Below are 269676 nucleotides of genomic sequence, written 5' to 3'. Positions count from 1 at the left end.
TTGGCCGAGGAGGTTTTCCCTCAGCACTTTCAAATTGCTAAGATGCTACTCTTTCTCACGGTGGTTTTCTCTCTCTTCTTCACGTCGGGTGATTTCCATCATTCAGTCTGTATTCTACTTCACTGTGTCTCTCCTCCGTCATCTCCAATCTGCTAATTAAGCCCCACAGGAAAATTTTTTCATTCATGATACTTTATTTTTCAGTGCTAGAGTTTCCATGTGGATGCTTTTGACGTTTTCTGCTTGATTTTCTGTCTCTCCATTGACGGTGGGGCTGTCTTCCCTTCCTTCGTGGAGCATAGTAGCGTTGGGTTTATCTCAGGTTCTTCTCCCTTACAAGGGTGTCACTCTCCTCACGACTCGGTTGTGCAACACTTCTGGAAACTACTGCTTTCTTACGGGACTCTGGATTCTGTGACATCACTCCAGCTTACCTGGATGGACGCGGGCAGCACAGTCTGCCACACCTGTCAATGGCAGGGGTGCAAATCTCGGCTCCGTCAGCTTCCCCTCTGCCCGGTGCACATGGCTTCGGGGGCCCACCCAGGGCGCCAGCGTTCATGGAAGCTTTGGGGGAGAAGATTGGTTTGTTAGGTAATCTACACCGGAAATGGAACCCTGGAAGCCACTTTTTACTTGTCGACGTGTTTACCAGCCAGAGGGGCAGGGAGGAGAGTTCATCGTGTGCTTAGATGTAGCTCGTCCCGGGCCTTTATGTGGAACGGGCCCACCTTCGCCTCTTCCCCTCTCCTCTGGCATTTTGTCACTGGCCCGCATGAGTGACCAGGTAGCACTTGGATTATTCTGCCTGGAGACTCCTGGAGGTCGTTGAGCGTATTTCTGATTTTCCACCAAACCACGGGCACTGCACTGGTAGCAGACTTCTGCCCGGGCGTCACAAAGACCGCGTGGCATCCACTGACCTCCCACGCCCTGGCTGCCGGCACTCTATGGCCCACGAGGTTCTCGCGAGCTTCCCGCCCCTGCCGCCCCCTCTTGCCACCTGATACCAAAGCCGACCTCCTATGTGTCAGGTCTGAGTTTTGGCGCCCCGTCCGTGAGCCACACTCTGCCCCACACTTACCGTGCGTGACGTCACCCCAACCCGGGGCTTGCACAGCATCGTTGTTTACCCTGCGCACACAGCTGCCATTTTAGCAGGGCTCCGGAGGGACAGCTTGTGTCTGCCCCAGAGAGCGTCGGCTGGGGTGGCCTGAAGGCCGGGGAAGACGCGAGCCCCGGGGCCGGACTCACCGGAGCCCTCGTCCCTCGCACGCGGGCCACTGATGCTGGCTGTCTGCCGGAGCCCCCGCGCGTGGCCTCCCCGTGTGGCTGCTTCCTCCCAGTATGGCGGCAAGTGCCAGGGGAGGCCACCCCAGAGAAGAAGGTGGGAGGAAGGGCATGGCATCTTCGTGGCCTGGCCTCGCGTCCTCTGCACCTTCTCGGTTGAGGTGGCGCGACGCGTGCCGGGTATGAGGAGAGGGGACACCGGCCTGGCCACGAGACGATTGCACGGCCGCCGTCTCAGTCTGGAAAGAGCACAGGAGATGGGATGTAGGAAGTGATCTCATCCGGCAGATCATCTGCCACAGAGATTCTCTGACGAGTGAGGGAATGTTAATAATTATTGATGAATAAGGAGCTCTTCCATCTGCCGCTTTAAAGAGCTCGGGGTGGACTGTGCAAAAACACTCGTTTGTCTGAACGAATCTTCTATTTGCCGGGTCCGCCAGGCGCCCCTCAAGGTTCCTGGTCTCCAACGGTTAGTAGCAACCCGTTCTTACATGACACAGGGCTTGCATCGCGATCCTCGTGGGCCAGGCCCCTCGAGAGGGTTTCACGGGTGTTCCCTCATCTAGTCCTGTGCCTTCTGAGGACCACACGCTCGTTCCGTGGGTGACGTCTGCACATCGTGCGGCAGGCGATGGGCGACCACACGTCACTAGGGATCCTTCTTCCCGGCCCCGGCGTCTGGGTCACCACGCTCCTTTTCCCTCGTGGTCCTGAGGGTCTGCACCCCTGGCGAGCTGATGACCCAAAGTGTGCAGGACCCACTACACCAGGCCCAGATCACGGCCGGAGCCGGGGACGGTCCGAGGGAAGGCCTGTCTTAAATCTGCCGTGGGAGGCGAGGGCTCGGGGCGGGCGGAACAGGGTCTGTGGGAAGGCAGAGCAGGGGAGTCGGGTGGGAGGGGCATTTAGCTGAATGTGTCTGGACGATTCTTTCTGGATCTATATCCCGCTCTGGACCAGAACCAGAGAGACCTGGGTCTTCTCATGTCCGCTGCGACGGGAGGGCAGCTTGTTTCCACACGCGCAGTGCCGGGCCAGTGCCTGGGGTCCGGAGCAGGTGCCGAACCGCCAAGCATGCGTCGGGGGACGTCTGTGATGGTCTCACAGGCTCCTCCCACGCGGCAGGGGCCGGGTCAGCGCCGACCCGGAGCACCGTCTCTCTCATCCTGCCCGTCCAGAGACCAAGACCCGGGTGGAGTCCTCGACCACCGGGCACGGTCACTGGAGCCCCTGCGGCGCCCTGCACCCCTCTCTGTCCCCTGCCCCGGTGTGTGGCCGCCTGGAAGGGGTCTTCCTTCCACACCGGTTTGCACAGCTTGCTCGTTACTTCAGAACCCCGTCCCGCGCTCCGTGCGCCCGAGGTCAGGGTCACCCTCCACACCCGGACCTGATTGCGGCCGGTGTCCCGGAGTGAATGAGAGACACCCCCTTCCTCCGCGGGAAAGGGATTGGCTCCGTGGTCAGGGCTCTGTCAACAAATGTGCCTGCGGAAGGATGTCCCACGGGGTCTGGCGGCCACCCCTCCACGCATCACGCCCGCATCGCCCGCCGCACCGTGACTGCTGATCCGGGACGGAGGGCTTCCCACTTTCTGGTCTCGGGGCCCCCGCTCAGCTTTTGGCTTTGCGCCTGAGCCGGGAAGTAGGGGGGTGGGGACTGCAGATGGCGGGGCCACACGGTGCCGGGCAGTGAGGCCGCAAGGACCGCGGTGGACGGACTGTGGCGCCCCTTGAGTATTGCGTCGTGCTGACGATCTGTTACGGACGTGATGTGGAGGCGGGGTTTGGGGCGGGGACTGACTTATTCCTGGAAAAGGGGACAGAATTAGCCGGACCCCCCCCCACCGTGATTCCACCCAGGCCTGAGGGCAGCCGAGGTGGGGCCGTCCAGGCTCCCTTCTGCAAGCAGCCGCCTTACTGTTTCCAGGACCCCCCACCCCCACTGTTCCCGGGCCTACGTCCACGGCAGACGGCTGGCTTCTGCAACAGACTGTGTCCAGTCACGGAGGAGCCGTATCGATTGAACAGCTGAATCGTCCCAGCAGGTGCGGCTCAATCTAGCCCCATTTTCTACAACACGGAGGATTCATTTCCTTGGCGGACGGCGCTGTCTAAACGGCCGCCGCGTTTGTAGGTCGGAGGCCTCTCCTCCCTGTCCTGCCCCTCGGAGCCCCCTGCCCTGCAAACGGCGGAGAAAATTGATGTGTGAACTGCCCACCCGGGCACATTGGGGGGTGTGGAGAGAGGAAGGGAGACAGACGTTCGTCACTCAGCCAAGTTCCTCTTGAAATCGAGCCTTCGGAGAGGAGCGCGGAGCCGGGAGCCATCATGCGGGGTCAGGGATGCGAGGGCCTCGGCCAAGCTGGCGTCCCGGGCCAAGGGCCCTTCTCAGGGAGGACCCGTGTTGGGGCATCTTCCCCGGGCCAGCAGGGGTACTCCCGGGGCATCTGCTTTGGGGACCCACATGAGTTAATCCCTTTGCTGCGGACGTGCCACACGGCCCATCCGGGGCTGGGACAGCACTCACAGGGCCGGGTCCTCTCCACGGGGCTGACTGTCCCCCCTCCAAACTCCAGTGGGGCCTCCACCCAGCCTTCAGAGGTGCTCACCCTGTTCCCCCAGCTTTGATGGAGATAGAAAGGCACCCGGAAGCAGGGAAGGGAGGGACGTGGTACCTCCAATGTCGGCGTGGGACCCAACCCGTCACGCCCCCCCCAAGGTCGTGCCTCCTTATTCTGAGGGCCGCTGTCCAGCCACCCAATGCCGTCCGGGCCACACCCACTGCAAAGTTCCATGGGCGAGGCTCCGGCCAGCACATGGTGCGGCTGATGTACATTTCTGATATAATCCGTGATCATTTTCTTGCATTGAAACGCCATTTGTGCGTCCTTTTGTGTTGAGTCTTTATTCGTACACTTTTCCAATTTCTTCTGTGGGCTTCTCGGTCCTTCCCCAATGGATTTGTAAGAGGCCTTGAATGCTCGGGTAGTAACCCTTTGCCGTGTGTTGAAGACACATTATTCTCAGTTTACCAGGTGCCGTGGGACCTTTCCTGATGTGTGAAAAGACCACATTCTGGGGACAGCATGTTTATGCGTCTTTTCTTCTCAGGCTCCTGTTTTCAGGGCATCTGCCCTTCAAGGTCATGACACAGATGTGGCTGTGCCCTGGAGGTGACTGTGCGATCCCCAGCCCGTGTGTCCACCCGGCGTGAGGGGACGCGCCTCTGTCCCCTGCCTGGGCTGTCCAGCATCAGTCTGCAAAGAGGAGGCAGTTGTCTGTGGCTCAAGTGTCCCCTGCCTTGGAGGACTTCCCAATGCCGTGCCCCGCCCTCGGCGCCCTCGCTCTGTGCAGCCCGCGCGCGGGCACCAGCCCCGGGCAACCAGGTGCCTCCGCAGCCCCTCGGTGGGCGCCGAGGAGCTCCAGCACGCGAGGTCCCCTGGGCTCTCCGGCCCAGCACGGGGTCCCCCGCTCCACTCAGGTGTGACCCTTGATCCATCTGAACGCCTGCCCGTCCCACATTCCAGGCCCTCGGGTGACCTGAAAATCTCCGTTCAAAAGAGAGTGTGGACTCCTCAGAGATGACCTGTAGGCAGCAGAGGAGGGTCTGGCTTGGACAGGAGCGCCTCTGGGCATGCGTGGGGACCGTGTGCTCCTGCCCGTCACCGCTCGTCAGGCAGTGATGGCTGGGGACTGCGTGGCCGCGGGTGCACCAGCTCGTCTCCAGCACGTCCGGCCGGCCAGCCCAGCGCCCGGGTGGGGACTCCTGAGAGACAGCAGGGACGGTCCCTCAGCCCGCGCCCTTCCGCCGGGGTCCTGCCCAAGAGGGTGTGTTGTCACCAGCACTCTGGCGGTGAGGGTCCCGCCCGCAGTGGCTCTGTGAGAGCCGGGGAGCAGAATCACACAGGTGACCCCATGCGTACACATCACAGGACAATCGGCTCATTACGGTGGCCCTTGATGGCAGCCGCCCGATGCTGCACGTACCTGGGTCCTCACGGCAGCGCAGGGCAGGCGGCTGCAGGCAAATGTCCCCTCCCGGCCGCCCCTACTCCGTCCACAGCCCCGGAAGGATGCTGAGTGTCCCGGGTCACAAAGCCAGCCGGGAGAATCCCAAACGGAACCGCCCACGGCTGTCCCTCCAGACTATTCCTCTGCCCCTTTTCTATCCCAAACCGAGTCCAAAGGCTTGCTCTGCTCCCTTCTCTCTTCTCACGGGTCCCCTCCGAGACCCTGCACCCACTGACTCTTTGCTTTGGTCAGTCTCCTGCCGGTGTCACTGAGGCGGCCCCTCGGGACATACCTCCCTGGCTTGTCCCCAACAAGGGGCGCCCCCGGCCTGCCCCTCCCTGTCCTTCCCCTCCCCCTGAGCCCCCACCCCGTCCGATCCAGGCCTCCAGCACCGCCGGCACAGTGACCCCTCCCAGCGGGACGTCCAAATCAGCCGCACCCCCCACGCCCTGCAGAGAGCACTGGCTCCACCCCTCCAGGTGTTTGAGTGCAAACCTTGGAGTTGTTCTAGAAGCTTCTCTTCCCACATCCAATCCATGAGCAGACCCCAGTGATGCTCCCGTCACAATACGTGTGTCCATCTGGCTTCTTCCACCGCTGCCCACCCCCCAGGCCGGCCTCACGAGCGTGCAAACTGGGCGGGCCCCCGGGCCCTGCACTTGGCTTCAGGCTCTGTGGCCGGAGTTCTGAAATTTTTTATGATTTTTTCCTATAATTTCTTTTTTTTTTTTTTTTTTTACTGCTTATTTATTTTTATTTTTTATTTTTTATTTTTTTCAACGTTTATTTATTTTTGGGACAGAGAGAGACAGAGCATGAACGGGGGAGGGGCAGAGAGAGAGGGAGACACAGAATCGGAAACAGGCTCCAGGTTCTGAGCCATCAGCCCAGAGCCTGACGCGGGGCTCGAACTCACGGACCGCGAGATCGTGACCTGGCTGAAGTCGGACGCTTAACCGACTGCGCCACCCAGGCACCCCTACTGCTTATTTATTTTTGAGACAGAGAGAGAGAGAGGGCACATACATCAGGGAGGGGCAGAGATAGAGAGAGAGGGAGACACCGAATCCGGAAGCAGGCTCCAAGCTCTGAGCTGTCAGCACAGAGCCCGACGCGGGGCTCGAGCCCACAGACCGGGAGATGGTGACCTGAGCTGAAGTCGGACGCTCAACCCACTGAGCCACCCAGGCGCCCCGTAGAGAAGAGGACATTTTAAAACTGCAAGTGTCCTTTCTTGATGAAGGCTCTGTGGGGAGCATGTGGACCCACCATCCTGTCGGGGAGCCACAGGCGCATGCGACCCTGAGGGAGCACGGACTTGTGCCTTTAGGGGAAGGGGCTGGGAGAGAAGGGGCTGCCCAGATAGACAAGGGAGGAGTCCATGGAGTCCATGCAATTTCCCGGCGTGCTGCCAGGGACCAGCTCGGCGTTGGCGCCCCTCCATCCGGGGGGCCGGGAGCGACGTGGTGAAGGGGAGGGGACAGGACGGAGCCCCAGCGAAGGGGGAGCCCAGGCCCCCAGCGTGTTCCCTCTCCCTTCACTGCACGCGAGGATACCGACCAGGAACCCACTCCCCACCTTGCGCTGCACAGGCCGGGAGAACGCGACCCTGACGTTTCTGTGACTCTGTGTCATACAGGCAGACGTTTTGGGGGACAGGAAGTTCCTCTGAATGATTAATGCTGAGGTCTTCAGTTTTATGTAATGAAAATACTTTCTGGTCTCTCCTCTTTTTATAATCTTGGTATGTGCTACAGAACTTAAAATATAGGCATCTTCGTAGTTCCCTTTTTGATATATTGTTCACCACGCTTAAAATAAAATGCTGTGCTGTAAATGAAAGGAAATAACTCGGTGCTTTTCATCTACGAGGGAAGAAAGCTAACTGGTGTGTGTATGTCCCTCCTGCTGGCTTCAGGACCCAGACTTCTGCACGGAGCAGGTGCTGAGTGGAATTTTGGGTGATGGGTGAATGGGTGCCCCCGAAAACCACCGGCCAGCAAGCCTGTCACTGCTATTTTGATCGGATTTTTGCTAGAAATGCAATCAAGGGAGGCGGGGGGTGGGGAGCGGGTGGAAGACGGGATCTCAGCTTTCTAAATAAGAGGTTGGCGTGGGTTCCAGATCCCTGCGGAACTGGCTGCCTGAGTGGGGGGGCGGGGGGCCCTCAAGGCAAAGGCGTGCAGGGCTGGGCCTGGAAGGTGAGACCCTCCCCCCACCAAACCCAGGGACTGTCGAGGACCCCTCAGCTTGGCCCAGAGGCTGGTGGTCCGGGTCAAAGTGACAACGCCTGGGGGCGTGCGGGGGGCTCAGTCGGTTAAGCGTTCGGGACTCTAGATTTCGGCTCAGGTCATGATCTCAGTTTGAGAGGTCAAGCCCCACGTCGGGTTCTGTGCTCACCGCGCGGAGCCCGCTCGAGAGTCTCTCTCCCGCTCTCTGCCCGCCCCCTGCTTGCGTGCTCACGCTCTCTCCCAAAACTAAACAAAAGCAAACATTTAAAAAGAAAAGTGATCACGCCCGGGCTGAGCGTGTGTCCCCGGTCACGTGGCGTTCAGTCATGGCTGGCGGCTTCCATATGCTGCCCGCTGACCTGTGGCCCATTGGGGGGCATGTCCGGTACGCAGCTGGGCTCTGAGACGTGCACCTGTGCACTGGCTGTCCCAAGTTCCCTGCCCTTGGCCTCCGGCTGCCACCTGGGGAAGCAGAAGCGGGACGGGCTGCGGGGTGTATGGGGAAACTCCATGTCTTCAACCGCTTTTCTAGAATCTTCCAACCTTGGCTCTGGGTTGTGAGTCTGAGGGGGAGTGAAGTCAGTGTCAGCTCCCAGCCGTTCCTGTTCTCCGTGGGAACCGGAAGCCTCAGGGGGGACGCTGCCGGGCCGTGGCCTTGGGGTGGCAGTGGTGTGGCCACCCCACCTGTGCACATTCTTGTGTTCACGCTGGAGGTCTGCATCGTCCCCTCCTCTGCCCGGGGGTCCCAGAGGAAGGTGGGGCTGTGGAGCCTCCGAAGACCTGTCCCAAGAGAGCTACAGTCCCTACAGGTTGACCCCAATCCCCTCAGGGGGACAAAGGACAGCAAGGGGACGGACACCCGGGACTCTCCTGATATGAGCAGGTGTTTACAAGGCCGAGAAGATGTCCCATTTCTTGTTCTGTTAACGAAACCCCAGGAGAGGTTGTGTCATAGCCTTCTTGTGAGACCCGGCTTAACCATAACCGCTGGGCCTTGCATATCGCCCAGAGGCCACGTCCTGGGGACCGTAGAGCCGCTCCTGGGACAGCCTGGCTCAGATCATCTCAGCTCAGCCCTTGAGAAGGTGGTGAAGGCCGGGTCCCCGGCAAACGGGGGAAGCACCGAGGAGCCGGAGACGTTCAGGGGGACGCGGCGTCCATGGATCAGGTTGGAGATGCGGACGAGGCAGAGGGGCCTCGGGAATCAAGAGCCGTGTGTCCCCCTCGACGCTGGCTTTGTGCAAACTGGAAAGTCATTTGTAAGAGAGTGGTACGGGCTTTTTTTAAACAAAGAAAACCTTTTTTGAAAAGGACACAGCCTGTAGGTACACCCACTACGTGGATGATGAGACATTTGGGCCCCAAAATTACAGCTGTAGTAAGACCGAGACACAGCAAGTACGTGGGCATCTATGAGCTCAGAACTCAGCTCAGGAAGGCCATCCCGGTCCTTCTGGACACGCGGGAGCACCGGGGAGAGCCACGCGTCCCTCTGGCCTTTCCTGTGGAGACGGAGCCTCCTGGGGACAGCGCCGGAGGATGACAGCCGTGGCAAAGGGCTCTCGTCAAGACTCGGGTCAGAGGACGTGACAGGGAGGACGGGGACAGAGGTGCCCAAGATGTGGTTGGCACACTCTGGACTGTGGGGGACCCCAGGGGACAAGAGATCCCATTCCTCTGACCCAAGAGAAAGGCGAGAATGCCACCGGGCGTGGGGCGGGGACACCCGCTGGCCAGGGGCGGCCTGAACGGCAGTGTCGGTGCATCCTCCGGGCCCGTGTCCGCACCTGGAGGACAATGAGCGAGAGAGCGAGAGAGCGAGAGAGCGAGAGAGCAAGCTCTCTGGCGTCTCTTCTCATGAGGGCACGGATCCCGTCATGGGGGCCCCGCCCTCAGGACCTCATCAAACCCTAATCACCTCCCAGGGTCCCACCTCCTAACGCCATCACGTCGGGGGCCGGGGCTTCAACATACGAATCGGGTGGGGGGGCACGAACGGTCCGCCTGGAACTCCTGTGGGCTGAAGGAGCCCCCGGAAACCTGCCGACAAGTGGCAGCTGTGTGGGCTTTGGAGCCTAATTCAAGCGCACGCATTGCAGAGAAGGTTCAGGAACCACGGGCAACGCGAGCACCGTCAGTCAGATGGCCGTGGGGGTTGGACGCCCGGCCGTGCGCGGAGCCCCTGCGAGCTGGCCCGTCCTGGGTCCCCCCTCCAATGCGGCAGACAGCAGAGGCCCCTTCCCTTTCCAGCAGCTCTGACTCCAAATCCCGACCACTGACCGTTCCGTGGCCTCGAGGGGCGACACCACCTGAGTGTCGAGAGCTCCTCTCCAGCTTCTTGGTGACTTAAGGCTAACAAAGCACCTGGGGCCGTTGCTGGCACAGAGGCGGGCTCGCCGAGGACTACCCTCTGCGACCGTAGCAGAGACCAGGTGCCTGGGCCACACGTGCGCAGCCCTGACTGCCTCCCGCCCGTCCCCTCCCCGGCCTGGGCCCCCCGGGACCCCAAGCAGGTGCCATCTGCGCAGTGTGGCCTGGGGCGGGGAGGAAGCTGGTCAGCAGACCCCTTCTCCCCGCGGCTAGAACCCTGTCCGCAGCGTCCTGCCTCCCGCCCCGTGGGCTTCCCCCGAAGGGGACGCAGCACTTCCCGGGCCCAGGGGTCCATGCACGGACACGGCAAGACGTGACGGGAAGCCTTGCGGGGTCTTGTTTTTCGGGGGAGGCGGCAGTCATGTGTCTGGGCCGCCGAAGACTGGCCGGCCTCAGAGGGCGTAGGACCGTCATCCCTGAGGGTTTGAAGGCAGGTGCCATTGGGGCCCAGGGAGGGGATTCAAGATGGCTGTGTGTGTCTGTGTGCAAGGACACGCCTGGATATGTAAGTGCGCGTCTCCCCAGGGACAGGAGGGTGTGGGACGCCACTCCGGCCCGAAGCCTTGCTGGCAGAGCAGCCAGGGAGGGGTTGGCTCAGGCGCTGGGATCAGCTTGAGATCCTCTGGCCCCTCTCACCCTATCCTTTCCCGAGGTCGGTGGGACAGACCCCCAGGTGATGCCTGACACACGGGACGGGTGAACCAAGCTCTTAGCCACAGAGGTTCCCTCCCACCGTCCTTCCCCTGGAAACCGGCCCCCCTCCTGGCAAGTCCCTGGCCAGCTGAGGCTCCTGTGATGAATATTTCGGCCAATGCATGTGCCCTAAATGCTCCTTCCTGGGCTGGCCTCCCCCAGACACAGGGGTGCACGCCCACGGCTTGGGGGCACACCCCGCTCCAGGGACGGGAGACGTCCCACGGTCCCCCCAGCAACACCTCACCCTGACCCGGGCCGCGAGCAGGCCGGGCGCTGGCCGCGCTGACGAGTTCCGGACACAGCCGCCAGCTCGCGAAGGTAGGCCAGGCGCGTGCAGGCTGAGTGGCTTGCAATCGAGGTCGCTAACTCGTTCATTGACCGGAGAAATGCCTTTCCCTCTTCCTTCTCCTCTAAGATCCTTCCCTTTCTTGGCCCTAAAATGTCCGCCAGGGTCTCTGGGGAAATGGGTTTCCACGCCGCCCGCTGGCCCTTGCCGACCTGGGGCTCGACCCCTGGCCTCTGCCCGGGTTCCTCACCCGCCTTGCTCGGGCCTCGATCTGATGGCCCGCAGCCCGGACGCGCGTTCTCACCCTTCCTCCCCTCTGTCTGCACCCCGCCTTCCCGGGGCTCCACGCCTGAGGGTCACCCCCGAGCCCCCGCCGCTGGCTGTCCCATCTTATCAGCCTGACCTCCCCCAGGCAGACCACAGGCCACCCTCAGTGGTGGCCACTGGCTGGTCCCACACACACCGTGGTGCTCACTCATCCACGATTCATTCATCTGTTCACGTCCGTGCTCATCGGACAAGACAAGATTGAGGGTGTTCTTGGGGGGGAAATTGAAGGGTCCCCGTTGGGCCGGAGGCTGGGGCCTGGCTTGGGGCCCACCGGGAGCTCATTGGCCACGTGACATGGGACGCTCCTAGCCCCTCTGACCCAAGTGTTCTCGCCCGCAGACGGGACACCTGCCAAACAAAGGGACAATGTCCAGGAGGCCACCCGGGACGGTGGGAGAGCTGTTGTCACACGCACACACAGAGGCAGGAAAAGGAGGTGGCAAGGACCCGGGGCACCTGGCCCGTGCACTGTGGCCACTCTGGAGATCAGCACCGGGCTCCCTCAGAGCAGCAGAACTGCCATCACACGGGCATGTCATTCTGCGTCCAGGAGTGTCCCCAACTGGGAGTGTCCCCAGCAGAGTCGTGGCAGTGTCACAAGCAGACCCCCAGACGTTCTCAGCCACAGGGTTCGCAACAGCGAGAAGGTGGACGCCATCCGGTGTCCTGTGGCGGGTGACCCATCAGTCCCATGTTGTCCGTCCACGCCACGGCATGTCACTGTGCCACGGAACCACGTGGATGAGCCTTGGGAGGAGGTTCAACACGGCGCTGAGCGAAATAAGTCGGCCTCCATTCCAAACATGTGAAGGACGCAGAGGAGGCGAACCCACAGACACGGGGAACAGGGGGTGGGGGCCGGGGGTCAGCGTCTCACGGGCCACCTTGGGATGTTCCTCGTCTGCAAGATGAGACAACAGGGGCTCCCCCCCGGCGTGTGTGAGGTTCGGGGAGCCCGCACACGGATGAACCGGACCCCCCTCACCAGCGCTCACCCCGAGGTGGCTCCGCGGAGGCTGCGGGCAGAAGCAGGGCAAGCGTGCGGGACCAGAGTGAGCACTGGGTCTACCGAAACAGCTGGGAGCGGTACGGTCCTTCTCAAGGTCGCCTTTCCCTTGCACGCTTTGTGTGGGCCCAATAGAGGGGCTAACGGGTCATAGCCCAGCTCCCAGGAGGCCCGTCCCCCTTTACAAGGACCTTGCTCCCCGGCAGCTTGGGCGTCACCCCAAGAAGTGACATGAGCGGCCCTCGTCGTCCTCGTCCACTCGCTCGCGGGCTCTGCATCCCGTGCCCACTGCGGGCCTGGCCGTCCTGGGTCACTCCGCGTGGGACGGAAGTCATTGGAGGACGGGGTCCCCCAGGTATCCCTGAGCCTGTGCACAGGGTTGCTCGGCGTCACCATCACTTGCCCTCAGGGCTCCCTGGTCCCCCAGACTCCTCTTCGTTCCGGCAGATGGTTTGTGTCTCGGTGGGCGCCCTGGGTCCCTGCTCAGCCCGCTGCCAGAGGGCTTCAAGCCCACAATTCCGAAGCGCTGTCACCTCCGGGAGGGGAGCCCAGCGCCTTGATCCGTAAGCCTGTGAGGGGACAATAGCAAACTCCTGAGGCTGATGGGGGCGAGGCAAGAAGCTAAAGACACCCCCTGAACGGCACCGGCACTGGCTGTCCCACTCATGCTGAGATGCGGGTGACGCGAAGCCTGGTCAAGACCTGACCCCCATCTGGCAGTAGGGGGACAGCCCCACTGGGGCAGGAAGCGTCCCTTTGACGGGGAGCACAGGCTGGGGGTCCTCTGCTGTGGAGGGATGGCGGCAGAGGGGCGGGACCCAGGCCTGGGTGCAGGCAGGACACCTGCCTGTCTCTTGCACCCTGCGCCCTCCCCGGGGGACGAGCCCACCAATTCCCCGGACAGAATCCGATCGGTCTCCCAGTGATGGACGAATGGGCTGCCTCCAAGTGATGTCCATTCCCGGCCCATTTGGTTTCTGCAGGACGACGTTGGAGAAGAGAATCAGGGACATAGCACTGTGTCTTCTAGAAGCTTCTGGCAGAACAGTTGAACTGCTTTGAGTTGCACAAGGAGGCAGATTGGCTCTAGTGTCTGACAGGCACAGGTCCTTGGAGCAAAACCTCCCTGAATTGGGGGACATGCAGGGGACAAGGGGCTCAGGGAGCCCCGGAGCTGGTGCGCCCGTGCCCCGCGGATCTGGGCGCTTGCCTAGAGAGGGTCGCACGTGGCGGGGGCAGCGTCCACACATGCACCAGGCCCTGGCGAGGATAAGGGCGAGGGTCTGCCCCGCGCAGGGCAGGGGCGGCAGAGCCCGGTCTGGGGACTGAGCAGTCTCGTGGTTCCCGCCCTGACGCCTCCATGCATCCCCTCCCAGGGCCGGGCTGCGCAGCGGGAGCTCAGGCCAGGGTGGGGGGTGGGGGAAGGGTTTCCGGGGCTGCCCCAGCTCCGTCCGGACCCCCAGCTGGGCAGCGCTCTGGAACCTCTGAGGCACCAGCATGGACCGAAGTGCCCATGGCCCCTTGTCACTGGGGAGTTAGGCTGTTTCTGCCGCAAGGTGGATGCCTCAGGAAAAGCTTTTTGCCTGGATGTGTGAGCACGTCCACTGTCACGGCTACGGCCGGCCTGGAAACAGGTCTCCTGCGGGGGGGGGGGGTCTTGTAGGACTTTCCTGCCAAATGCACAGTCTGGATCTGCACCCCGTCCCCAGCGCCCGCTTCTGGGGGAGAACGGAGGTGCCAGACGAAGGCAGCCTCCCTTCCCCGCTTCGATCAGGTCCCTAAGGGCAGTGGCCTCAGCAGGAGAGTCGGGCGGGTCTGCAGCACACGGCGCACCCTGGGATGCAGACCCCGCTCCCCTCTCTCGGCGGTGGGCACCCCCTGCTCCGGGGATTGCTGGGGAGGGGGGTCGAGGCAGCCGCTGCTGCATATCCATGACGGACAGAAGCTCAGAGACTCCTTGCTCCTCTGGTTGCTGTATTTCACGCTTACGCGGAGCCGAGTTGGGCTGCAATGAGCCCCACACTCTGGAAAACCCCCCTGGGGAAGTGTGACAAGTGGCGCCCCGCCTAGGCGTTCAGGGGCGACTTCCAAGCACATGGGGAATTTCTGGGTACCAGGCGGGAGGTTGCACAGCACAGCTTGGCCCGTGGGCCACCCCCACGGCCGCCCTCTGGCTCCTTCCTTCGGCCAGAGGGGCTTGGTCCCAGGTTCCCAGGGCCCCGCCAAGCAGTAGCCAGTAGCCAAGGTGCCCCAATTCCAGCCTTTCTCTTCTCTTAATCCTCATCGAAGCTCCCCCAGCCTCCCTCTTTCCCCACCTGTCACATGGGGGCTCAGCCGAGAACAGAGGTGACCAGCTCCTGGGAGAGGGGGCTGGCCGGCAGGAGGAGGGATGGGGGGCACATGTGTCATATGCCCTCCCCCTAGGGAAGCTGGCGGGGTTCTTCAGGGAGGGGGAGCAGGGTCGCTGAGGGCTTCTTGGAGGAGGAGGCCAAGTGGAGACCCCGGGCAGAGATGGCCGTGTGACTGGCCAGCGGGGGCAGCGGTGGTGGATTGCAGAACATCCTATCTCCTGTGCTGACATCTGAGACTTTCCCTCGGAACCTTCTGGAGACGATGCTTGTGCCCTGCCAAGCCCCCGGGCCACCTTTTCCCCAGAGATGGCCCGGATGGGAAACACGTTCTTCCGGCGGCCCCGGGGTTGCTGCGGCAGGGCGGGTACAGGACCGGGCGGCTCCAGCCAATATCCGTGTTCAAACACAGCCTTGTCCGCTCAGACCCTGTCGGGGCGAGTCCCGGCCTGGCAGAAACCCACGGCCCTGCCCTCCGCGTGGAGGACTCAGCGTGTGCGTGAGGGACACGCGGACCCGACGGCTGGGACGTGGCGGGAGCCGGCCCTGGACGAAGCTGCTTGTGGCGGAAGGTTGGCCAAAGCCCCTCGTCGCGCGTCTCCGGTGGCCGAGAGCAGCCCGGGAGGAAGCCAACCTGGGCCTGCGCTCGGGGACTTCTGGGCCGTGGGGCAGCAGCGGCCTCCATGTCACGGAGCCCTGCCCACGTGGCAGGGGCAGGCCGTTCTCTGCGGAAGGAAGTCTCAATGTACCGCCTGCACTCGCGGGCTCGAGGGCCCAGCAGCCACAGACGTTATTCGGGATTCTTCTGTCAATGTGTCTCTTCTTCCCCATTCGTTGATCGACTCCATCATTTCTTGGGTCAGTGTGGCCTCATGCAGCCGGCCTCGCCCCGGCAGGGCAAGCCAGGGCAAGACTTGCAGTCGGGGGACGGGTCTCCAGACGGACGCCCCCACCAGCCCCCACAGCTGCAGGTAGCCTGGGCTCCAGCCCCTCTGCGGTCCCCTCTGGCTTCCGCCACCAAGGGGGCGCTTTCCTGCCGGGCCTGTCCCAGGAACGCGCTCTGCCTGGCTCACCCTCAAAGTCGCACCCCTCCCTGCCCCGGCCGCAGAGGCCCCTGCACACAGCTCTCTGGGACCCTCCAGTCTGCAGCTGCTGGGTAACATGCGTGTTGCCTACGTGAGCCCCAAGAGGAGACGGAGAGGCGCCGATTTGTCAGAAATTCTGGGAGCAGATGCCCTTCGCAGCTCTTTAAAAATGCAAAGCCAGGGTCAGGGAAGGCGGAGCCAGCAGGCGCCACATCTGTGCTTGCTCTGGAGCACCTAGGTCAATGTTTCCATTTCAGAAAGGCGGCCGCCTGTTTCTGCTGCTATTAAGTGGCGCGTGGAGAGCAGGTCCCAGGCCCTGACCACGGCCGGCAAGGGTACAGGTGCTCTCTTTGGAAGCGCGGTAACAAACCCCAGGCCCCAGTTAGCAAGAGCACCCGGGAGGCTCTCTGCAAACGGGAGGGAGGAGGGCAGGTCAGGCTCTGGCCTAGAAAGGGCCCCCGGCTCTGCTTCCTGCGGTGGGACCCCCGGAGGGACCGCACGGGGCGCAGATCCTGGGCTCCACGCGGGCACCGTGCCGGGTGGGGACGGCAGCAAGGCTTCAAGTCGCTTATGGTCCTTCCTGACCTGAAAGGAATACGTAATCCTGACGGAGAATTTAGAAAACACACGCGTCGTGACGACCAAAATGAGAGCCCGCCATCTCGCCAAGCGGGGATCACGATCGTGGCTGCCGTGGGCTAAGGGTGGGTGAGCCGTGCCGGGTGCCCATCCCCCGACGCCCCCAAACCGCACGAGCTTTTCTTACCCTCCCTGGTCTTGTTGTACCGGTGGGGAGGCTCCAAGCTAGGTGAGGTCCCGTGTCCACGATCGGGCACCGGGGAGCACGTCTGGGGGCCTCCACCACCTCGGCCCGGGACGCCTCCCAGGGCGGCTGTGCTCAGGCTCAGAGCTCAGCACCCCGTGTCCAGTCCTTTCCCTGCCGCGTGTGCGTGCGTGTTACAAAGCCGAGGCTGCCCGGCACATACACCAGCTGTATCTTCTACTCCCCCCGTGATACCCCCACGTCCGCGCGTCCTCGCTGGTGTGGCCGTGCCGGTTGCTCCCGCCTCCTGCCCGGCGCCCGCACTCACTGCGATTCCACGGACCCCGAGGCCTCCTGGCCGTCTTCCTGCCCAGGCGCAGGCGCTCGTGGTGAGTCTGCAGTGGAAAGATGGGGCTCGCCGTTCCTGGGGAACCCCTCGGTGCTCGGGAGCGGCTCCAGGCTCTGAGACCCGCGGGCGCTGCGGGAGCGGGTTAGGCTGCTCAGAGGGTCCAGGCCATCCTCCCAGCCTGCAGACAGGGGCGTCTCTGCGGGTCTCCAGAAAGGACATGGGACCACCCTCAGAATAGAGCTGAGTTGATCAGCGTGGAGCTCAGCCAGCTCCAGTGCTAGGAAGACGGTGCTGCCCGCCAGCCCCGGGTAGCCAGGCAGAGAGGGCACGAGAACCCAGCCATGCCCGGCGGGGGCCCAGGTGAGGACCCAGCCGCACCCTGCGAAGGTCTAGACCAGGGCCGGCTTTGTCCTGGGCGGGGGGTGGTGGGGGGGGAAGGAACAGGGAACCCTCACCAGCCTCTCTCATGGCCTCGGGGAGGCCCCACCCCCAGTGGAGGAGGGGCCACCCAGCTGCGTGATGGGGGCGGGGCTTTCGGAGCGCAGGTGAACTCTCGTGGGTGGGGGACCCGCTGGGCCTGAGCAGGAGGAGTCAGAGACGTCGGTGGAGGACGAGAATGACCCAAGAGGGGTGCCGGGTGTTGGGGTCCCAGGAGGGGCGGGGGGTTGAGGGCGTGGACAGGGATCGGGCAGGGTCCCTGGTACGGTGCAGGCGTCCGAAGGCCAGGGCCACAGCCTGGATGCACCTGAGGCCCTCTCTCTGCCCCTGTGGGTTTCCAGCCGCATCTCTCCGGTGAAAGCTCTCGTGCCTCCCCGTCTGTCTCCAGGGCCTTTTGTGGGAACGAAACGCCACGAGGGATGTGTAAGTGCTTTTGGAAGCCGTCAGGCACTGCACCAACCCAAGCTAATATTATTATTATTGCCATAATTATTGTTGTTCCAAGTGCACACAGATGACGGACGGCCCGCCGGGAGGGTCCAGTCTGCCAAGACATCCTCGTATTTTAGCACCGAAATGCTCCGAAATCCACGGAGGAAAGAGGCTTCTAACCAAAGGCATTTGGTTATCGTTGTGCGTGAGTTAACGCGCGTGAGACCCAACTTCACACGGAGGAAAGTCATCCACAAAAAATGAAGTCGGGTTTTCCCCCAGCCCTCGCTGCCGCCAGACTCCGGGCTCAAGAGGTAAGAGCGCGGAACCCATCAGGAAGAGGCTTCCTGCAGCTGGCAAACCGCCTTTTCCCCCTAACAGGCTCGGGCTCGGGAGAAGGGGAGAGTGAGTTATCACTAGCACCCTCCCAAGCCCAGATCCCAGCCAAGGCCGGCCCGATGGCCAGACTGCCCTGGGCTGGTGACCGCAGGTGCCCAGAGCCCAGCTCAGCGGGGTCAAAGCCGGGATCAAAGCCCCGGCTTTGCCAATCACCCAACTTGGAATCTGAACTGGATGCTGTCTCCCTGCCGTGTGTGCAACCCAGCCACGCGGTGAATCCTCCCATGGGCATCTGGGGCCGTAAGACACCCCTTTAGCCCAGGACAGGTTTTCAGGAGCGTTGCCCGCCTCCCAGGAGTTGCACCGAAGGGGTTCCGGGGATCAGGCGGCCACCGTGGAGACAGCATCACGCTCCGTTACAATACTGCTCTCAATGTCCCCCATGATCCCAAAGCCCTCAGCCCCAAGGGCCCAGGAGCGGGGCTCTGTCCTGGCCCCTGTGCCCAACCGCACACTCGGTCACTGGGCTCCCCGAAGCGGGCAGGTCACCGAAGGGTTAGACCAGAGGCAGCACTGTGGCTGCCCAGTGCGGGACACAGAGGCCGAGGGGCATGTGCCCCCCGCCCCGCCCCAGACACCCACCAGGAGGCCCGGCGAACTCCTAGTCCCCACTGCTATCGCTGCCCTCGGGCCAGATGGCGACGTGGGGCTCCCGGCCCGCGGGGAGGGGCGGCTGTGCGGAGCTCTGCCCAGACCACAGCTGACAGTGGCCTCAGCCCGGGACCCGGGGTGCAGCGGCTGGCTCGCACCGGGCTTCCAGCCTGCCAAGGCTTTTCTGGGTCTTTTTTAAAAAAATTTTAATGTTTATTTATTTTTGAGAAACGGAGAGAGACAGAGCATGATGGGGGAGGGGCAGACAGAGAGGGAGACACAGAATCCGAAACAGGCTCCAGGCTCCAAGCCGTCAGCAAAGAGCCCGACGCGGGGCTCGAACTCAGGAACCGTGAGATCACGCCCTAGGCCGAAGTCGGAGGCTTAACCGACTAAGGCCCCCAGGCCTCCGCAGCTTTCTGGGTCTTATTTGAGGAGCCAGCCTCCTCGCTCAGGTGTGTGTCACATTATCCTCTCGATGCCCGGGAAAGGGGCTCCGCTGAGGCCTCAAGTGCACAGGACCAGCAGGACCCGGTGGAGAAAACACGAAGTGACACGGATCCCACACCACCCAGGCCAGGGGAGGGGAGGCCGCGGGCAGGCTCGGGGGCGCTGGGCCTGGGCACAGGATGCCGTCTCCGTCAGCTGTCCGGGCCTGTGGTTGGGAAACCCCAGGCCACTGGGATGGGACAGATGTCCACTCGGGGCCCAGAGGCTCCTTCCCCCAGAGCAGTGTGTGCAAAGCCCCTGCAGCTGGGGCTTGAAGGGCCGGGGCTTACTCTCTCCCAACTGTGCAGGCGCGAGTCTGAAATCACAGTGTCGCGGGGCCCAGCTCCCTCCGGAGGCTCAGGGGAGGGTCCCTCCTGCCTCTCCCGGCTCCTGGTGGGCCCAGTGCCCCCGGGCGATGGCCCTACCTTCCAGCCTCTGCCCCGTCTTCACGTGGCTTCTCCGCTTCCGGGTCCAATGTCCCTCCATCTGTCCCTTTTAAGGCCCCTTGTGACAACAGTGGGGCCCCCTGGATAATCCAGGTCACCCTCCCCATCTCAGGCCCCTCAGTCACATCTCAAAGGGCCAGTTTCCATGCGATGTGACACAGGCTCCAGGAGCTGGGACCTGCTGTCTTCGGGCGTCACGGGCAGGCTGAGCCGACCCAGGCCGGTCCCACAGAAGTACATTCCTGACTTGACAGAGCCCCGGTGAGTATTTCTCTGCAACCATTTTTCAGTTTAATTGGTTTGAAATGGATTTGGCTGGAAGGGACGTCCAGGTAATAAATTGATTTAATAACCCCTCACTGTTAGTATATTGCATACCAGCTTCCCGAGGCGCCACACATCTGCTACCTCCGAGGCTCTCCGCAAACCCAGGGTGGGGGCTGGGCGTGGAGCGTCCCACCTGCAGGGCCGGCCCCCTGTGCCAGTGGGTGAGGACTCATCCCGGGGCCTGAGAACGGCAGTCTCTGTGGGGACCCAGCAGCCTGCCCTTCCCCCACCCCCCCCCCCCCGGCCCCGGCCAGCGTCGTCCACGGGGACCGAGCAGGCTCTCCCGAGCGTGCGGATTTGATCTCCTTCCAGCGACGCCCCACTGGAGCCCTAACAGAGGGGCCCACAGCGCCCACGACAGGGCCGCCCCTCCGGCCCACAGGCTGATCCACAAATGTCCACCTGCAGCCCACACCACCGAGGCTCGGGACCCGGAGATGCAGCTCCCTCTGGACATGTCCTCTTGAGGGTCCTTCTTAAGGGAGTAAGGCTGACCCACAGCACCTGGCGCCCCAGCCCTCAGGCCAGCCAGGGGCCGCTGCCTTCCCCGGGACAGGCGGGCTTCCGCAGTGCACAGCCCTTGCTCTCTCGCGCCCCTGCACTTTGATGGGCCCCCTGGATCCACTTTCGGGGGACTCGTTCTTCCTGCCGTGGAGGAGGCCATGGATCTGAGCTGGAGGTGGCGCTGGTGGGGACGTGCCTCTGAGAGGCTGCTAAGAGGCGGGAAGTGCTCCCCAGGAAAAGGTCACTGGAAAGGGGAGGTTAGGGTCACCGACAGCCGTTCTGTTCCCAGGAGGGTCGCCTGGCCCTGGTGGGGGGGCCTGGGCACACAGACCACAGGCAGCCCCCAGTCCTTGCCCACCTCACTCCCTTCGAGGGGGACGGTGACCCAGGGCTCTGTGGGTGACACAGGTTTCTGCAGCTCAGGGAGGGGCTGCAGGTGGGTCTGGGTGACGTGCGCCAGAATCAGAGGCGGCGGGGCCCTTTGACCCGTCTCTCCCGTGACCTCAAGCGCTCACCGGATGGCGAGTCAAGGGCCTGACGGGTCACCCAGACCGGGAGGTGGCCCTCGCTCTGGCGGGATCTAAAATCTGGGACACAGTGGGGTCTTATTGAAGGAGGAAGGCAGCACAGCGCCGACAGTAGGCGGAGTCTCGTCTGGGAAGGACGGCTGCTGAGAGAAGCAGGGACAGCCGAGCCGGTTTAGGGGAGCTGCGGACCAGATAATGCAGTGTAATGAGCACGCGACCCGCAGAGTGACAGACGTGGCCCGCACTCCTGGGGCTGGTACGTGGGCTCGGGCAGCAAGGCCCTCCCCCTCCCTGGAGGGGCACAGAGGGGCGCAGTGGGGCACAGAGGGGCCCAGAATCAACCCTTCCCGCCCTGGCACAGGCACGACGTGGCCGTGATGGGTTGTGCGCCGACCCAGCCATGCCAGGGGGGGACGTGGGCAGCGCAGGGGGCGGCTCAGGGGGAGGTGGATGGAGTCAGGGCGCGCCTGGGGCAGACGGGGCTTCTCCCTCCTGATGGCCGCTTTTTAGAGAATCACTTGTGTTTTCCTTTCCCTTCACAGACGTCAGGGGGCTGTCGGCCTCCCTCTGACCACAGGCCGTGTGTGCTGCTGAGCCTGGGAGCCGGGGGGCGGACACGGAGGCACGCGGCAGGTGCAGGCACGCGCCCCTCCCCGAAGCCTGAGGCCACCCTGTGATCTGCCGCCGCGTCTTAAGGTTCATGTTGGTGACACTCCAGCTGGCTGCCCCTGGAGCTCCACCAGCCTTCCAGAATCGGGAACCCAAGCAACCCCGGCCTGCGGGAAGGCCCAGGGGGGAGGCTGCTGACGTCTGCCGGGCGGCAGGTGCGTCCTCGTGAGACCTACTGACACAGCAGCTGGCATCTCTGGGTCCTTGGCCCTACAAGGTCCGGGAGGAGACGAACTGAGTCATTCATGCTTGTGCTCCGCTCCCCCGCCTCCGACCTCAACCAGCCCTCCCGGGCCTGGGCCATCAGCCGGCACGTGAGCCTGTCCGAATTATGCTTCGAGGCTCTAGGCTGTGGTGGCCTGGTGAGCCCTCCACCCACGACTACCGAGCTCAGTCCCACGTCAGTAAGCGGCAGCTCCTCTGAGCTCTGTTCTGCTCCTCGAAGCTCATGGGCAAAGGCACTCGCGTCCCCCTCCCTGTGCTCACGCGCTCGAAACCCCCAGCCGCCTGGCTCTGTTCGGAGCAGAGCTCAGCACCCCGATGACACCTCTCTCCCCTCCTGCAGCGGCTCCAATAAAATCTGCCTTGCTGTTTTTAACACGTGCTTGGTACAAATTCTTTTTCCACCACAGATGCCTGGGGTGTTTCCACCTTCAGCCTGTGCGGATCCCTGCTGCTCCGAGAGCGTTCCTGTACAGATTTTGTGCGGACACTTTGTTTCCATCTATCCCGGGTGGGGGCACAGAGACCACAGGAGTGGCGTGGCTGGGTCACATGACTCCACTTCGGCTGTGACAGGAAGTCCTGGATCTCGTCTGGCTGCTCCGGCCCCTGCTCCTGCGTGTCTCCCGGGCGGGTGGGGGGCGACACCCTCTGCTGTTGCCCCGGTGGGCTCCTCCCCTGGGTCTAGAACCCAATCCACCTCGGAAAGAAGCCCTGCCCCACTGCGGGGTCCCGTGTGATGAGGGAAACAAAGGCAAGGGAAATGTGGCTTAATTTAAAATAATGTGGCTTTAATTTAAATCTCCTTACTTACAGCCTGTGGCCCACTGACACCTGAAACATGCACCGTGGCTGCCCTGGATGCTTTTGCTTTATTAAAGACGAAAAGCCACCTTGTCTTAACAGTAGCTAGCCCCTCAAGGTCCCGAAAGCCTTGCTTCCAGATCCCTTCGAGACTCAGGCTATCCCTGCCCCATTGCCTTGAAAGTACACAAGCACTCTGTTGTGCAAGGCCAGTGCGGCTCTTCCTGCCCACGGGTCCTGTCCCCATGCTTTAGCACAATCACCTGTGTTCGCACCAAAGACGTCTCAAGAATTCTTTCTTAGCCGATTGCTCAAGAGCCCCACGCCGCGGACCCCAGGCGAGCCTCGCCCACGGGAGAGGAGGGGGGCACTTTGAATCGTCTGCCCTGGGCCCTCACGCAGAGGCAGCCCGAGCAGGGCACAGGCGTTCCCAGACCCACGGACCGTCTGAGGCTCCCGGGTGGCTCGGACAGCAGACTGACTCCCCTCCTCCCCCTCTCCCCGGTCCAGAGGCCAGGAGGCCCGGTCAAGCTGGGTGCAGGCCTGGCTCCAACTTCCTGCGGTCACGTCATGTGGCCTTTCTCTGTGTATGCGTTTCTGCCTTTTGTGTCCCAGGTTCCTGTTCCCGTCAGAACACCTTTCAGAGTGGATTCGGTCAGCTCTGCGGACCTCATTTGGACTCAGTTACCTCTTTAAAGGCTTTACCTCCACATACGGTGTCGTGCTGAGGTCCTGGCAGTCAGGACTTCAAGATGTGGATTTGGGGGCAAAAAGGCAGCCCGTACGTAAACCAAACCCCAAAGTGGCACCACAGAGACAGCAGACCTGGTTTTGGATGCCCTGGAGGGGCTCCTGTGCCAGCCTTTCTAAACCCAGGATGCAAGGGAACAGCGAGGGAACAGCGAGGGAACAGCGCTCGCTGCACGGCCCCGCCTTCTTCTCCAGTTAAGGGCCCGGAGGAGACAGAGCGTTGCCTTCCGTATTTCAGCCCAGGCCCTCCTTTGTCACTGTAATTAAAGCTAGGGCTAGCCACGGCTTAGATGGTTGCCGTTATTCGCATTAAATCCAGCACCCGCTTTAAGATACAGGCCCCTTGAAAGTGAACAACGGCAAGACTGGGAAATAAATACATGGAAAGGGCAGGGAAGCCATGATATCGCACAGGCTCCATCAGCGTGGCTCTGGGCTTCATGTGTGCCCACCCCTGGCCTCTGATGCACCTCACCTTGGCAGAGATGGAGCTTTAGACACAGGCCTGGGAGACAGAGGCCAAGGTGCAGAGGGTGCAGGGGGCAGAGGGTGCAGGGGTGCAGGGGGCAGAGGGTGCAAGGGTGCAGGGGTGCAGGAGGCAGAGCATGCAGGGGGCAGAGGGTGCAGGGGGCAGGTAGTAGAGGGTGCAGGGGGCAGAGGGTGCAGGGGGCAGAGGGTGCAGGGGGCAGAGGGTGCAGGGGGCAGGGGGCAGAGGGGGCAGGGTGCAGGGGTAGGGGCAGAGGGTGCAAGGGGCAGAAGGTGCAGGGGTAGGGGCAGAGGGTGCAGGGGGCAGAGGGTGCAGGGGTAGGGGTAGAGGGTGCAGGGGGCAGAGGGTGCAGGGTGCAGGGGGCAGAGGGTGCAGGGTGCAGAGGTGCAGGGGGCAGAGGGTGCAGGGTGCAGAGGTGCAGGGGGCAGAGGGTGCAGGGTGCAGGGGGCAGAGGGTGCAGGGGTGCAGGGGGCAGAGCATGCAGAGGGCAGAGGGTGCAGGGTGCAGGGGTGCAGGGGTGCAGGGGGCAGAGGGTGCAGGTGTGCAGGGGTGCAGGGGGCAGAGCTTGCAGGGGGCAGAGGGGGCAGGGTGCAGGGGGCAGAGGGGGCAGGGTGCAGGGGGCAGAGGGGGCAGGGTGCAGGGGGCAGATGGTGCAGGGGCAAGGGCAGAGGTTCCCCCCCCACACACACACACAAACATGCTTTTCCCGCTGGAGGACCATCGCTGCCTACACGGAGCCAGGACCCTCGGGGATGACGGGTTTGACCGACTGTCCCTCGCAGCGTTGTCCTGCTGAGACCCCAGGGCCACCCGTCTCAGAGACGCAGGCCAGTGGCCCCCATCTCCCCGTTTCCGGGTCTGCCAGATGCCGGGCGCACCAGCTACACGCGGGGCATCGAGGGGACGCGGGGAGCCGACCATGACGACCTCCCAGAAAGAAGGCCTCCCTCAGACTCCTCCCTGCCCCCGAGCTCCTCCAGGCCCCGCGTGCTCCCCCCACAGCACAGAAAGCCCAGCGGGGAGGGCGCAGCCTGCGGCCGAGGGCCCTGGGTCCCGAGGAGTCCCGGTCTACTGGGTGCGAGGACAGCGCCTTGTCCAAAGCTCCCAGCCACGCCGAGCCGACGCAGAGCTGAAGGGCCTCCGTCCGTGTCTCCTGTTGTCCCTTCTGTTCTCGCTGCCGGGGCCGCTCGTCATGGACCTGGGGAGGGCCATGGTGGGGGCTGTGGGACCTGCCGCCTAGAGCCCGGCTGCCCCGGGCCAGGGATGGGGCTGGTGTCCACGTCCCCGGCTGCCGTGACAAGTCAGAGCAACAGCAGAGTCGCACTCAGTCCGGAGGCCGCAAGCCCCGGGTCCGGGTTCCCTCGAGGTGGGCGCCTCCCAGAGGCCTTAGTGGAGGGTCTGCTCCTTGCCTCTTCCGGCTCATAGACCCCACCACCCCTCCTGGGCTCTGTCTGTCCTCCCCTGGCCTCTTCACTCTGTGAGTCTGCTGTGCCCACACGTCAGCGTCCTGTGTGCGTCCCTGTTCTGTACGGGATCCGGGCTGTCCTCCTCCAGTGTGACCTCATTCTAACTAGTGGCCCTGTTTCCAAATAAGGTTGCATCCCGAGGTCCCAGGGGGCCAGGACTTGAGCACACAGGGCGGGGGCAGGAGACAACGCCTCACAACACCGGGGCCACGTTCGAGCCTCACGCTGCGGACATATGTCCCAGCCCTTTGTCAAGGACGACTTTCTCTTTGCTTTTTCTCCCCTCTGGGCAACATAGCCAGGGTTGCGTGGACTTGACTTTCTTAATGTGCCTTCGTGTCCTTGGTGGCTCTTTGGCTCCTGAGTTCCCGCGGGCGGGGCAGCAGCGGCCCTGACCCCTCACGGCCCCCCCCCCCCGCCAGCCCACACCCCATTCCACCCCACGCAAGCCTGTCCCTGTCACCTAAGCCTTCCTGACGTGACAAGGCCAGTCAAGGCTGGGAGGCCGAGTCTCTGCTCCGTGGAGGATATTTCCAGCCAAGCAAAAAATACCTTCATGAGAAGGAATTGTTGAGATCCCGAGGAAGGTAATTGCACACCGCATCCGTTATTAAGTCTATTTTTGGAGAACTTTTCTGGCGCTCTTAATCCCACCTTATCTAGGGGTTGTAAAAAGCGATGCCTGTTTGCTCCTGTAAAGCCAGAACCCTCGCACATTCTGGTTCCATTTATCTTTTCGGGGCCCCAGCGTCAGTTTTGTGTGCCGTTACCTACAGCTCAGCAGAGGAGGACCGTTGAGTCCCAGAATCGGGGTCGGGAGAGCGACGTTCGGCCCGCACCGAGGGTGACGGCCGCCTTCAGTCCCGGTGTGAAGGCAGCCAGCGGGTAGCGGGTAGCAGCTGTGGGGCCAGGAGGGGAGGCGTCGCGGGCTGGGATGCAGATCCTCCCTGCTTGGGGCTGCACCCCCCCAACCCCCGGGGCTGGTGCACACCTCAGCCAAGGGGAGGCCGGGTGCGCCTCGGTGGTCCCTCTCGGTCGGCGTCCCGCCCCCGGCTTCATGATGCTTGGGTCCCATCCCGCTCCGAAGGCGTGGGCCAGCACTGAGCTTTCTCAGAACCCCCCGGAGGATGCTACCCTGTCACTAGCTCGAAAGCCTGGAGAGGGGGGCAGGGGTGGCACCCTCCGCTCTCCGGATGGGTCCCTCTGGATGCTCCACGGGCATCTCAGACCCACCATACTGTTCCTCCCGGGGACTGTAATCCAGGGAATGGCTCCCCCAAGACAGAAACCAGGGTGCCGCCTCTCACTCCTGTGCCTCCACTCGCCACACCCTCGGCCACCTGCAGGTCTAGAGCTAGCCTCCCCACCTGTGAGCCCCACCTCCCTCGGGACCCCGTATACGGGTCCCCTGCCGGCCCCGACCGCACCCCGCTCCCTTGGCCCCTGCCCGGGTCTGAGGACTCAGCTCAGAAGCCACCTCCTGGGGAGAACCCCCTGACCTTCTCAGGCTGAGCCATGCTCCGACCCACCCTCAAGGGCCCCTCTGGCTCCCCAGGGGTCAAGGCCAGGAGCGGGTGTTCAAGGCACCTGGCATGGAGTGGGGCCTCTGCAGGTATTTCCTGAACAGACAGGAAATGGGTGACATCTGGCAAAGCTGTGATCCCAGAAATCCAGGGGTGCCCTGTGCTCAGGTGGGGTGAGTCGTAGGGAAGACTCAGGGGTTCTTCTGTCCTCTGTCCCCCACTGACAGAGTTGCGCCCTGAGCCCTCCTGTTTCTGCTCCGTGTCCTCGGCCACCATCTCTGCTCACTTGGGCTGCTTCCCACACTGCCAGCCTTCCAGCTAGAGGAACCCTCTGGGGCCCAGAGATTTCAACAAACCTTTAAATGCTGGTTTCCCGGCGCACCTAAAAATCCCCACACAAACAGGAATCGGCCACGGGTTTCCTGCTATTTGCTTTGCGCTTAATTACTCACCATCTTAAAGCAGAGCTGAGCCGGCGCAGACGGGGCGGGGGCTGGAATTGTCCTCAAAAGCTCAAACAAAGGTCCCTCCTCTGCCCACAGAAGCCTTGGAACCATCAGCGGGAGGGCTGGAGACCCGGCCAACGGTGAAGGGAGGCTTCGGGATGGGACCGCGCGGGACGGGGTGGGGGCAGAGTGCCGCCCTCCCTGCCCCCGCCGCGCACACGCGTGTCGCACACGCGGCGACAGCGGCTCCTCCCGCCAGCTTCGCGAGACCTGGGGGCTGCCACAAGGGACCCAAAGATGTTTTCTGCTGGCAGTTTTCAACTCACACAGCACACGAAGGAGAAAACCGTGGACACTCGCCTTCCTCCCCTCCTCCCTCGCAGATAGGCTCCGCGGATTTAGCAAGCAAAAATACGCGATGCCTAGTTACATTTTCAGACGACCAATATTTTTTGTGTGAGTGTGTCCCATATAATACTTAATATATGCTTACACTAAAAAGCAAGGTCATTTTTCTGACCCAAAACTCAGATCTAATTAGGAGTCCTATGGGGGCCACCTCCACAGGGCACTTACGAGGCTCACTGCACTGCTTGGAAACAAGCCCGTGCACTCTCTTTTCAAGAGGGGAAGCTAACCTAGAGAGTCTCACTGACCTTCCAAGAGTCAAATAACCAGTTGGCGGCAGACAGACAACAGAGGCACATCTCTTGAATTAACTACTACCCATCTGTCCATTCATCTAACCACCAATATATCCACCCACCATCCACCCACCCATCTATTCATCCACCCATCCATCCACCCATCCATCCACCCACCATCGATCTTTCACCCATCCATTCATCCAGCCAGCCAGCCAGCCAGCAAGCAAACATTTTTTTTTAGAGCCAACTAAGCTCTGGGCCTTGTACAGCTACTGGGGAAACAGAAATCAACAAGATGGAGTTTATGTCTCACGTGGTCTTCATGAGCCACTGGGGGAGCCGACTCTAGCCTACCAGCAGCGTAAGTAGCAAGTGTTCTGGTGCTGTAACCCCAGTGGGTGTGGAGTGCCCTGGGAACTGTGGAGAGTTTTAAGCTCTGGGGAAGGGAAGGGTTGTCCCTGAAGGTGGTCCTGGGGCTGTGTCTTAAAGGAGATGAGGCGCCTGCTAAGAAGGAAGGGAAGAGGGGAAGGCTGTCCAGGCAGCAGGAGCAGCAGGGGCAGGCATCCATGGAGGTTTTCACACCAGCACCGGGGTCCAGTCCCCGGAGGTGGCCGGGCTGTGTCCCATCGCGTCGGGGCCCCGATTCTCCACCCCAGCATGGCTGACAGTTTTAGACAAGATCGCTCTTTTTTTTAGTTGCGTCTCGGCCTCTACCCGCTCGCTTCCAGAGGAGTTGTGACAACCAAAAGTAAGTCCAGACATGGCCGAATGTCCCCTGGGGACAACGTCGCCCCCTAGGTGTGACTCTTTGTGTTTGAGGCTAGAGAGGAAAATATTTACAGTCCTGTAAACCAGGAGCAAACACCTTGGAAACGGACAACTTCACAAAGGGTTAACAGCATGAATTGTGTCGCGACTCTCAAACAGGCATCAATAATATATACGTGTGCGTGTGCAAACAGGCAACAGAAACATGCTGAATTTTTTCACCCTGTTTATCCAGCATAATCTGCAGTCGGTCTGTATTTGATTAAATACCATCATCTTTTATGTACGAGTTACATAAGTAAATAGAAAAATCATTTAGAGTCTGCCGCCCCATGAAAAATTAATCTCAGTTCTGTCCTGCACACGCATCCCGAGTTGTTGGGGACGGCTGGCTAATTGAACACGGGGAGGGGACCGGGTGTCGCCTGAGCCTCCGTGAACCTCATTTCTCTGTTTTAATAAGATCGAGGCTTCAAGAATTTTCTGCAGATGTGTGGATTAAAAGCCATAGTCGAGGGTTTTTTAATCAAACAAATCTTGCAGGAGTTTCAAAATAACAAATTATTTAGCGCACTGCTAGACAGGGAGCTCCTCTTGGGAAATTATTTCCTTAGTTACAAGATCACCGATGTTTGAAAGCAAGTCTCGGGTGTCGGCTGTGGGCCCAGCCCACGGGCTCCCGTCCACGCCCAGCGAGCGCCGATCAGCCTCAGTGCCGGAGAGAGAGGAGGTGCCGGGCTGCCCCGGGCCGGGCTCTTGGGCCAGGAGCACCTCTCAGGGTCGTGCTCCCTCCGGAGGCTCTGGGGAGGGTCCTTCCCGCCTCCCCCAGGTCCCGGGTGCCCCAGGTGCTCCTTGGCTCTGGACAGCGTCCCTCCCGTCTCTGCTCTGTCCTCACACAGCTTCTCTTCTTCCTGTGACACTTGCCACCGGATTGCGACCTAGGACCATCTCATCCTGAGACCTCCAGTTACATCTACAAAAACTGCTTCTTTTTTTTTTTTTTTGTCTGAATAAAGTTTCATTCCAGGTCCCGGGTGGACGTGCCTCTGGGACCCAGCACCTTCTGCTCCGACACTGCCATGGCCAGAGCCTTCCTCCTCCGAGTTTTCCGGGCCCTCCCAGCCCGCAGCGCCCACCCCTGCTCCAAATTCTTGTGGCCGTGCAGACCGTCTGTCCCTCTTTGGTCCTCAGGGTCCCTCAAGCCACCTCCGGGTCCTCTGCACCGGCTCGCTGCTCACGCGCCCCCCAGAGTCCTCTCGGAACATGTGGCAGATGTAGCCGGAGGGTGTCGAAGCTGCTTCTGCTCCCTGGCTCACTGCCCGCCGACCCCCAGGCTCGGTGCCCTCGGGCGTGGCCGCGAGATCGGGGGTCGTGGTGGTGATGAGCCTCTTCCACGGGACCAGTTAGGTCCTCTGTGTCCGTGTGTCTTTCCAGCATGGTGACTTTGGAGGCCCTGGGTGGTGATGACAGCAACCAGAGAGGGAGAGCGAAGGACAGCGAGGGCCCCCGAGTGCCCAGCCCGAAAAGACTGCCCGCAGCCGTGTTCTTGACCTCACTCAGTGAAACACAAGCGCAGATGGGGCTCCAGGCCACCATGCCTCCGCGGATGCTCTCGCCGCGGGCCAGACGCGAGCTCCCCTGCCCAGGAGCCGCTCGGGCTGCCGGCACTGGGCCTGCAGAGCTCTTTCCACGACGTGGTTTGCATCACACTGCTGCTTCTCTTTAACGTTCTGATAGCGATCGGGGTGTCCGAGGGGCTCAGTCCGTTAAGCGTCCAACTTCGGCTCAGAGCATGACCTCACGGTTTGGGGGTTCGAGCCCCGCGTCGGGCTCTGTGCTGACAACTCAGAGCCTGGAGCCCGCTTCGGATTCTGTGTCTCCCTCTCTGCCCCTCCCCTGCTTGTGCTCTGTTCTCTGTCTCTCAGAAATAAATAAACATTAAAAAAGAAGAAAAAATCTGATACTGACGAGCGGCCAGGACAAAGCGAAGTTTGTTGATAATGTGGGAGAAATACTGGGGAAAGTTTAGTGAAACCTGCAGAGCATCTGAGGCCCGGCGCTCACTTCGCACACAAGAACTCGGCAAGGACCAAACACCGGGCTGCAGGGGAAAGGTGGCCAGGGAAAGGCTCCTGGGGCCAGGAGTCTGAGATCAAGGCGTCCTCACCCCTAGAGGCTCCAGGGAGAAGCGGCTTCCTTTCTTTCTCCAGCTTCCAGACTCACCTGCGTCCCGTGGCACGTGGCCGCCCCCTCCCGCCTCTGCTTCATTCCTGGGCTCTCAGACCCCACCTCCCGCTCCCAACATGCTCCTCTCTCCAGAGCCCTCCCTCTGCCTCATGCTCCTGCCCGTTCTTGACCCAGAAATGACACAGACCGGAGATCCTCTCCCACCGCCTCCTCCAGGAAGCCCTCTGTCTCCTCCTGCTCGCTGGCAGGCTCCTCCCTCCGCACTCTGGGTACCCGGCTCCCTGTGGCTCTCCGGGAATGACCCCGGCCCAGATCTGTACACGCAGCACAGCCGGGAGGGGATGGGGGTCCAGGAGCTCCGGCCACGGGGTTTCCTCCTATCTTAAGCCTCAGTCAGATTCACCAATGGCAGCGGGAGCCAGGTTTCCTCCTCCTTCTCTTCCCACAGCAGCCCCCAGTTGGGTACCTGGACACCCCCTGGCACTCGGGAAAGCCCAAGTCCTCATACAGTCCCCGGGCAGCACCCCTCCTGCCCAGGGTGGAGCTCTCCACTCCTGCCCCCTCCTCAGGGACATCTAAAGTCACCTGCACCCAGCTGGTCATTTTCAGATCAACCTCCGCTTGTCTCCTGGCCCTTAACACCTTGGGGAAGTTGTCTTCTTCACCCCACGGTGCTCGCTCTTGTCCCTTCCCCTCCCACGCGGCTCCCCCTGCCCCCTGCTCCCCTGTCCCTGTGCTCCCTGCTCCCCATTCCCTACCCCCCTGTTCCCCAAAGCAAGGGCTAAGGAGAAAAAGAAAAGACTTTAATTTGCTAAAAGCAGCCGGTTTGGCTCAGCTCGTGGAGGCCTGAGCAATTTTGGTTATAGCAGCATCCAACAGCATTCGGTGGGCTTAGAAGCTCCTGTTTTTCCTCTTGGAGTCATAGCGACAAAGTCACAAGACGAGGCCCAAGGAGAGGCCCAGGGCGACCCTGCGGATGGTCCTTCCTGTGTCCCCCACGCGGCCTTGGGCAGCTAGGCCGACTCTGCAGGCCAAGGGAGGAGGGGCGGGCGCTGAAGGACTGGTGGCTGGTGGAGGTTCAGGACCCAGGGCTCAGCAGGTGCAGGTTCACGGCCGGCCAGGCCCTGCTCATTCGGAGCTTTTCATTGGATGCTCGTGGCGGCTGCGGCTACCAGCCCGCTTGCGAGTTGGGAAGGTGGGGGCGAGGGGTCAAGTGCACATCACTGGTGAGTGGCCAGGCCAGGCGCCCGCCCCAGCCCCCGGGGCTTGGTCCAGAGAAGCAGGGCTGGGCCAACGGAGTCCTTGTATTCTGTCCGGCACTGACTTTCTGCTCAGCCTAATTTCTGCCCAGTGTGGACTCTGCCACCCGAACGGGGCTTTGGCCAGGCTTGTACTTCTTGATGTCTGTGTCCTGAGTGCTGCCCTCGTGCACAGCTCGGGGAGCATCTATAAAATAGACGAGTGAGCAGATTAATTCACGGAGCGATGCTAGGGATTGGGAGTAGGGTTCCCCACATTGTGTTCCCTTGATGTTGTGCCTGACAGGTCCTCAGAAAGTATTTGTGGTGGGGGGAGAAGGAGGGAGGAGGGAGGGGGAGAGGGATGGAGGCAGAGGGAAGGAAGGGGGAGGCAGAGGGAGAGGAAGGGAGGGAAGGGGGGAAGAGGGAGAATGGGGAGGGAGCGGAGAGGAGAGAGGAGAGAGGGGGAGAGGGATGGAGGGAGAGGGAAGGAAGGGGGTGGAGGAAGAGGAGGGAGGAGGGAGGGAAGCAGGAAGCAGGGCGGCTTCCCAGGTCCTCCCCATTGCTGCATCACGCGGCTACACTTAGCCTCACCCAAGGACACCTGAGCTGTGAAGCTTGGGGCTGCACCTGCTCCCGAGAACAAGCTAAGACACCTTGAGATGCCAGCGTGCCTTTTCTCCCGAGCCCTAATCCAAGCCCCCGACGGGTCTGGTCGTACTGTGAGCAAAGCTCTGGGCTCGGCCCTGCCTGGCCTCCGGCCCAGCCTCAGCTGTCCCCTGGGCAGATGGCCTGGGTAAGTCCTATACCTCCCAGAGCCACTTTCCTCTGGCATCGGAATGGTGAGGGGAGGAGATCGGCCCTTCTGCTGTACCTCAGGCCCTCCAGCTCACGGGGACCTGGGGACAGTCATGGAAATGACAGGAGACGTTGTGTCCCCATCTGTCAGTCCCCTTGAACCTTTGGGGGCACAGTGTAGGGCCAGCAGCGTCCCCTTTGTGCAAGCAGGTGCCTGGAGATCTGAGTGTGAGTCTCCCTGCTGTCACAGTGCAGCTTTGAGGCCGGTGCCGGGGACATGCTCACGGGGCCACCAGACCACACCCTGGCTGAGCTCTATCCCAGCCCCCTGGAGTCCCTCCCGGGTGGCAACAGCCAGTGCCCGGCCGCGCGGGTCCGGATCACGGAGAAGGCCTGCGCGGGGCGGGGGGGGGGGGGTGCGTTTGAACAAGGAGCTGAACAAACACGCTTTGGGGAAAGGCCATGATTTATTAAGATCTCTCCCGACACACGTGGAAGATGTAGATTTTTCTGGAACAAGGCTAGGAAGACAGTAAGGGAAATAGGAACCTCACTCAGGGTAGAACCTGCCCTCTGCGGGGTGCCGCCAGCACGGAGGGCTCCCTGACGTGGAGAAAACAGACGAGTTCCCCTCCCCCCCCGACACCCCCGGATGGGGCCCTGGACAGCTCGACTTCCCACGTGGCCCTCTGTGGGCTCCGGGTCTGGTCCTCGGGGGCAGGGGCTCCACTGTCGGGTGTCAGAGCTTCAGATCAATCGGCAGAACAACAGTGAGAACAAACCCTCACAGGCACTTCTCGCTGCAGAGGAGATTCAGTCCGAACCTTCTAGATGCACGTCTCCCGGCGTTAACGCTCAGGCGACGCCCAGCCGCACGCGGATGGGCCCCGATGACCGGGGACGTTCTGAGCTCTTTGACAGACTCTTGAGCAAAACTTGGAATGCACCTCCTGGGGCCCGCCTGGTGACGCTCTTGCGTCCAGTGCAAAGTGACAAAGCGTTCGTATCGGCGAGGCCCCCTGGCCAGCTGTGATGCCTCCCTGCCCTTCCCGAGGCCCAGCAAGCCTGGAAGTTTCTGCCTCCCGCCGGCTGCACACCCTGTCCCCGCCTTGGCATCCCCAGGGGCAGGGGGTCCGAGGGGAGAATGGACCCCCGGCCGGGGACTCTGGCCCCCGTTCATTTGCACCTGCCGTGTCTGTTGCTCCCGGGCTCCGGGAGGCGGAGGCCGGCTCTCCTCTGTTCTGGTCTCCTCGGCAGCTGGTTACCTGAGCCCTTGAAGGGCAGTGCTGTGGGCAGGTGTTTGGGACTTTGTCGGGCGCCTGTGCTAAGAAAAGCACAGCGTCCTGAGCAACTCGCCAGGCCGCTGCCAGGCCTGGAAAGAAACCCTCGGCTGCCGGGCGGGGAGACTGCAGGTGACGGTGGGGGGGGGGGGGGGGGGGGGGGAGGCGGACACCCTTCCTGACACTTCAGGTTGTTTTTCTGGCGAACATGGACACACAACGGGAACCGCTGAGAGAGTCTGTTTCATGAAGGATTAAGTCTTAAAGTTAAATTATGAGAAAATCCGTAAAGCCCTTTTGTACAAATTGAAATGAGGTCGTGGCTGAGCCATGGGGATGGTGGGGTTCACCGCGGGGCTCCCGGGCATCTCTAGGTGGTCGACAGGTGCCACCCCCAGAATGGGGTGTGAACTCAGAAGAGCCCCCTTTCCAGGACCCCGGGGGCCGGACGCTGGCCGTGCCCTGGCTCCGCCATGACCCCAAACCTCTCACGGCAGGTCCCCTGAGCCTCCCGGGGCACGGAGAGAACGGAGGCGCACGGAGGGGCAGCGGCACCACGCTGCTGAGCCCCCCACCCTCTCAGGGCCCGGGGAGACCCCCGCCCTGCCGTCCCGTCCACGCTGGGCTGCCACACGGCAGGAAGACGGCTCTGGCCTCCACGGCCGGATCTGGTTTCCAGAGCAAGGCGCTGCTTGAACGGAGGAGGGAGGAGTGTTTGTTCTGCCTAATCCTGCAAAGCCTCTAAGCTCCCATCCCAGTTCTGAAAACGCCAGTCCTGCTGGTGGCCTGGAAGCAGCAGCGGTGGGTGCTGCGGGGCAGGCAGGCACCGACGGCACGGCCAGGGAGGGCAGGGGAGGGGAGCCCGAGCTCAGGGGGGCCCCGTTACCCGCCTCCCTGCGAAGCGGTGGAAGAAGGCCCCGCTTGATGTCCGGTGGCCACGGCTCGGGCTGGGGTCCCGCTGGGGAGGTGGTGCCCCCGGTCTCAGGGGAAGCGGGGTCTGGATGCCGTCCCCGGCGGCGGGAAAGGGGCTGGGCCCCGTCTCGGACAGCTCGCGCCCCCACGGAGCTGACACCAAGGTTAGAACCAAACTGCAGGGCACCCAACTTTCCACCGTGAAAACTTGTGGATTTATTCCGTGTCCAGACTCAGACCCGCGGCCACCACGGCGCTCCACGGCCCGTCCGCACGGGCATGCCACCGTGCACCTGCTGTCCTGCTCCTCCTCCCGCACCGCTGCGCCCCTGCGGCCTCCACCTGCCATCTCTACATGGCGACGGGCCCACACTGACCCCTGACCTTGTGCCAGCACGGCCTGACTCCTGACCCCAGACGGGGAAAGCTGGGACCCCCCGGAGGCACCCCACCACCGTCTCGTTCTGTATCTGGAATCTGCCCTGCCAGCAAGGGCTGCGTTCACTGGAGCTCCTCAGGCATGATTTGATTGAGAAGTTGAAACGCCCTCTTAAAAACAAAGTCCTGGGGTAATCCATATTGGCAGCTGGCTGTGAATAACCCCTCACTCCCGAAAAGCTAGATGCAAAGCACGAGGTCACCGCCTACATCCCACCACACGGTCCCATTCCTTCCACACTGACCTCCCGTGCAAAGGCACTGTGGTTAGCTACCTTCAAGCCCTGAAGATGCTGGCTGACCTATCCCAAAAGTCCAGCCCTTCACTGCTTGTGTCCCCACTCTGTGTAAATTCCTAATCCTGGATCATTCACAATCTGGCTGTGGAGATGAAACGCATACCCGTGAAGAGACAGCACAAATAACACAGCTGAGAAGCGATCGGCTAGTAGCCAGTGTGGTTCTTAGTGGGAAGGAGAGGGGCTTGGAGGAAGGGGCCCCGGTGTGTGTACGGAGAGTATCCTGGGAGAGGAGACCTTCACTTCAGGGTTCGTACAGCCACCCTTTTATTTGCTCGCTAGTCTGCGGGTCGGCAGCTTGGGCCGGGCTCGGCTGGGCTGTTCTCTGCCGGCCACCAGTGGGACCCCGCACACGGCTGCAAACTGGTGGCAGCTGATGGAGTTGACAGTCCCAGTGGCCTCACTCACCGGCCGGGCGGTTGGGACGTTAGCGGGGCCTCTCTCTCCCGTGCCCTGGGGCTTCCTCGCGTGGTGTCTGGGGACAGCAACGTGGAGAGAGACACCTGAGGCCCCTTCTCCACCACCTGTAGTGGCCAAAGCGGGTCTGGACGTCAGCCAGGACGCGAGAGGCAGGGAAGAGCCTGCACCTGTCGATGAAGGGTCTGCAGTCACGTGACACAGGGGCCCGAGCTCAGGGAGGAAGGCGTCCGCAGCCCAAGCAAGCTGGCATGCTCGGGGAAGCCTCAGCATTGCAAGCCATTGGGGTCAGATGGGACCTTCCCGAGACTCCGACCTGACCACACTGTCCGGGAAAGGAGCGAACCTGGACAGAAGGCACACGGCACCTGCACCAGGGGGTGAGAAGCCACCGGCCGGCGGGGCCGGGAAAGCAAAGTTCCAGGGTCGCCAGCTGGCAGCCCAGGAGACACCTTGGCTTCGGTGTGAGTGGGAAGGAGGAGGCGGTGGGAATCGAGAAAACGGTGGGTGATCAGTTGGTGCCAAAGGGCTGTCCAGGGTCTGACTCAGAGTCGGAGAGACTCCGCTCCTCCCATCCCTGCAAGCACGATGTTTGTGGAGTCAGAGAGCGAAAAGAAGCAATGAAGTGAGGTCTGGTCCGAACTCACACAGGTCCATTCACACGCATTGAGCACTTCACGTACATAAGCTAAATCACGACAATACCCTCCCATGCAATTACTATTATCATCTTCCACGCACCCAGCTAAGGGCTCCTTCCACACCTGTGATGTCCCCACAGGTAACTCCTTGTTGCCCACTCCAGGGAGGGCAACTCACCCCCGGGAGGAGGCCGCCTCCAGGCTCTGGGGCTTGAACAGGTCTGTGTAGGGCTTTGGCACACGTTTCAAAAAAAAACCCAGCACGTTGAAAGCTTGAAGTAAATGTCCAAATGGAGCAAGGAAGCCCGGCCTTCTTCCCCTACCTGACCCATCTTGTCCTTGGTCCCGGGGCAAGTGAGCAGAGGCCCTCTGGTTCCCGGCCAGGTTGGACGCAACGGCCGCCAGGGCCCGGGGGTGGACCCCGAGATGCACTGCCCAGCCCCCCTTCAGGATGGCTTGGCTGCCCAGCTTTGGGCAGTGGCCAGCACACAGCCTCCAGCCATCAGCACCCTTGTATTTCCATTCGTTTCTGCTTTGTATGTTTCTGAAGCTCCGTTTTGAGGTGCGTAAATGCTGAGGATTATTGTGCCTCCTTTTTAATCGACTCCTTTATCATTATGAAAAGGCCTTCTGTTGGTGATATCTTTGCTATGAAATCTTCTTTGCCTTACGTTAATGTAGTCGAAATAGCTCTCTTTGGAGGAGCAGCAGCATGAGCTATCTTTGCTTTTGGCCTGTGTCTGTGTTTGAATTAATACGGGTTTCTCGTAAGCTAGATTTAGCTGGATCTCCCTGGTTTACCTACTCTGTCAATCTCTGCCTTGTAATTGGGGTGTTCAGACCACTTACACTTAATGTGATTATTTACTGGACTGGTTTTCAGTCAACCATTTTTCTATCTCTTTCTATTTATCCCATATAGTCTTTGTTCTTTTTGTCCTCTTTTCAAAGCGGGTTTTTTTTTTTCCCCTAAAAAACCGACTGTGATTTTAAGGAAAATTTTAACTCCTTTGCTGGCTAATGAACTACATCCCCTCATTGTACTATTTTGTTGGTGGCTGTGGGATTTCTCATGTACACATTGGGCTTATGTCCAAGTAATAGGTCATTTCACCTACTGGATAAGAGGCTTCCATCTGGGTCTTTCCCTTTCTCCCCTCCTATGTTATAAACGTCATAACCCTTTTTTGTTTTTGCTTTAAATGGATTTTCATATGGTCTTCTTTACCTTCCGCTTGAAAGACCGCCTTTAGCACTCCTTGTAGTGCAGGCCTGTTAGTGATGAATTGTTTCAGGTGTGGCATGGCTGAAAACAATGACTTATTTCACCTTCATTTTCTAAACACTTGTCACAAAAATCGGGAGCATTTTTTTGTATCTGAACAGTGATAATTTTTTTAAACATTTTTTATTTTAATTTTATTTTTGAGACAGAGAGAGACAGAGCATGAACGGGAGAGGGTCAGAGAGAGGGAAACACAGAATCCGAAGCAGGGTCCAGGCTCTGAGCTGTCAGCCCAGAGCCCGACGCGGGGCTCGAACTCATGGACCGCGAGATCGTGACCTGAGCCGAAGTCGGACGCTCAACCGACTGAGCCACCCAGGCACCCCAACTTTTTTTTTTTGAAGTTTATTCTATTTATTTTGAGAGAGAGAGAAAGATCAGGGGAGGGGCAGAGAGAGAGGGAGAGAGAGGATCCCAAGCAGGCTCTGAGCTGTCAGCGCAGAGCCTGAAGCGGGGTTCGAACCCACAAACTGCGGGACCACGAACTGAGCTGAAATGAAGAGTCAGACACTTAACCAGCTGATCCACCCAGGCTCCCCTGAAGAGTGACATTTTTGAAGCATAAATAAATAACTCAATCCTATTTGCGTCGGCATTAAAGACAATAAAATACTTAGGAATAAACCTAAGCAAGGAGGTGAAATGTCTCTTACTTTGAAAACTACAAGACATTGATCAAAAAGATCAAAGTCACAAATAAATAGGAAGATAGCTGTTCTCAGTCCCTCATGGACTGGAATGGCTGATATTGCCAACGTGTCACTACCCCTGGAAACTATGCAAAGATTCGATGCAATCTCCATCAAAATGCCAATGGCAGGGCGCCTGGGTGGCTCAGTCGGTTGGGTGTCTGACTTCGGCTCAGGTCACGATCTCGCGGTCCGTGAGTTCGAGCCCCGCGTCGGGCTCTGTGCCGACCGCTCGGAGCCTGGAGCCTGTTTCGGATTCTGTGTCTCCCTCTCTCTCTGGCCGTCCCCCGTTCACGCTCTGTCTCTCCCTGTCTCAAAAATAAATAAGCGTTAAAAAAAAATAAAAAAAAAAATGCCAATGGCATTTTTTTTCACAGAAATAGGAAAAACACCTTAAAAGTTATATGGAACCACAAAAGACCCCAAATAGCCAAAGCAATCCTGAGAAAGAAGAAAAGACAGGAAGCATGACACTTCCTGATTTCAAGCTTTGCTGTGAAGCTGTAGTAATTAAGACAGTGTTGCATTAGCATAAAAATAGGCAAAAAAGTCAAAGGAACAGAACTGAGAGCGCCCCCCCCCCCCCAGCCCCAAGTACATAGGACCGGCTAATATTTGACAAGGGAGCCAAGAATAGCCAGTGGAGAAAAGGGGGTCTCTTCAGTAAGTGGTGCTGGGAAATCTGGATATTTACGTGTAAAAGAATGAAACTGAACCCCGATCTTACATCGCTCACAAAAGTGAGTTTGGAATGAATGGATTACAGACTTCAGTGTAAGACCCGAGACCACAAAACTCCCGGAAGAAAACACAAAAAAAAGCACCTTGGCACGGACCTTGGTAGAGGCCCTTTGGGAAATCGCACAAAGAGACAAAATAAGAAAGTAGCGAGTGGGACCACATCAAGCCGAAAAGCTCCCGCACAGCTTGACGGCCTCGTTCCCTTTCAGGCTCCCACGGTGCGGATCTCGGGGGAGACCCGACCCATCCTTCTTCTCTGTACCCTGGGTCCTTTTCGCTCTGGCGACCTGTGAAAGTTTTGCTTTACCCCTGGTTCCAAGCAACTCATTCTTTTTTGCTGTTTGTTTACTTCTGAAAGAGACAGAGTCTGAGCAGGGGAGGGGCAGGGAGGGAGGGAGACAGAGGACCCGACATGGGTTCTGCGCTGACAGCAGAGAGCCCGACGCGGGGCTCCAACTCACGGGCCGCGACATCATGACCTGAGCCGAGGCGGGACGGACGCTCAACCGACTGAGCCCCCCCCCAGGCGCCCGCAGTTGATTATTTTGTATGTCAGTGAAGGTGCACTTGGGGTTTCTTGTGCTTGGGACTCACTGGGATTCTTGGATCTGTGGGTTGATAGTTTTCTCCAAATTAAAAAAAAGGTTTGCATTTTATGTGTTCGAATCCCTCTGTGGCCCCTGTAGGCTTCCCTGCTGTCGCTCACGCTGTGCTCGTTCTTGGCCCCTCGCTCTGTGTTTTACCTCGTGACGTCCCCACGGCTTGCCTGTCGTTTCACCCGGTGCCTACTCTTTGGTGTCAGCTCTGGCACTGGTCCCACCCGGGGTGCACTTCACCTTAGACCCTGCGGTTTCTGCGTCGAGAGCCTCGACTCAGCTCCCTCACACCTCCCGTGGGTCTGCTTAGTGCCTCCGTTCTTTCCCGTGGCTCCCGGAACCCGTGGGGCACAGCGACACTCACTGCTTACTGCTGTCCTCTGTGTCACTGCCAGGTCACACTGCATCGACGACCTTGCCCTCTCCGTGTGGACTGCGTTTCCTTGCTTTCGGCATGCCTGGTGCACTTTGGTTCGCTGCTAGGTATCACGAATTGTACCTTCTGGGATGCTCAAGGTTGCACATAATCCATAAATATTCATGAGCTTATTCTAGGACACAGTTAAGTTATGCGGGAACATTTTACCCTTTCGGGGAGCCTTTCCAGACGAGAGCAGGGCAGTCCAGAGCATGTTTTCCTCACCGTGGAGGCCACACTCTGGGTGTGCCATCCGAGGCCCTGTGACTCACGACGTCTGACACGCCAGCCGCTGGGGGAAGTGACTGACCCTTTTGGGGGTCAGTCACTCCTGGTGACCTCCAACAGGCCTCACTCCTGGTCTTGTGTTCCCAGGACTGCTCCCCAGGATCCTACCCCCTGGCCTCACGTGCTGAGCCACTGAAAACCCGTGATTTCCCATGCTGACCTCCCCCTTCTTCGGTGTACTTCCTGATGGATGGTGGTCCCCTGGGTCCCCCCAAACTCCCAGCTTCATTTCCTCCACTTTGCAGGAGTTCAGGGCTCCTCCCAGCTCCCCCTTCTTGCCTGCAGCCTGAAAACTCTCTCTGGGTAGGCAGGTGCAAATGTCCTGGGGCCTCCTTTCTTTGTCTCACATCTTCCAGGGTGTATTTCTTTTGTTGTTTAATGTCCAAACTCCTTAGAACCGTTGTTTGATGTATTTTTCCCAGTATTCTGTTGTTTTGTTTTCTTCTCTTTTCTTTTTTCTTTTAGTCATGACAGGAGGGAGAGGGTAATCTGGTTCCTGTTACTCCTTCTTGGCTGGAAGCTGTTAATTTTTAAATTTTCCCAGCGGAGGAAAGGTTTTGCTAGAAACATTCACTTCACAAATATTTATTCACTGAATGTGAACATGGCGGGCAGCGGACGGGGCTCGGGGAGACGGAGCGGGAGCAAAGACAGAGGGGACCGCGGCCCTCAGAGGCGAGAGAGGCATCCCCTGAACTGCATAACCGGCTCTTTAGTCACAGTCGTGATACCCGAAGGTTGTAAAAGCTCACAGCATCCAAGCAGATGGGATCAAGTCAATGCGATTACTCATGAAATGTACGTTTTGGGGAGATGACATGATGAGTTCATTCGCAGAACCAGGCAGAAGAACAGAAAGGGGTCCAAATGGCCACGGGCTTTACCAGGTGGGAAGGAGGCGAGGGGCTGGCTCCCTGGCTGAGGGAGGGGACGGCGAGCGGAGGGCGGGGCCTCTGGAACACCTGCCCCCCTGCCCCCCTGCAGAATCCCCGGTGAGAGGCGGTTTCCCCGCGGCCACATCCCGCCGCAACCAGCAGCCAGCCAGACGTCCACGCACACACAGGTCCGGCTGGCCGCTAAAAGCTGTGGACAGAGGAGAGCACCTAGCAAACAAAACGCGCAGAGAACAGAGGAGACCACAGAGCTCTTTGGGGGGCGAGGACCAGCACAATGAGGGCTAATGAGGGGCTGGAGTCTGGGGAGGGGCCGGGGACAGGACAGGCTGCCACTCGCAGGGGGCAGCGGTCACAGGGAAGGAGAGGACAGAGGGTGGAGGGGGGCGCCAGCGGGGGCTCCGGGGCAGGGGGCAGGAGGGGGGGTGCCATGCGGGAGGAAGGGGGGGGAGCCAGCGCCCGGGAAGGGCTGGGGGCTGGGCCCCGGGTCTGCCTTCACTTGGGCACCTCCGGCTTCCAGTGCCGAGCACCCACGGGCAGCAGGAGCCACCAGGGTGTGGGCGGAATGGGACGCTGGCTTGGGGCAAGGGGCCGGTCAAAGGCACATGGGATTAGACCGGGTTAACACCCTCATCTTTCTAGATCATCTCAAAATTGGAGCTCAGCTAGAGAAGCATTTCAGCGGGTTGTGTAGCGACCTTCTGGGCAGGAGCACGCTCCGGGCACTGGAAGCCATCGTGTCCCAGAAAGCCCACAGCCGGGTGACAGCTGAGAGGGGCACCTCCTCTGAGCGCTGGGGGCAGCGGCCGACAGGACACGGGGAACCAGGGCCAGGGCAGGAGGGGCGGCTTCTCCCCGCTGCGAACAGGGGCAGGACGCGCCTGGGGGTGGGCGTCTGCCTGCGGTCAAGGTGCTGCAGCCAGAGGTGTTTCCGTGTGCCCGCATGTCCCACGGGCCTCAGCAGGAAGGACAGAGCGCACCGTGATGCTCAGGGGCTTAAACACAACTCCCGCCGCGCCCCGGAGGCTCCAGGAGGCGGAAAATGGGCCAGGACGGCATGTCCCCCCTCCCCGGACAACAGAGGCCCGTCTCCAGGACCCTCCAGGGCCATCCTGTGCTCCCAAGCTAAGCTTGTTCCTCGGGAGGGTCCGGGACCTCTGCGTGGAGAAAACCAACTCTCCCACAGCGAACTCAGCCGGGTCGCCGGGGCCAGGGACGTGCCCACGAGCGAAGACGCCCTCGTCCTTCCCCCTCCTTCGCAGCCCAGACGCTCCAGCGATCAGAGCAAGAGCAGCCCCCACCCCCACCCTCCAGGTGGGAAAACAAGGCTCAGAGATGTTTGCACAGGGAATTCAATGCCCAAATCCCCGATGGCTGATCCCTAATGCCTCTCCACCTTGCCCAGCTGGCCAGAACAGTCCTGAGGCAGGGCACCTGTCCGGAGGGCACCTGTCTGGCGGGCGAATTAGCCCTCAGTGGGGACACGAGGCCAGGTGGGCGGGACTGGGTCCTGGCGCGCACTCAATAACCCCCTTGCATGGCCGGCCCCTTCCAGTCCCCATAGCTTCTGTGTTCTTGCTTCAAACCGCCTTGAAATTATCAACCCATCAACACTTGGCCTTTGCTGGCAGAACCCACGGCCATTTATTATTCATACCAAGAAGGTTTTAGGAGAGGCTGGGCTCTCATTGACTGGGAAGTACAATTATTATTTCATTAAAGATTGATTACACGTGTGGCTGGTCATTTAAATAATGGCTCTGCTGACACCGTTAATTGAATGACACACGATTCCACCCTTGCTGCTCTGAGCTGGCCCCAGAGCCTGCGGAGATGGCGCCGGCCCTTTTCTCCCACCCAGAGGGCAGGGAAGAGTCAGGGAAGGGCGGGCGAGCTCTGTGTGCAAATCAGGTGCGTGTGGGGTTCAAAGGCGCGAGGCCCGACGTTGGGGCCTGAGCCCAGTGTTCGCGGACTCTCTCACGGCCACCAAGCTCTCGGTCCACAGTAATGTCTCCAGGAGGAACTTCATTTCAAGGTGGCAAGACAGATGCCGTGTGTGGTTTAATGCCACTTCATCATTAAAAAAAGCAGATTGATGGGGGTTGAAGACGGCAGACGGCCCTCCCAGGTCCTGCGACGTCAATGCCGTCTGACTAGAGACAACTGCATGGAATCCAGCCCGTGGCAGCCTGAAGGAGGCATCCAGGGAGGCGCGCACGCACGCACATGTGATCGAGGGATGAATGAACGTGCCAACAGAAAACAGGTGCAGCCTGGAGCCACGGCTTGCCTTCCTCGGTCCATGGGAGGAAGAGCCCCCTCGGGGAGACCCCCAGCCCGGCGCCCGCCCATAAGCCCCCAGAGGACCAGACCCTGCCCTGGGACACTGGGTGGAGGCGGGAAAGCATTTCCGGAGGAAGGCAGTGCAACGCCACCCCCGTCCCCCCACCACCTCCAGGGAGGGCAGGCCTCCAGGCAGAGCCCCCAGGAAACTGGACCCCACTGGGCCTCTCCGGCCATGCAACCCTGGGCTGCCACCTGAGCCCCCTGCCCGGCCCCTCCCCTCCGCCCCGGGCCCCTTCCCTGGGCTGTCGCCAGTCTGTGTGCACAGTGGGGAGGCCGGACGGCAGGGGGGATGGACGGCTGCTCTTCCCTTCCTGGCCTGAGGTCGGTGCGGGCAGCAGGGGCCACATCCGCACCCAGGACAGCCACCCTGGAGCTTCGCCTCCGCCCGGAATCGTGAGGATTTAGTCTTTGTCAGCGGCCCGGCTCACGACACCCAGCTCCCCTCTTACAGAGGCAGAAACAGGGCTCCAGGCAGGTGAAGGTCACGCTGCTTTGATGGAGGGAAGTCGGGTTTTGGAAGGGATGGGCTGGGTCTTGTAGAGGAAGGCTTGGGTGCCCCCAGGGGACTTTCCCTTTGCGTTGGGTCCTGGGCGTGGTGACACTGGGGCACCCGAGGTGTCGTGCAGAGGGCCGGGGTCTGGCAGCGGGGCGGCTTCCCCGGGGGGAAGCCGCCCCGCTGCTCATCTGCTGTGTCACCCTGAGCAGCTCACTCTGCCTCTCTGGGCCCACGCTGGGGCCCACATGTTGAATGTCCGGCTTCCGGCCTGGCACAGAGGGTCTCCCGAAGGGCCCGTGTGTGTCCCACCGCCTTCCCCGACAGGGTCACCCTGGCCAGACACCCTCCGGGCCCAGGAGGTTCGGGGCCCAGGGTCCCCCAGCGTCCCTCCTGCAGCTCACGTCTGCCTGGTCCTCATGTTCTTTCTCTACAGAAGCCGGGCAGCCAGAGAGGGCCAGCTCGCTGTCCCAGCTGAGGAACCTGGGAGTCGGGGCGCCGGTGGCCAGCGTCCCCGGAGGAGGTCATCGGGACCCACCCGGCGAGCGGCTTTCCCCCCAAAGTCACTGTTTTCCCCCAAGACTGAGCTTTCCATCCTGGGCGACCCCTTCCTCGGCTGGGAAGCACTCAGGACGTAGTTACTGCTTTCAATTGGTATGTCCGGCCCCAAAGCCGTCCCCTGGGCCCGTCCCCTCACAGGACACCTGCACCCACAGAGTTCGCTCACAGTCTTGGGTCACAAAGGAGAAAACAGACCCAGACTTGAAAGCGAGGCCCAGGGTCACCGGGGGCGGGGCGGGGGGTGTCCAGCCCAGACCTCGTGACGCGGCCTACCGAGCCCCACGGGACCCAGGGCTGCTGCCGGTAAACGCAGGGCGGAGATGACCAGGCCCCAGGCCACCGGGATCCTGTTCTGTGCTGACCATCCCACAGAGCGAGGCTGTGGGCCCCGGAGGCAAATGAAATGAGTTCTCCGTGTCATGAGGACACAGGGGGCTTGGAAAAGCGGTTCTTGTACACCCCGTGGCCTCGGGCCGTTAAGTGCCTGTGCGGCCCATCTCAGAGCATCAGGGCCACCCCCGGAGCGGCCTTCCCGGGAAGTCCAGTGACGGAGGAGGACGCTCCCTGTCTGGATCCATTAACCTCACTTTCTTGGTTCCCAGTCCGCTTGGACGAGCTCTTTTTATGGAAGAGGGTGCCCACATCCGCCCCCCATGACTCCAAACAGGCTCTGGACCCCGGGGGGGGGGCTGGGGAGCAGCAGAGACAGAGCCCAAGATGTAGGGAGACGCTGTCCCCTAGCTTGGGGACATCCTCCAGAAGCTGGTGTGCCTGTGGCCCCATCACGTGCCCCCTTCCTGCGCCTGGTGGCTCATTGCAAACACACCAGGGACTTCGGGACCAGCCCGGTTGCCCTCAGGTACCTTCTCCCAGTTTCGAAGGCCACACGTGTTACTCACAGATGGCTCAGGTGATGCAGCGACCCTTCTAACCCTTGACTCGTTGCCCGGGACGTGGCTCCCGCTGCGTCTGGGGCACAGAGGGGCACAGAGTGGGTACAGGGGTGGGGAGGGGGGTGGAAGGCAGGGTCGGAGTCCTGATCCCCTGCCTCGTGAAGACGGAGTATTATTGTCCACTGCTGCATAAGGAATTGCCCCAAAGCATGGACGCTTCACAGACAGCCATGTCTTGTCTCAGGGCTGCGGCGGGTCGGACATTTGGGGACACCTGCCTAAGGTGCCTCGGGAGGTGGCAGTCGGGGTTGGCAGGGGCTGGAAGGTCCACACGGGCGGGAAGGAGGCTTCAGCTCCTCTCGCTACACGGGCCTCGCGCTAGGCCGGTGAGGTGTCCCCATGTGTGGCAGCTGGCATCCCCAGGAGCTAAAGGTCCGAGGGAGGGAGGAAGGGGCAGGCCACAATTCGGTGATGGCCCCAGAGCCACGTGCTATCTCGCTTCCACGTTCCCCGCGTTAGAAGTCCAGGCTATGCCTCTTACCGAAGAAACGAACATATTTCTGCCTTTCTGCGAGAATCTTTCCATGTTTCTCCGTGCTTACCTGTACCTGTGATATAAATAGTTGAATTGCCAGAATTTGGACTATATTGCATAATCGATCATCGACCCCTCACCCGATCACTCACCGCGTTGCGGGGTGAGCAGATATGTACAGTTACTTTCCCACGACCGCACAGGATTTCGGGCCCCACGGTGTCCCAGGAAGCGTTGCCAGAGTCAGCAGGTCCTGGACGAAAGCCCGGTGCCTCCATTAAACGGCTTTCACTCCCGTCCCGGAGGGCGTTCAACTTGGAGTCAGTGTTTCAGGATCTCAAACAGACCATAGGTGAATATCGTGTCCCAGCTGCCCTCTTCCTCCAGGGCCAGGGTTCCCCGGTGGGCTCGGGTCCAGTGGGACCTGGCCAAGTGAACGGAGGGGAAGGCCCGCGTTCCACTCCTGGGTGGGCCAGGACATCACCCTTCCCCTCTGCCTCCCGAGCCCGGGAAGGTGGGCCGCGAACGGGGCACCTGGGTCCTGGCAGGTGGTGGGGGTTTGTGTGTCGGGTGAAGCCTCTGAAGTTTCCCCACCATACCCCCGTGCCCTTGTCCGGTGATTCCCCCGAGATGGCCTCCAAGGTGCAGAGAGCGGGGTCAAAGGCCACGCACATTTTAAGGTTGACACACGGTGTCAGACAGCCCCGCACAGCCGTCAGGGGAACTCAGCCCCTGGCCCCCAGCCTCTGCAGGGGCTCCGCGGACAGGGCGGGGAGCTGGGCCGCTCAGATGCACTCACCAGGGCTTGTCCCCTTCCGGTGCTCAGGTCTCGGTGCTGTCCCCTCCCTCCTGCGCTGTGAACTGCCCCAGCGGACTCAGCTTTCAATAAAAGGACGTTCGGAGAGCCCGTTCTGCTCCGGGCCTGGAGGGATGGACGCCCTGGCTGGCGCTGCCCTCGGGCCAGGGTTAGCTCTGCCCCTGCTGGGCACAGCCACGCCCCCTCCGCATGTCCACCACTCGCTGGGCGTCCCGAGGGCCGCTCCGCTCCAGCCTGGCACACAGAAGGCGCAGGTGAAGCTTGTCATGCGAACGAAGGAAAACAATGATGAGCAAATGTATCGCCGAGGCGCGCGTTGGGACTGACCTGTGTCCCCTGCCAGCCCCCCAAATCCCAGCCTCCCCCAGAGTCCCGGAACTCTGGGGGGTGACTGTGTTTGGAGGCGGGATCTTCGCAGAGGGGATCGAGCTAAAATGAGGCCATTAGAATGGGCCTCACCTCGCGGAACTGGAGTCCTTATAAAAAAGGGGAATTAGGACACAGGCGCACAGAGCGGGAGATCCGGGGAGAGGACGGTGTCTGTGAGTCACGGAGGCGGGCTCTGAAGGAAACCCCCCACTGGCACCTTGACCCTGGACGTCCAGCTTCCAGGGCTGTGAGGCAGGGAGCTTCCGTTCGAGCCGCTCGTCCGTGGCACTTGGTGACGGCTCTGAGCCCACTGATGCCGAGAGCTGGGTGGACTACGCCGGCTCGTGGCCTGGCCGTGGCAGGTGGAAAGCTGCGGCCACGTGGCTGTGAGGACCCGAGGGGACCCCGGCGGCCCCGATCTGCCTGTGTGGGATGCTCTGGCCGCGGCTTGCGCCCACGATCCTTATTTTGTGTCTAAAACCCTGCAGATTCGCCCTCGTCAGCCGCCCGGGATCTCACTTTCAGTGGTTTCATTTCTGCGTCTGTGACCTGTCAGCCTGTGTCATCTCAGTGCTGGCACCAGGCGCCGGACGGCCAATTATTCCCCAACTGGGGCAAGTCCTCGGCACGCAGAACCTCGCACACAAACTTCTTTTTTTATGCCATGCACCTCGGAGAGAAGTCTCGCCCCGTGCTGCGTTCGTCATAGGGAAACGGTGCACAGCGACGCGGGCACGAGTGGGTGCATCCGAGCACCGTGGGACCCGTGCCATCCAGCGCGGAACTCATGCCGCGAGCACCCTCCGGTTCGTGCTAACAAGTACCTTCACGCTCTGGGGTTGAAGACGTGTGGCAGAATCTGTGCTCAGCCACTTTCTGCGCAATCGGGGGTGACTTGCTCCCCCTGGGCCTCAGTTTCCCCATCCGCGTGAGCAGTGGCGATCACACCGCAGGCGTAGAAAGAGATGGCTCCGTGCCCAGCCGACGGCCGGCCAGCGTGGCGGTCCTGCTCACCCCCAGCTGCTTGCTTCTTCCCGACAAGCTCCCAGAGACGGTGGAAGAAGGTGTCCAGCCCGTGTGCCCATGACATGGAGGAGAAAAGTGAGGTCAGAAATGTCAACGGGTGTGCTGAGCCGGGAATCAAACACAGGCTTCTGATTTCAAGGGACAGGCAGCAGGGGCCCCAGTCTCAGACAGTTGACAGCTACCGCCTGGCTGGATGCAGCGAGAGTAGCAAACCTCACCCCGAGGGAGGTGTTTCCTTCCGCATTTTAAATGAGCACATCCTAACCATCACCTTCATTTCTGAGCAAGTTGCAGGAGGGGCTTTTTAAGGGCATTTGTCTGCCTCTGCGTCCTTTAAAAAGCTCCGCTGTGGGGCGCCTGGGTGGCTCAGCCCGTTGGGCTTCCGACTCTTGATCTCGGCTCAGGTCATGGTTTCATGATTCGTGAGATCGAGCCCCGCGTCAGTGTCCACGTTGACAGCACCTGCTTGGGATTCTTTCTCTCTCTAGCTCCCCCTACCGGCTCTTGACCTCTCTCTCTCTCTCTCTCTCTCTCTCAAAAATAAATAAACTTAAACATAATATAAAGCTCAACCTAAGTTTATGGCCCTGGAGGAGAGGACCAGCTTCCCGTTTATGGTAAAGTCACCAAGGGAAGTGGTCCTGGGAGCGTGCTCCCCAAAATCCTCGTCTTGCCTGGGAGCCTCCCAGGAAGGGCGCTGGGCCCCAGAGCAGGTGAGGCAAACACATCTGCTGCTTCTGAGCACCAGCCTGCGGCGTCGCTAAGACTCCTGCGTGTGGGGTCCCGCTGGCCTGGCGTCTGCGTGCTCCCGGGGGAGCTGGCGTGGGCGTCTTGGGGCCGAGGGGGTCGCGAGTGGACGGGTAGCAGTGCGTCTACAGTGGCCAGTGCCTGAGTGGTCGTGCACACCCTGAGTGGCCCTGGTGTCACTGTGACGTGACCGGAAGCAGTGCCCCCCCCCCGCCTCTGAGGGCGTCTGCAAACCCTGCTGGGGGTGTCACAGGCTCCCATCCCTGTGTAACATTTTACCTCCACTGGGGGCTAATTGATACCTAGAAATTGCACACATTTGGGGTGCCTCGGTGGCTCGGTCCGTTAAGCGTCCCACCTCGGCTCAGGTCATGATCTCGCGGTTCGTGGGTTCGAGCCCCGCGTCGGGCCCTGGGCTGACGGATCGGAGCCCGGAGCCTGCTTCGGATTCTGTGTCTCCCTCTCTCTCTCTGCCCCTCCCCTGCTCTTTTAGTCTCTGTCTCAAAAATAAATGAACATTAAAAAAAAAAAAGAAATTGCATACATTTAAGGTAAGCATCTCGATGAATTTGGGCAGGTGCATATACCCGTGGCATCATCACAACCAAGGTAGGAAACAGGCACAGCACCTCCCAAAACTTCCGTGGGGGGGGGGGGTGTGGTTTTCGGTAGAACACTTAACATATTCACGTGCACAACACACACTGTGAACTGTAGGCTCTGTGTTACCCACGCACAGCTGTGCACCTGACCTCTAGGACTCAGCCATCTGGCAGGCTCAGCTCTCCCCCTCGGAACACACAGAGGAGGCCCCCTGTGCCCCCAGGTAGATCCTCTCGACAAATTAACACCCTGAGGGCTAGGCTTGTGCCCAGAGCACACGTGTGTGCGTGCACGAACACACAGGCACACACGTACGGACCCACATGGATACACACACACACACACACACACAGGCTTACTGAAGCCCCATTTAAAAGTCTTAACCCAATCCCAGGAAAAATGGCTCCTCGAGGGAAACTTGGCGGATTCTCGTCATTCTCGTGGGTCCTTAGAAATTTTAGGAGGGGAAGAGTTCTCGGAAAGTGTTGCTGCAGCCGCCCTGGAGGACGGCGGAGGCGGGATCTGGGACGGGGAGGGCGTCCTGGGGCTCGGGGTCGGCGGTGGCGTGGCGGGCGTGCGGGAGTGTGGTCTCCTCCAGGCGACGCGGGGTCTGCCTGTGGACAGAGCACACGGCCGGGGCGCCGGGGACCCCCAGGGGGAGGAGAGCCATTCCGCAGGGGACAGAACGGGCTCCGCCTCTCCCTGCGTCCAGCCCCCGCTCATCCGTAACTCAGCAGCGTGCGTGCCTCCGTCACTTTGCTCCCTCTGGGGCTCGGCGGTGCAAACGTGGAAGTGTATTTGAAGGCCAGGCTGACGGGGGAAAGCGTATGCTTGTGCTTAATGAACCGTGTTCGATGCCCACCCCCTCTGACGCTATCACGCCCCGTGGCCCGAGCGGGAGCGCGGAAGCGGCCCTCAGGGCTCCGGAGTCCAGCCTCCGCTCCCGTGCACACCCCCCTCCAGCCCCCGGCCCAGCGTCACATCAGGGCACGGACGAGACGGCGCGGACCCAGCCGCCTCTCCCCCACCCACCGTCCCTGTGCAGGTGCTCCGTGGCACGGACACGCGGCCGGGGCGCCGGTGGCCCGAGTCCCCTGGCTCCCCTCCCCCAGGTGGGGCTCAGGCCCCGGTGCTCACGGGGCCCTCCTCGCCAAAGGGCAGGCCTTCTGTGTGTCTCCTCCGTTCTCGCCTCCCCAGCGCCTGGAGCATAAGACGAGCTCGGTCGTTATTCCTGCACTCTGAACTCGGTGTGGATTCTAACAGAAACTCCGCCAGAGTCGGTGCTGCTGCTCGACTTCCGTTTCTCCCTCCTGACGCTCGATGGTCGTGAAATCAGCAAGCACCTTCTATCTTAGTGCGGCCACCCGCCCAACAGTGCGCTCCTGAGCGATCTGTGACAGCTCCCAGCACCGGGGGTGGCGGCGGCCGGGCGCCCGTAGCCGAGAAATCCACAGAGACGTGCACGAGAAACCCGCAACTGATGAAGGGCTCAGCGATGAAGCAAGATACGGGAGCGATGCACAAAAACCAATTACATTTCTACACGCTCGTAGTGAACAATCAACACGGAAGATTTCACAATTCCACCGACGGTAGCTTTTAGAGGAACACACGATGGATGAGGAAACTTAGCAAAAGAGAGCAAGATTTGTACGCTGAGTGCAGGACAACATGGACAGAAATCGAACGCCACATAAACAAACGGGGGACATCCGTGATCTCAACAGAAAAGACTCGCTATTAAGATCGCAATACTCCCCAAATTCATCGACAGATTCAAGGTGATCCCTATCGAAATCTTGGCTGGCTTTTGTTTGTGGAAACAGGCAAGCGGATCCTAAAATTCCCGAGGAAATGCGAGGAATCCAGCATAGCCAAGACAACCACGGACAGGAAGCAGGTGGGGGGACCACCACCACCCCCCCCCCAGTTGCAGAGACCATGTGGCTCAGGCACACAGGTGCACTAGTGGAACAGAATCGAGAGTCCAGAAACAAGACCCCATGCTTGTGCTCAGTCGATTTCCAATAAGGGCTCCAGGCGCATCCGGGAGGGAAAGAAACACAAGGCTGGACATCCACGCGCTCGTACAGAACCATCCACACATGAGGACGCGGCTCAAAATCTACCAAGACCTGTAACTGTCAGAGCCGAAGCGTGAACCTCTCAGAAGACGTCGGCGTGCGTCTCCGTGACCTTGGATCGGGCGATGCTTCCTTTGCAGTGACATCGAACGCACAAGGAACAAAAGAAAAAAATAGACAGTCGGACTTGGTTGAAATGTAACACTTTTGCACATCGAAGGACACAAGGTGTGAAACGGTGATTCTGACCGAATGGGAGGAAACGTGTGCGAATGCCTGGCACGGGACTTGTAGCCGAAATACCGAAGGAGCTCTTTCGACGCGATAGTCATTTAAAAGGGCGGCGAACCCCGTGTGTCACAGGGCAAAGGATTCGAATCGACATTTCTTTAAGTCACATATACAAATAGGCCACCAGCCCGTGGGAAGATGTTCAAGGTCGTCAGCCGTCAGGACGATGTGAGCGGAAAGCACCGTGGTTCTCTGCGCCCCGCGCCGCGGGGAGGGCATGCCGGGATCTAAGACCCACAGCGGCAGGTGCTGGGAGGCACCAGACCCCCGCTGCGGGAGGGCCCTGAGCCGGGGGCACACACACCACAGCCTGGAGCCACCGTGGCGAGCAGACAGTGGAGCCGCGGGAGTCAGGGCAGCCGATTCGAGCGACGGACCTTGAATCTAACTGCCAGACCACCGGCCAGAGTCTGAAGCGGGAGCTGCCTCGTTTCACCCCCCACGACGCAGTGCCCAGGTCGGGGTCTGCAGGTGCGAGGGAGCTCCACACCAGGGTCCCAACGGTCTCAGGGACTCTGGGGTCCGGCGGGCAGTGCAGGGGAGCCGGGGACCGAGTCAGCGGCAGAAGGTGGCTTCAACTGTCCCTCCCCCCACGAGGAGGCCTGGGCACAGGGGTCTGAGGAAGAACGCTGCCCAAGCTCTGTGAGGGAGGCGCGGGGCCGAGGCAGGAACGTGTGGGCACAGGCCTGGCCGGCCGAGTCCCGACCCACAGCCCCTCAGAGGCTGGCACCAGACGAGGTGGCCTTTGGGGACAGCCTCTGTGACGCCTGTGGCCGGGCCCAGAGGATCACACGGACGGTGTTAACCGGGAGCTGAGCTCAGCACATGAAGGTTCATGGTGACACTGTTCCCAGTTGCCAAAACGTGCCAGCAGCCCGAATTCCACCCACAGACGGACAGACGGGCGGAATGTGGATGAGTCCCTGCAGGAAAGGAGCAAAGCCCCGAGCCCCCTGCAGCGCGGGGGAGCCTCGGACACGCCACGCTAGGTCAGCGGTCACAGAACTCACTGTCCACATGAGGCCCGGGAGAGGCAAACCCACAGACACCAAGCGCAGGCCCCGGGAGGGACCGCTGATGGCACACGGTGGCTCTGTGGGGTGACGAGGGCTCTAGAATCAGCCCATGCTGACGGTGGCCCCGCTCTGCGAAGCTACGAAAAGCCGCCAACTCATACGCTTTAAGTGAGTGAGTTTTATGGTATGTGAAGGCTGTCTTAATAAAGTGACAGAGAGTCTGCACTCACCCGCGGCCGGAGTCCCAGGCGACCAGTGGAACGCGGGTGCGTATGTGTGGTCCAGGCAAACTCGGTCTGCGGTCGAGGGGGAAAGTGGCCTGGGAGCGGCCCGGGAGGATTTCATGTCAACATGTGCTGTTTTCCTCTCCTTTCTTCATCTGAGAAAAAAATGAGCAAACAATAAATTTTGACAATTGTAGGTGCTCCTGTGACGGCCACCCTAGATCCCAAATTAGGGCCTATTTGTGTCCCTGCAGCCAGTTCCCTGGGGCCCTCGGCAGTCCCCGCCCCTCTCCTGCCACCGGGCACCCACACCCCAGCAGCATGGGTCCCTTCACTGACAGCCGTCACCCGGATCGGCGCGCCTGTTCTCGGAGATCGCGTGAATGGTGAGACACAGCATTTCGTGGCTGACTCGCTTTGTTCCACGTGAAGTCGGGAGGCTCATGGCTGCTGTCCCATGTTCCTCTTTATTGCCGGGGCAACCGCCGCGTGGCCGGTTGACCCGACACAGGTTTTCCAGTTTAGGGAGATTACGGACCACGTTGCCGTGAATATTCCCGTCTTCTCACGGACGTGGCTTTCCGTGTCTCCTGGGAAGGATGTGCAGAGGCGTCGCTGAGCCTGTTGGTGCTTCCCCCGCAGTGAGCCCCTCATGGCGGGTGCTCTCGTGGCCGGGCCTCTGTGGCAGGTGCCTCGTTCCAACCTGACTCCAAGAGGAGCCTGTGCGTCCGTTTACTCGCTCGAGGAAGCTCGCGCATCATTCACCATGTACCAAGAGCTGGACGGACAACTGTCTGTGCTCACAAACTCATTCTTTTGTGGACAAGGCAGTAATAAACCACACGTCCATACTCGTGAGTCTAGAAGAAAATGCACAGGGCAGCAGGGTGAGGGTGGCCGGAGGTGGAGGCCGTCCCACGGGAAGCCCTAGGTGGCCATCCCCAGACCCGGTCCAGAACCCCAGGGTCGGCATCACTACGTCCCTGCTTCGGTGACCTGTCCCCTGTGCTGATTGAGGCCTCGGGGCATGGCGTTCGTGGCTGTGCCTTGGCCCCAGGGGGGCAGCCCGTGTGTCTGTGGGGTGCATCTCTGTGACCCCAGCACCCGACCAGAGTTTGCGGAGGTTGTGGAGAGTGACAGAGAGAAAGGCAGCCACACGTCCAGCCTCCAGGATGGCTAGGCAGAGCTCGGACTCCGATGCATTAGAGAAGAGAACACATCCGCCCTCCCCGAGAGCTAGTCCTTCGGGTGGAGGACATCCAGCAGCTCCTGAACACTTGTCCCTCGGCTGCTTCCGGGCCCTGAGTCCCACAAGGGGAGCGAGGAGGGCGCCCACAAATTCTGGGCTCACAGGAGCACAGTCTCGGAAAGCCGTGCGTCTGCTTGTCTGACGGCCAGGCGACTCCTCCGTGAGCGGGGACCCTGGGTGCCTGGCCGCCCCCGCCCCAGGCCAGCCTCGCCAGCTCACGCTCCCCGGGGCTGCAGGCTCCCCAGGGACGGGTCTCCAGGGAGGGTGGCGCTTCCTCCTCTGCCGGGCCCTGGTTCCTGCCTTCCGGGGCCTCTTCCGGGCCCCCCCGGAGAAAGAGGATTTTTATTGTTGCTTCTGCTGCTGTTTTCCCACACCCAGAGCCTCCCAAAGGCAGGCCGTCCACACCGTTCCCTGGGGTCCCAGGCAGACCTGCCAACAGGACATGGAACCGGCCACCTGGCAGTGACGGGCGGCAGGCAGGGGTGACCAGGAGGTACCATCTGCCCTCGTGATCCCCTTGGCTTCCTGTTCTTGGCCAGCAGAGGACGCCCCGAAAGCACTGCTGTGACTCGGGGAGAGGCCCCCGCAGCTTTGTGCGGCTCGACTGCAGGTGCACAGTGCTGGGGTGCCCCGGGAGCCGCAGACAAAGCCGGAAGTAGCCTCAGTCCCCCCCCCCCCCCGGCCACCGGGCAGCCGCTCCTGGGCACGGTGGGGGACGGGGAGACGTTTCCCTGGTGCACGCCGCCTCGGGGTCATGCGACCTTTCCCAGGAGCGGGAGGCCGTGGGGTTTGAAGGCAGCCCGGTCCGTCCCACTGCCCAGGGTGGTCAGGGGCGAGCTGAGGTTTCTGCCCACGTCGGGCAGACAGTGGTGGGAGACCCGCGGCAGGTGCGGTGCAGGTGGTCGGCAGGCGCGTGGCCCCGAGCTTCGTAGGAGTCTGGCGGGTGCTCGCCACCTGGAGCCCGGGGGCCGTAGCCGCCACGGGCCGTGCTGGGTCCAGCTGAGGAGGAAAGGCAAGGGCAGAGCAGGGGGTTGGCCCTGGGTTAGGGTGAGGGTTCGGGGGAGAGGGAGGGGGAGGGCTGGGGGTGGGGTTGCGTTAGGGTCAAGGGAAGGCGTATGTGTAGGGCCGGGGTTAGAGGTTAGGGCAGGGGTAGGGTCGGGGGTGGGTGTAGGGTAACTTAGGTTAGTCAGGGCGTGAGGGTAGTTATCAGTGTTCTTCTCTGATTTCTGCATTTTCCCAAAATCCCTGTAATGAGAGTGCATCGCTCATAAGAGCAGAGCCCTCTTTGCAAATGGGGACCAAGGGCACACACTTCAGCCCTGACCCTGACCGTGGGCGGCTGCCCTTGCTCGGCCCCGGGGGGGCTTTGCACACGGCGTAGCCCTGTTCTCACCACGCAGTACCATGGAGAGTGGCCGGGCCTCCGGTCCAGAGCAAGAACGCTGCCCGGGTCGTTGCCATGAAAACGTATTTCTTAGTGACACCTCAACCTTCAAGGTAACCTTGGTTAACAGCTCCGGCTGGTATTTGCGAGACGCCGCGGCCGGGCGGGTGGCACCCGTCAGCCGAGTGACCTCAGCCTGTGTACGCGAACCTGGCCTCTGGATGTTTCCTCGGAGGCACCCTGTGGGGGCTCCAGGATTCCTCTCCCAGTACTGCCCTGCCGCAGCCGGGACTGGGGTCACCCAGGGCAGGTGACAAAGCCCCCCGGAAGGGCCTCAGAATGGGATGTGACTCCCACGGCTGATGTCTTGGGGGCAGGGCTCCAGGGCAGGAGTGGCAGGGCGGGTGGCCAACTGGCCTGAGCCCGAGTGTGACCCCCATGGCTTGCTGTCCATGCCCTCCGTGGATGCCTCTGTCCTCCGTGAAGCCACCTTGCCTGCCCTGCTGGCCAAGTGACCCACGGAAGGCATCGTGTTGTTCTACACGATGTTCCAGGCCGTGAGGACAAAGGTGGGATCCATGAGGAAGGCCCCAGTGCTGCACCTGCCAGGTGCTGAGTCTGTGCTGAGTCTTACAGGGCAGGGTCCCTCCCGCCAGCCCACCTGGCCTCAATGCCACAACCACCTGGCCGGGCTCCTGAGCCGCCTGAGAACCCAGGGTCGGCTACAGGTGATGGTGGGGGCCGCACCAACAGTCTGGGCCTACGGGTGCCCCTGGGTGCCACGAGGCAAGAAGAGCCTTCTAGCACATTCCAGGGGAGCCAAAGCCTTCTGCCCTCCTGGCCCTGCCCCACAGACGCCGGGGCCAGTGGCTTTCTGGTGGGGCTCTGGCATCTGAATGTAGGAAATCTACCCAGGGATTCAGATGCACACAGGCAGCTGACCAGTGCTCCCTTCTTCCTTCCTGCGGCCACGGCTCCTCGGCTGTCAGGTCAGTCCAGGACCCCAGGCTGCCTCCTCCCCATGGTGCTGTCGAGGTGGACGGGGCCGAGGGGCACGGCACAGCGTGCGACAGCCTCACACGGGGGTGGTTCTCAACACGGGCAGCCCCACCTGTCCGCCCCCAGTGCCTGGAAGCGGGCAGGGGAGGATCTATCCGCACCCCTGGCTGGAGGTGAGGCCGAGTGTCCTTCCTGGGCAGGTGGCATTGCCCTGTATGAAGGAGCCGTGGGCTGGCTAAAGGGGAAGCTAAAGGGGAGGCTCCTGCAAGCGTGATGGGGCCCCGGACGGCAGGGTGCACAGGGATGCACGCGGGAGAGTGTGTGCGTCCGTCCACGAGTGTGAGTGTGTAAGTGTGCGAGCCTGTGTGCACGAGGTAAGCAAGCGTGCGTGTGCCTGTGCACCCGTGTGTGTGTGTGTGTGTGTGTGTGTGCATCATTTCCCCCGAGCAGGATGGAAGTTCTGGCACCTTCTGCTCCCACCGTCGGGCTGGGTGTGGCCAGGTCACTGTCACCAGGACGAGCTCTCTGCGGGGACTGTTGCTCGAGGTTGGGGACCAAGTTTGTTTCTGTTTCTGATGCCCGACAGCACCCAGCACCTTCCACTCTTGTGGAACGGACTTGAACTGGGGCCGAAAGGGGCCTAATTGCCCTTTCGTTCAGCAAGTCCGCTTTAATGCCCAAGAGGAGGCTGGGGTCTCGGAGCAAAGAGCTGTGTTCAGCGGAGTCCGGCCCCGTGCTCTGTTCACGGAGACAGCCCCGTGCTGCTGCAGACCGGAAGGGGCCCCCAGGAGACTCTGGGCGTGTGACACTACAGTGCCCCCGCCTGCCCTGCTGCCGGCGGGGCTTCTCAGCGTGGCTGGAGTCAGACACCCCCTCCTGCCCGCCCAGCCACAACCACAGAACCATGGCTCGTGGCCCCAAGATGCGGCCTGGCCACCTTTCCATGGCCCCCAGGGGTGGCATTTGGGACAACAGAACAGCACTCCCGGCCAGAGTCGGGCGGAGGGTCTGCACGCGGGCGGGAGGCCGCCACTGCAAAGGCCCGTTGGGGAAGCGGGGGCTCTGAGCTGGGGGGAGGCGGGGGGGGCGTGCCTGCACACGTGTTGGACCCGGCCGCGTGCCCGGCCCCCCGAGTCCCGCCCTCCGGCCACGAGGCCATTCACCTACCGGGGTGCCCTTGACTCCCCGGGGACCCCAGGCTCCAGCCCCTGTGCCTGGTCAGTGCAGGAGCCTCCTCAGCGCGTCTTGCAAATGAGGGAGTGCCAGGGCTCTGGACAGCACCTCAAGGCGGATGTGCGGGCAGAGGTGGGAGGAGGGGCTTCCCCACCCTGGGCCCCGGGCCCCGCGGCCTCCACCCTCCCGTAGCTTTCCCGCCCAGGCCACGGATCCAGGGGCTCCCGGCAGAAATTAGGAGGAGTTCAGGACCTCGGCCCACCTGCGTCCAGCCAGCTGGCCTGGGTGGACCCATTTCTCACCCCGTGCCTCAGTTTCCCCATTTTTGCAAGAGGGTCTCCATGTTCTTTGCAGTCCAGGGTCAGATCTTACCAGTGGAAGGGCAGGGTGAGGCCACCTCGTGACAAAAGGGGGGACAGGTGAAGCTTCACTGCTTCCCCCCGGCCACTCACCGTCAGCCCTGCTGCAAGGGAGGGTGACGCCCTTGCTCCCGGCCAGGGGGGCTCTGCACCCCTCGAGAGCACTGGCCAGGAACGAGTTCCAGGCAGGGGGAGTGTCCAAAAGATGGACTGTGCGGAGGTGGGGGGCGAGCTCAGCCTTGGGGCCAGGCGGGGCCTCCGCCCATCCAATTTCTCTGGGCCTCAGTTTCCTCATCTTTGAAAGGGGCCACGGCCCGCAGAGTCACAGCTTGAGTGAGGCAGCACATACATGTGCGTCTGTCTGGTGTCCCCTCTGGTGCACTAGGTCCGGGGGCCGGTCTGTCATTCCTCCGGGAGGGGCAGAGGGTGCCGCAAGCCTTCGGGGTAAATGCCCGCGTCAGTCCCGCGGAGAGGCTCAGCCCCAAAACCCAGGAGCACGTTTCTGAAATCACACACCTCGGGCTTAAGCCGGCTGTCGTCCGAGGCCAGGTGGGGCGGGAGGCTACCCACGGCTCTTCTCCCTCCTCCCCTGGGTGGCCCGAGAGCCAGCGAGCAGGGGAGTGAAGCACACAAGGGGGCTGGTCACACAGAGACGGGAGGCAGGGCGGCTGGGAGAGGCCACTGCAGGCCCGCGCCGGGAGCCCAGGCTCGCAGGCGAGGGTACGCTTCCGGAGGGAAAACGGTGTCGCCTGCTCAATGTATTTCTTTCACTAGACAAGGTCCCCTCTCCTGCCTCCTGCCCAGGCCTCAGGGAAGCCGGAATCCTTCACCAGCCCCGACTCAGTGTCCCCATTCGGAAGGATCATCTGAGCACCCAGCCCACTCAGGATCCAAGCAGGGGGGCTCATTGCCTCTGGGCAATCCGCAGGGAGTGGAGGGCAGGAGGGCCCTCCCCAGCCCCCACCCCCGGAAAGGCCAGGCCAGCTGGGGCCCTGGGGGTGGGGACAGAGGTGAAGGTGGAGGCAGAACAGACCTGGGTGTGAAGGCCCCCTCTGCCCCCCCACTGCACCCTCCGGTCCCCCTTCCCCCCGCCAGCCCTGCCCACCAGGGGGCCTGGAGCAGGCCACTCCTGGTCAGTTTCCAGATGGCCCCATGGGAATGTTCTGGGACCGTTAGGGAGAAGCACCCACAGGCTTTATGTGGGGCTGGGACCTCCAGGTCCTTCCAGGTCCTTCCAGGTCCTTCCAGGTCTTAGCTGCTTTCAGCAGACAACTGTCAGCCTGTCAGGGACGCGGGCTTGCGGCCGTGGGAGAAGGAGGTGGCCGTCGGCCAGAGCTGTTTGTCCACTCGGTGCTGCGTGTGCAGGGCACCTCACTGAGCCCTCGGGGGCCCGCGGAGGGCCGGCTCTCATCCCCACTTGCAGGCCGGGAAACCGAGTCTCCCAGAAATCGTTTGAGATCATACGGCCAGCGAGGCGTGAGTCACCGGATCCACCCTGGCGGGCACCCCCAGTATCTGGATGAGGCCTCCTGTGGGACCCCAGGCAGATCGTGCTGCAGAACAGTGTCTAAGGAGAAGAGAGGCTCTTTCCAAAAAGCTCCTCTCTGCCTCAGTTTCCCCCCGTGTAAAATGACCAGTGTAGGTAACACAGCCTCTGGGCTTTGAGGGTCCCCTATCACGGGAAGATTGCCCAGAGGAGGCCTCAAAGAGAAGCCGGGTTTGGAGAGGCGCTCCCCCACCCCTGCGCACGCCCGGCCCTGCCCGCAGGACGCACGCGGGACGCGGGGCCACCTTTAACCCCTGGCGGCAGGCGCGAAGCGGGCTGCGGGTGGGGGAGCGAAAGAAATGTTTAATTTATCACCCGTTCTAAGAACGGTGGGAGAATAATAATAATTCTGTCGGAGCACCGGGAGAATATTATTTACAGCCTCGAGCTTTCACAACAATTTGAATGCAAAACAGGATGTGCTGTATTTATAGCAGTTTGTCCCAATTGGAGAGGGAAGGGCCAGCTCGGGAGAGCAAAAAACCACTTTTCTTTCAGTCGCTCGCGCTCGCCCGCCCGCCGAGGAAATGATGAGCCGTCAGCACTCCAAGGGGCCCCGCGAGCTGAAAAGGCAGGTCCCGGGGACCAAAAGCAAACGCCAGAAGCACTGGGTGGCTCTCTTTTTATTCACAATCACATTTTTATCGATTCCTGCACTCGTGCCTGGCAAGGCTGCAGAGGCGAGCAGGTGCTGTGTGGACAAGACGCCCCCCAGAGCGTGCCCGGCTGGGGCCGTCTCCACTCGGCAGCGAGGGGCCGGGGGTGGGGGCGGCCGCGCCTCAGTTTCCCTGCTCTTGGGAAAGGAACCGGCATTTCTGTCCCCGGGGGCTGAGATGATTAATGAGCAACCCAGGAGAGCTTTGAGAATGGAAAATATCCTCACCGTCCCAGGGATTAATCATCACATAATGCATGTTCCGTATCGGTGAGGGGACTTAAGTGCCTGGAGTCGGCAGAATGACTCTCCCCTTGCTCCCCTCAGGAGCCTGTGGGGCAGAAGCTTCGCGGAGAATCAAAGCTCTCCTTTGCAGCAGCAGAAATGCTCTGGAAGGGTTTTCACGCCGTGAGAGGGAGAACAAAAGGCGCCTCGGATGGAGGGAGGCCTCCCAGGTTCTGAAGGCGGACAGGGGACAGACAGAAATGGCTCTTCTTCTGTGGTTCTAAAACAGGACTGACCGTGTTCACCCCCAAGCTGGCTGAACGTGTCCTTGGCCCCGCAGGGAGCCTTTCCAAAGGGGTCAGGGGCGACCGTGCAAGCTCTCAGATCTGTTCCCTGCCTGGCGTTCGAGCTGACGCCCTCCAGCTAGATTCTGGGGACAGGACTCGGATCATGGAGGATTTTGGGGGGCAGAGACTTGCCCTGTTCACCCTTCCTGACGTGGTAGCCCCGGGGCACCCGCCTTTTCCTTGCTGAGGGTTTGTGGCAGGTAGATGTGGGTCAAAGTCCTTAAATTGTAAACGCCACTCACACGTGAGCAAGCGCCCTCCACGTGCTCTGTAGGTAAGAAGGGTCCCTGTGCCTCAGGTTGCCCGGGACAGTGGACACGCTTTACCACCTGTGAACACGTGCAGAGACCCCTGCCCTCTCCAAATTATCCTGTCATCTCATTTACATGAAAGGGGACATTTGAATTAGCCTCAAAGTCAGATAGGACCGGATGGGACGGGTGCCCAGAGAAGCCAGGTCAGCTTGGAGAACCTGGTTCCAAATGCGGGCCCAGGAGCCAGGGTGACCCCATTTCTAGCAGTGATGACAGACAGCCTCCCCCAACAGAGCCTCAGTTTTGTCCCCCGGAAAGTGGGGATAACAATAGGATCTTCTCAAAAGGTGAGCCATGACCCTCAACTTCAAGCGTCCAGGGCTGATGGGTGTAGGACAACGCCCCTCCCTCCTCCTCGACTACCTTGTGACAAAGCTGAGCCATCACTCCTGCGCGTCCACGAGCAAGACCCCTGCCCTTTCTGCCCCGGAGCCGTGAGAGGCATCGGCGGAGCTCCCTGGGCCTGCACAGACGTTTGACAGGCCGAGAAGCCTGAGGCTTGGATTTGCAGGCACCGAGCAGGGCAGCGAGATGCTGAGTTGACCGGGCCGGGAACCCCGGCTTGTCGCTGTCCGGTTCCTGCTCCGCCGGCGGCATCCGTCGCTGACAGCAACTGCGGGGGGGGGGGGGGGGCAGCCCACCCGGAGAAAGCGGGGAGGGAGCCCGGGGGGGAGCCCCCGGCGGAGGCAGTCAGGGCCACAGCCACCCGCGGCACCAGAAGGAAACCAGCCCACCTCCGAGGGTGGGGCCTGGCAACATCCCAGAATCCTGGATGCACCCTGCAGAGTGCCCTCGGCAGCCCGTGGGACTAGAGGACGCAGAAGGGCAGGGACACAATGATCCAGTCAGCCGCCTCCCCGATTCAGAGGTCCGGTCAGCAGCGGATGCGTGTTCCAAAGGAAGGGGGACCCCTCCCTGGAAGGGGAAGGGCGTCAGCCCGCACGAGAGAGCGCAAATTATCTCAATCAAGTAATCGCTTTCATGCTTTCAGCTGAGCTAAACCAGAGAGCTTTGGTCGGAGGAGGCAAAACTCATTTGAAGTCTAAGCCTCACAGCACCGCAGGGGCCTTCCGGATGCCGGGGGGCGGGGGGACTTCAGGGGACAGCGCCTGCCCCCTGGAAAAGGCGGGAACCTGCCTCCCGGCAAAGCCCGTGTCCCGTGCTTCGCTACCTGCAGCCGGCTCTGTGATGCGTACCCGGCTCCCGCGGGCTCCTGGACCGTAAACCGTAGATGGGAGATTCCCGCCCCGCCCCCCCGCCCCCCCGGGGTGGGGTTGGTGAAGAAAGAGGCTAGGGTATTGGAGCCATCCGGTCACTCCGTGACGGTCACCTGCTCTCGTCCTGTCATCCTGGGTATGCTTCACACCAGGACGGCTGAAACGTGCACGTGGGCAGTGCCACCAGCTGTGTGCCATGCCCTCCACAGCCCGCCGGCCCCCCGGATCGTGCCTGGGCGACCCGAGGCTTCGGGGCCACCCCTGCCATCCGCACACCCACAGAGACCAGGGCTGCTTGGGTCTTGATGCTGAACAGAAGGGAACTTAAAATATCTCGACGGGTAGACTTTCCTGGAACCCAGGATGGACCCTGTCAGGAACGGGGGCTGTTACGGCCACTTCACTGATTTTTCCTGGAAGGGCTGGTGGGAGTGGAGAGACCACTGTGTGACCCCAAAGCTTACCTGGGTGCTTGGAGAGGAACCTGCCGCCCTGGGGCTGGGTTGCGGCAGGGTTCCCGGCTGGTGGTTTCGGGGGAACACAAGTGACTCAGGGATTTGCATTCTTGCCCAAGAAAATCCCACAGGCCACACCCTGACCTTGTCTCAGTTCTTGTTTCCTGTCCCTTTGGAAATGTCTCCTCTTAAAATACTTGGTGGGGAAATTGCCCAAACGAAATGCTTGAGAAACAGATTACCACTTGCTCACCCAAATCACTAATGGGGTTTGGAAATTTCTAGAAAGATTCTTGTGCTTCGAGTGACCAGCCATCTGGGCTTTGCCCAGGACAGAAGGGTCCTGGAAACTTCACTGCTGATACGGGGACGGTCCCAGGCAGGAGGGACCAGTGGGTCAGCCTGCTTGAGCCCAGGTCAATGTCCATGGTGGTCACCCAGCAGCTCCGCCCCCATTTCCCTCCCTCATGATGATTGGCTGGTGGCCGGCCAATCAGAGGCTTCCCTGGGAGCTTTCGGTTGGTTGCTAGGTCATACTCTCCCTTGCCTCTTCAGTCACAGGGTGGGGTGTGGTGACACATCTGTGACCACAGCAAGGGTCTCGCGCCTTCTAGGAAGCTGTCCTCTGCTGTCCTAGGTGAGAAGGAGCCCAGGCAGGGCAGCCACGGGTGTGTCTGCATGTGTCTGTAAACCCAGCCGCCTGCCCCGGCCACCCCTCGTCAGTGGGAAGAACAGAATTTGGGATACTGAGAGGGTGGAGGCCGAACGGCCCCGGCAGAAACCTCGCGCCCTGAGTTCCGCTCCACCGGGTGACTTCCAGGAGGCCACAGAGAAGGTATTTACGTGCAACAAACAACTCCCCAGCACTTCACCCACAGCAACACGCATCCCGGATTCTTCTAGTATATTCCACCCGCATCGCAAGACCCTTCAGCAAGGTTAACCCCATCCTAATGCAAGTTTAGAAATGAAATCCGCCGCAGCGAGCAAATGTCGGAGGCAGCCTCATCCCATTCTTTCCCGCAGAGCAAATATGTTTGCACAGCGGCTTCGGGAACAGAGCTCCAGAGCGGATAATACGCGTGTTCAACATGGCCTCAGTCCCTCTGCCGCTCATTTCGTGCATTAAATATGACAGTCCCCGGCCGGCCCCGCCACCGTGCTGGCGAGTCGGCAGCCGCTTTGTCAGCACGTTAAATCAAGAGCAAATCGGATTGTGCACCGGTCCCTGGGAACAAAAAGCAGTGGCAGATTTGGGGTTTTACGAAGCGGTTTCGCTCAGGTGGGAACGCGCTCCTGGATTTCTTGTCTCGTCTGTTCATAAGCTTTCAGATTACACGCAAAAGCAGACAAACACCGCAGAAGACAGAACGACACAGGACAGATCCTACTTCCTGCTCTGCCTTCCTCTAATTTCCAGAAGGTGAAAATGGCCTCTATCCTGCGCCAGTTGGGGCGGGCGGGGGGAGGGGAGCCCGCTGTGCGATTTGCTTTCTCCACGGCGCTCTGAGGGCTTGCAGACCCAATTAAGATATTAAAATGGGGCGCGGGCATCAGGGCTCCTCCGCGGAGGGCTGTCTTTGTTTGCGGCTTCAGCGAGCAGCGCTGTGCAAACTGCTCCGGCCCCAGGGATGCCAGAGAGTTCTAACGGGGATTATCTGCCTCCTGAGATATAAATTCCAATTTACTCTGACACAAACTATTACCCTGCAAACACCGGTCATCTGTCTTCAGGTGCCTGGCAGGCACTCCTCGCCAGCGTCATTATCTCGGGGAAATTAAACCCTCACAGGCTGAGGGCCGCGTCCTGCCGGGCAGGTGCCTGCTGACCTGACCTCCGCCCGGTTCCCCCCTCTCCCCTGCCCCGCGTTCGCTCCCACCACCTGCCCCCACAAAGGCCACCGGGCAGCTCAGATCGGTTGCAGCTGGAAGGGGCCATAGGAAGCCTGGCCGCGGCCGGCCTGGGGGTCCAGTCCAAGCCAAGACAGGTTGACGGGGCCAGAAATGGGGAGACAAGAAACGGGAGGCCTAGTTGGCTGTGCTGTGCAGAAAGCTGGGGCTCTGGGGGCCCCCGGGTGGCTCAGTCGGTTAAGCATCTGACTTCAACTCAGGTCGTGATCTCGCAGTTCGTGGGTTCGAGCCCCGTGTCAGGCTCTGTGCCAACAGCTCGGAGCCTGAAGCCTGCTTCGGATTCTGTGTCTCCCTCTCTCTCTGTACCACCCGCACTCTCTCTCTCTCTCTCTCTCAAAAATAAACACATTAAAAAAAATTTTATAAAAAAAAAAAGAAAGCTGGGGCTCTGTCCCCACTCTGGTGGCAGATGAAGCCTCCCTTCCAGGTCTCAGTCCCCACATCTAAGGCCCTGGGTGCCAGGGTCCCTGTCCTCTTCCTGCAGGTGCCACACAGCCTTACTGAGGCTTTCCTGGAGCGGCAGAGGCCAGGCTGGCCAATCTGAAAGGCAGGAAGAGACCTCGTCGCCGCACCCTGACGGTGGGTCAGGGGGTTACTGAGATCTAACACACGCTCCCCACGTCCACCCACGCACGGTGCCATGCTCACCGGCATCTTCGCAGGGTTGTGAGATCGTCACCACGCTCTGTTCCAGAACACTGTCATCACCTCAGAAGAAACCCCATACTCTTGGCTGTCTCCTGTCTGTCCCCCTCCCCCCGGCCCATGACAACCACGAATCTGCTTTCTGTCTCCGTGGCCTCGTGTGTTCTGGGCACCTGACATCAGTGGGACCGCACCTCCTTCTCACGCTCGAAGACTAGTCCCTTGTGTGGCTAGGCCACGCTTTGCTTACGCATTCGTGAGCGTGCACACGTGGGCTGTTTCCGCGTTGGCTGCTTGGAGAGTGCCACCGTGAGCACGGGCGTGCGAGCTCCGCGTGGACATGGAGGCCTCGGGGCGGAACCCCTGGGCCACGCGGTGGCTCTCCGTTCTGGGAGCCATGGCCGGATCCCCGGGTGGCCGCCCATCTCACGACCCCGAGCCATCTTGCTGCTCTGTTTTGCCTCAGGCGTGGAGAGAAAGCGCCCGTGGGCAGGGACATCTTTACTGACCCCAGTTCCTACGGAACGGGGACCCTTTCCCCCCAGCAGCGTCCTGACACGCAGAGGGGACACTCGCCTGCCCCTCGAGGCTCAAGTCGCAGACACAGAGCCGGGAGCCAGCGGGGGCGGGCGGGGTGGCCCTCCGGCCTCAGCAGACAGGGTCTGAAAGGACAGCTGGTGCAGACGCCTCGCTGTAGATGGGGACACAAAGGCTCTGAGGGCCGGGGTGTCCCTGAGGCTGCAGACCTGCCTGAAGCTGGGCAGGAGCACAGACTTCTTTCTCTCTTGGCCTTGCCCTGGCCCCGGGTGGCCTCGGGGGCCCACAGCCAGGAGGAGAGAGCTTACCTGGCAGAGGGACGTCCCCAGAGATGCCCACTGTCAGGGTCCGGCGACGAGGTCTCTTCCGGCCTTTCAGACTGGCCAGCCCGGCCTCTGCCGCTCCAGGAAGAATCCAGAAGATTGGACGTGAGGCCCCGGGGCTGGAAGGGAGAAATGCCAGGCACGGCCTGCTCCTTTACCGCCGCGGTGCTTTGTCACCTGCCGTGTTTCCCCAGCCGGACCCGAGCTCCTGGAGGGCCGGAGCCCACACCTGTGTCCCGGTGTGTGCGGCTGATGGTGTGCCGAGATGGCGAGCGGGACCCGCGGGACCCGGCAGGAGAGGAGAGTTTGGTTGTTTGTGCACATGCGTGTGCTTGTGTGCATGGGTGTGTGCACGTGTGCGTTTACACAGAGGTGTGCGTGTGTGTGCATGGGTGCGTGTGCGTGTGTGTAGGCATGGGGGGTATGTGTGCATGGGCGTGTGTTTGTGCGCGAGCACACACGGGTCTGCCTGTGTGTGCGTGGTTGCCTGTGGGTGTACAAATGTGTGTGTACGTGTGGGTGTGCATAGGTGTGCGTGTGCACGGGCGTGTCTTAGGCAAGGTCTCAGAATCTCCGCATTTGGAATCAGAGGCACCAGTGTTTTGGGGGTGAGCACGGCTCTGGCCTCGGGCGTCTGGAAGGCGGAGTGAGCCCGAGGCGGCTGGGACTCGGGTGGGCCCGCCTCCCACTTCTGCCTGGTGGCCTTTCCCTGAAACGGGAACGCGGGCCCGTGGAGACCCCTGCCCCGTCTGTGGGCCCATCACGGTCAGGTCGCCCGCAGGCACACACGCCCCGAGAAGGAGGCCTTCACCCCATGTTCCCCCGTTTCTAACAGGACGTTCATGGCTGGCCCTGAGGGAAACTGCAAAATTGCAGACGCTTTTTCTCCCCCTGCAGCCCCAGGGCCTCTAAGGGATCCGCTCACGTGCCCCAGATTCTTGCCGAAGAGTCTACAGGTGCAGTTTCTCAACCTGGTGTGTTAGTGGCTTAGCAACCGCGTGCGGGAGAATGTACGCGTTTGAAATAGAACAATGTTTCCTTCCGCCACACGGACGCCAATCTTGGCACTCGAGGCATGGTTTACGGACTAGCGCGGGAGATCCCTAGCAGAGGGTCTCACATCCGTGGGGGCATTTTCATACATTCCCCCTGAAGTCTGTCTGGGTGCCAAGTTCCCACATCCCGTAAGAAGGTTCCTAATCACGGCCCCTCCCGTGCCTGGAGGCAGAGGGACTGTCAAGGCTGGGATGCTTTTCCCAGCAGGAACCAGCGAGCTCCGGCAGACATCGTGGACTTCAAAGGCAACCACCCATCTGCCAAGTGCAGCTCGTTCAAGCTGGCGGGAGAGGCCCAGAAGCACAAGCTGGTCCTGGGGGACTCGGCTGGGGACAGTGCAGTCGAGTGTCAGCCCTGGGCCGAGCGGCCTGGGCCTCGGAGCAGAGAGAGCCGGCTTCGGGTCCCAGCTCTGTGTCCCCGGCCCAGCTTCCCCACTTCTCCGTCTGTGATTTCTGCGTCTCTGTGAGCGAGGGTCAGTCCCTGCTCCCGAGGCTGTGACTCTGCAGGACAGTGAGCTGACTGTGCGTGGGGCCGGAACTCCCTGACCCTCGTCCCTGTGGGCACGTGGAAGAGGGCCATCAACTCTCGCCGGTCCTTAGAGCCCGGTTTCCAAACCGTGTTCCGTGAAACGCGAGCCCAGGGCATTTTGCGCACTGGAGGCGCTGGGAGTCGTAGCTGGGGGAGGCCCTTTAACTGCTGGGCCCAGAGCTGCAGAGAGGAATGCCCTCGGGGCGGAGGGAGGTTGGGACGAACAGGCTCCGAGCCTGTGTGCCCTTGACTCGCAGGGTCTCACTGAGACCTCCGAAGAGGGCACGGCGCGGGGCCCATGGCCCCCACTTTGTACATGGTGAAGGGAGGCTGCCGGACCCGCAGGTGAACTTCCCGACAGGGCTGAGGACAGAGCAGGGGGCCCCGGACGACGGCCATGCTGCCCAGGGCAGCTCAGGGAGGGGACAAAGCCCAGAGCAGAGACGCAGTCCAGGGGGGAGGACTGTGCTGGCCGTCCTGAGGGTCCTGGGGGAGCCCAGGATGGCTGGAGTGGCGCGGCGGGGGGCAATGCACAGGGGGGGGCTGGGTCCTGTGCGTCCTGCTCCCTCCTCCGCGATGCCTCAGCGGGCTGTGACATGCCTGCAGCCCCGCTGTTGCACCTCCAAAGTGAGGGTGGCACTAACTGCACTCAGGGCGCAGGCCCCCGGACGGCACAGGTCTTTCTGGCGCCCACACAGCACCCCCTTTCCTCAGGAGCAGGTGATTCCCTGATGTCCCCAGGGCCCCACCCCCACCCTCGCGGGGACACCGTCTGCCCCCACCCTCGCGGGGACACCGTCCCCAGGGCCCTGGAGGAAGAGAGTGCGTCATCGCTCCCTGCTGCCCCTTTGCGTCCCAGCCCCGGGACCCCCCGCTCGTCAAAGCCCCTTCTGGCCCCTCCGGGCGCCCCGCGCACATGCCCACAGCCTCACTGGGCTGAAGAGGGAGTTTTTAAAAGCGTTTGCTCCCCGACAAACCCGGGTTTGCTTCCAGCGTGCGTTTGCCTCTCTCGATGCCGGCCGTTCAGAGCCTTGGGCGCAGCTCTTGGGCTCAGCGTCTGAGCTCGCTGGGCCTGGGCCAGGGTCCCTGAGCGGGTCTGAGGAGGGGGGGCCCCCAGCCTCCGGCCCCCCGGTAACTGACACGGGGCGGCCCCTCCCTCACCCCGGGTCTCACTCTGCAGCGGCTTCACACAGCCTAAAAAACGCTCCTTAAGAAGGGAGAAAAAGCTACATGGGAACCTTTCTGCTTCTTTCAAGCGTGCAGAGTGGACCTCAGGCCAGCTGTCCCCCGACAACAGCTGAGGAAGGTCGCGCCACACCTGCTCCGGGGAGCGGGGCCGCCGGCCCCACGGAACTGGGCCACACCCCACCCGGCACGTGCCTCGGGACACTTGCAGACCTGACTGGGCCGCGCTGAGCAAGCCCCACGGGGGGGCGGGGGGTGACGGGGGACGGTTTTCCACGCTGAGGCCGGGGAAAGATTCTTCACTGGGACTTCAGAAGCACCAGACTCGAAGGAGCAGGTCGATCTGTTCGACCGCCTTGAAATCCGGAGAAGAGAAGGCAAGTCACAGAGGGACAGAGCCGCCAGCTGCCGAAAACCGTAGCGGCTTAAAGTGGCAGGAAGGTGTCCTGGACATTCGAAGTCCCACCGGGTCCCTTCTGCGGACGCTGGGGAGAATCTGTGTCCCTGCCTTCTCCAGCCTCTACAGGACGCGCCATTCCTTGGCTCGAGGCCCCTTCCCCCAGCCTCCCAGCCGCTACGTCACCTCTCTGATCTGCTTCCCAGACCCCTCCCCCCCTTCCCTGCTTCGAAGGACACAGGAGAGTAGGTTGGGCCCCGGCACCATCCAGGACCATCTCCCAGCTCGAGGTCCTAAACTTAATGCCATCTACCGAGTCCCTCTGGACATGGAAGGTGACACAGTTCCCAGCTCCGGGGACGAGGGCAGAGAATCTTTGGCAGGGGTATATAATTCTGCCTATCGCAAACTATTAAAAGAAAAAGCACATTCTCCTATCCGGGATATCTAAGGAACGCCTACAGATCAATCAAAAAAGAATCACAGGGGCTCAGTCGGTGAAGCGTCCGACTTCGGCTCAGGTCGTGATCTCACGGGCCGTGGGTTCAAGCCCCGCGTTGGGCTCTGTGCTGACAGCTGGGAGCCTGGAGCCTGCTTCCGATTCTGCCTCTCTCTCTCTCTCTAAATAAATAATCGTTAAAAAAATATTTTTTTTTAAAGTATCACAGCTCAGTAAAAGGTGGGTAAGAGATTTGAACAGATAACTTCACAAAACATGATATCCACAGGAGTGGCTATATTTTTTTAAACGTTGTCTACTGTTTTAGTCCTCTGGGGAATGCAAATCCTAACCCAAAACAGGGACAGGTCCACACGCTTCGGACGGCTGGAATTAGGAAGGCACGGATGCTATCGTATGGCGATCTGGTGCTGGAAGCACCGTGAACTTGGGGAAGAGTTCGGCATTAACTCTGGGAACTGGAGACACACATCCCCACGACCCGGCAGGCCGCTCTGCTCCCCGACGTGGAGAGAGCTGTTGCTTGCGCCAGGGAGCACGGCCGAGGAGGGGACCAACTACAGGAGCACGAGGGCACCGCTGTGAAGAAGCAGATCCAGGAGAGCGTGTGCTGGGGACCCCAGGCAGCATAAAGATGTTCCCCAAAGTAAAGACGGCCCGTCGTATTAGGGGACGCTCGTTTAGGCGGTCAGCAGACACCAGGAGAACCAGAAAATGTTCCTTTTGGGGGCGGGACGGGGTGGTGCCTGGGAAAGCGGGCAGACGGCCCTACCTGCTAATTTTCTGGTGGTGATTTTGTGTGGGCTGCCCGGGGACAAAACACGTGGGCAACGCTTTTCGTGGCTTACACTTTTGTGTCTGTGCTATGTTCACAGTGCAAAGCAACCTTCACAGAATGCACTCTCTGAGTCCAGGAATGTGGGCGACCTCCACATCTTTCCTTCACATCGGGGGTCAATGTGTCGGCGAGGTCCCCCGCCACCCTCCCGGCTGACGAGATCCCGCCAGGTCCTGGCCGCAATCTCCAGCGAAAGCCAAGTCTATACACTGGGACGGTACCTTATTCCTGAGTAGGTATAAGCATCCTAGAAACCCAGGGAGACTTACATTAAGTGCACAAATCGTCAATACAAGTCACAGAATTATGACTTTTGTGTTAAGGAATCTGGACAGGGTTGGCGTTTCGGTCTTACGTTTGAACCACGCGGCCTATTATAAAGAACGTCTCATAAACCCCGACTCAGACATGTGATTAACTGATCGATTTAGTCATAACGTTACATGGAAATCTCAGTGCACGTCTACGCAGTGCTGAAATAAAGGAGAGACCTTGGGCTCGTTGCGTTTCTAAGTGACATTATTAGATTCCTAAAAATTAATGAGCACCAGGACGATCTTGTTCATTAGACAATTGCACTACCCAAGAAAGAATTTGGATCTATTACACTTACTGTTACAATCTGAAGTGTGGAAAGTATTTAATGAATTAAATCTGTAGCATTCAAAGGCCCTTAAAAGCCAACTGTTAAGATCTGGAGGTCTTTTGGGAATAGAAAAATAACATCTATCAGCCAAATGTAAGAGATCAGGGGAAAGCTACCTTTTTTTTTTTTTTTTTGGTTTGTTTTTTTAGTTTTCAGAAACCACCCATAATTTTAAAAAGCAAAGTTGACGGGCGCCTGGGTGGCTCAGTCGGTTAAGCGTCCAACTTCAGCTCAGGTCATGATCTCACGGTCCGTGAGTTCAAGCCCCACGTCGGGCTCTGGGCTGACAGCTCGGAGCCTGGAGCCCGCTTCAGATTCCATGTCTCCCTCTCTCTGCCCCTCCCCCTCTCGCGCTCTGTCTCTCACTCTCTCTCTGTCAAAAATAAATAAAACATTAAACAAAATTTTTTTTTCATCGGTACATTTCAGTGGCCGTGAGAACTGTTCTGTGTGGGCATTTGGGGAAATGAAATAAAATACAAGGACTCTCTGGAGACACCCGTGATGAGCGCACGGCCCCGTCCGAAGGTGCCGGAGGCAGGCGATCACGCGGCCTTGTCTCCGTTGGCCTTTTCTCTGCCGTCGGGCCTTCTGCACTCGCTGGGCACCTCTGTTATCCCCCTAACCTCTCCATCGGCTTCTCATCCGTACATCCTCTTCCTACCCCTTCGCTTCTGCAGCTGAGACTGCGCATCCTCCCCGGACCTTTTACAGCCAAGGTAGATGGTCCCTGTATCCCGTCACCAGCAAAGACCTTGAAAGCCCGCAACCGCGTCCCCTCCTGCCTTTCGCCATTGCTCCCCGCCCCTGCTTGGTCACCTGCCAGAGCCCCACGGGACAGCGACACAGGTGCCACGGGGCCTCTGCCTCCGCCCCTGCCTGCCCGCGTCCTCACCCCGTGTGACTTGTCTTGTCCCTATTCCTGCTTCTTTTCCCGTGTTTGTTTTTTCTTGTTTTGAATCTGGGTCTGCGGGTGGTAAATTAGGTCCCTGCCCAGAGGTCTTCTGGAAGCACCTTCGTCTTGCCTCCCTTTCAACGTTTATTTATTTTTGGGACAGAGAGAGACAGAGCATGAACGGGGGAGGGGCAGAGAGAGAGGGAGACACAGAATCGGAAGCAGGCTCCAGGCTCCGAGCCATCAGCCCAGAGCCCGACGCGGGGCTCGAACTCATGATCCGCGAGATCGTGACCTGGCTGAAGTCGGACGCTTAACCGACTGCGCCACCCAGGCGCCCCTTGCCTCCCTTTCAAAGAGCATCTTCCCTGGGTGTGAAATCCTAGCTTGGCAGTTTTTTTTGAGAGCTGGAAAATACGTGTCTGGCGTTTCTAGATGCCATTATGTCTTTTTTTCTTTCTTTCTTTATTTTGAGAGACAGAGTATGAGCGAGCAGGGGAGGGGCAGAGAGAGAGGGAGAGAGAGAATCCCAAGCGGGCTCCGTGCCGTCAGCGCCGAGCCCGGTGCGGGGCTCGAACTCACGCACCGTGAGATCACGACCTGAGCCGAAACCAAGAGCGGGGCACTTAACCAGCTGAGCCCCCCCCCCCCCCCAGGCGTAGATGCCCTTATTTCTGCCCAAAGTCTCATGGCGGCTCCTCTGAAGCACATGTCTCTCTTCCTCTGGCGGTTGGCAAGCTTTTCTCTTCGCCCTTGCAGCCCGAGGCGAGGCCCGCCTGAGGCTTGCTTGGACCTGTCCGCTCTGCTGTTCCACGCGTGCCAGTTCTGAGCGCAGGCGGTTTTGTCCCACCGCGTCCCCACGTCTCTCGCCCGCCCTCAGCCCGGACGCCCTCTGTGGAGCGCTGTTCGAGGCACTGATGAGACCCCCACCTGCTCGGCGCAGAGCCCTGCACAGCCTCCGGCCTTCTCTGTGCCCGTCGGGCGGCCCCGGGCAAGGCCGCCGCTGTCCCCGCGACACCGGGTTCCCGCGGCTCCTCACTGCCCCCGTCGCCTCCGCCGCCTCGCAAGAGAATGTCTGAACTTGGTCCTGCTCTTCCCGTGTTTTCACAAGGAAGTCCGGTCCCCGTTACCGATTCGTGCGTTCCGGGCAGCGCAAGGCTGGGCCTGTGGCTGTGTCTTCTGACTGTGGCGGTCTCCCCGGGAGGGAATCCCCCCATGACCTGCTCTAAACGGCCGCTTTGCATTCATCCGAGGACAGGGCCACCCTCCTTTCGGTGGGTCCTTAACACATCTGTGATGTAGTGGCTGTTGCTCATCTGTGAAATTTTCTCTAGAAATCGATTCCCTCATGAGCTCACTGACTGCAAGGACACAAGTTTTCTTTATAAAAGTGACCCTATAGGGGCGCCTGGGGGGCTCCGTCGGTTGAGCAGCCGACTTCGGCTCAGGTCACGATCTCGCGGTTCGTGAGTTCGAGCCCCGAGTCAGGCTCTGTGCTGACGGCTCAGGGCCTGGAGCCTGCTTCGGATTCTAGGTCTCCCTCTCTCTCTCTGCCCCTCCCCTGCTCTCTCTCTCTCTCTCTCTGTCAAATTAAACAAATTAAAATAAAATACAATAAAATAAAGAGGACAGCGGAGCCGGGAGGAAAAAGAGACCTGAGCAAGTGTGTGGGGATGTGTCCCACACCTCATGCTGACACGGCCCGAGGACAGGAGCCGTGGCTGCAGCCAGACAGAGCTGGGCGGCACGTAGGCCCCTTGGAGCTTCTCAGACTTGGAAACCATGGAGGTGTGCGGGCCGCTGCACCTAAGGCCACGCGAGCCTGTCGTGTCCCTCCGCGTCGGGCTGTTTTGTTTTCTTCGGGTGCGCGCTCCGCCCTGGACTCTGGCGGCCCGGCCAGCGGCCCGGTGCCGCCCCTTCTGAGCACCCTGGATGAACACCTTGGAGCTTCCCGCCGCGCCCTCCCCTTGGCCCCTCCGTGGATGAGCTCCGCGGGGAAGCAGGGCCAGATTCCACGGGAAGGAGCGCTCTGACGTCAGGGACCACGGCCCCAAGCCTCGCGGTCCCAGATGGCAGCCGGCCTCTTACGCCTGCAGATCTTCAAGGAAAGACAAGCGGCCTCTGTCCGGGGCTGCGGGGCCGCCGACTCTTGCTCTGTGTGAAAGCGGGAACCAGGACGGGCCTTAGTTTTCCAGATCTGACCATTGACGGTTCAACCGCAGTTAAAATGCAGAACCCCCCTCTGTAGTCATAGAAGGAGTGGGGGCGGGGAGGGGTGCCTCTGGGAGGGCCGTATTCGCTGCTTCAGGACAGATGGACATTTCCAGATGGCTGGTGGCTCTCCTGGCTTCCTGACTGGGACTCCTGCCATCGAGCGGGGTGGGCGGGAGGGGCTTTCAGCCTTCTGTAAGGCTCTGGGAATCAGATAATTGGCCGCCCCCTCCCCATATGGCCGATTAGTCACTGGGACAATGACAGCCAGGGTGGGTTTTGGGACCAGGGCGCACAGGCAGCCTTCCACGCCCGTCCTCACCGAGGCCGCCTCTTTGGGAAGGTGAGTGCCCACTAGAGATTTTACCGAGCAGCCTCCGTTCGTCAGGGCTGTAAACCAGCAGGCCTGTTTCTCCCTCAGGCGAGGGTTCGACGCCCGGGGACCCGGCCCCTCCTGCCGTCTGCGTCACAGGGAGGCCTGCTCAGGGCTCCCGAGCTCGGGCAGAAAGAACGTGACACACAGGCTGAGTCGCTCCGTTCCCAACCACATTCCGCTGGTCTTCTACTCAAGGGCTTTAAAACAAAAATCCCATCTGTCACTGTTTGGGGTCTGGAAATGTTTGGTATTTTCCAGTTCTGCAAGACCTCGAATTCCTGGGCTTTTTCTTGCATTTTATGCCGCTTGCAAGCGGCTAAGATCGTCCCTACGTGGTTCTTTCTCTCGTGAGGTCCATTCGGCCCACAGGTAACAGCCACGCGCTACTGAGGGTCCTGGGTCCCAAGCTCCTCCCTTGGAGCGACATGGGATGTTTGTTCTCTGGGCCGCCCTCCAAGTCAGCGGAGGCAGGACGTTGACCGAACAAAATGGGGCGCCCTCCCGCTGACCTTGGACGTGTGGGGCCACGCTGTGTAGGACGGCGGGGTGCACGCACGGGCCGGCGAGGGCTTTGGGGTCGCGCAGCGGGACACAGCACAGGCGAGCGGGCCGGGTCCTACCTACAAGGGCTGTGCTGAGATGTCCCCCAGGCCGCTGGGCAGTGAGGCGCAAGTGGGGGAACCCTGGCCCCTGCGAGGACTTTGCTCAGTTCTGGTGGAAAATGGTCTCATCCCTCCGTCTGGGCCGGGGGCGCCCTGGGGGTGGTTGACCCACCCGCACCCCGGAGAGGGCTTTGCACCTGCAGACGCAGCCATTCTGGGGGGGCTAGCGGGGCGTGGCCTGGCTTTGTCCTGCGCCATTGACTCAGCAAAGCAGAGGGAAGGGAGCACCAGCCCACGGGATTCCCTGAGCCTGTGGGGAATCCGGTTTCTTTCGTCCGTGCCAATGATTGGGGCAGTTTTAATAGGCCGCTGACCTCCTGGCAGGGTGACCACCATCCTGGTTTGTCCCGGACTCAGTTTCCCAGCAGGTAGGGTGCTCAGGGCTGAGGCCGGGAGTCCCAGAGAACCGGGACCAGCTCGAGTCTCACCCTTTGTGATGGGAGGTCACTGGGAGAGGACAGAGGCCTGAGGGCTGGGAGGGGCCTCTGGGGCCCAGGAGCCCCCAGTGCAGCCAGTCCTCCCAGTGTGGGGCCACGAGTGTCGCCCACTGCTCTTCTCCCCAGCTGTCCAGAACTTCCCACGGTGTTGCTGCCAGGTCTGTGCCCCCGTTTCCAGGCAGTGCCCCCTCCCTGGGTCCTCTGAAGTGGGACAATCAGGACCTAAGGCACAGGTGCGGTCTGACCTGTGCAGACAGGAGTGTGGCTGTCTCCTCCTCAGTTCTAGATTCCATGCCTCCATTAATGCAGCCCTAAACATCACCCCGCTTCTGGAGAGCGACACTGTGCTCCACCCAGACCTGACTGAGCCTGAAGTCGACCAGGCGGCCCCTTCCAAGCCCTTTTCTTGCAAATGGCTCTCAAGGCTCCAGATCCTTGGAAGGACATGTGAACCCAGGCGAAGGGGAGGGAGGGACTGGAGCAAGTGGGCTTGGTGGACCGGGGCGACAGCACCGTGCTGGTTTCAGGGTTTGGGGCCCCTCGCAGCCCCCAGAGGTCAGCTTTATTTGGGGAGGGGGCGACGTGCCTCAGGCCGGGAGGCTCCATGGTGGGTTTTGACACCAAAGGTGTCTCCTCCTCCAGGAAGCCTGGTCTCTGCTCCGCCCCTCAGAGCACGCCCCGGGGCAAGTGTGGGCAGCCGGCGATGCCGGGCAGAAGTAATAGCACCCAGCACAACAGCCACGACCCTGCCCAGCTGCCAGAGGGGCGGGGGGCACGAGGGAAGCTGTGGGGGCTGGGCCAGGGTTGCCTCAGTTTACAACAGTGACCTAGAATCCAAGGGGCTCCTCCTCTCAGCTTGTGAAACAGCGGACCAGAAACTGAGGCCGGACTCGGGCACGGCGGCCAGGCCAGGGAGGGCGGCCGGGAGGGGCAGGTGCGGGGCTGGGGGTGGGGGTGGGGCGACACCAATGCCCCTGTTCACTGACCCCTTGGTCTATCGCTGACCCAAACCGTGGGCACCGTCCTTACTCCGGAGTCCTCAAATCCACCCCGTTATCCTCAGTCACGTTAGAGAGAACTCAGAGAGGTCAAGCGACTGGCCCAAGGTCACGCAGCCTGGACCTGACCGGGCCCAGGGAGACCCAGGTCTGTGTGGACACAGAGCCCTGTCACCTCACCAGTGACACAGAGACTTGCTTGTTCACGAGGGAGGCAGCTCCATTCTGGGACCCTGACCTTGGGAGTCCCAGACCCCAGCGCTCACAGATAGCACTGGGCGGCCACAAGCCGTGTGTTGACAGCCGACCCGGGCAGGGAGCCCCACAGAGCCCCAGGCCAGGCCCCCAGCATGTGCTGGATTTGACGACAGGGCGGGTCGGGGGGGGGGGGGAGGCTGGAGCCCAAGGGTCCCAGAGCCACTGGGTGCGATGATGGAAGGTCCATGTCACTCGGCTGGAAGGGAGAAGGGCCTTCCTCCCCGAGGGACAGCACAGGGCAGACGAAACCAGAAATCGCATTGGAGCTGGAAGGGGTTCAGCAGCACGGAGAGCAGGCCGGGGAGGGGACACGTCATGGGGTGGAAACCCAGGGGACAGGGGCACCTGCCACCAAACTTACAGCTTCAGGCCCGTTCTCGCGGGCGTCCCCCGCCCGGCCTGGATCCGACGACCGCCCTCCCTCCTGCAGCCGGGACTTCCGGGTGCGCTGTCCTGACCTCGCAGGGTGGGGTCATTGCTCCCCGAGTCTTCAGGGGTCACTCCCATCAAAGCTGGGCTTCCCAGGCGGGACCCCGTGCCCTGCCATGAGCACAGAGGTCACAGCCACAGTTGAGAATCCAAGGGATGTGTGCATAGACCCCACAGGCCACTGCCCCCTTTCCCGGGGGACAGTCCAGCCCAGGGGACACGCCCGGCCCTGGCCCAGGCTCCAATCTGGCCCCAGCCCCCTGCTCGGTGGCCGGGGCCGCCCTTCAGCGGCCCCCCAGCCGGTTACACCTTCCCGAAGCCCCTGCGGGTTCACGCACTCACATGCGTATATAATGCAAATAAATCCCTGTCATGGCATCGGGTTAATTGCAGGAGCCCCTTCCTCTCCCAAATATCTTTGACTGCATTCGTAGAAGTATTTTTTAAAAACCCTATCGTGAGGGTTAAATTGTAGCGTAGGGCTAACGGGTAGCTTGAAAAACAACAGCTTTGTTCTGACACTGAAGGTCAAGAGATAACAGCCTTGCTTTACTCTTGTAAATTACGCTTCCTACTCTTGTAAATCAGGCTTCACCAATGAAGGAAACAAAAGCGCAAAGAAAAGAGCATCAGAGGCAAGGTCAAGAAGATCCACTGGTTGCAACTTAGCGGCAGAAAGTCTAAAATGATCACTTCATCTGGCAACTGTTTCTAACTCATCTGGGAACTGTTTCTCTGTTCTGTTCCCAGGTGATGATAAAACTCTGTCCCCGCGGCTGTTCGCGGCTGCACCCTGATCAAGAGTGTCGGTCCCGATCGGTCGGCCTTGCCTCTCATTGCAATAAACTTTGTTGTGACTGTCACTGGTGCCCGTAGCATTCTGTTGTGGATGCAACACTATCAAGTGTTGAAAGCATGAGAGCATTTATAAGTGATGCACGGCAAGGCTCAAATATTTATAAAAATTACTTTTTTTTTTTTTAGCTCTTAGCCCATCTCTCAAACAGATTAAAAAAAAATTTTTTTTTAAAGTTTATTTTTGAGACAGAGAGAGACAGAGCACAAGCGGGGGAGGAGCAGAGAGAGAGGGAGACGCAGAATCCATAGCAGGCTCCAGGCTCCGAGCCGTCAGCCCAGAGCCCGACGTGGGGCTCGAACGCACGGACCGCGAGATCGTGACCCGAGTCGAAGTCGGATGCTCCACAGACTGAGCCACCCAGGCGCCCCAATTAAACAGATTTTTTTTTAAAAAACAACACTTAAGAAGAATTTCTGGCTTGCCAGGCTAAAAATGTTTCTGTATTTAACAGTCTTAACGGGCCTTCTACCATAGTGACAGGGCCCTCAAGAGGTCACGGTTTTTCTCTCAAGATTTTGTTGTGTCTTTGAAACTACGACTTCCTGAAGGAAGATCAGTCCCAGGAGGACCCCATCTCTAGGGTGGGAGGTCGAGGCACGGCGAGGTCCTCAGCTCCGGGTTTACGGCTGCACGCGGGGGCACCGTCCTCGCTGCGGAGGGCTCGGTCCAGGAGAGGCCCGTCCTCCTCTGCTCTACCCGCACCCCCCACCCCTCCACCCCGTTCAGGGCTGGGGCCGCAGTCCTGCACTGGCTCACCCCTGAGCAGGCCCCCTCCGCGCTAAGCGGCGGTGAGGCAGGTGAACAGGGGCGGGCGTGACCAGCGGTCAGGGCAACGCAGGCCACGGCGACACCCGTGTGTGCTGAGCGAGGAAGCAAGTGTGCATATTGAGAAGACGCGTGGTCGGCGAGAGCTGGCGGAGAGACAAGGCGTCGGTGTCCCGGAGGGGCACGAAGCACAGAGGGCCCCCCGGGGGAGTAGGGCGGGGACCCTGAGCCCGCGCTCCCTTGCCTGCGGGCCCCCCGACCAGCCGTCCCCCCTGCCGCCGTGTGGGGGGGGCCACGCCAGGCCAGCCGCTCCTTCGCTCCGACACCCTGTAGGCCTCGCGTCTGTGGTGCCCCCGAGGTGGTGGCCGTCGAGGTTTGACAGGTGACACTTGTGACACCACCAGGCCCCTGGTACACCTGAGCGCAGTTTTCGGGACTTGAACCGCTGTCCCGGTCTCTGGTGGAGAAGGCGTGCTTGCTGGGGCGTAACCGAATCGCCTGCTCGAGAGGAGGGTGGGCCCTGGGACTTGGATCCTGGGCCTAGGCATGGGATCCTGCTCCCTGTCCCCCTGTCCCCCTGTCCGCTGTCTCCCTGTTCCCTGTGTCCTGTGTCCTGTCTCCCATCTCCCTGTCCCCTTGTTCCCTTATCTCCCTGTCCCCTGTTTCCCTGTGTCCTGTCCTATAACCTCCCTGTCTCCCTGTCCCCTGTCCCCATCTCCCCATCCCCTGTCCCCCTGTCCCCTGTCTCCCTGTTACCCTGTGTGCTGTCCCCTGTCTCCCTGTCTCCCCATCCCCTGTCTCCTGTCTCCTGTCTCCCTGTCTCCCTATGCCCTGTCTCCCCATCCCCTGTCCCCTGTCTCTCCATCCCCTGTCCCTCTGTCCCCTATCTCCCTATCTCCTGTTCCCTGTCTCCCTATCCCCTGTCTCCCTGTCTCCCCATCCCCTGTCCCCCTGTCCTTCTGTCTCCCTGTCCCCCTATCTTCCTGTCTGTGTACCTCTCTCATTTCTCTATGGACAGACACCCAGGTCCGCCCAGGGGCCTTCACTCTTCATCACGTTGTTACCTTTGGGCCCGGGTGGTCCTGCCTTCCCAGGGGCTCCAGGGGAACCGGGAGTTCCTGCAAATTCCAAACACACATGTGTCATGGACAAAGGACGGCCACAAAATTCCACTTGAGATCTTTGCCCCAAGTAGGAAGGTCCACCCGACCCCCGTTGTCCTCAGAACCACTGCCTGGTGTCACGGAGCAGCCACAGGATGGGACCAGACCGTCCCCTGGGGCCCGGGCCCGGGGCTGCTGCTGATTCCTGCCTCCCCTGACCTCTGCGTGGTGCACCCAGGCCCGGGCCATGCTCCAGAGCCCTGCTGTCTAGCGAGGGGCCCGGAACATGGACACCTCCTCCGAGACTCTGACACACCCGGTCCCCCGGGACACCGCCGGCCTCTCTTGCAGCGTGTCCCCGCAGGGCGAGGAGGTTCAGCTGAGCCCCAGCCCCCGGATGCCGTCGAGGGCGGGGTCATCAAGAGCCCCTCCACGTAGGATCTGATTCCATGTCCAGAGCAGGGTCCCCAAGTGCCCCTCAGCGTGCACCTAATCACCCCGGGCTTGGGGCGCCCCCCCCCCCCCGATAGCCCCCTCGACGGGCTGTTGGCACACATCTGCCTTCTATGCAGGCTTGGGCCCCATGCCAGGAGGGCCCCTGCTCTGGGGAGAGGCGCCCGCACACGGCAGGTCCGCCCACACCACGGCTTGTCCCCAATCCCCCCGGGCGACCGAGGCCCCGCTCTCCCCCTTCCTGGTGTGGTACTCAGGGAGGATGCTGGCCCCCGCGTGCCTCCGTTTCCTCATCTGAGGGAAACATAGAAGAACGTGGTGGCCTCAATTTTCGGGTGAGATCAGGGAGCTACATGAGGGCCGGACCTCTGTCTTCCCATGGCCTCGAAAGCCGGCCTTGGGTCGAGGACCAGGAAGCAGATATTCCGTAAAAAGACACTTGGTCTTTGGACAGTCAGGTGGGTGGGCGCCGACCCCTCAGGTGCAGGAGAAAGCTCGTGTGGAAGCCTTGACCCCCCTCCCCAAATGCCGCTGCTGGAGGTCCAGTGTAGACCGGAGGAGCCTTAATGGTCCCGTGAACGGTGGACCGACTCATCGTTGCCCCTTCTGGGCACACTCACCGTGCTCTCACCGCACAGGCAGCCGCAGAGGAGAAACGGCAGCACGAGAACCGTGAGGAAGAGAAAATGCTTTCACAGCACCGGACTGCATCCAGCGAAAGTCCACGTATTAGCAGGCGTGCGCAGTCCAAGGCGTGCGCTCCGGGGTCAACCGAACCCCAAATGTGAGTTCCTAAAACATTCCGGAGACCAGATCCCTCGTAGGGGAATCGCAGGGCCCGACGGGCCTTCGGGTCGGCGTCTGACGCTGCTTCTGAGCAGGGCCCCGGCCCCCGGGCTCCGGCTAGAGACGAGCAGGGGACGTGCCCACCCCAGGGTCTGACAGGAGGAGGGGGGGGCTCGGTGACCCCGCCCGATCCGGGGGCACATACCTCTCTCTCCATCGACCCCTGCCTCTCCCTCGGGCCCTGCGTCCCCGGGCAGCCCCGGGCAGCCTCGGAGGACGGTCAGCCTGTCGGAGCCCTCCAGACCCGCCACTTCACCCCTGCAGAGAAACGCAAAGTGCCCGGCTGGGCTCCGCACCTGATCCCACTGTGAGGCCACCCGATGCCAGGCTTCTGCCCGTGAGGTGACCTCGGGCCTGGGCAGGCCGCCGGGGACCACTGGAGGGTCAGCCTGGAACTGGGGCTTCCTGCCTCTCTGCCCCCCCCCCCACCCCCCCGGCCATGGGTGCTGGTCAGGTGCGAGGAGATGGCCTGGGAGCCCTCCAGACCAGGGGGAGCCCAGCTCCTCAGTGCTGTGTGTCCTCGGGCATGACATCAACCCCTCTGGGCTTCTGTCCTCGGGGGAGGATACATTAGACGACGCAAACGTTTAAAACCTGAGTAGCACCCACGGTGTTGAGAATGAGCTTCATAAACGCTGGGGACTTTCAATAAATAATGACAATAGATATTTATAAGAAATTGGGGGCAAATTAAGCGTCCCGTGATATTCTAGTCAAGAGCCACATGTGCCTCCGGCCTCACTTGTTCCAGACCTTTCTCCAGGGTCACGCAGGGGAAACTGTCCCCGTCCTTCTCTCCCGGGCTCGGCTAGTGAAGGCAGCAGCTTCTGGAAGTTCCCGCCCGGTGAGAGAGTGCCTCGTCCAGAACCTCCCACGGGTCGGGACCGGGGCGGTGCAACCACTGGGGACAGCCGCTGGCCGGGGAGAGGTGATCGGGAGCCTGTGATGGCCCCTCCCTTTCCCTGCCACCTCAGCGACCCAGTGGGGCTCAGCTGTCCCCAGAGCCTCCGAGTCCCCCAGGGCCAGTGCCAGCGGCAAGAATCCGACCTGGGCGGCCCTCCCCGCTCTGCCTTCACACGCAGCGCCCGTGTGGGACCCGACGGTCGCCCCCACACGGGGACCCCGAGGCCCGGAGGGGAAGCCTCCCGGGGCTTGGGCCCAGCCGGTCGGGCTCCAGAGAAGCTCCCGTTCCCTCCGGTCCAGCTGCATCCATTTCTGTGCCCGGCAGCCTCCTCATCTGGAAAATGAGGCTGAAAACGTGCTTAGCGAGGGCTGGGACGCAGCCCGTGGCCGGCGAGCGGAGGCCGACGTCGGGCCCGCGCAGCTGGAGTCTGACTCACCCGGACGGGTGTCGGCCGTCCAGGCCACAGCGCACAGGAGGGCGACGATGGCCAGGACGGCAGGTCCCGCGGCCACGGAGGCTCTGCCCCGCTCCGTGGCTCCCGTCTGTGCCGCTCAAGGCGCTACCTGGCTCTCTGGGGCCGCGGCTGCCCACCTTAACCTCCGGGTCTGATTCTCACGTCAGCGACCGCTTCCTCCCGAGGCCTGTGGTGCCAGCCTCACAGGCCCTGGGCCTCACAGCCTAGTTAATGAGCATCCTGCGTAAGGGCCCTCATTTCCCCTTGGCTGGGACACTCTTCCCAGCGAAGACCCCACGGCCCTGGGGGAAGGGCAGCCTGCCCGTTTGTGTTGTGAGGGAAAGCCCTGGCCGCCCTCTCTCATTCCCCAGCTCGGTGGGACAATGATCCGAGGCCGCCCCAGGTCGGCGAGGTTTGCACAACCAATCATTTGCACACAGTGGGAAGGGGGGTGGGCGGCCCGGCCAGGGATGTCACCAAGAGCCAGTCTAGCTGGCCCTGCACGGAGGACAGGCTCTGGACCACCAAGCAGTGTCTTCGGGCTTGGGGAAGCGGGGGAGGGGGAGGGGAGAGGAGGATCCCACCCAGTTGCCCCCGGCCACTTGTCACGTACCCCGGGGAGGGGCATCTCTGAGACAGAGCCAGAAGTCCCAACCCCACCCGCCCGATAGCCCCTGTCCCAGTGTGTCACTGGAGTCGCGACCCCCATCGTAAGACAGTCATGATGCTTTAAACTTCCTAAGTCAGCAAATGTAACAAGAATTATTCATAGGCCCCTTAACGAGAGTTATTAAAACGTGCCTGTTACCTACGGAATAAGGTTTATAAATCAAGCTTAAAAGCCTAAGGAATCACTGGGCTTTGGAAGTCACCATTGTAACAGACTCACCAGACTCATTTGAATTTATTTTAAAGACAGGAACACACTGAGAAGTCCTTTCTGTGCAAGAAACCAGACGAAACCTAGCCGAGAGGCACCACAGAGAGAAGAGGAAATGAGGAAATGAGTCCATATCACAAGGCTCAGGCCCAGGTATGCTACTACGACTTTGAGGGCATCTCTTGTTGTGGATGGGGAAACTGAGGCGCACAGAGAAGGAAAGGGGCTGCCTGGGGGGGGGGGGCACACAGGTTGTCACTGGTGGGCCAGGATTAGAACCCGGCTCCCCGTTGTCCCTGGAATGCTCTCGTCGCCGCCCTCTGCCTCCCTCTGTCCTCCTCCCTCGGTCCCGAGCCTCCCGCCCCTGCCCTCTGGCTCTGGCTGTGAGACGCTTAGAAACCTGGGCTCGGGCTCCAGGCTCAGGGCTCCACTCGTTCCTGCCCAACCCTCACCTGTGACAGCACCTGGGCAGGAATCCGACATCCCCACCTGCCCTCGGGAGGCTCCCAGCCAGAGTGGAAAGACCACTCAATGGCAGGCCAAAGACCCATTGAGGCACGAGGATCAAAGACGGAAGTCCTGTCATGGCTTCCTTGCCTTGGGCTCCCCCTGCTCCAGAACTTTCCAGAAGCCTGTCACTGTTGGTCCCCGCCGAGCATTTCCTGGGCCGGTGCACCGGGACTTGGCTCCCCCTTGTGTTGGCCTCACAAGCAAGACAGAAGAGGGATGTTTAGTGAGCACCTACTAAGTGCCAGGGCTGCTCTGTGCCCTGTGACACCGTGGTGACAAAGCAGACAGGTCAGTACACTTTTGGGAAGGCAGCAAAGAAGCAGACAGACAAATACACAGTGTGGCCCCAAGAGGCCTCCAGCCAACAGCCAGCGAGGACCGGAGGCCCTCAGCCCAACGGTACTCAAGAGATCTTGCCAACGATGTGTTTGAGCTCAGCGGATCACTCCGCGGTCAGGTCTCTGGATGAGACCTTGGCCGAGGCCGGCACCGCGCCTGCCATTTTGGGGAGGCCCCGAAGTGACGGCCCGCGTGAGCTGTGTCCAGACGCCTGACCGCAAGAATGTGAGCTGACGCACACGTGCTGTGTCGAGTCTCTTAGTTCGGGGTGGTTTCTTCCGTAGTGAGAAATAATACGAATGTACAAAGTGGCTGCTTAGGTTTAAAATGAATCTGAGAAGATCCCTGCACCGGGGAACACGTCGGTTCCCAACACACGCCCGGGAAGCGGACTTCTCCCAAACCCACGTGATAAAATGTGTCGGTTTGGGGGGGTCAGGGGTGGGAAGCGGGATGCTTTGTGCGCGTGGCACTTGTTGAAGGGTTTACCCCTGGGAGATTACCGGAAAGTGGTATTTTCCTGCTCAGGCACAGAAACAGACCCCAGCGACGGGATAGGCTGGTGGGTATAGGACGCCGACTCGCGTGTGCTCCCAGTGCGTGGCCGGTGAGGGGAGGGCCCCTGTCAGCTACAGTCCTTGTCACCCTTTGGGGGGAAATCCCTTGGACTGTTGTTCTCCTCTCTTCTGTTGAAACCGACCGCGTGATAAAGTTCGTTTGTGAGATTTTTAGATCAGACCGGGTGACTACTTTGGAAGGCTCCAGACAGATGGTGCTGGGTTAGAGGTATCTAAATCTTGCGCGATATCCACGTGCGCTGTTTTGTCCGCGTATCTGAGCTGCACGTCACTTTACGCATACGCACCTCTGACCTCATGCAGAGTGAGTTCCTGGATCCCGCTGGTCAGTTTTCAGCGCAGGAGTTCGTCGCGGGTGTTGGCTCAGCCCGCTTTGCGCGGTGAGGGGGGCCCCGGGGGTGGAGGCGGGGAGGGCTGGGTGGGGGTCAGGACGGGAGGGGGCCCCACTTGCAGGAGTCTGTGTTGGGGGGGACGGACACGGCTGTATCTGCAGGGGTCCCGAGCCCCTGCCAATCACAAGGCTGCGGGGCTCTAGCTGCTCCCCTCCCCCGCCCCCGGTGGCCTTGGGGTTGGAAGTCTAGGCGTGTGCTCCCTTCGGCAGCGCATATCCTAGAAGGTCTAGATCTTGGATCTCTAGGAAGTTGTGCAGGTGGTTTCAACGGACAGGCGGCTTAGGGAGCCGCCGGTGAGCAGACGTCAGTGGGCGTCACCGGAAGGACCCACGTTGTCCCCGCACACGGCGATGGCTGCCTTACGAGCGTGCTCCCCGCTCAGGGGCTTAGCAGGCGCCCCTTCTCCGTGGAGGAGGAACCAGAGACCCTCCCTGGCTTTCCTGCTCCGGGACGGGGCCATTTCCTTTCATGACCGCGCGCGGTCCCCTCCCCCAGGGCCCAAAGCGATTTGTGAAGTCGACCTCCTGTCCCCTCGGCCCCTTCTCCATGCAAAGACACAGGCAGCCCGTCTCAGGCTCTGAGGGACCTCCGGTCACAGAGCGGCGGTGACCCTCACGCGTCTCGTGTCTTACGGAGGGGCGGACAGGGGCTCTGAGTGCTGGGTGTTGGCAGAATCTGGGCCTGGGTCCCGGAGCCAGCTGTCCTCACTGCGTTCTTCTGGCCAGGCCACAGCTGTGTCCCTGGGTGCACAGGTGTGCCCACACCTGCACGTGCACGTGGTCCTGGGGGTCTCGTCCCAGAGCCGGCGTCCCCCTGGGGTCCCGGCCTGCTCGCTTCCTGCCCTTCTCGGCAAGCCCTGCGGACTCCACGCTGGAAATATCCAGACTGCGATCCTCGGCGCGTCCCCTGCACGGCCACCTCTCACCTGGGTGACGACCGACGCTGGCTCTGTCCTAACACGGGGCCCGGAGCCGGCCAAACACGGGTCCTGCCGCGTCCCACATCCGGCACACAACACACACACGGGCACACGTTTTCTCTCTCACTTTGTGCCTCTTTCTTTATGCTTCTAAAAAAGTACACTTTTATCCCTTATGCGTGTTACTTCTCCTGAGCACTTATCCCTCTCGACAGGCTTCGTGCCTGTGTCTGCTCACGTCCGTCGCCACTGGGACGAGAGCTCTGTGCAGACGGGACTCTTCCGCGGTCCCCAGAGGCTGGCACACGGCACGCAGCCAACGAACTCCCTGAACGAATGAACGAATGAACGAACAAGTGGATGAACCAGCTTCCCGCCTGTTGGATTTCAGCCGGCGACCTGTGCCCTCGGCGTGCGCACGCCCGGCCTGTCCCCTCTGCCTCCCGAGTCACTGTGGCGGCCCTCAGACCCGTCCGGCTCTGAGGGGGCCCCACCCCGCGTGGTCATCGCCTGAGCCGTGCATCTGGAGCCTTCGCCATCCACATCTAGGTTCTGAGCAAAGCGCGGCTGCTCACGTGGGGGATGGCTGAGCTGCGCCCGGTGTGTCCCTCAGTGTTTCTCGGTGTTAGTGCTGATCCTCAGCCCCTGGGGGTCCTGGTCCCCACCGGCCCTCTCCAGACCTCATCTGTTCCCCGTGACGCCCTCCAGCGTGGTCACCGGCGACCAGCCTGGCCACCGCCCTTCCACCTGTGACTTCTTTCCTCGGGAATAACCTGCCTGCGAAGGCCACAGGGAGCAGACGATGACCTGGACAAATGCTCCGCCCTGGAGACAGGAGCCTCCTGTCCTGGGAGGACAGTCCGGGCTGCACGCCTGCCGTCAGCGACACCGAGGTTTTGCGAGAGGAGTGCCCCGCTCTCAGGGGCCGAGTCCGTCCAGCTCAGGATGGCCTAGGCCAGGGGGCGTTGAGCCGGGGGGCACAGCAGGGCCCCTGAGGCCTGGAGTCCGATTCAGCAGGTCGGCAGCGGGGCCCGAGAATCTGCTTCTGTGCCAAAGGACCACACTTTGAGAAACACCAGTCCAGGCTTTGGTGCAGCAGCTAACCACCCCGGACGTCACTGGCTTAAAGCAACCAATATGTGTCTCCGGCTCTGTTGCAAATTCATCTCAGGTGGGCTGGGGACCCCCTCCAGGTCCGCCGGGGACGCGGCACTCCCGAGAAGGAGGCCGGAGACAAGAGGGAGCCCCTGCTGCAGACTGGGAGAGCCAGGGTCGAAGCTGGAGCTCGTGGTCAGTGGCCGGGCGAGCCCCACGCCCCGAGCAGCTCCAAGGGGCCGAGAAGTGGGGTCCGGAGGTGCAGCTGGGCAGCAGGGTGGGGAGGGAGCCCCGGGGACGTGCGTCAGGGCCCAGGATGAGCCCGGACACCCAGGCGTGGCCACAGCGTCCCCCGGGGTTGGTGCCTGGCCACATCCTGACGGCCCCCAGGGAACGGCTCCGTCCTTGACGGGCCCACGGCTGTGTCTTCTGGGGGAAGCGCCCCCTTGGCTGCCAACGGCCTCCTTCCGCTCTCCGCGGCCACCGGGAGGGGCTCGGTGCAGGGGACGGCCCTGTCGCCCTTAAGAAGACAGCCAATCACGTCTGTTTATGGTGGAAACAGCAAACTTGATTTATTGAAAAATTCTTACAGGGACTCATTCATCGCACAGGTTTAAAATATTGTTATGATGGGGCGCCTGGGTGGCTCAGTCGGTTAAGTGTCCGACTTCGGCTCAGGTCATGATCTTGTGGTCCATGAGTTCGAGCCCCGCGTCGGGCTCTGTGCTGATGGCTCAGAGCCTGGAGCCTGCTTCAGATTCTGTGTCTCCCTCTCTCTCTGACCCTCCCCCATTCATGCTGTCTCAAAAATAAACGTTAAAAAATTTTTTTTAAATAAAAATAAAATATCGTAGGACACCCTTCCTTGGACGTCACATTTAAACTTAGGATCATGTCTGTGGGGCTTTAAGGCGTCATCTGACATTGTATTGTAAAGGGCCCAACGTCCCAGAACCTTTTCTGTGGGTTTTCCGATGATCGTGTTTTCCCTTTCCATCAACAAGTGACCAGTTATATCGACAAGGAGAAATAATCACACCAGGAGAATTTCTGCAAATATAAGAAGTAATTTTTATTGCAATATACCGTAGCAAAGTGGTCGGGGGAGAAGGGGACACATTTGGCTTCAGTACAAATGACGACAGCTTTGAAGGGACCACGAAGATGGGGAGGACAAAGAGCAGACTCGGGAGGGGCGAGGAATCAAAACGGAATCACATGACCTAGACAACCCCCGCAGGGCACCGCTCGGCAGTCCTCGCGTATGGCTTTGCTTTGGAAGAGACAAACGTGAGAGTCATTGGCGCAGGCCGGCATCCCAGGCGCGAACGGACCTCGAAGCCAGGCTTTTCTTTGGCAACAGCGAGACTCCGTTTCCGCGGGAGTTCGGGAAATCCCAGTGGGTGATTTCGTTTCGCCCGGGGTCGGAGGGCTCTCTGCTGTGGTCTCCCTGGCGGGGCGGGGTGGGCAGGGACAGCACCGGACCGGTCACCTCTCCCCCCGAGGGGGCTGAGCAGGGCCCGGGGGCCCCACCCGCTTCCCCCAGTACAGAGGGAAAGGGCATGGCACGAGGGCAGCTTTTCACAGTAAAGGGACAGCCAATCCTCGCCGGTCCATCGGGTCCCCCGCCCACAGTAGGCAGCCCCCGGCCCTCGCTCATGGGAAGAAGGCACGGTGCCCGGACAGAGCCCCGCCAGCCCCGAGCTCCAGTGCGGCCGAGACCTGCGCCCAGGATGCTTGCAGATGGGAATCCAAATCGCTCGTGTGGGAAGGAGGCCCTGAGGCAGCCCTGCAGAGACCCGCAGAACTCACGGCCCTCCTCCCTGTCCGCTGAGGGCCCCTCGGGCCACCCCGCCGGGCCACGCCCGTAGCTTCAATTCAGTTCTTAGCACAGACACAGAAATTAGCACCAAACGTTCGGCAACCAGATACAACCTGCTATCGTCACGACACAGACAGTGCGGGAAGCAGCTTTTATTTGTGTGTGTGTGTGTGTTTTCAAATCACAGAACCACAGCCTAATACCGGAAACGGGCCTCGCCGCGACCTGGGGGCGCAGAAGCGCGTGGGCCCAGCGGGCAGGAGGGTGGCGTGCGTCTACCTTAACGTCCTTGGCGGAGACCCACGCCGTGGAGGCGAAGACGGGGACCACGCAAGGCGGGAGGGTGAGGCACGGCCAGGTACCCCCGCGTCGCCTTTCAAGGAGACCTTGGAACAGATAGCACCACAAAGGACAAGTTAAAAGTGAGCACCAATTATCACGTAAGGACCATCTACAGAAAGTGTGGGTTCCCTGCCCCGGACGCTCTCCCGTCAGGCTCTGCGGGAAGAAGAATGGAGAAAGGAAGCAATTAAAATTAATTTATGCCTGCGTTTTAACCTAAGTGCATGAAGGAAAGGCAAAGCGTGGAGTTCTCTCTCTTTTTTCTTTTTTTCCTCTCCGTTAAAAAAGAAAAAAACCTCCAGAGCTCATCAAAAAATTGTCTGAAGAGGGGCACGGACGCCTGCTGGTCGAACGGCAGCACGACCTCCCGCCCTGGGCAATATTCCACTTTATTGCACGTTCCTGGCCAGGGTGGGGACGGGGGCTCCTCAGGTCTCGCCGGGATTGGACCGCCCACCCCTTGTCCCCACTCTCCAGCGGGGCTGAAGCTGGGTTTCCGTGCGTGATCGAAAGTCAGGGACACTGCACGTTTATGACAATACAATACAAATATTTACTTAAAACTCACAAAAACGGAAGCACCTTGAATCCATCGGAAAGGCACATGCGGAACGACATTTCGCCCGCGAATGGATCGTGTAGTTGAGAACAGACACTCTGGCAAGGTGGGGATGACCCTTACAAGGCTCACCTCAGAACACGTTTTGAAGGGGAAATACACATCTTCAAGTTGAATTTAAAAAAAACAACAACAAAAAAAGGGATCTCCGAATAGTGCAGCCCCCAACCCCGCTCCGTGGCAAGAAGTGTGGCCCCCTTCCCGTCCCCGTGGCGTGGTGGCGACGGAAGGGCGCTGAGACAGCGGGGTGCCGGTGGCGGTGGGCCGTCTAGGTCATGTGATTCGGCTCCGGGGTGGGGACTCAGCTCTCTTCCTTTGCTCTGTGGGTCTGGGGTCCGGCTCGGCGTGGAGCCGGGCGCAGACGAGGTCGGGGGAGGGACGAGGGACCTTCACTGTCCAGGACGCCCGCAGACGGCGCGCTGAGGTCACGAGGTTGCTCTCGGGGGTCGGGCTCGCGGCTCCTAGCCCAGGAAGCAAGCTGGCCCCACTTCAAATCCGAATTTCTGTGACGCTTCACCGAAGTCATTGAACATGATGTCCACGATGGGCACCTGCTCCACCTTGGGGGTGTCGATCTCCAGCACGGTCTTCTGATACCCTTTCTTCGTCTGGGAGGCACGAGAGAGGCGCGTGTCAGTAAGAGGGGGCCGGGGGCACCGCTCACGCTTGAGCCCCACCCGCCACACCCGCCCCGGCTCCCGGGCTCCCACGCACGCGCACGAGCGGCCGCGGACACGGCCCAGTTTCTGCCACGTCTTCAGGCAGGCGGAGGGAAGGAAGGTTCCGGACCAGGGCAGGCAGCGCCCCGCCTCCCCGCCACCCCCCCGCCCCACGACCGGCCATTTAATCCTGGCCACGGTCACGGACCCACGCCCCCCCCCCCCCCCCACCAGCTGGGACACCCCAAGGCAGCCCCTCCAGGACCAGCTACAGAAAACACAGCTCTACTGGGATACGCCGATCTGGGCTCCACGCTCAAAACGCAGAATTCTAAGACAGAACAGCGGATCGCGGGCCCTGCCCTTGGCAATGACCCCCAGAAGTGAGAGGAGGCCACACCCACAAGTGCGAGAAGAAGCGGGGAGCTCTATGCCGTCACCTCCCCCCGCCAGGCCAGCACCCACGGCCGTCCACCCAGGCTCTGTGTCTCTGGGTCTCCGCCCTCACCGTCGGCCCCCCTGAGCACCAGGGAGTCAGATTCAACAGCTTCCTGGCCCTCGCTGGGCCGCTGGGAGGTGGGGCTGCCACGGGGCCCGTGCCACCTCGGCTACGGGCGGCCCGTGCCTTTCCACGCCGGCGGGGCAGTGCCACGGGAGGGCCGGCGAACGGCCTCTCCTCCCCACCCAAGGGACGGCAGCGTTTGCCGAGCTGACAGGGTGATCTCTCCTGGATTTACGGGGCCCCACGGCTGCAATGATCGGAGCACTTACGGAGGGCATGTTTAAGCAGGCCGCGAGCCTGCAGCCGCCCCGCCACCCCGTTATTCCTGAGGCATAAATAACCGTTACGGGCTGGCGATGGCCCCCGAGGGTGCACGGAGCTTCACAAGCAACGGGATTTATGCGGCACGGTTCCTCGGGCCCCCTGCCAGGTGATCCCTGTGTGTGCACAGGACTGGGCCCACTCAGTGGCCCCTCAGTCCGGCCACACGGCCACAGAGCGTCTGCGGGAACCCCAGTCTTTGGTCCCTCGATGCCCCGTGAATCCAGCTGGCCTCTGGGGGCCGAGGGCCGAGGCTGGCCTCTCTTCCACCAGGAGGTGCGTGGGGGGCAGCGGGGCCCCCTGAACAGTTACGTGGGAAGGGCATGACCTGGCAAATCGTGCTGAACTTTTTGGGGGTCTGGGGTTTGCTGAGCACAGCTCACCAGGAGCCCCCCGTGCCCCACCTCCACGTTCCACCGGCCCTGCCCTCCGCCCACACTCCAGCTCTGGCCTGCCTGCGTGGCCCACTCTCTCCATCCGCAGAGTTCTCTCCTTGGAGACGTCGTCTCTCCACAGAGATAGGATCTTTTCTTTCCAGAGTAAACCCGTCTGAGGGGGGAGCTGCCACTCTTCCTGGCCCAGCGTCCGGTCTGGATATCCCGCCCTCTCAGGTCCTGCCACGGCAGCCAGAGATGCCCGAGGACCGTTGCAGAGCTCAGAAACGGCCACCGTGAGGACGGGGCACGATCTCCTCTCTCCGGCAGATCGGGGCAGCCGATAGACGTGCGCACTGTTTTCTAAGGGGCAGGACCGTGGCTGGGATGGCAACGGGGCTGGGTCTTGGGCCCGGGCTCCGGGGCAGCGGTGCTGGCTTCCACGGACCCCATGGTGGAGGAGAAGCCGGGTCCTTCCAGCTCTGGGCAAGGTGGAGCCATGGGGGCTCCCCTCAAATCTTCGCCCTTTCCGTACGGCGGCAGCCCTCGCGGGGAGAAGAGGCAAGTGGCAATGTCGGGAGCCACTTTCGGTTGTGACAAGTAGGTGGGGGCCTGGCAGCTGGTGGGCTGAGGCCAGAGGCGCCGCTCAACATCCGACAATGCACAGGGCGCCCCCACCCCAACCCCACACACCCAAAGACTCATCTGGCCCCAGGTCTCCTCCGTATGACGTAAGGGGCAGAAGCAGGAAGGAGCGGTGGAAACTACGGGCAAGGAGATTTTAGCTCGATTCCTACAAGAGCTTCCTAATGCTGAGACCTTGCCACCACGGCCTGAGAGCTGCCTCGTGTGGTAGTGAGCTCCCTGTCAACGGAGGCATTCAAGGTGCAGCTGTGCCAGACGCGGACTACGGTGGGAAGGGGGTGGGAATTAGGAGACTCCATTCTGTCACATCCTACGGGCCTTGGGCAGGTCACTGGGCCCCTGCCGGCCTCAGAATTTGCTTCTGCAAAATAAAGGGAAGACCCCAATCGGGGGTTCTTACCCAGAAGCGGGAGCCATCCTAGTGGCGTTTGGGGCGTGGAGGCTAGTGGTGACCGGCTGCCCACATGCCGCCGGCACACCCACGCCACCAGAGGACACGGCCAGACAAGGAAGGCCTTTGGCTCTGGGGTTAAGGAGCCGGGAGCTCAACCTTGTGCCAAGACGCAGGCAGACCCAGACAGGCGGGCTCCCGGTTACACAGCATCGCGGGGAACTCCTGGCGGCTCCCGGCTTTGCTGTCGCAACGAGTCGGGGAAGGAGCGTCTACAGAAAGAGACGCGGGGGCACCTGGATCTTTCCGGAAAGCTCTCTGGAGCCTGTCTGAGCTGCAGCGGGGAGCCAGGCAGCCCGCACTGTAGCCGCTGAGGGTCCTGGGCCGACGAGGTGCATTTTCCAGCATCCCCCCCCCCACCCCCCGCCCGCTGCCCCTGCAGGGACGGCCCCTCCGCTTCTGGAGGACCAGTCTGCTCTCCTCACCAGATGGCCTGTGCTGGCCCCAGCGGACTGTTTCCCTCTCTGCCATGGAAGCCAGGATGCTCCAGAATGCTCCGAGCCACATTCAAGCCCCTTCCCCAAGGACTTTCTGCTCTAGGAGACACTTCTTTGCCCTTCACGTCTCTGCCTTTACTGCCTTCAACTAGCGGGCCTCTGTTGTCAAAAACAGTCACAGGAACTGAGGGTTCTTCTGGGGCTCACGGCGGGCTGACCACAATCCCGAGCGCTTTTTAGGTGAGATTAGAAGTGCCCCTGGAGCCACCCTCTGAAGCAGATGCTATTACTGTCTCTACTCGCGGGAGGCGGGGAGGCAGGGATAATTTTACCTGCCGCCTCACGACCTCACAGCAGCTCCCGTGTGTCAGGAGCGTGAACAGATGCCAGGAGGTTAAGGCCCCCTCCCGCCCCCCCACCGATGCGTCTGGACCCCTCCCCAGGGGACTGGACTCCTCTGCTCTTAAGCAGGGACGAGTCCCGCACATTCCCCGGTCAGACCGCAGGACTGACCCGCACAAATCCCAGGGCACGGGGCCGCAGGGGGCAGGGGCAGAGTGCCTGGGGGAGCCCGCCCCTCTGGGCGTCCTGGCCTCACACTCGGCCCCGGTTCCCTCCCCTGTAATCCCCACGGTGGCCCCGGGGGGTGGGTGAGAAAAGGACCAGAGGGCCCCCTGGGGGCCGGAGGGGGCAGTCCCGGCCAGGGCACCAGCCAGGGGCGGAGGCAAGCTCCGAGCCTGGGTCCCGCTCTCGGTGAACACCGGGCACCTCTGCCCGCTCACCTTCCCTCTGGGCCCAGGTGGCACCGCAGAGCCATCCGCGACACTCTGGCCTGGCCCAGAGGGCACCAGCCACCCTCCGCGGACCGGTCCCAGGCACGCCGGGACAGGATGGGGCGGGAGCGTGCAGCTGCGGGGACGGACACAGAGGCGAGAGCACGGGCTTGTCACACGCACCTGGTGGCAGCTCAGTGCGGGGAGATGCCCTCCCCGGCCCGGGTCACACTGTGACCAGCTCTCACAAATGCCCTCCCTGCTCCGTTCAAAGAGCAGGTCGGGCGGGGGGTGGCAACTGGCGGAACCACCGGAAGAATTGGAAATCACAGATGGTTTGCTCCACCCAGAAATCTTCCGGAAGGGCCCTGTCTGGGGCTGGCGCTGGGGATGGCCACCAGGTGACCGGCACGGCGCCTTCCGGAGAAGGACATCATGCCTGGAGGGAGGCCCCGCGGAGGGCCGGCCCTGGTCGTGGAGCAGGGGTGCAGCCCATACTACCTGCCCCCACGGGAGCCGGCCTAGGCACCTCGGGCAGGTCCCTGAAGAACAGGGGCCGGGAGGGGACAGCAAGACTCAGAGGCAACGCTTCCTGGAGGCCCCCGCCTCCAGCCTCTCAAAGGCCCCAGGAGGGGCACGCCCGAGGATCTCAGCAGGACCGGGCCCCCAGTGCGCGGCTGCACCTTAAACGTCTCCCGGGACACGAGGACACGGCTCAGACCTGTGGGCTGCCCAGGGCTGCCCCTCCCCCGGGCACCCAGGCCTCGCTCTGGGGGGGGGGGGGGCACAGGCGGGCGTGCAGAGAAAGGCAACTGTCCCTGGGCCCGGGGCCCAAAGAGCGAGGCCCAACTCCAGCCCTGACTGGCCGTGCGGCCTGAGCAAGCCTCCCGTCAAGCCTGCAGGCAGAGCGGCCCTTTCTGGCGGGCGGCGCGGGGCCGGGGCCTGACCCTGCACCCACAGAGCACAGCCCCGCACTTGGGAGCAGACCCAGTCTGGGTCCCGGCCGTTCCCAGGAAAGCCCTGTCCAAGAAGAGAGCCTCTGATTCCCAGCCGCGCTGACAGGGGCTCCTTGTCACACGTGGATGGGGCCACGGACCCGGCTCCCCCGCCCTCCCGTGTCAGGGCTCAGCTCTCCCGGGTCGGGCGCCCTCGCCGCCCCCTGCACGCAGCGCAGGGCCGGCCCCGGAGGCGCCCGGTGACCGACCCGGCGCGGACTGAAGGACGAACACCGGAGGCCTGGAGGGTGACACCCCGCCCCCCGGGCCAGCCGCGTGTGACACTCACAGCACAGCCATCCACCAGGGCGCGGATGTAGGGGCTGTTGTCGTAGGACATCTCCTCGTCGTTGGAGCCCAGGAAGCGCATGGCCTTGTCGTAGCTGCCCGTGGCCGCGTCCTGCCAGGCGACCGACTGGTAGCAGTTGTAGGTGATGTTCTGGTTGGCGGAGGCACTCAGGAGGCGCAGGAAGGTCATCTGGACCACACCCACGGGGTTGCCCTCGGCGTCCACGTAGGAGAGCTGGGGGGTGGGGAGACAGGGAGGGCGCTCAGCAGCGGGGGGACACGGCCTCCTGCACGGCCCGCCTCTGTCCACGTGCCGTCTCCTCCAGAGTGAGAGCCACGCCGAGGGCAGCGCCCCGGAAACGTGCCACACTCCTGGCCCCCCGCCCCCCGAGGCCAGGGCGCACCGGCTCCCGGGGGGCTCCCTGGAACAGAGCTCGACACACCTCATTTCTTCCAGACACCCACACAGCCCTCCCACTCCTCCTGGCCTCGCGGGTTCCTACTCCTCCAGGGCTCAGTTCATGTTCCTCCTCCTCCAGGAAGCCTGCCCAGGTCAGGTGCCCTTCCCCACCTTAGCCTAGCTCGCTGTCTCTTTTCCCTACTGGGCTGGAAGGCCCTCCATGCCAGCGCTGGACCCCGTGTCACAGGCTCCTGGTGCGTGGCCGCAGCCCGCCCCGGACTGAGAGCACCCTGAGGGCAGAGACATGGCCCATAGTCCTGTCACTGTGCCTGGGGACCGGCCAAAGGAAGGCACTCACGAGATCATGGTAATAAATGAAAACCTTTTGCTGGGCACCTATCACGTACTAGACCCTGGCCACGGAGCCATGAGAACTGCAGACAGAGAGAGCAGGGGGCCTCAGGGGCAACTTGGGCCAGTGGGGAGTGAGGCACGGGGTGCTCGAGGGCTAGGGCGACCGGGCGTCCTCCTGGAGGCACAGGGGAGCCACGGGATGGCACTCGGGAAAGGCCATTTCCACCTCTCCCGGGGCTCAGAATCCAGGGGAAAGTAGAACACGCCTTCCTGCGGCCTGGGGCGGGGCTCAGTGCTGCCCACACTTCGAGGGGGCAGTCGGGACACCCTGGGGACGTGAGCCTCCCAAGAAGACCCTCTCTCTGACAGCAAGCCCCGGGCACGGCATCAGGGAAAGACAACGTGTCAGCTCTCAGGGACTCTCTCCAGCGTCACCAGCTGGTTACCCCAAGCAGGGCTACCGGGCTCGGCGGGGCAGGCACGGGGCGTCCCGAGAGGCGAGCCTCGGTTTCCGCATCCCGAGCAGATTCCAGCTTTCTGAACAGCAGGACGCGGCCAGGGGACGTGGGCGTCGCCCTGACACCCCCACCCCGCCCCAGACGAGCCTCGTCCCGCTCCAGCCAGGCATCGGGGTCTGAGGCTGGGCCCAGAAGAGCCGGCTGAGCACGCGAAGGGGAATGAGGCCCACTCGCTTCTATCCACACACATATAACCAGCGAGCACGGAGGCGGGGGGCCTGGCCGGCGATGCGGCCCCTTCCCGCCAGCTCCGGCTTTGCACACGGCGACCGGACACCTCACGGTCGGACCCTGAGGAGGAAGACCGAATACCAACCGGCAGTCCGGGCCATCAGGTGCTCCTTCTGGGAGGAAGCTTGACTGACTGGAGGAAGCAGACATGCACAGGGACAGGCCAGCGAGCAGCGCGGGACACAGAAGGACCCGAAGCCCCCAGGGCTGAGCGGGGCCGCGGGACGGCCGAATCCCGCCGCGAGTCCCCACCTCCCAGTGGGAAAGGGGCTCCTCGGGGTTATCTCCACGGGCTGGGTCCCGGGCAGCCCGTCCAGAGAGAGAGGCTATTCCTTTAGGAAGGGCCCCGCCTCTACGTCCGCCAGGACGGTCACGGGCAGCTGGCAGTGCCTCAGCGGGAAAGCCCAAATAAGCAGGTGCTTCCGCTGGGTCCCACCTCGGTCTAAAGTGTGTGAAACGGGCCTGAGGCAGGAGGCCGGCTACCGGGGTGGGTGGCGGGAGATGGTGTTCTGAGAGAGGGGAGAGGGCGCGGGGCCACGAGGCGGGTCCTTCTGTGAGCTGGCTGCTCCTTCTGAGGCGAGCACAACAGGGGTGGAGGGAGGAGAAGGGGCAGGTGGAGAAGCAGGTGGGGGGCCCGCCGTCCACGCAGGGAGATTAAAGAGGTCTCCACAGACGTGGCGAGGCGAGCGCGAGCCTTCAGAGTGTCTGCAAAGAGTGGCTTGGAAATCCAGGACGTGGGCAGCATGCAATACTGTTAGCTATGGAGTGCCGCAGGGTGTAAGGACGAGGGGCCCCGAGGGCAGAGACGGGGCAAAGGCCAGCGGGAAGCCACCGCTCCGTGAGTCCTTGGGGGGCGTGGCTTCTGCGCCCGCGGGCAGGGCCGTGGTGCCGGCACGGATGGCGGACGGCCAGGTGGGGAGCCACGGAGCTCCCACGACATGGCTCCCGGGAGGGGAAGGACCCTCTCCGGGGGCGCGTGGAGAGGGGACAACCAGGTCTGAGGACGTGAAGGCTGGGAGCGAGGTTGGACACCTGCTACGCACCCACGTCCTGGGCCCTCGGCCCCTTCGCCTGCTAGAAGGAGGGCACTGGACTCTGTGCACTGTATTCCAGAAAGGGGTCCGATCAAAGCCCTGGGACGGTCAGAGAAACATGCTGGCCGCTGGCCGCACGTAAAGGAGCCCAGACTGGCCCTCGGTCTCCGTGCCGGTGACAGAACATCACTGGCTTCCTTCAGGGTATTCCATGCCCTTCCATCTCTGGGAAAGGTCACTGGGACTGGCTTCCCGGGAGTTAAAGCAGGGACTAGCCTAGTCGTGCGGGATGCGCAAAGACGCCCGTGGCCGGGTGGGCCATCAGGACGGCCCCTGGCCCAGCAGCCGCAGGGGCCCGTGTCCTGAAGAGAACTCAGTTGGTCATCGGCCCAGGACTCGCCTAGTCTGACCTGCCCGCTAGGACGCAGCGCTCTATAAACCCCTCCGGCTCCTGGGGTCTCTGGTCCCAACTCCTAGCGGCGCCCGGCTGTGGCCCTGGGCAGCCCGTGCACCAACCTCCTGTCCTAGACCGACTGGAAACCCGCCCGCCTGCCCCCAGGCCGAACGACCCCTCGTCGGGGATGGCAGGCGCCCAGGCTGGGTCTGGCTGTCGCGTGCCGCGGAGCAGCTTGGCTGGAGGGGCTCGAGCAGGGGTGGCGCACGGCGGCCGTCAGTGCCATGCAGAGCCGCGAGCCAGGCTGTGCCGCGAGCAGGCAGCGCCCCGGCGGCCACTTACCAGGGACCCTCGCTTGTACTGACTATACCAGGTAGAAGGCTGCTCTTTGGGCCAGCGGGCCATTTTACTCTGTAAGATACGAAACGGACGCGTTTGAAGGACAACCGCGCGCGAGTCGGAGGCTGCCTTACCAGTTTACCGCGCTTGAATTCACTGAACCAGGAACCCGGGTTTTCTTTGGGCCAAGAAGTGATCCTGGCCTAAACATCGAGCGGGGAGGTGGGGAGGGAGAGAAACAGAATGACAGGGTTACTAGGAGCGTGCCCCACCTGCAAACACACCTCCTCCCGCCCGCGGCGCGCCCCTGCGCCTCGCCCCACGTGGCCGAGGGGGTTCCGCTCGCCCGGGGGACAGCCCGGGGGCCACGGCGGGGACAAGGGGAGAGCGGGGGCCTCGGTATCCTCTCCGTTTGTGCACATCCAGCCGCCAGCGCGGGGCCTGGCACTTGCCAAGTGCCGGGTGGGGCCGCGGGGCCAGGGTCCAGACGACCGAACGGATTCCCGGGGACCGAGATGAAGGCAGTCATGACAGTAAGGGTCAGCATCTGCTGACGGGCCAAGGGGAGCACACTCGGCCACCCGCCATGTGATCCGCGGCTCTGCCTGGGGACGGGGTGGGCAGGGGCGCTGCCAGGGCTGGGCCGGCTGGGGGTGAGTCGTGCAGGTGGTTGATGCATGTGGTGGGCGTGCGAGCGTGCGTGCGTGCGGTGGGCGGTGCCTCCCTGAAGACGCAGCGTGGAGCCGACCCGGTGGCAGAGGAGGGCCCCCAGCTGGCGTGTGCTCAGCGCAAGGCCGAGGTGCTGTTCCCAAGGTGGGGCCCAGCACAGAGCGGGCTCGTACCCAGTGCACACTCAGTGCACGAATGCATGCGTGTGACCCCTTCTCGGGGAGGACGCCTGCCCCTGGCTCCGGGAGCAGGAACGGGGAGCCACTGGCTGCAGGCACAGAGCCGGGGAGCCCAGCGGGCGGTGCCCACAGGACCCAGGCCCCACAGTCTGCTGTGCGCAGCAGGGGAAGAGGAAGCCTGACTCCCTGTCCTGTCCCCCCCCGGGCTTCCCCTCTGGGCTGGCCTCGTACCGGGGAGGGGAAGGGGCCTCGGGGAGGAAGAGGCACCCCAGTGCCCCCTCCTGTGCATTTCCGAACGGGCACCCGGCCTCCTCTGGGAAGCAGATGGCAGGTGCGGGTGGGCACTCCGTCTGCCTTAAACCCCCGCCCTCCCGCTGCCTGACGGGGAGGGGCCGGGCGGCCGAGGGTCCCGATTTGCATGAGGCTCAGTCCGAGGAAGAGGGCAGAGCAGTGGGGGTCACTCAGCCCCCCCGGCCCGCTGTCCGCCCAGCTACAACGCCAGCTCGGGCTCCCGGGGGTATCTGCTGGTTCTCCAGAAGCGAGGCCGCTTGGCGGGGAAAGAGCCACAAAAAGGATGAGAACCAGTGTCTTTTCCACCCGAATTGCCTCCTGGGCCTCTGCCAAACGGGAGGGTCCTGCGGCTTGCGTTGTCTTTTTGAACCTCAGGGCGTTTGTCGCCGGGCATAAAGGGATTTCAAATTTCAGGTTGGGGAGAGTGTGTATAAGATAGGGGCGGCTCAGGTCATGATCTCACGGTTTGTGAGTTCGAGCCCCGTGTCGGGCTCTGTGCTGATGGCTCGGAGCCTGGAGCCTGCTTCTGATTCTGTGTCTCCCTCTCTCTGACCTTCCCCCACTCACGCTCACATCTCTCTCTCTCAAAAATAAACACTAAAAAAATTTAAAAAACAAAACAGGGGTCCCCAAATCGTGCCTGTCAGGGTGGAGCTCCTGTCCCTGTGAGCCGGGCCTTCTGTCCAGGGGTGCTGGGGCCCCCCCAGTTTCAGCAAGATTTAGAGATAAGGGGGCCCTGACGCTGCTCTCTCCCAGGGGATCTGCTTCTCAGCACTGTGGCCAGTAAGGAGCTGCAGGCCTCAGGCTGCCCGGCTCTCCTGCATCGGAGCCTCGACTGTCTGCACAGCTGGCCGCCTGAGGGGCGCCGTGGAGGTCTGCGCAGGCCCCACGCAGGCCCCACGCAGAGGGCTCTGTGCTATCTTTCAGCTAGAGACCTTGCTCACCTTACCTGTCCCGCACCAAGGTGGAAAGGAGCCCATGTCCACCCCACACACGCGCGTGCACACACACAAACCCCCGGCACGGAGGCGATGGCTGATGTTGATGGTCCACGCGGTCTCTGTGAACCAGAACCCTGCCCGCCGACACCCTGCACCCAACAGACTTCAGAGAGACGTGCTGTACTCGGGACAGACAGGAGCAGGTGCCCAGGAGGAGGCTCCTACTAAGAACTGAGGCAGACGCCAGCCTCTAAGAGACGTGTCCGGGTGACTTCGTACTTGCCCCCAAAGTGCCCCCCCAAGGGCCTCAGGTCGGCCTGGGGTCAGAACCACGGGGTCATCTGAGGAAGGCTTGGAGCGACCAGTGGTTGAAATCCCAGCCCGGGGGAGGGGGGCGAAATGCCCGGGGGCTACCCTCTTCAGCCCTGCCATGGCACGAGGCTGTGCCCACCGTGTCCCGTGGCTCTGGTCTACTTTCCGGGGGAGAAACCTTCACCTGGAAACCGCCGGAGCCGTCAGCCCGGCCGTGCGGTGACAGGAAGGCAGTCGGGGAGGCAGGCACTTACCCCCTCGGACTTCTTGTCGGGGAAGACGCACGTCGCCCCTCCGGCCGTGAAATTGCAGTAAACTTTGAAGGAGTCTCTGGAGCAGCCTTGGTTAGGATCTACCCAGTATTCACCTGGACGGCAGACGGGGAGGTGGGTTCGTGAGCTGCTCCCTGCGTGATTCCAGAAGCATCCGCACCCTGTCGGCTCAACCGTTCAAAACCCACGGCCCGGCCCACAGGCCGCCAGGGCGGGCCTTCCCCGGGTCTGTGCGCTTGTGCTCTGCCTTTCGTGCTGCACCCACATGGAGGCACGACGGACCCGCCACCAAGAGCCGGGCGGGAGGGTGAAGCCCAGGGCCCGTCAGCGCTGGCGAACGGCCCCCGCCACAGGCGGACGGGAGTACAGAGATGCTCCAGGTGGGCTTGGAGGTTCACGTGCTTGGGGTCAGAGAGGCCAGGGACCGGGGACCTCGGGGGAGAAGCACTCACGCCTCCCAGAGGGGCAGCAGCCGGCCGGCTAACGGGGCCGTGGGCTGCGTGTGGCCTAGGGCCGTGAGCCCGGGAGGGGTGCTGTGTTTCCGGAACAGTCCGGACAGTCCGGGTCTCGCAGGCTGCTTCCCCACGCAGCGCCCGGATCCTGACACGAGGACGTGTCCAACGGCACGGGGAGGGGACGTGACCCCCGCGGCAGCCCTGACATCAGGCATGCTGAGCACACGGCACACCGTCTCTGCCTCTGGTAGGGCACGCGCTTCTGTCCCCACTTCACGGACGGGGCAGCCAGGCTCAGGGTGACAGGTGACGCACGAGACGGTGGCTGAGACGGGACTGGAAGTGGGCCCCGGGCCACCTCGGAGACCGGCCCTGCTTCCCGGGCCCCCCTTTCCCGGGGCGCGTCCCGCGCTGCCTCCGTCAGGCCCGCAGCTGACGCACGGATGGGGACCCCGAGGCCGTGTCCTTCCCACCACGCGGGCTGCCCCGTCCCGGCCCCCGTGCGCCCCTACCGTCCGGGAAGTCGGGATGGCAGAGCTGCAGGTCCTTGCAGGTGCGTGCGGGGTTCTGCTGCGTGCCCAGGGGCCGCTTCATCTGCTCGATCTCTAGCTTCAAGGAGTTGAGGGAGCCGAAGATCTCCTCCATGCCATCCGCGTAGTCCGCGTAGCTCTCGCCGGCCCCGTCGTCCAGCAGCTGGCTGGCGTCGATGTTCCGCCGGGTCCTGGATGCCTGGATCGGCAGGGGCTGGATGACCTCGCCGGGGGGACCCTGTGTGCAGAGAAGACCAAGGGGCTCTGGCGGGAGCAGGGCCGGGGGGCCGGGGGGGCCGGGCTCCGCGTCCCGGCCGCAGACCCCGGGCCACCTCGGGGGGCTTCTGCTCCCTCTTTCCTACTCCGGAGCGTGGCACACCCCTCCCGGCCGCCAGGCCTCCCCTGCGCACCCGCCTGCCTCCGCCCAGCCTCGGCTGGACCCCCAGCGACCGGCTCTGCCCTCGCCTCTGCAGCCCAGCCTGGGGCTGCACACGGTGGGACGGCACTAACACCTGCGGGAGGAGCCCTCCCGGGGGCCGTGTGGGGGCCCCAGCCGAGGACAGACACAGGAATCGAGAGGCTGTGTTGCCAACACGGGGTGACCCGGGGGGCGCGCCCCACAATCTGGCTCGTCAGGGCCTCTACCCACCACCCCGGGGGCCTCGTGTGGTGCCGCCCGCTGTCACACGCACACGGATGCGCACGCACGCACGCGCACACGCATGTGTGCACTCTCTCCCCCTCTGCCCAACCAGGCCTCCCAAAGAGAGGCAACTGGACCCCGTCCACCAAGTCCTGGACGGCGAACAGCACCCACAGACGCTCCCACGACCGCCTCCGCGTCAGGAGAGCCCCGACCCCACTTTCAAGTGTTCGAAGGGGACTCACCGGCGGGCCGGGGGGTCCCGGGTGGCCTGCCTCACCCTTCGGGCCAGTGGGACCCTGGGAAAAAGGAAGAGAACCAGGATGTGACTTAACCCCCCCTCGTGCTCTGGATGATCTCCAGAAACCTGCACGGAGACGGCAAGGGACAAAGTCTAGCGTGCCGGGGGGAGGACGGCAGAGACCCTCCTGTCCACAGTCCCAGCTGTAAGAGCCTGACACCCCGAGACGGGAGCTTAGGCGCACCGTCCTGCTGAGGTGGGGAGCGACAGCCCGAATGCCTCTGTCTGCAGCGACCCAGGCTGCGGACATGCTCAGGACCTTGAGCTCTGGGAGAGAAGCATGAAGACCAAGCCATCAGGGGTCGAGGGGCGAAGGCGGCCCAAAGCGGTCATCCAGGGGGATGCACGCCCCTCCTCCCCTGGGCAGAGGGGGCCCATTCAGGGTGCAAGCCACTTACCGAGGAGCCCTTAGCACCTTTTGGCCCAGGAGGACCCTGCAGAGAGCGGGGGACAGAGCGTCAGGGAGTGGGCACCCCTTCACCTCCAGGCACCCACCTCGACCCACAGCCCCGCTCAGGCCGGGCTGGGCCTTCTCCCCCTCCCCTGCGCCCCAGTCCCTCTCCTAGGAGCCTGAGCTTGTACTGGCTTGTTTGGGGGGCAGGCTGGCGCTCACCCACTGGGAGGCCGAGGGGCCTGTCTGATGTGGTCACACTGCCCCCACCCCAGCCGAGACACCACACATTCAGGCAGCCAGAGTTAGAGGGAGAGCAGGGCCAGGGTCAGATCCACGGGGCCACCTTGGGCCACACGGACCCAAGGGGCAAGCGGAGGCTGGAGGCCGTGGGGGAGGACCCTGGTGTGCAGGGTGCCCTGGGAATCGGGGGTGCCCTATGGATAGCCCCTCACCCCTCATCCGGGCCGAGCAGTCCAGCTCATGCTGATGGGGACACTGTCCTCACCACCCCCCCCCCCCCCCCCCCCCCCCCCACGGATGTGTGCGGTGGAACAACCACGTTCCCTCAAATGCCTGCCTCCCCTACCTGGACCCGGGGCCCAGAGACCCCACCTCGCTGTGTGGCTCACAGCCCTGATGTGGAGATATGAACAAATCCACCCTGGGCCCAATGTCCACTGGGCAGTGGGACCCAACCCCGGGTCTCCTGACTGTCCTGTGACCCTCCTGCCACATACTGAGGCCCAGGCCCAGGCTCACCGGCCTCCCTGCTCCCCCCAGAATGACCAGGGACCACCCGCCCCTCCCAGATACACACCGGCAAGCCGGGAGGGCCCGGAGGGCCGATCGGGCCGGAAGGACCAGTGATGCCCTGAAAAGGAGCAGAAAACACAGGCCATCACGCGAGGGAGGTCACAGACACACTCACCTGCTGGAAGCCGAGTTCCTCAGCTCTCACGGTCTCTCCTCCAGCGGACAGGGCCCGCAAGGGGCCCGAACACGTGCCAGGAGGTTGCCCGTCCCCCCCGCCCGGCTGCCCGGGGCCTGGCCAGACTCTGGCATCTTCGGGCCATGGGGAGGTGACTTCGTATCGTCACCCCTTCTAACGTTCCGACTTGAAATACACAAGCCCCACACCCAGTGGTCCCCCCGTTGCTGATTTCCACTCGTGGTGTGAGCACAGGCCCTGGGGGGCGGGGGACGTCAGTGTCCTGGGGTCCCTTTGTGCCTCCCCTTTGTTCCTCCGCACTTAGAGCTTGCAGCCAGACCCCCGTCCACACAGGCCAGCCCGGCTGGTTTTAGCCTCCGGCACCCCCGCAGCCGCAGGGCGCCCAAGGCTCACCTGGAGCCCGGACTCCATATGAGCTTCCCCCTGGGGCGTAAGCGCCCACCAGGGCAGAGGGAGGCTGAGAGAGTCCGCCCTTCCCCCTCCCCCTCTGCCACACAGGGACCGGGGCAGCTCACTGCTGTCAGAATCCCAGAAATTCTCAAGCCGGCTCCCCCCGGCTGGGACGCTGCAGAGACCGGTTTGCTGTGACGGCTGACTCTGGTGGTGGAGACCCTGGACACCCTCCTAATTCTCGAGGTCACTGGTCACCACGCCCTGGACAGCTCCCATTTGGGGAAGACGGTGGCAGATGGAACAGGGGCTGTGGAGGACACCACCCTACAGCCACAGGCGGCCGTCAGCGGTCCCACTTCATTCCCTGCCCCCGCGGCTCTGCCTCACGAGTGCTGCCCCCTTGCGGGTCAGGCGGGGGCCAAGGTGGGCGCAGCCAAGGGCGTGAGCACCTTGGGAAGCAGTTATACCCGGAACAAAGCCCTCGCTCACACGGGGAAGCGCACAGCCACGGCAGGCCCGCCTCGTCCCCTATCCTGCTGCCACGCACACATCGCCCTTCCCCGGCCACGGGGTCCGCCTGTGCCCTGCCCTCCCGGGGCTCAGTGGTGCGGGGCTGGGAGGATCTCTCTGGCTAAGGTTTGCTGGGGGTGCAAACGACAATCACTACTGTGGTTCCCAGCGAAGTCTAGGGCCAGACGTGCATATCCGGGGTCGGGCGGAGCCCGGCCCGCGGGTCTCGCAAACGTGGTGGAGACTTGCCAATGACCTGGGGGCAGTTAGCCGGGTCACAGGCCCTCGAGTGGGGTGAAGCAACGCCCCCTCTGGGGCCACCAGGGCAGCGTCCCCTCCGCTGTTCCCCTCCAGACGCGACGGACGTGAGGACATCCTCGCAGCTTTAACCGGCCTTGGGTCCGCTGGGCACGGAGCGCCAGGTCATAAGCCGCTTCTCACCATCCACGAGGACGCTCACTGGGGGGCCCCACCTCACGCACCTGTTCGCCCTTAGGGCCGGAGGAGCCCTGGGGGCCGGGGAGACCACGGTCGCCCTTTTCACCCTGTTCGCCTGGAGGTCCGATGAGTCCGATCAAGCCTGGATGACCCTGTTTGGAAACAAAGGCATGAGGCGGCGCTCGCTGTGGCCGCGCCTCCCTGCCAACCACGTGAGCCGGCGGGACGCGGCACGTCCCGGCCACGGGAAGCCACGGAGTCACCGGCCAACACCTCCCGGTGTGGAAACCGGCCTAAAGACAGCTCAAGGGACAGACGAGCAGGTCTGACACAGTCGGCCTTCGGTCAAATCATGGTCTAAAGAGAGAGGGAAACACAGATCCCAGACCAAGGTGATAACACGGTTTCCTGAGTGACGCTGTTTTGTGCGTCTGCTGTGCGTTGCCCAGTTTTTCTTCGGCCACCGTGTATGCCTTTTGTTATGGGCAAAGAGACATTTATGGACTTAAGGGAAAAAGCTACAGGGTGTTATAGATACGACAATTTTTCATGTTTCTCTACAAGGGACGCTTTCTACACAGGCTTACGTGTGTTTGTTTCGTAGGAGCCTGTGGAAAGTTCTAGAAGGACTCTTCCAGTTTTCCTTACTTTAGGGATTGAGTGGTGATAGGCACGGAGTAGAAAAGAAACTGACTCCCCAGTCCTTTTTAGAAGGAACTATCTGGGGGGCGCCTGGGGGGGCTCAGTCAGTTGAGCATCTGACTTCGGCTCAGGTCACGATCTCACGGTTCGCGGGTTCGAGCCCCGCGTGGGGCTGTGCCGACGGCTCGGATCCTGGAGGCTGCTTCGGATTCTGCGTCTCCCTCTCTCTCTGCCCCTCCCCCGCTTGTGCTCTGTCCATCTCTCTCTCAAATAAATAAACATTAACAAAAATTTTTTTAAAAAGAAAGAACTATTTGGTTTGTGTGCTTTCTACCTGTCCATAAATCAGCGTGAGCAGAAAAAAATCACCCCCCAGCTGGAGAAAAGGAGCGGGCTTTGCTGTGCTGCAGAATCCACAGCGGGCACACTGCTCGGGCCCTGCACACCCTTCGGCCACGGTCTCCCACCGAGGACAGGGACCGAGTCCCCCATACAGCACAGACTGGTTACGTTCCCAGCCTTCCAGGACCTGTCTCCGGCCAGCAGCGGGCACTGGACGGACAGGTGGCGGATAGTTTGAAACCCTGGACGTGAGGGGCCCCGAGTCACAGCCTCAGAGGCACCGGAGTCCTGTCTTACCTTTTCCCCCTTAGGGCCAGAATCTCCTTTGAGGCCGGGGAGTCCTGGGGGACCCTGCAGGGAAGAGGTGGAGGGATCAGAGCTCTCCTCCCCAACCCCACCCTCCACCCCTGCCGGGGAGCCCCTCAGGATCATCACTCACCATGGGGCCTGGGGGGCCGTCGGGGCCTGGGGCGCCTGGGAGACCTTGCTCACCCTGAAACGCAATGGGCCCTCAGCATGAGCCCCACAGGGCCCGTCCTGTGCCCACGCCCCCACCCGGCAGCCGCTGCCCCTCCCCGGCCCCCGTTCGCTCACCACAGGGCCAGGGATCCCTCGCAGGCCATCGGGGCCGGGCTTCCCAGGGGCCCCCTGGGGGCCGATGGGGCCAGTCTTCCCAGGAGGGCCTTCTAAGCCGGCTTCCCCCTGCAGGGACACAGATGCTTGAGGCTGTGGCCACCTTGGCCCACGATCACCGCCCAGAGGACCCCAGATGCCCTCAGATATCTGAGGCTGTCCCAAGTTCTTTACGGAAGCCACCCTGACCAACTCTCCACCCCCCTAATTTCCTCGGTTGTCTGGGCTTCCCAGTCTCCAACGATCTTGGCCACCATGGCCGTTCCAGCCGGCCCTGCCTTCATGGCGGGCTCAGCCACCACTGCCTGGGCAGGCCTGGGCCTGGAGGGCTCCTGTCCCTGCATCGGTTACCGACAGGGCAGCTCCAGGAGGCCCACAGGGCCATCAGAGTCACAGGGAGCGGCCCCTCGAGGGCCCTGGGTGCCCCGCCTTCTGCCGGGCCCCGCGGTGGGCACTGGGTCAAGTACCAGGCCGGGTACCCCAGCACCCCAGCTGCCCTCTCCTTAGGCTGGAGGGGCGGACGGCCTGCGGGCCTGTGGGCACCACAAGCTGTCTCCCTCCCGCTTTGCAGCGAGAGCCAGGCCTCCCTCTGAGCCGGCCCCAGCTCCCTGCTGCCTCTGTGGCTTTCCTGTGTCCCCACATCTCCACTTCACGCCCGACTCGGCCGCCATGCAGGCGGTGGCTCTTCTGGGAAGCTCGACAGTCACGGCTGAGCAGAGAAGCGCATTACCTTGGCTCCCTTCTCTCCCTGTCTGCCTTCGGGGCCTGCGGGGCCGGGGGGGCCCTGGAACAGAGCAAGGGAACAGCGTGTGAGGAGCTGCCTGAAGAAGCCGGAGCCATGAGGTCTGTGTCTGCAGGGAGACGGGCCGGGGGGCGGGGGGCTCCCGGGCCGCTGGCCAGCATGGATGAGGCCCCCGGAATGAGTCCCAGTGGTCTCAGTTCTGGAAAAGGCCTCCGGGTCAGTCTGGGGAGGCCTCTGGCAGCCCGCAGTGCTGGGGCCCCTTTCCCGCTCACACACCAGGCAGGCCAGTCTACCACAGCATGCCCCAGACGCTAAGTATTCAACGTGCAGAGAAAGGCCCGTTTCGCCCACTCTGACTTTTGAGAGAGGTCTGACTCAGGGGGCGAGGCCCTCTCCGGCTTCGTGGGTGTCTTTCCCCCCACGACGGGCACCACCGATGGCATCAGCACTTGGCCTCCCCCAAAAGCACGGGGCGACCGACCTAGCAGGTCTGAGGTTTGATGACACGATGGGGCTGGAGAGCACGCCTCAACCGGAAGCAGGTGCCCGGCGAGGGCCGCCTAGCGGACGCGGGGCCAGGCGGAAGGGCGGAGGGGAGGGGCGGGCCTCACGCAGAAATCTCGCAGGCAGGGGCGACGTACAGGATTATTTATTTACCCTTTTTCCTGGAGGCCCAGACGGTCCCGGTTCACCAGTAGGGCCCGGGGATCCCTGGGGTCAGAGAAAGAACACAGAATTTGGGAATCAGGGTCGGTCAGACGGACGCCTGGCATGAAGTTCTCGGCGTGTGCGCCCCGTCCTCGGCCGGCCCCGAGGCTGCCTCCCTCTTCCTCTGGAGCTGCCACAAGTCCCAGGTGAAGTCATCCCGCACCGGGGCTCCAGCAGCAGCGGGACCGGGAACGCTGGCTCGCGGCCACATTTCTGCCGCATTTTCAACCAGCACTTTCCCACCGCGTAGCAATGACTCTGGATGCCCAGCAACCGTCCACACCACCCCCTGCCCACATCCCCGGCGACAGGAGTGGACCCCGAGTCCCAGCCCTGGGAGCAGGGGAACTCGGGCATCTCCGGGGCTTTGTTTGCTGCTCGTCTCACACGGGCGACGCCAGCCCGTGCCCGAGGGTCGAAGTGCCCAGCAGCAACCTGCCTCGTTGGTGCAGGGTGGGGGTGAGGGAAATCGGTGAGGACTCTGGGGCCGTCCCTGAGGAAGGGGAGGCCCATTGGGGTCGGTTCCAAACCGGGCACACGTGGCTGGAAGCGATGTTTCAGAAACTCAGTGTCGGGGATAAGAGGCAAGTCTAGGGTGATCCCAGCCCAGGGGGCTGACCCGGGCAGAGCCCTTTGGGGGAGAGGCACCAATTAGGCAGAAATAAGGCCATCCTGACATTCACGGGTGGGCTTGGGGTGGGCAGGGGCTCCCCGGTGACAAGTGACAAATCAGCAGTACAGCTGTCCCCAGCTTCCACCAGAGCCCTGCAGGGAGCTCGCGGGGAAGAATGGCTCCTACGAGGGAACTGGGCTCGGCTTTTTCTCAGAAAGGAACAGAGCAAGTCGCAAATCCCAAGAGCGCCCGACACCCTCCACCAGGTAGCCGGGGTCCCTGGAGGTCACGAGTGGACTCACCGTTTGCCCAGCCTCACCGTCGTCCCCTTTGTCACCAGGGGGCCCATCTTGACCCTGAGGGAATAAAAGCAAGTTCCTCTTGTCTCCCGAGTCACACGCCAATGCCCACCGTGTCCCCAGTCCCTTCCCGAGAACCCAACCCTCTCTGGGCGGCCAAGCGGGAACTCCTAAGCACCACAGCCCGGAGGCCACATGGGAGAGCACCGTGTCCCAAGGAGGATTCACAGAAGACAACCAGGAAGGCAAAACCCGGATGGCAAAGGCAGGGCGAAGGCTGGCGGGGGTGGGGGCTCCGTGGCCTTGAACACCTACCGCGGGGCCAGGCTCTCCGGGGGGACCAGGATCTCCAGGAAAGCCGACAGGGCCCTGAAACAGACAGAGAGGCACGTCGGTGCCCCGAGCAACCGGGGGGCTGCCGCCGCATCCCCAGGACCCCCGCCTCACCCAGCCCCTGCAATGCCCTCTGTGTGACACCAGGAGTGCGCCCACGGCCCGGAAGCTCCCCGGAGACCACCTCATCCCAGCCACACCCCACGCGGGCAAGGAAGGCTCAGCGCTCTGCTTTCGGGGCACACGGAGGAGGGCAGGCGCCGTGCCCATGACTCCGCTCCTGGGGCTCCAGGCTGAGACCAGGCCCAGACCTTCAGGCTTCTAGAACATGCTAGTAGAAGTCCCTTCTGAGATGAAGTGGGACAGGCCACGGGAAGGTGGCATCCGCGTAGACCGCTGCTCCTGCAGCCCATTTAGCAAGCTTCCCGGGCTGGGCACATGAGGCCCGGAAGCCCCCCCGCCCCACCCCTCCTCTTCCTCACCTCCACATCTCCGGCCCAGCAGCTGGTGTGAAAGCCTCTACGCTTTACAAACGTTACCCCAAGACCCATAGTGGTCGGGAGCTTTAGTGTGCCAGCAGAGAATGAGAAAAGCCGGGGCCCGGAGGTCGCCAGCTTCGGGGCGCCCTGGCATCTCGGAGTTACTCACGGGGCTGCCTTTGGGACCGTCGTCCCCAGGAGGGCCTTTGGGTCCAGGGGGTCCAGCTGCACCAGAAGGGCCCGACTCGCCCTTCTCGCCCCTTTCTCCTTTGGGTCCCTGGAGGGAAAGGCCAGCATCAGTGCCCTCGGAGCCGGCCCCAGTTTCGCAGAGTGCCGTGCTGGCCTCAGGCGGACCCCTTGTTTGCATGGGAAATCGAGTGCCCTCGGGGTGGGGGGGGGGTGACACGCTGGGCCCAGTGGGTCCCCAAAGCTGCTCGTACTCCCCAGCCCTTGGTGGCCCCCGGCGATGGCCTGGCCCCGCTGGCATTCCAAGGTGGGCCTGACGGGCCCACCGGCTTTCTGGGGCCCCTGGAGGGGACCTCTGGCTTCCAGGTGTGAGGGGCTGTGGGCGCCCAGGACACCCGCCCACTCCCCGGTGTGCAGGTGGAGGCGGAAGCGAGAGGCCAGGAGACCCCCGTCCACCAGACGCCTCCTGTGCCCAAAGAGCCCCCCACAGGCCGTCCTGGAAAGAACGCCCGTCTGACCTGCGAAGGTCAGAACATTCCAGTCTGGGCTGATGAGGGGACAACTGCCCCCATGTTTGTGGCAGCCCACGAGCAGGTCTGGATCACCGCAGACGGCGAACGGACTACGGCCTTCGCTCGCGGGTGTTCACCGCCAACGTGTTCACACACACGCACACGCACGCACACACAGGCAGGCTCGCACACACGTACGCCCTCTTGGTACGGTAACCCCACGGAGGTAAGCGTGAGGGGAAACACAGCTCCCGTCACATGGACGGGACAACTGGGGCAGACTGTGAGCTTCCCACCCAGCAGGGGCCCGTGGTTGGGGCCCCCCCAGCCCACTCACCGGAGGACCCCCCTCTCCAGGCAGGCCAGGCTCTCCGGCTTCGCCAGGCTCACCCTAAGGAGGAACGCGACACGGTTACGGTGGCACTGAGAACAGGGGCCCCGGCTCCAAGCACTTAGCAGACCCTCACTGCCGTCGGGCAGGTGGGGGCCCGGGGTGAGCGAGTGGCCAGCGCCCTCTGACAGCGTGTGGGGTTGGAGGGCAGACGCGTCCCTGCCAGGGCGTGTGTTGACCTTGGTACTCGCAGGCCGTGATGCTCACACAGGGGAGGGGACCAGAGCAGGCTGGGCGTCACAGACGGCACTCAGGTGAGCTCTGGGGGACGACGAAGGGAAGGCAGTGGGAGGGACAGGGGACAGCGCAGGGGGGAAGGGCCAGGCCCAGGCAGCGAATACGCAGCACCACAGGCTCAGAGGGTGCAGCCACCCTGGGCGGAGGTGGGCGCGCTGGGAGGGAGACGCCTCCGAGCGGAGGCAGCGCATCATTAGTTCGCGGGCTTTAGCAGGAGATGCTTCTCTGTTAAGGTTCGTATCGCAAAAAATGGGCAGTGACGGAGAACTTGTTTCAATTTAACGGGCTGATGTAGGAAAGTTCTGGAAATGGTGTCCAGGGACTGCAAATGGGCAGGAGCACGTTGGCCTCGTCCCTTTTATCCCGAGGAAGTAGGGCAAGGGCTTTAGCAGTGGAGCAAGGTCACGGGCACCGTGTGGAGTCCTGCCCGCGCACACGAGTGCACACACAGAGCCTGCCCTGCTCACGGAGGCATCCCCAGGGCCCACGCCCTGCAACTCATCCGATCGGATGAGGGGGACCCCAGGCTGTGAAGCAGGAACGGTAAACGTGGACACGCCCGCACTGCCAGGAACGGACAAGACCCATCAGAGCCGGATCTGGGTGGGGGCTGGGCCTCCCTGCTGGTTGTAGCGCTTGGAAATTCTGCAAACGGCCGCCGGGAACAGGGGTCAGAGGCCCCAGCTCCACGGCACAGGTCTGCCAAGCGTCAAGGTGCGTCTGACGGGAACGACCCAGCAACGCCCCGCACGCCTGTGTCCGCAGCCGGACACACACACACACGCACACGCGCACATCGGCCGCCAGAACAGCGAGGGGCGTGAGTCACCTTCTCTCCCACCGCACCGGGATTGCCTATGCCACCCGGAGGCCCTTGTGGCCCGTCAGCGCCTGGAGCTCCAGAGGGTCCTCGGGGGCCGGGGGGGCCCGGGGGTCCCTAGGGGAAGGAGAACCAGTGAGCAGAGACAAAATGCAAACTGTGGCCGAAACAGAAACGAGCCGCCACGCCCGGCCGGGCCGGTGCATCCTGGTCACGCTTACCATCTGACCCACGTCCCCAGTCTCGCCCTTCTCTCCGGGAGGTCCCGGCAGACCCTGGGGACAGGAACACGGCAGAAACTTAGCAGGTCGGTGTCACGCTACCCCGATACCCACGAGGCCTTCACGGTCTCCCCACCACCGTGCCAAGCAAGCATCCAAGAGCCTCGGAATGTGCTTCTGAGCGTATATAGCCAAATGCGAGGCCACCCCCGTGATGCCAGGTCTCGGAATTAGCCGGAGGAAATCGTGAGAGAGTACTTGGAGATTTATGGACCAAGGCGCTTGCCACACTGTCCCATTAAACAGTAAAACCTAATGAGCCAACAGCAGGGAAATGTCGGAATAAATTATGTTGCCACCATATGCCGGCAGTGACTAAAAATCACGTTTCCAAAATAAATAAAAAGGGACACGTCTAAAGAATACTTAGTAACCCGAACACAACGCGTAAAGCGAAACGCAAGGAGCTGCACTCAAACTTTCCGTACGCTCCGCGTGATTCCGGTTTTGCAAAAGCTGAAGGAGACCACACACGCACGTGCGTGCGTGCGAATCCACGGAGGTAAGACGCGCCCGGGCGTTTAAAGCCATCAGTCCTGAGTCGTACGTTTGCCAGGCACTCTTTTCATCTACAATTCTTACAGTGGGTCAGTCATTTCCACCATCTCTGCAACGAGTGCGGGAACCCACACCGCTGGTCAGGAGGAGCAAATACGGACACGTCTGCGGTCACGGGGATTTGCGTTGCTTCCGATTAATGAGGAAGCCCCGGGAGGCCCACAGAGCCTGGTCTTAGATTTCCCATTCTTAAAATGTCAGGAGAGGGGTGGGGGAGGCGAGAGGAGAGGGGAAGGAGGGCAGAGGAGATGAGAGGGGAGAGGGAATCAGGACGGGGAGAAGGGACAGGAAGGAAAGGGAAGGGGTAGGGGAGGGAGGGGAGGAGGAGTGGGGGAGGGGAGGGTGGGGGATGAGGAAGGGAGAGGGGAGGGGGGAGGGGGAGGGGAGGGACTAGGGGAGGGGAGACAGGGTAGGGAAGGAAGGGGAGATGGGAGGGGAAGGGGAGGGGAGGGCAGAGGGGGAGGGGAGGAAGGGGAGAGGGGAGACGAGAGGAGGGGGACGGGAGGGGCCGCCACCGCAAAGATGAGGTCCCTTCAGAAGGAGACCACCGCCCTTGCACAAACCCTGTGGTTAGTTACCTGCAGCCCCACTGGCCCGGGGGGCCCAGGAAATCCTCTTGGACCTTCGTCACCCTTCTGCCCAAAAAGGCCCTGCTGGCCGCGAGGGCCTGGCTCGCCGTCGGCTCCCTGCGGGGGGGGGGGGGGGGGGATGATGGAGCCGGGGGTGAGGAGCCGCTGCCGGTACCCCGCCGGCTCGAGGGGCTCGGGATTAAGCACGGATACTCACGGAGGGGCCTGGCTGTCCGATGGGGCCCTGAGGACCGGTGGGCCCAGGCGGACCCTGGAGGGAAAGGACAGAGACACGGCTGCTTTCCCGGGGCCAGAGCGGAGGCCGACGGGGAGGGCCGGTCGGGGCAGAGACCCCGGTCCGAGGCCGTCAGCTCGGCCCCCACGCGTGGCCGTCGGTGGAAGGATGCCGGCCCGGTGGCAGGGGCGTGTCGTCGCGGGCGGTGCTGGCGGCCGCTGTGCATCATCTGAGCTCCCACCACACGCCCAGACGCGGGCCCCGGAGGCCCTGCGTTAAACACACGATGGGCGCCACGCCGCCCCCCACACGGGGCCAGGACCCGGCTCCAGACCGCGAGGCTGGCGGTGCGCCCCCAGGCACAGCCCACTGTCGGCCCAGGGAGCGAGGGAGGGAGGAAGGCAAGGGAAGCAGCACCGGGCGGTGGCCCCCACGGGCACACGGTCACTGACCGCCTGGGGACACCAACCCCCCTGAAGAGGCCCAGCCGCTCAGCAGAGTGGACAGGTGTCACCCGTACCAGGAAGGAGCTGGCCCCGAGTGACACTGTTTTTCAAGAAGACACTAGGGCCCCTGAGCAGACTGAGCAAAGGAAAAAGGGGCAAAACAAAGAGGCAGCGGTCAGGGTGCCCGTGGCCCTGAGCACCGAAGGGCGGCCATGACCCAGGCCTGCAGAGCCGAAAGCCTCGAGGACCAAACGCCCCACTGGCCTTACTTCCCAAAACCCGTGAACGCCTCCCGCTTGTCTGTTCACAAGGGACTCACTCAGGGACATACGTACGTGCACGCACAGACACACACACACGCCCGTGTGCACACGTGTGCATGCACGCCACCCACACGCGGGTTCCAGCAGCCGTGTCCTGCTCTGGGCTGCTGATGCTGCCAGGTTGAGGACGGCGTAAACGCCAGCAGGGAGCGCGGGGTCCCCGTACCTGCTCGCCCTTGTCCCCCTTGCTCCCCTTCTGTCCAGGCTCCCCGATCTCTCCCTGCGGAAAGACCAGGAAGATCTGTTAGCCCCGAACCCTCTGCATGTTATCCGCTCCCCATAATTATTTTTTCCTAGAGATGAAGAATCATCTCCTCTCTGGGGGGGGGGGGGGGGGGCGTGGATAACTTTCCAAGGAAGAGACATTTCCGCAGATTAACTGATTTCCCTTCTAATACAATACTCAATGGGACGCGGCCTCCATCTCACACGGTACAGGATTTTAGCGGATTTTAAAATGTGGTGAGAATCGCGGTGGAAATATTTACTTTGTTTGTCAAATCGGGAGGCATAGCGACGCAGGAACAGAGACGTCGGTTACCGGGCTCCAGAGGGATTATGAAAGTGCCCAGCATCCCTGTCGTACAGAGCTGTCCCCCGCGCTGAGAGGCGGAGTCATCTGCGCACAGGTGACGAAGTCGGAAATGTCACCCGAGTTATCACAAATGGAAAGTCAGGCCAAAGAGCGAGATTCCACCGTCTTCATTAAACGAGGGGTGAAATATAAGCTCCGGAAGTAACAGCGGTAGAATCATCAAGCACACTCTTAATGAACGGGGGCCTTGATGATTCAAGCGACTACACTTAAAAATAGACACCGAGTAAAATCTCGTCGTGTCGGGCTCTGCACATTCAGCACCGACGTGATGCACCGGGGAGCGGGGAGGATCTCTCCTCGCTCAGGAGGCTGGCAGCAAACGTCCCCGAAACGGCAGAACCGCACGGGAGGAAAGCAGTTTCAAAGCCCCCCGAGCCCTCCAGAGATCTCATTCGTCACCGCGCTATTTGGGAGCTTTTCCGAAATCCTGCACCGACGCCGAGCGAGCAGGGGCGGGGGGCCGCTGTGCCACCCACACCGGCAGTCTGGGCTGCGGGTCGTCCGCGGGCAGGGGCACTTGCCCCAACTCTTCTTACCTTGTCTCCGTCTTCTCCGGGGGGGCCCACTGGGCCAGCTGGACCGGGGAGCCCCACGGGACCCTGGAGGCCATCTCGGCCAGCTGGGCCTTGGGGACCCTTCTCACCCTGAGGAGGAAAGGAGACCCCCGGTCAAACACGGCTCCGTCGTGGGACCATCCAGCCACCAGCTCATCAGCCCAGAGAGGAGAGGCCCCCGGGCGGGGAGCGGGCAGTTCTGGGCCTCGCCAGTCCTGACGGGTTTCAGCCAGCTTCACCGAGGATCACTCTGAGCCCGGTCTCCCGCCACTCACATCCCGCACACCGCTGCCTTTCCGAAGAAGGGCTCCTCTTTTACAAATGGGGAAACCGAGGCACAGTTTGCGAGCGGTGCCGCCCAAACTCAAAGCCAACCAGCCAGATTCCTGAGGCTGTGTGCGGGATCACGGATTCTAGGGGCCAGGAGGGCCTGAGCCCCGGCCACCACCAATGTTCGTACCATTTTAATTCTCGGCCAACGCCTCCCCCACCAAACAGGCGCGTACGCACACAGGCATCTCTCTTCTCTCGTGATTCTGATTCACTTCCTCGTAACTGCCCCTAGAAATCTCAAGTGTCCTTACTAAGTCCTTGCTTTGCTTGCGTCACCGTACTACTCTGTGGGCGCAGACCGAGGGGGTGTGTGCTGGGGAGGGGGACACGGGAGAGAAAAATGTGCGCTCGGTGTCCACATCCACGTGCAGCCAGCACCTACTCGGACCCCACTGCCCCATCTCGACCTCTCCGGCTTGCACAGCTCCCTCCCTGCCCCTCAGTTTAGTTCCTGCCAATGTAGACTTCAACCCTAGGTGAGCCAGAAGCGGCCCAGGCCGACCGTGGCTTGCCTGGAGCCTTCCCGTGGGACATCACTGGTCAGGCGGGCAGTGCTGGGGGACACCTGGCCTCCTCCTCTCCCTGGGGCTCTCTGGGGAGAACGACAAGCTCTGCACTCCTGGGAGGTTTCTGCTTAAGTATTTACTCTCTTCAGGCAACGAACTCAACCGTCTCTCAACCGTCTCCAACCACAACTGTGCTCTACATGCATTCAATGCACCACAGAAGGCGGGTTTCTGGCTCCGAGTTCGGCTGGGTCAGTGTCCGATGGCCTCAGTGGAAACGATGAGATGCCATCAGAGCCGACACCACACTGAACGGATGTTTGCCGGGGCGGGTGCCCCCTGTGTGGTATCGCGCTCGGCCGGGAAGGGAACCGGGCCCTCGCCACCCATGAACTGCCAAGCGCGGAACGCACGAGGAAGGTCTTTCTAACAGACATCCGTCAGTGCGGGCGTCCCAACTCTGTCGGGGATGGTCCATGAGCACGTCTGCCCTTCCCTGCCAGAGCCCTGCTCATTCTGACACCTAAATTCCAAAGGGAAGTTTGAGCTGAAATTTGTCTCCGGGACCGACTGAATGCGGGGCAGGTGGGGGGTTTGCAAAATCACGGTGGACACCAAATACGGTCGGGGTGGGGGCACATCAGGGCAGCAAGGGGCATTTTGTGGTTACTCCGGGAAAGGTGCTTGGCGGAGGGCGGCCATTGGCTTCCTGGAAGGTCTACACATGAAGGGACCCGTTAATCTCCTTCCTGGAAACCAAGGCTGGGGCAGGAGGCCTCACGAAGCCTCCACGCTGGGCTGGGCCACACTCGGGGTCACTGACAGCCGGCTGTCGGGGGTCCAGGGAGAAGTTTCTCTTCTTGGCACTCGCCTCCCGGCCCCAGGCCAGGGGAGGGGGCTCCCATCCCGAACGCCCATCCTTCTCCCACAAAGACCAGCCTGGCTCGGGTGACTGGGACCCGGCCACACATGGAGCCCAGAGCCCGGCCGAGACCAAGGCTGAGGCCACGCTGGGACACACACGGTCCCCAGCCCCTCCCTCTGTGTGCACGGGCTGGGGCACAGCCGCGCAGGTGAGCTCCCCAGCACCCTCTGGCTCAGGTGACTCTGAAAGAAGCCAGCCGGCACTGGGAACCCAATCTCGGACCTCAGTCAGGACGCTGGGGACACACCCACTCTCCTGGGGGACAAGCACACCCTCCCCCCACCTCCCCACCTCCCGGCTCCTGCAAGCCCCTGGGGCACGCCCGTGGCAGGGATGGGGCTTGGCGGGCAGGGCCCCTGCGCCCCCGAGGCGGTACTTACAGGAGCTCCTTTCTCCCCAGCCGGCCCTGGAGGTCCTTGGGGCCCGGGTCTCCCTGGGATTCCGATGGGCCCAGCAGCACCGGCCGGGCCTCTCTCTCCGGGGGATCCCTGGAGCGGGCAAGAAAATGGTTCATTTCCAAGGCTCCCAAGTGCATGGACACAATCTTCCAAAGTGCCACCAAGCCTTATCACTCCAGAGCCCTCAGTGGCTCCCAGGGCCCTTCACAGTGCACACTACTTAGGCCAGCGTTCGAGGCTCTGGGTTTCTGGGCCCCTCCTGGCTCCTCTCTTCCCATAATTCCAAGCAGATGCCTGCCTCCTCCCCAGGGTCTAAGAACACATCCTCCTTAAGTGCTTGCCTGGGGTGCCCTCCTGGCCCTGGGCCCCCATCCTCTCCCCCCCGCCCGGGGTCCGCCTGCCCACATGGGGCTCCCTTTCCATCCCGCTTCCCGATGTTGCATGTTCTATGCTCTATGGAGGATGTTCTGCCCCGCTGACCCCCCCCTCCCCCCAGAGCACCGCTGACAGGTGGGAACCGGCCTAATCCTAGGGTCAGCACAGGCAGGCCACCATTGCCCAGGCATCGCTCCGCACTGGCCTTTATCGGAAAGAAAGGTACTATTTTCATTTCCGCCTGGCTTCCCTGAAACGGTCCGTAACTCGGGTGGGGAGAGCTGGGGTTACCGTGTGGTCTATGCTCAGACCCAGAAGGGGGGGGGGTCCTACAAACCCACATCTGTGCAGCAGAGCTGGGGCCCCGTCCAAAGGGCAGGGGGAGATGCGGCCCCCGTTACAGCTCCACGGAGTGCCAGCTGAGAACAGGGGTCTGTGGGCACGCCTCCTGAGGGTGGGCGTGGCCCCACACGGCCCCCGATTCCCCCAGACCACAGAGGCGGCTCTGGGAACGCTGCGTCCTCAGACCTCTCCTAGCTGGACTCCCAACGTTGGAGGCACCATTCCGGCAACAGACGGCACCTGTGCTGGCTGACCTGTGCGTGGGCAGCCCTGGGGCCGGCAGGCAGCCTGACTCTCCAATCCACACTCAGAGACGGGAGATCTGGGCCCCTTCCCTTCCCTCCCCGCAGCCCCGGGCCCAGACCTACACTCGGCTCGTCAGCACGTGCCTTGCTCCTCCAAACGCAGGATGGAGACACGCGGCCCCCCCTCCACACCGCCGAGCTCTCTGCCTGTCCTCACACTGCGTGCCCCCCGCTCGTGGTCACCCCGGCTGCCAGCTCGGGGCCCGCTGCCCGCCTCCTCCACGTGGCCTGCCCAGGACCCACAGCGGGCCAAGGCCGGTGGGCACGCTCTCCTGGCCCTCGGGGCCGCCCTGTCTGCCTGCCCCCCAGGCTTGGAGGAAGAGGTCGGATAAAGTGTCTGTGCCGGCCGGCCGCACTCACCGCGGGGCCTGGCGGGCCAGGGGGGCCTTCGCTGCCTTTCAGTCCGAGTGCGCCCTGCAAAGCAACAAGAACACGTTCAGGACACCGTGGGGAGAGGGCCCCGGGCTGGGCGGCGTCCAGCTCCATCACCCCGCCCGGCCCCTCACTCACCACTGGACCGGGAAGCCCCCGATCCCCAGGGAAACCACGCAGTCCGGGAGGGCCGTCTTTCCCAGGGAGGCCGGCGGGACCTGGGTCACCCTGAAATCAGAGCCACAGATGAGCTTCTGAGCAATGCCCGGGACCAGGGTGGCCGGGGAGCTGGGGCGAGGCTTCCTCTCCCAGATCCACCAGACTCAAGCCGGAGTGGGGCAGCCCCAGGCACTGGCTCCAGAAGGAGCCTCTGAGTGGCGGCTTGACGTGCTCCGGGGCAGCTCGGTGCACAGGAGCATGACCGGTGCTCGTGCCTGGTAGGCACTTTCCGTGGGCTGGCTCTGCGTGTGGTTTGGGGACAGACTCCACCCCTCTGGGCTCAGGGTGGGTTGAGCGGGAGCCGAGGGCCCCCACGTCTACCCTTTCCGTACCTTGGGGCTCCTCGTAAAACTGCTCAGGTAAAGGAGCCTGTGGCCAGACCACTGGCCACATCACCCAAAACAGACCCATCACCCGAGACACTTGTTCCCAGCCTGAAACCACATTTCCTGAAAAGATAAACCAGCTGAGCGTTTTCCCTGAAGCACATGAAAGCTTTGATAAATCTTCCAGAACTTTATCCAGGGCCCGGCATGGGAGCAGAGGGCATCTCCGACCAGCACGCCCTTGACCTTTCCAAACTCGGACAGCTCTCTAGGTGAGGGGATATGTGCCCACCCACATCTACGCGTGTCTACATACGTCACACAGTCACACACACGTGTACGCATCCTTAAGTGCACACAGGTGGATCCCAGCACAGACACGTGTAATTCTTCCAACAACGCTTTACTGGCTCCCCTTCCTTATTCGCGGGTTTACTCTTGCGCCTGTGCGCGCGTGCACGGCTGGGTTTGCTGCGTCCCTCCCTGAAAAGCTGCGAGGGGAGAAGCTTGCCACTTTCAAGCCGATACCCAGGAATTACGACCACTAACCAGGGGCGCGCCCCGGCTGCGCAGCGAGGCTTCCTGGGGAACAAAGACGGGACGCAGGACCCACGCTAAGAGGCAGGCTAGAAACACGTCCACTTTCTGTTTTCGTTATTTATCCTTTAGCCTCTTGTGGTGGGAAACTTTTTAACGGGTCACTTTCTGCTGAATCAGTTTCAGACACGAAACGTCAGGGTGGGTTATGTGCGTCTGGGAGTCGGAGTGGCAGCCGGGGGAGGGGAGGTCAGCCGGGCACGGCCCCGGGGCCGAAGGCCAAGGACGGTTTGACCCCCGGCTCCCGCTGCCACCCCCCTCTGCGGCAACACAGCCCAGATCCTCCTTCAGACCAGGCAAAACTGGTCGTCTGGGGAGCCAGCTGGCACGAACAGCACTGGTCTGAGACCCCCGACTCGTTCATCAGAAAACAGCCGGACAGAACAGAGATCCCTCCGCGAAGTCCGGGCCGGCAAGGGAGGCCCGACGAACTCACCTTCGTCCCTTCTTTCCCGGCAAGGCCGGGGAGCCCCTGCTCACCGGGGGGGCCTGGGGGCCCGGGGTGGCCACGCTCGCCCATTGGGCCCGTTTCTCCCGTGGGACCCTGCGGGGAGAGTCCACGTCAGCCCCGAGAGTTTTCGAGACATGCCAGGGAGCAACCTTGCCTTCCCAAGCTAAGGACAGCCCTGGGCACGGAGGCAGAGGGCCCGCTGTGTGCCCTCCAAACCCCACAGTGGTTTGCGAGTGTCCTCCCTCTGGTAAAAGTCCAGGAGGAAACGGACGGGGCGGACGGGGTGGTTGCGTGCCGTGAGGGTGGCCCGGTGGCCACGCGAGAGGTGGGTGGCGTGCCCACGTCCCCTGCGGTCCGCGGCCGCAGCGGGTCAGTGTCTTATTTCCCGCTGCATCAGGTGGGAACTCGCTGCTCAGTTTTGCTGCTCCAAGCCATCGGTCCTGGCTGCAGGCCACCGTGCAGCGACCCACGGGCCGCGGCGCTGGCCGGAGCCAGGAGGCCCAGGCTGCCGGGGGGTCGGGGGCAGGGAAGAGCGGGCCCGAGCTGGGCCCGGCCCCGGCTGCCCGCGAGCCAGCTCCGTTCCGCCAGCTTGCCTCGCGCTGATTGCTCAACAGACCGTCCCCCGTTCTCCCCATCTGGCTCCCTGTGCGGAGCTCATCTCTGAACGCTAACAAGCCGCGGGACTCGGGATCCTCCGTCAGCAGCACCTATGCCTTCCGAACCCTGGGGCACCTCCCTCCCGTGTGGGCGCCGCACAGATGGCCAACGAAAGCGGGGGACGCGGCTGCTTACCTGAGGGCCCACGACGCCCGGGGGCCCTGGCGGGCCGGTCTTGCCTTGGAAACCCTGCAGAGAGAGAGTCACCACGCCGAGATGGCCGAGCGGTTCTCATCAGAAGGCTCGCGCCCCGACCCCCGACACCGACCCCCGACAGTGAATGTTCCCCACCACACTTGCGAGGGCCCGTCTCCCCTCTTTCGTCTGTGCGTATATTTCGCGAACACAGTGAGGCCGCAGAGGTTAGCTTCGCTCGCTGCTTTTCGGCCACCGGGTTTTTGTGCCGGGAAACAGATCTTAAGGCCACCGATCCTGACAGCGTCACTAAGCGTTCACTTTCCCGGTGGACTCGGCGCCATTGTTCAGCCTCCGGAAGCTCGACTCGGGAGCTACCTCTGGGCTGTTTCTCATCAGCGACTTTGGGAGATGGTCCCACGTGTGTCGCTAACGCCTCTGCCGAGTGACAGGTGACCTCACCCGCTCCTTGGCATTTGTGGGAACCGGGACGGTGGTGGGGGGGGGTCTTCGCCGCTTTCGTAACCCGGCAACTCGAACGTGCGGTTAGCCGGGTTCAGGGGGTTCCTCGCCTCTGCCCGCACACGGCTCGTGTGCCACAGCCCCGCCTTCAGTTTGGATGGTGGCTCTGCTACGCGTCCTCCCTTCGAGGAGGCGGCTGCGGCTGCGAAGCAGGGACGCTTCGTTTCCAGGCGCATCTACAGAGCCCTGCACATGCCAACAAGATGCCCTCTGCAGGTGCCCTGAGACACTGGCAGGAACGTGCAGATGTGACTCCCGGGAAGCTGTTAGTGGGAGCTCTAGAATCTGGAGGGGGGCGTCTTAAGCCACAGGGAGACCTGGGGGGCAAGCGGGCTGGCCTGTGTGGCTGATGGGCAAGGGCGGTTCCCTGCCTCGCTGCCGGGACGGCCGCCGGGCCAGCACCGGAGACTTCACGCTTAGCCGCTGGACCGTGCAGGGCCCACGGCGGATTCAGCGTCTCTGCAAATTCTCAGGGGGCTCTTCTCTTGAGGCCCAAGGGAAGCTGCATGCAGTGCACGGGAATGGCCGTATTTAAGTTTATTTATCTTGCGAGAGAGACGGCGTGTGCGTGTGCACGTGCGTGCGTGCGAGCGGAGAAAGGGCAGAAAGAAAGGGCGAGACAGAGAGAATCCCAAGCAGACTCCGCGATGTCAGCAGAGCCCCACATGGGGCTCAGACTCGGGAACGGTGAGATCATGACCTGAGCCGAGATCAAGAATCAGAGGTTTAACCGACTGAAGCCCCCAGGCGTCCTGGAAATGGCCATTTTTCAAGCAGAACCTTTGTAGGCAGCGTTTACAGGGTCAGAAACAAGGGGTGGTGGACAGGTCAAGGGCACCCTCACTTGGGGGGCTGTGGCACAAGTGCCAAGTGCAGGCAGGAAAGTATAAGGCAGTATAAGTATAAGGCAGGAAAGGCCCCTCTGTTTGCCCCGGGGTCAGGACCATCCCTGGCTGGTCTCGAGCCCCTGGCTGGGCCATGAGCTTTGGGCTCACGTTTAGAAGTGATGCCCTTCGCTGCCTCCGTTTTCTAAAGAACAAAGTCAACACCCGAGGGAAGACCTTTCTGGAAGGTTTGTCTGGACGCCCCGTGTCGGAGACATCTGTCCTGCCTGGGTCTGGAGACCGGGTGCCCCGCGTCCACGAGGGCAGCCAGGCATGGCACGGGTAGCTGGAAAGGCCCTACGTTACTTTCCCAGCAAAGACGAGCAGCTTAATTACTCCACCAGCCTCTGTGTGGGGTGAGGCAGAGGCAGAAAGGCACACGCTTGGCAAAACCTTCTATCTTGTCTCCTCAGAACAGCATTAGAGAAAAACAGGCAAAGCTCAAACGAAATGTTTTAATTTTTCTCTATAAACAAAAGAACGAGGTGATGTGCATTCATCAGCCAGCATGCGCCCCGCAGCAGAACGCCGGGGAGGTACAATTAAAAGCAGCTTTGTCACGATGAACCAGGGAGACAAAGGGATGCTTTTAGCGCAGGCACGGAGAAGATGTTAACGGCGGCATTCAAAGCTTCGTGGGACGCGGGGTTTGCTGTGAGACCCTTTCAGAGGCCTGTGACTACAAAGAAAACTGGCCGCAGAGACAGAGGGGCCCTCTCGGCAGCCTGTGCCGTCTTTCTGGTGACCAGGAGGTCCCCACCCGTCCGAGCCTGGAGCCTCAAGGTCACAGGTGCGCCCACGGCCTCCCACGGACACGCCCGCCGTGGGCGCGGTGGGCTGGCCTGCAGGGCCAGGAAGGGACTTTATTTCTGAAAGACGCTTTTTCTTCCCACTGAAAACGCCGGGTGCTTTAACCTCCGGCCAACAGCGATGCAGCCTGCACAGGGCTTCTCCAAAGGGAGGGGCGAGGTGGGCGGGGCACCCGGGACGGCAGAATCGCTCACCGATCACGAGCCTGGCTGAAAGCCCAAGTTATACCCGGCGGGCCACCTGCCAAGTTGAAGGGGCCCCGCGTAGCCCCTGCCATCAGCCCCGGGGCTGGGAGGGCCCGCACAGACAAGGCGCATGGCCGTGTCCCTTCTCTTACTACATCCCAGCGCGAAACAGCAGAAGGGCACGGGGTCTTTCTGGCTCGCTTTCTGGCCCGAATGCGCACACTTCGAGCGTGGCCGCACTCACGATTCCTCACTGAGGAACAGGAGGCTGGTCGCACACGGTTCAGCGTGCGGATGGCATTTTGTCTGCCATGATGGTTCTAAACGTGACCCTGGACCGAAGTTGCCGGGAAACCTTGGGCACCGGCACCGGCCTTCTGCGCACACAGAGCCGCCCCAGGCGCCGCTGGCCTGCACGGGGCCGTCCGCAGGCAGGCTGGCTCACCCCGAGTCAGCGGAAGACGGCCGACACCTCAGGGGCCTTCCCGAGGCTGGCCACTTTCTCCCGAGCCCACGGGGGCCGAGGAGGCGTGCCCACGGGCGGGGCTGTGGGAGAGGCCGGGCCAGCCTGCGTCCCCGTGTCCCCGTGTCCCCCACGCTGCCAATACTCACGGTCTCTCCTCTCTGTCCAGGGTGTCCCGGGAGCCCGTCCTTGCCTGGAGGGCCCTGAAGGAAGAGGCAAAGGGAAGAAGTTCCATTCAGTTCTGAGAGGCGCGCACCTTTGGGACTTCAGACCAAACCAGGGGGCGAACACAGCCACCTCGCTTCAGAGAAAGCTCCTGCAAGGGTCACGGTGACCAAGTGCCACATGGGGACCCAGCACCTGTGCGTCACCGCCCGAACCCGCACAGCCTTCCCGAGCGCCACACTTCCCCTCCCAGGGGAGAAACTGAGGCAGGGAGAGGTGCAGCCGTGGGACGCACAGGCAGCAGCACAGGGACCAGGTCCACCTTGTCCTGGCCGCTGACCCCCAGCATGTCCGTCTGGCGACAGTGCCCACGGTCAGGCATCTTTCCTTCTGGGGTGTAACAGAGTGTGCTCTGCCTGTGCTGACTTGGACTGTGCCCCCAAAATACGGGGGGGACGTGCTAGCCGCCCCGCACCTGCGAAGGTGACCTCGTTTGGAAACGGGGGCTTTGCAGACGTCACCGACGCAAGGTCACACTGCACTGGGGAGTTCCCAAAGTCAGTGGCTGGTGTCCTCACAGCAAGACGGGGGCGTGACGACCCAGGGACACCCCCAGAGGAGGCGCCACGTTAGGATGCAGGCAGAGACCGAGCGAAGGGCGTACAAACCGCAGACGGCCAGCAACCACGGGAAGCCGGGAGCGGGGCGGGGGGGGGGGGGGGGTGGAGGGCGGTCTCTCCCAGAGCCCCCTGGGAGGAACCGGCCCCGCCAACCCCCCGATCTTGGCCTCTTGGCCTCCAGACTGCGAGACAGCACATTTCTGCTGTCTCAAGTGGCCGAGTCGATGGTAATTTGCAACGGTGGCCCGGGACACTCATACTGGACCCAACTAGAAGATCGTGTCTGCCCAAATGAGAGAGAGAGGTCCGCGCTTCCAAAAAGCGGCTCTCTCCAGTTTCCCCGCCGACGCCCCTCCCACCGGCCCAGCAAGAAAAACATGTTACTTACAGGAGGGCCCTTGGGTCCAGGGAAACCGGTGGGTCCTTGGGGTCCGTTGGGTCCCTGTGGATAGGGAACGGCCAGCTGAGCACAGATGTCCTTTCCCCAGTGCGTGGGGGCCCAGGAGACCCCACCATGGTCCTCCTGAGTCCTTGGTTCTCTGAGCAAAGTCTCTTTGTGCTCCCCCGGATCCTTTCTCCATTTATTCCAGCCCCCCGCCCCCCACCAACGCAACAAAGGAGGTCAGTCTGGGGAGCTGAGGGGGCCAGCTTGGGGCCGAGGGCCGAGGGAGGGGGCCGCCCGCTTCGACAGGCAAGAGACCTCACTCCCAGCGAAGGCTACCACTGATCCGCTTTGGGATCCTAGGAAAACCCTCTCCTTCAGTAGGACTGGAGACACGCCTCCCTCTCCCCAGCCCACCCCGGGAAGAAACGGGGAGGGACATTTAAGGCAGGCTGCCTCCCCAGAGATGTTGGCAGAGGCCCGCACGTTCACGGTGCTCACCCGTTCACCCGGAGGGCCAGCGGGGCCATCGCCTCCAGAGTTGCCCTAGGAAGGAAGGGACACAGAAAAAACAGCTTCACTACGATCATCTTTATTATCACTGCCTGTGACAGCACACTGGCCCGTGACGTCACGGGACGTCAGTCACACACGGCACACAGGCACAGGCGCAGGTCACCAGGACTTCCAGGAAAGGGCAGAGGGCGCCAGCCGCCTATCCACGCTCCCAAAGGCCACCTGTCTTGTCATCAGACCCTGAGCTGCTATCCACGGGGCTGTGACATTTCCCCGAGAAGGCCCCCTGCAGGGGGACAAAGGCCACGCTCCCACCAGGAAGTGTGTTGAAAAGTCACATGGCGATAGGACCCAGGCATCTGCCCCGGGGCCCCCACAAGCGGTGACAACAGCTGTGCCGTGGTATCACTCGCTCGTGCAGAGGAGCGTTAATCCCTGTACGGGAACGTGGGACGAACCGGCACTCAGCGCGGGAGAATGTTCTGTACCCTGCCGGTGGGCACATCCCACTAGCCGGGGGGCCAGCTCTGCACCCCAGCCAGCAGAAGGCCCATGTCCCTTGGTGGGAGCGCACTTTGGAATGGCGTCCCGGCCGAACAGGGAGGGCCTGCTTGGCTGTCACACGTTTCCACGCTGAGAAAACAGGAGGAGGGGACGTGAGGGACAGGCTCGGGCTCTCCCTCTGAGGCAGGAGGAAGAAACGGGCCCTCCCCACCAGAACCGGATGGTGGGGTACCCGGATGGCTCAGCACTTGTGCAAAGCCCGGGGGCCCGGTCCCCTAAGGCCGCGGAGGTCCCAGTGTGGGGTGGCCCTTCCCGCCACGGCTCCGTTGGGGCCGAGGCACGTGATGCAACTCAACCTGACCTGTCCGAGGGCTGCTGGCCTGGCTCCTTCTTAAATACCCTCAAGCAAACTTCCTTTTTTTCTCCCAACAAAAAGGCCACGGATCACCCACAGGTGCTCCACGTGTGGGTGGCGTGGCTGATGCCCCAGAAGTCACTGAAAACCTACCTTGGGGCCAGGCTTCCCAGTGATGCCCCGGGGGCCCCGTTCGCCCCTCGGACCCTGCACGGGTGGGAGAGAGGAAAGGTGAGCTCGAATCCTCCCAGCCCTGGACACCTCCCTCCCCCTCCCACCGAGCACGCCCCCTGCAATGTGCTCCCGCTTCTGGAAGCCCAGAGGGTGGTTACCGTCGGGCCTCGCTGCCCCCGTGGTCCTGGCTTCCCAGGTGTGCCCTAGAACCAGAGAAAGAAGCGGCTGGTCAGTCACTTGCCAGAGACCCCTGCCACGGCCTGGGTGGTGGCCCTCTCCTGGGTTAGGGGGAGAGAGCTCGGAAACAGAAGCCGGGAAGGTCTGCTCTCCTTATCTGTGCTTCTCCAGGAGATTTTTCAGGCCAAGGGGACTTCACTGCACATTCGATACACAGAGCTTTGTGTTTCCGCACAGGCCTGTAGAAATCCAATTTTCTCCCTGCAGTCTGATGGATGTTTACCGCCCTATCTGGTTTCCTTTCCGCAAGCATCAACACCCCCCCCCCTTCCCCTCCCGCCCGCCCTCTCCCTCCCTTTCTCCATCTCTCTCAGCGGCGGGGGCGAGGGGGATCATTACCGCAACCCCTTTCATACATAATTTACTTTTGCTACAGTTCCGAATATTAGCCATTAAATTTTCAACAGGCTCCACAGACAAGCAAACGTGCAGCTCCACATATAAATCATACACCCAAAGTCATCGGCTTCTCTTCTCGTAGAACTTAACTCCTTTTTCTTGGCGGTGTTGTTTTGCATTTTCCAAACCACAGAAAACAGATGCGCCACATTTGTTTTTCTCGGAAGCAGAGCTTGGATAACGGGTAACCGCGGTTCACCCGCAGCGTGCGGAAGCAACGGGCGGACCGCCACCCCGGTGTCCCCACCGCCTCTCGATTCATCTTCCAGAACTTTATTCCGATTTCGAGCGACGAAGCCCAAGACGGAGCTGAGCCGCGAAGGCCACCTGCCGCACCGTCTCTCCCCAGCTTTGACTTGTTCGCTGCTGGAATCAAAACTGCTCTGTGCCGTCTGCCGTCTTGGAGTGAATTTAATACAATGGTTTACGGTGATGAGGTGATTATGTCTCCTTCCAACAATGCACTCTGGTTTCCCTGCTTTAATTACCTGGCGATAGCCTTTGGCTCCAAATAAATATTTGCATACGAACATTAATGCAACGTCTGCTTTCTTCACGCTGTTGGCTTTTACCAGCGTGGACGCCGGGCCAGCCCCGGCTACTTGTTGGTGTCCGTGGGTGCGTCCAGCCGCGAGTCTTCTCCACCAAGTCCCACACCCGTGAGCCCGGGCACAGAGGGCAGGACCAAGGCTCAGCCCCGGCCTCCCGGGTGAGCCTGCTGCCCAAGGGTTTCCCTGTAAACTGAACCAGAGAGGGACGGACGCTGCTCAACAGGAACCGCCCCGTCCACGGTCCGCTTGGTGACTCGCCTGTGAGCGCCTGTCCTCATGTCCTCACGGGGGACGCGCAGACAGTCCCAGAAACGGCCCTGCTCCGGCCGAGAAGCCAAGCACAGGTGCATCTCTGGACTCCGGCCTCCCGGGCCCCTCAGCCACCAGCCCCGCAGAGCCGCCCTCCCAGTCCGCAGATGGCTCAGGAACGGCGGGAGCAGGCACCACGGAACCCCTGCCTGTGTCCCTCTCCTCCATAATTTCCAACTGGGACTCTCAGGGATGACATTTTCAATGTGGCTGGTGCCTTCAGTCACGTGGCAAGACGGACCATGCCCCATGGGGGTGGCTTTGAGGCCCTGGGGACACCAGCCTTTCGCCCCCACCACCTGTTCACCGTCCCCTTGCCTCTTCCCCCCCCCCCCCACTCTGCCCCCTGCTCAGGCCTCAGTCCTTTGTCCCGGGCATCTGTGAGGCCCAGCCCACCTCCGCCCCTCCAGGCTGTCCCTGAGCCCTTCCCTACCTCTGCAGTCAACCGCCCCCCCTTCCCCCCGCACATCTGGTTTGTCCCTGAGCACGCACCGCCATCCACCACACCATCTGCATTACGGACTTGCTCCCTGTCCCCACCCTTGGAAGGCAAGTCCCACGAGGGCAGGGATCTGGGCTTCTGTGGCTCTGTCCCCAGGGCTCCAAGAGCACCTGACATGTGGGGACAGGGGAGGTGCTCAACTAATGCCATTTGGATGGAGGGAGGGATGGATGGGTGGATGGAGGGATGGAGGGATAGAGAGGGAGGGAGGGACACAGTGACAGGATGGCAAGAATGACCCCATAACTTGGTCTGGAAGGGTCAGCGCGCCAGCCGGATTGCCAGGATCGGCAATCAAGGAAGAGTTGCAAACCGCCAGGGCACGGGGAAGGTCACGGTCACTGGGAAAAAATTTCTTCTTCCTTTCCTGGGGAAGGTTCCAGAATAAAGACATCTCTCTCAGGAGATATGTGGGGGGGACAGACGTGCATAATTCCGGGGTTCCTCTCCCGTGCAGGGATGTGGGTCCCCGGTCGCCCCCGGGGAGGGCGTGGGGAGCCCACGAGCTGAGCCGTGAACGGTCCCGGTCTCCTGCCAGGACACGCTCGCGGAACTGCAGCCATCTGGGGTTCACTTGTGTGCAGGGTCATCTCGGACGCTTCCCAGGGACGGACTTGGCCTTTTCCTCTAGGTCCCATGTCCTCCGCTTGCCTCTGTGCTCCCAACACCCGGGAGGGGCACAGGGAACATTTCTGTGCTTGCCGATGTGCGCGAACGTGCTTGCCGGTCCTACTTGGCCCTTGCCCAAGCCGTTGCCTTTTGTAAAACTCGACATCGTCATCCTCCAGGCCTGCCTCCACCAAGGGGGCCTCCGAATACAGCAACCACCACAGGCAGCTTGGAAAAGCCCCGTAAATTCCCAGCATAGTTTCCTTGCGTCTGTGCTTCAGGTCCTGGGAACCAGGAGCCAAACCTCACAAGAAAAAGCTTCTGGACCCATGCTCCCCCGTTCTGCAACCACATCTGTTTTCGGTGGCGTCCCTGGTGACCCCCAGCACCGACGCATGGGGATAACTGCCCGTGGGGCTTGCGGGGGGGTACCCGGGCATCTCTCTGCCCTTCTGAGCTCAGGGGTGGGAAGTTGAGTAGCTCTACAGGGGCAGGGAGAGAGGAGCGGGGCTTGGGCCAGAGTGCTGGCCCTAGGGCACTGGCCAGGCCTCCACGGCCCCACGCGACCCATCCCAACGGGGCCTTGATCCCTGGCCCCAGCGGGCTCCTCCACGGACAGGGGCTGTGGCCAAATCACATGACCAAATGCCGAACATTGCGACCCCTCTAGGAGAGTCTCACCGCGAGCTGGTGTCAAAGGTCACGAGGCCGCCACCAGCACAGAAGCCACTCCCTTATCACCCCCACGCTTCCCGGACCCTGGCCCAACCTTCACAGCGGCCTCTGTGAGTATTCCAGAGGGCAGCTTTCCCCAAAGGCGTCCGTCAGACTCTCTCTGGAGGTCAGATAGACAGGTAGGGAGGCGGATGGATACACGGACAGCGACAGACAAGGAAGAGCCAGACAGACACGCTCGCAGAGGTATAGACACAGACAGGATGTACGTGCAGGTAAACAGGTAGATATGCATGGAGGTCAGGTCCAGCTCCAGATGACGACAGTGTCCCTGTGTTCACGCCGTCTCCTCGCACTGAGGGCAGTTCCCCGTTTTCTATCTGTCTCAGGCATCGGGCACGTACACGTCTGTTTACACGGGTTCGGTTGGCTTGAGGTCTCTCTCCGTTTTTCAGGAGAGCTCACCGTCTCTGCTCAGACGCGGTGAGGACAGATCGGGGCAGGTGTCTCTCTGGGAAGACGCAGCCCTCCTGTGCCAGGAGCAACAGCGTGGGCGCAGGGGAATGGGCCGGGCCTGTTCCAGTCCCCGCAAAAGCGGCAGTCCTTCCTCTGAGGTCTGGGGTCCCCCCCCCACCCCGTCCCAAGGTATGCCCTGCACACGTCTCACAACCCGGCCCCTCTGCCCCCACATGCCTGTGGACAACCAGCTCAGAACTGAACGACCAAGAGGACCCCCTCGATCCTGCGTCCCGGGCAGCAATGCTCAGAGAGCGTCCTGTAATTTCCCCGACAGAAGGCCTGGACCAGGGGGCAGTCAGGGCGGCGTGGGGGGCGTGGCTTCCTCAGCCCAGCCCTTCAGAACGCCACTGTCCATGGTGACAACGGAGAGAACCACAGCATCCGGCACCGGGCAGGTGCCCTGGGGCAACGGCAGCTTGGGAATGACGAGGGGGAAGAGCTTCCTGAATTTGGACCGGCAGGGTAGGCAACACGCTCCTTTTTTCTCCTTCCCTTCCTTTAAAAATTCGCCCGGAGGAAAGGCCCTCAGGTTGAAAGACTCGGGTTTCGCTCACGGCCTGAGGAGCTGTCGGGGTCGTGGTGTTGGTCAGAAAGCATGCCCTCCCCTCCCGCCGCTGCCCTGCAGCCCACCACCACCCAGCCCCGTGTGCGGGGAGTCTCCAGCGCTTGGTGCTGAAGGCCACGGGCCTTCTGGTCAGCCATCTGGAAAGGCGGTCTGGGCAGCAAAGTGGGTGAGAGCAAACAGGACGTGCCAGCAAATGCACCCGTTGAACACCAAGGCAGTGGAGCGAGCCACCCGACCGGAGGCCAGGCTGTCCTTACCCTGCCGCCCTTCTCTCCGTTGGCACCAGGAAAGCCAGGAAATCCGATAGAACCCTGAAAGAGAGGTGATTCATAAGGAAGCACGAGAGCTGGGCCAGAGAATCAGCTATGCTGCGTGTGCCAGCAGCAGCTTACGGTTCACGGCCTCAGACACGAGCTCCGCCGACCCACCCCCGACCCACCCCCTCACCCCCCACCCATCCATCCATCCACCTTCTACCCTTCCATCCATCCATCCATCCATCCATCCAACCACCTGTCCATTCAACCATCCATCCACCCATCATCCATCCACTCACCCATCCATCCCATCCAACTATCCACCTATACAAACGTCAACCACCCACCCACCAACCCACCATTCACCATCCATCCGTCACCCACTCACTCAAGAAATATTTCCTAGGCATCTCATAGAGTCCACATCTAAAAACCAAAGCTGAGTCTTAAGCACACTTCCCCCTTCTCCCCCTTTGAACACTCATGTCTTCGAATGCTGGTATCTGCGAAGAACAGGGCACACAGGTTCCTGAGAATGAACTGGAAGGGATGTGTGGATCTCACATTCGTGACATTTTGTTTGCTGCGTCTTGTTGTCATGTTTTGTAATCTTCCCAGAACACCTCTAAATAAAGCATGGCAGCTTGTAGAGTGAGAAATTAATGCAAATCTATGCACTGACTCTAACAACTAACAGCTTTTTAATTCTAGAAACCTACAAGGGGCACGTAGAGAAAAGAGACACTTGGGGACTTTGATGTGGGTAATACCCAGACAACTACGACGTGAACTTCCCTGAGACACTCGGGCACTTCCCGTGCCCGTGGGAGGTGGCTACTTACTGTCTTCGGCGGGCCTCGACTCTCCTGTGGCTAAAAATCCTGACCTGAATGTGCGCTCAGACCATGAAAAGTTCGCGAATTTCCAAACCTTGCACCCCTACGTCCACCTGCCAATCCAGGCAGGAGACTGCCCTGGACACCCGGGTGCAGGTCCCACAGAGCTCAGTGTTGGTGCTGGGACACAGTGGCATGTCCAGACACTCCTGAGGACCTTGAAAACTGCCAGGCGGGGCGCCTGAGTGGCTCAGTCCCTTAAGCGTCTGACTTGGTTTGTGCTCAGGTCACAATCTCACAGTTTCACGGGGTCAAGCCCTGCGTCAGGCTCTGCACTGGCAGCATGGGGCCTGCTTGGGATTCTCTCTCTCCCTCTCTCTGTCCTTTCCCTGCTGGCACTGTCTCGGTCTCTCTCTAAATTAATTAATTAATTAAAAAAAAAACTGCCAGGCAGCTCAAAGTTTTATTCCCTTGCCTTCCGAGGACACTGCCTGAACCTGGCCCACACACCCCCAGACTTCCCTCCTCTCCTCCCCTCAGAGGACATATACTTCGGGACAAAAGGCCTGTCCGTCAGCCCCTCTTGCTCCAAGACGCGGGGGGCACGGCCACATCACAGCCGCACTCAGCACACTCCTGGGGGACCCTGAACACATTCCTGTTTCACTGCAAACTGCCTCCCCGCACACGGGGCGTGGGCCTACCCGCCCCAAGTGGATATTAGCATTCCACGGGAAGGACTGCTGATTCCTCAGCCAGAATGGAAATATCCAGGGGGACAGGCAGCCCACGGGGCCCTTCCCGGGAACGAGCCTGAGCCTGGGAGCCTGGAAAGGCGCTGAAGCCGGGGAGGCAGAACGACGCAAGCAAAGCCGGGAGAGACAGGAACTCTCCTCCACCGCTAATTATGTCTCCGGTGCAGACAGCCGGTTATTTTTTAAGGAAGAACCGTGAATAATAAAAGGTGAGATGTGGGGGAAAAAATAACGTGGTAAATGATTTCCAAGGCCTGGAGGAGATGTTTCACTTAAAGCAGAACATGACTTCATGGGAGGAAGGTTTCATCTCCCTTTATGCTGTTATGAGCAAATAACCTTCAAATCTCCAGTGCGGAGCAGAGGTGAGAGAGGCTTCACGAGTCCTCGGTGCAGAGAAGGCAGCGGGCAGAGGTGCAGGGGACGCCTCGCCTCTCACGGCGCTTGGCTCAGGCTGGCTCTGCCCCCTTCTCTGAAAGGCCCGACTGCCAGCCCCTCCTTCCAACCCAACCAGGCTAACGCGCAGGCTGTGGCCAGGGCAGAGCCTGGGGGAGACAGCTGGGGCGACGCTGGGTTTTGCCACAGCAGCCTCCCCCGGGACGTGGCTGTCCGAACACCCGATACGCTCGTAAGTTACCTTGGGCCCTTGTCTTCCCGGGTAACCTGGTAACCCTGGCACTCCGAGTTTTCCCTGGGGAGAAAGAAGGGGCTGTGTTATCTGGCCAGCACCTCACCTCTCCATCCATTTTCTCCCAGCCAAGAAAGGACACGGAGAGGCCGCTGCCTGCCCCCTGGGAAGCCGTCTCCCCTGAAAATCCCTGCCCGGACGGGAGGCAGGAGGAGACACGGCCGTGGCTGAGGCAAATCTCCAACGGAGGAACTCTTTATCTGTGAGATTCTGTCGAGCCCTTTTGTAAAAGAGTCCTCGGGGCAAGGCAGGGCGGATGTCTGGTGCACTCTGAGCGCCCGTTCCTGGGCCAGCGCCACAGCAGGGGGGCAGGGGGGCGGGGGGCACAGGTGTAAGGACAGGGGCCAGTGGAGAGTCCCTGCATGAAAGATGATGCCCTGGGTACCGGGGCTCGGTCCCCAAGCTCTGGGGCACCCGGAGGAAGGAGCCCTCTCAGGGCACTGGCCTGGCAAAGTGCTCAGAGAGACCTAGCTCGGGACAAGGAAAGGACTGACCTAGCAATAGACGAATTCGCCAGGAAGGGTGGCCAGGGTGCCGGGGGAGCACATGGGACAGGACCCGACTCAGATTACACCTAGCCCCATCTGGGGGCTTCAGCCCGGCAGAGTCACCAGCCTGGCCACCCAAGGCCGTCAGAAGGGTCTGTCCCCGGGAAGCAGTGAGCATCCTTCCCATCACATACCTTCTCCCCAGGGGGTCCCAGAGGACCCGGGTCGCCGTTTGGACCTCCACGACCCTTCGGGCCTTCGGGGCCATCTTCTCCTCTGGGACCAGGGGGTCCGATCTCCCCCTGCAGGTCAGAAAAGAGAAGGTGAGGAAGAACCCCCTGTCTCCACCTCCCACCACATGACTCCCATGGCCGTTCTGGGCCCGAGAGTCCGGGTCCCGGGTCAGATCTTGGGGTAGGAGCCACTTAGCCAGCTTGGCACACCAGGCAGCCTCAAGAGCACGGCGCCCGCTCCTGTCTGATGAGACGGGAGCACCACGGAACAAGCTACGGGGCTCTGCTGAACGGCCACACCGTCCCTCTGCACAGCGGTGGGAAGCTCCTTCTCCAGGCTGCACGCTCCTGCTTCTCCAAATGAGTCCCTCTCGGTTCAGGCGACTTTGGTTAACCCCGGAGCTCTCAACCGCTCCTTGCCCAAATAGATCAGGACAACCTGTGTGCAGGACGCTGCCTTTTTCCTTGAGGCAGGGATGGGCCGCAGCCCCTGCCGCCCAGGGGTCTGGGCATGGCAGGCACACAGGAGACCACGTGACGTGTCCCAGAGACGGAAGGGTCCTCAACGCTGCCCCAACCAACTTCGCCGCTGTCCAGCCTGGGCCCGGACACGACCAAGGGCCTGGGGGCTTGCCGAGGTCCACGGCAGCGCCGGCTCGGCCTCTGAGTGCCTGCCCCGGCCCTCTGCTCGCTGCCAGGTCTCACTCTGATCACTGGCTTCCAGCGGCAGCTGGGAGACAGCCGTACCCCCCACAGCAACGATGGGTGTCCCACGGGAAACGAAGGACCAATAACTTCCTTATTCGTAATGTCCAGTGTGTCCGCGGGCCCAGGACTCTCGGTCCCTAAGAAATGTTCTTCCAACAAAAGGACCCTTCACATATTAACTGAGCACCTAGGAAAGGTCACGCTCGGGGCAGAAGTTTCTCCGCTCCCTGGCTGAGGAAGTGTCCCTGCTGCCAGTCCCACCCTCACCCAATTCCAAAGGCAGGCCTGCCCGCGGAGCCTGGAGCGTGAGCGCCGGACATCCTTTGTGCAATCTCTTTCAGAGATGGACCCTCGTGATGTGGACCCCGAGCGTGTGCACGGCATTGTCAGAGACAGAATAAAAAGGATGTTCGCCAGCCAGAGAGAGAGAGGCCCCTCAGATGTGGGGCAGAGTCCCGTCACCATGGAGAAAGTTCTAGAAGGGCTGTCTTTAGCAGGAACATAACTGGGACACGACTGTGAAATGAATCTCTCTTTCGTTCCTCCGCCTTTGATAGAGGCCAAGATTGCCTCTGCCTTTTTAGTCTGTGACACAGCGCCAGGCGCGTGGGGCTCTCCGGGGCTGGCACGTTCTGAAAAGGCACCTGCAGGCCAGCTTTGTCGGGGAACAGTTACGGCAGCGGCACGGCAGCCGACAGCCGTCTGTCCAGGTGCGCATCCAGCTGCCGCCACGGCTGTGCCCACGCGGGTGGCTCGGGCACCTCCCGCCCTCCTGCCCGGGGCCTGCGCTCACTCTCAAGGGGGTCGGGGCCCTTCAAAGTGCCCGCACCCTGGCGGTGGCCGCCGGCCGATGACCCGGAACCTTCCTCCCGCTTCATCTGCTCTGCCCTCTCCCCACTTAGAGGAAGACACAGCCAGCAGCTTTCTGCCGGGCGCGTGCCGTGGGAGCCAAGCCCATCCCCCTGCAGCACGAGCAGCTTCCTCCAGCAGGGAGGTAAAATATTCATTAAAAAGCAACTGCTCTGTCGCAGCTTCTGATGCCCGAGCGTGAGATTACAGAACATAGGAGCTGCTCGGGGTCCGAAAATCACGGGAGGATGCTCGGGGGACCAAGATGCCGTCGGGGTGGGCAGGGACCCCGGCCCTCCCGGGTCGGACGGCATTTCTGCAGCCCCCTCCCTCCGTCTCTTCCGAACCAAGTGAAGCACTCTGCCATCCCGAGTGTCGGCCGCAAAAAGACAAGTCCCCACGGACCCCCTGGGCAGGGGGGTCAGGGCACAGGGCAGAGGGGCCAGGTGACCCCAGGTGACCCCAGTGACTGGGTGTTCACACCCAGAGCTGCCGTGGCTCCGAGCCGGAAGCTGAGGGCCAGTGGGGGGACAAGCACAGAGCCAGGCCCCTGGGCTCCCAGCTGTTCCTGCCTGCGGGCCGAGAGCCCCCCCCGCCCCCCGCAGAGGCGTCACCTTCGTTAGGAGAAGCTGTCCTGCGGCCCCGAACGCCGCAGCCCTCCCCTGGCCTCCCACCCCCAGCCCCGACCCCCGCCAGCACCCCAAAACACTCACCCGATCACCCTTGATTCCCATGTCGCCTTTAAACCCAGGAAAGCCGTCTTCACCCTGACAAAGGACAAGGCAGTGCCTGGGTCAGCACGAAAGAGCCCACCTCCGGGGCGGCTGGCCCCCCTCCCCCCACGACTCTGCACACAGCCTCCAGCCCAGAGCCGCTGTGTCGCCACACAAGCGCTGGGCGTGCCGGGCGGGGGGTGGGTTCCGAGCGTGAGTCCTGTCCCTCGTGAAGGATGCCCCTCTAACCCTCTGTAGTCGTGGGGTCGAGCTCGTGGTCCGCCGCCCCCACCCCCACACCCCCGCACCCCGCTGGGGCCCAGTAGCCGCTGATGGGCGAGCACGGGGGCGGGGCTGGAGGGAGGATGCCCCAGAGAAGCCGGCCGCCACGGTGGGCCCCACAGACCGGCCCAGCAAGAGCTGGAGGGGACGGAAGGGCCCAGGGCTCGGGCAGTCTGGCTGCGGGGCAGCCCTCAGTGACACAGTCCTGCACCCTCCAGGCCAGGGGGACACATTCCTGCTATTCGCATATTTGGGGATCCACAAGGGTCAGGGACTGCCGTGCGCTCGAGTCCCCACGCAGACAACCACAGACACCCTCAGGCACTTGCACGGGGCGGCCTGGCTCGCCCTCCCTCTCCATCCAGGCCCGGCATCCTGACCTCGTTTGCCCATTGGGGGGCCTGGTCCTGTGCCCCAGGCTGGCCGGCAGCTGGTATGCAGAGGGAGGCAGTTTCCTGGGACTTAGGGCGAACTCGTTTCTCCCCAGCCCGCAGTGCGCGTCTGCTGTCCGGTGATATGCCGGGGACTCACCCACAGCGGCCTCGGGCACTGAGGTCCCAGGAGGCTCTCCTCACCCCCACCCCGCAGGCTGCCCCCCGGGGGCCCTCAGAGGGGCGGTGACCCTCCTGGAGAAGGGGCCTTCCCTGTCAGAACTCGCTCAGGTAGCCCTGTCTCTGGCTAAAGGACAAAAGTGATGGCACAAATGTGGCAAACCTGGGGCTCTAGGGAGCCCCCGCCAACGGGATGAGGGGAGTTCAGGGAGCCGGGAGCTGCCGGTGGGGACCTCGTCTGTCCCGCGGGGAGTGTGCCCGGCCCTGACCCCGAGGGCCCTCAGTCCCCACGCTTCCAGGGGCCACAGGATGACGGCTCAGGGGTCTGCCTTCCTCCGCTGGCTCTCCAGGGGGAACCGAGGCAGTGTGCATGCGCCTGCTCCCCCAGGCTGAGCACGGAGACGGGGCCGAGGCTGAGCCATCGCCACAGCACAGAGGGCCCAGCGTCCGCGCCGTCCCTGTCCGGTGTGGCCATGTGAGGAGCCAGCTCAGGGACGGGAACAGGCAGACGCCGCGGGGAAGGAGCCGTGCCGGGCGCGGCCGGGGGGCACAGCGACACCTCTTTCCCTCCGTGCCTGGCTCTGCTCCAGCCTGAGGGGCCGCCCAGGGAAGAACACCCAGCACCCCAATGGCCCCGTTGTCCAGCTGCCTTGCGAGGCATCCGCCTGGGGTGTCCGCTGGCCAATGCAGGTGAGCGGCGAGCCTTGGCCTTGGGTGGGGGGGTGCCAAGCCCCCGACCCTCAGCCCCGCCAGGAGGTGAGCCCACAGCCTGCCCTTTTGCAAACAGTCTGTCCCGCGGCGGGGAGCACGTCCCTCCACACTCAGAGGCCACATGAGCCTCAGCAGCTGTTAGGGCTGCCACGGAAGAAGCCACCCAGCGGGCCTCCAGCTCTGCGGCAGGAAGAGGCAGGGGGCACTCACCTTCTCGCCCTTGGTGCCTTTCAGACCGCGGATGCCATCAGCTCCCTGAGCAAACACGAAGGGAAGAGAGTGAGTCGGGTGGGTCAGAGCCTCTCCTGAGCTCTTGAAAGGGAAGGGTCTAAGCCCCAAATACCAGGAGGGCTGAGTGCTCAGCCCCCCAACCCACCCAAGCTCCCTCACGCTCCCAGTCTCCGAGGGAGGACCCTGCAGGCTCTCCTCACGCCTACGTGAGCCCTGCCTCCCTGCCTCCCGCCACCAAGGATTCCCAGATGTCCCCCGCTGACATCTGCCCCCTTCCAGAAACATCCGTCTCTCTGAGGTCTGGGGAGCCGGTGGGATGTGAGGCCTCAGCATGGCTCTGGAATCGGGCAGACTGCTCATGGCCTCTGACATCGTCCCAGGTGCCTAGTGCCTCGGTTTCCTCATTTGGAAAGTGGGGGTGACGACAACCACTGCCCTGTTACTGCTGGTGGGAGGGGGATGCAGACGAGCCCTCAGGACAGTGCCCGGCACATAGTTGGTGCTCAAAACACAACAGCTGTGTGCTGTCTGGCCACTGTCATTCTGTATTATTATTACTAACACGCGACAATAGGCATCAGCTCATCAAACTGATTGATAAGAGTGGCACCAGTGCCATTGAACGTCAGCTCAGGACAGATCTCTGCGCCAGACAAGAACTGTAAGGGTGGGACACACCCTCTTTCCTCTGAGGCCCCCCCCGCCCCCCGCCACGCTAGCACCTTGCCCAGACCAGGTAAGCCCACCCGTGGAGTGGAGGGAACTGGCCACAGCCTCGGCCCTCCGAGCAGGGAGCAGACACTGACCGCGGCCAGCTGCCCACGGGACCCCAGAGAGAGGCCAGGCCTCCCATCTGGTTCCGGCCGAGGCGGCGGGCAGGGCGGCCAGGCCACCTCCCGGGGACCCTCGGGCTGCCAGATGCCCTCTGGGGGCAAGAACTGTGCACAGAGTGTTAAGCCTTTTTCCAGGAACTGAGGAGAAGCCCTAAGAAAAGCTGGAGCCAGGCGCTGAGAGCTGGGCCGGGCCTGGGCTGCACGGCCTCCCCTGGGCGGGGCGGGGGGGGGGGGGGCAACCGCCCCCTAGATGCACCCCGGGCTCCGGTGGCCCCAGGCGGCCAGATGCCTCGGGACAGAGGGGAGGTGCGGTTACCCCCACACCTCGATGCCCTGGGGGCTCTGGCACCAGCTTCCTCCCTGTTGCCGTGCTGGCGGGGTGGGCTTCCTGTGCCCACGCCCTCCCAGACCCAAAGTCCTACCATTTCCCGACCCAGGTCAGAGGCCAGGGGAACGCGGCCCAGGAGACCAACAGACCAGATCTCTCGGCCACGGCATGGCTGACATCTGGGGCTGGGTGACAGGGGCTGCCCTGCGCACAGCATCCCTGACCCCCACCCGTTACGTGACGGTAGTCTCTCCCCCCAAGTTGTGACAGTCAGAAACGTCTCCAGATGTCCCCTGGGGGGCACGAATCGGCCCTGGGCCTGCCGTCCCTCAGGCTGCGGACTCCACTGGCATTTTCAAGAGCACAGGGAATGAGAATGCATCTCTCCAGCGCAAAGAGCGTTCAGCCCCACTTTTCTCCCCACTCCCTGCTTCCAAGTCTAACTGGATCGCTCACGGCCTGAATGAATTTTAATCAGATAGACAAGATAAGAGCATTCCCCATAAACATTTTAAAGCAAACACCTTTTAGCTCACAGACACAGCATTATGCAATTAGCCTCGTACAGAGCCAGCAGACGCTTTTGCGACAAGAATTTATAAAATAAACACGCACAGAGCTCACATAATCGGCATTTCTGCCACACAGGCAATCCTGACAAAACTCACAAGGCGTGCTGGTAAGAGCCCGCTTCAGGGAGAAACCTGCCCTGACTCGGGCCCTTGCCCCTGGGAAGTCCGTCTGCCCTCGGGCCCTCGGAACATCATGATTCCGGGGAAATGCCGTCGGGCCACTCGGGGTCCAGCACGGGGCGCTTGGTTCGGAATAAGCAAGTGCTGGGTCTGAGTCCCGACCGAGGCATCGATTTTAGGGTAACTTGGGGCAAGGTGCTGAAAACTGAGGTCTTGGATTCTCCATCCCCCACACCGCAGGCCAGCCGCGTACACGTCCGAGGGGCAGAAACGCCCAGGAGAATGAAGCGTGGTCAACAGTGCGGACGAGCACAGGAGCTGAGGGGTGTGTCCACGCAAATGCCTCAGGCTGGGCTACTTGCGTTTGCGCACATATTTATACGTTTCCCTTCGCGCCAAGCTGAAGTCATTTGGGAACAAAGTGAGCCGTTAGCTTTTCTGAGGCCTCGGCATCGCCTAGAGCTTTCGGACGCTACGGAGGAAAGAACGCCCCCCCCACCACCCCCCGCCCCCGAACTCGTTCCTCAGGGCACATCCCTCTCGGTATACATGTGCCCCAGGTGCCCAGACAGCGACATGACTGGAAATTAAATCACACAACTCTAAGCAAACCCGGTTAGCTGTGACGGAGCAGGCGGGCCTGTGTTTTGGGTATCGCTCTGGAGCTCCGTGCCCCCGTTTAACAAGGTTCCAGAGCCCCTTGGCACCAATAACACGACTGCGGGTAAGTGGACACCTCCCACGAGCATCTCGCCAGCGCTCGGTCCCCCGGGTGTCATCCATGGGGACGGGCTCTCTCGCTCCGGATGTGCAAATGGCCCGGAAGGGACGTTTCTGAGTTTCCCCGGGAAAAGAGGGACAGGCTGTTCCCCTTGCCTGAGGTGCGTACCCGTGCGGGGCCTGGGAGGGGGCGGGCACTGGGTGAGAGCTAAAGCAGCGTCCCGACAGACGGACAGGTGGCCACCGCCCTGACGCCTACGTCGTCACAGACGCACCGGAGCTGTCCCCTGCTCCGGGATCAGCCCCTCCTGGCCCCGGCTGGCCACTCCCTCGCCTGTCCCAGCCCCCTGTCCCGGGATCCCACCTTTCCCTCAGGAGCGCCGGGGAACGGGACGGCTGCGCCCGCCATCCCAGCCTTGGCCTCCAGGAGGGCGCGAAGCTGCCAGAACCTCACCTTGACTCCTCGGGGACCCGGATAGCCGATGGGGCCCTGGGGGCCGGGTGGACCCTGAAACGAAAGGGGAAAGACCGTCAGCTCCATCCGGGGTGCGGTCGTGTCCGGTCCGCTCTGGGTCCTCCCACAACAGCTGGAAAGCTTCCGTTCCAGCAGCCAATTCCTCATGCTCCGTGCGGAGCGCACATCGACTGGGCGGGGGACGCCTGCTGTGTCTCCTGCTGAGGCTTTTGCCGGGACCGAGGTGCGGCCGCCGCCCAGAGGTTCGGGAGTGCGAGGGGGGCCGTGAGATGGGGAGGGGCCCTGCTGCTTCGGGCTGCCCTTAAAGAAGTGCGCTCCCAGCAGAGGCACCTTGGGTGATGGGGGAGAGCTTCCGGCTGGGAGAAGGGGACGAGGGCTGACCGTCTGGGGAAGGGAGCCCTTGACGGCGTGAGGGCCTTGCTGACCACTCACTGCCCCAGCTCCCCGAGCAGGTGCGGGCCTGGGGAGGGCCGGGAGCATGAAGGGACGGAGAGGCCGACTTCTGCCACAGACAGGGCAGCGGGCAAGTCCCTGGGGGCCAGGCCACCTCGAAACTCCATCCCAGCCTCAAAGCCCCACGTCCTGGCCCCCAAACAAACGAGGGCCATAGGTCAGCAGGAGCCCCCGGCCGAGAACCTGCACAGTCACCCAGCTTGCGTGTGGCCAAGGTTACAGCGGTGCCTGCACCCCGATGTGCGGTAACCGAGGTGGGGAGGGGTCACGGGGGACTTAGGCGGAGCTCCATGCCGCCCCAGGCCAGGACCCCGGGGCACAGACAGCAGACCAAGGGCACAGTCGTCTCTGCTCACTCTCTTCTGAACCCACCTGGCCTCCTTTCTCTCCTGGAGGGCCTTCCTTGCCAGGGTGCCCCTGTCAGGAGAGAGAAGGCGTTAGGCAGCGGCCGCCCCCCACCCCTGTCTTCAAATGTGGGGGGGAAGGCGGTGGGAGGGGCCCGGCTCTCCCAGAGAGGCAGGAAGTCAAAGGCATCAGGCAGCTGGGCACGGAGGGCACTCACAGCCATGGGGCCCCGAGCCAGTCCTTCAGTCCTGACCCTCGGCTGCCCCATCTGTCACCTGGGAATGGTGGCAGGCCTGGCCACGACCCGGGGTGGCATGGAGGAGAACGTGCTGGGAAGCCCACGGGTGGGATCCAGGCACCATCACGTCACCTGACTGTACCCAGCCCGCCCCCAAGTGCAGGTGAGCTGGGACAGTGACCACGGGGCATTTGCTCGTCTCCTGGCATGAAGGCTTCTGTGCCAAACAAGGACGGATGAAGCGGGACCGGGGGTCTGGACATCTGGCTTCCCGGAAGGGCAGGCGCCATGCTGTCTGCAGGACACAGACTCTTTCACGTCGGGGATGGCAGGCTGGTGCTGGGGTGGAGGCCATGCCCTGTCATTCGACTGGGGTCCCAGCACGTCCCCAGGTCTGTGTGCAGGTGCCTCCCAGCCTCCCGGGTGGCACGTGCCAAAGCAGAGGACCTACTCCCACAACACAGGTTTGGAACCAACCCTGGTAGAAATGGTTATGGCCCCGGGTCACTGCCCCGTCTACCCGAGCCCCAAGCAATTCAGTTCTCAGGAACGCGAGCTCTCTGACTTTCCAACCCAGGTCAGTCACTAGGTTTAGGCCTTTGAGTTCCTGAGGCAAACACAGACAATGACAGCAGAAAGGGACACACTTCGCCGAGGACACTGGCAGGGCGCTGACTCTCGACCTGGTTACGTCCGACCCACAGTGTGGTCTTGGGGAAGTCACTTGCCCTCTCTGGGCCTCCACCTCCTCATGGGTCAAAGGAGAGGGTGGGCCAGGTGCTCTCTCAGCTTGCGTGTTCTAGAACGCAGCAGCATCATGGGCACCCACATCTGGTCCCTTTGAATAAATGATTTGTGCGTCTACTTTCTGATCTTTACTAGTCATGCGCTTGGATTTGACACCGTTGCAAATAGCCCGCCCCGAAGTGCAAAGCAAGGACCCCCCCGCGAGGTCCTTCTGCAGGGTGGGGGGCGCCCTTAGGGAGCTGCGCCCCCGCCTTCGAGGGAAATCGGGCACCAGATGGACCGCACCTGCTGCTCTGGCCCGCGGGGGCCACACCACCCGCCACACCGCCTTTCAGAAACAAGGCTCACGGCTCCAACGCCTCACGTGGCAGAGCTGGACCCCAACAGTGCCAAGGAGAAGGTGACCTGCTTTAGGGTGACCAGGAACGGGTGGGTCCTGTCCCCTCTCTGCCACATGGGCTCTCTGGAGCTTCCAGCAACCACAGACGTGTTTCTGTTAAGGAACCGTGTGAACAGGGAGGGCAGGTGTGGATGCGTGAGCCCCGGGCTCCGAGTGCCACACACGCTGGGACAGAGCCACACTGGTCCCTCGGAGAACGAGCAAGGCCCTTCCACACGGTACTGTCCTCACTCACGGGGCGGCAGGGACAGAGTCCCTGCAGGGACTGCCAAGAGCCGGTCTGAAAAGTGCTCTGGACTGCGCCCGGCAGCGAGCGCGTGGGCCACTCACGTCGGCGGTTATCGGAATGATTAGCATTATTTGAATTGAGGCCAAATTTCTTTACGTCCGTTGTAAGTTGCATCTACAGAATGAGAGTAACTGTGGGGAGAGCTCAAAGCTCACTTAAAAACGAGGGAACAGGGGCGCCTGACGGCTCGGTCGGTTGAGCATCCGACTCCGGATCGGGTCATGATCTCACAGCTCGGGAGTTGGAGCCCCGCGTCGGGCTCTGTGCTGACGGCTCAGAACCTGCTCGGGATTCTCTGTCTCTCTCTCTCTCTCTCTGCCCCTCCCCTGCTCACATTCACTTTCAAAATAAATAAATAAGCATTAAAAAAAAAGTTCCAAACAATGTGCCAACAAACAATGAAAGGAAATACACCAGACTAAGAGATTGATTTTTCCGCAGTGAAAAGCCGGCCATTTTCCGTTCCCTTCTACGCGTTTGCGTTTTTCCAATGCTCTATAACGAGCACTGCTTGTATGATGGAAAAATAATAAGGCTTAAATTATTTGTATTTGATGTTTCTCTGGTTAAAAAAGTAATATATGTTCCTTGGAGACAATCAGGCAAGTGGGAAAGGAGACGAAGTCCCTCGTAACCTCACCGCCCACAGCAACCCCGGCTAATTGCGTGACGTGGCTCCTCTGATCCGTCTTACGCACACACGCGCCAAACGCACCACGTGGTATATTTTTAATGTGATTTTACGTGTCGGGCCTGTCCTCATGTCACAGAACACTCGCCCAGATTTGGTTCTTACTGGCTCCGTAATACTCCTTCGAACCATAACTCACGTCCCCATCGCCCCGTTGTGAGCTCTCCGGGATGATTTAACAACACGCTTCAGTGTGCGTCTGCTCCGAAACGCTCCCTCCTTCCGAAGGGCTTTAAATCAACCTTCCTTTCTGCAGCCGAGGCCAGAGCCAACCAACTCGAGGGAAGAAGGGAAGAAAACCCTCTCCTGTTCAGAGCGTGTGCTTTAATCTCTCTGTTCCTGCAAATTCACGTACGACAACAGGCACCTGTTCCCCTTCGTGTCTTTAGCGTTAAGCACCTTCAGTGAGCAGCTCGCACAGCCTTGGTCAGACGGGCCGCCGTGCGCTCATATTTCAAGTTTAAGTGTTTGCTGGGGGGGGGGGGGGGGGTGGGAAGTGCCAAGTCTAGGACAGGCAGCCCACGGCTCCACGGGCACGGGGCGGGGGTGGGGGGTAGTCTTCGAGGTCTAAGTAGGAAGGAGCCTGGACCCCTCAGGGTCTCTGGAGCATCAGGGGTGTCATTGTGGGGACGGGGGGTCTCCGGGGCAGAAGCAGTCAGGTCAGGGAGGTGGGGGCCTGCAGCCCGCCCCACTCCCCAGCACTGTCTGCCCCATAGGGCTGCGGGCCTGGCCCGTGACGGACGCCCTGCACGCAGGAAAATGCATGCAAGGAGATGCACCCACCTGCCATCGGTGGGGTAAGCCCTGGGGGTGGGATCAGAGTGGCTTCCATTTTGTCGTCTTTTCATCTATTTTGCTAATTTTCCGTAACAAGTTATTTTACAGTCAGGAGAGGAAATTCAGCGTGAAGGTCAATTAAGAGAGGTAAGCGACCACTGCATCCCTACCGCCAAACGCGTGGAACACGGGAGGCCGCGGGAGGCCCGGGGCGGCTTGCGTGGGGCGGGTGGTGACCGGCCGCTGGCTCAGCCTGGGACGGGGCGACTGCTGGTGTGTGATGCCCTGGACCCCGCCATTCTCAGCACCGAAAAGGGAAGCCGTACCTTAAACAGTCCCCAGTTAATTGTCAACGTACTGAGCTCTTGCTTAGGTTTGAGCAGCATTATTAGAACGATAAGATACGCCGTGTCTGAAATAAATGGTTCAGATAGTCCTATTTTCGGAAATGTGCTGTGTATGCAGCATCACCTGAATCCTCTAAAAAAAACGCGAAACCAGAAATCCCACCAGCAGCTTGCAAAGAGGGCGGTGGGTACAGATGGCTCCACACACACACACACACACACCACACACCTCGAACGTGTGTCACCTCCCCACCCCTCCCTCTGCCAGCTCAGCCACAGGCTGACTTGTCACTGGCTCCCTATTTCGAGGCGGTCCCTAATCTGGCTCCACAGCTGCGCTCACACATGGCAAACGCACTGGTTAATACCCTCCTTCGCAGCGTGTGATGGCTAAAAATACACTCAGCGCGCGCTGTCCTTCCCTTCAAACACCAGCGACACGGGGAACGGCTCAGAGCCCAGCCCAGCCCTCCTCGGGGTTGGAAATGCAGGCTGGGTTCTGGTCCTTAAACAGCGCTCCCAACAAATAACTCCTTCTCCTGGTCGTGTAGTTTCTACCCCTTGATCGGAACGCGTCACGGAAAAGTGCGTCCAGAGCCCCATAATCGCTGGGCCACCAGTCACACAATCAGCCGGGTCTTTCTTTATCAGCGGAGGTGGGAGAGAGGAGACAGGAAGGGGTGCCTCACCGCAACCGGGGGCGAGGGACGAGGGGAGAGGGGGGCGGCCGCTGGCCTGGGCTCTCCATCCCTGGGGGCACACGGGGCAGGCAGTGCCGAAGGGGTGAGGTGGGCAGGGTACTCACCGGGGGTCCGTCAGCACCGGGCATTCCTGGCAGGCCTGGTTTCCCCAGGGGACCCTAGAACAAACCAGAGACCCCCTGAGCCCTGGGGCCACCTCTTCCCTAGGCCGACCCCAAGGGCACTTCCCGACATTTCCGCTCGAAGAACATTTGTTGAAAGGGATGCTCAGAGGGACTGAACGCCCCCTGGCACGGGAGCTTCCGGCAACCGAACCCCCCCAAAGGAGAGGACCCTCCCCCTCTGCTGCTTCCTGGGCCCGCGGTTTTGCCAGTGGAACAAAGTCATCCCACGTGGAGGCAGGAGGGCTTCTCAGCTGGTGCCCAGGTGTGAGAACCACACCTCGGAGGTGGCCCCGCCGTCAGCCGAGGGCCTGCGCTCGCGGAAAGATCTGGGGTTGAGCACGAGCTCGGCAGGTGCTCCGGTGGCCCCGCTCTCCCCCAGCACCTAGGACTCAGCGGGGGCCCGGATGCAGATGGGGGGGGGGGTTGCCAGATTTAGCAAGAACAACACGGAAAGCAAACAACAACAAAACAAGTCTTCAGGCTGACAACAAACAGTCAAATTTGACCGAGCGCCCTTTCTGCCTGAATCCGGCAACCCTCCGCACAGCTAGACAACGGATGGATGAGTGAATGAATGAACTTATGACCAGTGACGGACAAAGGTCCCCGATCTCCCCCTGGTCTCCTTTCCCGCGTGCGCAGGACCCTGAGCTTCCCTGGCTCTGGGAAAAGAACAGAATCACACACAAGCTGGGGATGGACCGCCACTTCCGCGGCCTGGGCTGCGGTGGAGGGAGCTCCCCAGGGGCCAGAACGCACCCCGTGGGCAGGTGGGGGCGTCCCTATACCTGCACAGCCACTCACCTTTTCCCCTGGAGGACCGATTGCACCCTGGGGGCCTGGGAGACCCTAGGAGAGGAAGGCAAGGTCAGGGAACTGGCCGGCTCCAGGCTCCTCCCTGCCACCCGTCCACCTTCCCTGCACCCTCTCCCTCATCTGGGATGACTCTGTTCTAGGTCACACGTAGGCTGCCGGTCCCTTGGGGCCCAGGAGACGCCACCGAGACCCGCACCCTCCCCCCCCCCGGCCGCTGCTCACTCACCTGGGCACCTGGATTGCCCTGCTGTCCCGGGGGGCCGGGCTCCCCCTGGGGGCCCTAGAGGAAACACAAGCAAGGCACTGATGGGGACTCTGGAGGGCAGGCAGGTGCCCAACACCAGCGTCAGAAGAGGATGCCCAGACGGGAAGAAGCAGGCGGCCCCGTGGCAGAGACGAAGCGGGTCTGGGCACCTGCAAGGATCCCCACGCTGACCCGGACGTGAGGGGCACCCAGTCGTCTCTGCCGGGACACCCAGACAGCCGCCAGGAAGGAGCAACCGTGAAAGGAAGCGACCAGAAAGTACTCTACTTGGTGGAAAACTTCCAAGACGTCGTGCTAAAGTCTCCCAGTAGAGCCAGGGGACCTATCTTTCGCTGGGCCTGGCTTACAGTAAGTGCTCGTCACCGGAGCACAGGGCAGGGAGACAGACAGCTCCCTCCGCACCTGCACAGACACGGTCTGGCTCCGGTTGGAATAAGCACGGCCGCCAGCCCTCCCGCTCAGACTCCACCTGGACCCAGGGCTCAGGGCCTGTGCCCTCCACCTCAGATCCCCTTCCAGTTTGACGGTAACAGTGGGCATCAGACCCCTAAGACTTACCACATTTCCTTTCGGACCTGGTTGGCCATCCATACCCGTCACACCCTGGATGGCGTTGGAAAGAAAATAACAGAGTGCTGAAGAATCAACCACAGTCACAGGGAAAATCCCACCCAACTCTGCTCGGCGTCCTGCCCTCACCGTGTCGGGGGACGGCAAACCTACTGGGGAGGGGCAGGGGTTGATATTAAAGAATCCTGCAGGCTCGATCGGCCAGGGGTCGATGGAGCTGTCGGGCCCGAGCATCGGGTGGGCCAGGCCCGGAGAAGCCACCCATCGGGACAGGGCCCCAACAGAACCATGGGCTACTCGCTTCCAGAACTTTCCAGAAGTTGCTTAGAGTGCCTTCAAAGGAGAAAATGAGGCATCCTGGGGACCGTTTAAAACAGCACATGTCGCGTGAGAAGGAGAAGCTGTACGGCCCGCTGGCCTCTGTGCCTCCTCCCGCAAACCCACGCCTGTGGAGGGCTCTGTCTGCCTAGGAGCCTCAGAGCCCCGGCGACACCTCAACCAGCCCCGGGCAAGTGTCCGAGCGGGACAGACGTGCAGAGGTGACAGGCCTTACCGGAGGTCCAGGAGGGCCCGGGGGCCCCTTTGGCCCCAACAGACCACGCGGCCCCTGCAAGACGAAAGGGCAGAGGACTGTTCACACTTGGCCAAGAACCCGGCGCCAGCCCTGCCCCAGGCAAACCCCGCAGCCCCACCCCCACCCCCAGAGTGTTTGCAGCAACGCAGGTGTCCACGCATCCCGGGAAGCATGGGCAGCACCCGTCCTCGCCCGCGACACCTCCTCAGCCGCCCCACCTCTCCACCAGCTCTGGGAAGCAGGGGCGGGTGCATGGAATGAACCGGCAGCTTAGACAAGGGATCAAGGGGCACCTTCAGAGCAAAGGGAACCTTTCAGCTCAATGGCGCCCTTTCACACTCGCTCAGGACAGGTGCACACAAAAGCTCTCCCAGCGGAGGCCACAGAGATACTCCACTGCATGGAACGCTTTTGTCCACGTCTCGTTACTGGCTCCCTCTGTGCAGTGACATGTGACTGCATTTCTGCCACCGGAGGGTGGAGGGAGGAGAAACTAGTTCTCTGATGGGGACGTCGTGACCAAAGGCAGAGCTGAAGCACGGGGCTCGGGGTTTATTTCTGGGGCACCACTAAGGCCCAGAGCTCAACCCCTCCCCCCTCTGCAGCAAAGGGCACGTGTGGGGACGGCCCGTGTGCACATGGAGGGACACAGCCCCAAGGCAGCGCCATTCCCAGCACGGTTCACGAGATTCAGAAGGTAACACAGCAGAGGCATCGCCCGTCACCCAAAGGAGCCCCATCCTGAACCTCACGCTTGCCCCACTCCTGGGGGGATTTTCCAGCCTTTAACCAAGGCACGAGTGCCCTGAATTCTGACGGAAACTCCTGAGACTCAGCGGGAGAGGGCTCCTTCCCACACTCAGTGCCACTTAACTATCCCTGTCGTTATTTAAAAACCTAGCCCTGTAAATGCTTTCTAGAAGTTACTAACCCGCAAGGTGACGCTTCAGCGTGTGTTAAGGAGGGGACTGCGTAATGGATTCTCCTTAGAGGCGAATCAGGCATCCAGGGCATAACTTAGTCCCCGGTGAATGTGTGAGCCCAAGCCCAGGCTCTCTCCGCGTACCGCTTGCAAGGTTTCTCCTCAATTAACGTCGCCAGATGCATACCGCCGTGGCGACGCGGGCAACAAAAATGAGCCATTGCAGAAGTAACCACAGGTGAGATGTAAACGGTGTCCTTTGTCACTGAGGAAGTTTGCTTGGGCCCTAAGAGAAGTCGGCTTCGGGAAAAGAGCCGTTTGCTGCCATGGCAGGGCCACCCTGATGCAAGGCTCCACTTTGGGGAAGTGTAGACATCAGAAGGGATGGTAAACCGTCTGATTAGTCACCACAACTGCTGCTGGGCACTTGCCTGGTGCACTCTGGGTGTCCACTATGCCTGCAGCCTAGATACCCACCATGATGGCCCTGCACATCCACCATGATGGCCTTGGACACCCACCATGATGGCCCTAGGACACCCGCCATGATGGCCCTGGATATCCACCATGCCTGCAGCCTGGATACCCACCATGATGGCCTTTGACACCCGCCATGATGGCCCTAGGACACCCGCCATGATAGCCCTGCACATCCACCATCATGGCCTTGGACACCCGCCACGATGGCCCCAGGACACCCACCACGATGGCCCTGCACATCCACCATCATGGCCTTGGACACCCACCACGATGGCCCTAGGACACCCGCCATGATGGCCCTAGGACACCCGCCATGATGGCCCTGCACATCTACCATCATGGCCTTGGACACCCACCATGATGGCCCTGGATATTCCACCATGCCTGCAGCCTGGATACCCACCATGATGGCCCTGCACATCCACCATCATGGCCTTGGACACTCGCCATGATGGCCCTAGGACACCCGCCATGATGGCCCTGCACATCTACCATCATGGCCTTGGACACCCGCCATGATGGCCCTAGGACACCCGCCATGATAGCCCTGCACATCCACCATCATGGCCTTGGACACCCACCTGCCCACGCATGGCCCCCATGCGACACCCACCATGATGTCCCTGCACATCCACCATCATGGCCTTGGACACCCACCACGATGGCCCTGCACATCTACCATCATGGCCTTGGACACCCGCCATGATGGTCCTGGACATCCACCATGCCTTCAGCCTGGATATGCACCATGATGGCCCTGCATATCTGTCATAATGGCCCTGTACATCCACCACAATGACCCTGGACACACGCCATGATGGCCCTGGACACCCACCATGATGGCTCTGGACATCCTCCATGATGGCACTGGACATCTGCCATGATGGCTCTGAACACCGCCATGATGGCCCTACACACCCGCCATGATAGCCCTGGACACCTGGCAGGATGGCCCTATACATCCACCATGATGGTCCTGGACATCTGCCATGATGGCCCTGCACACCCTCCGTGATGACCCTGGACACCCACCATGAGGACACTGGACATCCCCCACACCTGCAGCCTGGAGCTCCAACCACAGCCCTCCAGGTCTCGTCTTCTTCCCCCGGGGAAGGCCATATTTGCCTTACCAGCCTTCTTTTCCTTGCTCAAGAAACCCCCAGATGTCTCTGTTTCAAGGCTGACCTCCCCTCTAATTTATGCTCTGGGCAGGTCCCTGGTTCCACCCAGAGCGGTCTCCTCGAGCAGCCCGTCACCACGCAGAGGAGAGAGAAGCCCACCCGAACGGGACTTACGGGTTCCCCGGGCAGCCCTCTGGGCCCGACTTCTCCATCATCACCCTGTGGGGGAGAAAAGAGGCAGGATTTTAGGGACACATTCTGAAGCCTGGACAGAGAGACAACATGCCTTCCCGCTGTGTGGAAGGGCTCTCTGGCCCGGGGCTGCTTCAGCCTCTGCCGGATCTACTAGTCCAGTACTAGCCGGGAAGGCCCGAGTGTCCCCACCCCGGGGAAGCTTCAGGGAACTGGGGGGATCCGAGGCCCTGGCATGCTCTGCTCAGGAGCTCACACACCACAGCCCCAGTGAGGAGAAGGCTGCACAGAAACATCAGGGCAGCCAAGAATCTGGTGACCTCGGTGGGTCGTGATAGGAATAAATGATAGAATGATACAAGGTAGACTGAGTCGGAAAACAGGTGGCTGGGTGGGGAGGGAGGGAGGGAGCGAGAGAGGGAAATGATAGGAGCGGGAACGACGGAGGCTGCGTTGGAAGGGGTCACGGACAATCGCCAGACCCCTTGGGCCAACTCCCAGTAGCCTAACCTCTCTGCCCGGGCCCTACACACGGCCTCTTCCTTCCAGCTGTAGAAGGAAATGCTGTCCTGGCTCCAAAGGTTCCAGATCAGGAGCTGCCATCAGCAACTCCGCTTCTCCCGGTCAGGGCGCTGCCCCCTCCTCTTCCCCTCACGCGCAGCTGGCCCTGCACACACGCACACACACACACGCACACCTCCCCTACTAAGAAGCACACACATCCGGGAAGACCTGTCTCTCCTTTCCCACAGTACAGTCAAGTGCGCTGGGGCCCAGACAGGAGAGGGGACCCTGGCAATGGCAGCTGAGAGCTGCTGAGGACAGAGGCACGGCCAGACCCTAACTCACTTCCCAGAGTTTCCCAACCTTCTTCCTAAAACACCCCCGAGACCCCAAGACGCTATGTAAGTGACCGGGGTGAATGGAGGGAGAGGCTCATAAGCCCACTTAGTTTCTCTGCACATCGTAACTGTGCATCACTCTCCCAGGAAGACGCACCTGACAAACCCCGGGGCCTCCGCAGAGCCCCCCTGAGAGAGGCCCACCCCCAGCCCGGGCTCCAACCTCGGGCAGAGCTGTGCTCCCCCCACCCCTGCACGCTCCCAGCCCTCCGCCTCCCTCCACCTCCAGGGCCAAGGACAGGCTTTTCCCAGACTCCCCACCCCCACCCCTAAACCCCAGGCCCCACCACCCCACAGCCTCCACCCGGACCACGTGACAAGAGGAGACACAGAGCTCATGACCTCTCCCGACACCCCTCCTCCACGGCGACCCGGCAGCCACCTCCCGGAACTAGGGCACTCTCTCCGAGAGCAGCGGCAGGTGAAAGCCGCTCCCAGACGCAGGCCCAGCGGTCAAGCTAAACGCTTCCACCTGCTTGGTCTCAGAGGTGGCGCGCGGCCTGTCCCCACATCCCGTGGCTTCGCCCACCCACAGCCCCGCCTTCCCCAGCTGCACCCTTGCCAACCAATGACGGCACCGCCTGCGTTTCCCGGTGGTTCCAGCCCAGACCCCCCCGAGGGGACAGGCAGGCGGCTACTCACCCGATCTCCATCATCTCCCGGAGGTCCTGGCGGGCCAGAAGGACCAGGGTCACCCTAGGACGTCAAGCAGGGTCAGCGTTAGGCACTCTGAACAGTCACCCCCAGCCGTCTCAAATGCCCGTCCGTCTTTCTGCGACGCTGAGACCAGAAGCCCCGAGCCCGCTGAAGACTCCACAGTGACAGGAGGTGGTTTTGGGGACTGGTGTCGGGAGGCAGGTTCGCTCGACCGGCTCCCACGGGCAGGCGGTGCCCCCGGACTCTGTGGGCCGGGGGGGGGGGGGGGGCGGGGGTCTGAGCGACCCCCTGCCAGCTTCTCTGTGGGAAGCGGGACACCAGCCCCGGCCCCACAGGGTCCCCGAGGAAGGGCTGCCGCCCCCGACCGTGAGCGTCCTGAGGGTCGGCGATGGTCCACCTCCCGCCTCTCGCAGCTCTGGGCCTCGCGTGCAGTCGGTGCCTAATATGTGCTCATCCGTCAAACGGACGGGCCCGGCGGCTGCCCTCGTCCCAGTCTCCACATCGTGACTGGAGAACGCGGACGACGCGCCTTGATAACCACTACGTCATTCCTCAACGGGCCGCGGGGCGCGTCAGATAAACCCTCCCGACACCGTCCCCAAGCGCGTGTGCCGGTGTGTGTGCACACACACGTGCCTGCGTGTGCCCTCGCTGTGCCGGAGTCCGAAAGAGACACGCTCTGCTTCAAAGAGAACAGGTGAGGCAGAAAACATCGGAGGGGCGGCAAAGAGCCGTCCCACGGAGGCGGCCCGCGCAGGAGGGAAGCAGGGGGCTCCGGGCCACAGCACGCGCCCTGGCCCCGCCCCAGGAGCTGCCAGCAGCTCCCGGAATCTCCGCCTGAGTGGTGCAGAGGGTCCCCGGCAGCGAAACGGTGGCCAACCGGGCTTTCTGGAACCGCGGCGGGCCCCAGTGAGGGCGGGTTTCTCTACGGAAGGGCCCTCCCCTCCCCTTCCACACGCCTCGGGTACGGGGGCCTGACGGGCTCGCTCAGTGTAAGCGGCCCATGAGAAACCCACTCTCTCTGGGCTGACTTTCCGCAAGGACATCGCGTTGGCACTGGTTTCTGGGAGTTTCTTTCGTGACCACCCCGGAAAGGTGGGGTCCCAGCCCCACACGAGGGATGCCGGGCCTTCCGGAAGGGTCTCCCAAGAAACACCTCCACACTCTGCACAGAAGCCATCGGGACCTCTGTGCCGGTGACGCGCACGCGGGGAACACTTACCCGGTGGCCCTTCTCCCCTGGCAGTCCAGCCAGGCCGTCGAAGCCGCGGTCGCCCTGCGAGGGACAGAGGGACCTGCTCAGGGGCGCCACTGCACACAGCTTGGCCGCCCTTCCTCGGGCCGCGGTTCGGGCAGCATCCGCGCACCCCGGGTCCCAGAACCTCCGCGCGTGGCGGCCACCGGCCTCCGTGCGCCGCAAATTCCGCTGTCGGCTCTGTGTTCCGGGGCCCTTTCCCCCCAAACACCAACAAAGGCAGAGCTGACTTTTGTCCTAGGGCCACAGGCTCTGAGCCTGGATGTCAACGAGTGCCTGTCTCGCTCACCGCTACACCCTCAGCGCCCGGCACGGCCGGGCACACTCGTCACCAACGGGGCCCCCTGGCGCCCCGGGCCACCCCGGGCTGCCTCCTGGAGTCGGGGCGCACAGCCCTGCCTCGCGGACGTTGCAAAGCACGTGGGGGAGGCCGAGAGCACGCTAGTTCAGGCTTAAGATGCCTCTGTTGTTGGAAGAAGTCCGCTTTCTGCAGGGAGAGATTCAAGAAGGCCCTTCTTCTCTTCCTTCCTGCCGCTCGGGTGACTCGAGACCAAAGCCTCCTCCCCTGAGCTCGGGTCGCGCGGGGAGCACCCGAGCTCATCCACACCAGCTACTAGGTGAACAGGCGTCTCGGCCGCCGGCGGGTGCGGTGACCCATTCTCCACCCCCTCCAGGTAACGCGGGAGAAAGGCGCCGTGCACGGCCCCGGATGGCGCTCCAGAGCTGGGAAAGGAAGGGCCGGCCGAGAACAGGGGTGGGGGCTCCACACCAACGCGGGGGGCGGAGGGGTGGCCACGCTGCCGATTCCGTTCACGCGCACACGTGACCGACCCCGCGTCCGCTCACACACAACGTCTACTGGCTCCCTGCGACGCGGGGGAGCAGACGCCCCAGAACTGGTCGAGAAAGGTCCCCATCTCGTGCACCTGGCATTCCTCGCGTCAGCCCCCACGTGCATGCTCTTGCCGTCTGTCCGTTCACGGACGGCTGGCAGAGCTGAGATTCCACGCGCCCCCCTCCCCCAATGCTCGCCACCTGCTCAGAGGGACCCATCTGCCCCCTCAGCAAACTAGCTGCAGTTGCCATGCTGGCTTGTGACATTCACCCCGGCAGCCCTGGTCCTCGACCGCCTGGAACCCAGCTGAGACACAGACCCAAGCAGAACCTTCCCCACCCCCAAGGTCCCCCCGAGGTGAGCACGAACGTCACGACTCGTTACTTGTCACCACAGTGACCTTCGTCGCACCGCCGCCATGTTGGCCGTGCCATCAACACGATGACGGCGACCGCGGCCGCGTGCGGGACGCCAGGAGGCGGCGAGCGTCGCCTACCTTCGGGCCCGTCTGCCCCGGCATCCCTCTTGCTCCGTCACTGCCAGCTCGGCCCTGGAACACAGGAGGGAAACTGTCACCGGGGTCTGGGAGTCGTGGCCTCCTGCGATGCGAAGCAGTCACACGGCCCCACGTGGCCAGGCTGGTCCGGAGGACCCCGACCGGGCTCCGGGGGCTGCTGTATGCCTCTCACGTGACTCCAGTCTTTCTGAGCCTCGCCGTCTGGAACACCAGATGGGGAAAATGCCAGTCGCCTGTGTCCGGGATGAGACCAGGCTGCGAGACCAGCAGCGGCCAGGCAGCTCTGTGAGTCTGTGGGACTGTGGGTCTCGGGCTCCAGAGAGAGTGTGGCCGGGCAGCAATCCACAGCCCGCTTCCCTTGCACCGTTCGGAAGCCAGATTATGGACAGGAGGGTCACAGAAAGGAGGCCCCTAGGGCCAGTCCAATTGGCTACGAAAGGAACCGAGCCCCACAGTGGTGGCTTGTCTCACTAAAGCCACACGGCTGCCCACCATCAGCAAGACACTCATCCGTGGGGGCCACTCCTGGGGCCATTCCTTCCAGCTACTTCCAGGAAAGTGACAAGGACAAGCCCACGGTCCCCACCCGACTGGCCACGGGGCTGAAGGGTCGGGCCCACTACAAAGGCCCCGCGGTCACCCTGGGAGAGCGGACAGGGACAGGGCCAGATGCCGCCCTGCTAACGAGGAAATGCCAGCCCGCTGGGAACAAAGACCTGGCCCAAAAGAGCGCCTTCCCTCCTCCCCTCGTCCCGCGTGCACCTGATCAAACGAGGCCCTCACCGCCGAGCACAGAGAACAATTGGAAAGCGACAGCTTTCGGCCTCAAAGTACAGGGGAGACAGGGCAGCAGCAGAGAAGAGAGAAGCCGGGGACCCGGGTGGACCCCACGGAGCTGGTCTGTCCCGCCCGGGGTTAAAGTTTACACGGAGCTGTGGGGATGAAAATCCCCGTCAGGAAAGGCGCCCGAGCAACGCGGCTCCGGGGCAAAACGCCGAAGCCAGGCCAGGCGAACGGAGACACGGGTGGGGCCCCTGCCCTCCACAGTTGTCCAAACCCCCCCGGAGTCAAGGGAGATTGGTCAGAACGGTTCGCGTGACCTGCCGGCAGGATGTGCAGCGGCTCCCGACGACCAGCACCCCGGCTCCGGCCGGCAGCCCCCCGCCCCCGAGAGGCGGCCAGGCCAGCACAGCCCACGGGGGTCCCCGCTCGCGGCTAGCGCTGGCTCCAGGGAGGCGTCCTGCCTGCCCCACGCACTCCCCAAGCGGCCCGGGCGGCCCAGGGCTCAGCACGCCTCGGAGAGGCTCACACCCGCACCGGGTCAACCGCAAACAAGCCCAAAGCTTCTCTTCGCCCGCGTAAGGCGTCTCTGGCTGAGTAGATCCACTCATCAGAGCATAGCGTGGGTTCGCCGTGCTCTCCCTGGCTCGTCCGCACGGTGAGGCTTGACTGATAGGAACCTGTGCCGTACGCCCCGTTCAGCAGCCACGGCCCCAGGGAAACAAACGGGTCTCCCACACTAGAACGCCCTCCCAGAGTCCCAGGGGGCCGGGAGAGCACACGAGCGACAGGACACTTCCTCCAAAACCGAGGCCGTCTCGGGAGACGCGAGGCCGCCTCGAGGACATAAGGCCCAGTGAGCCTTTTGTGTTCTCCATGCTCGCGCCCAAAAGGCCGCGGAAGTTGCCTTAATTAAAAATGCTTGTTAGGGGCGCCTGGGGGGCTCAGTCGGTTAAGCGTCGGACTTCGGCTCGGGTCACGATCTCACGGTTCAAGGGCTCGAGCCCCGTGTTGGGCTCTGTGCTAACAGCTCAGAGCCTGGAGACTGCTTCAGATTCTGTGTCTCCCTCTCTCTCTCTCTGCCCCCCGCCCCCCCCCCCTCATGCTCTGTCTCTCTCTCTTTCTCTCTGTCAAAAATAAACATTGAAAAAAAATAAAAAATAAAAATAAAAAAACCACAACATCAACAAGCTCAGGACGGAGGCCAGAGACCAGGCTGGCAGAGGCCCGCAAGGCACACCTGCCCCAGGACACACAGCACCCTCCGGCTCAGCTCGCGACCCCGGGGAAGGGGATCCTGCCGTGAAAAGTTGCTCTTCGACAGAGGGGAACCACCAACTGGGCTTCCGGCCCCAAGCCTGGCAGTGGGGGCAGGGCAGACCCACCGCAGACTCCCACCCCCATGGGGACCAGCTGCAGCCCACTGAGCCACAACGCTTACCCTTCTTCCAGGCTTTCCGGCCGGGCCAGGAGGGCCCTGCACTCCTCGGGGACCCTGTCCGCAATCAGAGAGGGCAGAGTGTCAGGGGCATCCATGTTTTTCAGAGGCAAAAGCAAAGCCCTGAACCCCTGCTCCTCAACCCGGCCGGGGGCTCGCCGTCTCTCGAGTGGGCACCGCCGGACAGGGCACAGGGTCTGCTGCCCCCCGAGTGAGGGCCGCCCAGGGCACAGCCAGCGAGTTCCCCTGAAGACAGCAGCTGTTTCTGTCCCTCAAAGCTGCACACAGAACCACAGATCCCTGCCGCTTCCTTAAAGAAATGCAGCTCTGCCCCCCGACATGCCTGTGGGCACCACCTCCCATACGCAGGACGCACCCCTTCAAGCAGCAAGGGCGAGGTGCCCACGTACCTGAGGCCCCATGTCTCCTGGTTCGCCCTTCAGACCTCCGCTCCCCGGAGGGCCCTAGGGAGACACGGTCTGGGTTAGAAATGCTCATCAGACGCCAGGGAAGGGGGCGCCCCGTGGGGCTGGGCTCCCGCTGCAAACCAGCAAAGCTCACGGTCCACGGTGCCCAGCGTGCCTGCCCTGGACAGAGCCTGGGGGCTGAGCAGGACCTTTCCAGTTGTTTGGATCTGCTCTGAGTTTTGAACCAAATTCTGGACAGTGGGGCTTATGACACGAGAGCCGGAAAGCCCAGCACAGAGTCCGCTTCTCTCTCCAGGATGAAGGTGACAGTGGTCTGGCACGTTCCGCGGCTCAGGCCAGCGTGCAGGCACCCTCACGACGAGGCAGGAGCCCCAGACGGAGGGGAGCAGCCCTGAGCCAGCATGGCCGAGGAAGGTGCTGAATGCAGACCAGGGGGCAGAGAGCCAAGGTGCCCCCTAGGGAACGGGGGTGAGGGGTTAAATCCTCCGTCTCCTTGCAAACTGCAAAGGCCGCAGGCACTCCCAGGGGCTCCTGTTTGCGGGCCCTGAGCGTGCCCGGGCACACACCACACACAGCTTGTGCGGCTAGGGAGGGGAGGGCTGGGGATCCCGGGTCTGTCCGTCCCCCCACCTCACCGAAGGGCTCTTGACTTTGGAAACAGAACCATCAAGAGTTGACGACAGCCCAGAAAGAAAGAGGCTCAGAGCTCCCTGGGCCATGAGGCAGAATCACAGCAGAGCTGGTGCGGTAGGCTGCCCAGCCCCCAGGCCGCCACAGCCTCCCAAGCCCCTGCCCAAGGCCCCCAGTCCCGCTGGGGTACCACTGACAACATGAGTGGTTGACGAGAGCTTAAAGTGTGCTCTCTCTGGGTGAGCTGGGAGCCCAAAGGGACCGACTGAGGATGTCCCCCACCCACCACGCTCCCCCTCCGTCCCCCAAGTAGGACTCACCATGGGGCCGGGCCTCCCCGTCAGACCCATCGGGCCAGCTGGCCCCCTCAACGCCAGCTGCAAGGGAAAATGGGGCACACTGAGAAACGGCTAGGGTGCTGGTCCTAACAGGTGGGGCTCAGCTGGGCAGGAAAGGCCCGACGGGGCGCACCAAAGACGGGGGCCTCTGCAGGAGGGGTTTCTGACGGAGCTCCAGGAACCTGGCACCTCAGCTCCTCTGGGAACGGAACGGAGGCCGTGCAGGTGGAACCCGGGGGTGGCCTGCCCCACGGTGGGGATGGGCGTCCCACCCCCTTGGGTGCTGACCTCCTCCTTGTCCCCAGCCGGCCCTCGGCTCTGGCGGTCCCCCAGCCCCGCCCAGAGTGTGACCCCCCACCCCCACCCCCGCCACAGCCCAGCTCGGCCTCCTTTCCCCAAAGGACCTCTTCTGCTTCTATCCTGTGACTCAGCTCCCCCTCCCCCGCACAATGCCATTTTCATTTTGGAAAAGATTCGTTTCAGTTACAAAACCTTGTAAGCCCACGACCCACTCGGCTTCCGTGAAAACGCACAGCCAGGCAAGGCCCCGTCAGTAACTCCAGCCGCAGGCGGTGGGGTTTTTCGTGCACCTCGTGGCATCACGTGGACAATTTGTCCCACGGCAACAGCTCAACGCTCAAGCTGTCCTCTAATTATCCTCGCGTTGTGATCACTAACATCACCTCCACGGTGCCAGAGCCACATAAATACCGCCCAAACGAGGGCTTACTTAGTTTCCTGAGATGCCCCATTACAGGTGATGTTCCACCGAGCGATCACCCACCCGCCCGCCTCACGGAACCGGGGTTCACTCTTGTCACCGGCCATCAGCAATCTGGAGCGTCATCAATCAAAACCTTGGCTCCCTAACCAGCCGATTAGCAGAGAGCAGAGCCGTCAGGAAGCAAACGCTCCTCGGGACCCCCAGGCCAGGCGAGGGGCTTTGGGGCCTGCGGGTGCCATCCCAGAGCCTCTATCTCTGTCCCGCCCCATCACTGGGAGCCCTTCCAGGGGTGCACGGGGTCTGTCTCTCCATCCCCCGCGCCCAGCGGAGGGCAGCAGACGGCCCTGCACGTCCGTATCTGGGGACCTGGACCCTCAGCATACACAGAGAAGCCCTGAGACACCTCCCCGACCTTTCCAGTGCTCGCCTGGGCCCCCAGACACTGGCGAGTGCACACTCACACAGTGTCCTGATCCCCCAGGAGGCGCGCCCCTCTCCCAGCCGTGTCCTGTCCCCTCCAGGTACCACGCATCACTTACCCGGGCCTGCTGCAGGATGGCCTGAGCCTGGGACTCCTGAGCCGACACCATGGGACCCTTGGAGCCAGCGTCACCGCCCCCTCCAAAGCGGAACTGCAGATGTAAGACAGGGGGTCACCGAGGGTGCACCGGTGTGGGTGCCCACGCTGGACCCCGGGGCCTCCCGGGTGACAGCGGAGCCTGGCGGGGGTGGGGAGTCCTCTGGTTGGACAGTGTCTGGCCCGAGCCCCCTCCCTGGACACGCTGCCCCAGCCCTGCTTGCCAGCTTCAGCCCTAGGGCCACCAGAAGACCCGCCCCGAGTCTGGAAAGACCTTTCTGACTTCCACGGCATCTCACTCTGAGACCCCACAGCCCCTATTTATTGCAAGAAAAAGCCAAAGGCCCAGTGCAAATGCCTGTGCTAAGGAGCCCTAGCTCCTGGCTGCACACAGGGTACCCTCAGCTGCACCTGGCCTCCTGGGTAGCACCGGGTCGCCAGCCAGAAGACTGACCTCTGGGCCAGCGGGCCCGGGCCTGGGCTCCCACAAGATCAAGGAGGGACCAGCTGGCAGCATGCCCGCTCAGGGGTCCCCGCGGGGACGGTGGGAGTCTGACAAGAGGAGTAGGCTTTCAGAGCCAGTGTCCCTGCACCTGAGGTGGGCCACTCGGGACCCTGGAAACACCCCAGGAGAGCCTATTTCTATGAGACAGTTGTCCCACATTGGAGTGGCCTGTGGCCAGGGGATGGTCCCCCTCAAACACAGAGCCTGGGGCCCCCTCTCCACCGAATTCTGAGCCCCAAACCCACCCACGCTGCCACCCACACACCCTGCCATGCACCCCACCACCCACCCCCACAAATGATACTCACAGGCAACATGAGCATGGTTCCAGGAGGGCCGGGCAGCCCATCAGCCCCTGGAAGGCCTGGGCGTCCAGGGGGACCCTGTGGACAGAGGGCCCAAGACAGCTGGGTCAGGATGCAACAGGGACGGGGCAGGGCTGTGTCCAGAGAAGGAGGGCGGAGCCGCAGCCCACGAGGAAACCCACAAGGCAAGCACAGGACCAGCAAGACCCCCATGGCGCAGAATGTTCCAGAATCCAAGCACAGAGGAAAGAAGGGCCTGAGAGATGTGGGCTGAGGACGAGGAAAGGCTTCAGGGGGAGAGAAAGAGGAGGGAAGAGGTTCTGAGCCGGATCCACAGAGATGTGCAGGGAGAGGTGGGAGACCCAAGTGCAGGTGGCAGAGGGGCCACCCCGGGAGGCGGGCAGTCGGCCGAGCCAGGGCCCCCAGCAGCCAGGAGCGCCCCCTCCGGGCCTGCACACCGACTGGCGGGCAGCTCAGGAGACCAAGGCCCGTTTCCCCCATTTCCTCCGCCTGCCAGTGACCCGGCCCCCACGACGCTGCGTGCGGTCGCTCAGACAGAAGGCGGTCGGGGTGACTGCTTCCCCTTGCTTGGACAGACACAAGGGACCCCAGTGAACGGGGGGACATCCGTGGGACACAGACCCCTCTTGAGAAATCTCAAGAGCCCGTGTGTCCAGATGACACGGTGGCCCCCACACGTCCTATTAATCTGGTCCCCAAAGCAGGCTGCAGACAGACACCCCCCTACAGATTCTCTAGACTGACCCTGGTCGCTCCAGAACGCTACCAATGTGAAACGGACGAGACAGTTTATTAAAAAAAAAACGTATTATCAGCCAGCCTCTTCACAAATCCTGGCAGATCCCCACCCAGCCTGAGGCAGAGGAGGTTTGCTTTGCAGACAGATGGAGGCGTGACTCCCTCCTCCCAGTGGAAAGGGACTCCCACCGGCCACACCCGGCATAATCGATGGGCGTCGGGTCCCGCGTTGGGCACCAAGGACAGCCTCGCTCCGGCAAGGTCATCACCACCACCGGAGCGCGATGCTCCAGGCAGGGAATGGAGATCAGTTCCCCCGGTCCCGGCCCAGAAGCCGGGGGACATTGGCTCTCTGGGAACCGTCCGCGCCCGAACTAACCGGCTCCTCTCTTCTTCCGTGGTTGCTTTGACCACAGAAGTGGTCCCCGTCCTCGGGAGATGTCGTGGACCACGGAGTTGCACGAGATGGAAAGTGAAAGCCCCTGTCCCCCCCGCAGAAGTCTCCAGGGCTAAACTGCCTGTGCGGGGCAGCGGGCCGCACGCACGGTGGCTGGCGATGGGACACGTGACTACGGGTCTACGCTCGGGAGACGCTTCTCTGTCCTGAGACACCGTCCTGCTGTGTGCTTTCTCTCCACGGCACACGGCGGCCCGTTGACGAGCTTGGCCTCGCTCTGTGTAACGGCCGTGGAGTTTCCCACGCACGATGAGCCCATCGTGGATCCACCCGCCCTCTACTGGTGCGCGTTTGGCCATTTCCAACCTCCGCCGTGACACGTGCTGTGGCCGTGGACCCACGGGCGGCTTTTTAGGGAAGTCCCGCAAGCAAACCGCGGGGCCAAAGGGCTACGCTTTCTTCTACTGCTGATGGACACAGCCACGCTGCCCTTGCCTGCATCTCGGGGAAAAAAAAACCCTTGCTTAAAAAAAAAAAAAAAAGCATGTTTAAAAGAGGAAAATCTGGAACGGGTTTGGCCACCTGGGGTTTCTGCTTGGAAACTCAGTGCCGACATCGTTCGCTGCTGAGCCCTCCACCTCAGAGTCGGTCCCAAATCAAACCCCAATTTAAGACGTAGGGTCCGTGCCTCCCCGGCACGAGACGCCAGCCACGTGGTGTCTCCGTGGTGTGCGTGGGCCTGTGTAGCACCAGAGGCTGGGGGCCCACTGGGGGCGGCCCCTCGTCCACTCTCCGCCTCCAGAGACCCTCCTGCCATGCCCCCCACCCCTGCTCTTCCTGAGCCACGGTGCTGGGACTGCAGCCTTGGTGGGAAAGCCCTCACCCTCTCGACCGCAACCAGGACGATGCCAAGGAACGGGCAGAGAACGACCCGGGAACTGGGGGAAAGAGGGGCTTTGGAGGGAAAAGTGATGCCCCGCCCTCACGAATCCACCCAAAGCTTTAAAACGTGAGTCTCGCAGAGCAACTAACCCACGACTGCTTGAAAAACTGTCCTCGAACCTTTGCCCGGTGCCCAGGTCTGCAACCTCGTCCCCTGAGCTGGAAGGCGGGGCTACATCAGAGGCATCTTCCCATTTCTCAGGACACTTACCCCGGGCCCCCAGTGTGGCTCACTCGGTTCCACAGCCCGCGTGGGACATCGAGGGACGCTCCGGCAAGCAGGCGGGGAGGTCGCGGGGACCCTGCGCGGCTCCAGCCGCCGGATTAGAAGTGAAATAAGCAAGTCACCTTTCCTGTGTCACTTGATCAGCTGGCCCCCAAATCAGTGCCCTAACTGGCTCGGAGGAGAGGGTTGCCAAGCGGTGACATGGCAGGGCTCCAGTCACACCTACACGTAGACACGAGGTGGCCACCTCCGTGTTAAGAAGTCGCTGCTGTTTCACGGGGTTTCCGGAGGCCGTTGCTGGCCCTGCGTTTGCTCAGAGATAAAGGCCAAGGGCACTCAGATCCTTGGCAAAGCCACCGTCAGCCGCGGCCGCAGACCCAGACCCGAAGCTGGGCCCGTGAGCCCTCTGCTCAGGGCCAGATGAGCCGCCCAGGGCCCGCCTCCAGGCTGCGGTGTGGGTGCAAACAGCACGAGGCAGCCCGAGCCCTTTTTCCTGAAAAGGGCAGCAGGGTGTCGGGGAGAGGGGGCCCCGAGGGCCAGAGAAGTCTTTACGCTGAGATATTTTTTGCTTGGCTCTTAGACCTAGAAAAGGAGAGGACCGTGGCGTGAATTCTCTAGATTCTCAGTAAGTGTGCCCTTCCTTCCTCCTTTTTAGGCCAGCGCCTGGGCAACTGGAGCTCGGGAGTAGCGGTAAAGCTCCGGCGGCCCCTTCCCGCGGCACATCTGAAAACTGGGGTCGGGAGCTGTGCCCGCAGCTGGGGCCACAGCCTCGAGTGAAGCTGGCACATTTCTCCCTCACCCCGCTGACCCCACCTGCCCCAGCCAAGCCCGCCGCCCGGAGCGGGAGTGGGCACGGGGAGGAATGCCCGAGCTCTGCCCGTGGAGGCTTTCTGAGCCCCGGGAGGCTGGCAGAGGCTGGACAGAGGCACTGAGATGTGCCCAGGACTGTTTCTAATTCCAGCCTGCCCCCTCTCAGAAGGAGCGTCCCAGCATGCTCCCTGATGTGAAAGTGGGTCCTTCTGGCCTCCGGGGGGCTCAAGGGATTAGCCACGTCTCGCAGAGGGGGAATGTTCAAGCCACAGCAGGACAACGGCCCGCCACGCCCAGGGCTCGCGGCCCTGCAGCTTATGGGACACCTTCACGTCCAGAACGGAGGCCCTTTCCCACGGGAGCACCTCCCTCCCTGCAGAATCGGATGCACTCAGTGCCCTCCGGGGAGGGAGCGGCAAGGGAGGCCCACGCCCGTCTGTGACCGCGTCCTGTGTCCACGCGCCGAGACACCGGCCGTGGGGAATTTGTGAATAACCAGGTGTGGTGGGTTGAGTGGTGGCCCCATGGAAGACGCTTAGGAGCACTGGGAGAGAACAAATCTGCATGGCCGCCCAGGAGGCGGGAGAGAACAGACCTGCCCTGCCAGCCTCACTCAGTCACACAGCCTCACACAACCCGCAACGGAACCTGCCTGGCAGGTGCCAGGCCCCAGCCTGGGTCCATTCCCCCGGCGCTGGGCATAAATCCTGCCCACCCGGGGGGAAAGCGGTGGCACAGTGGGGTGCAGTCCCCAGGGTGGTACTGGGGACCCCACACGGCACCCGTGATGCACACTCTCTCGTGGGGGAGGCGGTACCGACCGCTGTTCCTTAGGGCAGGGCTTACGAACCTTGTAAGGCACAGAAAACACATCCAAGCAAAACCCCACGGGAAAGCCCGACCCTTGAAAGATAAGGAAGGGCGGGGGTGGCGGGGGGTGACCCTGCCGGGGGCACGGAGTGCATCAGATTCTGCAGGGAGGGAGGTGCCTCCGTGGGAAAGGGCCTCCGTTCTGGACAGGAAGGGTCCTGAGAGGAAACCTGCACGTGGGATCCGGGCTCCCTGGGAGTGCTCAGCCCCGTGTGGGATCCACAGGGCCCTCGGGACACCCGGCTCTCTTGTCCCTCGTTTTCCTCTGAGCCTGAGGATGAAGTAGGGACCGGGACAGCTGGCCCGGATCAAGCCCACCCCTGCCTTGCCTCCGCCTCGTGGCTTTCACAAGCTTTCCCTCGGCCCACCTGGGCCCGGCCGTCTGTCACTAAGGGGCGCTGGACGGGGTGATGGCTCAGGCCCCTTCTCACCTCTGACACCGCCCAGGCCCAACAGCAGCTCGGAGGAGCTGACAGCCACCCAGTTAGGAAGACAGGCTCAACTAGTCCAGGCCAGATAGGAAGTAATCAATAATTAGTAACAGGAAAGGCTACAGAATCCCAGGACGGTGGAACTGGAGTGGGAGGGAGGGGCGGATCCTTCCAGATCACCCAGTGACAACCTGTCACGTCCAGACAAGCAAATGGGGCCAAACAGATAGGGGATCAGAACGTGCCACCCCAAAAGCGCCACTTTGCTCTGAGGACGACATCGAGCGGACGGTAACCGAGAATCAGCAACAGTTCTGTGCCCTCCCCTCACCTGCCTTAAAGGAGCGCGTAAGTTTCCCTCTGGACAGATGGCACGAATTACCCACCACCCCCATCTGTACCAGGATGAGGACGCTCCTGATCACGGGAGACCGGGAGACTGAGCGCAGGCACTGAGAAAAGGCTGCACAAGCAGATCTTACTAAAACGACCCTTACCTTCCATTCGTTTCCCTGTATGTTTCCTAGTCACTTTCCCACAATTTATCGCCCTTGGTTGAAATGGTACAGAAGCCTGCAGGTCCCTGTACATGTAAAACTTAAAACAGTAATAGAAGCGGGTGCCTGTTCTCGTATCGATGCCGTCTTTTCGTCCGCTTAATTTATAGGCCCCCATCACCAAACATAAGAGGATGGAGGGAAATTTTTTCATTCTACACAGGGATTCTGAGGTCTCCCTGCTGGCAGGTGGCAGGGTAGGATCCCGACTCTGCATCCAGCGTTCTTTGCCAGCTGATCAGCTGCGTATCCGGGAGACGTGGGCACAGAGAGGATGCTGAGCTTTGAGCAGGGACAACTCCTTAGACAATGACGGCTTACGCAGGGCCCAGAGGGTGGGCAGCGCTTGGCTCCTGGAATCGGCTTCCCCTCCCCACTTGGAAAGGAACTGGGGAGGCCGAGTGGGCTGCAGATTTCCCTCTGACTCCAAGGACAGCATGCTTCAGAGGAGCGGGTCCCTCGGCCGACCCCATCCCCAGGCCCCGTGCTCCTGGATCCTGGCTTGAATTTAGAGACACCAGTTGCTTAAACCAACGACATCCCACTGGCAGCGGCCTTGGCTCCTCTAACAGAGCCGCTGGGTCAGGTACGGAGCACCAGTCACCAACGAGACCACCCACCCCTGGCACCGAGCCGGTTCAGCCCAAAGGCAGGGGCCAAGTGGGGAGGAGTCCTCAGTGCCAGACAGCGCGTGGAACTGGGTGATAGGCAGGTGGCGGGTGGAGGGACGGACACTCGCAGCAACACCGAGGCTGACCAAGGTCCATCAGTACCCATGCACCCAGTGGATAGCGTCCCGTCCTGCATCTAACGGAGACGACAGCACCTGCCACGCCGTGTGGTCCCCCCTCGCTGACGTCTGGGCTCAGGCACGCTTGTGGGTCCGTCTCATGACGGCCCCCGTGGGGGCACTTGGTCATACAGATCTTTGGGGAAAGGGCCCCCAGAGCGAGCTGGGGGAGGGACAGCAGAACCCTATGGTCTGGTCCCGCGGCCAGGGCAGAGCAGTGGCCCCGTGTCTGGAGTCGTGCCGTGTGGCAGAGAGGAGGGGCCGCACGCAGCGAGGCTGGGAGGCGTGGGAAGGCCACCAGCCGCCAGCGTGGCAGGCCATCTTGCTGCCCATGCGATCTGTCCCCAGAGGCCCCCCCGCCGCACAGAACGCGGCTAACCCCAACCCCCTCGGTCAGGGCTCACCCGCTCTGTCGGCGGGCACCCCCCCCCCCCCACGTGCCCGGCACCGCTCCAGAGCCTGACCGCCAGACCCCCACGGACTTCCTGCCGCGTGGCCTCGGAAGCAGACCCTAGCCGTCCCTCCACACGACCAGACGCGGCCACCGGGCCCCGTCCACGCGCCCTCCCTGCGCGTCAGGTCCACACTCTCTGGGCGGTGTGCTGGGCCCTGGGGACAGCCATCCATCAGGACACACACACGCTCCTGGTTTCTCCCGTCCACAACCTGGCCACCCGATAACTATCTGTGCCCACATCGATATTCACGGGACCAGAAAGAAGAAAGGAGACAAGCGGGGCAAGAACCCCATGGCTGCAGTACCCCAAAACTCCACTAGGTGTCAGAAAGAAATTGTGGCTCAGCCTTCACCTCAAGAGCAGCGACCTGGGGACACATCCCTTTGCTCTGGGGACCTCAGGATGCATCCCTTTGACGGAGGGGGGGGGGAGAGCAGGGGGGAGGGACATGTCCCTTGGACCGGGGCGGGGGAGGGGGGACTCCTGGACGGGTCCCTGTGACTGGGGAGGATCCTGGGACATGTTCCTTTGACCGAGGGAGACCCCGGAACGAGTCCCTTTGACCCAGGGCAAGCCCTCCTATTCAGTAGCTTGATTTCCAACAAGGAAGACAGAGTGCGGGGAAATCAAGGCCCAAGAAGCTCACATACTAAGGAAGGACGGATGCAGGTCCCAATCCCAAGTGACGTGGACAACACGTGGACAGCCTGACATTGCAGGCCACAGGGCCCTCTGTGAGCTGGTCACAGCAGCCTCAGCGGGACTCAGGCCTGGCACACTCTTGCCCTTGCAGGTGCCATCTGCCCCAGGCTCAGGGCTGGGCAGCACTTGAGCTCCCTAAATTTCCGAAGACGGACGCAATGAGGGGGTGGCGGGAGGGGTGAGGGGGCCAGGGGCAGTTTGGAGAAGAAAGCCGATATACCCGTGCACATGTGAGGACAAGGCCAGCCACGGAGCGGAAAGGCACATGGACAAGCCCACAGAGCGTGTGGTCCCAAGGAGCGGAGTCACCCCTTACCCTTTCTCCAGGGTCACCCACTTGGCCAGTGGGTCCCATCGTTCCCGGAGGTCCTGGGAGACCCTGGAATTAAAATCAGGACAGAACTCAGATACAGTAGCAGCGCAACACCCCATTCCCGCCTTGCTTCGGGGGAGGGTGGGGGTGGGCCAGGGCAGCGCTGGGCCCCGGGGGGTCTGCAGAGATGGGTGCCCCCTCTTTTCCATCCAGGACCTTCAAGGGGTGTCACTGACCCCGCACCCCCAAGCACCTCCCACAGGCCCGGGAAATTAAACACGACACTCACTGCGGGGCCTTCGGGGCCCGGTGGCCCCTCCATAAGCATGCCCTGGAAAAGACAGGAGACAGCGTCTGAGACCCCAGGACCCCGTCTCTCCTGAGATCGCAGCACGGGTCCGGACCCCCGGCAGGGTGACCCTGTGAGGGTCACAGACCTGGGCCTTGGAGTGCATGCCCACCAGGGGCCCAGAGCAAGGAAGGGACGTGGCCAAGACCGTGGGACCCGCGGCCTCCTTCTTCCCAAGCCCCTCACCCTGCCACTAGGCCCCCTGCCTGATGGCCTTTATGGCCAAGTGGGGACAAGGCCTCCTGCCCCCCGCCCCCGTCAGCCTGGGCCCCAGAGAGGCCTGATACGTAGCAGAAGGGGTCAGAAGACAGAGCTCCCTGGCCCGGGTCGTGCCCCCCACTCCTGGGCATCCGCTTCCAGCCCCTTCCCAGGGCAGGACCTTCCTCCCGCAGGATGAGGGAGAGCTGTCAATGCCCGGGCCGGGCAGCCCCAACTCCCTCTGCGTCTCTTCCCACTCCAGGGGGCTCCGAGGCAGTGCACAGCCTTGTAGGAGGGAAGGGGTCTCCTGCCCCCTGCGGGGCCTCACTCGCTGAGAACACAGCAGGCATAGTATCTGGGGGTCCCGGGACCAGCAGGCTTCAGCCACACTCGGGGCCGGCGACACAGCCACACACCCCCCCCCCCCCCCCCCGGTGATTCTTGAGACTGCCGGGACAAGGGTCAGGGAGCCGGATGTCCCTGGCCCCCCGGGGCAGACCTTGCACCCCTGCTCCCCCAGACCAAAGAGAGCATGGACTGATTCCCCACCCCCGGGGGGTGGCGTGTGCCTCTGTGCCCAGACTCTGCTTCCACAGTGACCAGCGGCCTTGAGAGACCTGGGGGGGAGGGGGGGGGCGGGTCTCCCAGGGGGAGGATGGGGCACGCCCCCTGAGGCTCGCAGACCCGCGCAGGCGAGGTCCTCCGACCCCCCAGCCTCCCCGCCAGGGCTCCCCAGTCACTGCCAACACGTGTTTACACAGATGTGCGCTCAGAGGACTATTTGTGCTTGAGATACACACAGGCAGTTCATCCAAATAGCTTTCGAATTTCCTCCTCTGACAAAGGCAGCTGAGAAGGCTCAGAAACCGGGCTGGGGTCAAGTGAGAGACCTCTGGCCGCGGCGGGGCCCGGGGCCCGCAGCCGTCTTCCCAGACACGCCGGCCGTTGTTCTCGGGGAGCTGGGGTGCTGCTGGCCACAGATCTCACGGGAGCCTGGGCGGGGAAGGAGGCCGGAGGCCGGGGCGAAGGGGCCCAGCACAGGGAGCCCAGACTGCCCACCAGGGAACCAGGAAGGCTTCGTGGACGGGGGAGAGCAGTGGCCTTCCCGCGGGGCCCTAGCCGGGTCCGCGCCCCACCAGGGTGCAGGCGCCAGTCTCAGAATTTGGCGGGGAGAGTCCCCGCGAGTGACGGGCTCAGCATCTGCCCAGCTCAGGACAACTCTGAGTGTGGGGGCGTCCCCCCCTTACACAGCACAGAACAGAGCCTCCGAGGGATGTCCACCGGGTAACACAGGACACGGAGTCTGGGGACTGGTCCCTGGAGGCCCAGGACAGCCAGGAGCAGATAAACCTGAGTCCCCTGAGCTGACAGGATTTCTGCCTTTCAAGGGGCCCCTGACCCCACCGGAACGTGTGGATCCGAGGGGAAACGGCGGCCGTGTCCCTGGCTTGGAGGGAGCCAGGGAGCTAGTACCAAGAGCCCCTGTGACATGAGTCCACCTCCCCAGAGGCAGGGCGCTGGGGCAGGGCGGGGAGAGCGGAAACAGGGGCCACCCTGTCCTCTGTGGTCAGCGGTCAGCTGTGAGACCCACGTCGGCCGGCTCCCAGGACTCGGCCATCTGTTTACAGAGCTAAGACTTTGAGAGCATCTCTGGGTTGAGAAACTGCGACTGTTTACACAGTGTCCCTGGGGGACCGGCGAGGGCCCTGTGGACACGTGGAACAGACTGGGAACTGGGAAGGACACAGCGCTGGGGCCAGAGGAGGGAGCCCTTCCCTAACTGTGCCCAGATGCCTCGGTTTCCCTCACTTTGTGTAGACACGCTGTCTGTGTGGGACCATCTCTCCTCTGTCAGCCCCTCCTCTGCACCCCCCGCCCCCCAGCAGCTCACCTCCAGGCGACCCATCTGGCAGCTGCGAGCAGACAGGAAGCTCACCCAGAAGGTACCAGCCTGGCCTCTCCCCAGGCCTCCCCGGAGGCCAGGCACCTACCTGCCCTGGGGCCCCACGTTCTTCCCAGGCAGGACAGCCTGCCTGCCTCCGAGGCCATGCGGACCCCACAAAAGGCACCCCAAGTCAAGAGCGGATGCACTCGGGGACCAGAATGTCTGGGCACATGTGCAGTCAGTGAGATCAGCTCATGACGCTGCTGGCTCACCTCTGGCCGGGGCGGCCCATAGTGACCGCGGCAAACCCACTGTCCTCTTGGGGAGCCCCCACCCAGGCCACCCACGGCACTGCGTTCCCCCCCAGCCCACCTTTCCCCTGGGCCTGGTGTCGGGATCTTTTGTGTTGCTGAGCAGGAGGCCGCCTGGCACTGGCACCCCCTCAGCACCTCCGCACCTTCCCCTGCACCGCCACCCCCACCCCCAGATAAGCCCTCCTTGGACCCGCAGGGGGTAGCAGAAGAGGGTGTTCTCAGCCTGAGAAAAGCATGTGCGTCCAGTGGCCACGGCCCAGTGGGACGGACAGGCCCCATCCCCGGGGCAGGCCCGGAGGGAAAACACACAGCCCCGGGGGATGGCCTTTGCCATCATCCAGCTGCTTCCGCAGGCCAGGCAGGGCGCCAATCCGGAGGGCTCTGCCCAAATCGCCCGCTGGGGGCTCCACCCCAGAGACGGCCACGTCCCGCCTGCCCTAGCCACGGGGCTTCGGGTCCCTCTGGGGGAGACCAGTGGTTGAGGTTCTAAAAGCACCAGAGGAGAGAGGCCACAAAACTCCCTGTCCCAGGAATCCGAGGTCGTGAGGCCCTGGGAGCCCCGACGTCCCGTCCCAGGCCCAGCCACCGGGAACCACGTTCTGGCAGCAGAAGCCTTAGCCCAGCTCCCCCTTGTGACCAGCCTTGGTGCAGGACATCGGCCTTCCCCTCCGGCACACGGACGACGTGGCAGGGTGGACCTCGGCCAGCCCCTCCCCGTTGTCGTGTCCACGGCCGCTGCCCGGCCCACACCGCCGTGGCCACCACACGCGGCCGCAGGGCCCGCCCCAGCAGGCTGACCACGTGGCGGCCCGTCCGCCCAGGGGTCAGGGCCTGAGCTCGGCAGCTCTCAGACCACCGGGGGGCCCCTGGTGCCCCCGGCAGAGGACCCGGCAGCAGGGAGCGGCCGCTGCGCCCCCGGGACCCCCCCCCAGCCCCTCATTCCATCACAGCCCTGTACTTGCCCGTGACCCCAGCCTGGTAGAGCAAAGTTCATCAAAGTCCCTGCACGCGGCTTCACCAGTTCCCGCAAGCTGACCCCAGGTGGTGGCAGTGCCGGCCTTGGAGCGGCAGAGTCCGCGGCGGAACCCCTGCACTGCCCGGCCCGGCCTGAGGGGCCCCGCCAATCCCCTGACCCCTCCAGCGGCTTCCCTCCTCCCCACGGGTTCTGAGTCCCTTTCCTCAAGGTGCTGGAGGCCAGCATGGAGTGAGGCGCTCAGACCGCACGTGCTCAGCGCAGAGGTCTCGCCAGCTGGAATCCCAGGCTCCTCGGTCAAGGTCTAGAACATTCCCCCGCCTGAGGCCCTTTCCTCCAGCCTCTGCCCCAAGTACATGAGGCGTCCACGAGGGGCCCCGTGGGTCGGGCCGTGTCCTGCATGATCCACACGACCCACCACCCCCACCGACTTCAGAGAGGGGACAAGAAAGCATCCTTACTGGTTCGATGATGGCAGGCTCTCCCTTCTGGCCCTTCTCTCCTCGGGGTCCTTCGATCTGGGTTCACAGAACACAGGGGGGCAGAGAATGAGGCAGAGAAGGGAAAGGAAGGCCTGACCTCATGGGATCCCAATGGCTCACGGCCGGCCGGCCCCAGCCCCGAAGCTGTGGGCGGGAAGGAGCCCCTCAGCCCCGCAGCCCTCACCCCTTCGTAGATGGTGTCCTGGTTGGCGGGCATGCCCGGCCCTATCTCCGACGGGGACACCGTGGGGTCGTAGTAGGGGTCGTAGTAGGTCTCGTCCAGGTTCCTGATGGTTTCTTCCGTAAACTCGCCTTCCAAGTCATCTTCCGGAGGCGGAGCAGGCTGGGAGGGAGGAAAAGTGGGGGTCACCGGAGGACGGCAGGGACGGGGGCCTCCCAGGAGCCCGGTCAAACGTGCTGGGGCAGGCAAGTCACACATCCTCCCCTCCCACCACAGGGAAACGTCACCCCAAGCCCCACAGCACCCCATGGCAAGCTAAGGCCGCACCGGGATCGGCACGCCGTGGGGAGGCGGGTGGTGTCGGGGGCTCCGCCCCAGGGCCTTGTGGTCTGGGGGTAACATGCCTCCCACCGCATCCCACGGACAGGGGGGTTTGAACCCCTCAGAACCCAGACAGGGACACTGCAAACACGCACATCCCCATCCGTCCCCACGGGAACCCCAAGATACCAGGCAGATGGGGCTCATTCTGCCTATCTGCAGATAAAAAATAGACGACAGTGTCACAGGCTCAGCAAGTCAGGGGCCCCTAACCCGGGGGCCGGGGGCCGGGGAGCAGGGAGCCAGTCCGGGACCCCCGAGGTCAGAAGCGGAGGAAAGAGGGAGCCCCGGGCCCTCATCCAGCCCCCCCTCCCTCCCCCCTGCACCAGGCCCGCTTGCAAGGGAAGCAATTACATTGGAGGCGTTGGCCGTGCTGGTCGTGCTGGTGGGAACCTCGGCCCCTGCGCCGTGATCGGGGGGCAGGTCGGGATTCTCGAAGCCCTCGTAGTTCAGGTCCTCATACGGGGCGGGCGTGTAGTAGTCCTCGCTGGGCATGTAGTCGTAGACCCCGAGGCCGGGGTCATCCTCCTTCCCGGCCCCCTCGCTGGTGTCGGGCACTGAGGGGGCTGCCGTGGGGACTGCAGTCTGCTCCTGAGAGCAGGGAACGGAGCGGGAGTCAGGGAGGCGGGGGCCCAGGGGAGCGCCATCCATGGCCTAAAACCCCTGATGCTGCACTTGAGAAGGGTGAACTGTATCTCCAGGTTTAAACGGGTTTTTTTTTAAGTTTATTTGAGAGAGAGAGAGACAGACAGCAGGGGAGGGGCAGAGAGAGAGAGGGAGAGAGAGAATCCCAAGCAGGCTCCATGCTGCCAGCACGGAGCCCAATGTGGGGCTTGAACCCACGAAGCCCCAAGATCGTAACCTGAACCGAAACCAAGAGTCAGATGCCCACCCCACTGGCCACCCAGGTGCCCCTGTATCTCCGGCTTTAAAAGGAAGACGCCAGACTCAAAGCAACGTGCCCCTTCACACCTCTGTCTGCTGTCCACACGCCGTGGTGGAAAGCCCTCTGCCCAGCCTCCCCAGCAGCACAATGCACAGAAGGTCACTCAGTCACCCGGTCACTGGTCCCCTGCCGAGCGTCCACCCGCCACCTCCCGGCGGCCACGGTGCCCTCCCGCCCCCCAGGGCCCCGTGGCCTGCAGCGCCCAGACCTCGGCAATCTCTGTGGTCTCTCTAGCAGCTTCCACGGGCTTGTTGGTGGGGGCGGGCTCCTTGCCCGGGTCCTCTGTGTCCTCGTAGTAGGGGTACTCGTAGTAGTACGCGTCACCTTCCCCTTCTCCTTCTGGGTACTGAGAGCAAATTGGGGCCGTGTGAGGAAGGCGGCACCCCACGAGGAGCCATGCTGCTCTCCTCGCCATCCAGGTTCAGCCAGGAACAGCGGGCACCGGAGAGTCGTGCCCCACTTCAGGTGCGAACCCGCCTGCGGCCCCGAACCAGCTTCTGCACCCTCCAGCTCCTTGGACAGCAGAGTCAGCCCCGCGAGAAGCACAAGGGAGGACACGGGGGCCCCAGGTCCCCTTGAAAGAAAGTCGAGTCCTAAAAGGTACAGACGTGCTGACGCTTTAGGACCAAGGGCCTGGACAGCCGGCCAGACGGTGGCATCTTGTGACAACACTGCTGTCACTCAGGATCCCTTGCCCTCTGCTGAGGCCCCAAACCATAGCAACAGGGAAGGTGTCACCCTCAAAACTGGGGCAGGAGTCCGGCCAGAAGGCCTCAAATACCTGCCTGGGCAATGGGACCTCGGCCTCACGAGGGACACCCTTCCTCTTCTGACTGGTTGCCACAGAAGGAGGCCAGAGGACTAATGAGAGCAGGTTGAACATGACAGAAGACGTGAGTCACCCGTGACCAGGAGGTGGAAGGATCTCCACTCGGAAAAGGTGGGGAGAACGCCAAGTGGGCTTAAGCAAGGTGCTGCCGACGCGGGGCGGGTGGGTGAGCAGAATTCCACAGACCACGAGCCTCTGACTCTCGCCCAGTGGGTTTATTTTGAATACTGGTCCCCCGGCTTTTGTGTCCCTCCACCCCTGCCGGCCTGCCTGCCCTGCCCCCCGCCAAGGGGCCTGCCTACAGCCCTGCCATGAACCAATGGGGCCAACTCACATATTCATCCGGGTTGGGATCCTGTGACTGGGGGGTGTCGGGGACCGCGGTGTCACAGTCTGGGCTGTAGTGCTCACAGTGATCGTAAGCCGCCCTATGGTCCGAGACAAAGAGCAGCTGCTGGATGTCACCCTGGAAAAGGACAAAAGCCCTTGAATAAGTGGAGCACCAGGAACTCACATGGGGATACGGGGGGCCAGCCTGATGCCCTGAGGTGGTGAGCAGCCCAGACAAATCTTGGGAGGAGCTTGTCCTCAGGACCAGCCTTCCTTTCAGGGAGGTGCCGCCTCGAATCACCACCCAAGCTAGGATGGCCAGCCCATCCAACCACAGATCTAATCCATCCACCCACCCATCCATCCACCCATCTATCCATCCATCCATCCATCTACCCATCCACTCACTCATTCTTCCATCCATCCATCCATCCATCCACCCACCCATCCACCCACCCATCCATCCATCCACCCACCCATCCACCCACCCATCCATCCATCCATCCACCCACCCACCCATCCATCCATCTACCCATCCATCCATCCATCCATCTACCCATCCATCCATCCACCCATCTTCCCTCTACCCATCTACCCACTCACCCATCCATCCATCCACCCACTCACCTATCCATCCACCTATCTATCCATCCATCCATCCACCCACCCATCCACCCACCCATCCATCCATCCACCCACCCACCCATCCATCCATCTACCCATCCATCCATCCATCCATCTACCCATCCATCTATCCACCCATCTTCCCTCTACCCATCTACCCACTCATCCATCCATCCATCCATCCATCCACCCACCCACCTATCCATCCACCCATCTATCCATCCATCCATCCATCTACCCATCCACCCACTCATCCATCCATCCACCCACCCACCCACCCATCCATCCATCCATCCACCCATCTATCCAGCCAGCCAGACAGCCAGCCACCCTTCCATCCACCCACCCACCCATCTATCCAGCCAGCCAGACAGCCAGCCACCCTTCCATCCACCCACCCACCCATCTATCCATCCATCCATCCATCCATCCATCCATCCATCCATCCACCCATCCACCCACCCATCCATCCATCTACCCATCTACCCATCCACCCATCCACCCACCCATCTATCCATCCATCCATCCATCCATCCACCCACCCATCCATCCATCCATCTACCCATCCACCCATCTTCCCTCTACACATCTACCCACTCATCTAACCATCCATCCATCCATCCATCCATCCATCCACCCACCCACCCACCCATCCATCCATCCATCTACCCATCCACCCATCTACCCACTCATCCAACCATCCACCCATCTGTCCATCCACCCATCTACACATCTACCCATCCACCCACCCACCCACCCACCCATCTATCCATCCATCCATCTATCCATCCACCCATCTACCCACTCATCCACCCATCCACCCACCCACCCATCCATCCATCTACCCATCCACCCATCCACCCACCCATCTATCCATCTACCCATCTACCCACTCATCCAACCATCCACCCATCTGTCCATCCACCCATCTACACATCTACCCATCCACCCACTCATCCATCCACCCACCCACCCATCTATCCGTCCATCCATGTATCCATCCACCCATCCACCCACTCACCCACCCATCCACCCATCCATCCACCCACCCATCCATCCATCTACCCTTCCGCCCACCCATCCATCCATCTACCCATCCACCCACTCATTCCATCCATCCATCCACCCACCCATCCATCCATCTACCCACTCATCCTTGCACCCTTATACCCACCCACCCATTCACCCATCTAACCCATGCGTCCAGCCACCCACCCACTTCCATTTATCAGACACCCGTTGGGCACCTGCCAGGTACCAGCCATCTTCTCAGAGCTTTTGTGAACTGTGGGTGATAAATGCAAGCTGTAACTTCCACTCTAAATAGTGAGGGCTTGAGGATACACTGCCTCCTTCCCTGTTACCCTTATGGTGGGGGAGTATTTTTAAAGAGGAAAATAACCTATGACCCAGAGATTCCAATCCTAGGAACTAAGGCAAGGCATGTAAACAATTCACCCATAAAGTATCGCAATAGGTATTCAAATAGGTCCACAGACACCCATGCTCACAGCAGCATTATTCACAATATCCAAGAGGTGGAACCACCCAAAGGTCCATCAGCGCATGAATGGATAAACAAATTGTGGCCTGTCCATACACTGGGATATTATTCAGCTATGGAAGGGAATGAAGAACAGACCCATGCTACCACCTGGATAAGCCCACGCTGCCAACCACCGTTTGGCATTCTGGCTCATTGCCATGGCAGCCAAGAGTCCCACCATGTGAGCTAGGAAAAGCATGCAGTTCTATTTTATGCTGATCTCATCAAGATGTGTCAACAGCAGACAAACAAAAGGGAACAAGAACCACAGGTCTCATGAATGTTATCAAACATTTGATGTCCTCATGGCAGAAGATCCTTGGGTCCCAACCAGATGGATATAAACTGATGTCATGATGATTTTATTAATGGCTAACGTACAGGTAATGTTTACTATAGGTCAGACACAAGGCAAAGAAACTGCATGCTCTCACTCCTTTTGTGCCCACAAGAACCCTATGAATGATGTTCCATTAATTCCCATCTGAAGCTGAGAAACCCAAAGCCCTGAGGTCACCTGTCTGGCATCCACAGTCACACAGCAGGTGAGGTGGGGCCAGCTCAATGTAGCCTGTGCAATGTCAATCACTTATATGACCTGCCTGGGCTCAAAAGGAGGAAAAGGAGTATGGACAAGCATGCCAAACGTTGGAACTATGTCATTAGAGATAGTGCCCAAGAAAGAATCATTAGGGGCTGTGCCAGGTGTTGAGCTCCTTGGCCCAGAGCCCATCCTGCCACATGCACATCTATCTATCTATACACTATCCCAATCCATCAATCATTCATCAACTGTATATCCATCCATCACCCACCCACCACCCACCATCCATCTGCCCTCCATCCATCATCTATCATCCATCCATCCATCATCCATTAATAGCAACTATTGAGAACCTACTAAGTGCCAGCCCCTCCCTGCATCACACACAGGGATGAAGCCGTGGCCCAGAACCACTGCCTGGCAGTGTCCACACTCTACCTAACACTTTGCACTTGCCTTATGCCCATGGGTAAGATCACATGCACACCCAGACCGCGTATTCATCTGGTCATCATTGATGCCTCTTACGTCCCACTGTCCCTTTCTAAAGACCTGAGACTAGCCCTGTTCCTGTACCCGCCCCCCCCCCCACTCTCCCATGGTCCAACTAAAGGCATGTTCTGCTCCTGAAGACAGAGCCATGAGCGAAGCAACAGAACACGTACCCATGAGCTTGACCCAAAGGAGGTGGTGCTCATTTGGCACATGTCAAAACAGTGGGCCCAAGCAAGGAAGCCACGCCCTCCTTGACCTTCAGTGGATAAAGGTGTGTGAACCCCTCCTCTGTGCTGGATCCTGGACTATGCTGGACAATGGGAGGCTGGCAGGGTGTGCCGCTCAAAGTCACTAAACGTCCTCCCTGGCTCCCAGAAGGCTCTGTGGGAAAACTGGCCCAGATACGGGGCACAGGGGGAATGACTCAGTGGCAGAACTGGGTGACAGTCCTAGAGTCCGGAAGAGGCCCATCCTACCTGATGCCTGAGACATGGGTCCAAATATGTGATCCCCACCCCCCACCCCCCCGCTTCAGTTTGAAAAACCTAAGGACCAGCAAGGAGCTCAGAACTCCCCCAAGCTGACCTGTCTCCGTGCAGAGGGCTCCCCTCCCCAAGTTCAGTTGTCCCCCCTTTCACAGAGCTGCCCGCCTGCTCCTTCTCCCTCCCTCTCCCTCCTCTTCATCCCTCTCTGCCTCTCCCTCTCCTTTTGGATGTCAGAGGCTCCTGGCCCACACTGTAAACTCTCCAACAGACGAGAACCACGTGACAGGAACAGTGAATCAAAACCACACACTTTTGTTAAGCAACAGGACTTTGAGTTCGACTTTCATCCAATTCAAATAAAACATTTTCTTCCTTCAACTGGCAGCTTGACATCTGAATGTATGTTCTCCAAATGCAATCTCTGTAAGGAAGAGGGGGCTCGGGGGGCTCTGGGGGTGGCTGGGGCAGCTGGCATCGGTGCACCCCTTGCGTGCACAGTGGCACACGGGTATAACAGCTGTCTGGTAAAGGGCCTGCCCCCCCAGGAAGCCCAAGTCCTCGGGCCATGGCCACATCCGGCACATCCGTGTCCCTGCACCCCAGGGTGCCCAGCCCAGAACCAGGCTTCACAGGCCCCGCACGGGGGTCCATGCAGCCCCCCGACACGAGGCAGGGAGCAAGGCTAAAGGCTAGGGCACGAATACCCACGCACAGACGCAGGGGCCAGGTGCTTCCTAGGGACTCACCCGGGGCTCTGGAATCCGAGCACACGGTTGGTGCCGACCTGGCCCTCGGCCAGCCCCGGTTCCCTGCCTGCCTCGCCCACTCCCCACATTGTAGCAGAGGGCCCCGCCGTAGGGTCCCTGCAAGCATGAAGGCCCCTTCGTTCCCAGGGCCCGCCCTCCTCCGCAGACACCTACACTTGGTTAAAACCAGTTTGCCCACAACCCCCCGAGTGGGTTTCCACACCAAAAAAGGTGCCCCTCTGTGCTGTGGGTGCACGTCTCAAAGGGCAGGAATCCACCAATCCCCTGCGCCACTGTGAGAAGGGGACACTGAGGCACGGGTGTCAAGGTTCACACCCTGAGCCTCACAGGAGCTGGGTCAGGTCTGGGTCCGGGTCCTCATCCAGAGCTCCTTCCAACCCGCTGTGACCTCTTCCCTGCACACGTGACGGTTTGTTTCTCAGGTGGGGAGGGCGCCAATACCCGTGTGCCCTTTGCGGAGATCCCGGCCCCCAGTGAACTTACTCCTGCTGAGACCAGACACAACCTCAGAATCTTTCTCCACCCGGAGCTCCCAGCAGCCACCACCCAACGACTGGGCGCCGGCCTGCCCCTTGACTGGCCCGACTCCGGTCCGTAGTGTCTTTCAGATGTAACGCAAACCATCACGACTTTGTGATGGTTGTGAGAGCATTTTCACGACGCCTGCTGTGATGGGAAACCCGGAGATTCACTCCGTGTGCCCTCCCTTCCTGGCAAAGCCTTTCTTGGCAGCTGCTGGTGGGAGATGCTGGGGGGCCTGGATCAGAGGCCCCAGCTGCCCACAGCCTCAGCCCCTCGGGGGCCAGGCTGGGCCTTTTGGAAGCTGACCGCCAGCTCCGTGAGGCTGGCCACAGGTCAGAGCTGCCGGTGGGTTCCCTGACCCTCCGGAAGCATGGAGGGCACCCCAGGATCTTTCCCATCCAGCTGCCCTCTCAGGTGGGGGAACCCTGACCAGGAACCTTCAACCAGCTTGGCCTTGACCTTGGAAGTCTGCCGCCCCCTTCCCCGGAGTCAGCCTAGCAACCCCCAAACTCAAAGATTCATGGCTCACTTGTAAGATCTGGAGTTGTGTGAGGGGGTGTGTGCATGCATGTGTGTGTGCATGTGTGTGCATGGACACACGTGTGTACGTGAAGTGCAGAAGGTGACCTCTGTGTGACCTTCTGGTCGGGGTGACAGAAACAGAGAGCTTCTGTCCTTAGGGACTCTTGGGAGAAAGTGAGGGGACATTACTGCCTGTGGCCACCGGGCACCTTGAACATGTCGGGAGCTCTGGGGCGGCAGAGGCAGGGGGGTGGACGCCGGGCCTGGAGAGGGAGCCTCCCAAAGTGCTGACGGTCGGGGCTCACGCCCCGGCCCGGACCCGCCACCCGGGGGCGCTCTCCTGCTGGCCCCAGGAGGGTCGAGTGGGGAAAGGACACCTGCCAGGCTGCAGGGCTCCCTCTGAGGCCTAGAGACTCACATTCCAATGACTCCGTGTTCCCCGTCAATAACCGATACTGTTGCTCAACTAAAACCGACGGCCGTGGCCTGTCTCTAAGGCACTGACTACGTGTGCCGCGGTGCCTGCTCTTTGCCGGGCGCTCCTGGGAGCCCTGTGCATCCTGCACCCGTGGCCTCCCTGCCCCTCACCACCCCCTCAGGACGGGGACCTGGGAGCTCAGCCCAGCTGGGGCTTCTCCAAAGGGGTTCCGTGGAGAAGCCTGACACGCCAGGCTGCCCCCCCAGATGTTTGTTAAGAAAGGGTTTACGGGGTTGTTTCAAAAAGGTCCAAACTCCCAGTGTAGTAAAACTGTCTCATTTTACAAACGAGGAGCGCGAGGTCAGCGGGGTGGGTCCCCTGGACCTCAGCGGGGGAAAGGCTCCGGGGTCCAAGGCCAGGAGTCCTTCCACTCTGGGGACCACAGTGCCAGGTCTGTGAGTGCCTGGCTGCTGCTGGGGGCCCCCTGGCCGTGTCTCTCCTGAGCCTTCCCACAACCCCCACTCACAGATGGGGCAACTGAGGCAGGGCGACCCGAGAATTTTCCAGAGCCAAGAAGGACCCAGTGTGTACTTACTCTTCGCCCCATGGCATTCCACCAAGGTCTCACAGTTGAGCCACGGCCACCTCCCCAACAGCAGTGGCCGGAATCCACGGAGCGTTCCCATGCTGCACTGCGTTCTCCCCCTGCAGTCCCTGGCTTCCTGTCCCCCAGAGTGACCCTGCGTGACGCCTTTTCACACCGTGCCCCTCCCCCCAGCCCCCCAGTCCCACCCCAGTGTGGACTGCCCCCTCTGTCCTGCCCAGCATGGCCCCGGCTCTCCCTCGGACCGGGAGAAGCCCTCTCCCTCCACGGAGCCTTGCCTGACTTTGCCCCCGGGGAACCCACAAAGTCCTGCACAGTGGGTAAACCCCCGGCCCCGATTCCGCCCGACGGCTCGGTCCGCGGGGCCCAGCGAGGGGGCAGCCCCTCCAGCCGCCCCCAGCCCCCCTCTGGGAGCACGAGGCACAGGCCCCTGGACTCACGGCCTGACAGTGGGTGACATGCCCCCCACCCTCACTGGGTCCCTACGGGGTCACATGTGGCCCAGCCCCAGCCAGGCAGCTGACCTACCAAGGGGCCCAAGCCCCGGTCCCCTCCCTCAGCAACAGCCACCCGGTCCCTAGGCTCTGGTGACCCTGACCCCCTCCCCATGACAGCTTCCTCACCGTGGCTCCTCTGTGCTCACGTGGGTGCGCTCGCCCTGTGTCTCCTGTCTCCCCCCCGTTTTGCAGACGCACACACTGAGGCTCAGAGAGGCGGGGTCCCTCTTGCACGGGCAGAGCGAGGGCTCCGGAGTCGCTGTCCTGTAGCTGCCACCCGAGAGCAGCCCGGCCCCCGCGGAGTTCACGTGGAACGTCCCGCTCGTATGACAACCGTGGCTCTGCCCTGGCCTCAGGACCACCTGCTGCCCCCGAGTCCCCATCTGGGCCCCCGGCCCACAAGTGCCCACCCTGCCCTGCACTCCTGCTCAGGTGCGGACCAGTCTTCCGCTCTCACACGCCTCGCTTCTGCCCCCCACCCCCCACCCCGCCAGGTCAGCAAAGCCGTGCCGAGCCCCGAGAAGCTCCGGCCACGGTGCCCGACGGTCGCTACGGCCGCTGGGCTCCGCTGCGCATCCTCGACCCTGAGGCGACAATCAGCGGCCCCGCTTCCTGGCGAGGTCGGGCCGGCGGCAGCCACTGGGACGCAGCGGGGTGCCCGTTGCCCTTGGCCGCGGCCGAGCCAGGAGCGTTTTGCTGAGGGAGCCAGTTCTGCTTTTGCGATAATGAGGTCTTATCCGGGCTGCGTTTCTGCTTAGGAGCTGAGGAAACTGCAGAGTTTTCGTTGGAGAGCTTTGCGGCCTTGGGGGCCGCGGAGCCGGAAGCCGGAGTCTGCCCAAACGGGGGTACGTCCCCGCCTGGCGCATCCGTGCAGCTAAATCGGCTAAATGTTTCCCTCCGGTCCTGCGCCGGCTTCTTTCCCCTCCTGTCAACAAAACCGCCTGAGCCACGGCCCTCCTCGTCCAACCCAAACAGGCCCCGCGGGGGCCCCCGCCACGCGCTCGGCTCTACCCCGCGGGTCGCGTAGTCGAATTTCAGCCAGAGCCCTTCATGTTCGGAAGCGGAGACACACAGATAATTTGAGAAGACGGACGCTTCTCGCCCGAGACTGCCGGCGAAACGCTCGGCGAGCGGGCTGTCCCTGGAGCCAAATCGGGAGGGAAGCTTCGACCTCCCGGCTGCCGGCCGCGGGCTCTGGCCACAGACCGGCACCGCCCCACACGGGCCACGGGGTGCGGCCACCTGCCGTGTGGACGGCCACGGGGGTCCCAGCGCGGCTCTCCAGGCACGGGGGAGGGAGGCCGGCACCCCGGGGTTTCCATCCTGACCCACGAGGCGCCGAGCCACGGTCTGCTCGCCTCAGGGGAAGCGGTGCTGGGCCTGGGGGGCCCCGGGAGAGCAGGGGCCACCCCGGCTCTGTGAACAGGAGGGGGGTAGCACGTACTGGGACCAGGCACACACACACAGCGAGCACCAGGCATGCGTGCAGGCGTCAGCCATGATCATCTACCCTGGCCCGGTGCTCCTCCCCCGGGGACCCTGGCCAACTCCGACCGCCCCGACCCGTGCACAGGGGCCGGGGGAACCTGGGGGGCCCTCCTCACGAGCCGCTTCCACGGTGCCCCGGGAGGCACCACACGTGAAAGGCCACCGTATGTCCCTGTTCGAGCCCTTGTGGCCCCAACAAGTCACATTCAAAACCCTGTGCGACACTGCTGACCCGTGACTCACACGATGGAAAAGGCAGGCCCCAAGCCAAAGGAGGTCGAGATCATTTTTTCCACGATTCTCGGAGGACCCATGGAGCCTGAGAGCGAGTTTAACGCTATGTGGGCAGGTGTTAAAGAAATATTTCCCTGTGCTGCCCCCCAGGTGCCGCCTGGCCCGTGGCCCATCCGTGACCATCCCCGCTACGTGGGCACCTCCGGTCCCGATCCAATGGTCACCTCTGCCACCAGCAGGTACTGCTCCAGGGTGTCTAGGGTCCCGTCTGCACACACACACGTCTCCGTGACAGGCCAGGGCACGGTGGCCCGGGGTGGGGGGGTCAGGTCTCAGCCTCGTCAGACGCCGAAACTGGCCGAAGTGACCACGGGGTCAGATTGGTGACCTCAGAGAGGGCACACCTCGTCCCCAGACTGACAGGCCGGCAGAACCAGAGGCAGGGGCCAGGATGACAGGCCATGTCCTCCGTATCCCACCACTCCCCGTAGGGCGTGGCTCTCACACCCTCGCCCACCAGCCGTGTGGCCCAGGACACCTCGCTCTGGGCATCTGGCCCCCAGCACAGCCATTCGCCACCTGGGCGGCCCACAAGGGAGGCTGTCCCGTCCTCCCCCCTCCGGACCCTCGGGAGCAGCGAGCCCGCCGCCACTGGGCCGACCACGAGGCGTGGGGGACCTCCGAGCCCGGTGGACGGCACCCTGCGACAACCTGCACAGAAGGAGCGTGGACCCTGGGCACCGCGGCAGGGAGGCGCAGGGCGCTGGCCGCAGTGGCCGGGGCGCTGGGTCCTTCCCTCCCCGGCCGCGGGGCCTGAAGCACAATCGCTTCATCCCTCTGGGCCTCCGCGTGTTCATCTGTGAGTCCCAGCAGGCAGGAGCGTGCTCAGGACGAAGCGTGATGGCCTGTGTGGGACACTCGGCGGGCCTGGAACCCAGTGAGGCCGGGACAGGTGAACGAGGGCCACCGCCGTCACCACCACTCATTGCAATCACTCGTTCAACCGGCACCCCCGTCCTGAGGTTTACGGACCCAAAGATGAGGGGGTGGGCGTCTCCAGCCTCCACCCTCAGGCTTTAATGCTGCCTCGGGGGGCAGCCCAGGTGACATCGTCATGAGCTACCACCGGGGGCTCAAGGAACGCACCCCGGAAGGAGCGGCCTCAGAGCTGGGCCCAGGCAGACGAGGTCCAGAGCCTATTCGGGTCCTCGCTCGCCCACCAGCTCATCCCCACGCCCCGGAGGAGACTCCCCACCCTCGGGCACCAGCTCTCTCTCTCCCCTGCCTTGCAAACCCTAGGCTCAGACCCCAGGTCGTTACCCCAGCCTCCACCAGGCACAGCCCGCACCCACGACCACCCCGCCCTCTGTCCCGAATGTACTAAGGTGGCACATCACACCGTGGCCCCTAATGGACACGCACACGCACGTACCCCTCTGCGCCCTCCGTAGGAAATGCCTCGCCACCATGCCTCTCCACCCCGTGCTGGTGCAGCTGGTTGTTTTGAACCCAAATACAGAAACACTCATCCCCGATGAACTTCATTTCCTCGGTTCCAGAGCATGCTCCCAGCCCCAAAGACCTTTCTGAGTCATATGCTGTCAACCGAGAGAGTCACCTGGGGTCATGTGTGGCAGTCAGACCTAACCGGGGTCCCTCGGCATGTCCACAGCCGTCAGAAGGTTCTCACTTGCACCCAGAGCACGCACATCCCTGCTGCGAAGGTTCGGGGGGGCGGGAGGGGGGTTCAGGGGCTGGGCGCTCCCGCACTTGAGAAAACTCTGCACCTGATGCACCCTCACCCCCGGCTGCCGGCTGGTCACCCACAGACCTTGCTCAAGGGCGTGCTTAAGGGCATGGACTGTGGGGTTGGCCGTCGCTGCACAGATGCCGCCTGGAGAGGCCGGGAAGATCCGGGGCCTGAGATGGCCGGGGCAGGAAGGAGGAGGGTCACTCTGAGTAGGGCACTCAGGGCCTTGGGGCCATGAAGGCCGGCTGGAGGGTCCCCGCCAGAGGGAAGTTAGCAGGCAGCGGTGCCGCCTAAAGGGACCTAAGGGACAGGGACGGAAGCCTGACGTCAGAGGCCCAACGTCATCTGAGAATCAGGATGCCCTTCGGATCCAGGAAAAGGGTCCGGACTTGGGCCCAAAGTCTGGCCCCGCACTTCCCGGCTGTGCGACCTGGGGCAGGTGGCTTTACTTCTCTGGACTCTAGGTACCCCGCGAGCGCTGAGGAGCCAACGCCACGTGTGTCCTGGGCTGCTACGAAGGATCGTCAGGGCAATTATCAGGATAAGACCACCAGCAGCTAGGGCAGGAGGCACCTTCCTGAACGCCGGGAGGGACGTCACTATTATCTGCTTTTCCAAGCGGAACAGAGGAAGCACGTTCGGAGGCACAGCCCCTGCCCCATCTCGGGGCCTCAGGTTTTCTGAACAAGCCTCCTCGCTCGGCCTGGTGCCTGGGCTCCTCCGATGCAGAGGCCCCCAGTGCCTGTCCCTCCCGGAGCCGAGAGCTTCCAGATGAGTCCGGGGTGACTCGGGCAGGGAATGCGTCTGCAACGGGCTTTCCACGTTCTTGGGAGACGCAGACTCGGAGGCCAACCACCGCCGCCAACAAATGCTCCTCAAGGCTCTCAGAGCCCAGAGGTCCCCCCCAAGGCTGGGACACGCGCTCAGGAAGGGGGCAACCCACAAGCACACGCGTGGACCCTCTGGCACTGGAGGCTCTTTCTCCGAAGGCACGGTCCGGAGACAAGCAGCTCACCCCCCCGCCGCCGAGGTCGGGGGAGTCTGACAAGTCATGGCCACACGTGCGCCCGCATCCGGGGCCCTCAGACAACACCCTGGAGGTGGACTGATGCCCGGCGCTGGGGGCTTCGTCAGGCATTACCTTCGCCACTCACAAGCCTGGCGGCCCCATCTTCCGCCCTGGAGTCCCAGGCCCACCCGAGTCCGTGCACGGGGTCCGTGGGGACCAGGGCGAGGCTGAAGCTTCCCCACGCCCCCGACAGCTGGTGGCGGCCAAGAAAAAGACCCCCCGCACACAGCGGGACCCCCCCTTGCCCTCCAGCTGCCCACACGGGCGGCTCCCCAGCTTGGGCAAGGGGGCCCTCCTGGGCCACTGCCCAGCTACCTGCGTCCAGAAGCATCGGCCGCGATGCCCTGCGCCTCCAGGAGAGCCACCGATGCGCCTCCCCTCCCCTGATGTGACCTAGCCCGTACCCGCGGCAGCACCGCAGGCGACCGCGAAATGACATTCGCTCCCTGGAACCCTGGTGCCGGCCCTCCCCAGGGACCCACACACCAGAAGGTCATCCCACAGGCCGGGCTCCCAACACTGCATCAGCCCCCTGGGCGCGGACGGGGTCCTGCGCTCACGGTTTCCACGGGACAAACTGAAGGCCTCTCCGGCCAGGCCGCAGCAAATGCCAGGTCCCACAACGCGGGACAGAAGCGAGACCCGACCCGTCCGACCCCGCGGGGTCTCTCTGACCCCTCCTAGTTCGCCCCCCACCCCCCACCCCCGGGTAGAGACACTTGCCCCAGCTGCTTGGCTCGACAGGGACCATGAGAGCAGCCGGCATGACCCAGGCCAGCGTCAGGGGCACATCCCCAGAGCCCGGTCCCCACCCCGAACACCCCTGACCCCTCGACGCGCAATCCCGCATGAGAGCTCCTTGGCGTGGCCATCAGCCTGAGACCCACCGCCCCCTTGCTCCTGCCAGCCTCCGCTAGGCAGCCACCCCACCCGCCGCCCAGCTGGTCACGGGCCCCCAGCCGGCAGGCTGCTGGCCACCAGGCAAGAATCCAGGCCCACGCCTGCCCGCTGCCCAGCCCCTCCTGGACCTGAACTGGACACAGAAATGTACCCCAAACTCCCTGCACATTGTCCTCATTGGCCAGTCAGGCGCCCAGACAAGCCAGGAGCCACGCACAGGACTGCCCCTGACGACACGCTCCAGCCAGGAAAACCTTAGCAGCCTGCCTCCTTGGCCAGACCCGACTCAACGGCCCAAGAAAGCCTCAGTGTGAAACCACGCCCAGGGACTAGCTTGTCACTACCCACACGTGTCCTACGGGAATTGATGGGTGAACCCCTTTCCGTACTGGTCTGGGTAACGGGCTAAATACCAACTCCAAAAGACAGCTCCAAGTGTTAATCCTAACCCCCAGAACCAACGGGGTCTTACTTGGAAACAGGGTCTTGGCAGATGTAACAAGGTTAAGGCTCTCGAGATGAGACCATCCTGGATTAGGGTGGCCCTGAATCCAGTAAGCGTCCTTAGAAGGAGCAGACAGACGAGATGAGGGGAAGGGGTGTACGCATGGAAGCACAGACTGTAAGGGTGTGGCCAGAAGCCAAGGAACCCCAGGGCCACCAGGAGCTGGGAGAGGCAGGGAGGACCCCCACCAAGCTCCTCTGGAGGGACCACAGCCCTGCCGACACCTTGAGGCCAGACTTCTGGCCTCCAGAACCGGGAGAGAACAAGTTTCTGTATTTTTAAGCCACCAAACTGTGGAGACTCGTGGGGACGCCAACATCGCTGCCCTTCCGGGAATTAGGGAAGGTCCCTGGGAAGTGGGGGGAGCTGAAGACCCAGTCAAGAGGCCCTGACCTTGCTCGTTCATGTCCCCCCACATCCCGTGGGGTCTGCCCGAGAACCGCCTCCGGGGGCGCAGGGCTGTCCCCTCACACAGGTGGACGGCAGAAGGGCGCTCCCAGGAAGAGCCCAGAGGGGCCCGAAGGAGCAGGTGGGAACGGGAGCAGACGTGCTGGAGGGTCTGGGCCCTTCCAAGCTCCACCTGCTGGGCGCCCGTCCAGGACATGCGATCTGCGGTCAGAAAGCCCGGGTTTGAGCTGCCCTCTCCCCCAGGCCCTCGACCTAGCCCTGGGGTCTAGCCCACCGGGGGTCATGACGGGCTAAGTCAGAGCGTCCCGCACGGTTGCACAGCTCGGGCTCCGTGCAGAGGCCAGGGGGCCGTGTCTGGGGCGGCCCGGACCTCGCTCTGGCAGCAGGGGGACAGAGCCGCGGTCCCCGCCGGGCCTGACACTGTGGACAGGGGCGGGGGGCAGGGGCACTGGCCCCTCAACACCGTCAACCAGTGGGGACGTGGATGGGAGACACCGGCAACCGCCAGCAGAGCCGGGAGCCTCGGGCGGGTCCCCTCCCACCGCGTGCGCGTCTGTCCACCTGGCGTCTGAAACCCAACGCGGATTTGGCCCCGCCAGCCCCACAAGTGCGCCCCTCTCGGCCACCTTCCAAGGACAGGAAAAGCACACCCTAGGACGTGCCCGCGGTTCCGCTCTGCAGAGACATCTGGGTCGAGACGACGACGCCACGGGGAGGCTGACAGAAGCGGAATGACCGAAAGCGCCGGTCACGGAGGGGCTTCGGATCCAGCAGGGCCAGGCGGCCTGCAAACGGTCGCCGGGGTCACAGGGCACGGGGGCCACCTGCCGGTTCCAGCAGTCCCAGGCTACGCGAATGGCTCACCCCGCCGTCCCTGTGGCGTTTGTTCACTCTCTGACTCCCCCCTTGCTGCCCCATGACGAGTCTGGCGGCTCCAGAGGCCCCCAGACTGCGGCTTCCCCAGCCCTGGGTCCCTCGCCTGCGCCCCTGTGGCAGGCGACGGGACGGCTGCAGAGCTCACGGCTGGGACAGCGAGAGCCAGCACGTGGACCCGGGCCTCAGACGCCAAGCCCGGCGAGATCCCGAGGCCGGCACGGGCGCACATCGAGCGAGGGTGGCTCTGTGCTCCCCGGAGGAATCCCAGGCCACCCTGGGCGTCGCTAGGGAAGCCCCGTTCCGCGGAGGCCCCGCTCCTGCCCCAGGAAAGCTGAATTCCAGGAAAGAACGTGTCAGTGGAGAAGCCAGGTCTCTGGAAAGTGGGAATCAGGGATGAGGTAAATCGCTGGTCTTTCCAAACGAGAGGCAGGCAGACAGACGGGAGGACTGTCTTCCTCCCGCCGGCCCCCGGAGCTTTGCAGAGAAAGCCCCAGTTTACAGCCTGTTCGGTCTCATTTCCCCTTGAAACACCCAGCAGCTTTAAAAGCAGACTTGGCTCCTGGCCCAGAGCTCACTGGCTCCCTGTCCCCTGGGGCGGGGAGGGTCCTCCTACCACAGAGGCCCTCCCCCGACCCCCGCTGAGCCCCACCCCCAGACCCCTCCTTCTGGAACAGCAGCTGAGCTGAGGGTGGGGAGGGCTATGCTGGGCCCTCCGCACGTTTCAGAGACGGGGCCGGGAGGGTCCTGGGCAGGTGGGGCAGCCTGCAAACCCAGTTTGCGCTGGCCCTTCCTGGAAGGTTCCGGGGTTTCACAGACCCCACGGGTCAGGGGACTCCCGACGTCCCCGGGCCCGTGTGGGGCCAAGGGAACAAGCACCCACCGGCGTCGTCTGGGCCACCGGGGGCTCACCCTGGCTGGGGAAGGTCGTGACCCAGTTTCTGAGGACCCAGTTCTGTTGGTCGGGTCGCTAAAGGCACGCAGGGGCTGCTGGGAGTGTGGCACCTGCTGTGCATTGCGACAGCGTCCTGTCACGTACTCTGGGCAACAACAGATCTGGGGGCCGGCCCTGCTCCGCTGTAGCTTTGCTGGGTGACCTTCTCCAGGTTATGCAGCCTCTCTGGTGCCGGTGTCCCCAGAGTGGCCGGGCTCAATGGGAGGGCAGAGCACGTCGGCGGGTGATGCCGCGGGGCCCTGCTGGCCAATGCCGACCTGGCCGGCCTCCCTCCCAGCTCTACCACTGAAGGAAACGACCACTCCTACCTCCTGCCAGACGCACTCGCTCCCCCTGGCACTTTTGTGTGTGTTTCCAAATGCACAAAGCTCGCTCCTGAGCCCCAGATGAAAACAAGACTTTTCTCTGCACGGGGAGGCCGCAGCAGCACTCTTCTGAAAGAACAGCTCCCCAGCCCCTCCCCACAGTGGGCCCTCGGCCTGCCCGGCACCCACTCCACCTCGGGGGACAGGAGCAATGCCCCGGGACCCCGGCTGCCTGCTGGTCCCAGGACACAGGCACATCCCGGGGAAGGAAGAGGACACGGGACCCGGAACTTCCCAGGAATCCTCTGGAGGACGGTGCCCCCGAGCAGCCCCGTGGGCTCACCCTCCTCCCGAGAACGTGCGGGCAGGGACCTACTAGGTGGGTGGAAGGCAGTGGCCAGGCCAGCCCGCCCCTGACCCTTCCCTAGGGCCGGCCTGGCCAGAGGACTCTGCCCAAGAGGCGAGGACAGCAGCCGGCAGCTCACGCCCCCAGGGCACCGAGACGGCGGCGTGCAGGCAGGGGCCAGTGCAGGGCCCGGGGCTCAGGCCTGCAAGCCCTCGGCCGGCCCTGCCCAGCTGGAAGCCCTGGTCTCTAAGGCAGGAGTCCTGGCACTGAACTTGCAAGGGGAGTCTGGGAAAGCGGAGGTAAGGGACAGCTCTCGACCCCGAGCCGCCACACGGGAAGCACACTGGCTGGTCAGTGTTGACAAAGGGCCAGAGGGCCTCGGCACGGCCTGGCCTCTGACGGCCCAGGGTCCGGGTCAGCGTGGTCCGCCGTGGCCTGGCGGGTGCAGGCATTTCACACGGATTCCATCCCAGCGTGGCGCCACTGCGTCCTACGGTCCTCACTGCGGAAGACAGGTCACGTTTCCCAACGTGAGCAAGTCTCCCAGCCGGGAAGGTCCGGGGGACCACCTCCCGCAGAGCACGGACACCTCGTGGCCCACGAGCCCCCGCGACCCCGGCAGCCCCTCCAGCTCAGAACGAGTGCCACGGCAAGGGCTCCTGAGCTGCCGTTGCCACTGAACACGGCCTGTCCTCAGCCGCGCCGCGAGCCCCGCACTGCTTCACGCACACGCCTGACAACGGGGTCGACCACGGTGCAGATGGGGACCCCGAGTCTCGGAGGGGCCAGGCAACTCACCCGGCGTCCCCCAGCTGGTGAACGGTGGTATAGCTGGGACTCTGCCCCCGCCCTGGCCCCGCCCGGCCCTTCCCGATGGCCAAGGAGTCTCAGTATTTCGTGTTCTTGAGTGCCTCTGGGCTCGGTCGGGATATCAAGGAAGCAATATTGGTTTTAGGATCATTTTTTTTTTTTTTTTAAAGAGCTGTTCCCGAATCTTTACGCCGTGAACGCACAAAGGGCACTAGAAATCACCAAGAATTTGCCCAGCGCAGAAAAGCCGCCGCACGACGAATGAACTCAAACGCGCGCGGTCACTGCCCTCCCTCGGCACACCTTCCCGCCTCCGGTTATCCAGAACTTTCTAACCAACCGAGAAATGGGTAGTCCCAGCGCCCTGGCTCCCCGTCGCCCAGCGGGCACCCACAGCCAGGGCTCCGATAGGTGAGCCCAGGGACGCCCCCCCCCGACACCCCCCAGATGCCGCTACCAGGACCCCAATACACAAACGAGCGTCCTGTGGCTCATCTGCTTTACCCGGATCCTGCCACCAGCAGGCGACCTGAACCAGCGACAGCTCAACCCAGTCTGTGTGACTCCCGTGCCTTTGACACCAGCTCCCCAGGGGACCCCACAGCCGCCTCCCGCCTGGCTCACGGCCCCGGCTGTCTCACAGTTCATCCCGGGTTTCTGGGCAAGTCTGGTCAGAAATGCGCCCAGAGGGTGTATCTCCGTAACTTGCAGAATCTGGCGGTTCCAGCAGGCTCCGGGCCCCACCCCGCCCTGCGTTCCCAGGACGCACCCCGCAGGGCCCCGGGACCGGCCTGCACGCACTGGCTCCCCGGCCTTCCCTCTGCGGACCCTCCCGCCCCCACCCTCCCATAGAGGCCGCCGTTCTGGTCTTTCCTTGCTGGTGCATCGCGTCCGATGCCCCTGGGCTCTGTCCCCCCTCCGCACCTGCCTTGGCGCTGAACTAAAATCGAGAACAAGCAGCTAACGCTCGTCGAGCGCCTACTCCGAGGGACACAGCGTGACACGCGCTATCACGTTTGACCTCAGGCCACTTCTGCCGCGGCTGCATTCACGATCCGTGACCCCATTGCACAGATGGGGAAGCCGAGGCCGGGAAATGCGAGAGCCACTTGCCTGAGGCCCCAGATCCAGCGCGTGCGCGAGGAGGGGGCGTGGCCCCGGGGAGCCTGCAGCGGACCGGCCGCCGTCCGTCCCCGAATGTTTTGCGGTGATGCCACACGCCCCGTTATGACTTTACGGAAGGATGACACTTTTGGACACATTCTTCGCCTGCTCAAAGCTGCAGTGTGACCACCCTCCCCGCCGGAAGAGCCTGGAATCGGCAGCAGATGGCACTGCCGTTGGCACAGAAACGGAAGTGGCCGGCGTGTGTTCTCTCGCCCTCCGGGGGCCCCCGCAGAGCCCCGGATCCGGTCAACACCCGTCCAGCCCTGGGCGAGGGGGGTGGGGGGTCTCCAAGTCACGGAGCAGATGCACCGACCCAGAGACCCCACCTCAGGGGGGAGCACAGGGGCGGTGGGCACAGAGCCGACCTCTCAGTCGCGGCCAAGTGTGTGAGCAGGGAGCTCACGCTGGCGCTGGGGAGTCCCGCCAGGAGATGCCGCCTCATCCTCCCGTCTCTGGGGGCCCCACGGGCGAGCCCCGAGAGCTGGCAAAGCCCTCAGAGACCATCCAGCACGGCCGCTTGCAAACACGCTCCAGCCACAGGGCCCTGGGGGCAGCTGAACCTCCTCCCTCCGCAAAAAGCCCAAGCAAAACATAAAAGACGTCCAGCGGAGGGGTCCTGGCTGTCACGTCACCCAAGCTAGAGGGGCCACCGGTCTCCTGAGGGCCTTCTAGAACACAGATCCCAGGCCTGCTGCCCCAGCGCCTTCAGTTGGCAAAGCCCGAACGTCTGTGCTTTAAAAGGTCCCCAGGTGATGCCACCGCGCTCCCCCGGGGCATCCGGAAACCGCTGGTCACCTGCCCCTGGTCACCAGCGGGACAGAGTGCTTTAACGCCTGACGCTGAACCCCCATCTGGGAGGACAGAGATGCAGAACTCCGTGGGATGCTCCACTCAGCCCCTTCCCCGTCCCTGAGGCGCTCTCCCGGAAAGCTGGGCTCCAGGCCGCAGGTGGCACGGTCCGTGCCTTCCGGCAGCTCCCGTGCACCGGCCCGGCTCTGGCCCCCAGTCCACCCGGTCACAGCCGCCCCCTCCCCAGAACGGCCGAAGATACCGGAAGGCAGGGCCGTGCACGCGTCCACAAGCCTCATGCCCCGCTCACCGAAGCCCGTGTCCTTCCCAAGCCTGTCCCTGGACCCCTGGATGGGGCTGGGGACTGCTGTCCTCAAGGGGCCTCTCCGCTCCCACAGGCCACAAACCCCCCTGGGACAGTAGAGGCTTCGGCCGATGGAAGCATGGCCGTGTTGGGATGCCAGCGTCCCCAAGGGGGAGCCGGGCAGCCGCGGCGGCCGTATCCAGCAGTGACGACCCGCCAGCGCTGGGCCCAGGGGGCGCGTGGGCCGGCCTCCCCTCCCCCGTCTCACCTCAAACACTTCCTCATCCAGGATCCGGGTTCCGAACACGATGATGCCGTTGACGTCGATTACGGGGTGGTCGCTGCGGTCGAGGGGCTTGGTGGTCTTCTTTTTACAATCCAGGATCAAGGTGACGTTCTTCTTGTGGATGCTGAGAGCGATCCTGTGCCACCTGCAGAGAAACAGACAACCCAGCGGGTGAAGGGGGCCCGTGTCGCGGAAGGCCAGCACAGGCGGCCCTGCGGCAAACGGCCATTTCCCGCACCGTCAGGGCGGGGCCGGGCAGCTCCGAGCTGAGCCTCTGCCATCAGACCAGGTTGGGTGCAGATGTCGGCCACACGGCGTGGCCCTGGGAGGTCCGCTCGGGCCGTGGAGGTCTCCGCGTCTCTCACCTCTCACCAGGTCAGCTGTCTGCACCCGTGAGCTCCCTGGGAAGCCCCGGGCACGGGCTCTGGAACCTTCCACGGGCTCTCCAGCGGGTCAAGGGCAGGCAGACACAGTGGCCCTGCCTCGCGAGAGCCCCCCGAACCCTCCGGCAGACTGCGGGCTGCTGGAGAAGACGGCGCTTGCAGGGGAGGGGGAGGATGGGTGGGCCTGTGTGAAGTTCTCAGCGAGAAGCACGGGGACCACATCCCGAGGCTCTTCGAAGATCACGCACAGGGCCTCAGACGTGTCAGCCACGGACGAGCTGACTTTCAAACTACCAGGGTGGAGGTATGCCCCCAGCAGAGAATTCTGGAAAGACCTGTCTTTTTTGTTTTTTTTTTTTTTTTAAATCGTGTGCTCCCGCCTCTGATGTGTCTGTGTCCTTAAGGGTATCTTACATCTTTTCTGGAAGGAGTCGGGTATAACCACACAATTTTTTACGTCCCTGCTGAGACCAGGAGCCTGGCATTTGAGATACTTTAGCGCATTTTACACAGGGGAAGCAGAGAGGCCCAGGGAGAAGAAAGCGTTCCCCAAAGGCACGCAGGGCAACCCGAGACCAGGACCCAGGCCTCCAGACTCGAGCCCCGTCCTCCCTCTGCCTGGCCCCGCCTGTGCGCATCTGGCCCTACCCTGCTTTTTATAAAGCGCGTCCTGCCGTGAGGTCCCTTAGCAGCCAGCAGGCTTTCGGCGGCCTGCCCTGACCCTCCAGCGGGGGCAGGACTGGGCTGCCGAGCTGTGCCCACTTACTTGCCATCCGACAGGTTGATGCCCCTGAAGAGGGGATAGTCCTCTGGCCCTGGTTTCCCTGTGTGGTCCTCATAGAGGAAAACCGGAGAGCGACCCATTTCCAGGCCGATCTGCTGGATGCCCTGCTCATTGTAGATGGAGACCAGGAAGGCCTGGCTGCCTTTCTTGGCTTTCACAGTGGTTAGAATGGAGAAGTCCTCGGGAAATGAAGACGCTGTAACAGAAGACAGAGGGAAGAGGGCAGTCAGGAAGCCCTCAGCTGCACGTAGCCGCAGCTCTGCAAACAGACCAGCTCGGGACCTGGCAACTTCGGACGCATATGGTGGTGCACAGCCATCTGCTACACATCTGCCCCTTGATCAAACTGTTCCTGTAGCCCTTCCCTATCACCATGTGACCGAGCCCATCCTCTTTGAAGCTCAGTAAAGGCAAACTTGATTGCTCCTTCCAGCTGTGAGCTTTCAATGTCATCTCCTGAGTTCCTCAACACATCTGCATATAAATCCTAATTAGAACCTCCTAGAATGTCAGCTTCCTCTGAGCAGGGGCTGTTCCAGATGCATCACTGTTCCTAAAGCTGGACCTGGCAGATTGTGTCTCATTTGGTGCCTGCAGGAGGGAGGGAGGGGGAGAGAGGGCAGGGGAAAGGAAGGCGAGAAGCAGGGACCATACTTTTTGCCATTTCCCGGTTGATATGCAAACCAGAAGAAAGAGAGAAAGAAATCAAAGGACTTCAACCCAAACTTTTAAAAAAGAAAGAAAAAAAACCAACCCTGTATGTTAACGGCAGAAAACACACTTTACATCTCAGGACGGAAACAACACAAGGTCACTGACAGCCAGACCCACGCGGCCCGCTGAGTGCGCGCAGGCCCGCTCCGTGTGCTCCCGACCTCCCCACTCGCACGCGCCATTCTCTGGCCGCGACAGTGGCGCAGCCCGCAATTCTGCACGGGGCCCGGGGCGTGGAGAGAGCGTGGCTGGTCCTGACACAGGGGAGCCACGCAGAAACGCTCTGCGGAACTGGCCGGAAGGAGCGGCACCCGGAGAGGTGTGGGCACCCACACTCTGACTGACGGGGGCGGGGGGTGGGGATGGGGGTGAGACGCGTCACGCGGGGCTGTGGACCCGGCTCATGGACCTGGACGCGGAGGGACTCTGTTATCAGACCCACTGCTCCTTGGGATGGCAACCCGGTCGAGCAGCCGCCCCAAGGTCCGAGGGGCGGCAGGGCTGGGGTGGGGGCCGCATCCAGCCCAGAAGCTATCCGTGAGCGCCCTCTGCTGACGGAAGAGCTGCACGGCCAGGCCACCGCCCCTGCTTCTGCTCAGTGGAGCAGAGAGCTAGCTGCAGGGTAACATGCTGGGGACAAGGGGACCTCCAGGGCACCAGGCCAAGGGGGGAGGGGCGGGCAGGAAAACTGCCTGCTGCAGCCTCTGTGACCTTTGCAGGACCCAGGGTGCGGAGATCTTGCCAGGGCGAGCCAACAGGAAGACGCTGTGGCTGCTTCAACCAGTGAAACCAACCAGCCCCCAAAGGCCAACTCAGGGAGGTGGGGGGGGGGGGTCCTAAGGTGGAGACAGAGGGCAGATGAATGACTTCCTTAAGGGATGACTTCCTTGAGTCATTTCCTGTGTACTTTGCCGAGGCCCAAAGGCACTGGGGCAGTCTGAGTATACAGTAGGAGTTTAATAAGGGCATCACTATTAAACTGAATCCTCGTTCGCCAACAGCTCCCGGACAGGATGTTCTGCTGGACAGAGGCTGATCCGGAGCCCCAGGCCCACCAGGAGGGAAGGTCTGGGGGGAAGGCCAAAGGGGGTGGGGGCACATTGTGACACCCCCCCCCCCCCGCTTCGGATCTGGAACATGAAGGGAGTCTCAGGGGCCCCGAGGGTACCAGGTGGAGGACAAAATGGAGAGGGGACCCCGATCCAAGGCACAAGAACAGAGGAGGGGGCCCGTGATCATGAGGAAGCGTGCCATGTTCCGGAAGCCTTCAGAGGGCACAGTGTGGATGTGGCCGAGCTGGTTCTATGGACAAAGGAGCCCCTGTCACTGGGGCCCCAGGGCAGACGCCCGTCCAGGAAGTGGGGGCAGCCTGATGGGACACACTGGTCTCCTGCGTTCACGGGGGATCCATGATGGTATCTTCTAGGGTCTCGGGCCTGTCTTCCTTGACACGGTGTCCCTCCTGCAAGCAGAGAGTGGCGAGGCCCGGGGACCCCCAGGCAAGCAGCGCCACCCTCTCCGGCTTGCCCCCCAAAGCGTCACAGCTCTGGGCTCTGCCTTAATCCCTATAGACTGCTTACACGGCATCAGGGCCACCCAGGGCCAACTGCCGGGACAGGTCCCCGCTTGCCGTCCCGGGTCCACTGACCTCAGGACCCAGACCCCTGGGCCCAAGGAGACGAGGAAGACCTCTGAGGGTCAGGGAGGAGTCTCTGTCCGGCTAGCAGGTGCACACAGCACCAGGCTGCCCGCCTGCGGTCCCCCCCGACGGTACCCGGGCTCCCCAGAGAAGCCTGCGCTGCGGAAGGCTCGTACGTAGCCGCAGAATAAAGGAGCGGGCGAGGCGGGCACCTGGGTTAACCCGTGTCTGGCCCACGCTGGAGGAAGAGTCCCCACAAGGGCTCCCAAATACCCGCGAGCCTTGGCCACCGGCTTGTGAAGGGGCCACTGCTCCCCAGAGGATCCAGGTGACCCGCTGCAGACAAGTCCGGGGCCTTCTCCTCATGGAAGTAATCACCTGGACGTCGGCCTCCCTCTGCTCTAAGACACGTTTAAAACCGTGCACGTGGCCACCGGACCACACGGCCGGCCCAGCTGACCCAGGCGTCTCCGAGCAGCCACACTGTCCCCCGCCCCGGGAGGCGGGCGTCACAGCGGAAAGGACGTCCGGCGTCGGGCTCGCTCAGAGGTTCCGCGAGAAGGGACAGAAGCCGTGTGCTTCCTCACATCCGAGGCCACGGGCACAGGACACGGACCCGGAAGAACGTCCTTGGGCCGCTCTGGCTGACAGGGGTCAGCAAACCGCAGCGGCTCCACACTCAGAGAAGGGACCCCACAGAAACCCCTGCTCAAATCAGCCCGAGGCAAGTCCCCAGCTTTGTCTGGCTCTGTCTGGGCTCCTTCGACTCCACAGGCTAATCGCAACCAGAGCACCCCGTCAGAGCGTTTAAACGCTAACTGTGTAATCAAGTTACTAATTGGAGAGCTTAGGGAAAACGAGGGCTTGAAAACCATGCCGTTGTCTTACTCCTGACTTCAGGCCAGACCTCCGATAATTAGTCTCTATTCCGAGGTCCATGCGATCTCTCTGACGTGACGTAAGGAGGCCGGGAGGACAGAAGGAAAGAAACCCCAGGAGTCTGTCGTGACAGAGACCCCCCCGAGCCGGGCGTCCGGCAGGCTACCTCCCAGGCGGCCCACCTGGCTTCCCCAGGAGGCCTCACGTGGGGACAGCATCACACACGCTCCGTGCAGCCGCCGGGGCCTGGGGAAGCCCCCCACCGCTCCGCCTCGAGCCTTTCTCTGGTCCCAGCCCCCCAAGTCTCTCTAGGGCAGGGGACGTGGGGCAGGATGTAGGCAGCTTCTGGGCGAAGACGAGAACGAGGGCGATCCTAAGACGCGTGTCTAGGCTCAGCCCCAAAGGTGAGGAAGTGCTCCCGGGATGCTGGGCACGGAGGCCCCTGCGGCCGTCTGCCGGGAGCACGAGGGGGCCCTGACCCAGAGGTGGGCTCCTGACGGTTCCGCAGGGGACGCGGTGTCCCTGGCTGACCTCATCTACCCAGAGTGACCTTCTTGTAAAGGGCCGACCCGGCCCCTCTCAGGGACAGCCTCCTAAGGGCCCACGGATTAAAGGCCGGCTGAGTCCAAGGGGTCCAGGGAGCAGACAGCAGCCCCCGGAAGAATGTGTCCCTCGGGACCGGTGGGGGGGGGGGGGGGGGGAACGCGGGAGCAGAGACACCGCCATTTGTCAAAGGGCCGCCCAAGGTCGGGGTCACAGCCAGGTCACCAAACAGATGACGCCCAGTCTTCTAATAATTACAGGGCGTCTCCTAAGGTGAACGGATCCGCCTGGCGCCCCGGCCCCTTTCGGACCCGAAGCGAAAAGGGCTCCTTTAAGGCAGGGGGAGAGCTTATCGACCGACCCCGACCGTCGGCTGTCTCCCCGTGGCCAGATCAGCCCAGAGGGTTGAACTCACTCTGGGGCGTGGGGAGGGGGCGCCACACCGGTCCACAGCCGGGGGCCCGGGACGACTCGGATTCCACGTCTTAGCAGCCAACGGCGCTCCCCGTGCCGGGCGCGTCATTAAAAGCAGAGGCCTGGCGCTTGGCAATCACCTCTCATTAAAAGCCTGCACCCTCTTGCTGGGAGCCGTGACGCTCGATTCATGCGTCTCTCAATGTCACTGCCCCCAATTAAGCCTCTGTGTGCGAGGGCTTCCTTTCCCATGACCCTGGGTCTCTCTCCACCTCACCGGAGAACCATCCATCACCTTTCTGCACCTGGGGTCCTGGCAGTCTGTCTACAGCTGGAGATGCACCTGCTTGGAATAGCGAGGGGGACGGACGAGGCCTCATGCCCCCACCTTCGGTGGTGAGGGCTCATGGGGTGGCTGCTGGGTTTTTTCACTATAACGAGCTCAAGCCAGCCTCCTCAGAAGAGCTTCCTGGAAAATCAAGGGTGCTTCTCCCGCCACATGGGGTTCCGGCTCTGCGCCCTGGCGGGAGGCAGGAGGGGAGAGCCGTGCCCTCCACCAGAACACACATCCCCTCACCACCACCCACCAGCGAGGACACACACGCCCGTCTCTTACCAGGATACAGCTGCTTGGTAGGTGCGCTGAGCTGAGCATCTTTCGTGACTCTGTAAGCGACATCTGGGCCTTTGGAAGATCTCCGCGTTGCACAAAAACCTGTTGTCTTTGTTATTCCGTCAGGCAGGTTGTGAAAATCTAGAACCTTCAGGAGATCTGCTGGCTGAGCTGAAATGGCAAAGGAAGGGAGGTGTGGGGTTAGACAGGCAGGGAAGGAGCGGCACAGGGCACCCCACCTTCCCAGGAGCGCCCGGAGGGCTCAGGGGAGCTGGAGGCGGCTCAGAACCAGCTCAGACGCCGGGTGTTGGGGGGACGTGCACTGCGGCCCCCAGAGCCGTGCTCCCGGCCCAGCTCCCGCCGCAGGAACGAACCCTCGCCTGCCCGGCTCCCTCGTCCACCGGCAGCTGCGGGGCCGGTGGGACCCCCCTGGTGGCGGAACACAGACTGACCGTGCGTGGATTCAGCTGGAGCCCGCACACCCCACGCGCCCTGAGCGCGTTTTATCCCCCTCGTCGCCCGATTAACACACGATTGTCCCATAACTGTTTACAGCAAAGATGCAATTCTCGCTTGCCCCCAGAAGACCTCTGCCTACAAGACAGAGCAGAACGAAGAACGAGCGACGAGCAGGTCCCTGCCTCCCTTCCGGAAAGTTCCTGGCCCTCCGGCGGGGGCTCCTCCGAGAAGGGCAGCGGTGCCCCGGGGCCTTCGGGCCCGAACGTGGCCTCCCTCCTTCACATCAGAAAGAGCAGGGACCTCCAGGCTGCGAGGACCACGGGCTTGTCCACACACCTGCCCCAAACAAAGGCGGCTCCCTACGGAAAGCTCGAGGCCCCGGGAGTCCCCGCGGAGAAAACAAACTCCAACTTAGAGTCAGAAGGAAAACCTCAAATTTCCTCACTGCGTCCAGCCCCTGGACAAGTCCCTGGGACAGGCAGAGTCACCGCCCTCTGGGAGCCCGGCTGCCTCGATGATGACACTTCGCTAAGGGCAAAAGGCAATCTTAGCTTGACCTCATCCCGACCTCCGGGATCCTGTAAGTGTCCTTTATCGCGTAAAAATCCCTTCGGAGACGTCCTTCGCCTCTACCCCCCCAAGATACAAGGTAGCAATCAGACTCCAAGCGTAAAGTCCCCTGATACGCATCTGAAAGGTCTCGTGACTGACGGTTTGCTAAACGGTAATACGTGGCCTTTTCCCAACAATAGCGAGCCCTCTCGGGGCCCTGGAAACCTTGCTCCCAAATCCCTTGGAGGCCTGTGCTGTCCCCAGCCCCCTCCCGACTTGGCGGTGGGTAAGCAGCCGCTTCTCACAGCTCTTCCTGCCCACGGACCTGTGCCCGTGCTTTCATAAAGCCACCTTTTCGCACTGAAGACGTCCCGAGAATTCTTTCTCGGCCACAGGCTCTGAACCCCAACGTTTTCCACATCACAGCGGGCGATGCCCAGGCTAGGGGAGCCCAGCCCCGGCACCTCCCTGTGGGGATGGGGGTGGGGGTAGGGAGTAGGGGGTTGGCCCCGCCCCTGCCACCAGGCCAATGAGGCCACAGCACCAGCTGGTCCCAGATGGTCGGTGCCCTGGTGGACCAGACAGTGGCCCAGGCCAACAAAGCTCCATCCTGGGGCTTTTCCTTTGGGAAGGAGGAATCCTCTCCTCTCTGCTGGCCCCACACACTGGGGACCATGAAGCAGGAGCTTCAGGCAGCCCTCTGCCAGGGCTGAGGGGAGCGTCAGCGAGCAGAGACAGACTCCTGCCACACTGCTTTTGCTCCTGGATCAAGCTGTGCCTGAAGCCATCGCCCACATGAGCCAATACGTCCGTCCTTATGTTCGTAACAACTTGGATTAGACTCTGACACCTGCTACTAAAAACTCAGCCCCCACTGAGTGGACTCACGCAGGCTTGTCCCGGATCCTGGGCCCTCCTCAACTACTCAGTTCGTCGGCTCCCCAGCCTTCCGCCCCAGAGGGCTCACCACATGCCCGAGGCTCGCTCCAAAGGCAAGTCCCACTTTCCTAACAGGGGTGGAGGATGTGGAGGTGAGAAAGGACCCCCAGCCTCGGTTCCCCTTCCCGCATCCCAGGAATCCTGCAGCCAGCTGCCTCACTGGGAGCTCAGCATAACCACCGGAGAGCGTCGGGGCCCCGGAGGCTGGGCAGCCTCAGTGCGTGCCCCGCGAGGCCCTGACAGAGACCCCGTGCCCGAGAGGGCAGGCCCGGAGGGGAGCGTCCAGGGCAGCGGCAGGTGCAGAGGGCATCCCGTGGGCTACCCTCCCCACACGGCGACGGGCTGGGATGGGGGAGGCGGCAGCCCGGGCCAGGCTCCGAGAACACCGGGGCCACAAGGAGAAGCTGCTTTTCTGCAGCACGAAGCACGCCCCCGCCCTCAGTTGCCTGCAAGGCACCATGTCACCTCGATCCCAGACCTCTGCCGCCAGCGTCCGTTTGCACAACTCAGCTTTGCCACAGACTCCTGTCGCTGTAACCAAGGAGATAGATGCAGGGGTGGGCGGAGGAAGGGACAGCGTGGGGACCCAGGACACTCTCGGTCCAGACTGACCTCCGCTCGTGGACAGGATCACTGCCTCTTGTGGCCTCTGTGATTTCCCTGGGTGGCTCTCGGCTCCTGCCAGGACCCAGCCCCCCACACGGCGCGGTCACCCCCTCGCACGGCGGGGGCGGCGCCTCTGAAGCTGGCGGCCCTGGCGACCGTCCTACAGGCTGCCCACAACCCTTGCCGGACGTCTGTCCACTTGACATCGGGCTCAGGCGCTGGCAGAGCCCAGACCTGGACTCGGGCCGTGGGAAGGGACGGCCGGTGCCAGCCGCCCGTTCACCTGCCACAGCGATGGCATGCAGTTCTGGCTCATCTCTGAGACTCGGTTCCAGCACGGGCGGTGGCCAGGGGAGGGACCAGAGGTCCCGGCTGGGCTTTCAGGGCCCCGTCCCGGTAGCTGGCCGTGCTCTTCCCAGATGGGCAGCTCGCAAACCTGTTTTCTCCATCGCTGGTGGGGGAGAGCTGTTTTCCAGAACCCTCCGGGACATGTTCACAGGCCTCTGCTAAACAAGTTGAAAAGGCCACCAGACCATCCAGGCCCAACGCAACCCCTCCTGCCGGCCAGGGGCTCCCTGTGCCAGAGCTAAAAAAAAAGAAAAATTATCCTTTGAAGTTTTATAAAAGGTGTGGGAAGGGCCTGGGAGGCATCTGGCAGGACAGAACTTCCATGGACTTTCCCTCCCGTTGACACAGCCTCCCTGTCAAAAGGCAGTTTCTTAAGAAACCAAGGTCCTCGGTGCCTCCGTGAGGATGAGAACGCCCCCAGGAAACAGTGCTCTGGGGACAGGTGCCCGTTGGTTTGAGACCAGCATCACCCCCCCGCCACCGTCCCCAGGGAGAAGGTCTTGAGGTCACCGCCTCGCTGAGGCCAATGAGAGGACTTCTGCCAGCAAAGGCTGCCCGGGGCACATTCCCTGGACAGTCCGCGAGCCCTCCCTCCTCCTCCCTCCACAACAGCTGGGCGGGCCTCCCCCCTGCGCGTCTCAGCACCCCGTGGAGACACAGAGGGAACTGGCCGCGTCTCGGCACCCGCCCAGCGCCCGCTCAGGCGCCTGAGGCCGCCAGTGTGAAAACCTGGCCACCGCCACCACGGTGAGACCGCGCCACCCTCGCCACACGCGGGCCACCGTGCGCTGGGGGCAGCGGGCACCCACGTCCCACTCAGGCTCTGCGGAGCCCAGGGAGCCGAAAACCGCGTTCGGCAGACTCCTGGGCGGTCTTGGGGTCTCGGGGAGCAAACCAGGTCCTAGCACCCGGGGGGCGGAGCCACAGGCGCTTTGTGCCCAAAAGGCGGCACCAGGAGCCTGGAAAGGAACGCGGGACCGAGTGGCGTACCGAGGAGCCAAAGCAGAAACGAACGGCCCGGATCGGGGCCCGGAGGCGCCACGGACACGTTTTACAACCAGCCAACTGGTCAACCGGCGCGGCCACCAACCACACGGGGCGGCCTGTGCACCTTCCACAGCCACTCCGAAAGCCATCTGCCCAGAGCCCCTGGGGACTCAGAGCCAGGGTGCCCACGCCACCGGGGCTCCTGCCCCCGCCCCGCGGCACACTGCAGGGCGCGAGACCCCAAAGCGGCCCCCCGGGAGTGACCTCACAGCCCGGCACGCCCGGGGCACGCGCGGCCCCACCGCCAGCGGGCCACACGGACACCAAGCTGGCCAGCCGTCGGGGGGGGGGGGGCGCACAGCCCCCACGTCTGCCCAGAAGGCACGAGCGCGGGGCCCTGACAGTCAGACCCCCTGCACAGGGCACCTGTGTCCGGCTCGGGCTCAAGCTCCACTCCTTCTGTTTCGTTTTTTGCTTTTCGCTTTTTGCTTTCCCCTAAATAGGCCACACGTGTTCTCAGACACTTGCTGAGGGTGAAGACTGCCTCTGAAGCCCCGGCTCTGCCCATCCCGGCCGGACGGCGCGACGGCTGATTGTTGCCCCCGTCCTAAGGGCTTGGGGAGGAGCTCGTGGGCTGTCTGAACCTTCTCCCTGGACCTGGAGCCATCAGGTGCCTTTGGTCACAGAGGCCCCGTGGGAGAGGACCTTTTCCTCAGTCCTCCGAGTCCCGGGGCCCCGAAGCCAGAGCAGTGCCCTCCGTGACTCTATCACCAGGGAGTGCACACCTGTGCCGTCCCGTCCACCTGCCACATCTCCGGGACCCCGGGTCCCCTTCTCGGGCGACGGGCTCCCACCAGACCCCAGGCGCCGGGCGGCAGGGGTGGGGGCATCGCAGCACCTTTACCTCATCGAAAGGTGACCATCAGCGCCGTCCCCCACGGTGACCGGCTCCATCGGCCCCTGGGCTCAGGGATCTCTGAGGACGGGCGCTGATCTGGGCGGCTCTGTCCCTGCCCTGCGCTCACCTGCACAGCCCCTGTCCGCCCCCCTGCCTTCACTGGTGGCCCTCCTGTGACACACGCATGGAGCGCTGAAGGCCCCAGGTTCCAGACAGTGCTGCTGAGAGAAGTGGGGCACGCAGCCTGCGCCCTCGGCGCCCCGGCGGGGACAATACGGACCTTCCTGTAGGGACTCCATCCGCGTGCTGGGACTCCCTCCCCCCCCCCCCCCGCGCCACCCCCCACCCCCGCCACCGGCCCCAGAACGCCACGGCTCACCCTCCAAGGCCCACAGCCCACCGTTTCCTCTCAACGGAGACCAGGGCCAAATCCTGCCAGGTGTCTGCGGGCTGCCGGACAAACCCAATGGGGAGAGCCAAGTGGCGGGCACTCTGCACCCTTGAGTCAACACCGTTACCGCCAAAAGAAAACGTGACGAGTTCTCTAAACAACCACCAAGGTTTACATCTTCAAAATTCTCAGAACCGTCTAATTTTAGAGCTAGAAGGAGTCATAAATAACCTGGGTGCCGGCACCCTTGATTCCGAGAGCGAGGACGGGTGGACACGGGGAGTGACCACACCGAGTGGCCCCAGCAGGCTGGGACCCGGCTGGGGCCACGACAGAGCCATCCACAGCTTCTGATCCACGCCAGCCCCGAACCCGCGTCCACTCGGACAGGCAGGGGCCACACGGAGCTCATGACGCGGTCCCCGAATCACGGCGCGTCTGCCTCCCGCGTGCGGTAACCTCGCTGCTCTCAGAGATGCGCCCTTCCGTGAGTTCAGGTACCTCAGGCCCGTGTGCGGTCTGCTCCCCTGGGCTGCAAACCTCAGGAGGATCCCCCACCCCTGGTCCCGGCAGACACGGCCACTGCCCCCCAGGGCTCCACTTGTCCCGTGTCAGCAGAGTGCCACACGGTCACCCGCGGAAGCACCAGCCCTTGCCCTGTCCTTACTAGTTCCCTCCTATGCTTCGGGGAAGCAAGAAGGACGAGGGACACCAGCGAGGGGGGGGGGGCAGAGCCCCCCCCCCCAACCCGACCCAGGGCCAAGGCTCCTCCCACCAGCCCTCCGTGGCCCCATCAGGAAGGTCAGCCCAGCAGGTCGGAAAACAAACAGGCCTTCGGAGGCTCCGACAGAAATTCCTCTTCAGTGACCAAACTGTGGGAACAAGGCAAACAGGCAGGGGTGGAAAATGCGCTCAGACCGCCTCCAAGTCCGTCCCCCTCCGGCACCCCGGGGCTGCCACAGGGCAGAGCCCTGGAGCTCACATCAACTGGGGGCAGGACAGGCTCGCTGCCACACGGGGAAGACGGGCTCCTCGTGCCTGAAGCCGCCCTGTGACCCCCTTCGGTGGCTCCCATCACTCCTCTGCGGACATCAGGGCCCGGTCCCGTCCAGGAGGCCCTGGCTCTCGCCGGCCGCCACCGCACCGATGCCACGGCGTTGCGGGGACCGCTCCACCACGGTCCCTGAGGAGAGAGTCCTGGGGTTGTGCGGCGGGCAGCACGACCGCCCTGCTCGAGCCCCCAGGGGCCTGCCGCAGGGCCTTAGCACCCCTGGACCCCAACTCAGGCAGGTTTGAAGCTAGAGGGGGCTGGATTGGAGCCTGGCTCTGCCCACCCTGCCCTATGGGCAGTGGAGGGTCCCATGCGGGAACAGACGTGAGGGCGCACCTGGCGGGGGTTCGTGGTCATCGTCCCTCCCCCACCGAGAGACCCCACTAGCCTCCCCTACGACATCCCTGACCCCCTGCCAGTCTGTCTTCCCTGGGGGTGAGCCCAGCACGGAGCCCGTTGTGTCCAATGACACCGTCTGTCAGGTGTTTCTGGCCCCTTTTCCGGTTTCTAAGCAAGAGCTCGGGGCGCTGACACGGCCTCAGCTTCGTGGCATGTGACTATTTGTGCAGCATCTGTGTCCTCGACCGGACGGCCAGGACAGGCCTCCTCGAGCCGCCTCCCCCAGGGGGCCTCCGAAGGCCCCGGGATTAGGGCTCGGCAAATGTGGCTCCGGTCCCAGCTCCCCCCCGCCACAAGCCCCACGGCCCTGGGGAAAGCGGGTTCCATCCGGAGGCTCCCCGTCACCATCGGCAAAAGGGAAGGGACACCGCAAGGGGTGGCCGGCACCGGGATGCCAGCCGGCAGGGGCCACGGCGCAAGCATCGTTGACTCCCTTCACCCGGCCTGAGATCGGACTGCTGGACGACACGGGGCACCTGCCCCGTGCCCCCCCCAACCGCCCCCACCGTGTGCGGGGAGGAGGGCAGGGACTGTGGGGCGCAGGACGGGCTCCCTGGGAGCGCGCCTTCCGTGAGCCAACACGAGGGCCCGGAGATGGGGAGCGGGAAGGCCGCATCCTGCTCCTCACTCTGACCTCATGGTGTCACGCTAAGGGTGAAGTGCAGTCGTGGCGGGGGGCAGGGTGAGCTAAGAACCCGTCAGAACTGAAAGCCGGACGGCGTTGCAGACAGCAGAGGGCAGAGGGGACCCAGCCCACCCCACGGCCGGTCAGCGGGCCAGGGCCACCGCGCGGGGCGCCCCCCAGCCTGACCTCGCTCGGCCGGCGCACACAAACGGCCGGGTCCTCGCTCATAAGCGGGACGCCCTCGGCCCACAGGCCGCACCCGCCCTGCTGGCGGGAGACCCTGACCTCCCTCGTTCCTGCTCCATCCTCCGGGGGCCCAGAAACCCCCCAGGCTGCAGCTCAGCCTTGGGAAAAGCGGGCACTTCTGGGCCGTCCAGTTAGAACCACACTTGGTGCCGGTCCCTTCGCAGCAGCCTGGCCGGTCCTGTCCTTTCCCTCCAGCAGATGCCCATGGCGTTCCGTCCACGCAGCAACTGTGCCCCTGGGGGCAGCGGGGGCGGGGTGGGGGGGGCGTGAGTCCTCAGGACACGGGGATTCCATGAGCGGGTGACGCAGCCAGGACACAAACAGGTTCTGGAAGGCCACGGAGGGCAGCAGGTAGAGAGGCAGGCACAGCCTCCCTGAGCTGGCACCAGCTCATGCCCCTTCCTCGAAGGACCGCCCAACAGGGGGCACACTGGGGCTGCGAGTGCAGTGGTCCTGGTCCAGGAGAGGGGCAGCTGAGGCCCTCAACACCCACCGTGCACCTCCACGGCCGGGGGAGGGCGACAGCTGAGTCTCTGGGCACCCACCGCGTGCCCACAAACCCTGGGGAGGGAGGCAGCTGAGGCCCCAAACACCCACCGTGCACCTACGTCGCTTCCTCCCTAGGAACACAGTGTGGCTAAGGAGGGCCCCAGGGGGGAGGTTAACTCCTGGCCTGCCCCGGACTGTGACCCCCATCTTCCACCCGTCACCGCGGCTGACCCGAGGGTCTGGACACCTGCCCCCCGCACATTACCCCACGCTGTGGCCAAATGCTGGCCAGGTGCCCTCATGGGGCCCAGACACACGTACGTGCCATCACCTGGGCCGAGGGCACCTCCATACGGTCCAGCCTGGTGACCCTCCCCACCAGAAGGTAACTCTCAACACACACACACTCACTCATGTACATTCACACTCACACCCTCTTACACACTCACTCCCTCTCACACACATACACACACTCTCAGTCACACCCTCTCACGCTCCCGGGAGGGAGTCCTGCTGTCTGCCAGGACTCCCACGAGGGCCGGCTGGCAGGTCAGAGCACGTGGGAAGGAGTCCCACGGGAGGAGTGGACGGGAAGGCGACGTCGCGTGGAGGCCGGCAGAAGCCCCCGGGCTTGCTGGGGCCACACGGGAGGGTCACACGGGGAGGGCCCCACGGGGCACCACCGAGGGACGAGAGGAATCTTCCCGCCGGCCCGAGCACCGGGGGGTGTGCCTGCTCCGCTCCGTCCCCCCTGCTCTCCATCTGGCTTTCCAGAAACAGAGGGACGTATGTACGTCTCTCCCATCATCCCACAAAGGGCTGGGAACAGAGCAGAGCTGTACGCGAACCCCCGGCCCACTGCAGGGACGGCGCGGGGCAGAGGGGCAGGCTGGGCCGCGGCCAGCCCACGCTGCCGGCAGGAGCCAGCCCAGGAGCGGAGCCCGCGGGCGTGAGGGGGAACCGGATGATTAATCTGAGTTTCCCCGGAAGTAATTTATCTCCTCTTTCTGGAGGGAAGGGGCGGGGGAGGGATGGCACCAAGTGCCAGACTGCACGGCCCGGGCTGGCTGTGTTTGCGGCAAGAGGCTCTCCGCACCGCCCCACCTGCTTCCACGAGGCCCAGAGGGCGGGCTGGCTGCCATCGGGCCAGCCGGGGTCACACTGGCAGGGGGCCCTCTGCATCCACGGCCTTGCCCAGGCCCGGCACCCCGGGAGTGGGGCCCAGGGCGCCGAGCTGAGGAGGGAGGGTGGGCGCAAAACAGATCGGCACCGGCTCCAGACCGACTCGCCAACGGCTCCGTGATGGACGAGCGACACCCGTCACTGGAGCGGGCCCGGCGGGCTACGGGCGCCCCATTCATTCAGCGATGCTCTCCGAGGCCTACCGGGCATCCAACACCTGTGGGGGGCCTGCACCATTTCTGCACTGACCGTCCCGACATTCCGGAATCCGCAGGCTGCACTGACCTGAGCATTTCCTACCCTGAGCCTCAGTCCCCCTGCTACGAAGGGGCTGTATTAACAGGGCCAGGAACGGGAGCTGAAGTCCCCAGCACGGACACCGGATCCAGGCTCCTTCCCTCCCTCAAGAGCGACTATGACGAGCCAACGCGGTGTCCAGAAGAGACCCCTTGGCTTAACGAAACTCCAGGAGAACAAGAGGCCCCAGCCCGCACGCCCTCCCCCCACTGGCCTGGCAGGAGGTGCCCCGGGGGGCCTGCCGTCTCCTGGACTGTGAGATCCTGGTCAGAAAGGTGTCGCCCGTAATCGTGGCGGGAGGGGAGCACTTGGCCCAGAGCGTATGCGCAGTATGGTGAACAGAACCAACCAACGTACGAGTGGAGGGGAGACGTGTTCTAGGGATCCGAGATAAATCCGGAACGGGAGGGAACCCTTCGGTGGGGGCGGCGGTCCAGCAGCAACAACCGGGTTGTGCAGGCACAGTGACCCGCCATCGCCCCCTCAGGGCTGAGTTCTGCAGGGAGCTCGCAAAGGCGGAGGAGTCTGCGACCGCAAAGAATGGAAAGCAGGTAAGTGCCCACCGGCCAGGGCCCGTCACGTAAAGTGCGTGTATGAAACCCTTCGCAGAGGCTGGACAGGAAGGGGCTGGCCCAGCCGGCCTGACCCGGGAAGACCGCCGAGACAGGTCACTAACGGAAAAGAGCAAATCACACAGCAAGAGTCCCATCCCTTCTCCTGTTAAATAAAAGCCGTCTACGCAATCACAAACCACATCACATAAATGCACACACAGAAAGGCCCAGAGCAATTCCAGCCAGATAGTGAGGGGCTTCTGTCCGGGCAGGGGCGAGCGCTGGTAGAGGGTGAAGGGGGACGTCTGCCCATCTCTCTCTCTCCACCTCCCCTTCTGAAAAATGCTCGAAGTCCACAGTCACGTAATTTTATGAACCCCCACAAAATACCAAAATGTGTTTTTTAAGTGTGGCCGTTTTAAAATGGCCACAAATTCTTTACCACGAGTGCCCATTAAGAGGCGGGGTCTACGTCCCCTCCCTTGAATCAAGGTGGGTTCTGGGACCACGTGACCAGGGGAAGGCGGTGGAGGTGCTGGGAGCGAACTTGTGGGTCTGGGTTTTGAGCGGCTTGCGATACGCCGAGAACCAGACTCCATGCTTGGAGGAAGCCCAAGCGGCCCCCGGACGGGCCCATGTGCAGAGAAATCCAGGCCCCCAGCCAACACCCAGGGCTGCCCTCCAGCCGTGTGGGAAACCACCCTGGGAATGGCTCATTCAGATCCAATAAAGCAGCTTGACGGGACACCAGCGGCAGATGCGTGGTCCCTGCCGGCCGCTCCCCCTCTCGGACTCCCAAGCCCACTAAGGTTGCTCAAGCAGAAGACTGCTATCTTTCGCAGAGCTAGTACTAAGTTCCGGGTGGTTTTAACACCGCAAAGCATAACCACACCAAGCGAGCAACAAAGGGGAAATTTGTCAACAGCAATACTCATGACAGACGTATGTGAAACTCTCACAGCTACAAAGGAGGGAAACAAATACATTATGTTTGATGTCGCTAGGAGTTCAAAAAACCCAAGTTAAAGCAAGACTCTTGTTTCCCACCAAACTGGCAAATATAGATATATATTTTTTTAACGTACCAAACTGAAGCTTTCTAGGAGACAGTGCGATGCTCGGGGCTGAGATTGCGCGAAGCAGTCACTCCCTTCACCCAGTGGGAACTTACCTCCAACACCGAGTAAGGAAGAAGTATAAATACTTAGAGATGCTTGCCGTGAAATCAGGCACAACACCAAGAACGTTGAAAGAAAGTAAATGTTGCAACCGGGGGGAGGGGGGGGTGTCAAAAATATTACTGTGCATCCAAATAACATCATCATCACACACTCATGAGTTTCATTTGTTGTCACATTAATGTTAGCTGATGTTACTAACGTTTGATTAAGTGATATTTCTTTGATTGAGGGATATTTAATTGTATGGGGAAATGCTCCTGGGTTTTGTTGTTTATTTTAAGTGAGGGTTTTGGAGGTATAATCCGCACGTAGTAAAATTCATTCTTCTTAAGCGTTCGGTCCAGGGAGTCTGACTAATGTGTGGTCCAGGAACCACCCACCGTCACGCTACAGAATACTGTCATCACCTCAGAAGGGCCCCTCGTATCCCTCTTCCCACCCCCCGCCCCTTGCAACCAGTGATCTTTTTTCTACAATTTTGCCTTTCCTCAAAAGCCACGCGAAAAGAATCGGATCGCATACAATCTTTAGCGTCTGTGTGTTCCACTTAACGAAACGCGTCTGTACCCGCACTGTTGCACATGCGCACTCTGGCTACCGCCGTGCGGGATCCCACCGCTCGGGTGAACCACAATTTGTTCAGCCATCCCCCTGCTGATGGGTGCTTGGGTTGTTCCCAGTTTTGGGGGGTAATGAGGCAGCATGTGAACATTCACACGTGTCTTTCCACAGACGTTATACGTTCACGTCTCTTGGGTAAACACGTCCCAGTGGAATTGCCGGGTCCCCTGCTAAGTATGATGGGCTTTATAAAAACCTGCCGAACCATCTTCCCGAGTGGACGGCACTTTCCCCACATCGTCGCCAATGCTTGTGCGCGCCCTGGTACCTGCTTTTGGTTTTAGTTTGCAGCTCCCGACGACCGCAGCTGTTAAGCATCTTTCCATTTGCAAATGGGCCATTCTTACTTCTTTTCTGATGAGATGTCTGCGCCCGCCTTCCGCCCAGTTTCAAATGGGGCCGTCTATCTTCTCGCCATTGAGCTACAACATTCCTTTCTCTCCTCTAGATGTAAGTGTGTTTTTTGCAGGCATTTTGCTCCAATCTGTGGCTTTACCTTCCCATTTTCGTAACAGCTTCTTTTGAGAGCAGAAGCTTTAATCTGATCCAGTCCAACCTGTCGATTTTTTTATAGATCGTACTTTGTGTGTGCTTTCTGAGACATTTTTGCCTAATCAAGATTTAAACAGAGGGTTTTCTTTCTCGTTGATTCTTTACAGTTTTAAATCTTACATGTATGCCCATGACCCATCCTAAGTTTTATATATGATTTGAAATAAGGGTCCAAGTTTGTTTGTTTGCAAACAGATGTCTAGCTGTTCTGGCACCACTTGCTGATAAAGACTACCCTCTTGCCAGTGAAATACCTTAGCATCGTTGTCAAAAATTAACTGTTCACATATGAGCAAGACTATTTATAGACTCTCTTCCATTCCCTTGGTCTACATGTCTTTATGTCAACACCAGAATGCTTTGATCGTGGTAGCTTTAGAGTAAGTCCTAAAATCATACAGAAGGAGCCCTCTGCATTCTTCTTTTTCAACATTCTCTTCATTCTTTCAGGTCCTTTGCCCTTCCACACAAATTTCAGGATCGTGTTATCAATGTCTATTTTTGAAAATGTCTGCTGGGATTTTAACAGACATTGCACTGAATCTGGAGGTCAGTTTTGGGTGAAAATGACACCTTCAAAATATTACATCCTCTTGTCCATGAGCATGGTATACCTCTCCAATTCTTGAGACCTCCTTTAAGACCTCTAAGCAATGCTTTACAATGTTCAGTGCACAAGTATCTTGTCAAATATGTCTCTAAACATTTCATATCGTTGACTACTGCAATGGCTGCTTAAATCTCTATTTCCAATTGTCCACCTCTACTCTCTAGAAATACAAGTGACTTTTTGAATTGACTTTGACTCCTGTGGCCATGCTAAACTTATTTATTACTTCTAGAAGCTTTTTTGTGAAGTCCTCAGAATTTTTAACACCAATAATCATGTGGTCTGGAAATAAGACAATTTCACTTTTTCCTTTCCAGTTCACATGCTTTATTCCCTTTTCTCGCCTTCTTCCACTGTCTAAGGCTTGCCATGCAATGTTGACTAGGCATGGTGGGAGCAGATGTCCTTGCCTTGTCCCTGATCCCAGGGGGGGAAAGAACTCAGCAGTAGATTTTACATCAATGTCCTGTATCAGATTGAGGGAATTTTCTTTTACTCCTCATTTATTGAGATTCGCTCATATTTTAAGACTATTACAAAGTGGCCTGTAATCCCAATTTTGTAAATGTAGGCATGGAACAAATACTGGAAAATAAACACATCAAAATGTTCAGCTGGTAATTTATTTGGCTTCACTGAATAGAAACTATCATCAGGATCATGGTTTAAACAAGGAAGGGATTAAGGTTCATTTTTATTTTCTTCTTCGTACTGCTCAGTAGCTTTTAATGTTTCTGTGATGAGTGTGTATTGTTTTTATAACAAATCAACAGAATAATAAAAGCCAATTAATGTCCAACAGGAAATGGCATGATAAAGTAACTGTCCTCTCTCCATGTCCAGCTAAAAGTAAACCCGCAGGTCAGTCACAGATCTTTTCACCTTTGCCTTCATGGTGGACAATTTTTTTTTTTTATGTAAAGACAACAGTATAGAAGGATAAATGAACTAAGATACTTCTTTTTTATTTTTTTTCAATGTTTATTTACTTTTGAGAGAGAAAGAGAGAAGGGGGAGGAGGCAGAGAGAGAGGGAGACACAGAATCCAAAGCAGACTCCAGGCTCCGAACTGTCAGCACAGAGCCCGACACGGGGCTCGAAGCCATGAACCACAAGATCATGACCTGAGCCAAAGTCGGACGCTTAACCAACTGAACCACCCAGGCATCCCTGTGGTGGGTAATTTTTAACTTTATAAAGCAAAACTGTGTTTGCACTTCTCAGGAACATTCCCCAGAGTCTGCATTTGGAATGAGCCACCCTACACCACGCATCCTCACGGGCCCCCCCTTTGTTAAGGCCTGAGTCCAGCTTACCCCTGCCCTTCCGGACTGAAATGTGGACAAAAGGCAAATGTATCTGCTGGCTCACTAGTTTTCTACACTGACATCAGCTGGCGTTTGCCCTGAGATCCTCGTTGGAAGAGACAACTTTAGAAATGGAAAAAAATGAGCCCTTGGAGGTGCTGTAACACCTATTAAATGTCACAAAGCAAACAACGTGATAAACGAAGGTAAGAGAAATACTTCCTGTTACAAATCGAAGTCACTGTCTGTGCGAGCGAGCCCTGCACACCCGCCCGAATGCTCCTCACGCGGCCCAGATGGAACGGCTCTCGGAGCGCGGGCCGCGGAAGGATCCTGGTGGAGTTCTGTTGCTAGTCGATCTTTCTCGGCGCTGAAATCATGTTGTTGGCTTGTGCGATCCAAGGAAAAGAGTATTGCACTGGGTCACTCTGACCTCTGGAGGGACACGTTACGTGACTTCCCTCAGGACCAGAAGGCATTTTTCAATTACTAGAGCCAAGCAAGTCTTTAGAACGCTCTGACGATGACTCAAAACCAGACACAGGGACGCAAAATGAGCACTTAACGGTGCAAAACTGTATCAACTCCCTCGAAGGAGGCGACACAAAGTGGCGGCAGAACTCAGAACTGGTCTGCACCACGGTCACGCCCCAGTCTGGCCACCGGTCCCACGGAACACCCTGGGCCCACGCTCCGTGTGCTGATGAACTGGGGTTCCGAGCCCCCGCTCCCCCAGGGATGAGAGTTGCACTCCAGGTCCCCAGGCTTGGTCGGCACCTCCAGACCCTGGTGCAGAGCGGGCAGGGCTACGTGGAGCCACCTGCACGGCTGGACGGATCATTGGCAAGAACCCATCCCGCAGCCCCACACCAGGCTGCTGTCCCTTCCTTTCATGCCTCCGCCCTTCCCCGCCCAGGCCAGCCCGGGACGCCCCAGACACCAGCTCCAGCCCACCCCCCTCCCCAGTGCCCCAGCGCACGCCCCGACCACGCTCATCCCATGTGACCGCCTGGTGGGGAGAAGATCCTGCCAGCAGCAGGACCTGGTATCACCGTCTACTCCGCGGGCCACAGCAGGGACACAGCACAGACGACCCAAGAGAGGAAGGGGAGCAGAGGGGTGACAGTGAGCAACTACTGACTGCCCATTCGGGTCCAGAAGATTCCCTGATGTTTTCTGACTAAATGGGAGGAGCTCTGAATGCATGTGAGTCATAACTGTTATCAATAACCCACTTTTGACGGTAACACCGTGGGGTAGGAAGTACCACTCTGGTCTCCAGATGAGGAAACTGAAGCCCTAATGCCCAGGCAGCCCAGCCAGGTCCCGAGCATTACACAACAGCCCCCCACTGCCTTCCAGGAGCAGCAAGGAGGCAGTGACCGGCCTCCAGCAGGTGGGTAGCCCAGGTCTATCCCACGGGCCCCCCAGGGGGTGGGTACCCGGGGATAATGCTGCCCAGGGTGCAGTAGCTCAGGCGACAAATGCCTGCCGTTGGCTGGAATGTCATCTGCAACAAAAGGGCTTTAAAACGTTCCTGTGCTCTGATGCAGTGAGTCAGCGTCTAGGAATCCACCCCAAGGAAATAGTAAGAGAGGCAGAAAGGATTTACCAGAAAGATGTTCATCCAGGTGTTATGTATAAAGCGAACAACTGGAAGTGACCCAAGTCCAGCACTAGAGCAACAGAGACATGAACCCCAGTGTGGGCGTATATAGTCCGCGACCAGCAGCCATGGCGGTGTTTACAGTGTAACGACCAAGGCAGGCGCCATACTGTTTCTGCCCGAGCTCAGCCAGGAAAAGGGGAAAGTGTGAGGACGGGGCTACTGAATGCCTGTGTCCCCCCAGAACTCATATAGTGAAATCGTCACCCCCAAAGACGGCAGCTCCAAAGAGCTTCCTCACCCCTGCCAGTGCGCGAGGACACAGTGGAAGAAGGGTCCTCCCCCAATCACACCGACTCTTGACCTTAGACCTTCCCATCCTCCAGAACCAGAGGGAATAAACTCCTGTGGTTTATAAGCCACCCAGTTGGTGGTGTTCTGTTATAGCAATCCGCACACACTAAGACAGAATGGAAAAGTAAAAGCAGGGTTCGTATTTTCCCAATTTGCTGTAGTAAGTATGCTATGCTTCATAGCCAAGAACAGTTAACAGGACTATTTGCGGAATTAGTAGAATCTCTGAATCTATAGCCAAAGATCCTGAAACACTGACTCGCCACTTCCCTGTTCCCTAGATGATGTTTCTCTGACGTTTTACTGTCAATTACACGGCTTTCCTTCCTTCTTGCCCCCCGTCCACGTCCCGCCTCTGCTGAGAGCCCCTATTCCTCCCACATCCCCAGCTATTCCAGAGCCAGCCCCTGCCCCCACTAACTCCTAAGACACGGTCAGCTCCTCATCACTATCCTGGCTGCTCTGCCAGCTGCTGTTACAGCCAGAAGCATCCTGTGTCTCAATTCAAGTCAACGCACACAGCCTGAGACTCCAGTTGTGCCTGGTACCGTGCTAAGTAAGCACTCAGAAGCTCAAGTGAGTCAGTCTTTCCTCGCCCTCAGGGAGCCTCAAAGTGAGAGTGGACGTCTGCGTGGTCATACCACCCTGACACTAGAGCGGGCCGTGGTGTGGTGGACGGGGCAGCGCAGTGCCATGACAGAAGAGGGGATGGAGGTCAGGGGTGGATTCATGGTCCAGATTCATGGGTGGGTGGATGATTTATGGTCTGGATGGATGGGTGGGTGGTGGAATGGGTTGATGGTCTGGATAGATGGGTTGATGGTCTGGATAGATGGATACATGGATGGCTGGAATGGGTTGATGGTCTGGATGCACAGTGGGTAACAAAATGGGTTGATGGTCTAGATGGATGGTGGGTGGTGGAATGGGTAATGGTCTGGATAGATGGTCGGTGGTGGAATGAGTTGATGGTCTGGATGGATGGATGGATGGAATGGGTTGATGGTGTGGATAAATGGGTGGTCTGGATAGATGGTCAGTGGTGGAATAGGTTGATGGTCTGGATGGATGATGGGTGGTGGAATGGGTGATGGTCTGGATAGATGGCCAGTGGTGGAATGGGTTGATGGTCTGGATGGATGGGTGGGTGTGGAATGGGTTGCTGGTCTGGATGCACAGATGGATGAGCAGTTGGGTTAATGGTATGCATAAGCAATGGACAGACGGGTGGGTGGGTACACTGGGTAGGTGGATGGATGGATCAGTGGATAAAGACGGCAATATGCCCTTGCCAACGAAAACCCAATTAAAGGCACGAAAGCCTCATCTCTCGACATTCTTCTCTGCCACTCTACTCATACTATGCTTCAGTCACACTAACTCCGAATTCAAAGGCCAAGGTCACACAGCATCAAGGGGTTTGCACATCCCGTTCCCTGTAGTTGGAATCTTCCTGCTGCCCCAACTGCCACTCGTGGCGAACCCCCACTCATCTTGTGGACCTCAGCTTAGAGGTGTCACCTCTGGAAAGGTATCCCTAGGCCCCACGCGGGGGACCGGTGGCCCTCCTCTGTGCTCAATCTTCGAGTATTAGATTAAACCAATGAAATGGACGCCGAACCATTTCGGCCCCCAAGATGGCACTTCCCCATGGTTCGACTGAACAGACCTGTTGCACATTCCTGTGAGTTGCCCGTGAGCCTGGCACGCCCATAACACTCTCACGATGGGCAAGCAAATGAAGGGGTCTCAGCTCCTTCCCCCACAGTTCTGTGCTCTGCCAGGACAGACCACCTCCCCAGTGGGAATAAGAGTGGCTAAAGTTTGGGGGCCAAAGTTTACCTCCCAGCAGTGACCTTGTGGAAACAGGACACAAAGGGCCCTAAGGGACAAGTGGGGATGTCAGCTCTTCTAGGGCAGAGGGGACTCCGTTGTCATTTGACGTCACAGTGCCCCTCCCCCAACTCACCAGATGAAGGACCCTCAAAGCCTCATGTCCCGGCTGGTTTTTGGAGGGCGGGGCAGGTGCCATTCACAGCCTGAACGCTGCCACCCACACAGAAGGCAAGATGCGCGAGCCTGCAGTCCCCAGGAGGGTGTGCGGCCCACCACGTGCTGTGCGGTTCCCTCAGGAACGGGGCCACATCTCAGACCCCGCTCTCAGCCGCGCGGTGCTGGCACTTTTTCACGTTTGTGAAGCAAACACACTGTCAGCACCTACTTCCGAGGATTGAAACAGACGATGCCTCTGGAGCTCTGCCCCCAACCCGCTGTGTGACTCTAGGTGAGGCACGGGCCAGCCTCAGTTTCCCCACCTGCACAATGAGTGCATGGCGGTCACGGAGGACAGGTTCGGTTCCACAGATCTATGCGTGTATGCTCCTCTCATCAAAAGATCACCGACTGTCACACAGCCATCTAGTAAGAGTCCCTTCCCGAACTGCTCATTTCTGTCTCTTTTTCACTCCCCCCCCCCCCCGTTTTTCAATTTATTTTTGAGAGAGAGAGAGACAGAGCGCGAGCAGGGGAGGAGCAGAGACAGAGGGAGACCTAGAATCGGAGCAGGCTCCGGGCTCCGAGCTGTCAGCACAGGGCCCGACGCGGGGCTCGAACTCATGAGCTGTGAGATCGTGGCCTGAGCCGAAGTCCGGATGCTCAACCGACTGAGCCCCCCGGGCCCCTCCCCTTCTTTTTAACCACAACTTTTTCAATTGACTAAGGCATTGGGGCCCAAAGCAGCCGCCTGCCAGCAGGAAAGGCCCGCGGCTCCTCCCGGAGAGGCCAGCCCACACCTCCTTGTCCCCCGTCTCCATTAGCCACACACCTGCCCACCTTGCCACCACCCACGTGCTCCAATGAGCCCTCACCCGACTCACGAGATGCTGACAGGGCTGCACCCAGCCCTCCACTCCAGCGAAAGCCACGGGTCCCCACGTCTGTGCCTCCGTCCTCGTCACCCACGCGCACGCAAGCCCACGGATGTGTTTTTCCCTTTAATGGTGACGGACTCAGACCATCTCCCGTATCCGGGAGACCAATCGGTTGCAGGAAATAGGAAGGCAGGAAAGCCCGGCCCTCCTCCTTGCCGCGCTGTGTTCCGTGCTGTGGCTGCAGAACGTTCCGGTCTACGCGGCTCTGGCGACGGGAACGGGCCACCTCAGTCCCCTGCCCTGCCAGCCCGTGCCACCCTGCCGGCCCGCTACAGGTGTCTGCGTACATTCGCGTATCAACGGGGAAAAAGCCAAGACCCGCGGAAGTTGCCAGGCGGTTTTCGTGTTCTGACAGATACCGCAACCGCCTGGCGTGGACGGACAGCGTGCGAGGGCACCCGCTTCGCCTCCCTCCCTGCAGCCGAAGTGTGTGCTGTCTGTGTTGGTTCCTCGTCCGCCTGCCCAGGGGGGAGCGTGTCCCCCGGGGTCTCACCTGCATTCCTTGCCAGGGAGCCAGCATCCGCTTGTGCATTTAGAGACTATCCGTATCTTCCTTCCTAAGAACTCTTCGGGTCTTTTCTGCATCTCCTTTTCTGGAGGAGGGAGGGGTGGTTCTAGCCTTTTCTTACTGACTTAGAGGAGTTGTAAGTATTACAGCAGATCAACCCCTTCTCTGTGACACACGCTCACATTCCACTTTCTTTTTCTGGCTTCCTTTCTTTCTTTCTTTCTTCTTCTTTCTTCCTTCCTTTTTTCTTTCTTTCTATCTGTCTCTTTCTTTCCTCCTTCCTTTTTCTTTCTGTCTTTCTTTTTGTCTTCCTTCCTTCTTTCTTTGTCTTCCTTCCTTCCTTCTTTTCTTTTGTCTTCCTTCCTTCCTTCTTCTTTCTCTTTCTTTCTGTCTTCCTTCCTTCTTCCTTCCTTTTTCTTCCTTTCTTTGTCTTTCTTCCTTCCTTTCTTTTTCCTTCTTTCTTTTTCTTTCTTCCTTCCTTCTTTTTTCTGTCTTCTTTCCTTCCTTCCTTTTTATCTTTCTTCCTTCCTTCCTTTTTCTTTCTTTCTTTTTGTCTTTCTTCCTTCTTCTTTCTGTCTTCCTTCCTTCCTTCTTTCTTTCTTCCTTCCTCTTTCTTTCTCTTTCTGTCTTTCTTTCTGCCTTCCTTCCTTTCCTTTCTTTCTTTCTTTCAGTCTTTCTTTCTTTCTTTCTGATTGGTTGTTTCGGGTTTTGTTTTGGAACTCTTGACACTTATGGAGTAAAACTTTTATTTTCTTTTACAACTTCTGGGGTTTCTGTCGTACTGGGAATGGCGTTCCCACCCCCAGATTGTAACACCCAGTCTCCCACGATTCCTTCTGGGAGAGAGCTCTGCGATTTCGTTTGCACAGTTCCCATCTCTGATCCATCTGGAACGCGTTTAGATGCAAGAGGAAGGCAGGGTCCAGATGGTGTGTTCGCTCTTCCAGCCCATTTCAGTGACTAATCCTTTCGCTCCCGGCCAACGGCCAATGTGAAGGCCACCTTTATCAAGCCCTGAATTCCTGCGGGGGCTGTGCCTTAACACCCACAGAGTAAAGGGCCACCCAGAGCCCCCCTTCATGCCCACATGGGGCGGGGGGGAGTCTGCTGCTCACCTAGCCCCCAGCACACTCTCCTCCCCACCAGAGAATAGCCTGAGGGAGGAAGCATGAGCCACCGGGGTAGATGCAGCTCGGGTCAAGTCCAAGGCAGCGTGCCCCACGAACACAGCCCCTTACAGTATCAGGAGATGGAAATGACCCAGGTCCAACCACAGGAGACACTGTCAGGGAATCAGGCTTTTTACGGCGGCCATGACGGAGGACGGAATGCTGTCCTTATACGGTGAGGGGAGAGCGTCCAAATCGGGACTTGTGCTGGGACTCTTCAGCCTTCTCCTTGCAGGGGAGGGCGCTGGGCGGGGCCGGGGCTGCGCCCTGATTTCCAGCCCAGCCGCCACACCTCTCCCTCAGTGCCCTCCTCTCTGTGCTCAGACCCAGTAGAGTTTGAGTGTGGGGATTACCAGTGAGTTTTATTTCCTCTATACTTTTCTTTTTCCACAAGGACTGTTACAAAAATGCATCCTCCTTCATTAAAAAACATACACCATTAAAGAAGGAGGAGGAGGGGAAGGCATCTAAGGAGAGGGTGCGCCCCTCCCTCCCGGACATGGCCTCAACGGGACACAGCTGGCATCTCTGCACAGCCCCCCCAACACCCGGCCTGGTGGGAGCTCCCCCCGCCCCTCCCGGCCCCGCCCCTCCTCTGAGTGTCCACACCGTGTCCCCCAGATGCCCTGGGCAGCACAGCTCACCCCCAAGTCCCAAGTTCCAAGTCCAGGCACACCAGCAGCCTGGCCACAACATGCCCTCAGAGCCACCGTGCACACAGCCGGGAGGTCTCGGGAAGGATGTGGACAGGGACACGGAAACAGACAGGCCGGGGGCCAGCCCGGTCCTGGCCCGGCCCATGCCGTCAGCCGGGGTCTTCGACTGGCTTCTGACCCCCGGTCTCCCCAGCACTCAACAGGCACTGCTCTTCCTCTCTCGGGGCAGCAGGGGGCTGGGGGGTCAGGACGGGGCAGCACAAGGGAGGTGAGCCTTGCTTAGACTGAGGCACGCCAGGGCCTGCCACGCACTGACCACGGCAGCCCGGGTCTCCCCCTCGCCCCGGGGCCAGGCGGCATGTCCCTGCATCCAACTGAGCCGCACAGCCGTGTGCAGGCTCTGGTGCTCGGTAAATGCCCGGCGGCCTTCAACCAGCCCCTGGGCAAAGCTGCGCACGATGCCCGCCCAGCGGGCAAGCGCACAGAGCAGGTGAGCCGCACGCTCATCCACAGCCCCGGAGTCCGGTTACGGCCTCGGACGCGGAGTCTGCGGCCCAGCAGAGACGCCACGGACGCCAGGTCCAGGGCGCCGTTTCCGGGCCAGAGCGCTCTGGGAGAGTCAGCTCCCTCCCATCCCGATGGGGCAGCTGCCACGCCGCCCCCTCCTTCCAGAGTAGTGACGGCTGAGGCCGGGCCGGGCCGGGTCGGGTCGGAAGAGGCAGGAGGGCCCAGGGGCCGCGGGACGTGGGGGCGGAGAAGGACCCCGGAAGCCCTTACCTCGGGCCTGCTCTCTGTCTCCGTGCTCACCCCCGCCCCACGGCCTCCCCACGGGCCCTGGGCCCTGAGCTGTGCGCTGGGCAAGGTCAGGAGCACTCAGGGAGGGAGCTCACCCCGTGCAGCTGGGTCCCGCTGGGCCAACCCTCCAGCTCAGAGTTTCCCAAGGCGCCGAGAAGAGAAGTCACAGTGGGGAGGAAGGGGCAGCAGGACAGAGAACAAGCATGAGTCGTCAGAGAAAAATGTGCGAGAGCCTGGTGCCTGACATACCCCAGAGATGGGCCGCTGCTCCGCACAGCACGGGCCTCAGGGCCCTGCCCGGGTGCAGTCGTTCACGGGCTGTTTACACTACCGCCGAAATCAGATCAGGAAATATTTTAACAAGTGACTGGAAAAAGACCAGACTACCCCTCTTCGGAGGGTTTTCATCTTTATTTTCTTGCCGAGATATTGACCAGGCACCAGTGTTTATGGAGATGGAGAAAGGCACAAGCCTGGAGGCCGGGGCTTTCGCTGGGGCTCAAATTCGGCACAGGGAGGACTGGGTCATGGGAACCAAGAGGTGGACAGAGGAGTGAGCCCGGGCTCTGCAAAAGCAGCCGCCCCAGGGAGGCGGCTCGGAGCGTCGCACGTGCGATCCTGGGGTCCGCGTGCGGGAGGCAGCGTCCCGGAGGCAACAGGACCGACCACGTCACCCACCTGCACGTCCCGCAGAACCGAAGTGGTTCAAGGTAAGGGCTCAGGAAAGAAACAGAGGCCTGGAGAAGGGCAAGCAGAAGCCTATTTAAGGAATTCCAAAACGGGGAGGAGAGAGATTCTGGAAGTGATTTACGGGGTATGATTGATCCCAGAATTAAAGGAGGCCTGGAGAGGGTCATCTGGAGAGCTGGCAGCTAAGGAGCTGGGTGACGACTGGGAAATTTTCCAGAAGACCAAGTGGGAAGGGGTTGGCCGGAGGAGGCGGCCTGGGGTACTCAAAGCCACGTTCCAATCTCAGGTCTGTTCCTCGTTAGCTGAGTCACTGGACGGATCCCCACCATACGGACCTGGTGGGAGCAAGCGATCCCGGGTGGAAAGCCCCCAGCACAGAGGAGGCGCTCGGCACGCCAGCCAGCTACGTGTCCCTGGGACCAGAGACACCAGAAGAACAGTGCTCACACCTGCTTAAGGGCACACGTACACACAGGCACACACCGTGCACAAGCTGGTCACTTGCTGGGGGACCCCTCGAGAGACCTGGGATGGTCCGATTGCCGTGTGAAGCGTGTCACCGAGCGCAGATTCACGTCAGGGCAGGACAACCCAGGGGAGCCCTGAGCCCAGACTCCGATCCGCCAAACCACGGGCCCCACCGTTCCCCAGGCTGGGCACCCAGACGAGACGTTCTTCCACACCTGCGCAGCCAAATCCCAATCCCTCCGCCGCCTCTCTCCCTGGGCCCCTCCAGGGGTACCACACCCGGGACGGCCATCTCTGCCAGCCAGCGTGGCACTCTCCTCCTCCCCCAGGATAGCCCGGGCCCCCTCTCGCCTGCCCATCCTTCCCTCAGGGTCTGGGAAGCCCTCTGGGTTCAAGCCCACACGACTACCTACAGAGCCCCCCACCCCCACCCCCGACACCGCGTGTGGTGAATCGTGCCCCTTGACGGGACCCATGCCTAGGGGTGCCTAGAACCGTGGCCCCTTGGTCTCAAATAAATTGAAACCCCCTGACTCTTCCAAGTAGAGGGGTCTGGCCCGTGCGGTGGGGCAGCTGTGTTACCCAAGCAGCAAAGTTCCCGAGGCAGCAGACCGATGCTCGAGGAGGCATGATCCGTTTTAAGAGCAAACCAAGAGGAGAACTCTCTTGATCCCCGGTCCCTGGCAAGCCCGCAGACCCTCCCTGGCTGCTGGGACCCCTCGTAGGCATTTTGCCAATAAGATGAAGTCTGGGCCCAGAAACCAGGCCTCGGGGCATCGGTTTCCTCGGGGCTTTTTAGTTTCCTTTCCTGGAATGTTGACAGTTTAAAGATGTAGATGAGGTGCTGGTCCAGCCTCCCTGACCTAGGAGAGGTTACGGCTGGGCCACAGCGGCTTGCCTCTTGGGACACCCGATCGACCGCTCGACCCCCACGCTGCCCACAGAGGGCAAGGCTGCTTAAAGCGACCCCACCCTGATCTTTCGCAACATCTGGCTGTGGCTGGCACAGATAGAGCCCCACATGCCCCTTTCATCGTGTGTCAACTGACATTAAACAGGCAAGACCTACCTGGCTAGGATCCTCTCCCCCTCTCTTTCCTTCCCAGTTAAATGGAAAGAATGAGTCAGACCAGGGCAGCTCACCCCTCGTACAAACACTGGCCTCGCAGCCGAACGCAGGGCGCAAGACCTAACCCCACAGACCTCATCTAAGAAGTATGAGGAGGGCGCCGTGGGGCCCAGGACCCAGGCTGGCTTCGTCCTGCCCTCGGGCCCGGCACCCGCCACCAACCAGGACCTGGGGAGGCACACGGCGGGCAGAGAGGTCACCCACGGTGGTCCCCAGGCTTCACCAACCTCCCCCATCAGCCGCCTGTTACCTAGATGAAGACCCCAGAAAAGAAGGCGGTGGTCATGCCTCCGATGGGGCCGAAAGCCCCTCCCCTGGCTGTGAGGTCTACCCTCTGGACTCCGACTCCCCAAACAGGGCCTGGATACATGGGATTTCCATAACGGAAACGCTATCGAGGGCCCCAACTCTGCCACTTACTAGCACTGGGGTTTCTGTGGGCCTCAGTCTCCTGGCCTGGGGGATAGAGATGACACCTTTTCCCTTGGAAGGATGTCATCAGGACAAAACGATACACAGAAGCCCTCAGGAGACGGGAAACGGAAGGAAGAAAAGTCCTAGAGACTCTCACCCTTGGCCTTCAGAGAAACTTCTCAAGCAAGCACACCTCCCACCTGGGTCACATCTGGGTCACATGCTGTTCCCGCCTCTGTTCCCAAGGAGAGGCCTGTGGAGCCCAGGGTCTGACTGTCCCTCAGCTGCCCTCCGGCCGATCAGAATGGTGGGTGGGCCCCACAGCCTGCAGGACAGTCAGGCCAGACGGCCTGTCCCCACGTCCCCGGCCCTCTCGGGGTGGGGGGGGGCTGGTAAGAACCCGCCAGCATGTGCCCTCCAGCCCCCGCACAGCAGCCCTCCCAGCACCTGTCCACAGGGACAGGCCCACGGCGCTGCAGGGAGGGAAAGGGCCGGCTGGTTCTGAGCCGGGAGACCCACCTCGGGCCTGGCCTGCGCTGCCCCCAGCGTGCTCCCCCTCCCCATGCCGGTCCTCGTGTCACTGACACAATCAGAAATCAACGAAATAAGGGAAACGGAGAGGGTCTCCACCATGAAGTGACTTTCGCTTATTTCCGGTGAGCAAGGAAGCTTTCGGAAGCTCGAAGGCCCTGCAGTTTGTGGCATAAGGGTGAAACCCACAGGCTCTGGAGGCTGGGTCCCAGCACTTTCCACCGTGGGTGCTGCCGTGAGGTGTCTGGCAAATGGCAGCCACCCGCCCTGGGCAGACCTGAGATGCTCCAGCCCCGCGGGTCCCGGGACGAATCTGTGAGGTTCAACGCCATCCCCTCAAGGTGCACACCCAAGACAGCTGGGCTCCCCTCCCGGCCGTGGACACGGGGCCTGGATGCCAGGGCACCACTTCTCGGCAGCCTTCGACCCCAGGAACCCCCAAGCCCTCTAGTTCTGAGTTGATTCATCTGCAAAACAACCCCGAGGGCAGAGGCCAGACCACCGACTCCCAGTAAGACATCCAATTCCTTCCCCAGGAGCCCGGGCATGTCTGCCGTCCCGGCCTCGCCCTGCTGGGCCAAGGAATGGGCCCCCGGTAGTTCCCTGGTATCCAATGCCGTAGAAGGCTGGACGGCAGTCCCCGGGGATGCTATCTGTGAAATGCACCCCTCCCCCTCCCGGATTCGCCCCTCCGTCACTGGCCGCGCCCTTTGCACTAACTGGGCAGCGTCCTCCGAGGTCCTGCCCTTTGCACTAAGTGTTTAGCTTCTGAGGTCCAGCTGCAGCCTTGAACCGGGAAGCAGAAGCTTTATTCCCACCTTCCACTTTGCAGAAACCACCACCCCTGCCTCCCTGAGCTCCGCGCGTAGTTACAATGGTATGAAACAGCAGCAATGATACATGACGGCTGTTATTATTACATGGTAACAACTGCAGTGACAACCCCGACGACAGCAGCTACTGCTGTTAACGCGACTCTGCATCTGCCCGGCTGCACTGAACACGGGATGTGGGACACCCCGCTGAGGGCTCTACGTCCACACACAGGCGGCCAGCGCTGATCCTCCTGGCCGCCCCTCTGCGTGGTCGATTAAACCAACTCTCCTGGCCGCCCCTCTGCGTGGTCGATTAAACCAACTCGGATCAGAGAGGTGCAGCAAACCCTGGAGGTCACCCAGCCAGGGGTGCTCACCTGCCCTCGTGGCCCCTGAAGCCGCTGTCCTAGGCCCTGTGTGCTGGCTCATCGATGTCTCCCACACTCATCCCCTGAACTTCCCTTTCAAAGCCAAAGACGTGGCGGACTTCGGGAGGGACGGGAAGAGCGGGGGCCAGAGGAGGTGCAGACCCGGGCTCCGTCGTCTGCTCTCGTCCTCGGGGATCCCCGGTGGAGCCCACTCAAAGCCCCACCTCGCAGGAAACCAGACCTGCTCGCCCGCCTCCTTGGCTCCCGGTCAGTCCCAGAAAGCACCAGGCAAGCCAGGGCCCCAGACCCGGAGAACTCCAACCCTCTGCAAAACGCCAGCAAAGCTGCAGCCTTGGGACCAGCCCTTGGGGCGAGGACATTCCTGAGGGTTGGGGGAAGCCTTGCTACAGCTGAATGACAGCCGCACAGGCGCTGGGGCGGCCGGGAGGGGACCCCACCCACAGCCTGCAGACCGAGCCTCGCCTGCCTGCGCACCCTGCTCTGCTGTTTGGCCCCAGCCAGCTCTGGGCAGCAGCCTGCGCGCCCCGGGGACGCGGGGCCACGCAGGAACAGCACTGCCGGTGTCCTCCTGTCTCGGGAGTGTCCCACCCAGGGCCTGGAACAGGTGGACAGTCCAGAGCCCAGGAGCCCAGCCCACGTCTTCCTTGGGCCTAACGAGCACCAAGAAGGGTGAGGTCTGAGTTCTCTCCCGCGGCACCTTCATGAGCCCCTGTGGCCCAGCTCCGCGGCCCGAATGAGCTCCCCTGCATCTACCCACGTATACTGACGCCCTGCACTTACCACGCGGCAATAATAACTGTGAGAGCCGGCACTGTGATGGTGCAATTCCTGTGTGACATCCCCCCGCCCTTCCAACAGTCTTCTGAGACAGGTGTCGCTTCTATGCCCATTTCACAGATGGGGAAACTGAGGCACAAAGAGGCGCTCAGAGGTGCCTCGGCACCCGGCACTCGGGATAGGTAAGACGCGAGCACCCTGCCCTCCCGGCTCCCGAGGGAACCGAGAGCGTGGCCATCGGCCGCACGACCCGCCTCTCCAGGCCCCTGAATTCTGAGCTCATCCATGCATCCTCCCTCCTGCACGGACACGTCACAAAGAGGGAAGTACTCACGCTGAACATGCTGGGCAGAGTCTCCAGCTGAGCGTGACGTGATGTCAAGGGCCAGTGCCACGGTCACCGGGGTTGGGGGGGGGGGGCTGGATGGCACGAGGCTCACCGCCGCTGACACCACTCGACCCCGTGCAGATTATGGGGACTTGTGTTACCTTTGACGTTTCCCCTAATCGCCGCTTCCGGAAGGTGGGGCCACCCGGAAGAATGTAGGGCAGACACAGGAAGCGGGGGGAGCCTCTGCCCCCCCCTCGTCCGTCCCGGCCCTGCTCCCCTTGTAGGCGTCCCCCACCATTTATGCGGAAGCCTACAGCCTACCTGTTCAGGTGAGGGAGGCCGACCCTGAGAGAGCGCTGGCCTGTCCCACCCTCTCCCTCTCGGGCTGACCCCAGCGCCTCCCCTGGAGCCCCCTGCCCGCCTCACCAGCAGTGCCCACCCCCCAAGCCGGCCCCGCCACACTGGGTGCCCAAAGAGGACCCACACACTCCCTGCGGTCAGTGAAACCTAGCCACTCTCCCAGCAGAACTGAGTGCAACGGGCCTTATTTAATAAACTATACATCTGAACAACAAAATAAGTCCCTGGAAAATAACCCCGTTTGGAAATCCTGTTCCCACACCTCCATCCTAGAAAGCGCCAGCCACCCCGGCCCTCTGGTGCGCGAGCGCTCTCTGGCCCAGGAGACACGGGGGACGCTGTCCCTTCCTCCCCTGCACGAAACTAGCTGAGGCTGGGCCACACTGTCCTCAGGAGGACGCGGCGTCCACGAGGGAGCTGGCTCGCAGAAGCAGCCCCCGGAGGAAGCTGGGGCTCCCCTAAGCATCTCACGCTGTGTCCAGAAAACTCAGAACTGGGAAAAGCAAAGAAGAAACCGAACGGGAAAGAGATCGCGGTCACTGCAGCCTGGGCACACCCTGAGGACATGAGAAAACACCTTCCCCAGAGGCACAAACATTGCTCTGGCTTCCCTGAACCACACATTGAGGTCCAGGCGGCCCTTCCTTGTCCCTCAGCTCCCTGCACTGCCCGCCCCTGCACAAGGCTCAGGGCTCTGGGCTCCCGGCTGTCCCCACACCCAGGTTCCGGGAACCGACCCAAGCTGGCCAGGGCACCAAGGGCCCACTGGACGCACAGCCACCCCCTGTCCTCCCCAGGAAGGTCTTGACCTTCAGCCAGGCGCAGTGCCCTGGGAACAGACCAGCCCAGGATCAGTAAGGAGGAGACCCGAGGCAGAGGCTCCCAGGCTACCCACCTGGGACCGTGGGCGGGGGGGGGGGGGGGGGGGGGGGGGGGGGGGCGCAGACCTCGCTTTCAAGCACAAGGCCAGAAACAAAAGCCAGAAGCTGCCGAGACCCCCTCGCCTGGATCTGAGAATGGCATCTCACCGGCACCGGTGAGGGTCCTATACCAGCAGGAGGGCAAACTCACCCCAGGGACCGACCCCAACAACCACGGGGGGGAGGGGGCCTGGGCCGGATAGTGCCTCTCTCTGATTGGTCGATAGCACTCCCTCCCTGCTGGCCAATGTTTCACTACCTCCCACTTCGCACTTCCCCGGACACAATCACCTGTTCTGGAGTCCGATTTGCGCACCGCGCCGGAAGTTCCTGTGCTGCAGGGACGCTCGCCTGCACCTGCCGCCGGTGCCCGGCCCAGACCTAGGTCGCGTTAGAGGTCCGCAAACACTTCCGGCCTAAGCGCGGCCACTTCCGGCCTAAGCGCGGCCACTCCCGGCAAGGGCCAGCCTCTCCTGCGGTTCCCTGGGACCCCTCTCTCCCGGGCAGCGCCTGCCCGAGCTGCACCGTCGGCAGGATGCAAGACGATTACTTCCCACCTTCCAGTTGGGTTGAAACGCCCTCTTTCTGTCATTGTGAGATCGCTCTTTTTACAACGCAGGCTGGGAGGTTGAACATGGAAGTCACTCCTGGTGCAGGCACACATTTGTGGCGTTCGGTAAAACGACAGACGACATGAGGATCCCTGTTGCCAAAGTGCTGGCAGGGAAGACCAGGCCAGAAGAGTGACAGTCCCAGGCATGAAACACAGGTCCTGGCATCAGAAAACAAAGGGACCCTCCGAGTCCTGCACGCAGACGTCGCAGTGCCCCCTGGAGCTCCGCAGAAGGAGATTTTGGAGAAACTGGGTCAGACCGGGTCCATCTCTTGGGTCTGAGTCACCGAAGAATGGCGACATTCGCTTCTAATGTGGGGTTATTACTTAGGATGGGAATCGGCCAGAAAAACTACTGGGTGAGTCAAAGCTGATGGGGCGATGCGTCAGACCGTGTGACCCCCACGACCACACGTCCACGCACATCCACTCACGTCTGACCGGGCGTTCATTCATTCCATAAATGGCTCTCCAGCCACCTCCGCGGAGCTGGTGCATAAACAGCGTCTGGGTCTGCAAAGCCGCCATGTGCACCCACCGCAGAGAAAACCCTCCCGGTGCACCAGCCATCGCGGCCAGTTGCACAGGCTCGTGGGCTGCTCTCGTTCACTCACCGGGGGACATTTCCCGTGCCACCTCTTCTCCTGTTTCTCCCGGGAGGGGGATACGGGCGCCACTGCCCACAGGAGAGACAGGGAGCCACTCACACAGCCGGCCGGTGAGCAGGGCCAGGTGCCCGGCACCAGACCCCATAACACGGCTTCGTGTCGCCTCAGGGCCCGGGAAACACAAAGTGGATACTGAGCTCACTCTGCGCTCTGCACGTGTTATGCATCGAGCCCTCACCAAAACTCCTGCAGGACACGTGATCATCACCCCCTTCTAAAAAAAAAAAAAAAAAAAGGGAAACTGAGGCACGGGGAGGCTAAATGCACGGTTGGTAGGAGGGGAGCCGTGGGGAAGCAAACCCAGGCTGGCCGGCTCCAGCCGCCCGCCCCGAGCATCACCCACACCCCAGTCCTTATGCTGTGCCCGCAGCAAGGGCACATCTGCCCGTGAGAAGGGCCAAAGCAGGCTCCGCCTTCAGGACCTCAGGCTCCCCTCCCGCTGAGCCAGGCCAGACAGTGCGGACACCGGACGAGTGGCTCATCCGGGGGAACAAAAATAAGGAGGAAAAGAGAAACCCTGGTGTCACGCCGCCCCCCTGTGAGGAAAAACATGTCATCAAATGATCAGGCCCAGCAGGACCCCGCTGGCCCCGCCACAGGACCCGCAGCCCCGGCGTTCTCCCCCCCCCACCCCCCCCACCCCCCCCCCCCCCGGGCTCCACGGCCACGGTTCATCTCAGCACCACCCATTGAGCGGGCGTGGCTCACGGCAAGGAGAGAAATGTCACCTTGCCCCCGGCTCCCCACATACACCAGGCCCGGCACACAGGACAGCCTCAGGAAACCACGCAGACACAGGCACGCGCAGGCGCACCGACACACGCACGGACACGTGGGTCCCCGCGCGTGGGCACATCACACACACGCACCTGCTCCCACACGCACACACAGACACGCACACGGGTGTACCGCCCTCAAAGGGGCTCGTAGCACATTTTCGCACATGTTGCCACACGTGGCCTGGCCACATGAGCCCAGGAGGCGACGCGGGTGGGAAAGCGTCCCCACCACGCAGACGGGGTCCCACCCTGACTCAGCGGGATGACCGAGCCTCCTTCCGCTGCGCTTCTTCGGGAACAGTCACATTTAAAGCCCATCGTGGCAACTGTGCTCTGTCCCTTCTGCAGAAATGCCACCCAGAAGAGCACGCGGAATAACGTCCTACGTAACTCGGGGGCTCACTGTGCATCGGGCACGTTCCACACGAGCGACTGTCAAACCAATTCTCCCCACTTTCCGGAGGGGAAAGCTGAGGCAAATGCTCCGTTGGCACTGCCCTCCCAGCTGCCCACACTGCTCCTGGGGCTCATCTCCCCTCACATCTAACTGCCCATCCCCAGCACAGGAACCCAAAGTCGTGGCCAGAGGCGCCCCACCCGAGCCGAGACTGTCACTTGGCACACGGGCCCCCACGCACGGGCAGAGAGGGTTAGGGCAGCCCCCCGGGTCTCCACTCGTCCCCCAAGAGACCCCCTCTTTTGTCACTGCAGCCCCTTCTGCTGGCACCGCCTCCCTGGACAAGCGGTGCTGGGGGCGCCCTGCCAACCAAGCTAATGAGGGGCTTTCCAGCCAAGGGAAGCAGCCCCAGAGAACACAGAACACCAGAGCAGAATTTGGGATGTCCTGCCAAGAAGGAGGGGTGGACAGGAGTAAAGCCAGAGGTGGATGAAGGCACCTGCTAAGGGAGGGGAAGAAGAAGAAGGAAAAGGCCAAGTTTAGTGTCACCCCCTCCAGGAAGCTTCCCCAGATCTCCCCAATGGGGCCAACCCTCCCAGATGATTTAAAGTGACACTTGGCACCAAAATGAACAGTGAAACAAACACACGTGCTGCCCAGAGGACTTGGGGGCTCCTGCACCGAGGAGCCCGCCCCCGCTCACCTCTGTCCTCCCATAACCCTCCAGGCCAGGGTGCAAAGGCCTTCCGGGTCCAGGTAGGTCATGCAGATGAGCGAAAGGCCAACTAAAGAGAAGGAACAGGACAGTGTAGACTGCTTTCAATCTGGTTCCTCTTGAAGGCATTCCAGTGAAAAAGGAGGGAGGAGGGAGGGAGGGATAAGGGATGGAGGAAGTTGGGACCTAAACACTGTTGGCCAAAGGCAACTCATCCTTCACCCCAGGGTGGGGGGGGGTGCACATGTGGCAGAACCGCCCCCTCCCCCTGCATCTGCTGCTCTGGGCACCAGGCGTCCCCCAGGGAGAGCTGATAAATGGATGTGAAGTGAAAAGGTATCCCCCCCTCCCCCCTTAAGTCAAAGGCGCTAAGGCGCGGCCATGCTAAGCAGAAAGGAGACCCTCGCTCAGTGCCCAGATGCAGAAGTCACACAGACCCAGAAACTGGGCTCCCGAATCTTGCAGGTCTGTGGGAGGGTCCGGTGACATGATGCGGGCACAAGGCCAGGCAGATGCCAGCACATCCGTTGTGATGTGCAGTTAACACATGCAGTGGTCTGGAGCGGGGCGGGGGGGGGGGGGGGGGGGGGGGGGCGGGCCTGCTTTGCTCCTTAAATGCAAACCCAGGGTGCCTCAGGGTATAGGTGATCATCGCTAGTCTGCCCTCTAACTGTTCTGTTATTAAGTGGGGGGAGGGAGGGGGGGACAGTCTGCTCCCCACCCCCTCAGCTCCAGCCAACAGTGTCTGTGATCCAGGGAGGAGGCAGGGCCAGACGGCCAGAAGGCAGGGGCGGGGCAGGCGGGCATCAGCTGTGCTGGGCTAGGGCGTGGCCGCGGTGCTTGTCCAGAAATATCTGAAGGGTGGGGTAACGGGGCAGGCTCTGGCCGGCACCCCAGGAACAGCCCTGGAGCAACATCACAGGAGAAGGGACTTCGTGCCCCGCACCCGAAGAAACTCCTGCCTGGGGCCCCCGCTGGGTGGTCAAAGCCACTGGGCAGTGACCACAGCTCCGGCCCCGCCAGCCACTGAGATCTGGACCAGATGAGGGACAGGGCTCCAGGGAGCCAGCCTGGCCTCTGAACTCCTCCCACTGACTGCTCTCTTCTGGGGAGGAGGGAAAGGGGGAAGGATGGAAAAGGATGTCTTTCCAGCCAACTTGATTGAGTCAGAGGAAATTTAACCGTTTCGTATCTGTCAAGTCCCACAAAGCTTGGACGACTCTTCCCACAAAATTATTGCAAGAAGCAAGCACGTGACTGGACTCAACCAATGACGGGCCGAGGAGATGACCTCAATTTCCAAATATTGGGGTCACGTTTCATTTCACATACTCCCCTCCACCCGTTACAATGTTAAAGGGCCCCAAATGCAATCTTAACTTTTCATTCCTTCACACACTTGGCCAAGGAGAAGGTAGGAAAAAGAGCCATGTTCAGAGAAAACTCGGAAAACATCTGGCTCATCCCACAACGGAGAAAAGGACAGGCGCCTGGGAGGACCGCTCCCGCCTGCCCACATCTGCGGTGGACAGCCACCCTCCTTGGCCACGCACTGCCCATGACTTCGAGACGGGTCCCGCCCTGGGAGGTGGGACGGGTCTGGGAAACCCGCTCAGGAAAGCGGCTTCTTCACATGCTTCTAACGGTCTTTCTGACCAAAAGCCAAATGAGCAACTCCCGGGCCAGGGGCCAGGCTGCTGCCCCATCCCCTCTGCCACGTTTCTGCTTCCAAGGGGCCGCCCTCGGGAAAGAGGGGGTCGGAGAGGGGGCAGGGACTGCAGGCACAGACAGAGCCCGGGAATGGAGCTGGGGGCCCACTGCAAAACCGCCAAAGGCATGATTCCCCAGCCTGCACCCAGCCCCGGCTTTTGGGGGTGACGACTCCCCTGAAGGGTTCCGTCCTGTGTTCCTGGGGAAAGCCCGTCTGAGGAGCAGGACGGGGCTAAGGCCCTCGGCCACCATGGGGCCCCCACCGACTCCAGATCACTTTCCCGGAGGCCACAGTTATCCCCCCCACCCCGCCTTCAACTGATCCCCGGGGCGTGGGGGTAGGGGGAGTCATTTAGCCCAGGACCTTGGCACGTTGGTGGCAGCCCAGGGATGAGCGAGCAAGTCCCCAGAGCTGGGCTAGGCACCCCTCGGCTCCCACAGGCCCGTGCTGGCTGGACACCCCGACTCCTGCTCATTCTCTTTGGCCCACCACACACCCATCGCACCAGGAAAAAGAGAAAGGGTATCTCAATCGGGAAGTGTAGCATGGAAAGTGATTCTTCCCACATGGCTTCAAATTACAAAGTGGTGGGGACAAGGGGGGTGGGCCGTGGAGCGGCTGGCCAGCTGTGCCCCCCAATTCCCCTGACCTCGCACCAGCAACTCTGAGCCTCGTCTCCAGGCTTGTTAGTGGGGACTTGGGACATTCTGAGACCTCCGATGTCTGAGGCTGTGCAAAGACCCATCCCACAGGTAACCACCAAGGTGATGCTTAGAAGCCAGGGTCCCATCAGGAAGCTGAGTGGGAGGGAGTCAGAGCTACAAGAGTCCAGGCAGGCGCCCAGGGGAGGGGGCTCCTTCCAAGTCAGACCTCTGGCAGGCAAGGGCCCCATCTGTGGACCATCTGAGCCTCTCTGCCCAGACGCCACCACCACCTCCCAGCTCTGTCCCGCAAACCCCATCTCTGGGAGGCAAACCCAAGAACAACTGTCTCCCCGGGGGACAGGAGGTGTGTGTGGGGGGGGGGGGATTCGGAGCAGGGCTGGAGGGGCTGGGGCTTCTGGGATTCCCAGGCCGGGGGCCAGTGTCTCCCCCCCCACCCCGCCCCAGGAGCCTGGCCGGAATTGACGGGCTGCGACTCTAGGGGGCGACCCTTCCCAGTTTTCGGGAGAGGAAGTTCTGCCGGCGCGAGTGATGTGGGACGGAGATACTAAGTTTCGGGACAAAGTTTGCCGGCCTCGCGGACAGACCCTCTCGCCGATCCAGCGCCAGGCCCTTCCTCTGCGCGCGCCGCGGCCCCACCCGGCCGGCCCTCTGGCGCGCAGGGGTACCGCGCTGGCGCGTCTCCCTCCCCGGGCCCCAAGGCTGGCATTCGGAGAGGCGGCCCGCGCGTTCCCCGAGCTCGCGGGTGGCGGGGGGGGGGGGGGGGGGAGGAGAGGGGGGAGAGCGCCCGGGAGGCCGGCGGGGGCCGGGGATGACAGCCGCCCCCGCGCCCCAGCGCCTTACCTGCGCGGCTCAGAGGCGGCGCCCACAGCAGCAGCAGCAGCAGCAGCAGCGGTGGGGACAGCAGCGGGGCGCCCGGGCGCGGCGGGCTGCGCGCTTTCCAGCGGGTGTGGACGTCCATGCCGGCGGGGCGCGGGTCGGGGCGCGCGGGGACGCACGGGGGCGCGGGGCGCGGCCCGGGAGGGAGCGGACTCGGCGGGGACCGCGCGCTCTAGGAAGTCATGGGGAGCAGCCGCCGGCGTTCTCTTTGTGGCGGTGGCCCTCGCGCCGGGGCCGGCTGGCGCGCTCGCCCACGCGCGGAGGGTCGACCTTGGCCCGCGGGGCGGCCGGGACCCCGCTCGGCTCGCCGCCCTCGCCTCCTCGCCCCCTCCGACTCCTTCTCGCCGCCTCCTCGCCGCCGCCGCCCCGCGACCCGCTCCCCGTGCGCGCTCCGCTCGAGCGAGGTCCTGCGCCAGCCGCGGGGACGGGGAGTGCCGACCTCGCCTTGGGCGCCGTGCTCTTTTCCCCCCTAGTCCTCCCTCCCTCCCCCCTGGAAGGCACCCGCCGCGGCTGTCGATCCCCCGCGCCCGCAGCAAATCAGAGCCCGGCGCCGCGCTCGGCCGGGCCGGCCCCCGCCTCCCACTGGGCGCCGCGGGCGAGGGGGCGGGGCCGGCGGGCGAGTCGCGGCGAGGAAGGGGCGGGCCCGGGGCGGGCGCGGGCGCGGGGCGGGGGCGGCGGCCGGCTCTCGGCGAGCGCGCGCGGACGCGCCCCGCGCCGCTCCCCCGGGCCCCCCGCTCTCCCCGCCCAGGTGCCCGCACCTGGCCCACCCGGGGAGCCAGCGTGGAGGGGCCCCGGGTTTGCTCACTCTGGGCTGGGAAAAAAAAAAAAAGTTGCTGCTCAGCCCAACTTTTTCTTTTACGTGGAGGAGCTCCGAGCTCCTCTTCTGGGTGGAGACTGAACTTCCAATTCAGCCAGATCGGGGCGCCCACGACTGAGGCCGACTTGTCAACCCGCCCGGAGGACCCGCCCTCCACCTTCCCCCTCGCTGAGGATTGGGCGTGGGAGCCCAAGTTAGGGTCTGACCTCCCAAGGGTCCCAGAAGGAGCCTGGAGGTTGCACATCTGGGATCCTAATCAGGCGAGGTCGGCCGGCCGGCAACCCACCACCACCACCACCACCACGCCCCTCCTCGCTCCCTCCCGCGCCCTCCCCCCTCCCCCGTGACCCCTCTGCAACAAAAGGAAATCAGAGGGAAGGTGCCCCTCGGGGAGGTGACAGCGGGCAAAGGGGTGAGGGGTCGGGACCCACTGCCCTGGGGACTCCCGCCGGGCACCGGCCTTCACTTCTTTAAGCCCTGGGGAGGGCCCGCTGGACTGGACGGCAGGCTGCCCCTTCTACCAGGCTCCTCAGCCCAGAAAGCCTCCCGTCTGCGACAACTGCAGGGCCCTTCTTACAAAGAGAAGGGGCGAAGGCGTTTTCAGGGGCTCGCCATTCCTGAGCCGTCCAATCCGGACCCCCTAGAGCACACAGTTCCCCCCGGGGTGCTGGGCCAGAGCCGGGGCCGCTCCTTGTCACATCTCCAGGCTGGTGCGAGATTCCCCAAATGCCCTTTCCTGCCCACCATTCCAGAAACAGGGACTTGGGGTGGGGGTGGGGCGTACTTAGCTTTGCTGGGACGGATGGCCACGTGCGGCTTCTGGCATGGGTGGCAGGTGGCTGCTGACCGCTGAGCAGCTCGGCTCCGTATCTGCCGCATGTGCCGTGCCCTTCCTGGTGCCACTAATGTGCGGGGAGGGCCGCACAGACAGACGGGGAGATGTTTGGGGGGCATTAAGTAAAGCAAATTGTTCTTTCCGGTTTTTATATTTCTTTGCTGTTGTTTTTTTCTGTGTAAGTCGTATGTATGATCGGAATTGTGTGAGTGGTGTGCATGCTCGTGTTTATGCATGAGGGGCATGTGTGTGTGTATGTGTGTGTGTGTGTGTGTGTGCAAGCTAGAGCTGGTCCTTTACTTGTATGCACCTTAATGAGATTCTACCTGACATTTCTGAGCCCCCAGCCCCAGCCCTGACAGGCCCCGAGAGTGCCCCCCACCAGTGGGAAGGCCAGCCTCTCTCCATGACTTGGGGTGCTGACACAGGTCAGTGGCCCGGCTACCAGGAAACAGTACAAACTTTCGGGGTTCTAGCTTTTCCCCAAGGACATATGGCACTTCTCGGACAGTCACGTGCGCCTCCATCAGGCAGCCACCCGGAGTCCCTCTCAGTGATGCGCAGAAAGCTTGCCCCTCGTGGCCCTGAGCAGACAGGACAGATGTTATCGTATCCCTGGAGAGCAAGGGGTGTGATGTCTTGGCCAGGCTGATGAAGGTGCGTCTCCATTCCATCCAAGCCCGGAGCTGGGTGGGGAGGCCAGTTTCCATGCCGCCAGGAAATGCAGAGAAAAGTCCCTAAACTGAGCGGCCTGACCTGCCAGGCCAGGACTTAGAACAACTTGACTGTCTGAGTCAACGATTTGAATTCCAGTGAGCACAGTGAAAAGGTCAGCCACCCCACGGGGGACCCAACAGGGTGCGGGGACTTACCCAAAGTACCAGCTCATGTGTGCCGCAGCCAGAGTTTGCACCCAGATGTCCCTTTTGGGTGCGAAACATGCTGATCACCTCGCCCGGGTTCACGCAACAGTGACTGGTGGTGGTTGACCCCAAGCCCAGCATCCCCCGGACCCTCCCGTGACGGATTAAAACAGACGGCCTTTGAGAACTGTTTAATTTGCTCTGGGCCCTAGAGAGTCTGCAGTGAGCAACACACCCGGGTCCCTTTGGCGTGGGCCTGACAGCTGCACAGAGACTCGGTCATCACCTGTGTGGGGAGTGGCCACCTGTCAGCCCACATCTTCTGTAATTCATGCCACGTTCCAGTCTGGCCCATCCCGGTGCCTGTACCTCCAGTCGTGCCTGTACCTTGGCCATGGGAGGGACTCACCAAGATCCGGGGCTCTGTGCACCCCGGCCACGGTCGCAGTATACTTCCCACGGTGCCCGGTGAAGAACGGGACAGGCCAGATGTGCCCCGAGCTCTGCACCTGCGATCCGACCACCCAACGTGCCCCCTGCTGCCGTAAGTTCTTCTACTGACTATCTACGCAGCGGAGTTGTGGTTCACAGAGCGTCCACGAGAGCACCAGGTATCGCCCTCCCCTGGGCTGTTGCGGCCGCCAGCCTCCCATCTTAAGGGGCCGCTCAGCCTCCCAGAGTCATCGCCTGGCTGGGAAAGGGCCGGCCCGTTCCCGAGAAGCCTTCCAAGGCAGCCGGGTTCCCGCCCTCCTTTCCCCGCTGCGGGTGGAAGCTCACGGCCCCACGGACAGGTGGGAGGGACCCGGGTGTCTGCTTGCCCTCCGAGAGTTCACGGTCCGCTGGGGCACCCAGGTGGGCCCAAGGCGTCTGGGGGGCTGCGGCCCAGCAGAGTGAGTGGCCCCCACGCCTGTCCACAGCCTGGGGCTGGGTTCCCTCTGGCCACCCAGGGATGACGCTCCTACCCCGCATCCCACACCTGCAGGTGGTGTCCTGGGATGGGAGTGGCCGACTCAGCTAGGGCCCCAGCGGCAGCCACAGGTGAATTCTCCCCTCTGCTCCTCAGTTTTGTTATCTGAGAAGCAGGAAAGAGGGACCCCTCATCCACGAACCCAGTAGAACATAGATGAGAAGGTGATGGGGCACCGGTGGGCGGGGGCGGGGGGAGCTCCGTCGGTTAAATGACTGACTTGGGCTCAGGTCACGATCTACAGTCTGTGAGTTCGAGCCCCTCGTCGGGCTCTGTGCTGACAGCTCAGAGCCTGGAGCCTGCTTCTGATTCTGTGTCTCCCTCTCTCTCTGCCCCTCCCCAACTTGTACTCGTGTGTGCGCGCACGCCCAAATAAATAAACATGAAAAACATTTTTTTAAAAAATAAAAATGAAAATGAAAAAAGGTGAGCCAGGAAGGCCTCGGAGATGCCAGGGCCCCTCCCTCTCTGCTCCCCGTCCCCCCAGCCCAACCCCCTCCCACATACCCCCCACAGCTGGCCTGTCTTCCTCCCAAACCCCCAGTCAGCAGAGCAAGGACCCTCCCTCTGAGGCAAGAGTTCCAACAGCAGGGTGTGGATGAGCCAGACCTGAGCAGAGACCCTCCTGCCTCACCAGGTGCCTCACTGGGTGTGACCCTGGGGGAGGCTGTCTGCAGAGGGGTGGCCCTGCCGGCTCTGGGGACCCCACCCCTGCCCTGTGCAGCTGTGAGGCTCAGCACACCGCAGGGCTCTCCTTCCACCCTGGGGGCCAAGTGCTATTAATCCCAGGGTAACTTCCGAACAATTACTAGCAAAAATCATTACTTATAATTTTTTTAATGTTTATGTATTTTTGAGACAGAGAGAAACAGAGCATGAGCAGGGGAGAGGCAGAGAGAGAGGGAGACACAGAATCAAAAGCTGAGCCATCAGCACAGAGCCCAATGTGGGGCTCAAACCCACAAACCGCGAGATCATGACCTGAGCCGAAGTCGGACGCTTAACCAACGGAGCCCCCCAGGAGCCCGGACCCCCAAGGAGCCCCAAAACTCACTTTAAAGGCCAAGGACACGGCATGTCCTTCGTCATCCTGTTTCCATCATGCTCCTCGTTCAACTTGGACTCCGCGTAAGAGGGCAGAGACAGGGCTGGGTGGGCCCAACAACAGGCCAAAGCTGGGCTCCCCAGGGCAGCAGTCTGCTGGGGCCCCACATCCAGCTGTCCTGGTGCTTCTGGGGCCTTCTCCCCCTCCCTGGTCCCCGTCCGCCCTCTTAGCATGTATGTGCCCCCAATCTCTTCCTACAAGGACAACCAGTCATATTGGATGAGTTTACCCTACAACGAAAATGACTTTCTTTTTAACCTTAGTCTCCTCTTGAAAGGACCTGTCACCACAGTCAATTCCCGGGGGGGGGGGGGGGGGACACAGGGTTAGGGCTTCCACGGGGGAACGAGGGGGCGCAATTCAGCACACAATACCTTGGCAATCCCAGTCTGTGGGCCTTTTGGAGAAATCCAGGGCACTGTGTTTTCCAGAACAATAAGGGCATTCTAACGCCCGTGGGGGTGGGGGTGGGACCACGTCCAGCAGGAGGGGCCTCTGATGGCATCTCACCCTGACTGCTGGGCCAGCCCTCCGGAATCTCGCTCCCCTGGTGCATATGGAGCTGAGCGTCTGTGACGCCGACCACGCTGGGGGGAAGGGGGGCAGCACACAGGCTGAGACCCGGCCGCCTCCTATGAAGGCTCCCGAGTCCTTCCTGGGTCCTCGTTTCTCCCTCCCCACACTTTCTGTGGACGAGTGCCCCTGCCCTGCTTCAGGAGCCCCGGCCCGAGGTGCCCAGGGGGTGCAGAGGAACACGTCTCAGTCTTTGTGAACAGCCTGCGGGCGAGCAGGTACACCTGAGCATTGTGGGCGGGAGCCGGGCCTGGAAGGCCGTGTGGCCGTGTGCGGACGTCCCTCCAGCTCCGGCAGGGCGGCTGTGGGGCTTGACCTCGGCATCCCGGGCCCGGCCCACCATCTGATTTGCTGAGTGGACCAGACAGTGCACAGAGGCTGTGCTGCAAAGAGCCGGGGAATCGGGATCTAGAGCTCTGGTCCTCATTCTCACGCAGAACCCCAGGGCCACCCTGATTCCACCTCACGTTCCGTGGGGTCCCCTAGGAGGCTCTCCTCCACCCACATGGAACCTTCCACCGCTCTGACAAGAGAAGGTCCCTCCCACACCCGCCAACCCCGAGTCCTGACATCTCTGGCAGCCATTTCCTCCCAGAGCTCACACCCAGGACCCAAGGGTGCCGGGACCACCACCCTACAGGAGCAAACCAGTCCGAAGTCACGGGCCGTCATCCTTCAGACCAGACAAGCCTGCAGGAGGCTGGAGATTTCCGTCGGGGCTGCAGGGCACCAGCGGAAGGCCAGGAAGCAGGTTCTCCACGGCCAGGGGGCCGCCCCGGGGAGCGCAGGAACCGGGCAGCGAACCCGGCGGAGCACAAGGCACGGCGGCGCGCCCGGGACCAGCGGCACCCCGGTGGCTGAGTCAGCCGGGACGGCGCTTTGTTCCCCCCAAGCCCACGAGGGCCTGGTTTTGCTGCACCTCGATGTTCCTCTCAGGGGCCAAGTGAACTCTGCAAAGTAACAGGGATTCCAGGCAAGACAGGCCATGACGGACAGCCAGTAAGACTCCAAACGTGGAGAGAGCATTTGCAATTGTCCAGACAGCGCGACGCAGGGACGCATCTTCCAGCCTGTGACGAGCTGGGCTCGCCGCCCTCCCAGGGAATGTTTTCTAGAGCAAGGCTGAGTTTGCAGCCCAGGGGAAATGTCAGCTGGACAGCTCTCGACGGCTGCCTCTTGTAAAGAACCGTGTGCGTGGGTGGAGAGAGCTGCCGGTGGTCGGCGGGCCATCCCCCGGATTCAGACGGCGGTTCTGGGGTGCGTGTGATGGCACCCCACGTGGGACCTAACTGGATCTTCCCCGGCCCATGACCCCCACTTTGGGAGGCAAAGGTGGAAGTGTCCACGAAGCCTGCGGAAGAGGGCCTTCTGGGTGTGCGGGGCTGACTCGGACCTCAGCCTCTTGTCCTTTTCAACAAGGTCCCATTTCCAAGGGCCACAATCAACCCACCAGAGCCCCGGAGTGGTCACGTCATCCCCACCGGGGAGGCCGAGAAGCCACGGTCTGGAACAAGGGGTCAGCGGTACCTGCTGGCCATCCAGCTCAGGTGCAGAAAACCCCAGCACTCCCGTGTCCTGAGAGCAGGCGACGTCCCCATCGGCAGGACTCAAGCTGGCAAAGGGACGAGGGAGCTCAGTGGAGCCGTGCGTGCGACGGCACATTGCCCGGGTGTGCCAAACCCTGCCCGGGACTGTTGTTTTTTCCAGGAGGGCCTAGTTTTATTTGTTTTCATTTTTAGTATTAAACCAATGTTTTCAATGGAAATAGCTCCCAGATTAAATTTTCTTCCATAAGAGGAAATAAGAGGGGATAGAGAAATTTAAATGAGTGTCCCAAACCCAGAAATCAAACTCATTTGCCCCCCAGAACCCTTGAGCACAGTCCGCGAGCCGAGCCGGGGCGAGTATGCGCGTGACTTGGGGGTACGGGTATGTGAGTCAGGGGCGAGGGTGGCGCTGTGGCAAGAACTGACCGGGGCTGACCGTCTTTAATCCTCATGATACAAAGAGCATCCCTAACATGCAGGTCAGAATTCAAGCCCGGAGCATGGGGAGATGGGCCCCAGAGCTGTCAGGTTCTTAAGTGGAGAAGCCGGGGTCCTATCCCAAGCCTTCCCCCCGCACCCCCAGGCCGCTCACTCTGCCCGTGGGGCCTTCCAGCAGAAACGGTACAGATCAGATCCGCCCTGACACTCAGGGCGGGGGGCGGGGGGGTGGGGACAGGGCAGGAGCTCACAGGAGGAGTGGGTGCAGAGCTAACAGGGGCATCCTGGGTAGGTCTGGCCGTGGGAGGCTGACAGCGGTTCCCAGAGACAATTCCAAGCCCTAATCCCCAGAACCTACAATGTGACCTTATTTGGGAAAAGGGTCTGTGCAGATGTGCTTAAGCTAAGGGCCCTGAGATAAGGAGATCATCTTGGTTTGGCCAGCTGGGCCCTAAATGCCACAGCAAGTGTCCTTGGAAGAGGAAGACAGAGGGGATTAAAGACAGGCAAACAGAAGGCAGGGCGATAGGACGGTTCAGGCAGAGACTGCAGTAACTGCCACGAGTCAGAGAACATCTGGGGCCACCAGAAGCCGGGAGAGACAAGGAAGGCCCCTCCCCTGCAGCCTCGGCCAGGAGCGCCGCCCTTCGGACACCTCGATCTCGGGTTTTGGCCTCCGAGACGGGGAGAAATTGAATCTGTGTGTCTCAAGGCACCCAGTGTATTTGTTATGACAGCAAGGACACTAATACACCTGGGGCCTCCAGGCCAGGTGGACGGGCCCAGAGCATGGGGCACCTGGAGAGGGTCTGGGGAGGGGGACGTACCAGGTGGCAGGTGTGGCTTGTGCCCAGGCCCCTTAGCTGACATGGCCCAGTGACTCCCGGGGCACCTGTCCCCTCACTTGGCCAGTGGGGTGGGTGCAGGAGAGGGCACTGGGCCCGAGCTCCCCTAAATGGGCTGGGGATAAGCACCAGCCTGGGGGGAGAAGAGGGCGGGCTCGGAGAGGCAGGGGTGGCCCTACATCCCTGACAAGTGTCTTCATAAGAGACGTGTGGAGGAGAGACACTAGGAGAAAGCTCCGCGTGCAGCTGGAGGCAGAGGCTGAGGGCTCGGCCACAGCCCAGGGATACGGGGGCGCACCCCCCATGGGCCCGGCACCGTGAGCTCCACACTCAGAGGTGGCACCTCCATCTTGCCAACCTGCCCGAGCCCAGAAAATGCTGGCTCTGCAGCCCGAGCTGTGGCCACGACCGTCCACTGGGCATTCACGTCCCACCTCTCAGCTACGGAGAAGCCCAGACTCTGTGCCAAGGAAAATGAGACAGAATGTGTGAGACGCTAATGAGACCCTGGGCCTGGCATCTCCAGCGGCTCCCCCCGGGGGGCACCAGGGCACCCCGCCAAAGCCCCTACCCGCTTAGGAATTTCCCCCTTTGAAGCCCGAGGGCTGGGAGCCGTGATCCAGCTCCTTGCAGGAGAATAAAAGCAACCAGCCGAGGGCAAATGCTGGCGTCGATTCGGGCCCCTTTATTTTTGTCAACAAGGAGATTTGTCTTAATGGGAACCAGCAGAACCCCGGTTGCAGACTTTCCCCTCCTGACATCTCAACTGCAGCCCGCCCCCCCCTCCCCCGCCCCTGGCACTCCACGCAGGGCAGCTGTGAATTTTGTGCAGGGGATGGGGGGTGGAGGGGGGAGGGAGGGGGGAGAGGAGAGGGTAGATTGGGGGGCGACCTTGGGTCTCTGTCCCCACCCCTCTGCTGCGGGCACCCACGGCCACCACCCCTCCACCGCGCCGTCTCACTGCACCGACCCCATGCACCCACACTGACCCCCTTCCCTGACTTGGGAGCGACATGCACGGGAACACAAGTGATCGAACACCTTGGCCAAGATGCTTGACTTTCCTGTGTCTCGTCCGTAGAACAGGGACACTCCTAGGACCGACCGTCACGGGGATCTGGCGGGATAACCAACCCCCTCGTGGCCTGGCACACGGAAGGCCCTCAGCCCACGTTTGCTAATATCGATCGGTCTTTGGCTGGCTCGGGGGGAGCCAAACGGGGAGGTGCCCAGTGGCGTGCGAGCCTCAGGCACTCAGGGGGCTGGGCACTGGGCATGATCTCGGAGCTGGTAGGAGCCCCCCATTGTCACCAGTCGGCCCCTCTCTGTTACCTCTGCAGACTCTGGAAGATCCAATGTGGACCCTGTTCATCTCGAGGTCTGCTCACTGGCCAGATGCTACGAGAGGTTCAGCGTTGGGCTGGTGCTGGCATGTCCAGACTCACAACAGCTGGCTTCTTGAAATGTGCTTCTTAAAACTGGCCACGGTGGGAGCATTTACACCACGGAAATTGGCAGACGCTGTGAATCTGGGCTTTTCTCCGTAAAGAGTCGTCATTGAACACTTAGCGGTGCCCCTGAGCAGGTACCTGAGCTTGGCCTACTTCCTGGGGGCCCAGAAGCGGGCCGCGATCTTTCCCCAGAAGGTTTCAGTGAGATAGCCAGCCCTTGTGGGGGATGGGAGCCAGACTCTTCCCCTTATCCATTTTAAAAGCCCAGATTTCCTGTGGGGCGGCCATCTGCTTTCCTAAGAAGCTGTCTTTTCTAAACAGCTGCCTTCAGATATTTGAAGGACGGTCCCATGGAAAAGGAGCTATTCCAGATGTGCTAGAGGAGGAGAGCAACAGTGCTGGGTGGATATTTGGGGAAAACCCCTTTCCTTGCATTTCGCGCACGACTGAGAGCCGCAGGGACCCTTCCCTGGGGTTTTCTTGTCTGAGAGCCTCTCAAAACTCAGCTTATGCCCAGCAATACTTTCGTTGGGCGTGAATCCCTCCTACGTGCCCAGCCCCTCCTGCGTGGTCCCCTGCACGTAGCGGGAATTCAGGGCGTGTTGACCAACAGGCCCTTATCGGCATCAAACCGTAGAACTTCGAAGCCGGACTAAGTGTCAATGACATCACCTCAGGCCCTCAGCAAACACCCAGAGACGCGGGTCCCTTGTCACAGTGCTTGACTGAGGCACCAGGGACAGTGAGGCTCACTGTCACCTCTCCCTGTGGGGTCTGGGGCTGTGTTCGCAAACGACTGGCTTTTATTCAGACCAGCAACTGGGCATCCTAGATACAAAGCATGCTGTTTTGTTTTGTTCACTTTTGTTTAAGCTTATTTATTTATTTGGGGGGGGGGGCAGAGAGAGAGAGGGAGAGGGAAAGAGAGAATCCCAAGCAGGCTCCACGCCGTCAGCACAGAGCCCAACACAGGGCTTGATCCCACGAACGGAGATGGTGACCCGAGCCACAGTCAGGAGTTGGACTCAACCCACTGAGCTACCCAGGTGCCCCTGTTTTGTTTACTTTATAAACACATTAAAACAACAGCAGATTTCACATTGGGTTGACGGTCTTTTGAGGTGGCAGGGGCTGCACTTGTCCGAAGCTCAATCTTAAGTCAACGTCACCGGAAGAAGTGACAGGGGTCATCCAGCGACTGTAAATCTTCCCTTCTGGTTGCATGTTGTTTACAGCTGATACAACGCTCTCGACCGCGTCATGATTTTGTACTCCGCGGACACTCACCGGAGTGACGACAGCATGGAAACCCTGGATCAGCACCGTGTGGGGCCAAGCACTGCGAGCCCCGGGCTCCAGGCTGCTGGTTCGGCCTTTGTTCTCACAGCGAATGGCTGCTTCCAAGATACAGAGGTGACTGCACAGTGCAAGTAACAGATGCCAGGAATTGCGCGTCTGCCCTCCGCCCGGCACCGCGTAAGTGCTTGAGACACGAAACCCGGTTGTGTTCTTGCAAGGAGCCTGGAACGTGGACGCTGTCACCTCCGCTTCACGGCGGGGCACAAGTGTCCCAGCTGGGGGCGCCTGGGTGGCTCAGTTGGTCAAGCGTCCGACTTCGGCTCAGGTCATGATCTCACGGTTTATGGGTTCGAGCCCCGCGTTGGGCTCTGTGCTGAGAGCTCAGAACCTGGAGCCTGCTTCGGATTCCGTGTCTCCCTCTCTCTGCCTCTCCTCTACTCTGCCTCTCTCTCTCTCTCTCTCTCTCTCTCTCTCTCTCTCTCTCTCAAAATAAATAAATACGCATTGAAAACAAATTTTTAAAAAAAGAAAGAAAGAAAAGTGATGTGTCCCAGCTGGGATCTGGACCAGCCTTCCCAGCTCCACGGCTGGCTCTCGGTCTCCATCACTCACCCCCCGTGACGCTGTCCCAGCTTAGGGCACTCGAGCTGGTTGTCTCTGCACCTTTATACCTGAGCCGGGGTCAGGGAAGCCATGCTGCTCGCTCAGAAGGGACGTGCGGCTTTACGTAAGTTCCAGCACACACGGAGTTGTGGATCTGAGTGGCTGCCTGTTGGGTCTCTTCCAGAAAAATTAGCTTTGGGGGCAGGAGGGCTTGTGGGGTCAGCTCATTGCCTAATTCAAATGGCTGACCTACTTTCCCTCCTCCTCTTTGGGATGAGACCGACTGCTCCAGCAAGACTCTGCACCCGTCTGCTGTCCCCTCCAGGCTGCGTGAGTCAATGGGCAGGAAAGTCTCTGTCACTCTGGGCACTGAGCAGCTGTGCCGGGATGGGGGGGCGTCTGTAGGCGCTGAGACGGCTCCTGGGCCCCTGCAGGGACAGACTGTTCCCGGTGGCCTGAGTGTGGGGATGTCAACGGGCACATTCCACTGCACGGGGCCAGAGGGTGACGAAGGGACATGGATGGGGTCCTTCCTGCAGAGCTGCTGGCAGGTGGCCCCTGAACTGGCAGAGTCTGATTCAGGTGCAAACAGGAGTAAGCTTGGGTGGTGCCAGCCTTCCTGAGACCACGTAGTGGCTGCTATAGCCACTTCGGAAATACCACGGAGGCTTCCGGAAAGGTGACAGTTCCTTTGTGCATAGACACTACGAGAGGTAGACTGGATGGGCGGCTGATACTTCGATCCCATTCCCTTGTATAGGGTCTGGGGACTTTTATTTTTTTTTCCCCAGCTCTGAAAAAAGAATCTCTGAGACACTCTGAATGCCCAAACATGAAATAGCTAACTATATCCACCACCCCCCCCCCCCCCCGCCCCATCGTAGTGGGAATCTTTAAATGGTTTGAGAGACAGGCAAACGAAATCCCGGGTGTAAATCCCTACCAGGCTCATGACCTTGACGATTTGCTATCAACTTACAATTCATCACAACTACGCAAAAATTAAGATTCCGTCCCTCACCTGCACTCGCCACACGGCAAGCACCCAGTGACCGCGGGCGGCTGGTGGCCACCGGCGGCACAGCACGGACTGAACGGGTTTCCACCAGTGGATGGGGTTTTGCACACCCAGAAAACCTCAACGGGCCCGCGGTCAGCCCACGGGCAGCCAGGACGTGGGTTTAAAATGCAGAGCCCCGGGTTTCACCCCTGGCCATCCTGTTCCGTGGAGCCCGGTTGCTAAAGCCCAGGATGTGTACGTCTAAGAAGCTGTGGGCTGAACCTGACGAGTAACAGATTGAGCTAACAGACACTCGGTACAGAAGGAGCAACTGAGGCCCGTGAGCTTGCCACACCCCACAGCGACGAAGGAGGCCCCGTTCACGGGGCTTTGGCTCCAAGATCCCTCTCACGTATGTTCACGGACCGGGCAGGCCCGGTTGGCCCCAAAGGCTCCTTCCACTTTCCGTCTGTGCCTCCGAGGCCTCCACGTGCGCTGGGCAAGAGAGACTCAGCCCGACTCCCTGGCCCCCAGACTCAAGTCGTGAGCCCCGTGGCACACAGCTTCGTACAAGCAGTCATTTCCACGTTAAAACCGGTGGCTCAGAAACACAGTAACTGCCATAAAGCTCAGCATGAGCCCTGTCCGCTGAAAAATATCCTCAAGCCTCCAGAATGTTTTAATGGAAATAACTTTCAAACAGAGGGAACTGGCAAGGCAGCCAAAACCCAGTTTCTTGAAAATGAATCATGTAGTTTGGCTTCAGCAAGGCCCCTGGTCTCTGCACAACTGATGCTTCTTTCTGTCCATTCAGAGTCTGTCAAGTCGGCTCTGGATTCGTTTGAGTTCTGGAAAATTCATCAGCGTGACCCAGAGGAGGGCTCCGAACGTCCGCAGCTGGCCCTGCCCGCCCAGCGCGGCCCTGCCCTCCCTCCCGCAGCTGCTGTCCACGGCCAAGGAACCTTGCTCAGTTACTGGAGCTCGCGGTGGTCCGGGTCCACAGCCAGCCTCCTTCACACGACCTCATGCCCATTATGCTGTCAGATCGCTCCGGGCTCCCATTCAGCCATCAGAGGGCTGTGGAACATCGGCCTGGGCTGGCTCCAGGGCCGGGCAGTGACACGGTGCGTGGGGCCTGCCTCTGAGGCGCTCAGTCTGCGGCTCACTGCACTGCACCCCAAGAGGCTCCATCTGAGAGGCTGGGAAAAAAGTGGTGAGTGTCCACAGAAGGCTGAGACCAATTCTGGAAGGGGAAAGAGGGAAGGGGGGGAGGGCAGGAGGAAGAGAAGGAAGGAGGGAGGGAAGAGGGACGAAGGGAATGAGGGAAGGGGAGGGAGGGGGAGGGAAAAGGGAGGGGGAGGGGGAAGGAGGGAGGAGAAGGCAAAGGAAGGGGGAGGAGGGAGGAAGGGGGAGGAGAGCAGGGGGGAGGAAGGGAAGGGAAGGGGGGGGGGCGGGGAGGAGGCTTTCCCAGGAAGAATCGCAGAATGAGTGACTGGAAACGAAACTCTGAAGGACGAATGGGCGCTCCGACGGCAGGGCCGTCCAGGGCGCCGTGCGGGCCTCACCGTTGGGAGGACGGAGGGGCTGGGGCCGTAGGAAACAATGGCGGGCGTGGGGCCATTAACCACAAAAGGCCTTGTCTCCATGATGTGATTTTTGTCCCCCATCTGGCATTAAAACGAACCAAAAGCACGAGCCAGCTTTCTTCCTCAGCCTGCTCCTCAGGGTCCAGCACAGGGCCCGGCGCTCAGGAACCGGAGAGGGACCTCAAAAGGCTCGGGTCCACCGGGCCGAAGCAGACCACCCGTGAGTGCAGCCCGCCAGCCTCCAGCCTGCGTGCCCCTGGCCCGGCGGGGCCCCCAGCGGGACCGGCCACCCACCCCACCCTTGATTTTCCTGCCCCGTCCAGCGGATGCAGGTCTAGCACAACGACTCGCGCACAGACCGGAATCACGTTTCTTTACAGCACGTTCTCAGCCTCATGCTCTTGACATCTGGGGCCAGATGATGGTCCGTCGTGGGCCGTCCTGCACATCACGGCTGTTGAGCCGCCCTGGCTCCACCCACTAGATGCCAGCCTCCCCCACTGGCGGCAAAACACAGCATATCCGGACACTGTCACGTGTCCCCTGGGGGCCAAACTGCCTTCGGCTGAGAGCCACTGATGTCCCTGGATTGGGGACAAGTGCTCGGCTGGCCTTCCTGGCAGGTCACGTCCCTCCTCACGCCGTGCACACGGATGCGTGGTCACGTACCCAGGACTTCTTCCAGGGAGCATGACCGTTACTCCTGGTAGATGCTCAGGGGCCCACGGTCCTTAAAAGTTCAGTCCCATGATCTAGAAGCATCAGGAACTTTTTCTGTTAAGGGTTGTGACACAGTAAATATTTTTGGCATCGCGGGCTGCGGGGTCTCTGGTGCAGCTACTCAGCTCTGTGGTTAGAGGGCGGGAACAGCCACAGATAATAATTAGTAATGCGTGTGGCTGTGTTCCACGGAAACTTTACACACAGACCTTGAAATGTGAATTTCATGTCATTTTTATGTGTCATAATACAGCCAGACTCCTTCTTCTTCTTTTCACCAACCAGCTAAAAATGGAAAACCACCCTCAGCCCATGGGCCATACACAGGCAGCCGGTGGATTTGGCCCGCGGGCCACAGTTCGCTGACCCCAAGCACATCCTGTGGCAGCCCCGCCTGTCCCCGCTTGTCCAGTCACGGAGCCAGAGTGGCATGTCTGAGACGACTGTCCCAAAGCCCCGATCCTGCGACCGTGGCTTGTCCTTGGATCTTTTGCCCTGGTCGTAGGAGGGGGCCAGCCCCGTCAGCTACTGTCCCAGGGCAAACCTGAAGCTGGAGACAGAGTTCTCTTCCCGGGAGAGGGAGGGGGTATCTGGAGGTGAGCTGAAAGGGATTGACATTGACAGGAAAAGGGCTGGAGTAATCAGTGGCCTGGGTTAATCCCACTTGGTGAGAAAAGTCATCAAAAACGTGCAGGCGGCCGCTTATCAGAACCCGGGGGGCTCCTCGGCACATCTGGCTGGGGGGGGGGTGCGGGGGGTGGAGGGTAACTTCAGCCTGGAGGCAAGGGCCCCCGCCAGGCCTGGTTCAACCGCTGTGCTGTCCTGCCCTAAAGCACCACGCTGATCCCGCGACACCCTCACCCCGAAAGGGTTCTCCCCTCTGGGGACAGGCCGCCCTATTTATAGCTCTGCCTGGGCCTTCTCAAGATGGCAATTTCACGCCCATCCATAAATCTCCCCTTCCAAACCAGTACTTGTAGGTCAGCAGAGAGGGTGCCGGGAGCCACAAGGACTACACTCCCCATGTCGGGCTGCCAAAGTGGGGACGCAATTAGGATTCCGGGCAGGCAGCGGCCCAGGGCTTCTTCCGAGGGCAGGACACGTCGACAGCAGGCGAGGGTGGAGCCCCAGAGGTTGTGCGGGCCAGCAGCCTCCGAGACGAGGCCCGGGCAGCCCGAGGGGACCTGGGATGCCCTGGCCAAGCCCCACCGCGCGTGCGCCGCCGGGCAGGGCGCAGGTTCGGCCCCCAGCATGCCTCACAGATGTACGCAAGGCACACAGCTCACCCAAGAACGCGTCTGCTGATCACCCACGCGGTCCCGGCGGCTGCTCCGGATTCTGCACAGATAAGACACGACACGAGGCCTCTTGCAAAGGACGCCCCGTCAGTAAAAAGAGCCGAGTGTGTTCCCAAAACACCACCAACTGGGACGCGCGCCACACCGGAGAAGCCTGGGGGCGACAGCAACGCGGGTGAGGGGCTGGGACCGTCCCGGCAACCAGTGAGGGACCTTGGCACGCCAGTCAGCTGCTCTGGGCCGGCTTCCTCCAGGCCTTAAAAGGAGCGATCGGGTCCCGACAGCAATGCCAGCCAACTGCCCCCACGCCAAAGCCCTTCTCAAGTCTGACCCTCCACATCAGAGAGGACTGTCCACAAGAAGCCAGTGGGCTTTGGTTCCAAAGCAATCTTCTTTTTTAATGCTGACTTATTTTGAGGCAGAGAGCACGAGCAGGGGAAGGGCAGACAGGGAGGGAGGGAGAGACTCTCAAGCAGGTTCCGAGCTGTCAGCACCGAGCCCCACGCGAGGCTCCGTCTCACAAAGCGAGATCGTGACCTGAGCGGAGATCGAGAGTCAGACGCGTAACCGACTGAGCCCCCCAGGCCCCCCTGGGCTTTGGCTTCAGGCGGCTGCGGGTTCAAATCCTGACTCCCACGTGTCACACAGGATCTGTCTCCTTCGTGAGCCTGTGAGTGAGGAAGACCCCAGTGCCCCACAGACGTGTGCCCCCTGGGTGGTGCCCGATCATCTCCGGAGCTGGCACAGGGCGCCCCTCCTGCACCAAGCCTCCTCCTGGGCCCCTCTGTCCCCCGGAAAGGATCAGATCCAGTCCTGGTCTCCACGAAACAGTGCTTCTCGTAATCTGGCACATGTTGGGGACCGTTCCTGACGAGGGGGGCGCCCCACGTGGACAGCCAGGCTCTCCAGAGGCCACGCTTCTCCGCCCCACACCAGAGGCGCATGCACGAGGCTGCCTGGCACGCCCCGGTGAACCGCATCCTGGGGAGGAGAGCCTAGATGTTTCCGTGTCCTGTCTGGGCCCCGAGAACGCTGTCCCCGTGTCCCTGTGTCCGTCTGGCCTTTGTGCTTACAGGACGACCTCTCCCATCCTGACCCAGCTCGGTCTCCGAGGCGGCCGGCGGGCCCCTGAAGCTTACAGGGACTGCCACCCGGTCCGGGGGTTCCAAGGCTGCACGCCGCGCGGCCCCCACCCGCCAGGACGTCACGAGGGTCCGCCGTGGCGGAGGAGGCAAGAAGCACCAGTGGGCGCCTGGCGGGGTCTGGGTGATCCCCGGCCCCACCACTGACCGCAGGCCGATGGCGAGGTCCCACCAACACCTCCTCAGGTTGCAGGGCAAAGACCAGCATTGCCCGGGGTGGGGGGCGCTAAACAGTGACCCACAGCAAGGCCGAACACCCCCCGCGTCACTGCAGGGGCGCAGGTGGGGCCGGGCCCAGAGCAGAAGGGCCGCCCACATGCCATGCGCCCCGCCAGGACCCCGACCTCCGCTGCCACACATCCTTCACGGGGTTCTTTCTCCCGCCCTTCTTTTGGAAGCTGGACCATCCTTCCAGGACCCAGAGCCGTCCCCAAAGCCTGTGTGCCCCTCTTCCCTCTGGAAAGGAGCCAAGGCCAGGTGGGTGTCTTGAGCCGCCGGGATCGGCCCACGCTGCTCTCTGAGCAAGGTGCGTGGGGAGCCCGGTCCCTGAGCGGGAGCCACACGGCCTCCACGTCTACCCGGGTCCCCAGGCGGTCGAGGCACGCGAGGCAGGCGAGGCACGTCCCAGAGTTCCGAGGAAGGGAAGTGAACGGGCCTCAGGACAAACAAATGTCGGTGAACTTGAGGAAATGGAAAACATCGAATCCCTTCTCTGGCAGGGGAAGCAAGAGAAGGACCGAGCAGAGCCAAGGAGGGTTCCGGCCGGCCCGGCGGCTCCAAGCAGCTGGTCTAAGCATCAGGGGCGGGAGGCAGCGCATGTGCAGGCCTGCAGGACGCGCATGAACGCCTGGTCCTAGGTTGGAAAGTGGAGTGCTGCAGGGGTGAAGGAGAGAGGGCTCACGCAGGCAGCCCAGCATCTCGGCCCCTCCCAGGCCCCCCGTGGGGCATCACCTGTGGCCACAGGGGCAGGGGAGGAGGGTCTGCTCCCTTCTGAGTCTCCTGAGCTGCAACGTCTCGGGCACAGGAGACGACCGGCAGGCCCCGGACGGGCGCTGGAACTCGGGAGGCAGTGAAGCCGGCGGAAGGAAGGGGCTGCAGGTTGATTCGGCAGCCGGGGCTTCTCCAAGGCCCGGGCTCTCTCCCCATCTCCGTGCTCGGCCCCAGGCACCCCCCGGCAGCCCACCTTACACACCGGTGTCTGGAGGCAAAAGAAGGCTAGATCTTTCTGGGGGCTGTTTTAAGAGCTGAGGCTCTTTCCCAGGATTCCCCTCTTGGCCCCTCGCACCCCGGTTACAAGGAACAGGAGCAGAATCCCTGTGACTGGCTGGGGCGGGGACAGGGCCACGTACCGGATTACGGTCAGGCACCTCCCAAGACCTGCCCGCTTGGGGGCCAGCTCTCTGGGCCATGCCCACGTGGCCTTGTCACGCCTCACGTTTAAGCTGTGTGCCTCCTACCTGCCAGCTCGGGCTTCCCTGTCCAGGCAGAAGCGTGGGATGCCACGGATGTCTCTCAAGGCCAAGGGCGGGCAGCCTGGAGCTCTGCCTACAGGTGCTGATACCCTGCGGTGACCCTTGGACCCAGGGGAGCAGAGCCGGTGGACAGATCCTCCCCTCTCTCCCCTGGAGTGAGCAGGTGTGAGGCTCCCCAAAGCCCGCCCCTCTCGTCTGCTCCACGGGGCTGCAGCCCCAAATCGAGCTGGCACACGCGGGCACTTGCCTCTGGTTAGGACAGCCGCCTTCCCTGAGCACAGCAATGGCGCGAGCCCCCCCGCAAGCCAGACAACAAGAAAGAGACGCGCTGGAGTAACTAACGGTACCTGCCAACGACGTGTAGCCCAATTAGTGGGAAACCCGAGGAACGGGGAGAGATGGGGGGAGGGGGGCTTGTCTGAGTAACGCCTTCACAAAAACAAAAGCTCTGGCCCCAGACAGCTTTATGAGAGATCTCTCAAACACTCTGGGTTCTCCGGGGAATTCTATCGCACGCGATCTCTTTGTTCCCAGGCTGCGGCCATGGCTCCAAGCCACAGGGGAGCAAAGCCTTTCTATTCACTTCGTGGAACTACATCGTTCTCCCGCTGAAATCAAACAAATGCGAAGTTGAACCAAGGGAAACTGAGGCACTGCTAGCCTGAGTCCGGAGCAGAGTCCAAATCTGGAGGGCACGCGAAAGAACTCGTGGCTTTAACGTCTGCAGAACCCCGACTCACAACAAACGGCTTCACTTATGGGTTTAGGAGGGAAAATCCCCCCCAAAAAGCATAGGAGATCAAACGAGTAGCATGCTGGATGATTCATACACCGGGACCAGGTAGGGATGTCAGGAGATTGTTCCTAACTTTGTAAATGTAAAAAAAGGTTTTCCAGGGGCGCCTGGGTGGCTCAGTCAGGTGAGCACCTGACTCCTGATTTTGGCTGCGGTCATGATCCCCGGGTCATAGGGTCGAGCCCTGCATCGGGCTTCTCACTGAGCATGGAGCCTGCTTAAGATTCTCTCTCTCTCCCTCTCCCCCCTACCTCTCTCCCTGGCTCGGCCTCTCTCTCTTTCTCAAAACAAAATAAAATAAATACATAAATACAGGTTTTCATTACACATTGGATCGATGAGAAATTACACTTGTTAAGAAATTATCACCTATAACAAAAAAGTACAGCAAAGACCTGCACCCCAACCCCCAGGGGAAGATACAGGACGTCGCCCCATGTGCCCTCCCCGGGCCCCTTCCCTGTCCCTCGGAGGGAACTAGCTCCCAAGTCTTATCCTACCATTCCCACGGCCCTGTGCAGCTTTACGTCACGTTCTTACATGCCGACCCGCTCTTGAAATTGACGAGTGGCATCTTGCCGTGTATTGCCCTTCCTCCTGCACTTTTGACCACGATTCACCTATTTCTTTCATTTCTGCGATTCACAGGCAGAAATTTAGTCGCAGGCAGCTTTGGGCCGTTCACCCTCACTCTCGTAGGACGCTCCTTTACGTGAACGTAATACGGTTTCTGTGCCCGTGCCGCTGTTGACGGACGTCTGGACGATTTCTCACAATGCACCTCTGTAAACGGTTCTTCTGTGAGGGCTCAGGGTGTGCGTCCTGAAGCCCCGTCCTCTGGGGGATTTTCTGGGTCACCGGGCACGTACCCACTCAACATGACATCGTCACCTTCCCCATCCTGAAGTGACCCATTTACTGTCCTCTACGATCTTCTAAGACTTGTCCGATTTTGCCTTTCCACTAAGAGCTGAAATAAACCCGTAATTAATTTTTCTGAATAGTGTGAGGTGGTTTTGTCTGGTTTGTGGCCTTTATTTACTTCGGTCTGGGCGACCGACCACCCTTGAATAACTCACTTAAAAGTCTGTTCTCTCCTCTCGATCTGCAGTGCCGTGTTCTCCACAAATCAAGCCTCCAAATCCTGACAAGTCTGTTTGTGACAACTCCATTCCGTTCCATCGGTCATTTTGTTTCTTTTTGCAACGTTGTAAGACTTAATTCCTTTAGTTTCATAATTCTTGACGTTGAAGAGTCACATCCTCCCAAAATGTTGTTCTTCCTCAGGAGCATTTTTCTTACTTATGATCCCTTGATCTTGTATATAAATATTCAGATATGAAGCTTTCCAAACCACACACACACACACACACACACACACACACACACACACGCATGTACACACACATACGGGCACACACATGCCTGGGAGCCTTTTGGAATTGCACTGCTAATACATAAATTCGGGAAAAGCTAACATGATACTGTGTCATTCCCAAACATCATCTCTGTCCATTGATTTAGATTTTCTCCAGTCTCTTAATATAATTTATCATTTTCTCTGCAAAAGTATTGCATACGCTTTATTGGATTCATCTCTGAGTATTTCATACTTCAAGTGTTATTAATGGTAAGTTTTAACCGTTTTTTTTAAAGTATAATTAAATGGGGTAAAATGCAGTAATCTTTAATGTACATCTCAATGAATTTTTCATGATTGCACCCACATGACCTCTATCCAGGTCAAATACCCAACATTTCCATCGCTCCAGAAGGCTCCCCATGCCTTTCCAATTAACACACGTGTCCAGAGGTCACTGCTGTCATCAGGTCGAAGATTAGTCTTCCTTTTTCTTGAATTTCAAATAAATGGAATCATATGGTACGTGTGCTCTTTTTTTTTTTTAATGTTTATTCTTTTTTTGAGAGGGAGAGAGAGAGAGAGAGAATGCAAGCAGGGGAGGGGCAGAGAGAGAGGGAGGCACAAATTCCGAAGCAGGCTCCAGGCTCCGAGCTGTCAGCACAGAGCCCGACGCGGGGCTCGAACCCACGAACCCGCGAGATCATGACCTGAGCGGAAGTCGAACGCTCAACCTACTGAGCCCCCCGGGCGCCCCAGGATGTGCTTTTTTGTGTCTGACTTCTTTTGCTCAGGATAACGTTCTGAGATCCGTCCACATTGCTGCAGGTATCTGTAGTTTGTTTTAATTCCCGGAAGGGTATTCCATTTATGCACACACATTTGCTCCTATATTCCCCTTTCATGGATATTTGGGATACATGATGAAAGCTTCTATAAACTTTATGCCATATTTTTTTGGAGCATTTACCTAGGAGTGGTGGCTGGCTCTTTGTCGGTGTAGATCAGAACCATAATGGTAGGTGTGTATTTGTATCTCCTCATGGCTTCTATTTGCACCTCCCTGGTGACTCATGATGTAGAACATCTTTTCTTGGGCTTATTGGCTACGCAGCAACTTCCGTCATAAAGTTTTATTAATTAGTCCGTTTTTTTTTAACTTGAGCTGTTTATCTTTTTATTCACGAGTGGTTAACGAGTTTTATTAATGAGTGGTATGTCCTTTACGTATTCTGATCAAAATTCTTTGTAGATATATAGGTCCTTGTATATAGCTACACATATATGGCAAATATTTTCCCCTTATCTCTCAATTGGTCTTTTACTTTCTTAGCGGTATTTCTTGAACAGTGGAGATTTTTAATTTTTCTTAAATCCGACATGTTAATTGTTAGTTTTACAGTTAGTGGCTTTCGTATCTTGTTTAGGTGACGTTTGCTTGCCCATAGGTTGGGAAGGAGTTCTCTGATATTGCCTTTGAGAGACTGCAGAGTTTTGGATTTCCCAGTTAGGTTTAAAAGTCCACCTCAAATTAATTTTTGTTCATGCGGTGCAGTGAGGGGTCAAGGTTGTTTTTTCCTGCAGAAATAGCCAGTTGCTTCAACACCATCTGTTGAAAAGAATTTCATTTTCTGAAATAAATTCAGTTGGTCATTTGTAAGTCTGTCTTTCTAGATCTTCTGTTTAAAAAAAAATTTTTTTAACATTTATTCATTTTTGAGAGACAGAGAGAGACAGAGCATGAGCAGGGAAGGGGCAGAGAGAGAGGGAGACACAGGATCTGAAGCAGGCTCCAGGCTCTGAGCTGTCTGCACAGAGCCCGACGCGGGGCTCGAACCCACAAACTGCGAGATCATGACCTGAGCCGAAGTCGGACGCTCAACCGACTGAGCCACCCAGGTGCCTCCTAGACCTTCTGTTTTATTCCATCAATCTGTCTTTTGTTTCACCAAAACTCCACTGCCCTAAGAACTGTTAATTTCATAATGAGCCTTGAATTTGGGGAGTGTAAATTCTCTTTTTCTTCTCCAAAACAGTTTTCACCATTTACTCTAGGTCCTTTGTGTTTCCGTCTAGGTTTTATTTTATTTTTTAAGAGATTTTATTTTTAAGTAATCTCTACACCCAACGTGGGGCTTGAACTTACGACCTCGAGACCAAGAGTCACAAACCCTCCTGACTGAGCCAGCCAGGCGCCCCTCCATTTAAATTTTAGAATTGACTCAAAAGTCTCCATAAAAATCCTTTTGTCGGTCCTTTTCCCTCCTGTATCGGCTTTTGAGTTAAATGGATACTTTAGAAATTGCAATACGTATTCTCAGTTTATCACAGTCTCTTAGGCACATCATAATTATAAATGGAATCTTTTTTTTTTTTTTACCGTTTTATTTATTTTTGAGACAGAGAGAGACAGAGCATGAACGGGGAAGGGGCAGAGAGAGAGGGAGACACAGAATCGGAAGCAGGCTCCAGGCTCTGAGCCGTCAGCCCAGAGCCCGACGCGGGGCTCGAACTCACGGACCGCGAGACCGTGACCTGAGCCGAAGTCAGACGCTCAACCGACGGAGCCACCCACGCGCCCCATAAATGGAATCTTAAAAGCAGCCAGTGGGGTGGGGCGGGAGGGAGGAGCAGGGGTGAGGGGAGGAAGGAGCAGGGGTGGGGGGGGGGGAGGGAGGAGCAGACTTCATGGCAACTAGGACCCAAAGGGTGTGGGTAGGTAAAGATTCTTTTGTCTAAAGTCCGTTCCTCTGATGTTAATCTGTCATTTTGTTGTTGTTGTTCGTGTTCACTTGGTCTACCCTTATGTTTTAGATATATCTCTTCTCTATCTCAATTTTCCCTTTGTAAGTTACACACACTTCTCTACCATTAATGGCTCCCTAAACATCTTAACATGCGTTGAACTTACCAAAATCCAAAGGCAATCGATACATGTACCCTGCTCTCAAACAATCAAGATTCAACACAGTACGCCACATCTTTTCTCACTTCCCGACTTTTCTGTTATTTCAATGCTTAAAGCCGTGTAAGGCATTTTTATCGTTTTGCACAGCCACTGTCTAATTGCCTTTCCATATGCACCACTCCTGGTCGTCACTGCTCCTTCCATATTGTCGCCCGCCTGAGATGACTGTCCTTCAGCCTGACATACATCCTCCGGAGTTTCCTCTAGGGAAAATTTGCTGATGGAGAAATTTTCATGTCTCTAAAAATGTCTCTCTATTTCCCTTACTCTTTTCTTGAAGTTTTTTAAGGTTTATTTATTTCTGAGACAGAGGGAGGAAGACACAGAACCCGAAGCAGGCTCCAGGCTCCGAGCTGTCGGTACAGAGCCCGACGCGGGGCTCGAACCCACGAACCGTGAGATCATGACCTGAGCCAGAGTCGGATGCTTAACTGACTGAGTCACCCAGGTGCCCCTATATTTCCCTTATTCTTGAAAGATATTTTCTTTTGGTATACACACTCAAGGATCCTTTTTTTTTTTTTTTTTTTGGCTAAGAAAGTAAGATTCCACTCTCTTCTGATCCCCACTGTTGATGTTGACAAGGTAGGTGTCAGTGCAACTGTCATTCCTCGTGGGAAATTTGTCTCCTCTCTTCATCACTTTTAAGATCTCTCATTCTCTGGGGTTCTGCATTTCCACTTAGATGCCGCTGGGTGTCGAGTGGATTTTATTTGTCCTGCTTTGGATTTAATGGGCTTGACGAACATGAAGACTGGTGTGTTTCAACAGGTCTTGGAAGTCTTGCCATGTTTCCACCAGGTGGTGTCTCTTCTCCCTCTGATGAGATGTGACTTAACCTTCTCGTTCGATTCCTAGGATCCTCATCTCTCTTTTAGATCATACGCTTGTCGTCTTTCTGTGCTCCATTCAGGGTCATTTTTAGCTCATTTCCCAGTGTATCGATTCTTTCTTTAGTTGCGTCTAATCCGTGGTCAAATCCATCGGGGAGTTTTCAATTTCCGTCAAAATGATTTTCATTTTTGGGGCGCCTGGGTGGCTCAGTCGGTGAAGCGTCTGACTTCGGCTCAGGTCACGATCTTGCGGTTCGTGGGTTCGAGCCCCGCGTCAGGCTCTGCGCTGATGGCTCGGAGCCCGGAGCCTGCTTCCGATTCTGTGTCTCCCTCTCTCTCTGCCCCTCCCCCCTTCATGCTCTGTCATGTTAAAAAAAAATTAAAAATTAAAAAAAAATTAAAATTAAAAAAATGATTTTCATTGTTAGTGATTATGTTTGGATTTGTAAAAACCCTTCCTGGTCATTTTTGTTCATACTTCCCTCCTTACCCTTATTTTAATCGCCTCATTTCTTGCTTTAAACGGATGGAAGCACATGCTTCCATATTCTTCTCTCATGCTTCCAATATGTGGAGTCTGATGTGTGGTTCTTCCAGTTGCTGTGTTTGGTTTCCTGTTTTTCTGTTCTTGGTCCTGGGGCCATGTTTCCTCCTGTATAATGTAGTGTTGACTACAGACCCACACCCCTTGAAGTGGTTTTACTTGGGGGAACTTCTTCGAGACCTCATTTGAAGGTGAGTTTCCTCGGAGAGGCTTTTTACCCACTTCTGTCGAGGACTTCAAAGTGCCAGTCCGGGGCCGCCGTAAGCTAAATTTTCAGGTTGAGGATCTCTGGACCACCCAGGTAGCCTTAACTTGGGCTGCAGACCATGCGAGCACTGGCTTGTGGTTCTGAATTCTCAAGAGGCGCCAAATTCTTCATGAATGGGTGTTCTGACTGCCCCAGGGCGTGTTGGGTGTGTCCAATGACACTGATGTGAGCCCTCTGGAGTCCCGGCGGTGGACTCTCTCTGAACCTCCTCCTTGGGCAGGCTGTGGCTGTCCCCTGCTTCCTGGAAGGCCGTGAACACAGGTGCTGATGCCCACCTGATGCCGTTGTGGTGAAGGCCCATTCTGGAGCACAGGTTTCAGCTCATACGGAGTTATTTTGCCCCGGGGGATCCCTTTTTTCTTGCCCCAGCAAGATAGGGAACTTTGATGAGGTGATTTTAAAATTAACCTCAAAGAATAAACAGGTGAGGCTAGTAGCCAAGGCCTTTTGGGGAAAATCACAGCGAGTCGTGACGTTCCCTGCTCTGCACCGTGAGCGTTAATGCTATGTGTCTGGTTGGCTGGGCCAAGGGATGCCCACGTGGCTGCTGAAACATTACACTGGGCGTGTCTTCGGGGTGTTTCCGGAAGACGTTCTCATTTGGATCAGTGGACTGAGTAAAGGTCTCCCTCCCAAACGCACGTGCCACCTGCATCACCCAATCTGCCGAGGGCCTGAATAGAACCAGAAGTGGAGGAAAGGAGACTTTGCTCTCTGCTTCAGCTGGGACGCCCATCTTCTTCTGCCCCCGGATACCGGCATTCCCGGGTCTCAGGCCTTCAGACTCACCTGGGACTTACACCGTCAACCTCCCAATTCCCAGGCCTTAGGACCTGGACTGAGTTACATCACTGGCTTCCCTCATTCTCCACCTTGAAGGAAGATCCTGGAACTGCTCAGCCTCCATATCGTGTGAGCCAATTTCTAGAATAAATCTCCTCTCATACCTATCTATCTGCCTATGTGCCCTATTGGTTCAGTTGCTCTCAGAACCCTCATTAATATGTACATTAAAGCATGATATAAAGCTTCAATACTTTTATTTTTGTAATGTTTTATTTATTTTTGAGAGAGAGCATGAGCAGGGAAGGCGCAGAAAGAGAGGGGGGCAGAGGATCCCAAGCAGGCTCCGTGCTGACGGCAGTAAGTCTGATGAGGAGCTCGAACCCATGAACCGTGAGATCACGACCAGAGCTGAAGTGGGGCGTTCAACCAACTGAGCCACCCAGGTGTCCCAAATCTTCAACACTTTTAAACATGTGGCCCCCTCTCGTGTCACAAGTAGAGATCAGTAAAATGAATAAAAGTCTAGGGGTGCCTGGGTGGCTCAGTCGGTTGAGCGTCCGACTTCGGCTCAGGTCACAGTTGGTGGGTTCGAGCCCCGTGTCGGGCTCTGTGCTGACAACCCAGCTTCAGATTCTGTGTCTCCCCTCTCTCTGCCCCTCCCCCGCTCACACTCTGTCTCTCTCAAAAATAAATAAACATTAAAACAAAATTTTTTTTAAAGCGAAGGCACAAAATAACATTAAAAGCAGAGCACAATGTTTATGTAGTCTCCAGGTAGGAAAGACATTTGTAAGCGTAAAAGGCAAAAGCTGACGACATAAAAGAAAATTTTTAACTATTAAAGTTTTATTTGTAATACAACATGATGAACCAAAGTAAAAAACCAGGAAAGATAGGTGGAGATTATGAGGGACAAAGATTCGCATTCCTCGCCTTTGAAGAAGTTTACAGATTAAGGAAGCACAAGCTTAAGAAACACGAGCAGAAAATATACGCCCAAAATGCTCAACAGATTTGTGAGACCAATGTGCGAGTTCACCAGTAATCAAAGAAATGTTCACTGAAGAGTATAACTTCCAGGCCCATCCAGATTTGTCAGGGATCATCCCCGATGCCGGGGAGCTTTGGGCGGATGGGCATTTCCTACGCCGACGGTAAACCAACCGACTTGTGATTTCCAGAGGACAGAGTGCATTCTGTACTAAGAGCTACCAAAGCATTTCAACACCCGGACCTCCCAATTCCCCCTCGCAGAATGGCATCATCCCGAGGACGGCGGGCTCAGGCAAAGACACGGCACGAGGATGGCTGCCTGCACGGTGATCAACACACACAAAATCAACGCCCACGACAGAAACGAGCTGAACATGTGACGGGATACCCGGAGAACAGGACACGTGGAGAATCGAGTATTAAAAGTGAAGCTTTGGACAGAGGATCTGAGGCAGTAGCACGGAGCAAAGCAGTCTTCCTACAAATGGTGCTGCCCACGTGCAAAACAACGAATCTGGATGCAGACGTTACACCCTTCACAAAAAATTAACTTAAAAAAGGGGCCCCTAGGTGATTCAGGCGGCTAAGCGTCCGACCTCGGCTCAGGTCATGATCTCACGGATCGTGAGTTTGAGCCTCGCGTCGGGCTCTGTGCTCACAGCTCAGAGCCCGGAGCCTGCTTCGGATTCTGTGTCTCCTTCTCTCTCTGTCCCTCCCCGGCTTGCCCTGTCTGTCTGTCTCTCTCAAAAATAAATAAACATTACAAAGACCTCTTAAAACCCAACAATCAGAAAATGAACCGCCTGATGAAAAACGGGCAGGAGAGCACAGCATCGGGAAGACAGTTGAGAATACGGTCATGACCGTGTACGGTGACAGAGGGCAGTGAGCTCTCTCGTGGCGGTCACTTCCCAGTGTATAATAAGTGCAGACTCGCTGTGCTGGGCGCCCGGAACCGATAGAATATCGTTTGTCACCTCCACCTCGGTTAAAATAGACAGGCAAAAGACGTAAGCAGACAGCTCAGCGAAGAAGACTGACGGGTGGAAAGTGAGCCCGTGAAAGGATGCTCCGCACCCCACGTCACCGGGGGAAAGGCAAAGCAGCGAGGTAGCACCACACGCGCGGTGGGCAGCCCGGAGCGCTGAGGTCAAGCGCTGGCAGGCACGTGGCACCACAGGAACGGTCGCTCGCTGCTGGGAGGAAGGTGGAACAGGGCAGCCACCTTCGGAAGACACTGCAGCAGTCTCTCAACAAAGCTGAGCACCCTCTCGCCGCACAGTCCGGCAGCCACGCGCCTCGGTATTTGTCCAAAGGAGTCGAGCGCTGAACGGGCGCGCGGAAACCTGCGCGTGGATGTCTGTAGCAGCCTCCTCCGTGGCCCCCGGCGCCTGGAAGCAGCCAGGATGCCCTTCGTCAGGTGAACGGAGAAAGCGTGGTCCGTGCAGACGGCGAGGCAACGCTCAGCGCTGAAGGGACCGCGAGCTGTAGAGCCAGCAGACGCTCGGGAGGAAACTTAAACGCAACAGGATGACAGAAGCCAACGGGAAAGGGCTGGAGGATTCCACCTCCATGACATTCTGGAAAAGGCAGAGCGAAGGCAGCAGCGAAAGAACCAGCGTTGCCAGGGGCTGGGGAGACGGGGAGTAAACGGACAGAGAACAGGGGACTTGGGGACGGTGGCGCTACGTCTGTGACAGCGTGAGGGTGGCTACGTGTCATCCCATGTGCGTCCAAACCCACAGACCGTGCAGCACCAGGGTGAGCCCCGAAGCACACGGCCCGGGGTGCAGCTGGGCGGTGGTGAGTCAGTGCGCATTCATCCACTGTCACCGAGGAGCCACGCTGGGGGTGGGAGGGTGCAGGGGACGCTGGAAATCTCTCTACTTCCCACGCAGCTTTGCTCCCAACCTAAAACCGACCTGAAAAATACATGGTATTCACTAAAAAAATAAACTCAGGCTTTGAGGACGACTCGGCTGCTGAGAAGACGCGCACGCCGTCGCATGAGATGACAGAAGTGGAGTCGGAGCGGCGGATGGGACGGGGTGGCGGGTTCCGCCCGCCCGCTTGTACCGGGTCTCACGCCGCACGCCCAGCAGCGAGGATCGGGACGTGCGTGAGCGCGAGACAGGGCAGAGACCCCGTCTGGGAGGACCCGGGCTGGCGCATCGGCGGACTCTGAGCCCCAGACGCACTCGGGGCCCGTCCTAGCTCCTAGCGGTGGCTTGGCCCCGGATGGCCACCTGACCCCTCTCTACCACGTGGCGTCCGTGGAGAAATGAGGGCAGGGAACCCCTAATGAAACAGCGTCATCCGGGGGGCCCGCGGATCCACAACCCAGCTCGCGGCACACGAACCTTAACCGGAGAGGAAGCGGGGGAAGCCAAGGGCCGGCTGCCTCCTGCTCCCCACCCGTGGCGCCCACCTGCCCCCGGGGCGGCTCTTCCCTGTGGTCCCCCCTGGTCGGTCCCCCTCCCGGCCCTCCGTGTGCAGAAACCCCGTGGCCCGAGCTACCACCCCCCTGCTGCTCCCACAGTGGCTCCGGGGCCCAGCAGCTCTCGTGGGCCGGCTCGGGGGCAGGGGGATGCCCACGCGGATAAAAGGCTCCGGAGGAAATCAAACAGCCAGGCAGGGGCTCCCTGCGGCAGCAGGCGAGCCCCTGGCGGCAGTGGCCGTGGTGTCCCAGCTGGGCGGGGGACAGAGCCACTCTCCTCCCGCCGGGAAGGAAAGCCACAGTGGGCAGGAAGGAGACAAAGCCCACGGTTTGGGTCAGCAAATGGCAGTTTTCCGGGCCGTGCGCCGTCCTGTGGTCCCCACTAGGACCGGGCTTGTCAAGGAAGATCAGTCCAAGCAACGTTCCCGAGCCGCCACGGCCCCGTAGTCACCCAGGCTGTTGGCCATCACTTCCTCCCCTCGGGGGACTGCTTCATCCAGGAAGAATGTGGTGCCTGTGTTCCCAGCTTCTTTTTCCAGCTGCCTCCAAAGGTGGGAGCCGGGGAGCCTCTCAGAAGCCCAGACGATGCCTCCGCTCTGGGGTTTCAGAAATTCCGCGAGTTGGTCTGGGACGTGAATCATGCTTCGGGTTTGGAAAAAGTTGCAGAATCGAAGCCGAGGGAGGTTCGGGGCTGCCCGGACGTGGCGGCGGGCTTGGGGGCCCTTCTGGAGGCTGGCCAGCGCCGTCCCTCTCGGCTCTATTGGGGCGAGGCAGGGGCTGCCCGGAGGGACAGCCCACCCTTCCCAGAAGTTCTGGGTCCATCCGGTTAGCCGTCCCAAACCACGGACACAGCCGTTGCCTCCTGGCTCCACAATCCCAGACGATTTCCAGGGATGTCCCGAAACTCTCAGAATAGAACTGCTGAAGCAGGCACACCAAATCCCTGCGGTGAATTATCACATAAAACATTCAGGATGTTGGCGAGAGGCCAGGGGACAGGGGAGTCTCCTTCCCAAACAGCCAGGGTGTCCCAATGATCCGGCCGTGGGCAGGCTGGCCCTCAAGAAACAGAGAAACTGAGGCCCAAACAGGGAAAAGGACCCCTCCCCCTCCCACCGAGGTCCTAG

The 269676-nt window shown here is 61.3% G+C and overlaps 1 protein-coding gene and 1 long non-coding RNA gene across 4 annotated transcripts; one reads left to right on the top strand and one right to left on the bottom strand.

Annotated features, from left to right (window-relative positions):
• Positions 1–91332: 91332 nt before the first annotated feature.
• COL5A1 (collagen type V alpha 1 chain) lies at positions 91333–239448 on the bottom strand. Of its 3 annotated transcripts, none has more exons than XM_027051684.2 (66): positions 238968–239447; positions 203447–203614; positions 198624–198837; positions 197457–197619; positions 178266–178397; positions 177311–177448; positions 176511–176747; positions 175779–175937; positions 175574–175630; positions 171683–171724; positions 171397–171459; positions 164142–164216; positions 163291–163383; positions 162010–162066; positions 161042–161095; positions 160635–160688; positions 158393–158446; positions 157029–157082; positions 155792–155845; positions 154230–154274; positions 151509–151562; positions 150944–150988; positions 150347–150400; positions 150109–150153; positions 149245–149298; positions 144978–145022; positions 144132–144185; positions 141084–141128; positions 139330–139383; positions 137021–137128; positions 136288–136341; positions 134060–134113; positions 129595–129639; positions 129416–129469; positions 128389–128433; positions 127894–127947; positions 126870–126923; positions 123857–123910; positions 123050–123157; positions 121610–121699; positions 121460–121513; positions 120060–120167; positions 117898–118005; positions 116930–116983; positions 115977–116030; positions 115769–115876; positions 114573–114626; positions 114361–114468; positions 113241–113294; positions 112375–112482; positions 111709–111762; positions 111397–111450; positions 110431–110484; positions 109762–109815; positions 108993–109100; positions 108838–108891; positions 108696–108749; positions 107459–107566; positions 105942–105995; positions 105129–105164; positions 104675–104728; positions 103769–104024; positions 102784–102896; positions 100272–100340; positions 96869–97102; positions 91333–92030 (listed from the first exon to the last, which is right to left on the bottom strand). In XM_027051684.2, exons 1-66 carry the CDS (start codon positions 239083–239085, stop codon positions 91884–91886), a joined length of 5514 nt encoding a protein of 1837 aa, XP_026907485.1. In that variant the 5' UTR covers positions 239086–239447; the 3' UTR covers positions 91333–91883. The 3 variants fall into 3 exon arrangements, with proteins under 3 accessions (XP_026907485.1, XP_026907486.1, XP_053060399.1); XM_027051685.2 differs by lacking the exon at positions 100272–100340 and adding an exon at positions 100141–100209; XM_053204424.1 differs by lacking the exons at positions 129416–129469; positions 129595–129639; positions 134060–134113; ... (15 more) ...; positions 160635–160688; positions 161042–161095 and having other exon boundaries at positions 238968–239448.
• Positions 239449–255788: 16340 nt separating this feature from the next.
• Positions 255789–259356, top strand: LOC113596845 (uncharacterized). Its single transcript, XR_008290857.1, has 2 exons — positions 255789–258405; positions 259009–259356. It is a non-coding gene; the product is annotated as an uncharacterized LOC113596845 (long non-coding RNA).
• Positions 259357–269676: the final 10320 nt, after the last annotated feature.

This window comes from Acinonyx jubatus, chromosome D4 (assembly GCF_027475565.1).
Source record: "Acinonyx jubatus isolate Ajub_Pintada_27869175 chromosome D4, VMU_Ajub_asm_v1.0, whole genome shotgun sequence".
NCBI lineage: Eukaryota > Metazoa > Chordata > Mammalia > Carnivora > Felidae > Acinonyx > Acinonyx jubatus.
Note: the sequence above shows the minus strand (reverse complement) of the source record. Positions and strands in the feature narration are given on the sequence as shown.

Bases quoted from the DNA above. Each gene is read 5' to 3' on its own strand.
- COL5A1 (XM_027051684.2), bottom strand. From the start codon at position 239,085: ATGGACGTCCACACCCGCTGGAAAGCGCGCAGCCCGCCGCGCCCGGGC. The intron at 120,168-121,459 runs GTGAGTGCGGCC...TGCCCGCTCCAG, and splicing joins CTGGCCCGCCAGGCCCCGCG to GGATCCCCCGGAGAGAGAGG. The intron at 113,295-114,360 runs GTGACTCACGCC...GTTCCTCCTTAG, and splicing joins CCGGTGCGGTGGGAGAGAAG to GGTGAGCCTGGCGAAGCCGG.